This window comes from Lygodium microphyllum, chromosome 3, assembly GCF_053477565.2.
Source record: "Lygodium microphyllum isolate KBCC chromosome 3, Lygodium_microphyllum_v1.1.10, whole genome shotgun sequence".
Taxonomy (NCBI): Eukaryota; Viridiplantae; Streptophyta; class Polypodiopsida; order Schizaeales; family Lygodiaceae; genus Lygodium; species Lygodium microphyllum.
In genome coordinates, this window is record NC_141137.1 from 12,747,270 (window position 1) to 13,035,627 (window position 288,358).

General features: G+C 39.1%; 2 protein-coding genes and 1 non-coding gene across 3 annotated transcripts; all 3 read right to left on the minus strand.

Annotated features, from left to right (window-relative positions):
* Positions 1 to 27,366: 27,366 nt before the first annotated feature.
* LOC148038060 (uncharacterized) lies at positions 27,367 to 28,914 on the minus strand. Its single transcript, XM_087667565.1, has one exon. The coding sequence runs from the start codon at positions 28,912 to 28,914 to the stop codon at positions 27,367 to 27,369; it is 1,548 nt and encodes a 515-aa protein (XP_087523691.1).
* Positions 28,915 to 128,293: 99,379 nt separating this feature from the next.
* Positions 128,294 to 235,570, minus strand: FY (Transducin/WD40 repeat-like superfamily protein). Its single transcript, XM_087668484.1, has 17 exons — positions 235,311 to 235,570; positions 234,644 to 234,714; positions 234,451 to 234,519; positions 192,981 to 193,085; positions 171,936 to 172,031; positions 171,750 to 171,832; positions 171,585 to 171,656; positions 149,253 to 149,350; positions 147,085 to 147,144; positions 146,933 to 146,993; positions 146,725 to 146,812; positions 146,570 to 146,633; positions 131,626 to 131,704; positions 131,417 to 131,503; positions 131,219 to 131,307; positions 130,264 to 131,135; positions 128,294 to 128,846 (listed from the first exon to the last, which is right to left on the minus strand). Exons 1-17 carry the CDS (start codon positions 235,447 to 235,449, stop codon positions 128,730 to 128,732), a joined length of 2,250 nt encoding a protein of 749 aa, XP_087524610.1. The 5' UTR covers positions 235,450 to 235,570; the 3' UTR covers positions 128,294 to 128,729.
* LOC148038062 (U6 spliceosomal RNA) lies at positions 151,120 to 151,222 on the minus strand. The gene has a single exon (XR_015690477.1). It is a non-coding gene; the product is annotated as a U6 spliceosomal RNA (small nuclear RNA).
* Positions 235,571 to 288,358: the final 52,788 nt, after the last annotated feature.

The following is a 288,358-nucleotide window of genomic DNA, read 5'->3' on the forward strand; positions in this document are numbered from 1 at the left end:
TTCCTGGTAGAAACCGTAACCCCCTGGTATGCAGACATTGCCAATCTGTTGGCAACCCAACAGTAACCCTCCTGGCATTTCTAGTCGGGAGAGGAAGAAGCTTATGTTAGAATCATCCCCCTACACCCTGTTAAGCGGTGCACTATACAAGAAAGGCAAAGATGAAGTGCTCCGAAGATGTGTTGCAGGAGATGAGATTAGGATTGTTTTGAAGGCTTGCCATGACGAGCCATGTGGAGGCCACTTTGTAGGAGAAGCTACAGCCAGGAAGGCTCTGCTAGCAAGATACCGATGGCCTACCCTTCATAAGGATTCCTATGATTACTGTAAAAGATGTGATGCTTGTCAGTGAATGGGGAGACCCACCAAGAAAAGTGCTATGCCACTGCAGCCTATTCTTCCTTTGAAGCCTTTGAGAAGTGGGGCATCGACTTCGTAGGTCTGATTGATCCTCCCACCAGAAGGAAACAGAATAGATACATCCTCGTATGTACGGATTATATCACAAAGTGGTGTGAGGCTAAAGCCCTAAAGCGGGACGATGGTAACAGCGTGGCCCTCTTCATGTACGAGAACATCAACACCCGTTTTGGCAGTCCCTTAGAGCTGGTAAGTGACAGAGGCACTCATTTCATTAATAAAGTCATGGAAGAGTTGACAGAGTTGTATAGGATCCGCCACCGCAAGTCCACTCCTTATTACCCCAAAGCCAACGGCCAAGTCGAAGTCACCAATCGCATCATCTACTCGATTTTGACAAGAACAATTGTTGCACATCGTCGTGATTGGGATGATCGACTTACAGAGGCCTTCTGGGCGTACAGAACCTCCCATAAAGTAGCAACAGGACAGACCCCTTTCTAGCTGGTGTATGGTACAGAAGCTGTGTTCCTTGTTGAACTGGAATTACCCTCTTTGAGAGTGGCTATCAAAGAGCGTTTGGGGGATGATGATTCACTACAACGCCGTCTCCCGCACTTGGAATATTTGGACAAAACTCGCAGGATGGCTCTACAGTGCATGGAAGCCACGCAAGCTCGACGTAAGGCTTACCATGACAGCTTCATCAAGCACAAGGAGTTCAAAGAAGGTGATTTGGTCCTAGCCTATGATTCACGATTTGGCAAGTTTCCTAGCAAGCTTCAACAGCGGTGGATGGGCCCATATAAGGTACTTGCTGTCAACTCTAATGGCTCTGTCCAAGTGCAGACCGTTGATGCCTATGATGATCCCTTCCTGATCAATGGATATCGCCTGAAGAAGTACTTCCCTCCTTGGGGATCTTGACAATCATGGTTATTTGATCATTTCCCTCGTTGGCACGGCACTGTACTTCTTATGATGCTACTTCTGATAGCCGTTCTTCAGCCACTCCTGATGAGGTGGACACAACCCTCTGTCCCCTCAACCCTACCTTCCAGCCTTGATTTCTTATCCTCTATTTTCCACCAACGACAGTGGCGAGGTTGGTTCTGATACATGGTCTTTCTACCATTCCCTTGCTTAATTTGAAGAAAAAAAAAACAAAAAGAAAGAAAAAAATATACATATCGGTCATGGGAGAAAAGGACTTAGGTCCCTGTCATGCTGACCTATTCTTCGAGAAAAGGTGGAAACACCCTCGGGAATAGGGGAAAACAAAGAAAAAAAGAAGGAAAAAAAAAGATAAGAAAAGCAAATCTGTTATGAGAGAAAAGGAAGCAATTCCCTGTCATGGCAGGCCTCGTTCCAAGACAAGGTGGCACAACACCCTTGGGCGGGAAGCTGGCTGTGGAAAAGGTGGAAACACCCAGCAGTCCAGAAAGTGGATTCATTAATTGATATCCCCAGGATCCAGTTCCGAAGCTACCTCCCTTGGTACGCTGTGTCCTGGGTCTCTCTGCAGAGCGTCTAACTGTCCTCTAGCAGATGCCATGTTCCTATCCAACACAACATTCGATTTGATGGCTATCTCCCTAGGTACATCTCTTCAACAATTGATGACGCGATCTTCATCGACAAATAATCGAGTGACGTGAGCTTTCATCCTAACTGGATGGGGACGTGAGTATGGGTTGCCCTCTGTAATTATCAACAACGAGTGAGACAGAGGGTGGGCCGAGAGACCAGTCTTTTCCCTTCAAATCAAATGAGAGGTGAGTAGTGTAAATGAAGTCTTGCACGCACGGGATGGGCCTCTCAATGCACAAAGGACAATTTGTTTTTGTGCACTGCACTATAAGACTCCCTGGCCTTCCTTCTCGCACCGCATGCCGGCACAGGGCGGGATGCACAGTTGCACCATCAAATGCGCACAAGGCATACAACCTTTGCACAAGTGACCGTGAGGATTACATCAATGGGTTTCAGGAGATGGTTGCCCTCCTGTATTTATCAACAGAGCGTGAGACAGAGGGTGGGCTGAGTGTGACTGGAGTTTCTTCAATCAATTACCGAGAGGTGAGATTGAGGGACGTTATGACACTTGGAGTTAGGTATGTTCCCGTTTCCCTATGCACCCACGGGATGGGTCTCTGCTCTCATCACATGACACGTCACCCTGATATTTACACTACACTGTAAGACTCCCTTGCCTTCCTCCTTGCACTTATGCCAGATGGGTTGGACGCACTAATGCACCATCAACTGTGCACCCTGGCATACTCCCTCTGCACCATTCCCCCTGTCGATTTCTAAACTGGGTACGAGATATGGGTTTTCAATCATTCTTCCTCGAGTGATATTAGTTATGGGGCGAGTGACAGTTCTTTCATTCCATATGAGTGCTTGTGAGTTGAGTGCAATATCCCTCATCATCGACGAATTTCCTGTGCTTCCTTCAATCAGCTATCTCCCTGGGTGTTGCCACGTGGTCCTTGCCATGAAGGACGTGTGCTGAAAAGATGCCTTGGTACCTCCAGTAGTAGCCGACAACGACACAGGACGTGCCATTGACAATCAACCTTGATTCTTGACAAAATGGACCAAGTTTTTCTAACCCTACAACTTCTATTTCTTAGTGACGTTCATGTTTTAAGTGCGGGGATGTTAGTGGATGGTCTGTGGCGTGGTCCTAGGTCCCTGTTGCTTGGTTAACCCTATCCGTTAAGGTCTTAAGTGTGGGGACGCGTCCCTGCGCGTTTACATTGCTTACCCTTTTGCATATGCCTCAACCTGCTAATGCCTCTATGCCATGACATGCTGTTATCTTAATGGGGTCCCTTCCCACCTACTTTTTCATTTTCCACCTGCCCTTGGGACTGTTCCCTTGCAGTTTTCCTTTATTCCCTGATTTTGCTGTCTTGTCATGTGAATGCATCCTACGTTCACCATACTCCACATCCAACCTTATAGCCATGTTCCTCCCTTTGAACTGACCATTTTTTCTTTTTATCTAACCCTGTTCAGATGCACGGTTTTTGAGTTATTAATTTTTGAAGCATTTTGCACAAATTAGCCGATTTTTCATATGAACGCGCTTCGCTTGCTTCGGAACCGTGATATGACATCATAGCCCTGACAACCAATTTCCCCCTGATATTTTTTCTTTTTACTCCATGTCATTTTGATGCACGGTTTGTCCAATATTAATTTTTCAGTTTTTAAAGACTTTTTCATGCGTCTTTTTGACATTTTTCCATGTGAACCTGCCCTCTTTGCATCGGAATTCCAATTTGATTTGACAGTCGTATTCCCTGTGCCTTCCTCCACCTTTTTTCTTTTTTCTCCACCCTCTTTTGCCTTCTGGATTTTTTATTATTAAATTTTAAATGCGTTTTGGGCGTATTTTTGGTATTTTTTGCATGTGAACCCCTCCTCCTTCCACGAGAACTGCGTTTTAACCTAACAACCCTGTGCCACCCCTTCCTGCGGACATTTTTCCTTCTTACTGCATGTCATTCCGGTGACCGGTTCGTCCAATATTAATTTCCGATCCCATTTTTGGGTTTGTTTTTTGGGTTTTTCCCACGTGAACGCGTCTTATCTCAGTCGAAACTATGTTTTGATGTGATAGCATTTTCGGGCACGTCTTTTTGCACATTTATCCTTTTTTCTACACCTAGTTCCGATGCACGGATCTTCCGATATTAATTTTTAATTGTGTTTTTTGGTCTGTTTTTTGTGTTTTTGCACGTGACCGCCCTTTACCCCCCCGAAACCTCCGTTGCTTGCACATTTTCCCTGTCTTCCCCCTGCCGTCCTGCCCACTTTTTGTTTTTACGCCATTTCGTTTTGATGATCGGATTGGGAGTTATTAAATTTTCTTTATTTTTATGTGTTTTTGCGCTCCCCGTCCCGCGCGTGAACGCGCCCATTTTCGATTTTACGCGTCTTAACGTGTCCCGGTCGCATCCGCGTGCCTCGTCTCAGCATCCGGGCGCCCTTTCAATCCCATCACGATAAATTTTACCACTAACCCTACCCCTAACCCGCCCACTAACCCTACCCCTAACCCGCCCACTACCCTAACCCTACCCCTAACCCGCACACTAACCCTACCCCGCCCACTAACCCTTACCCCTACCCTTCCCAGGGGCTCCCCATCCCTTGGCCACCCCCATGGGCCCCTGCCCATCCCCTCCTACCCTTTTCCACCCTCCCCCATGGGCCCCTGCCCATCTTCCCACCCTTCCCTATCCCCCCCTACGCCTACCCCGACCCCTCCCCACCCTAACCACCTTCTCCCTCCCTGTCCTGCGTCCTCCCTTCCCTCCCCTCCTCCTCCCTCTCCACCCTCTTCTCCATCCCCTCCTCCTCTGCTCCTCTCTTCTTCCCCTCCTTCCCCTCCACCTTCTCCCTCTCTCTCTCTTGCCCGCCCCTCTGCAGTGCCCCCGTAGGCCGCCCTGGACGTCAGCGCCCTCCATCCCTCGCCATGGCCACCAGCCCGCTGGCCGTTGCCCCATGTTGACCCTTGGCAGCGCCTGCCTCGTCCTCCAGGCAGTGCCCCGCGCCGCCCTCCAGTGCCCACGCCGCCTCCTCGTCCACGCTGTACCCTATACTAGCGCCCCCGCCACGTTGATTGCCCCTCGCCCTCGTCCTCGCGCTGGGCTTCGCCAGCGCCCTCCAGGTTGCCGTGCCGCTCTGGCCCGCTGGCCTTAGTCCGCACCCCCTTCGCCCGGCGCCGCCCACCGTGCAGCGCCTCGCCCCGCCTCGTCAGCACCCCCTTCGCCCGGTGCCCCCCACCGTGCAACGCCTCGCCCCGCCTCTACGTGCCCCTTCTGCCCCGCCCCACCTCTGCGTGTCCTCGACGCCCTCGCCCTACCGCAACCGCCCTGTCCTCTGGTTGTCAGGTCGCCCCTGCCATTCACCTCGCCTTCCCGCCTCCTACATCCCCCCCCCCCCCCCCCCCCTGCGCGCCCTCCCCAACCTGGCCCCCATTCCCCCCCAGCACACACACACACACACACACTTACCCTCCACTAACCCCCATTCCCCCCATTACCACGTGTCCCCCACTAACACGCACCCCTTTTAAGCCCCATGTCCCACGCTGTAGCCCCGCTGCACGGCTGAACCATTGCAACCCCCTCCATCAACCCCCGTTCCACCCGTCGACACCCTCGTGGCATCGACACACGCGTCGATGTGTACGCGCGCGTGGGAGCTTGCGGTTGATCGTGCGCGGGTGCGGGACTTTGTTCATTCGTTGCTGCCACGCAACTTATTTTTGGGTATTTTCCCAGATTTTTCATTCACCAACCCGCAAACCCTTTTAAAAACACAAAAACAAAATTAAAAAAAACTAACCACACAAAAAAAAACATTGAAAAATTAAACAAAATCATTTAAAGATTCTACACAAAAATTTCAAAAAAATCTAGAAAAAATCCTATTATTTCTACAACCCATGGCCATATTTTTCTACACCTGTAAATTTCAGAAAAAACAGTTTCGACCATTTTAAAATTCCAAAATCTTTTAAAAATGCCCAAAAAAAAATAATTCATTAAAAATGCTAAAAAATTCCAAATTAATTTCTAAAAATTTCCTAACACTTCCATTCACATTTTTCCTTATTTGTGGTATATTTTTCTAAGCTGTCACAATATTTCATTTCACACCTAAATTCCTTAAACATATTTAAAAAAAACTAACATTTTTCATCCAAACACAAACTAAACATCTAGAAAAAAAATCCAGATATTTTTGGATTGAGGAGAGCGCATTCTTTGCATTTCCATACACCCACTACCAGGTATTTTTCCTTTTATTTGTTATTTTTTCAGCTACCCCAAAACCCACGGTTAATATAAAACTAAAAAACAAACAAGAAAAAGAAAAACCAAACAAACAAACAAACACATAATAAAAAAATGATGAACCCTCAATACCACCATGGCATGTGCATTCGCGCTAAACACACAATGTTTAAAAAAAAATAAAAATAAACAAGCCATTCACTTCGCATGCGCTAAGTGCGCTAAAGAGGCACTTTAATATTTTTAATTAAAATGAACCAACCGTTACAAGAGCACGCGCCGGTAAAAAAGCGCTCCACATCACCCTAATTTTTTTAAAAAATAAACTTGCATTTAGAGACCCAGTCTGGGTATCGAAGTCTGGGATTCGAATTAAAGCAGTGCTTTTACCTAATAATTGGTAATTAAATTTTTAAGAAGGAACCGCTGTTTTCTTGCTAAGGTTTATCACTTAATAAAACTTCACCCATTTCTTAATAATTTATTAAAAGGACCCTTTCATTAAATTAATTCCCCCTCAATGCACTTAATTCCCCTTTTTTAACGAACTCGTTTCGTGGGATGGGTATGCGAAGTCTTTGGAGTTATTTCCATGGTTAAACACCGGTTTATCAACGATGTGGTCTTGATGTGTGTAGGTTGTGGTGATGTTTTGGTTTAGTGTATTTGTTACGGTTAAGGGTACGGTGTGTAGTTTTTTCTTTATTGCCTGATACGGGGATTTGGGTGTTTGTATGATGCATAGCGTGAAGCTTTCGGTCGCATATGTCTAGAGGTCATGTCGAATTTTTTCTAGGTTGTGGTTTGCTTGGGGATAGTTGGTCGTGTCACGTTTTATTGTTTTGGTTGTTCTCTTATCTTTGGTTTTTTGTCTGTTACTTTACAAGCATTCTCCTTGATTGTCTGTGTTTGTGGTGTGTGTGTAACCATCTGAATGGCGCCTTCTCACGCTCCTCCCCCTATCCAGTATGTCCCACTAGTTAGTAGGGATTACTCTTCCCTACTCACTTTTGAGCCCCTCACGAAGGCGGGACTCGCTGCTTTTGTGGCTACCTCCTTTCCACTGCTTCCAGAGGATCCATCGATGTGTGATGAGTTTCTGGCCTCCTACAGCAAGAAGTCAGGACTGGTCCAGAGCATACATCATTTGTCATATCTTTCAACATTGGGCTTATGAGGGTTTTAGTTTCATTCTAAGCAAGAGTAAAAGATTACTGGCTAGAGCCCAACTAGCTTTTCACTCACTCACACTCACGGAGGCCTCAAGTACCACCACATACTTAGCAATGTCCCATGTGTCTTATTTATTCATCACCTTAATTGATGGCACATCAAATGATGTTGGTGAGTCTATTATTCAATTTATTCAATCAATTCACTTAACACAAGTGTTGAAGAGACCTCCCATGTTTGATGTTGGTGTACTAGCACTCAAAATAGACAATTGGCTCCTATTGAGGGAGCCTGATGTGGGTGACAAGTGCAACCCTCAAAATCCTCCTATATAGAAGAATATCATTTAGAAGAATACATAACTAGAATCAAATAGTGTTCCAATGTATTAAGCAATTCTTTCTATGCAAATCCATGCATGAAATCAAGTTAAGTAGATAGCCATCTAGCAAAGGGTCTTGTTCAACTTTCAAGTAGTCATGAGCTTGAGATTAGCCTTAGTCTATGCCTCTTGAAAGGGAATTAAAACTTGGATTGGTCAGAAACAAGAATATTGGATGTACTCTTCCTCTTGGAAATTTCCATTGCTTTTGAGTTCTTATCTTCCCAAGTCTAGGGTCTCTTTCCCTATTAACTCCTAATTCCTAATTCATTTAGACTAAGATCCCTTTTGAAGGATCCTTTCTGGGGTTTAAAGGTTCCCTTTTGCAAACAAACCTTGGGAAAAGTTCTCCCTTTTCACGATTTCAACTTTCCACAATCCTTAATCATAGCTTGCTTGGGCTCTATGAAGAAGATATATCTAATCTAAATAGTACATAATCTCTAAGTGATAATAATTTTCCTAACATAATTCCAAATGTAAGGCTCAAGGTTTCTTGATTGTTCTAGGAAATATTTAAATATGGAATAAGTGTGAAAATGCTTTTATCATACCTCATTTATATTGGTGTTCCTTGCACGACCTCTTAAGTTTCAATTCCAGTGCTCACTTTCATAATCCCATAATAACAAGTTTCTTACTAGATCATTAATTGGCCACCCTTTATTTCTACATGTGAATTCAATCATTTAATGTAAATAGTGGGATAGCATGGGAACCACAGGAAATACTCGATCACACAAGTAAAAGTGTAAGGGACTCATTTAGGGCATCCAAAAAATTAATTAATTAAGTCTCTTCATGTTTTTAATGGCCCCATGACTTCCCTTTCTTCTTTCTCTCCCTTCCTAGTCTGTCTCTCTCATTCTCTAGTCCTTCTCTCTTCTTTCTATTGTCTTCTTCTCTCTCCTTAGTCCTCTTCTTTACAATTGGTATTAGAGTTGTAGGCTTTGGTCCTTTCTTCCTTTTTTTCAAAATTCATATCTAGTTCCCTTTTCAAAGTAGGAAACCCACCCTATTTGCTCAAGCCACCAAGCATTGGTATAACTATGGAGAACCACATGAGTGAGTAGTCCCTCACAAGTAGCTGGCAGCTTTCTTGAAAAACACATAGGAGCTATGGTTGGAACTGTGGACATATTTGGAAGTAAGAAGGCTACCTTAACATATTGTCACTAAGTTTCAAGCAAATTTTTAGGGATTCTTGGTAAAGGAGGCCACCATAAGAGTTAGAGAAGGGTAAAACCACTACCACTTTTTGTTGAAGACTTCCTCTCTCTTATTCTTGCCAAGCTACCATGGATTCCCTAAAAGAAATCTTGCTTCCCCCTCCCTTGATCTTTACTCCAAGGGGGAAAGGACTCGATAGGAGTGTTCTATAGCATATGTAGAGCAACCTTACAATCATTGTAGAGCTGTAGGAGTCCACATGGAGTCTCTAGACTTGCCCTTGATTTGCATTGCATTTCATGTTGGTTGCCTTGCTATAGCTCTACTACTCACCCCACTCCAATCTCATTTCCAGCCTCCTTCCCCAAGCATAGGCACCTTCATTGGGTAGTATTGAAGCCTTCTTTCCCTTGCTTGCAATTTCTTACTCTTTGGAAGTAAATCCTATAGTGGATAGCAAAGGGTAGCCATAACCACACAATTGTAAACTTGCAAATCTTCAAGATAGCTTCAATTCTCATCCCAAGGGCCTACCTTCATCAACTTTTTCTCAAGATTGCTCAAAATTGAGGATTTTGAGCTCAAGATTCAAGGAATTCTTCATATAACCATGAAAGCTTTGCATAAAATTTCCAATGCTTGAACTAGGGCTTGAGTAAGGTTCAAGGAAATCATCTACAATAGTACATGATCCTCATGTTTAGAGAATCCAAGGAATTGAAGGCATTTTACTTCTATATGCAATTTGGAAGAAGATTTGGGTCCCTTGATTGTGGAAGCTTAATCCAACTCCTTCAAGAATGGAAAAGGTATGCCATATGCATTCTAATCTCTCTCTTTTATCCATTTGTTAAGCCCATACCAATTGCTGGAGAGCCATTAAGAATTCAACCCTTTTCTATTTTAGTCATTATCCTTTGCATAGAATGGGTCAAATGGTTACTTCAATCCCACTTAGTTACTTATTGCATACATAAATGGTCATGGATCAGTCTAACCTCATTCCTTGAGCTGAAAATTTTAATCCTAATATACTATTTTTGCTTTGTGTGATCCTTGAGTAAATCTTTTTTTTTTTTTGTAAAAGAGGTAAGTTAGTAATGTAATCCTTTCCTTACCCTAGTTTCCTTATTTCCACTACATGTCATTGAAAGAAAAAGCTATCTTTCAATCAATCTTACATTGCATGCTATTTGATTAGCTTAGTATGCTACTGACATGTCTACTTTGATGGAGGAAAATGGTTGATGCCTATCAACATGGCAAGACAAGAGTGAGGTGACACTCCCTTGCCCCACTAACCTTGAAGGAATGCAAAACCTAGATTGAAGAGGGACTTTTCACACCCCTCAAGTCTCAGAGTCCAAAGTTGTTTGCAGGTGCATGTAAATTCCCCCTTTACCCATTAAAAGAAGATTGAAAGTGGAAATTGGATATATTCTACAATGTATTGTGGAGGGGCTGAATGTATGGTACATCAGAGTCTTGCAAGAGTTTCTCAATAAATTGCAAGCAATTGCAAACCATGTATGGATTTCACAACATACTTGTAGTGATATGTATGTCACATAGTGGGTCCCATAGTGATTTCTGTCCATAAAGAGGTCAAATTGTGGAATTTTGGTCTAAGACGACAGGGTGCAGAAAATTTTGGACAGTCATAGAAAATTGATTATAAAAATTTTTGTATTAATTTCATGAGAGAGACCTATAGCTCATTGCAAAGAAAGCATTCCCCATTCGATTTGAATCAAAAGACTCCTCAATTAGAGTTACATGCTGAAACTTATAGCAATTTGTGTAGGGAGGTCTTGCGGAATGCATTACAAATGACGTGGCATAGAGGAAAAGGAAAGACCTAGGATGAAATTTAGAGGGAAATAAGAGACTCCTAGGCATCTATGAATGATCCTAGCTCTAGCCAAGAGTAGTAAGTACCATGGATAGATGTAGGAAGGGGTACCTAAAGTAGACCCCTACAACATGTTAAATCATACTCTATGTCAACATGAGATTTGCCATTCTAAGAGATATGATCTCTAAAATGGATAAAATGATTGAGAAAATGACCCTCTCCAACTCTCACACTTAACAAATGCTTGACTAGCTTACAACTCTTGTTACTCAATTAGCCACTAAGGTGCAAGAGAAAGTAAACAAGTCTGAGCATGAGGCTAGATGGCCTCCCCCATTAGAGAATGTACATGGCTTGTAAGGTGTTATTGGGGCTAGGGATATCCCATCTAGCACCTATGAAGTTGGTGAGGTTCTTGCATAGGAATGAAGAGACTATTTTGAGCTCTCTTATTGTAAATGCACCTAGCACCCCAATGAGACAACAACTAGTCATTGGCATGAACCCACCATCTTATCCCAGGAGCCGTTCAAATAATGGTGGCCCAAGTGGAAATTATTTGGCTCAATAAAATCATGGCCAGCAAGGCATTAATGGGTAGCATGGCATTAATTTTTAGCATGGGCCACATGGTTTTAATGGGTAGCAAGGATTTAACTAGTATGGCCCAAATGAGGTCCATGATAGGATCATTCTCACAAAGTATAATGGATAGTCAACATCCCATCTAACTTGAAAGAATGGACCTCTAAGTTAGAGTCTTACTTTAATATTTACCCACATCTCAATGATTATAAGATTATTTTTGCTTCTTACCATTTAGAGGGATTTGCTCACATATGCTGGTGTTATATACGTCATAAAAATTAGCAATTAATTGATTTGGAAGACTTTATAATGTAAATGGTACAAGTATTTGTGTCTCTAGTGGAAAAGAGCAATTGGAAGACCTTGGTACTAACTTAACCAACGAAACCTCACAGTGAGAGAGTATATACATAAGGTCTTGAAATTCAAGCATTGGATCTTTAAGTTGTTCCATAAGAAGTTGAGGGACATGGCCTAGTGCCATGTGGCATCTAATTGATGTTGTATGTAGTTACTTATTTGATTTGCTTTGAATATAATACACATTACAAACGAAAAAAAACTCTATCCTCGTCTAATTATTATCCCCAACCTATTAATATAGGCATTCAAGGTAGAAATTCCACCTCCGAAGTATCCAAATTAGCACCACTTGTTGCTCACATTTATTCAAATTCTAATCCCATTCCTACCCTACTTTGAATCTATTCCAAAAATCCCTAAAGCATTATTTCACCTACTAAATCCTCTCCATAACACCTATCAAAGCATCCTCTTTCCAAGTCGAATACTCTTCTTGGCCATTGCCAAAGATCCCATTTCAAAGGTCATACAAGCATCAAACTAGGGAGCACTATAAAGAATCCAAAAATGAGCTAGGCAAGGAGCACATTGGAGTAGTTCATGTGTTTGTGACGCATTCTAAAAGAAGAAATGTTGGAACCAACAATCGCCCAAGCCCATGAGGCCCCCACCTATATTGATATCCAAGCTTAGGTGCCCCTCATAGCATCTAATTTGTGCATTCTTTATTATACAACAAACTAAGTGGAAAGTAGTCATTGGAAATTTAAAGTAAAGGAGGTTGGTTGCTTGATTTGGGAGCTATTCTAAATGAATATATCTAGAGTAAGCAACTATATGATATATGAGTTTGAAATTAAATATAGGCGAAAAAAAAGTAATGCTCTTATCTCGAAAGAACCTTCAAGAGTATAACCATTAGCTTCTATAGTGTCAACTAGCGTTGCCGATATCGCACGACAACTTCACTCAACAATCCATTTCTCATCTTTCTTTCTTCTCTTTTTTCTCTTTGTTTCTAAATTTTTAATTTACTCTCTCTCTCTCTCTCTCTCTTTCTCCGCCTTCTATTTTATTTTATTTTTTCTCCTCTCCTAGTTCTTTCTCTCTCTCTCTCTCTCTCCCCTTTTATTCTCCCTCCTCTCTGCTCTCTTTTCCTTCTCTCCCCCTCTCCTCTTTTTTCCTTGTTTTTCTTCTCTCTCACTCTCTCTCTCTCTTTCTCTCTCTCCTTCTTCTTTCACTTTCTTTCCTCCCCCCTCAGTCTCTCTTAAAGTATGTAAAATTTATCTTTTTCCTATATATAATTCTCTCTTTATGTTTATGTTCTTTCTCTTTTTCTACTCTCTCTTTCTCTCTCTCTCCTTTTATTCTTCCCCCTCTCTCCTCTCTTTTCCTTCTCTCTTTCTCTTCTCTTTTTTCATTTTTTTCTTTTTCTTCTCCCCCTCTCTCTTTTAAATTTTATATTCTCTCTCTCTAAAAATATTTAAATTAAAAAGACTTTTCTCTTTCCCCTTTTTCCCCATCTCTTTTCCTCTTTCTCTTTCTTCTTCTTCTTATTCTTTTTTTCTCACTTTCTTTCTTTCTCTCTCTCCCCCTTCCTCTTTTTTCCTTCTCTCTCCTCTTTTTTATTTTTTTCTTCTTCTCTCTTTAATTTTTTTCTTTTCTCTTTCTTTTAAATTTTATCTTTTCTCTGTCTATAATTCTCTATATTCAAATTCTCTCTCTTCTTCTTCTTATTTTCTCTCTCCTCTTTTCTTCTCCCCCTCCCCCCTCCCCCCTCCCCCCTCCCCCTCCCCCTCCCTCCTCTCTTTTCCTTTTTTCTTTTCCTCTCTCTCTCTCTCTTAAATTTTTTATTTTCTCTCTCTATAATTCTCTTTTTCTCTATTCCCCCTCTCTCTCCCTCCCTTTCCTCTTCTTTCTCTTTTGCTCTTTGTGTGTGTGTGTGTGTGTGTGTATCTCTTCCCTTATTTTAATTAAAAAAATTTTAATCAAAGAGAGAGAGAGAGAGAGAGAGAGAGAGAGAGAGAGAGAGAGAGAGAGAGAGAGAGAGAGAGAGAGAGAGAGAGAGAACCCTACACATGAGAGAGAGGGGGAAGAGGGAGAAGAAAAATGTTAATTAAAAAAAAGACTATTCTCTTTCCTCTTTTCCCTCTCCTCTCTCCTTTTTCTTCTTCTTCTTCTCTCTCTCTCTCTAAGTGTGTGGAAAACTATGTTCGAAAAACTTTAAATTAAAAACTTTTAAAAATATTTAATTAAAAAATTAAATAAAAAAGAAAAACTATGTTCGAAAAAATTTAAATTAAAAAACTTTTGAAAGTATATAATTAAAAGAAAAGTTTAAATTAAAAAGTTTAATTTGAGAGAGAGAGAGAGAGAGAGAGAGAGAGAGAGAGAGAGAGAGAGAGAGAGAGAGAGAGAGAGAGAGAGAGAGAGAGAGAGAGAGAGGCCGGGGGGGAGGCTTTAATCAAAAAAGGGAGGGGGAAGAGAAAATGAGAGATTACACATGAGAAAGAGGGGAGGGGAGGGGGTTTTGATTGAAAAAAGGGGTAGGTTCGGGAATCCCTCTGGAGGTTCAGGGATTTCTGAACCTGTAACAAAAATAATATAGTAGTAAGATGCCTAGCAACCCCATTATACAACTGACAAAGGAGGATCCAAGGTACTAAAAACTAAGGCAAGATGTTCAGCTTAAGGAGCAACGCCCCGAATCTCTACATAAACGCCAAGATTTCTCTATTGCAAAGGAACTTGTGCATCTCAAAAGAATACTATGTGTTCCAATGAGTTGAGAGTTTATGAAGATTCTTTAGGATGCTAATTATTCTCTATTTTTAGGATAGCCATGCTATGAGAAGACACTTAACACTATCAAAAAGAGCTATCATTGGGAGAAGCTAAGAAGTGATGTGCTTAGATATGTTATCCAATGTCTCAACCGCCGTCAACAAAGCATGTAAAGATGCCAAGAAGACTCCAACCACTTGCCATTTCCCAAATGAAACGGGAATTCATTAGTATGGATTTTGTGCTAGAATTGCCCTTGGTTTAGGGAGGGTTTAATTCCATCATGATAGTTGTGGATACTTAACCAAAGTAGCCCATCTTCTTCTTGTTAAGAAAACCTACAATGCTTCTAACATTGCAAGGTCACTCATTAAGGAGATTTTTAATATTCATGGGTTTCCTAAGAGATCCTCGGTGATCAAGATTCCTTGTTCACTTCTTGATTTTGGAAGAGCTTATTTGATGCCATTGGGATATGACTGTGTTTCAGTGTAGCTTATCACCCACAAATGGATAGTCAAATAAAAAGATTCAATCAAGCGATAGAAGACATACTAAGAGCATATTATTGCAAAGAGCCTAAGAAGTGGATGCAATATCTACCATTAGTAGAGTTTTGCCTACAATGCCTCATATCGTCAAAGCATTAACATGACTCTATTCCAAGCTTTTTATAGGTAAGACTATTTATCTCCATACAACTTCTCAAATCCAAACTAAAGGTATTAGCATCCAAAAAGATACTAAAAGATTTGAATGAACAAGACAATGCTATAAAGCAAGACATTCAAGTTGCTAAGGACCATCCCAAAAAGCATATGCTAATTTAGGGAGACAAGAGTAAATTTTCAAGGGAGAGGACATGGTGTTTCTCCACATCTACTCCAAAAAGAATTTACTATCCTTGGGAAAATTCAAGAACTTAAGCACAAGGTATTATGGATCTTTCATAAGTTGCAACTTCCCAACTTCTTAAAAATTCATAATGTCTTTCTCGTCACCTTGTTAAAAGCTTGTGTCCAATCTTGAACATGTTCTTGATGACCAATAAGTTGTAATGCCAAGCAAAGGAGTCATTGAGATATAGTCTGAAAAAGTACATTATGTAAAAGAGAAGATTATTAGGAGTAGATTTCTTAGAGAATACCTTATCTAGTGGAAGGACTATTCTAAAGAGGATATCACTTGGTTTGATAAGAGGGAACTTTATGTAAATAACACACCAATTTTTCTCAAGATGAGAACATCTCGATTCCTCTAAGGGGAGAGGATATAATGTTCTATAGAGCTAGATAATCAAAATAAATTTCCTTTGTGGATTTGATCAATGATTGGTCACAATATCATATCCTTTAATCACACAAGCACTCTCTCCTTAAACAGAAGAAGGCCAAATAGAGTAAAGTATAAGTATACATGCACAAATAAGCACAATGAATTTGAAAGGGGGGCTAGTAAAAAGATGACTAAAACCTTAGGAATCAAAATATTAATAAGAGTTTAAAAAACTTTAAAATTATTTGATTAAAATGTTTTAATTATTTTTTTATATTCTCCCCACCATCGTCAATATCACACACACACACACACACACACACACACACACACACACACACACACACACACACACACACACACACACACACACACACACACACACACACACACACACACACACACACACACACACACACACACACACACACACACACACACACACACACACACACACACACACACACAGAACCATCATGAAGAGAAAGAGAGGACGAGGTGATGATAATAAAGATGAGGTTTAGAAGAATGGGAAGAAAGGGCTAGAAAATAGCCTTGAGAAGGCTATATAAATGTCTTTCATAAGCCATTAAAGTTTTGATCCCTCCATCCAAAACTATGGATTAAAACGCTCCCACACACACACACACACACACACACACACACACACACACACACACACACACACACACACACACACACACACACACACACACAGAGGAAGAATTTAGGAGCCCATCTATGAAGAATTGGTGGTCAAGCTTACAACCTAACCAATGTCCCATTGATGAACAACTCACACACATACTATATGCCCCAATTCCATCTAGATATGAGCTTTTTCATTCATTTTTATCTCATTGTAATGTTGAATAGAGTGGAAGTTTGTAGTTTCACTATTGAGCCATAGCAATAAGAGCTCTTTTCATTTTTGAGGGCAAAAACCTTATGGGTCAAGATGGAATGTCAAGAGTGGGATAGCATGGGAACCATGGGAAATACTCAATCATACTAATAGGGTATAAAAGGTGTAAAGTAACTCCGTTAGAGTATATAGAAAATTAGTCAGCTAATTCTCTTCATATTCCTCATAGCTTCCATAGCTTCCCTTCTTTCTCTCTCCTTCTCTAATCCTTTTTCCTTCTTTCTAGAGACTTCTCTCTCCTCAATCCTCTTCTTTACAGTAAAGCCGATAAGAAAAATGTCATTAATAACATAATCGGATAGTTAATAGATGGAGGGGAGGAATCAATAAGAATGGGAGAGGCTCGATGGTAGAAATGAGAAGTAGACAGATTGATGTGATCTTGACCCTTGCAGCTTCAAAGATCTCCTTGTCCCCAAACTCCCCTCTACTCCCATTTCTCAAGTAGGTCTCAAGCCATTTGTTAATCCTCTCTATCTTGCCATCATTTTGTGGGTGATATGTCATGGATGGAGCTAGTTTGATGCTTATAGAGCTGGAAACCACATAGTAAAGAATACTTGTAAACTTGGCATCCTTGTCATGCACCATGACCTACAATAAGCCATGTTGTATACTGAGTCCTTATGAAAATGAAGTGGGCTACTTTGGTGGGTCTGTTTAGCATCACATATATATTGTTCCATTCTTTCTTGGTTGTGGTGAGTAGATCCATGATAAAATCCATAGTAATATATATCCATTTTCCCTTAGGAATAGGCAAGGGCTACAATAAATCAAATTGTTTAAGAGTGTTTTTCTTATTCTATTGGCATGGAATGTAGCAAGAGACAAAGTCTTTAACGGATCAATAGGCTCTTCCAATACAAAATCTTTGCAATTTTATCATATATCTTGAAAACACCTAGATGGCTAGTAGCGGGACAAGAATGCATTTCTTTCATGATCTTTTGTGTGAAATGAGAAGTGTGGGAAATGATAATCTTGCCATCAGACCATATGAGTCTATTCTTAAGCTGATACTAGGAGTTTTCTTCCATTAACCCATGATGTAATTTTCTAAAATATGTGGCTGAATTTTTCATTTAGCAAATAAGCCTCTTAGAGTTCCTAAATCCAATCATTATGCAGTTTTGATAAATGATGCTCTATAAGCCCACATCCATGAGAGTGAATTAGCCACTACATTATATTTTCCTCTAGTGTGAGAGATATAAAAATCATAATTTTGCATGGTTGCCACCCATCTCCTCCACTTAGAAGTCAAAGTAGATTGAGCTATGAAGTACTTGGGGACTCTATGGTTACTCCTTACTCAAATGGGTGCCATGGAGATAATGGTGTCACTTCTTATGGCATGAAGGATGACTAATATCTCCTAGTCATAAACATTCATTTGTATTTCCTTTTCATCAAGCTTACGACTATAAAATGCAATTAGACCATACTCCTACAATAAAATATCACCAATACCTCTTCTATTGGCATCACACTAGATGTTAAATTGCCCTATAGAAATCAAGGCATACTAGGATGGGAGCTAAAGTGAGCATTTCCTACCATTGATTAAAGTTGCAATCAATTACGGTATCCCAAAAAAATGCTTCTTTTTTCAATCTGCCTATCAAAAGGGTGATGCAATGGTTGCATAGTGCTTGATGAATCTCCAATGAAATGATGAGAGACCAAGAAAACCACACAAGAAAGTGATATTTAATGGTGTGGGCCAATTCTTTATACATTGTACCTTTTTGGGGTCAACCTATATCCCATTTTTACTCACAATGTGGCTCAAGTACTCCATTGGTATCTACATGACTACACACTTGCTCTCCTTAGCAAACAATCTATGATCTCTCAATATGCCAACATGTAATAAGTGCTCTTCTAGTGACTTCCTATAAATAAAATATCATCAAAGAATATGACCACAAAATTGAAAAGAAAATGATGTAAGATTTTTATTCATGAGACTCTAGAAAGTGCATTGTAAGAAAATGGTAAAGCCCACAATAAATCCTAAATGCTATCCTTATCTCATCACTCTCTCTTGTGCAAATTTGATTATAGCCAAAACTTAGATCTGTCTTGGCAAAGTACTTTGCCCCTTTCAACTCATCAAGCAAGTCATCAATCTTGAAAATGGGGTATATGTTCTTGACCCTGATTTTGCTGAGGTCTCTATAGTCAATGCACTTTCTAAAAGAACCATCTTTCTTCTTAACTAACAAGACTGAGGATGCATAAGGAGAGGAACCATCTCAAGCAACTCTTTGAATTACTTTATAACTTCTTCACACTCATGTTTTGAGAACTTGTAAGGTGGCTTACTCACTAGCTCAAAATAGCACTCTAAATCAATGTGATGATCCATTTGCCTCTTAGGAGGGAGGGTTGTAGGAATTTGAAATGAATCCTTGTACTCTTCTAAAAAAGTTTCAATGTTAAATTCCTAGCCTGTTTTGAGGAGGATTGATCTTGAATTCTTTATTCAAGTGTAAGGCAAAGATCTATGAGCATTTCTTAAATTTCATCTTGAGTTGCTTAGCTATAATAAGTTGAACATCTGCATTATCACGAACCCCCTCTAAGCACATGAGCTACCCCTCTATGAAAAAATCTATATATAACTAAGAAAAATCCATAGCAATTTTTTCTCAAGTATTTTCGCTAAGACAATATGAACGAGTCCCATTTCTAGTGCAATCAAATCTATAGATTCCATATAATTCTTCATTAAACATAGAGGTACTTGAGAGCATATTTCAATGTTGATTTTCTCATCACCATTAGCCACTTACTTTGAGGGGATGCCGTAATTCCATGGGAAAGTATTTTAGCCTATCAATGGTTGATTTATTTACAAAACTATGAGTATTACCACTATCCACTAAATTAAAACATTATTTCCATTGATTTTCCCTTGAATGCCCACTGTGCTAGGGCTCTTGGAGCCTATTCATGCATCCATATATATGGAATCAATGAAAGTGGCAACATGTGAAGGTATAATAGAATCAATGTGCTAGGGCTCCTAAATCCTATCCATGGATCCATAGATATGGAGCAAATGGAAATGGCAACATGTGAGGGTAATGTTTGAAGCAATCCCACTAGGGTCATAAGGCAAACATCCACTTGAGTCAATAGGAAAACCATCAAACAAGTCATACAATTGCTCTTCCTCAAAATCCTCCTCATACTCATCATTTTCAAAATGTAGCATGGCATTCATAGCATTCCAGCCCTCATCCTTATATTCCCAATCTTCCATGACATACATTCAATGAAACTTAACCTTGGTTGTCTTATAAGGGCATTTAGAGGCATGATCTATTGTACACTTATCTCCACACTTGAAACATAGACATGTTTTCTTTCTTTCCTTTACTATATCTAATGGAATAAGCCTTTGAACATTTTGTCCACCTAGGACTAAGGTATTTCTTGGCATGTTTTAATATACATATTTTCTCCTCTTGGGGTGAATATCATCCTAGATCTGCCTTATTTTCTTTTAGAATTAAAGCTTAAGGTAAGTAGGGAATTTTGGAGTGGTATTGGGCATGTTATTTCCTCTATATATCCCTCCATGTTGGCCCTACCTTTATGGGAGCACTTTGATATCCATAACCTTGCTACATACTATCATTCTTGTAGTACTTATGTTTATATCTTTTAGCAAATTTTATTGCACCAAACAAGGTGGGTGGTTTTTGAGCCATTACGTCAACAAAGAGGCTTGGTTCTAGCCCATAGATATCCTTATGTGACTTTGCATCATCACTAACACTTTCAACATACATTGTCAAGTCCATGTATCCACTCTTGCCAAAGGGGATTCCTTTTTCCATTTAGCTTCTAAATTCATGTAGTTAGTAGGAGACAGAGAGTAGATATTTCTAGATGATCTGCAGTGACTCAATCGCTTGCATGTTAAGGAAACAAGGTCCTTCAACCATGAGTCATCTCTTTTAACAACTGATGAAGGCCATTCCACTTTCCTATGTTGCAAGATTGCAACTGAAAAATCCTTTTCCTTATCTAAAAGAAGAAATCTAACTTGAGCTTCCTCAACTGTGACCCATGAGTTGCTATTCTTGTTCCAATCCCAGATCCTGATGCCTTTCTCATGAATGGCCTTTGCAAGCTTGGGCTTCTAGTGGATTGGTGAAAGGGCGGGGTCATAGGCAAAGGGGGATAGCCAAATACTTTTACTCAAGGAAGTGTCACCTTGTCTTGGTCCCCTAGATTACCATTCAGCATTCAATAAGAGTTTCTGCCAATTTTCCCTAAAGCTTGTGCCACATCCGATTGCAGGATGTATATCTTCAGTTGAGGACAAGAGATAACATCTTGCCATGGTAGCTGATACCATGGAGCTCCTTTGATCTTAGTTGCTGAAATCTAGTACTTTAGGATGATGGACCAAGGCTCTAAGTCCTACATTCTCCTAAGTAGTGATAGGCTTAAGCTTAGTGACTTCCTAGGTAGGATTTCCAGCCCTGCTCCTCCTTTAGATCAGTCCTCCGTGAGTATGTCCCAGTTGATCCGAGGTTGCAATCTCTTGCCATTTCTTGACTAGAGACAGTCTCTTAGCAACTTCTCCACCTTCATCCAAGCTACTTGGCTGAAAGGTAACAATGATCATACATAGACAGTCATAGACATAAGTATAGTCTTGACGATGGTGAGCCTACCTGCAAAAGAAAATGTCGATTCCATCTAATCTTTCATTTTAACTTGCAGTTTGTTAAAAAAATAGTTAAAATGTTGGGATAGTGTCACCCCAACTCCAATCGGTGCACCCAAATAGCGAACTATCTCTCCCAGCTTGATAATCTTGAGACCAAGCTGAAGAATCCATTAATCAGGGTTCTTTCCAGGACATTAGGAACAACTCTATCTTAGATTGATTGATTTTGGAGGTAGAAAGTGCTGAGAACTCATCATAGATTCCAAGCAGATGAGCCACAGATTGGTGATCAGCTTCAACAATTGAAGCATTGTCAACTGTAAAAAATTGAACAACAGCTTGAGAGCCATCAGGGAGGGGAAGGCCTCTGATAGTACCTTTTCATATCGCATTGTCCACTTTTTAGAGAAGTGGGTCAGTGGTGATCAGTGCAAACAGTAAAGGGGCTAGAGGGCATCCTTGCCTAATAGATCTCTTGAGATCAAAGGCAGGGGTAAAAACTCCATTAATGTTAATAACTTCTAAAGCATTCTTGAACAATGAAGCCACCATACTGTAGAAGATTGGTCCAAACTTCATGGCTTCCAAGACACTCAATACAAAAGTCTAGCTCACTCTATCATAGGCTTTGTCCCAATCCATGTTGATTAAGGCAAAGTCAATTTGCATACTCAATGCATAGTCCATAGAAAATATCAGGTTCAACACAGCATCATGGATTTTTCTCCCAAAAACAAAACCATATTGCCTCTCATGTATGATCCTAGCAAATAGGTGCTTAACCCTCATAGCTAATGCTTTAGCTAGAGCTTTATATGTGAAGTTTAGGAGGGTCAGAGGCCTCCAGTTGGAAACCTTAGACCTATCTTGAGACTTTGGTACTAGCTTGATGACTCCACAATTGAACTCCGGATGCATATGTCCTGAGTGAGTGTCTCATGTAATTCAAAAAAGCTACAAGATTAGCTCCACAGACAGACTGCAATCTTTGAAAGACCTCAACAGGGAGGCCATCTTTACTAGGAGACTTTCTAGTCTTCATGCTAAACACAACCTCCTTCACTTCCTCAAGAGTAAAGGGGCATTCCAGAAGAAGTGACTGCTCAGTGCCCATTATTGTGGCATCTTCCAAAAAGGCCTGCAATCTAGCAGTGTAATCGTTGGGGATCAATGGATCAGATCCAACAATAGTAGCTAAGTGTTATTGGAATACTTTAGCCAAAGAGGGCTGATTAGAGGCCATTTCACCATTTTGATTCTCAACAGTAATAGTGGCTTCTTTCTTCTGCTTGGTCTTCAACTTTGCAAAGTAAAATTCATTAGGTCCATCTCCTAGGACCTCCCAACGTCCTTTTAGCTGAATCCTGGTAGCTTTAACCACCTCCTCTTCCTGTAGTTTGAGATAACCTTCAATGTCTTTAAGACATGCATGCATCACTTCATCGTAGGGGTTCTCAGTCAAGACTATATTCATTGTTGAACTTGCACAACAAGCACCATTCCAAGCTTGTCTCCTAAGGAAGGCCTTATGCCTTCCATGCTCTTTAGAGACTTCAGTAATAGCCCCAAGCCTTGAGATCCATCTGCTAGCTAGAGAGTAGCATCCATTAGTACTTCTCGGAGCCATGCATTTTGCAACTTAGTGAGAAAGCATTCATCATCCAAAAAAGATATATTTAGCCGAAAGGGTGGTGGGCTATTAGTAGTCTACCCAAGTAATATTACCCTAAAGGTTGCCAAGATTGGAATATGATTCGAGGCTGTGACTTCTTCAAGCATTCGATATTTAATTCCTCCCCCTATCCACCTGCACCATGTGTAGCATACATCCTATCTAGTCTTGCTCCTCTCCACGCGGAACCAATATGTTTATTATGCCAAGTGTACTTCAGCTTCTCTTTTTTTATTAGACAATAGTGCCATGTCTTCTAATTCATAGGTAGTCACCAATGAAAACTAGGCCTCTCTCTTAGCACCTATCATCGTGCCATTACCATGTGACCGATCACAGTCCCTCACCATCATATTCCATTCACTAGCTATCACTACATTCTTGCCATTAAGCTGTTGCTTTAAAAAATCCCATTGTGCAATCTTGCTGGCTAAAGCATTCGTTGCATAGACAAAACATACCAAGAAGGATTCCTTTGAAAAGTTAATTTGCACTCCTACACAGCTCCCCTCTTTAGAGCGGAACATGAAAAGTGGCTTCAACTCCTCAACCAAGAGTAGTGCACTCCTCTTGGCTCTAGTGGCAACATCGAAGAAAGTCTAATAGCCATCAACATGCAAAGCATTACAATCATCCTCACCCAATTTAATTTCCTGCAAGGCCAACACACAGGGCTTGTTTTTCCTTATCATCCCATAGGTAATCTGCTTGTGTAGATAAGAGGAGAATCCTTGTACATTCCAAGAGGCTACTTTCAGCTTGGGTGACATAGCCGTCCTTTCACTGCAGTGAAGACAATTCATCTAGCATTTCATGACCATCAAGAGGGGCACAATGATTTCTATCCATAAGAGGTTGACGGGAAAGCTTCTTAATTGAGGGCTTGCGATTCTTCTTCTTGGAGCCTTTAGTCTCCAATCCTTTTGGAGCAACATTTTCTTTATTACTATCTCTTTCCTTTTGCTATAGAGAGCTGTCCTTAGATGTTGAAGGACCCAAGTTCTCCTTATTTTCACTAGGTGCTTTCTTATCAGCATTGGCTTCATCCATATTTGTGTCCTTGCCATGTTTTTCAATAGCATTAGGTTGATCCACCTTCTGTTTGTCTTTTTCTTCAAGTTTCGCCTTATCATTTTCTACAGTGCCTGTGCTATTCCTCGACCTTTTAGCATCAGCTTTAGATTCAATGCCTACCTTAATTGGACAAGCTTGAGCAAAATGCCCACTAGCTTTACAGTGATAACATGCATCTGGGAATGCTGAGAACTTGACAATGAGAACCACGTCCATCCCATTAGCATCCTGTAACTGCAAGAACTCTGGGGGCTCGTTTCTTCTGTCCCATGGAATACACACTCTCTTGGTTGCCTTAAGAAATCCCCAAGATGTTGTTGGGGAAGGAGAATACAACACCTTACCCAGTGTCACTGCAATGGTTGATGCCTCCTCCACCAGCTAAGGTGGTAAGTCAGAGAACTCAATCCACACCGGGCATTCATGCTGGAGTACTCCTTCCAGGAAAAAAGACGAGGACCATGGCAACACATATACCAGATTTCCTCTGTGTCCCATTAGGGAAGCAAGAACCTAGTCCCTCTTTGCTTTGGAGCCCAAAATGACCATGTAGAAGCCTTTACTGACAAATTTTAATTGCACAAGAGATGCCTTACTATGGTATGTGTTGTCAAACCATCGACAAAAGTCCTCCATTGGAGGGCGTCTAAGAAAATACATGTAGACACTAGTACCTAGGAGCGTAGCATACCGTTGTTGGACTCGATCCAACGAAAGGGAAACCGAGGCCTTATACACCCTGGCCCCTTCATGCGCCTTTGCTTTGCACACTGCATTATGCTTGGCTTGATCAGTACGAAGAGCTTTGTCTACCTCCGCCATATCAATCTCCTGGCTGCATAATGCATTCTTGAAATCAAGTTGTGTGTTCTATTGCTCACTGGGCATAGCTTCTATGCGCTGCCTTTTACCAGTCCCTGACTGCGTGCATATTTGGTGCCCAAGTGGCGACACAAAAACACTTGAATGCTTTAGTTGCGCCACTTCAAACCGTACTGGACTGACAAGGTAGTTTGTATCTACCCTGATTTCCTAACAGTTCGTCTCTCCTTTGTTGCTTCGACAGTCCGTTGTTTTCTCTCTCTCCTCCAAGTTCTTAGCTACACTTGACTTCACCTTCTCCTTATTTCTTCTTTTTCTTCTTATGATCACTTATCATATGAGGATAGAGTTGATGTTTGGGGAGACAACTGAATCCCACCGATAGTCTAATCTAATGGGATAGTCCATAGATGATCTCAACCCTTATGCCTTCAACGATTCCAAACTCTCCTCTACTTCCCTACCTCTCTCTATTCTTCTTAGCCTCGCTGTCAAAGTCTCCAGTGCTCCCTGTCTCCCGATTTATGGTGCTTGCTTTAGTTTGATCTCCTCGTCCTCTCTTTCTCTCGATGGTGGTTTAAGCTTTAGTCTAGTCATCTCTCTCTCTCTCTCTCTCTCTCTCTCTCTCTCTCTCTCTCTCTCTCTCTCTCTCTCTCTCTCTCTCTCTCTCTCTCTCGCTCTCTCTCTCTTGGCGGCGCTTGACGTTGACGATGGTGAGGATAAATGAATTAAATAGTTAAAAGATTTTCATCAAACAAACTAGGAGCTCCGCGCCTAGACTTAGCCCCAGTGCTACGCGCCAGTTTTCTCCCGGTGCGAAGCTCCGGGATGTGAAGCACAAATGTTTTAATTTGTTCACACATTCTTCCACTTAGTAATGAATCAAATAGTCTTGCAATTTTTAAACTTCATTATAAAATCTAACAATTCAATACAATAACATGAATTATCTCAACCATAATAATTGGAAAAGATAACTGAAGCAAAAGTGATTTTTAAATATCACTGAAAGAATTCCAACTATAACAATAGGTAAATGGAAAAGAAAGTATATAATGTTTTCAAAAAGATAGTTGTACTGTCGAAAATCAACTATCGAAAAGAAAGCTTTCTCTTCTTAGATGAATTATCAACAGTGGATCTAGCATGGGGAACATGTGTGGGTGAAGCTGTGACACGCCCCGCCCCAGATTGTGTTGCAATATCTAAAAACGAAAAAAAAAGACTTTAGAAATAATAATATTAAATTTATAAAGCAAAACATTAATGAAAATGGTGAGTAAGTATTACTTGGGATGTGATATGATTGGCTCTAACATTAGTAGAGTAGTCGGCGGAATTTGGATGAAATTGATGCAAAGTTACAAAACATGATAAATCTTGAAACTCCCATTTACTCCAGTCATTCGGTATGTGTCTAGTGTGGGACCAAGATATGAAGTACTCAACATCTGTTTGTCCAACATAGTAGTATTGGATCCATCCAAAATATATAATTTCTGCATATAAAGGAGCGTTTCCATTAGTAAATCCATCATTGGGTAATCTTTCGATTACCCTAGCCAAAGTTCTATGGATAATATCATCCGTAGCAATAGTTTGCAATGCTTCTTGAAGTCTCATTTGATAAGAAGAGGCAAGATAATATTCGAATACTATTTGGGCCATTTATTAATAAAATTTAGAAAACATAAAAATTAGTAATATTGATCAAATTTTTAAAAAAGGAAAAAAATGACTTTACAATATTGAAATTAGAAGACCAATTTAAAAGAGAAAAATAGTTTGTAATGCATATTGTATAAGAGAACTTTATTCTCGATAATTTCTCAAAATTTACTTTTGTATAAATGTAAACAAAATTTCATAGAAAATAAGTCAAACATGGTTTTATTCAAGGAATATAATATTTCAAAAGAGCATGAGAGATTAAAACATTTCATTTTTTGTTAAAGGAAAAAAGTTGAATTTACTTTTCTTTGAAAACCTTAATACTTAAAAAGAACAGGAGACAGTAAAATAGTTCACTTCTTGAAAATATATGATTAAAAAAGAATAAATAAAATTTGATGATATTGCACCAAAAATATTTTACAAATATAATATGAGAAAAAAAACATTACAGTTATGATAGAAAGTTCAAATAACTTTTTATGGTAGAAATAATTTAAACACAATGTTCTCATATAGTAAAACAAACATACGTTTAACTCCACATAAAATCATGAACATCTATCCATACATGAGAGATATGATTAAAACATTCAAGTATTAAATTAGAGAAAATAAGTCAAACTTGCTTTTCATCGACAAAGAACTCACTACTAAAAAAGAGCATAAGAAAGTACAACACTAAATTTTATAGATATGTGAACAAAGAAGAAAAAGGGCTTTGATTGTATTGAAATAAAAATATTGTGCAAATATAATATGAGAGAACAAAGATTACACTTTTGAAAAAATAGAGGTTACAATACTTTCTGTAAAACTTCTTTATATACAATATCGATGGTACCATTTACTATGTCCTCTTTCTCATCAATCAAGACTTTCAATCTGTCCGGAGACTTTACTCTTGAGAAAGCAACATAGAGTTGACCATGAGTAAAGACTGGGGTTTTTAGATATATCCCCAAACACGATAACGTTTGGCCTTGAGATTTATTGATTGTCATTGCAAATGCCAAACGGACTGGGAATTGCAAGCGTTTCATTGAGAAAGGAAGTTCCAGTGTAGTTGGGATGAAAGTTATCCTTGGGATAAAAACTTTGTCACCAATATTGGTCCCTGCAATTATCTCTGCATCAATGACCTTGTTATTGAAAGCCTTGCATACCATCCTAGTACCATTGCATAAACCTTTAGAAGGATTCAAGTTCCTGAGCAATATTATTGGAGCATTTACTTTGAGCAGCAAGATATGAGGAGGAATACCTCCACCGAGGTTAAGGGAATTTAGATATTCCACAGAATAGAGGAATGAGTTCTCCTCAGTTCTATCCACAGAATTAGCACTGTAGTATTGTTTAACCTCTCCCGGCATCAGTTGCAATGCATGATTGTTTATCATTTCCACATCATTGTTTCGAGGTGCAAGAATGGCACGTCCACTAAAGAACGTTTTGTAATCAATTACACAATTCATTTCACAATAGGCAAAATTGATCAAGTCTTGCATAGATCCTCCCTTTAACAACAATGTAGGTGGAATTCGCAATATATTATTAGTATGTGTCAAATCTTTTCCATCTCCAATGTCTTGCAACCATGCAACAAACTGATCCTGATCTGATGTGACCTGCATATTCTGTGTAAGTTTCAAAACATTGAAATATTGCCACAAATTGGAACAACATATAGCAGCACCGATAATATCCTCACGGGTACCCTTTGGTAGAACAAGTAATATTTTCCTAAAACCTCCACCTAGTAGAATAACTTTACCACCAAATGGCATATCACATTGCATTATATCCTTCAAAGTTCTGTCTAGTGCCTCAAAGGTATTACGATGCAACATAGGAGCTTCATCCCACAAAATAAGACTTGCCTCTTTTAACAGTGCTGCAAGGTGGCTTTGAACAGGTATATTGCATGTAGAATTATTATCTACTTGCAATGGAATTTTGAACTTTGAATGGGTAGTACGACCATGTGGCAAAAGCAATGCAGCAATACCAGAGGATGCTGTAGCTATTGCAATGCGACCTTGACTGCGAAGCTTTGCAAGCAAACATTTGTATAGGAATGTTTTTCCAGAACCGCTTGGGCCATCTAAGAAAAATGGTTTACCCAAACCACTATCAATAGCATTCATTATTGCCATAAAACAATTTCTTTGTCCATCATTCAACATAGCTTGCATTGTTAAGAAGGTATTCTCTTGTTCTACCTTATCATATAGTTGTTCATCAAGGATCAAAGGATTTGTGTACTCTTGCATTGTCACCTCAGGCAATCCATGATACTTTGCCAAATTGAGTCCATGTTGATCTAAAAGTTTTTGAATATGCATCAACGCATGATTATTGGCCTCATCTTGCATATCAACATTTCGCCTATTTTGCAAGGAGAGTCAATGTTTTATATCCTCTGTTAGTGGAACTAAGAACTCTTCCCATAGAGCCCCAGGTTCGGCAGGTGAACAAAATACCAAGATGGATGCAAACAAATTTCTTAATTGAGCACCTATTTGCATCAATGCAGCTTCACGCAAACACATTTGCCATTCATCATCTGTTTCCAACATTCCTTTTGCAATGCAAGCCTCCTTAACAGTTGAATATACCACATTATCAACCGTACGCAATGCCTCAAAGGATGTGCACCCCTTGCATACAGTGAGTAGTAGGCGCAAATAGTATTTTTCTCCACATGTAGGTGAAACAAAGTAGATTCGACCACATGTGTTTTCTTGCTTTCTCTTTGTCCCCATTTTTTTGTGTGCATTCCAAACCCAAAACATTGGAAAGTCTTGATAGAGAACTATGTTAGCATCAGGGTGGAAACGATTGCATGTAAACCATTCTGTGAGAGTTATTTTTTGAGCATTTTCATTTTGCACTACATCACAAATGTTATGAAAGTCACGAAAGGAAACAATATTCTCTCTAGGTAAATGTATTTGCAATCGTTGAATATCGGGTTTCTCATCATGAAGTTTGAATTCAAATATTCGCCCACATGCTTCAGAAGCTAAAATATATCGTGCATCTAAGTACCTCTCAATATCATCAATATTTTGTGCATCAATATTTTATGTGTCAATATCATTGGATCCGGAACCACACGTACTTGTAAACCGAATGGTTGCTCGATCATGGCCCTTATATACATATTTATACAAATATTTGATAGTTGCAATTGTTGAGAAAACCTCAACATTTATGTGAGCACTATACTTGGAACTCAAATAAGGATTGTAAGGCACTATCCATCGGCTATCCAAGAGGTTACCATTAGCATTAAGAGTCCTTCCATCCTCTCGACGTTTGTATAAAGGATAACCAGTTTTATCAACTGTAGTTGTATGTATTAACTTTTTTGGATAATCCTTTATACACTTTCCATCCACCATGCAAGCACTTTTTGGATTGAACTCACCACACGGACCATGTATGTTACATTTAGTAATAATTTGATATAAATCCGAAAACCTTTCCTTATCAGGTAGCTCAGTGCACACCAATCTATCATAATGGCGTGCTTCTAGTGGCTTAAAGTGTGGTTCTAATATCAAAAGCATATGTGAATGAGGAAAGCCTCTCTTTTGGAATTCTATGAGGACACATATCCAGCAACTTGACCAAACAGCTCCTTCTTCACTATCGACTGCATCATGTCCTTATGTTTCAAATGAAAAACTCTAGCAGTTAAATCTGGTTGATCATGTGCAGTTTGACCAGGCAACAAAGCATCTGTAATTTCAGACCACTTAGGATTGCATGTCATGGTGATAAACAAATCAGGTTTGCCTTTGCTACGCACAATTGCCATAGCATATCTTGATATAATTGGTACATGAATCTTGGTCCACCTGTAAAGCTAGATGGCAACACTATTCTCCTGCCCACACCAATCCCATCGATATTAATATCAATTGCATCTGAACCATTGACCATATCAGCCAATCCCCTATACATTTCAACTCGCAATGTTGCTTGATTACGATGACACCAAGCCAATCTACATTGTTCAATGCTACAATAAGCATCGACAATGTATTGTTGTAGCAAGCGACCACCACACAAAAGACATGCATTAGTATCATCTCGAATCTGAAGTTGAAAAGCGTAATACTGCATTTGAGTGTTACAATCTTTATTTGCAAGATTATTGGCATTAATATAAGCATCCATAAATGCATATGGAGCTTTAGTATGCCATCCATCCTCTCCATTTGGAAAAAGAAGAACATATAACAGTGGCATATATGCCTTGTGTAAGTTAGAAATATAAATCAAATGGCCTTGTCGTGTGTGAACTTGAATGCTACGATGATCAAGTGTATCATCATCACCTTGTCCAGGCATGATTGTAGCAACCTCACTTGTAGTGGAAACTGAATATCGTCTAGAGGTGGATTGATTTTGAAAAATGGACATTCTTATTTCTACTTATGGATTGCGTTGCAAGCTTGCACCAACTGCTATAAAGGCCTGTGCGTAAGCATTGTGATCATGCATCATTTGTTGAAGCTCTTGTAGTAAGTTTGGCAAAAGCCCAGGTAAAATCCCCATGCGATTCAATAACTCATGATCAGTGTCATAAATATAAAGTTGTGCAAACTTTGGTATTCGTTGTCCATCCTCACTTGGCAATAGGGAACCTATTCAGTGATATATTGATCCATGAACTCGAAAAGTATAACCATTTCCATTTTGAGGCAGAAACTCATCAATTTTTGCACCCATTGAAACAAAAGCCAATGAGCTATTATAAGCACGTATATTTTGTTTGAACTCTCTACTTTTTGGATGTGTGCCATCAAACAAATTACATAGAGGTTGTGGTGGCTGCTATAGAGGTGGTAAAATTACTTTCCCTTCTCTATAGCAATGCTTTCCAATTGAAGTTGTACGCATTGTTTTAGTTTCACCGTGCCACAACTTAGCCATGCAATGGTGGCAAACCTTGCAAAGGGTACCAATTGCATGCAAATTTGGTTTTTGAAAGAGCAAAATTGTTACTGATGGATGAACATCCAAATTAGGTGGCATGTCATGGAGAATCGAACAAAATCCACCATTTTGAGGTAGAAATATAGGAGCTTGAATCCTGTACTGGTCATGTACCATCTCAGTACTTACACTTGCACCTGCATTATGGATAGCTTCATTCTCTTCTTGAATAATGCGAGGCAATTGAGCATCTAAGGATAGTAATGGTGCACCAGGCATTTGAGCACTTATATCAATTGTATTTGTTGTAGTGCAATGCAATTGTTGTAATTGCGTTCTTGCTCTTGCCCGGCGTCTACGTTTAGCTCTAGTAGCATCAAGCATTTGCCTACAATTGCATAATCCACCATCTAAATTATTTGTGTTTCCATTTCTTTGTCGACTTGTGCTACGTATCCTCACTTCGAAGGGTAGCAATTCATGGTTATCCAACATCTCAACATCTATATTATGGATAGTTGCATTGTCTCCTTGACGAATAGGAGGTGGTTGAACTTCTAATGGCAACAATGGTGCAACTGACATTTGGACACTTATAGCTTGGATGCCATTGTATCTATCTCTATCTATGGTAGCATGATGCAGTTGTTGTAATTCTGTTCTAACTCTTGCCATGTGCATATGTTCAACTCTCGTAACATTAAGCATTTGCATACGCACACTCAAGCCACCATTAGGATTGTATTGTTGAGTTGTGGTAGACATCTGAGCCTGAAAGGATACCAAATCATGAGGAGCAGAGCAAGATGCAGCGCGAAATTGATTGGTTTGATATAGTTGATTTGGGATTTGAACATCCATATTGTTTCCATTTGCATGATGTTGTTCATACATATCTCTTGCATGGTCATGAACATGTAATTCAGTTCTAGTTCTTGCAGCGTGCCTACACTTATGTCTATTAATTTTGAGCATTTCCCTACGTGTACATAATAACGATCTCTAGGCACAGAATGTGTTGGAAGTACCATTGTCGAGAAAAAACCTGAGATAAAAAGAAAAATATACTTTGATATTAGTATTTACAAATGCGAAATTTTTTGAAATGTTATTATAGTCTATACTATGATAAAGATTATAATTTCACATAGGGAACAATGTAATCTCACATAGGCAAGAATATAAATTGAAATAGCATATTATGTCATTGTCATGAGGGATACATAAGTCCAAATCACATGAAATTTCTCAAACCTAGCAATAGAATGACATATCTATTGGAGGATTTGTCCAAAAAGTCTTGAAGGAATTAGATATGTTAAGAGAACTATGCATTGGACGATGAGCTCGCATGACAATTCACACCAAAGTTCTGGCAGAAGGAGATTGAAGCTCTTTGAAGTTTGATTAAACTCTTCATTTGCTTCTTAAGTGTATCCAACCGATGCATGAGCTTTAGGGATACAACACAATTGTTGTGACATTTGACATGTTTGAGGGCACATCAAACTAACTTCGTCCTTGCCATGCCTTAGATTTTACGAACATTCATCCGTGCGTTGAGAACGCACAAAACGATGTCTGGTACATGAACATTATTTCTTGCATCAGATATTTCAGCACACTCCATATGGTCATTGTTATACAACGTATTTTGAGAGAGAGAGAGAGAGAGAGAGAGAGAGAGAGAGAGAGAGAGAGAGAGAGAGAGAGAGAGAGAGAGAGAGAGAGAGAGAGAGAGAGAGAGAGAGAGCATTCTTTAAAAGTAATTGCATACTTTTATGACCTAGGCGTACTAAAATTTCTTCCTATCTCTTAGGGAAGACTTTAGCAAAGATATACCTCAAGATAAATTTGTTCTAAACACTATTTCAATATAAAATTTGAAGATTATAACATCACATAAGCAACAATATAATCTTACATATGTAATAATATAAATTGAAAGAAAATATTATGTCACTATCATGGGGGATACAAAAGTCCAAATCACATGAAAATTCTCAAACGCAACAATAGAATGACATATCTATCGGAGGATCCGACAAAAAGTTATTGAAATCCTTAGATATGCTAAGAGAACTATGCATTGTTCGATGAACTCATGCGACGATTCAATAGGTTCAACATTGTAGAGAACTTATTGAGGCAAACTTTTAGAGATGTGACATGCACATCGAGGCAAATGCTCTCAAGTGCAAGCACGCTTGCATTCTTTTGAGCTAGTAATTCACACACTCGATCCTCTATACGATCATTGCTCTTAGCAAGGTCTCATAGCTTTTCTGCATGGTCTTCCAAAGCACACCGTGGCCAGTGCTTGCGAACCAACTCATAGATTTCTCCTATATAACCCTTTATTTCATCTATCTCGTCTTGCAAAATTATCCCATCAGCCAAGCCTCCTTCATATTTTTCTGCCAGGATTTTTTCGATCCTTTCAAGGTGATCACCAAAGTTTTGACAGAAGGAGTTCGAAGCTCTTTGATGTTTGTTTAAACTCTTGATTTGCTTCTCAATCACATCCAACCGATGCATGAGCTTTAGGGATACGACGGAAGTGTTGTGTCCTTTGACATGTTTGAGGGCACGCCATACTGACTTCCTCCTAGCCATGTCTTTGACTTTACATACATTCATTCGTGCATTGGGAGTACACAAAACAATGTTTGGTACATGGACATTGTTTCTTGCATTAGATGTTTCAGCATGCTCCATACTACCATGGTTACATAAAGTATTAAGAGATCACACACACCACACACACAGAGAAATTTTTTAAAAAGTAATTGAATACTTTCATGACCTAGGTGCACCAAAGTATTACAATATTTATGCATACATGAGAGAGACACAATGAGACTATATCGAGAAAATATTTGACACATCTTTTTCTCCACATCAAAGCATGAATATCCATACACACATGAGGGACATCATAAAAGCATTAAACTATTAAAGTATTCAAGCATTAATTAAAACTTAAATGAATAAAATATTAATTAAGTTTTAATAAATAATCTAATTACTTTATTCATCGACATTAACACATCTTTAACTCTATATTAGACCACGAATATCCACAGGTATTTGAGAAAGACAAAGTGTGTGTCGATAAAGAAAAACATTTTACATGCAATAAATTACAATATTTAAATTTCAACTTTGTAACTTTTAGACAACACATAATACACATTAATTAATAGCACACATACACATATGAATACATAACATTAACCCAAACATAACAATATTATCACACGTCCTCACCATAACACACTTAACACACATTCATTTTTAAATGCATAATACACATTAGTTATTAGCACATATATACATATGAATACATACTATTAATACAAACATAATAATGTTATCACACATTTATACTAAAACACATACACACATTAATTAATAACACACTTAAAACACGTAATACACCTTAACAATGTAATGACACTCATAACACATTAATTAATAACACGCATAAACACATTAAGAAATAATATTAACACGCTTTCATATCAAAAGACATGACATGCATACATTAATAACACGCATAATACACATTATTTAATAACACACATTCATTTTTAAATGCATAATACACATTAATTATTAGGACATATATACATATGAATACATACTATTAACACAAACATAATAATGTTATCACACATTTATACTAAAACACATAACACACATTAATTAATAACACACTTAAAACACATAATACACCTTAACAATGTAATGACACACATAACACATTAATTAATAACATGCATAAACACATTAAGAAATAATATTAACACACTTTCATATCAAAAGACATGACATGCATACATTAATAACACGCATAATACACATTATTTAATAACACACATTCATTTTCAAATGCATAATACACATTAATTATTAGGACATATATACATATGAATACATACTATTAACACAAACATAATAATGTTATCACACATTATACTAAAACACATACACACATAAATTAATGACACACATAACACATTAATTAATAACACGCACAAACACATTAAGAAATAATATTAACACACTTTCATATCAAAAGACATGACATGTACATATTAAAAAAATTAAACATCCAATAAATTAAAATATTGCAATTTTAACTTTTATAACTTAGAGAGAGAGAGAGAGAGAGAGAGAGAGAGAGAGAGAGAGAGAGAGAGAGAGAGAGAGAGAGAGAGAGAGAGAGAGAGAGAGAGAGAGAGAGAGATGCACCTGAGAAGTATTGACGATGACGAAAGCAAAAGTACAAAAACTGCATGGAAAAATGAAAATGATGTTAGAGAGTAACGTCAAACATATTTAAGTGCATCATAAACATTGGCAATGTAATAATGCACATTAATTATTAACATGCCTACACACATCCCCCTCTCTCATTCTTCACAATGGCATGCACACAACACACACACACACACACACACACACACACACACACACACACACACACACACACACACAATATGTGTATACACAATGGCATGCACACAACACACACACACACACACACACACAATGGCATGCACACAACACACTTGCACGCACGCACACACACACACACACACACACACACACACACACACACACACACACACTCACTCACTCACATCGATGCACATACACTCACACGCTCACACACACACACACACACACACACACACACACACACACACACACACACACACACACACACACACACACACACACACACACACACACACACACACACACACACACACACACACATGCACATACACTCACACGCTCTCACACACACACACACACACACTCACTCACATTGATGATAGTCGCAGCAGGTAGATGATCATCGGAGCAGCTCTTTATATAGAGCTGGCTGCTGCGTAGCTCTCCGAGCTTAGCTCACCCTGCGTAGCTCGAGGAGGGTCGTTGGCCGAGGAGGGTTGTCAGCTCGAGGAGGACGCAGCTCGAGGAGCTGGGGGCGCAGGTCGACTCGGAGACTGTTAGTGCCCTTTTCGCGGCGAGGGGGTGCCGGACGCATGGGACCCCCATGATAAAGTCAAGGGGAGGTCGGGGGCTGCCATGTGGCAGCAGCCCCCGACCTCCTCTTAACTAATAGTAGAAAATTTAAAGCTTTTATTAATTTTCTTCATTCCTAAGATTTTACTCCTCTTGTCTTCGGCCCCGACCCTAGGCCCCTTTCACTCACATTGTACTTCTTTGTACTCCCGCACTCGTACTTTACTCGCTTTGGCCTTCTCGCTTTTAAGGAGAGTGTGCTCGCATGATTGAAGGCTATGGTATTGTGACCATACATTAATCGAATCCTTGAAAAATATTATTTTGATTGTCTGACTAGAACATTACATATCAACAATCCTTTCTAAACAACATATAGCCCTTAGCCTTTTGAAAAAACTTTATGCAACCATATATTTACCTATCCAAGTGTTTTATTACCTTACAAAGATATTTGTTTCTTCCCCTTGAGAGGGATAAGGTCTAAGAATTCTAAGGGTCTTGCTAATGAATGGTTGCGTAGAGCTTGCTAGTCTAAATATTCAAGTCCTTTAGTTCCTTTTATGGACGTTTGGTCTTTTAGAAATAATCTTTTTTCTCAAGTTAGAATTTTGGATGTATTTTGTAAACTTAATGATTTTAGGGTCAAAGTCCCCCCTAGTCTATCAGTTTTTGTAATTTCAAAATTAAACAATCTCTTGAATTATTGTTCACTTTCATCCTTACTCTAATAGACTTAGCAAAGTTTGTTAAATCTAAATTTGGAGGGGATATAATGGCTTACAAGTTCTTTGGTCAAGTATAAAGACTATCCTTTGCTTAATAAGTTTTGACATTCTTGGGTACATTGCTACTAAGGTTTCTTCATGATAATATAATTATGATTTATGACTAGCTATGAGAAAGGATATCTTCTAGTCTCTTTTGACTTTAAGTTCCTTTTTCTCAAGCTAGTATCACCCTAAGAGTCATGTCAATCTTATTAATGTTCCCTTTTGATTTCACTAAGATTGATCAATCACTAGACTTTTGAATAGAAGAAAATCCATTTAAGAAATATCGAGATTTTCCAATCTGTCTAAATTCCAATTTGTATTATGATAAGTCCCAATTGATCAATCAATATCATTCCGTAATACCTACTTTTGTTTATTTGTATATTATATAATAATTCTTTATGATACAAATGGACACTATGTTGATTAGAATAGGCTATTAGGAGATCGTGATTATCGGGGAGGTATAATAGATTCTATGTTTGATGGGGTATCTATCAAAGAAGATCCCCAAGAGACTGCATGCCATGTTGGTGCCATCTTGGTTGTCTTGAATAACTTTGACCCTTACAAACTCAGCTTCTTGTGCTTTTGTGGTAGTAAAATAGATCTAATGACTAGAGGGGGAGGATCATGATTGACAAAAGTCACGACTAGGAGAACTAAAGATGATGGTGATAATAAGTTTATGAAAATAACTATGGTGGGAAAAATAAAGTAGATAATGAGATGATGATATTTGATAAGAAAATAACATGAGGGTTTGTTGAAGAAGAAGGAGGAGGAGGAGGAGGAGGAGGAGGAGGAGGAGGAGGAGGAGGAGGAGGAGGAGGAGGAGGAGGAGGAGGAGATGATGATGATGATGATGATTATAACATCAAGGATGATAACAGTGGCAGTAAGGGTAAATAGTTTTGTGATAATAGTAATGCTAGTGATAATGAGGATAATAAGAATAATACAATTAACTTGATAGGGTAAATTGACGATAGCGTAGAGGATGGTGATAGCGATTGAAGAGGAGGCAAAAGAGATCTTGATGAGAAGCAAGAGGAATAGAGATGATTCAATTGTGGCAGGGTGATGTTGAAGGAGACCACTATAGGCTAGATCCTAGAGGAGATGGCATTGCACTATAATGGGGAAATAGTTTTGGGGGGCATAGGTGAGGTTATCAATGGAGTTAGTGGTAGTTTTAAAAGTGGTAGCACTTCTTTTACTGGGGGCCAAGAGGCTAAAAAAGTCTCTCTCTCTATCTCTCTCTCTCTCATAGTTTTTAAAGATTTAAAGTTTAAGTCCACCAAGGCTTAAGTCTTAGATTTGGGGGATATGCCTTTAAGGCATCTTGGGATTGTTCATACCACATTAAAACTACTCTCTTAACCATGGGTGTGTGTGTGTGCATGTGTGTAAAACCTCCATGAACCAATAAAAGAACTAAATATGCAAGATATTTAAGTAAGACAAAACTTTCCACTGACCATTTTATGACCTTTATGGGGGTAGAATGATTAGTGAAATATTTTCCAATATTTTCAAATTTGATTCAACTAGGGTTCTACTCTTGGATTTGTGGGAATGCCTTTAATGCATCTTGGGATTGCTCTTACCACACACACACACACACAAAATATAAAAAATATATAGAATGTTGAAAGGTGAGAAGGATCGAAGCTTGCACGCGAGAGCCATGGCGGGAGAGCAAGAACAAGAAAGAGAGATACAAGAAATGGGAACTCCAACAACCACAATGTGTGGTCGGGCCTTCCTTTATTCAAACTACCACTAAAGGAATAAGGAATAAGTGACTGTGATGGGTGCTCGCCACCTGCAGTGTGTAGTTGCGGGTACTGTCAGTGTAGTAATACACGGGTGGCTAGACGGAGATGCCTTTACCCCCAACAACCTCCCACTTAAAGGCGAATTTGCCCTAGTGAGAGAGAAAAAAGAAAAGACAGTACAACATGTACACATGTACAACAGGATGAGGAAAAAGACGTCATCTCATCCGATGCCCATCAATCTCTTGAGGAAGGCAAAGTGCTCGGTAGTGAGGCTTTTCCTGAGCAAGTCTGCAGGATTTGCTTAGTCGGAATCTTGACAAGGTCAACAGACCTGTCCTCAACGACCTCGTGAATGAAGTGATACCTCACCTCAATATGTTTTGTCTTCGCATGGAAGACTGGATTCTTTGATTCTTGGCCAATTGAATGGCACTCATAGAATCCGAATGCACTGTAGGCATAGCATATATCATACCAAGGTATGCAATCAAATGGCCTAACTAGATAGCCTCCTTGCAAGCCTCTGTGGCTGCAATATACTCGGCCTTTGTAGTAGAAAGAGCCGTACACTTCTACGCCCTGGACATCCAAGAGATAGCCCCTCCAACATAAATGAACACATAGCCAGAAGTGGACTTCCTACTATCTGCACATGCTGCATAATCAGAGTCAGTGTACCCCATGACTCCTGTATCCTGGCTACCATAACAAAGACACATATTTGCTATGGCTTTCATGTACCTCATGATACCCTTCATGGCATCCCAATGTTTCTTGCTAGGTGTAGCCATATAACATGCCACAACCCCAACTGCAAAAGCAATATTTGGACGGGTGTCTATCATGGCATACATAAGACTGCCCATGGCTGATGCATAGGGAATCTTGACCATCTTGGCCCTCTGCTCATCTGTTGGCGGACAATCGACTTGTGAAACCTTCACATGAGAAGGTAATGGACATCCAATAGGCTTAACATCGTGCATGCAGAAGCGCTTAAGGACTTTATGTACGTGCTCCCTCTGTGACGGATAGAGGAGTCCCTGAGATCTATCGCAGTTGATGCACATACCAAGTATATGAGAGGCCTGTCCTAGATCTTTCATCTCAAAGCTCTTCTTGAGCCGAGCCTTAAGAGCATCGAGCTCCTCATGAGCTGTCCCTGCTAAAAGCATGTCATCCACATAGAGTACCAAAATCAGTAAAGAATTGTCATGGGCTTTCTTCATGTACAAGCACGGATCCATAGCATTGCAACTATAGCCTTGTGACTGTATGAATGCATCAAACTTATGGTACCATTCTCTAGGTGCCTGCTTCAAGCCATATAGACTCTTCTTTAGCTTGCACACTAGGTGTTCCCTGCCAGGGTCTGCAAAGCCCTTAGGTTGCTCCATGTAAATCTCATCATGCAAGTCCCCATGTAAAAAAAGTCGTCTTGACATCTAATTGGTACAAGTCCAAGTCAAGCTGTGCAACCAAGGCCAAGACTAAGCGTAGGATGGTCATCTTGACCACAGGAGAAAATACTTCAACAAAGTCAACACCATGCTCTTGCGTTAAAACCCTTAGTAACCAATCGAGCCTTTTATGCTGGCTTGGGGTGTCCAGGGGTACTTTTCAGGTTGTACACCCACTTGCATGGAAAGGCCTTCTTACCATGAGGTAAGGAAACCAAATTCCAAGTCTTACTCTTATGCAATGAGTCAAGCTCAGACTGCATAGCCCTCTCCCAAGAGTGACAATCACCCCTGCGCATAATCTCATCACAAGTAAGAGGCTCTCCTGCATCTGTAACTAGTACATAATCCATAGAGGGTGCAAAACGGTCAGGAGGTCATCTATCTCTAGTAGAATGCCTCAACCCAAGCTCTGCTGCTTGACCGACATCTGGTCTAATATCAGCATGTCTAAGATCTGGGCTATGAGTATCAGGTGATGCTGCACGTTGTCTAGAGCTGGCCGTGGAGCGGCGGGCTTAACGGGAGTAGGTGGCTCCTCCTGAAAGATAACTATGCGTACCTCAATCACTTTTTCAAGCTGCATATAGATTTTGACCTCATGAAAGATGACATCATGGTTACGGATCACTTTCCATTTTGCGGATCCCATAGACGGTAACCCATCTCTCCTGCATCTCCATAGCCAATGAAAATTCATTTGACACTCTTAGGATCCAGCTAATTGCGTTTGTCCTTGGGCACATGGCATAATGCCTCATAGCCAAAGACATGCAAATGATCATAAGAGGGGGGCTTGCCTGCCCACACCTCCTGTGCAACCTGAAAGTCAATGCCACTATTAGGTGACCTGTTAATCAGATGCACTGCAGTAGTAACTGCCTCAGCCTAAAAGTGCTGCGGTAAGCTAGCATGCCTAAGCATGCTACGGACCCTTTCTTGAATGGTCATATTCATGTGTTCAGCCATACCATTCTGGAGTGGGGTGTAAGGGGCAATCAATTGACACTTAATATCCCGCTCATCATAAAAGTGCTCAAAAGTACGTGATATAGACTCACCCCCATTATTTGACCTTAGACATTTGAGCCTTTTCTCAGACTGGTTCTCTGCCAATGCAAGCCAACGCTGAATGTGTCTAAGACATCGGATTTTCTCTTTATGGGATAAGCCCAAACCTTACGTGAGTAATCATCTATGAAAGTAACAAAGTACTTTTCCCCACCAAGTGTTTGACAGGGCATGGGACCACATACATTTGAGTGCACAAGAGCCAAGGGCTCACCCATGCGTTTCTTACCAGACTTTTTATGAGTATTTCTAGTCTGCCTGCCATATAAACAATGATCACAAGAATCAAAATGCGAAGAGACAAAAGGCGGAAGATACTGTAAAGCACAGTGCATTTTCATTCCTTTAAGAGACATATGTCCCAAATGAGAATGCCAAAGGGATACATGGGGAATAGAACCCACAGACAAAACATGATCCAATGTAGCTCCTAATACAAGTAAGGGAAAGAGGCTGCCAGACTTTGCACCTCTTGCAAGTACAAGCCTACCACGAGTAGTCTTCCATGTAGAGTTTCCAAAAATGTACAAAATACCATGCATCATCAAGCTATCCAGCTAACATAAGGCTGCATGTCAACGCAAGTACATGGTGTATATCATGTAAAACAAAAGAGCTGCCAGAAGAAATCTGTAGCCTAACATCTCTAATGCCCACAATGTCAAGAGACCTGTCATCACCAAGTCGCATAGAACCAGACATGGTACGATAGGTATGAAGGCAATCTCCACAGGGTATCACATGAAAGGACACACCCGAATCCAAGAGCCAGCACTACGCATTTATAGAATGTATCTTAGAAGTCTGTAAGGTATCACATGAATAAGCTACAAGTATGTAATCATCATCTGAAACAGTGGCTTGCGTGACATTAACCTCTTCTATCTTCACACTAGACTTTGCAGGTACTATGCTACACTCAGAAGATTTTTCATGCACTTTATCTTTTCCCTTTTCCTTGCACTTATCATTGTGCATTTTATGGTACTACAGCCTAATATGTCCCGCTTTCCCACAATAATGACATGTAAGATCAGACTTCTGTCCATGGGACTTACTACAACCACGTGACTTGGACCTGAACTTCTGAGAGTCCATGCCCTTATGATCATTATCATGCTTGCCATTTTTTCCACCTCTAACGGTCAATGCATGTGAAGAGCGGGAAGCATCATTTTTTCTCGTGTTGATTTTCTTAGTCAATAAAGTACTCTCAATATCTTTGATTTTTAGCCCATCAAGCTTGTTCGTGCATATGGCAGTACGGAATGCATACCATGATTTAGGAAGGGTGCTAAGCAAAAATAACGGGTACAAGTTATCGTTGAATTCAATACCCTGTGACAATATATTCTTCATGATAGCATGAAGCTGACTGAAATGAGATGATAGGGATGACCCCTCCTTCATGCGAAGGTCCATTAATTGCTTCAGCCAATACATTTGTGATGCAGGGCTTTTTGTGCATAAAGCTCTTGAATTTTCCCCCATAAGTCCCATGCACTCTGACTCTCATCTTCAACAACATTATAATGGACCTCTTCTGAGAGTGACAACATAATGGTAGACTTGCATAGCTCATCAACTTCCATCCAAACATCATCATCCATATCCTCAGGTTTGAGACCCTTGAAATGCAAGGGTTTAATCTGCAACTTCTGCACCAAAACCTGCCATATTTGGGACTTCAAATACCCATCGTTGGTACCATCCAACTTGGCAATCTTAAAGAGAGTTGTGTCTTTTAGATGACCAGCCATATTGTCCCAAATCAATGCAAAAAGAAAAAATTGCATGTTGCTGTAATTAGCAGAAAATGCATTAAAACCACTGCGAAAACTGGATGAAAGAGTGGATTTTACCAAGAGAAGCACCTATCCACCAAATATGACCAAGGTAACATCAAATAGTAAGCATTATCCTCAGAGAAGTGCTCAAAATCTGTAGATTTTAGATTGCTGCAATAAATGAAAAATTTCAGTAAATGAGAGCTACCTGTGCCAGAAGTGAATCCCAAGTCAATCATATACTGCCAAGACCATAACCGACATCATGTGGGCATAACATAGGCACATGACAACTGATAAGCATGAATCCAACACCCAAACATATCATGAAATATCTGCCAGTGAGTAGGCACACCCCCTAGTCACAAGGGAGAAAAGTATGCCTGCCACTACCAAGACTTGACACAGGTAGGTGTCAACTCACAAGGAAAGGGACCCAAGTCAAAGAGTCAGCTCATAAGCATCGGAAGGAACCAAGACATATGAACCATGCATCATCCCAAAGGGTAAGAAATCCCAAACAGTCTCAAAAGATCAAATAGCATAGATTGCCTTCTCAATGTCTGTCAAGCATCCAAAGATGCTCCCACTAGCACAAAGGCCGTAAATATCAAGCAACAAAGCTCGAACAAAGCATGTACAAGCACTAGTGAAAAGTGTCCAAGATCAAGCATCAATGAGACATCCCGGACATGGAGGCAGTGTGACATCCATATGTAACATCCATAGACATCAAGTATATCCCAGAATAAACTCTGGAAAGCTAATAACTAGAAAATGGAATGTCAAGCCCAAGTAAAGCTCCAATAGCATCCAAGCTCAAACAATGTAACTGACATAGGTAGGTGACATGAGCATAAGTGCATGTCCAAAGCGGTTAAGCATAGACCGATAAGTGCCAAGATACATCCAAGATAAATATCCAAATGCTATGAAAAGCGGAGCTCAAGCTCAACCAATGATTAAGAAGCAATGTTGAACTCTTTTCCAATCCCCGATGGTCAATACATCGATGTACATGTCTAAGACATGACCCGAATAGCATAGGCATACACATACATGAGTAGAATAGCTTCAGCCCAACTGTTTATAGCAAACATTCACTACTCCAGACTGAGTATTTTAGGCCTCAAATCAGTACCAAAATGATGGCAATCCATTAACATAGCATCTCCATACATGTAGACATCATCCGGGCATCAATATGCATCAAGTGATCAATCCCAATAAGCATAGACTTCAAGAGATAAGTGCTGCCCTGTTTTGGCCAGATCTAGGACTATTCAAAACAGTCAATGGATGATCTAAATCAGCTCCAAATGCGTCTCACATAAGAGGCATAACATCCACAAGTGATCTGGTATCAATAAACATCAGTAGAAGCATCACATAAGCCATAGGCATACAAATACATGCTGTCTCAGACTTGAAATCTATTATATAATATTTTGTCATCAGAATTTGGTAAATCTGACATCACCATCGCATCCAGAGCATACCAAAATCCCAACTTAGACTCTTACCTTGCCTGAATTGGGTTCCGAATGCCCGAGATATGACAAAAAGAGTGATTTTTGAGCCATTTTTACAAACATGTGCAAATAAAATGTGAGCATGCTGCTGTACTTGAGGGGCCAAATTAGGGTGGGTAGGGGATAAGCAAGAGCCCAATGAAGGCCTACAATAGGCCTACATAAGCTTAGGATAAGTCCAAGCAAGAGGTGAAGAGAACAAGCTTCAATGATGGAAGCTATGGCTGCCGCTTCATGAGACCCTACTGTTCATGTCAAAGAATAGCTGAGAACTGAGTGAGAAGCAAGCTCTCATACCTCATGTAGATGCCGAGGAGGGCCAGGAAGCACTCGCGAAGGACTTGCTCTGATACTAGTTTAAAGGTGAGAAGGATCAAAGCTTGCACGTGAGAGCTATGGCGGGAGAGCAAGAGCAAGAAAGAGAGAGACAAGAAATGGGAACTCCAACAACCACAATGTGTGGCCGGGCCTTCCTTTATTCAATTTGTCACTAAAAGAATAAATAATAAGTGACTATGAAGGGTGCCTGCCACTTGTAGTGTGCAGTGGCGGGTAGTGTCAATGTAGTAATACACAGGCGGCTAGACGGAGGCACCTTTACCCCCAACAAATGTATGTGTGTGTGTGTGTTAAAAATAAAAATAAAAATAAAAAAGCATACATCTTTGAGACCTCCTTCAGCACATGGTCTTTAAAATTGTAGCCATCACGGCACTTGTTACTAATTATGTTTTTTTTTTGTAGTATCTTGTGTGCTTTTGATAAATTGAACATGGATGCCCAATGATTAAGGAGGATATCAATATAAATAGTAGTATCGTTACTAGCCAAGGATTCACATGGGTTTTAGCATTAAGAGTTTTTCATGATTAAAAGAAAAAACAATAATAGTAGTATGTAGTATACATGTTAGATATTCTAGGGATCTTTGACTTGTAGTAATAACAAGCTCAATTTGTAGAACAACAGTATGTATTGATCCTCCTCTTGGGTATTGATAGAAGCTTTGACACATGTCTACTGTTGGGTTATTAATGGACTGAAGTACTCCTTTTGGGCATTTCTTGAAATTAAAAAAAAATCCATGGGTGTATCTTGGTACATGGCCTTGTTTTAAAGCAATAGATGCTATAATTTCTTGGCTACTCATTTTAGAGTAATGGACCACATATGGCTAATTAAATGTTTTTCTTATGATTGTATCTTGAACTTATGGTCTATGATAAATGGATTGTAGATGCATGGCTAAATCTACTAATAGGGTACATTTGTAACATTTGGTTTTTTAAAGGACCAGTCACTCTGGAACTGTAGGCACCATGAATAATTGTGTTCAAATGATACTATTAAACACATATAAAAAATACTAACTCTACAACTAGATACAACCCTAAAATTAGGGTGTATAATCCTAGTGCCTTGAAATTGAAATTTGGCATGGTATTAGCATATGAAATGGCCTTTAGGATGTGTTGGAACAACTAACGCATGTTTGCAGCATCTTAAGGACTTTGATTTGGCTAGCTAAGGTTGTGGTACTCCAACTAATTGAGTATGTTTTTCTTGGAGTTGAGTTATAAACTTTAACTTACTTATATGCTTAGCATAAAACTCAGTAGGCATATAAGCAGTTTTAACTTGCCTCAAATGGGGTATACAAGCCCTATATGGTTGGATTGAGGTTATGACATGAATATATGAATAGCTTGTTCCTGAAATAGTATGGCATACATGGTAGTCACATGTCTTTGGTTGGGAAGAACTATAGTTTGCTTCGTACTTTGGATATTGGACATATTGGGTTTTGATGTATTATAAAATCCAAGTTATATAAATATATAACATCTATTATGCATAGTGGAAGCTCCTCCTTTTAATAAAGGCCTGAGAGTGGCTAAGAGATTGGTAGTAAACACATACAAAAATAGAAGAAACAAATGATTGTGAGATAGGTTTAGGTTTTCTATCTATGGTAGGTTGGCATTGGATCTAGGCACACCTTGTAATAATCAAATGAGAATAAGATTTATCAGTGAAATATGAAGTAACTTCATGGTTGGCAGACTAGTTTACTTGTTGGAATTTCCTCCTTAGCTGGAAGTCTATTAAGCCATAGTTGTACCTTCAAAATGGAGGGAATAATTATGTTAAAATGTTTAGAAATTGGGTATATGCTCCCAAGGTGTTTAAAACTAAAACTAAGAATGTAACATTGTTATTTGGAGTTTAATGCACATGGTTAATAGGTGTCTAACCTCATTGATACTATAGATAAAGTAACAAGTACTAGCTACATCTCAAGGTATCAATGACAAAATGTCACTTAACTGAATAGGAGTCAATAATTTATTATGTCTTCTATATCAACCTAAAATTGATCCTTGATAGATAGCCCACCATTGAAAGCTTGTCAGTCAGATTGTATAACTTGGCTAATTGGATGTAGTATTTTAGATTGTGTGGTTTGTTTGGTATAATTTAGTTTTTAAAGGAAAAACTAGGCTCAATTGTAATTGGATATGAATATAGTATTTGGCAAACATATGAAAGGTTTGAGGTTGCTTGGAATAGGGTAAACTTGATTGGAATAATTGGTCTAGATTATGGCGTGAATGTCTATATCCCTTGTTCCATTACATTCAACAAACGTAGGGGTTAATTTGATTGGAATGATTGATCTAGATTATGGCATGAATGGCTATGGTCTATGACATACTCCTAGGTAGTTAGGATTGGATCTAGACACTTTAGATAGTAAAAAGTTTTATTGATTGGTTCTAAACTAACAAAATAGTCTCCATGAGAGGCATACTTGATTGCTTGATGGGGTTGCCTCCACTAATGAAATGAAAGATAATGGCTTGAGCATTGTTACAAAAATTATAATATTGTTTTGAATAAGTAATTGATTAAAAACTAGTTAAGATTAGTATAGTGACTTGAATATGAAATATTCTTTGATTTGAGACATACCCTAGGGTGTTTCAAAGCTATAAATAACATTAGGGTTTGAAGTTGGCTATGAACTAGTAGATGAACTTAATGCATGTACATAACATGTTTGGTGATTTTTTATGATAATATGAATGATTAACACTCAATTCTTAATTTTCTTAGGTTTGTTCTTATGTATACTATGCATAAGAAAATATCTATGATTTTTAAGGTAGTATGAAATAAATAGCACTTGATGATTTGAACCTCTTAGATTCCTTATAGGTAGATTGTGATCCTATGATTGGCATGATAGGATTGCTACTATTGTGAGCACAATGTGTATGCTATCTCAAATTGAGACCTAGGGGAACTTTGTAAGTGTAAAGTGATATCGATATTGTTGAGCTTACACAAGGTATAGATTATGATGAACCGATACACTCAAGGTAGTAATGACAACCCATGGAGTCTTCTTAGTAAGATTATGATGAAGTACATTGAGAATGATATTTATTTGATGGCTAGGGTATGGCCATCTACTTATAGTTCCATTTCAAGCTTCCTTGAATAACCAATCCTACACAAGGTTAAATTGACTTGATGGTAGCTCTAATGAGCTGTAGCTAACCAACTTCTTGTAGATAAGCTAAGGATATTGGACAACATAGGAGCCTCCCTTCTTGTGGTCCAATCCCATTTATTTTATAATGCACTTATTTATCTATAGTTTGCTTCTATATATGCATGCTTGCCTCTTGAATATGAAGATATTATGAAATGATAATAATTTATATTTATATTAAGTCCTTAAAAAGCTAGATCTAGTTAACCTTGTTATCATGGACATTGATAATAGGTGGTTAAAAATGATAACACTTGCAAAACATATTTGAAGGTAAGGTTATGACCTTCTTTTACATGGATGCATGTATAGTCTTTAACCTTACAATACCATTGGTATGTGCTTGTAGTTGACTAAGGGCTCTTAAAGATTAAAAATCTTGCAAACGTGATTTTTCTTTCCAAAGTAGAAAAACTATATTGGATAGTATTTTCCTTTCATAAGTTTATCAATCAAGATTTTATTTGTGTCTTGAGGATCCTCTTTTCTCAATTATATATGGTTCAAAATTTGTGAAAGGGAAATATTTACTAAACACACATATCCTTGCCATCCTTGCTAGTATCCTTTGGCCAAAGGCTACTAGCATATATATTTAAGAAATAAGTATGCCAAGTGTATGTTGCATAGGGTATTGAATTAAATCTTGCATACTTGTTGTTTTTTAGAATAATAGGATTCAATCATTGGCAAAGCTAGGCTATAACACCACTCTTATTAAACTTGAACCTCCCCCCATTGCAATTTAGTCACAGTGTTGGCATGTTTCAAGGGCCTAGACTTTCACAAGAAGCTACTACATCTTGAAACAAGAGCCTTAGCTAAGTATTCCTTTTCTAGCCTCAAAGTATCCTCAATAAATGATTGGATTTCCCTATTAGTAAAACATAAAATACAAAGATACTTGTGGCTTAGAATTTTAAGTCTCCTCACTACTTGGCATAGTAACTAAGTTGTATCATGTTAATGGTCTCCCATTAATCCCACCACCTTCTAATGCTATTAAGTCTCAAGACTTCTATCTCATAGTCCCTGATCTTCTTGACCTAGGAGAAGAAAAATACATTTCATCTCTTATTGGAAAGGCACTTCAAAAAGATACAAATAGGATTGTTCCCTTGCCTTTGTTGGAGTGGTACCACTCCTTCTTCCTAGATAGTTAGAATTGGATTTATCAGGCTTGAGCACAAGCAATGGGATTTTGAAGTAATCAATCAATATAGTCCTTCTATAGTCCAATCCTTAGCCTTAATCGAAAACATATCACAAGAAGCTATTGATGAGTGTAGATCCTTAGCCATACAAGCTATATGACTGTTATCATTAGATTTCCCATTAGACCTACACCTAGTTTAACTATCTCAACTTGATCATAATAAATGTGCTAGTCAACACCTCATTGCACACACAAAAGGTGCATTGAAATCTGACAAGACAACCAAGCCTAAGAAATTCCCAAAAAATTATTGCATAGGGAGGAATTTGTGTCACATATATATAAGGATGATAGAGGGATGATGGGTGAGGCACATGCTCTCAATTTTCTTTGGTTTTGTCATACATATTTGACAACTCTTTTAGCATCTCACCTTCAATAACTGTAGCCATGGCACTAGTCATTGACGATTACTAATTTGGGTTTTTCCTATAGTATCTTGTGTGCTTTTGATGAATGGAGCATGGATGCCCAATGATTTAGGAGGGTATCAATACAAATAGTAGTATTGTTGATACCCAAGGATTCATATGGGTGTCAACATCAAGAGCTTTTTCATGATTAAAAGAAATTTAACAAGTAATAACAAGATGTAGTGTACATATTCGATATTTTAGGGATCATTGATGTATAGTAATAACAAGCTCAATTTGTAGAATAGATGCGTGTATTAATCCTTTTTAGATTCTATATCGATAGAAGCTTTGTCATATTTCTTGATCTATCTTGAGAAACCATGACTTTACAGCGAAAACTATCGAGATCCATCATAAAAGATAAATGATTGTAATATTGATTCAAATTATGATATAAAGCACCAAACAATTATTTAAACCATTAGAAGAATGCAAACATATAAAAAGAAACAAAAGATACATTTGGAAATCTTGATTCTATTGAGGTCCACTCACAAGAGACTAGAATCATCAAATCACAACTTAAGTTATCTCCACCCCACTCTAAATCTAAGTATGTAAGAAGTGGGAGGAGAACTGGTTGAATTTTTACAGCTTTTCTGGAGGAACTCACCGAGTTGAAGGCTAGTACCAAAGACAATAATAAGTACAATTTGAAATTTCAATAAAGTCAATGTAAACATATGTGTGATAATACTAGCTTGTGTGTGCATGCATGTGTGACTATGTTTGATCTACAAATTATTATCTCTATATCTTTTCACCTTGATACCTTACTTCCCTCTTGTGTACTATTCTTTCTTGCTTATTGTATAAGAGTTATGCCTCTCATTTAAGTCATTTCTTTTTTATTGTGTAGTTGTGTCACATATATGGTAGATGCTAAAAAAAACAAAGGTAGTTGTGCCTATTTGAAGAGATATAGGTAGTTGTGCCTATTTGAAGAGATATAGGAGTTTCCATTTAAAAAATCTCATTTAAGTTAAAAAAAATTGAAAATTACAGCTCCAAAAGAGATAATAGAAGTTTAGCATTGTATATGCTATCTTGTGGCTTTGCCTCTTACCTCTACCATATCTTGAGCTCAAGTGACGGGAAGAGAGTGAGCTTGTGAGACTTAATGAGCTTGAGGGTATAAGGCTTAGCACTCTAGAATCAATTATAACTTATTTAGAAAGTGGCAGGTTAGCACAAAATTTTGATTAAAATGGAAAAAGCCATGGGGTAAAATTCAATTTATGTGCATTTAGTATTTCACTCCCTTCATTTTGAGCATGAGACTAGATATGATTAGTGTTGGATTACACAGATCATTACTTACTATTTCATTGTGTTGTGCTCATCACAACCTTACTCAGTTATGACATCATGATATTGATAGTGTTGCAATACTATAGTATCAATACTACATGCTCACTATATTGGTTTAAGTGTTCTTTTGCCTCAACTCAGGTTGAATATTCTCCATCCCTAGTTAGCTTGGGTTCATGCCAAGGGACAATCTATACATGTGAATGGCCTTAATAACCTCGAGTGCCTACAAATTTTTGGATGTGCATTATAAAGTCAATGTCATGATGTTGTAGTATTAGTATGTGAATGTGCAATATGAGTCTAGTGCAGATATGTTACCAAAGACCCATCCTAGGACTTAGTTGAAAACTTCAATGAAAAAAATCACTTAGGGCACCATTGAAGAAACTAATCTAAGAATTTGTGCTAAAAGACAAGCAACCTTCTTTCCAACATCAATCAAACCAACCAACAATGATGTGTGGCGTATGGACTTAAGGATTAGTTCTAGGATAAACTCATATGAACCTTCTAGATGTCCCATTTGATCAAGTGACTTCAACCACCTAAATCCTCCTTTATGAGAGGGCCTTGCTGTAGACATTGTAGGTAGCATAACAATGCTAATAAACATGGAAAAACTCATGGATGGACCCTATAATGAGATACTTGTTGGAAAGAAGCATTGCAACTATGGTCAAGGATGCCTATAGGGCACTCCATGAACACTTGCATGTAGGCTTCCAATGATCAATTGCATCATCAAGCCAAAAAATGCCCTTGGACTATAAGCATATCTGGGCATGATCATGAAGTATGACCTATAGATATATCTAGAGGTCTCAATAAGAATAATGGACCTTCTATAACAATGATTGACAACAAAGCTTTTTGAAATAGAGGATATCTAGCAAAGATGAGCCAACAAATTTGATAGTCCATAGCAAGGGTTGTAGTCAAAGAAAGAATGCTATCCAAGGAAAATTAGGTGATATATGAAAAGAGATTGACGAGGGAGAGAATTAGAAGTTGATATAAAATGCAAGAGTGGTAAGTATATCAATGGATCTAATATAAAACATTAGTCAAACAAAAGAATTGAATAATGACTCCCTTGTAGAGAGTAATGGAAGATTGGGACCAAGTTTGCTGAGTTGGTGGAAGTAGGCGCGACTTCTAAGGAGTAAGCAAAAATCATGCTTGATGGCATAACAACTAAACAACTATCGATGAAGAAAAAATTCCTATAGCTTCATAGTAGTTTGAGTAGGTTTGTGAAGCTAATGGCCTCACTATTGTGTAGAAATGGCCACATGCCTTTGGTTTATGTCTAGGAGGGAAATATGAAATGTGATATGGCTACAATGTAAGCTAGCATACTCATGAATGCAAATCAAGAAGAAGAAGAATCAACATGTAATTATGTATCTAGAAATGTGTACTAATTTAAAAGGATATCCACAAAAAAATGACCTCTTAAGAAAGCCATATGTCAATCTTTCATTAATGGAATTCAAAATGAGTGGCTATATGGGGCTGTAGTTTGTAGCTCCATCTTAGACAAAGACATCATAAATAAAAATGCTTTGTGATGTTATTAGAGTTGACTTACATAGAGAAAGAGTAAGGACAAGTAGAGCATTTCATCCCTAGGCATAGGCGAAGGTGGTTTGATTAAAGAGGAGTGAAGCATCTCTTAGGAGATGGCTATCCTCATGCAACCTACTCAAGAATGAATGAAGCTCATTGAGAGCCTTGAGTCTAGACTTGGTTATTGATAACATTTCAAACATTCCCATTGTGGTGGAAACCACTTACCTTATAAGTTCCATAAACTTAAGAACATAAGGATTTGCATGGATTATAGCAAATGCAATGATACTACCAATGTATAGCCCCAAGGTGCCTATTGTAACCATCCAATCCCTCTATGTCTCAATAGAGACATACAACATGGAAGGGGAGGCATGTTAGTGTTTCTAGCTCCCCTAGAATTGAGATAGAATATACCCAAGAAAGAGATTAATAATTTTGACATAACTAGCTTACTTGGACCATTTGTGATGCACCTTGAATCTCAAACAATGTCCTAGTGCATCAAGTTGAAGATTCAATAGAAGTAGACATGCATACTAATCCCTATATGTCCTATGATGAGGAGAGAAATGCCATATGGATTATTGATCAATCCTAATGATAGTACTAGGAAAATGACAAAAGAGATGAATGAGATGCCTTCATGAGGAGAAAACTTGTTGGAATCATGGCTAACCTAGTAACATATTCACCAAATGTTCAAAGAAGTAGGAGGTGCAAAAGCAACACAAGTTAGAGAATCAATGCCATGGTTATGGAATCACTCACTAAGTCTTGATTGTGCTATACAAAAAGCATCAATAAGAAAAGCTCACTATATCCTAATTGTGCCAAACACAAAAGCATCAACAAGAGAATGTCTTTTTCTTCTATGCCATTAAAAATTATTTGGTTTGGATATGATCACAGAGGAGCCTTGTTATCATCCACTTGAGTATTACTATAAGAGGTCAAAGCAAGAAAGCAAGAGTTAGTCTTCAAACAATGACCCTAAATGATGAATGGAATAATCATAAGCAAGAAAAACACCAACAAGAGGTCAAGAAGAACAACAATGAACAAGGATTTTATTCTTAAAAAACAAGGTGCTATTTAAAAGAAAGACCAACATTGTACAATTTACAAACCGATGTAGCTTATGTAGGGAGTGCAACAAAACTCCATTTAGAAATACCAAAAAGTGGAACTTTCTTATGAGTACCTCAAACCCAACAATCAACTATAGACCATACAAAAAAGGAGTCAAAGAAGCAATAAAAATGCTAGAATCAATAATTAAGGAGATGTCTTACAATGCTCATGAGGTTATGAATATGCATTTAATGTTGACTCTCATGAAATTGTCATATAGAGATCCAATTCCTATCTCTCTTGATAAAGAAGACAACATAGTATCAATTAGAAGGCAACACCATAAACCCAAATTGACAAGGCACAAAAGGTTTAAAGAGATAGACACTACCATGATGACCACAAAAATATCTTCAATCTTTGTGACTACACCTCTAGGAGTATAATTATTAGGGGACATCTAGCCATTTTTAGGATCTTTGAAGGGAAGGTCAGCCTAATCTACCAATACATAGACTTCACTCCTAGTAGAACCCATTGAGCATTAGAAGTTAGTACCATTTGGAAAGGGGTTGAGTGACATGCTATGGACATTCTACTCTTTAAGAAACGATAGACAACAGAGCCAAGTTGAGCATATTTAAGAAATAAGCGCTTCAAGTGTGGACACATCACTTGGATAACATGAAATTCCATCTAAAGGAGGCCAATGCATCAAAGAATAAGCCTATCATTAATATGAAATGGAAGCATGAAAATTCTATTTTGATTCCACTTAAAGAACTCTTTTAGGGGGTAAAAGGCTAGGTTGGTGAATAAGTATATCTTAAAATCTACGTATGATTAGGAGTGGGTGCATATTGTAGAGACATTGAATCTACCATCTACAGATGATGAGGAGTTCAAGCTTCAAGAGATAAATTGAGTGCAAGGTACACAAAATGAGATGATACTTATGTTTTGAGTCACAATAAGAGAAGATGTAGATTTAGATAATGAAGTTCAAAGTGTGTACATATCTATGCTAGTCATATTGCATGAGACAAATGAGGAGATGCATTAGATACTTAGAAATATGAAGGATTAAGTAGAGCTCTCATGATGATAAAGAATATACCAGGAGACAATACTCTAGCTAAGCTACACCAATTAGATAATCTTTGGAGATTGGTTCATTAACTTAACTTTGGATACAACTGCACCCTTTTGACTAGACCTTACATAGAGATTATACTACAAATGTAGACACTTATGGAACCACATATTGTGAATTTAATGAGTTTTAACTATATGAAAAATCCTACCCAATCCTAGGCCTAGTGAGGTTCTAGGAGGAGTGACTATGCTAACTTCAAATCTTGGTTGATTATGATTTTAAGGACTTGAAACACATACAAGATGGAATTACTAAAATGGACATGGTGCCTTTATTAGAAATAAAGATGAGTAAAAGTTCCACCTCTACATGTACATTTGACCACTAGCTCTATAGAGTCCCAAATTGATAGTAGAACTGAGAGCAACATTAAGATGTGACTGAAGGATGTCAAAAAATCAAAGAGAGATTTACCTATTCACTTGTAAAGGAAAACATGAAGAATAAAGAAGTTAAGAAGAGGCTAACAATGCTAGAGAATAAGAAAAACCACAAGGTCTCACTAAATGCTTCACATATTTAAAATAGAAGATTGGGTGATCATCATGCTAAGTATAAAGCACCAATTGAAAACCAACGAATCCATCAAATAACTTGCAAAGATGAAGGAAGTAAACTTAGCACATGGAGCTAAACAACCTAAGCCCATCTAAATAACTAAGGATCTCATTGAGAACAAGATTCATACACAGTTGCTCTCATAGTTGAGGCCTATGATATCTTGATTCAGAATAAATCAAACCAAAAGGAAATATCCCCAAGTGTGATCACTCATACAACTTAATGGCACCAAAATTAAATATGTTGGTGTTACCATATTATGGGAGTGGTATGTGTGAGCACACTTAGAATCAATGGGGTATCTTTTCTAATGTACACGTATTATGGTAGTGATGTGTGAGCACACACTTAGGAATCACTAGGATAGTAATAAAACAATGGAGTCTCAAAAGAATTAAATTAATGTGCAATAAGTTCTAAATAACTATTCTTGATGATGAAATTTGAAGTATGAACACATCTCTACATTCTTGGTCACATGCCAACTTGAAGCATGATGGTTCTACACAATAATGGATGATTGAACGAGCATAGCTGAAATTGGGTAAATTGTGGTTAAATAATTTTACTTCAAAATTTGAGAGTACTCGAAAAAGGCATGTAAAATTGATAATTTGGTCCCAAACAATTTGATAACTAAGAATTGACTCAATAAAATGAAAATCTTTTACCTTTCTTACAAAATTTTAGAAATTTAAACTACATAGATTGGAATCCCAAGTCTTACCCATTAGTTTACCTTTATATGACAATTAATGGTTACTTGTTTATGGTCTAGTTCTCTGTTTCTTGATTTTGCTATTAGATTCCTAAAGGTCTTTGAAGGCATGACTCTCCAAACTTTAGAGTTAGTCTCTTGCTCTTTGAGGTCTTGATTATTGTTTGGTCTTGGGAGTATCGTCTTCTCTTCCTCCCCCTTGCAAAATTGGAGCAAGCTTCCCAATTTGGGAGAGTAGGTCATAGTGTGTGTAGGCAGTTTTCTGTTTTAGTAGTTTCATTATTATTTACAAAGGAGATCAAATAAACTTTAGTTAGATATTTTCTTTTTAGGAATATAACATGGGATAAAAGTAGTAAGGGTATTTTTATGCATTGCTAGTGAAATGAAAAAGCGATATTTTCTAGTTGTGGAATGACTATCTTTGTATTCTGTATGTCCTTAGAAATACACGCTTGTGAGAACCATATGAAAAAGAGATTATGATAGTTCAAGACATTGGGATTCAACACCAATATAGTGTAGCATCTTACAAGATGCTTAAAAAAATTGCATTGCAAGATGAGGGTCCTATGCTCTTGTAAAAGCTAGGTGTTTTGTTTTGTTGTCACTTGAGTGCTTGGCAAATGACTAAGTGGTAATTGGCCCTATTATGTAGGATGACTTTGGAGACTCTGGGAAGCTTAGTAAATATTTGAGCTTATAACTTCCTTACGACTATGGAAGAAGTGTGTAAGGTACCTCCTCTAATAAACATAGAGGAGTCCCCTAGTAATTGACTAAAATCCATGTCCATGCACATCAATGCCTAGTCTTCCCTTGGGAAATGTGGACTTAGGTGAGAATGGGAATCTCAGTTCTACTTCAAAGGGGAATCATGGATAGATCACCCCTAATAGTAGTCTAATACCCACCTAGGAAGGGTCAGTTCTCAACCAATTAGAGGTGGGAGTAGGGCTAACATTGCACTTGGTTTAAAAAGAGTAAGAGACAAGGAATGTAACTCAACATCTCTAGCCATAAGGTAAAACCTTAGCTTTGGCCCTAGAAAATGGTGTTAAACAAGTAACTATCCTATCAAACTTAGAGGATCACATACTAATAGCTCTATCTAGTGTTTAAGAAAGCTAATCAACTTATTGGGTTCATCCTAATGATTATTTAAAATTTAGCTCAAGGGATCTTAGAGCTAGACACTCAAGTCCCACGATTCATAAATCATCAAGAGACCCTCCCAACTACCCTTGAGTGAGTATAGAAGGCCTCACGCTCAATGCCAACAAGAAAAAACTTCATCCTCAAGAAACAAGAAGATTGATCAATAAGGCATCCTTGAGTCAATTGCTTGAACCTAAATCCTTTGTCCTCAGAAGCCAAGATCCTATTCACCATAACTTGCTACTTGAGTGAAGCAATTGAGTCTAAGCCCTAGAAAGAACCACCATCTATTGGGGATCCTCTCAAATACTAGTAGGATCCCACTTGATTGAGGTACACTTGAGGTGCAAGCTCCCACTAGCCTTAGAGACATAGGTGGTTGGGAGTAGACATAGATCAATTAGCAAATGTAGGGAGTAATAAGAGTTCAAACACATTAGGATAACTACACATGCATAATCACACTCAAATTATAAAATGAAGAAAACTTGCTTGAGCATGAGAGAAAAATAGGGTTTTAAATTAAATGATTGATTGAATTTGTGAACAAATTTTGCAACCAGAAAAACACCTATAAGCAATGGAACTAGCCTCAAAACAACTAGAAACACTAAACCTTGTAATAAAAATCAATCCCATAAACTTAAAAGGAGTCTTATACAACTCATGAATAACATACACAAGGAAAGATCCTACCACTATGGGTCACATAGTGCAAGTGTATGTGTCAATGAGATAGACTAGGAGACTCCAAACTAGTTGATAGTTGAACTTTTACACCAAGTAACACTAGGAGCTAGGTTAGCAGACCAAGGAGCCCAACACCACAATGGATAAGGAATAGCTGTTGAAGGATATGCTTGTATATTTGAGCAATACCTTGGATAATATTCAAGTGAAAACCTATAGGGATACTAGAAAAAAGATAGCAATAGATATGGAACAACAATCCTATGAACTAGTATGGTGGAGTAGGGAAACACTAGGTAGACTCATGGACTTGACCATAGCCACCTAGTGTGGGAAGGAGAGTATGTAGCAAGAGATAAATGTCATTCAAAGTCTATTTTTGAATGCAAGGCTTGTAGGATCTTTGAGAGAATTAGGAACCAATATAGTGCAAAAGAAGTTGCCCAACAACATTGATGCCCTCCAAATCAAGGCACATGTGGCCAATGCAAAAGTCCCTTTAGTAGCCAAGAGTTTGGAGAAGTATAGATTTAAGGATGACCATCATGATATTGCATTCATTCCATAGTCAAGTGCAATGCTTTATAGACGTTGAGTTGTTCCATTCTCCTCATTGTGCATATGGGATTCAGGACATCTCTTCCTAGAGCATACATCATTTGTTATTTCTCAACACCCCCCCTCAAATGAAGAGTCTCTACACTTGCTGGATTTTGCCCCCCCTACATGATAACATGGCCCGAGAGACTAGCTCATAGGCAACCTAGTCAAGTTAAAGCTTGAGACTTTACATCTTTGGCAAGGGTTTTTACAAAGAAAATCCACTAAGGGAAATAGAGAGATCCACTATGGGAACAAATTCCTTAGAACAATCTATCAGAGTTGTTGATGGTAGCGGAAGCATCTTCTTCTTCTTCTTCATTCATGAATTGGTTCTGGTGGTGATCATTTTGCAACTGCTGTGCTCTTTTCTTGTGGAAACATTCACTAGCTATATGACCAATCTTACCATAATAATGGCATGTCATCCAAATTTTGTTGTCGTTGTTGAATCCTTGACCTCTTCCTTTGGGTCCAGCAGCTCCTTTGGTGTATAAGAGATTTTCCCTAGATGGAATACCATCTTTTGCATTCTTGTTCTTCTGTTTGTTCTCTTCATTAAGAAGAGAGTGCTCAATATCTTTTAGTGAGAGACTTGGAACATTACTTAAGGTGGACACAAGATTCTCATATAGATCCTTATTTACACTTGCAAGCAATATAGCTATTGCTTTATCTTCATCAATATTCTTCTTAAGAGTTGCAAGCTGGGTTTTAGCATCTTGAACTTGTTAATGTGTATGGTCATGGAAGCATTGTCTTTTATATCTAGTTTATAAAAGTTCATGAGTAATTTTACCTTTGAATTCTTTGCTTGGGTACCAAGCATCGTGTCAAGTTCCTCCCAAGCGGTTCTAGCATCTCTAATGCCAAAGATATGATGTAGCACATCATTACTTAGACCCCACGCAATGATGCCTAGTGCCTTGTTATTCATCTTCTTCCATTCTTTGGTTTTTGATGAAGTTATTGCAAGGATCTCGCTTTTTGAATCTTCTTCCCTATCATCTGCATCACCTTCATCATTTTCAAAGAGATCCCAAATGTCTTTCCTCAGGAGATGGTACATGGTCTTTTCCTTCCAAGCATGGAAACCTTCTCCATTAAAATTTGATATTTGCTCAAGATTTGCCATGTTGATAAGCTTCAATTATTAAGCAAAAGAGTTGTATTTCACTGTGTCAAGTGACACAAGTGCAAGGTAATGTGAATGCACACTCTATAGTATCAAGAGATACTATGCTTGGTCTTTAGGGTTGACTCTTCTTCCTTCTTGATGGTGATTGTTTGATGCTTGTCTTTTCCCTCAACTTGAGTCCCCTCCTTGCTAGTAAAATAACTGAGTAAACACTCAAATCAGAGCGATAGTATTTGCCTTGCCAAATGGAGGAAGAATGAGGCAAAGAAAGAAGCTTTGGTGTTGATACTATTGCTTGAGATCTTCAAGACTTAAAAAGAATCTTCAAAGTATCCCGATTCTTGTTGAAACTTTCAAATTCAGTGCAATTAGAGTGGCAATAGCATTAGTGTACTGCAGATAGTGAGGGAGTGAGATGAGAATGAGCTTGTAGTTGAAGTGGCTGTGGTGAAATTAGGGTTAATTAGACATGCCATTGGTTTTCCACTTGGGGGAGCTCGTAGACACACTTATATGGTGAATCATTTGATGAAGAGGAAGCTTATAACCCAAGCTTCCAAAGCCCTATGGTTATAGGGCATCCAACGGCGCGCACGGGGAGATTCAACTGTATGAAGTCTGTTGTCGTGTTTCTAGCATCGAGCTGCAATCTCTGCAATGCTGAGTGCTGGGGCCCACAATCTTGACGTTTGATGTGACAAGGAGGAGCGTATGAAGTTGGGAAACAACTCTCTTGAAGAGAGCAGGTTGATATATGCTTTGGTTGAGGAGATCTAAGAGCTCAACTAGAGGTGGGTGCAAGTTGGCTATGGCCCACAAAGTCAAGTTGAAGGTGAAGCTAGAACTGGAGTCATGGGCAAGCTGTGAACTGAACAGAGATGACCAAAGGTGAGGAGGGACTAGGAGAGTAGTGTATAGAGCTATGCCATGCTCAGCTGAGCTCTAATACCATGTTAAAAAACATGGATCTAGAGCATGGCAGGAGCTGTGGAGGATGAAAGACTAAGAGAAGACTCATGTTGAAATAGGCAAAGATAGACCAACTGTTGCACAAAGTGAATTAGGTTCCAAGATAGATTAGCTTGGACTCATAAAGACAATCTTATGTAATGAACTGACACTGACAAGACACTAAGTGAAAGTACAAAGCATCATGATATTGCATTCATTCCATAGTCAACTACAATGCTTTATAGAAGTTGAGTTGTTCCATTCTCCTCATTGTGCATATTGGATTCAGGAAATCTCTTCCTAGAGCATACATAATTTGTTATTTATCAACACTTTAAACTAGTCTTATGGTAAGGTACTAGGTTGAATGAAGTATTGTTTTGTTGCTAAAGTATTAAGGTGATGTATTGGGATTACATCATGGCCAAACTATATTGTATATAGTGTTTGTACTATATAGTCTTCTTTTGATTTTAGTTATGCTACATACTTTGTATGTGTTGTTGATGAGTGCTTGACACAAGAGATTTGCTTTTGTCTTGCTTTCAAAACAATTTTGTCACATTTTAATCTTTTGGGATTCTCCGACAACATTATGCATGGAGATAAATAGTGATGAAAGCAATGGGAGACAATATACTTATGTTCACTTCTTTTATATAGTACATGTATATAGATCTTCCTATACTATAGAGTCCAAATGTACGGGATATACATTGGACATGTGGATCTTGGAGATTTTTGCATATAGCTTTATGTCATAGTGCTATTGTAAAATGTTTTAACTTTTTTTTTGCAAAGTAAAGAAAGGATTCTTGCACATATTGTAAAGCCTCAAGTTTTTTTAAAGTTAGAATATGAAAATTTAGAATGCTTGTACAACTAGTTAGCACATGGTGTTAGTTCTTGTGTTGGTTTTTATGTTAAAATGTCATACTATTAAGGCCAAGATCTCGGGAGATGATGAAAGCTTCAATTTATTTTCTAGTGATGCAATGAGGCCTTGGGTGCATTGGAACATTTTTGAAGAGAAGAATTAAAAAAAAAACTCAAAAAGACATGGTTTCAGCATGGCGAATGTGATGCCATCTACATATGTTATGAAGTTGTATCTATTTGGAGGGGAGGGAGGAGGTTATATATTGACTATTATGGGTTTATATATTATGTAGATAAATCCTTGTGTGAATGGGGGTGTGGGAATTTAAAAGATTTTAAGTTTAATCCTGTGTAAGGGATGTAGGGGGGGGGGATGAGCTATCTAGCTATGTGAGATGGAGGCATGGATTTGAGATGAATCAAATCATACTTTGCATGTAAATAGTGAGATTATCCCTTTGTAAGAAGAATTGATAGCTTAATGGTGATATGGACTCCTTGCATGAATGTAGCATCGTGTTGCCATGTGAAGGACTTCTATGGCCAAACAATTATAAAATATGTAGAAATGCATCATTTGATTGATAGTGGGGTATGCTAATAGGCCACCATGATGATGTGATGCATTTCTATCCTCATTTCTTGATCGTTAGACTAGACCTCCTCCCTTTCATATGTATTAACCTTCTTATGAAACCTTTGAAAAAGTAGATCTTTTGGGGCCCTTTGACATGGACAGGTACACTAGAGATGGGGTCTTCAACCGCATGGAAGAACTACAAGCATGGATTAGAGGTTACAATCACAAGCTTTTATTGGGGCTACCTTGAAAATTCATATGGATAATTTATGTCTTAGTTTATCACTTGTTTCTATGGTGAAGATCGAGATGATGCTACACCTAAAGTTGGGAAATCCATTGGTTTCTAGAGACCCCTTCATAGAGGGGAAACTCTCACATCATCACAAAATTCTTTAAAATCTGATCCCAAGCCATGGTCTTGGTCTTGAAATGAAAATCTATGTTTTATGTTGTGTAACTAGATCCATGGTTCTAGAAAATCCAAGGAATGGATGTTTCTGATATGGGATGTATTCACCTTTCCAAATACAGAAACTTTTACTTACATGAGAGCCCCTCCAAATCTCCCTAAATGTGTAATTGATATCATTTCATGTCTTAAGCTAGTCTAAAATTTGTCCTTTGTATATTTTGTTGTATCTACTACTCAAGGTCATTACCTTGTATCTTATCTTGGCTCTTGCACCCATGATATAGGCATGGTTATCTATGGTTTTTGTACGTAGTTCCCACATAGGAGTTTGCTCTCTAGTGGGTGGCTCTTGTGTATAGGGTTGTAAAGTGTATAAGACTACACACTCTAGTGTTTATGTGTGTATCAATTGAAGAATAAGAAAATTGTAATGAGGGTCTAATGATACTTAGTGCAAATTCTTGAGTTTAAATTATATTATGAGCTTTGGTTTTTGGATATATTATAATACAACATTTAAAATGTTGATATGATGTTTGGATATTCAACACAAATTATCATGAAAAAACTCGATGTAGAGTAGTGTGGCATTGTGTTTTTATTTGAATTGTATAGAAGGGGTTTTAAAAATGAACCTCATCTCAAAATTTAGATTTACAAAAGGAATATAAATATTACCTTCAAAATTCACAAAAGGGGTATATAAAATGGTGCAAGTTTTTTAAAAATGGGTTTTAAAAATACCATTTGAATACACATTATATAGAGGGTTATCCAAGGTGGACTCCTCGGCATGGAGAGGTGGCACAATGATGTGATGGGTCTCCAAAGTGTTGCTACATGGTCAAGGGTACTATGCAAGAAATCGATGGATTTGATTGGCAAAACCACACTTACCACCTTTGCAAACCACAACCCAAGTTTTATCCAAAAGATGCCAAGAAGAAAAATATTAAAACATAGATCAAGGAGCAATACAATTGGGACAATCAAAAACCAAATCATACTTATCAACAAAAGGTACCAAAGTCAAAAACTAAAAGCCAAATCGCATCTACTAGCAAAAGGTACTAGAAGTCTACCTTAACTAGCATCCAATTTCCTTGGGTCTACAAGAAAAATTGATGATGTATATAAAGAGCCAACAACTCAAATTAAGGGCATGAGGTATCCATGTTTCCATGATGCTCTTCAACCCAAGAAAGGAAATCCAAAGAAGGATAGGAAATATCCATCCAATATTACCAATAGCCTGAGGTATTATTGAGATGTCTAAGTAACAGGAAAAAAGATATAATTATGAGCACATTACTGTGGCACTGCACCTAGGGATCCTCAAATTAGGTACACCTAGTGCCCTTCGTTAGGTAGCTCCATCTCTAATCCCCTAGCCCTTCTTCTAATTCCCCCACATTTGCTCTAGGCATATCAAGGGCAAAACATATATAGGGACCTTGACTCTCTTACGGTTCAAACTTTCTCCCTAAATCACTTGCACTTTTCTCTGTCTAATTATCATTCACTTCAATATCATCACATTAACCATGAAAGCAAGGTGGAGCCACTTGACAAAAGAAACCAATTTCTCCAATTGCCACAAGTGGTTATGACCATTGGAGACCCTGATCTTCAAAACCATTCATTTTGGATGCAATGCCTTATCTAACCTACTAATGGCATATTCCCATAAACTTTTTCAAGTACCTTTTCCCTCAATGCCAACAATCCTTCCCATCATTGACTACTAAGTTTCATTGTTTCATCAACTACGTAACCATGAAGAACCAATGAAGAAGTCTTCTAACTAAGTAATACATAAGTACGCACATACACCCACATAGTGATTGCACAACAATATATGCATGGTTTGTATCCTATAAGTCTTGTGCATGAAAAAGAAGACTAGTACTTCCTTTAGTGAGAAAATGTATGAGAGATTTGTTGTTGCAAGTATAGAAGATTGCAAGGAATTTCACTCCATCATCTTTTTTTCATCGCTAACTCTTCTTCCTTCTACAACCTTTAATCCAATCCTCTAGTCAATTAATTATGATCCGCCATTAAATATCCTTGTCATCCACCACTCCAACCACCATTTACTAAGTTTTAAGAAGTATTTTTCATCACCAAATGCCACTATTATTCCAAGGATTATCCTTTGTTATCCCTAGCATCCATGTCTTTGTGCAAGTGGAAGCATGCCACCTATGATGATGAGTGCAATGGGACTAGCACTCATCTAGGGAGGAATGTTAAACACAAATAGCAACAAGGATGCAAGTTAACCTAGGTTCTTGTATCAATGGAAATGGATTGTATTATATTAAGTTACATTTACAAAAGGGATCTTTTAATTAGATTTTTTTAATCCATAAGTTTAAAGGAAAAGGGGCCAATGTATTTCCTTATAGCATGTGAGGAAATAATCTTTTTAATAACATTTAATATGCATGTTATATGGATGACTTCTTATGGTGTACCCTTCAAGTGAAGCACATGACAAAAAAGTGATTGAGAATAGAGAAGTGATGCTTCTTAGTTGCATCAATCATAGTGAACCATGGCCTCCCCTTATCATTTAAGCATAATCCAAAAACTTATGCCTTCTTCAAGTTTGAGATGAGGCTATTGGCCACACACATGCTTACTAAAACCACTCTTTTACTTAGTGTCTTGTTAGTGTTAGTTCATTACACAAGATTGTCTTTATGAGTCCAAGCTAATCTATCTTGGAACCTAATTCACTTGTGCAACAGTTGGTCTATCCTTGTCTATGTCAACATGAGTCTTCTCTTAGTCTTTCATCCTTCATAGCTCCTGCCATGCTCTAGATCCGTGTTTTTTAACATCAAGAGTTCTAAAAAAACCCTTTGGTAGCAATACTTTAGCTACAAAGAGAATGTCCTAGCCTTGTGAGGTGCTAGCTTGAAGATCCATTTCCTACAGGAAAAAGGACTATAAAAAGAGTAACAAGCTTATTTAGAAAGAAAATACAAAGCTCATTCCAAATTCAAATCACTTACTTTGAGCACACACGTGATTACTCAACACGCTTGAGAAAGTCATTAAACAACTTATAATCCTTCTCATCTAGTTGATATCTTTCATTTGATGGATTGTATGCTAGATTTTCCAATGCGATCACCAACTCTATGGAAATCATGTTCAAGTCTATTAAGTCATATGTGAACATCCATGATCCTTTCACCCTCTGGTACCAACCAAGTTGAACTTCTATACCTTGAGGTTGATCTGTCAAACCAAAGCCTCGTTTACAATCCACATATCTACGTCCTACTTTTTTCCTCATCTTTTGGACTCTGCCAAGGTACCATTGCTATGAGACCCATCCATTTTATTCCAGTTTTTGGCTTTTCCATCTCTCTTTGGATGCTTACAACTTCCTTGATCTTGTCTATTATACACAAAATATACTACACAATCAGAACCTATCCCAAAGAAATTCACATTGCTCGACGATTGTGATTTTATTTTAGTGTCAAAGTTGACACCTTGCCTCACTCTTGTCAATTGATCCTTTGACCAATTCAAACTCCCATTCAATTGAATGACCAAGGTGGTCTTGAAGATATACTTTCCATCAACTTCCATCGTTGGGTTGATCTTCTAACTTTCTGTAACAATACTTGAGCCATGAATCTGACCTAAGAGAACATCAATTTCATGTCGAATCTCACTAAGAGCAACAACATCATCATCCCCATCTGAATCCTTTAAATTTTCTTCATCACTGGTTGGTTGTCCAAAGTCTTCATATTCATCAGCTTCCCCCATTTCATCGTCTATCTTTGACCACATAGAATCTGTATCCTCCCATGGCTGTGACCACCACTTTAAGTTATTTGCATTCCTGGGTTTCAATCCCAATGATTGACACAACGTTTGTGCTTGTTGCAAGCCCTCTTTCAATGCGTCTACTATTATTTCATCTGAAGCCACACATTCATAGTTACCTAGATCTGCCTTTGAAATATTTTCTTGTATATTCAAACACTTCCATATATGCTCTTGCTTCTTATGAGCCCTTGAGAAGATTAGCCCTTGTTAGATCTGTATTCATCATTTTTTCTTCAAAAATTTGAGACAGGTGTCTTATCATTTGAAAGGAGGGAGTGATAGCTTTTGTTGAGTCAAAGCATCTGAGGAATCCTCGTAGAATTGACAAATCTCCCTCAGCACCCATCCCAGTGCATAAACAACACATGGGTGTATAACAACCCTTCAATGCTATATCTTCTAACTCAAGGGCCAGCCATTTGCTTCATGCATGATCTACTTTGCACTAATTCAATTTTCATGCATATGTTTCATCATCATTGTGACACTCTCTAGGTGGCTTTGCAAATGGCCTTTGTTGCTCTGAGAAATCCAGAGCCTTGCCCTAGTCTATTATTCCCACACCGCACACTTCACCAACAAAATCCAAAACAATATTCCTCTGATGTAAATTTGTGTGCATCCACCTTGCTTTGTGTAGCCAACACATTCCCAAAATTAAAGTATACATAATAGACAAGACACATTTGAAAAATATAGTGATTTGTTGTATTTGATCACTTGCTAATTGACTATCTTCATCACGCCTTCTCTTGCCCCTGCATGGGTGAAAAAATCTTGTGAATCATCCACGTGATGAAGGGAGCTGGGTCATGAAGTCCCCAAGGCTATCTCCATTAAAGTACAATGTATTTGTCCACAAGGGCTCTTCAGCAGTGGCTACAATGACACACACTAGTACTTGGTGTCTAATCTACATTACAATCTCCCTGCGTTGCTCTGCTTGCCTTTTATAATTCTTCCCTTTATAACACTTTCCGACATAGATTTTACTGGGATCAAACCCAACTACACCTATAATTTTCACTTTGAATACTGTACCATACATACCTCTTCCCAATTCTTCTCCTTGGACTATCTCATTTTCACTCACATATGTCATTGTATATACATTGGGTATGCAAGCACAAAGACTATGGAGATCTTGTGCTTCACATCCTGTCTTTGGAGTGGATGTGAGACTTTGCGCGTACATAGAGCACATCTTTTTCTGCCAAGAAATTGCCTAGTTGACACTTTTATTAGATTTGCTTTTGACAACTTGTACTTCATCATAAAAGCAATCTTGGTTGTGCGTTGTGCACTTTCTCACCATTAAACTCTTCCCTAAAACTAGATTTACTCTTGTTCCAAGTTTCCATAAGATTCTCAATCATGCTAGAAATCCATCTAGTCATGGTGATATCTAAGTCTATCTTTCCCAACAAGTGTCCAAGACCTTCAGTTTCTATGTGTTTTTTAGTTCCAAAAATCACCTTGCACCTTAACACATCCATTTTTCCAAGGTTCCACCAAACCTCCCTCATCTCACCATCGTCCATAGCTAAAATGACACTAAATAGCTCGTATTTACATATTTCAACAAGCGGTTTCCTATCAGACTTACATAGATTTTCTTGTTGCATTGTTTTCTCAATGGTATATACACCTGCTAAGTTTACTAGGTACATATAAGATAACTCGAGCCTCTCTCTCTCTCTCTCTCTCTCTCTCTCTCTCTCTCTCTCTCTCTCTCTCTCTCTCTCTCTCTCTCTCTCTCTCTCTCTCTCTCTCTCTCTCCCCCTGAAATGAGAAAGCTACAATCCACTTGGGTCAAGTGCACGACTGCACTAATCATGGTGCCCCTTTGGTGCCAAGCCACGAGGACATGGGACCCAAACACCATGCCTAGTGTAGGCATGAGGTAAAAAAAGTGAGATTCTTCAAGAGGGGTCACTATGAATAAATTCTAGGTATTGCATGAGTTGAAGATAGGTTTTATATATCTCTATCTAATCTATTTTGTGAAATTTTCTTCCCTCTTATCTTAATTTTTAGTATAATTTGTAAATCCCTTATTGTAAATTTATTTATTTTACAAAATAATTTGACAGATCTATATATAGTAGATATATAACACTAGTTTTATTATACAATGGATGTCAAACTAGCTCTTAAGATTTTATAATCAAATTTTAATATGTTTAGTTATTATCAAAATTTACAAGATCTCTTTGCACTATAAAACATATGAAGACAAAATTTTGATTTTCATGGATAAAATTGAAACTAGAGTGTAGAGATCTTAACTTAGAGCTAGTTAGCAAAGGGCATTCACATTATTAACTTTACTATCAAGTTTCAACACATGATAGCATTACCTTAAATTTGCAAGCATGCATAATTGCTTGTAAGCTAATTGCTCAAGTCTACAAATTTGATATATTTTTAGAAGCACATATTTAGGACTTGTAGATGTTCTATGCTTGGTAAAAAATTGTGCCTCTTCCAACCTAGAGTCACATTGCGATAGATCTAAGGCCCTACTAAAGCACAACACCAATTGTACCAAGGCTTTTAGTAAAAAGAGAAGATTTATTTTTTGTTTGTGATAGAACATTCTTCATCCCTTTCTACTTTATCACTTCATTGGATTTAAGAGCTATTATGATTGTTATAGACCTACAATAAAATGGCAAGTTTCCATATCAATACAAGTTGGAAACTGCCCGATCTGGTCAAACAAATAATGAAAATGTTGGCCAATTGAATACCCAACAATACAATAATGTTTGCAACCACAAAATGTTGATAGTAGCTTGCTAAGGCTAATCAAAACTATCAAGTGTGAACATGTCCTCCAACCTGTAATATTTCCACACAACTAAAAGTTAGTGGGTTAGTTCAAAAGTTAGTTAGTCAATTAATAAGTTAGTAAGATTACTAACTAAAGACTAGCTAAAGTAAGAACTAACTAACATTAATAACTAACAATTTTTATTTAATTAAAAATATAAAAAGAAACTAAGAGTTGTAACTTGATATTTTTTCCAGAATTGACAAGGATTGCAACTACCCATCATGGAAGTTACTACGTGAACGAGAGTTATGAGCCATATTAGTCATTAGTGTTAATGTGTATAGTATGGATGGTCCAAAATATTGAATTTTTGGATAAAACTAGCATATTTTAGATATTTTGGATATTATTGTAAATATCCTAAAAGGATATGGAAATTTCTAGAACAAGATGTCATGTAAAAAATGCAATTGGTTTTTTCAGCTAGTTTTGGAGATTTAATGCAAAAAATGATTGGTGAAATTGCACACGTCAGTTTACATGCAACAAACAACACTTTGAACAAGGAGGAGAAGAACAAGTGATCTGGAAGATTTCTAATCAAGTGTATTGGGGTTTTATCCCCCTTTCGGAGCCAATCTAATTTATGATTTAAGCATCAGATCATTGTTTTTTTCAAGATCCCCTCCACAAAGAGCTCTTCTTCTCAGCCACAACCCTTCTTCTCTAATTCAATTATAAATATGATGCATGGTGAGTAGTTTAGGAAGCACAAGGAGACCCCAAGAGATTGTGTGAGAGAGGTAGAGAGAGGGAGGTAGAAGGATATCCCCTTGAGAGGCTGCGAGAAGGAGCTTGAGAGAGAGAGAGAGAGAGAGAGAGAGAGAGAGAGAGAGAGAGAGAGAGAGAGAGAGAGAGAGAGAGCTCAATTCCCCCTATCGCGAGGTCTTCGACTAGGCCATCTTCTCTTATGCTCTTCCATCTCAAATTTATTCCACTTTTTCTCTCTCAAATACCCTTGTGGATGATGACTACAAAGTGACGAGGTGGAAGGACCATGGGAACCACTACAACCGGTCAAGGAACGATAGGTATTGCCAAAGATACAGGAGTGCCCAAGGTTGTTGGAGTTGCCACTACCAACAACGGAGCATTAGGTGTTGCAAATGCGAGCGCAAGCAAAGATGAAATTCCCAATGTCGTCGTACCAAACCAGGTTATTCATTACTAGGTTATTATTTTGCCACATAAAAATAATTACATAAAATATTAACTCTATATTTTACACTTACATGAATTGAGAGTTTCATCTAGAAAGCATACTAGTATAAGCATAAACGATTAATCGTTATGAATTGTAGCTACATTAATTGAGATTCTAAATCATAGAATCATGTTGAAAATAATTGCCAGAGGTTATTGCACATATATCTTTATGTGCATTTGATATAGTTATGGTCAAATGTGACAAGGTTAAGTGTTGACTAATGCTAAAAGTGAAACTCTATTTAAAGGATCTATAAGTCATCTCATTGAGTTATTGGCACAATATACTTCTTTAAGGAATTTTTCTTATGTTGGGTAAGACAGACCAAATGGGAAATTCATGCCTTGTTTAAGATGTGGTAAGAGATGTACTCAACATTCTTTATGGGGAGGAGAATCCTCATTAGAATGTAAGGTTACCTTAGGATAAGGTCTACCTTGGCTATGGAAGCTGTGAATTGCACGATGGTGTGATTATCATTGCATCATTTGATATACTTTTGAAATGACTATTTGTGTTTGCTAGAATCTAGATCTTTGATTGAAAATATTAACAAACAGGATAAAATGAAGGATCGCACTAGGCTACCCCCAAGCTAGTTGCGAGATCCTACTCCAAGGGTATCATGGTTATTGATTCATAAGGCTTAGACCAACTCCATTAGCAAAAGGTCTGTTAGTAGGGATAGTCTTGGACAATAGGAAATGTGGGTGCCAGGGGGGCTCTGGCTGTAAATCCTGCATTGTTCCTAGAATTTGATGAGCCCCTTCGTGACCCAGGATGGGATCTTGGAACCCTAAATACTAGTTACAAGGGTCTCGATGGGCATAATACCCTCGTAGAATTTTGTGTATCTTCTACTAGGTCGAAAAGATGAAAATTGTAGTAAACTTTCAATATAGTAAAGAGATTTATTTTACTCAAGGATTGTTTGAATTGTATGGGTGCCCATGAGATAAATTACGTGAAGGAACATGTGATTTAATGGACTAATTAAGGAAGCTAGTTGTATATGTTCCAATAAATGTGTTGTAGGTAATTAAAAAACTAAAGATGATTCCATCATCAAAGGAAAGGGGGTGGGCGTAACCCTCGACGGGTTCGTCCAATGTGGTAGGGTCATCCTGGTTAGCTGGGAGCTTTTCTAAATAGGCAATAGAAATAGGAAGATGATAAATTGACCAACTAGTCGTTAGGTAGAACCAACTTGCATTGTTTTAGGGGGTTGGAATGGGATTTTGCCTTATGGGCAGGAGGGTTAACATACCGCACTACCCACTGTCTCCCATTCTCTTTGAACCAAGTGCAATGGCAAGCCCACTTCAGATTGAGTAATCTTGTAGAAGTGGAAACTCGAAACTATTAACGCTAGCTAGCTGTTAGAAGACTCGTTTGAAAATTTAGGTTGATCCTAGTGGGTTCGGTTGAAACTCTTCCGTTACGAAGCAAACTAAGTAGAGACTAAGTGACAAACCCCATGATGTTCCAAGGAAGCGCCGGGTGGCATCATTTTTGGAAAATCTGCTGATGGACTACTAAAAGGTGTGCCTAGATTGAGATTGGCATTGAGACTAGCGAATACCTCACACAACCACAAAAAAAGAAATGCAAAAGGCTAGAAATCAATTTCTCACAATGTGAACATACCTAAAAATCACTAAAAAAGGAAATGTATACAAAAGAATCGGTTGAAATAATTAGAGCTTCTAAGACTCTATTAGACTCTAATGGAGATCACACGTAGGAGATAATAGATTGAAAAAATACATACCAATAGAATCACCTTGATTTGCTTGAGCTTTTGTGTACCAAGAGAGAATGATGTCATCATTAGGGTTAACGGAGAGGCATTTTTTGACTATTCTCACTCACTTATACTCACACTATATCAATATAAGATTTCATGAGGGTTAAGAATGCGAAGAACTAGAAAGCATCAAAAGGGGAAAGATGAAATGAGAGGCTATAAATGAAGAAAGCTAAGATGGATGGCATCAAAGGTAAAAAGAGACAGTGAGAAGAGAAAAAGAAGGCAAGGGAAGAGAGGGAGTGATGGGAGCCACAACTTGTGGAAGGTGAGAAGCACTTGAGAGCAATACTTTGGGAGGGACTAGTAGTGGAGAATGCTTGTTTGCCAACCCTGTATATTCCTAGTGAAGTGCCTCTATTTAGAAGAGCAAGATTGACTTTATGAAAAGTATTAATAAATCAAGAAAAGTAATAATGAATAAGAAGTATTTATAAATAATTAAGATAAATGAGAAAAATTAATAATAAATAAAGAAAAATTTGAGATAAATCATTATGATGAAAAGATCAAGGCACATTAAAATAAAGTTAAATAAAATTATTATAAATAGAAACAATTCAATCAAATTAATAAATAGTATTTAAGTCATAATAAAATATTATAATTCAATTAAATAATAAATTTAGTAAAATAAAATAATTGGATATTTTAAGATATATGAATATATTTAAAATGTAAAATTTTTGATATTACATATGTGAGGTAATAAAAATAAGGGATAGTCATGCATGATTAATTGGAAAAGTCGGGTCTATTATATATATATTAGAGAAAAGCCTCTTAGGGTATATTCTTTTTAAGAATCTTATAAAAGGAAGAACTATCGAGAAAAAGATGCTACAAAATAGAGGAAGCCACCCTTTTAAAACAATACTCCTAGTTTTAGTTGAGATGAGGATGTCTCAAATTTTCTTAGGGGGAATAATGTAATGTGTCCAATATTAGGGTAAAGGCCAATGGCTGATGGCCATGTGGGCACCCAAGGGGCAGGCACTCCTTGTATAAGTACACACTATACAATCATATACAAGTGCAGATAACAAAGAATAAGGATGCCATTCAATGTACTCACAAAACTCTATTGTATTCCTCTCTCTTTCAATTCTCTTACACTCCATAGCTTTTATCTCACATCCCACCATTGCTTCCATCTTAATTAGTATCATAGTGGCATTCAAAATGTTCATGGGAGATTGTGCTTAAAGTGGAAAGTGAAGATTTGTCTCACAAAGATCAAGGATTCAAGCTTCTTCTTTGATGTTGGTGATTTCAATATGCATCTTGATAGAGATACTAGTCTTGTTACCAAGCTCTACATTTGAGCCAAATAGGTGTTATGGCTTGAGGAGTCATTGAGGCTTGATTTGGAGGCTTTTATCACTTGATTCGGTTGCATTTGGGAAGCCATTACTGGTTGGAATCAAAATAGGATAGCTTGGATTTGAATGCTTAGAAAGAGATTTTGGTATGTGATATATGTAGGCATAAGCCTTGCTTAAGCAAAGGGACAACTTGTCATTTGGAAGTAGGGGCTCTTATCAGAAGCATACGACTTAATAAAACACTTTGAGCATAGGGCCTATTTGTGAGTCTAAGCAGGGGGCTTTCCACCTATGCAACATAGAAAGAAAAGAGAAGGAGAATGTGTTTTCTTAATAGTTTTGATGCCCTGGATGTAGAAACAAGATAGTGGAACTTGGGTTCTACTAAATTGAATGTATAAAAAATAGAATAATCTACTGTGAAGTTTGGCATCATGTTTTGGACACTCATGGCTACATTTCATGGTAAAAAGGATTTTTAGTAAGCCTTAAACTTGAACCTAAGACTTAAGACTATTCTGAATAAAGGTGCCTCTTCCTGTGCCACCCTGACCATACACCCGTACACGACAAGTGGCAGTCACTTATCACTATCACTTTATTCTTTATTCTTTTAATGACTGTTAAATAAGGGAAGGCCGGTCACACATAGTGACTATTGGAGTTTCCATATATGGTGTCTTTCTCTCTTACTTCTGCTTGTGTGCTTCCACTTGGGCTCTACCTTTCAATTGGTATCAGATCGGGTATTTGAAGAGCGTCTTCATCCTCTACTTTAGTCTAGATTTAAAGCTTCACCTCAAGGTTCCATGGAACCCATTGTTTCTTCCTCTCAAGGTATATATTGAGTCTTCCCTTCTCTCAACTTGTTTTTCAACTTGCTCTTAACTTGTAGAGGAGGTTTCTAGGGATTAGTTAAGCCTTATTGAGTGCTTATTCAGCTAAGGAGTAGCCATTGTTTCTTCTTCTCAAGATATGCATTGAGTCTTCTCTTCTCTTGGCTTATTCCAACTTGCTCCTAGCTTGTTGAGGAACTTCCCAAGGGTTAGTTGAGCCTTATTAAGTGCTTATTGAGCTAAGGAGAATCCATTCTATCCATTTTGAGTGGATAGAGAGCATGCTATAGAAGTCATGGATAGCTATGGTAACTTGACATCACTTTCGTATTTTGGCTATAACATTTGCATATGACATTGGATTCAAATGGTTTATAGCTAGAAAAAAAGAGTACAATAAGAGCTATAGATCTCAATACTCACATAGTTTCTCAATTTTGTAGAGATTTATTGTAGTCATAATAGTTTGGATAGCGAGCATACAGTAGCAAGCTTCATGCTTTGAATGCCTATTTGTGCCTACATGGTATTTTAGGTATGCTATATGTCTATGGTGATGTCTAACATTGATATATGAGCTTGGATATGGTTATCACATGCTTTGGTACTTGGATTTGAGCTCATTTGATGTACTTGGGTTTTTCTCAATTTCTTTGAGCTTCCATGCTTACTCACTTTTTACACAAGTATTGAAGCTTAATTGGACACGTAGCTCCTGAATGTATTTGTGATGCACTTGGGCTTCTCAGATGCTTTGAGCTTTGCTTGCTCACTTTACATTCTAGATTTGCTTTCAATGGGAGGTGCTTATCTTGACTTGGTAGAGCTTGGTTCTTTTAGACAATGGGACTCTTGGTTCATGTATATGCTCTCTTGTATGCTATTGGACTAGTAACCTCCACTTGTGAGTCGATATGATTCTATATACTTTGGATACTGGCTTGTCATGATGTATATGCTTATGAATGTATGGTTTAGGCTTTCACTCTGTCAATAACTAGCCAAAGGGCTTGTTATACTAGCAATAAGACACTTTTGAACTAAATAGCCAGTGCTCAAAGTGTCGCGGATGGCATCCTAGAACAAGCAAGACATCAATGGACATCAACATGGGCTCTAATAAGCTTCAAAAAGTGAGGTATATGTTGTCCCTGTGTATATGACAACACCCTATCTGCAACATATATTTAATGATTGAGCAAAACCACTCAATGTGGAGCTCCAAACCAAGATTCTCATGTTGGGGAGAGAACCAATGCCTTTGCCAAGGTTTCCAGTAGTGTATCAAGTGTCAATGAGCATTAGATAACTTGTTGTCCATCAATTCTAGAAGCTTGAGAAAACAGATGGAAACAACATGGATAATCTCATAGGACCTACTCTAGAAGTCTCAATAGGCTTTGACAACTTTGGAGGAGAGAAATTTCAAGTACATCCTTTGCAAATTGAGACTATGGTTGTGGGCACCAAGTTTCACATATGGAGGCAATGGAGTACTATTGCCTTCCCATCTCCATATTGAAATGCTACAACACTTTGTTGACATAATCCTTTTGGGACAGACAGAGCAATCTCTTTGTTCTAGCCCTGATCATGTGCATTCCAAGAATGTGATTTGTATGCCTTGAATCCTTCATTTCAAAGGATTCCATTAACATTTTCTTTAGGGCATCAATCTCAGACTTGTTTTCTCCAACTATCGATATATAATACATACAAAGGATCAATAGTATCAAGATGCCATTTTAATCCTTTCTAGTGTAAGCAGTGGTCTATCTCACTTCTCTTGTAGACATGAGACTACATTAATGCATTAAATTTATTATACCATTCCCATAGGGCTTGCTTTAATCCATAGGAGATCCATAAAGACTCTTTTTTAGCTTTCAAACAGGTTTTCCTTGTCGTATTCTATAAAACCCTCAGGTTGCTACATGTAGATCTTGAAGATCACCATGTAGAAATGGTGTCTTGGCATCCAATTGTACAAGTTCCATATCCTTCTTAGTGACCAAGGCTAGCACAATGCAAAGAGTAGTCAACTTCACCACAAGTGAAAATATTTACACCTTTTTCTTGCTCAAAACCTTTTGGCCACTAAGCTTACCTTATACTTTGGTCTAGCATCACTTGTAACCTTCAACTTATAGATCCACTTAGATGGTAAAGTATTTTTATCCTTTGGCAAAGTAACCAACTCCCAAGTTTGATTCTTCATAATGGAATCCATTTTACATAGCATAGCTAGCTCTCCCACTTAAGCTTATCATCACAAGTCATGGCCTCTTCATAAGAAGATGGCTTCCCACAATTTATCAACATTTAGTCAACCCAGGTTGAAATCTCTAAAGGAGAACAAGAGATATGAGTATATGTACATAGCATAATGGGCTTACTTGGAGTGGGAATTTCAACCTCCACTCTTTTTGCATAGAGTATCATAGGGCTCTCAACTTGTTGCTCAATAAATCTCATTGCTTCCTACTCAGTAGTTGAAGCATCACTTGTGCCCTTTGTTTATGCACTTGGTGCACTAGCACTTACCATATGTGGCCAAATAATAAGTGGCATTGTATCCTGGAAAGTAACATTTCTTGTTTCCACTTTCTTGAGAGATTGCTTATGCATATTCTTCTCATTGAAGATCACAATATTGCTACATACAATCTTTCTACCTTCTAAATCCCAAAGGTAATAACCCATCTTCCCACTCTATACATAGCCCAAGAAAATGCACTTAATGGATTTTGGCTCCACCTTGCTATGCTTTTCCTTTGACACATCAACATAAGCTTTACAACTAAACACTCTTAAGTGATCATAAGAGGGCTTCTTCCCTGACCATGCCTCTTCAAGAATGTCACCATCCAAAATAGTATTAGGTGACTTGTTTATCAAATATACAATACTTGCCATAGTGTTAGCCCAGAATCCCTGACTAAGCCTTACATTAGATAGCATACTCATCATCCTTTCATTTATTTTCCTATTCATATGCTCTACAACACCATTTTGAGTAGGATTACCAAGTGTAGTGAGCTCTATTTTTATCCCACATGCTTCACAAAAATTTCTAAACTCATGAGAGACATATTATCTACCATTATCAGTTTTGAGACACTTAAGTTTTCAGCCAAACTAATTTTTTACAAGTGCCAAAAAATTTTGGAAACAAAACAAAGCCTCATCTTTCCTAACCATAGTGAAAACCCATACTTTTCTAGTTACATAATCAATAAATTGATAAAATAGGATGTCCCCCCCTATAGTCCACATATATCACTATACATTAAGTCAAGTAGCTCATTCCCTTTCATATTTAATTACTCTCAAGTTCTTGTCTCTCTACATCTCTTCTCTCCCACTCTTGCATGCCAAATAGGAATTTGTTTGACTTGTTGTGCATATCCATGTTTGGGAGTTGAAGCATCAATTACCTATACTTGCTAACATATTCCTTTATCTTCCCTTATGCTTGCTTAAGGTTTCTCCACTGGTCCCTAACCTTGAATTTCTCCATCTTTGGAATGAAATAGCCCTTCAACTCCTCATGTAATTCCTCACATGAGAAGATGGTGTAGCCTTGCTCTTGTTCCAACAAGTATAGAGACCAGCCGCATCCTCCTTGAGATAGATGGTTGCCACCTCCTTTCCTCTCTTCAATTATCCTGGCATACTTCAAGTACCTATCTACCATTATTATCCATTTTTTCAAAATCAAGCCATCTCTCTCTCCCTTATACTTGGTAGGTTGTGGCATCTTGTAAATCTCATAATCGTCTTGTAAAATCTCACTCTCCTCTCCATCATTTGTGCCTTGTCTCTTGTCATCCTTCATGTGGGATGCTATGGTTGCCTCCTTCTTCTTGTCCTTTTTTGCCTCCTACTTGAACTCCCTTCTTTTTCTCCTAATTTCTCTCATGGTACTTCTTGGATGCTTCCTCTAGAGCTCACTTATACCTTTCAATCTTCCTTCTTTCAATAAATCAAAAATATCCCTTAGGAAGCTAAGGAAACCTCCCTCCCTCAGAATAATCAAACCCCCCTTCCCCTCGCCCCCCAAAAAAGACAAAACCCCCACCCAGCCCTTGCCCTCATTTCCACTTGAATAATCAAATCCCCCTCTACTTTCCCCCCCCCACTTGCCTTGCTCCCCAAAAAAAGACCAAACCCCCTACCCTTCCCCTTTGAAAAACTATCTAAAGGACCCCCCTCTCTTCACAATTCACCTCATTTATGAGAAGAGGATACTCTTGAGAGAAAGAGAGTGAGAGTAAAAGAGAGAGGGAAAAAAGAAATGAGAGATTTTGCATGTTGAGGAGATAGTGGATATTTTTATGCCAACACTCTACTTGCAAATCTCTTCATTCTAACACATTTTCTTGACTTTCACAATCCCATGCAATTAGATCAATCAAAATGTTGAAAATACAGCCACCATTAATACAATGCAATTTTAATTTTTTATTTAAAAATTATTTAAAAATTTATATTTTTTTTGAAATTAAGTGCAAAAATTCTTAGTGATAAATTCTTATTATTGTTAGATTTGTTAAATTATTAAATCATATAGAACAATTCTCATTGATAATTTTTTATTATCGTTAGATTTATTAAATTATTAAATCATATTAAAAATTATGTTAAATTTTATTCAATATGTATAATTTAAAGTTAAAAAAATTAATCTAATATATATAGTTAGCATAAAATTGTAATTACTTATTTTTAAATTAAAAACTTAGTTAAATAGAATAAGTTATACAAATCTAGTAGTTAGAAACTTAGTTTTTAAAAAAATTTAGTCATGAGTTAGCTATTATTATTTGAATAAAAAGTACCAAAATTCCATTGGAAAAGTTATCTTGATCATTGTTTGAAAAGGATTGCTTGTTTAATTATTTTTACTTAACATATTTTGGTTGTATTAAATCTTGAAAAAGATTTCAATGACATCCATGCCTTTGATAGTCGGATGCGATTGAGGTATTGTGTCATCCTAGGGCCACACCTAGAATACTCTTCACTCACAACTGTAAATAGACTGCATAAGGTGGCTGACTATCGCTTGTGTATATATGGTCATCCATACAGGAAGGTTTTCCCTTACAATGGCGAGAACCAGTGAGGCTTTTGTCAGAGGTTCTAATCTCGATCTTGGTCCTATGATAGGGAATGAAACCTTTATAAGTTAAATGTGGTTTAGTGTTGGAAGGCCTAGGATGAATAGGGCAGAGTGCCAATTTGTTTTTTGGATATTATAAATTACCATTTTTTTCAAATAACGTATTTTTGTGTTCATATTTAAGAATGTGACAAAAAACCATGTGTAAAGATTAATTAAGAAAGTTGTTTTTATATGTTTCATAGAGTGGATAATATGCTTAGATTAATAATGGGAAGTAGGTGGATGGTCTTTTCTGGACGAAACTATTATATGGTTGAGTGGACCAAGTTAGTTGGGTAGCTTTCCCTAAAGTTTAGAAAAGTTTAAAAAAATTGACCATCCTAAGGACGAGTCTTAGAACTGGCTAAGCATTGTTTTAGGGGGCCAGTGTATGACTATGCCTTATAGACAAAGGGGTTGATGCTCAACTTCCTCTTATTTCTCACTCTCATTGAACCAAATGCAGTGCTTGCCCACCTCGAGTCTTTGCGCCTCACACAATAGTGATCATCTTAGCTTGATGCTAGATTACTATTAGAGACTATACTTGTGTCTTTAGAAACTTATAGGTTGATCCTCATGGGATGAGGCTCGATGCTTCACTTGTGCAAGATAGACCTAGGGAATATCTAGTAGTCTACACACTCATAAGTAGCATGGATGGTGGCAACTGGGATTCGATCTGTAGACAACTACTGAAATACCCCCTTCTGCTTTAGGGTCGTTATGTTTCACATGGTATCAGAGCACAAATTTTAGTATAATCCATTGATAAAAATGATATTAAATAACAGTTTATTATGGTTCTTAATTCTTTCAATATAAGTAAATACATTAACTTTAAAAACAATGAGTACTTGTGAACAACTAATTAAAGTCGAGATAGTTTTTTAGGATTTCTTTAACCAACTGTTGAATCACAATGTGTGTCAAGCAATGTACATCGTGGCTTGTGAATCAAGTAATTTTTTTATTTCGATGCAATGTGGCCTTGGTTACCTTCAAGGCTATCCTTGGATCAAAATGGTCAAAAATCCAAGCTGAGAGTTGGAATTGCGGGAGGGAGATTACTTGGTTGATGTTGAGAAAGTTAGGCACATCGAGAAGAAAGATGCAAAGAGAGTTGAGGTCCTTGAAGAACTCAATTGGATTAAAGTCTTTTGGTTCTTCAATGTACATATCTTATGTGATAAAACTTGAGCTTTTTATGGTGTGAATAATCACATCTAAATTCAATCAAACATTTCAGGTACCCCCACCTCCAACAATTTGTCTAACTAATAAGGAAATAAGTTTCTATTAAACTAAGTAAAGCCTTCCAAATTTAATGGCAAGGGATCCAAAATAGAAACTAGCAATAAAAGGTGGATTGACCAAATGAAGGACTACTTCTCTACTATTAGGATGAGCATAGTCAATTAGACTTTGATGTCTGACTTCATCTCACCAAAGAAGCCTATCTCTCATGGAAATAATGGTGCCATGACAAGGTCATCAGAAACCTCCCAAACCTGGAAGTAGATTAAAATGGTAGTTCAAGAAAGGTACTTATCCCCATCTTACCAAATCTAAAAGATGGATGAGTTCTTTAGCTTGAGATAGCAAGGTTTGATGGTGGAGGGTTACCAATCCCACTTTGTTACCCTCCTAAAATATGCCCCCAAGATGACAATAATGTAGGAAGTAGCTCGTTTCTGTCAAGGCTTGAATCCATCCTTGAATGTGTAGCTTAAATCCATGAGATCTTTTGACCTTGAGGCTACTCTATTGCGAGCTTATACCCTTGGTGGAATCGCTTTCCAAATGCAATTTTCAAGCTATCCCACAACTCTCAAACTGACGATTTCTCAACTCAAAGAGGGCTAGAGACAATTTTCTAATGGAAGATTAGAATTGGGATCATCTCAATCTTGTCAATAGTGCCCCAAACCTCCCAACAACAACAAAAATCCTAATCTTGCCTATAAAGAACCCTCATGGCTTGGCAAACATGCCAATGTTTTCCTTGAAGTTCTAATAGAGCTGCCCCCTAGTCTTGAAGTAGATCATGAGACTAAATTAAACTCACATTCTGAACTAGTTTTGGAAAAAGGCCTTATAAGATGTCTATTCCCAAAGCCATTGAACTAAAAGAGCAACTCAGGCAACTAGTAGAACAAGGATTCATCCAATCTAACAACTCATATTGAGGTGTCCCCATGCTTTTCCAAAAGGAAAAGGATGGAACCCTAAAGATTTTGATGATCACAGATTGAACACTAGGTATAGTTATTTTGAGTTCACAATTATGGTCTTTGGTTTATCCAGTACTCCAGCTACTTTCAACACATTAGTACATGACATTTCCAGACCTTACCTTGAAGAATTCATTCTTGTATTATTTGATGATATATTGGCTTATTCTAAAGAAGAAGAAGACCATCTAGACCACCTTCAAATCATCCGTGAAACCTTGAGGATGAATAAGATCTATGTAAAATTGAGGAAATACATCTTTTTTAGAAACAAGATCAAGTACCTAGGCTTCATTGTCTCAACCGAAGGAATATCAATTGACCCAACCAAGATAAAGGATGTTCATGATTGGCTACCTTCATAGATTGTCTATGAAATTAGGGGATTTTAAGGGCTCCCATGATGACATCATATCTTCATTGAAGATTATGTTCTCATCACTGCCCCCTTGATTGAACTTCTTAAGAAGCAAACCATGATAGTGTGGACTCCCTATTGAGATGGCCAACTCAATATGTGTGAACATTGATGATGGACTACTTGGCTAGATGGATCCACACGTCTACACTTAGCATGGCCCACTGAATTATCACTTATTATATTTAGTTTGTTACACCTACCTATAGCTAGCATAGATATAGCGTTAGTCGATTATATAGTCAATTATTCATTGTTTGACTTAATATGCTGCTTTCCTTTATGTTATGTCTTATCTATACCTTATATACATTGTATTGTATGTAGAAGAAGAAGAAAAAACTAGCAAGAAAATGTTTTGGCCTCCATATTTCTTCTTGTATTATTGAGTTGGCTTTCTCTTATGTGTATGCTATGTGTTTGGTGCAATAGCTCAAGCAAAATCCCCCCCAGCACGCGATTATTGACATGGTACCAAAGCGATGCCATTGATAGAGGCTGCTTTTGAAGGCTAAAATAAAGGAGAAGCAAGGATTTGAGCAAGCAAGTAACTAGTAAGAAGCTCTTCCATTCTTCCACTCTTTCTCTTAGATAGTGCTCGTTGAGGCATCAGAAGTAGGGCATAATGAAAATATCAAATTGCTATGAGATTTGATGTGCAAGTAGAGGATTGCATATTTTGCATGTAAGCCCTTTAGGGATTATATTTTAGAGCCGCAAGGTTATAGATAACAGTTTTAGAGTATACTGTGATTTCAACCATATCAATCAAAAGTGGGTGCATAGGTTGCACATTTAATATATTTAAATTTTGAGGTGTTTGCCAGGAAGTTAACATAAGTTTTATATGCAAATAGGTTGCTAATTACATGCAATCAGTGATAAAGGTTGCTTGGTGTATTGTTGTGCACTAGTTGTGATAGGTTGTAGAAGACTTGCTTGCTATTTTCTATCATTTGTGTGATAATGACAAAGAACAATGGAAATTCCATCATTGAGAAGCTGGACAAGAACAACTACCCTTCATGGAAGTTCCATGTGACAAATTTCCTCATTGGATAGGGCCCTTATGAGTCATGGAAGTTTCCTTGTGAAAAGGAGCCAGAGTTGAGTATTCATGTGCTGCAGATCGGTGAAAGAATGGAATACAAAAGACAAAAAGGTGATGTATTCGTTGTAGTCATTGATAATACTATGCTAGGGAATATCAAGAATGAAAAAACTTCACATGTAGCTTGGATAATTTTTGAGAACATGTTTTAAGTAAATACAAAGGCACAAAAGATTCAACTCAGGCAAGAATTGAATACCTTGAAGAAAGGAAAAATGTTTGTCAATGAGTATGTTTTGAAGGCAAGGAGCATTGTAGATACTTTAATAGCGATGATTGATGCAATGCCTGATGATGAAATTTTGATTTCATATACTTTGGTGACCTTAATAATGAGAAGGCTTAGAAATCATTTATCACTTTTGTATATATATAGAAGCCATTTTCAAACTTTGATGAGTTGGTCTCTCTCATGATTTTTGAAGAGATCAATATGTAGGGTGACTCATTTGATAGAAATGGTGAATAGATTAAAGTATTTTACTCAAGTCTAGGAAGGAAAAATGACAGATCCTCTTCAAAGAGTTGTGGTATAGGATGTGCTAGTGATAATTAGCAAAACAGGTTAAATCAGTAATTTGGTGAAATACAGGTTTCAAGAGGCCATAGAAACTTTAGAGATATGGGGAGCTCTAGAGGAAGAGGTGGATGGAAAAATAGAGGTTCTATAAATTCTACTATTATAGCAAAATAGGTCATATTATAGCCCATTGTTATGCTAAGAAGGATGATATCCGCAATAGTAAATTGCAGCAAAGGAAACTATGTGTCATCTTGACGATAGAATGAAGACAAAAATGAGCATCTATTTATTATGCAAGATATGATGAATGTTGCTATAGGAAAAGGGGCACATGATAATGCATGGTATGTTGATTTAGGTACATCGAATCATATGATGAGTAATGTCGAATGGTTTAGAGAGATACAAGACTTACAGAATCCAAGTTATGTGCAAAGGGGTGATCTTCATGCCACCCAATTTCACACATTGGAAAGGTTTCCTTGTCCTTGCATGATGGCCAAACAAAGAGTGTGTTAGATGTATTACATGTGCCATCAATTACAAAGAATTTAGTGTCTGTTGGCCAAATGGTAGAGCCATGGTTGCAGGTTCAATTTAATGCAAAAAGGTTGTTTTATAGAAGACTTTAATGATAAGTGCAAGTTGGTCACAAAAGGAAGTAGAGTTGGCCACATGTTCACTATGGATGTTGGAATTCTTGCAATGAATGCCGCTATGTATGCTAAAGAAAAAGGAGTGGTTGTAAACATTGAAATATGGCATACATGTATTGGATATGCAAATGTACAAAAGCTAAAATTAATGCAGTCCAAAGGATTTGTTACAAGTTGCTTGCTTTTAGAGTTGCAGAATTTCATAAAGTGTGTAAATCATGCTAGTTTGGTAAGGTAAGACAACCCTTTTTGCATGATAGAAATGTGAGCAAAAATATACTTGATATTGTGCATGCAGATGTTTGGGAGTCTACATAGAATCTATTTTTTGGTGGTAGCAAATACTTTGTCACATTTATTGATGATTGTTCAAGGAAGCTATGGATACATTTCATGAAGAAAAAGAGTGATGTATTTGAGCACTTCAAATATTTCAAGAGAGCTATTGAAATAGAAACAGGCTTGAAAGTTAAGTGCTTGAGATTAGATGGAGGGGGGGGGGGAGTACTTCTCAAATGAGTTTTGTGGCTTCTTGAGGTCTCATGGGATAAAAATTATGTTTACTTGTAGGTATATCCCATAGTAAAATGGGGTTGTAGATAGAAGAAATAGGCATATTACGAAAGTTACATGGGCACTGATGGCTAAAAAGAATATGCCAAAACATTTTTGGTCTAAAGCTATTCATATTATTGTCTATATTATGAACAGAACTCCCACAGCTGTAGCTCATGGCATGATCCTCAAAGAATGCCTTATAGGCAAGAAGCTCGATGTGTCACACTTGAAAGTATTTGGCTATATTGCATAGGTTCATGTGTCTGATGAGCTCCGAAAGAAGCTTGATCCAAAGGCTAAAAAATGTATTCTTATTGGATGCTCTTTAAAGCAGAAAGGGTATCATTGTTATAATCCTATTGTATAGGTGAGTTTAGAGTGAGCATGGATGTTATTTTTGATGAGATGAGCACTTGGTATGCATCTACTGGTGATAGATTAGATGATGATAATGATCATGATAGCTATGTATAGAAAGAAAAGAAAGAATCACTGAGCCTTATTGGACCAGAAACATCAACTGGCACTACAATTATAGTTAGTTCTTGGTCTGGGAGACTAAGGAGTAGCCCCACATCTTCAAGTGGATCTACAAGTGTTGCAGGTAAAGATAAATGAAAGAAGAGTGTTGGATGGTAATGATGCATCTACTAGTCATTTGGTATTTGAGAGAGATTCTAATGGTTCAGAGAGTTTGGATGATGAGCTTGGTATTCTTTCAGTCAGGACACTGAGTGTACATAGAGCACATAGTAATGTAAAAGCTCCACTAAGTGATCCAGTGGTACACAAGTCTACCAAGGTCATATATCTTGTTAAAAGATTTGGTTTTGAAGGTTATGTAGCTCATAATTATTCTTATATGGTGAAGGTTGTTGAAGATGTTGAGCCCACGTGTTTTGAGGATGCTGTTGGTTATGCTAATTGGGATGCAACAATAGACGAGGATATGACTACATTAGAAGCCAATAAGACTTGAGATTTGGGACCCTTTCCTAAGGGCAAGAAAGCTATTGGATGTAAGTGGTTTTACAAAATCAAGCATAATGTAGATGGTTCAATTAGTAGGTATATGGCTAGGTTGGTTGCAAAAGGCTATGCTCAAACATATGGCATAGATTATGAAGAGACATTTAGTATAGTTGCTAGGATGGCAACTGTTAGATGTGTGATTGCTTTAGCAGCAGCCAAAGGTTGGAGTTTGTAGCAAATCTATATTAAGAATGCCTTCTTGCATGGTGAATTGCAAGAAGAGGTGTATATAAAGCAGCCAACAGGTTATGAGGATTTAGAGGTGTATATAAAGTAGCCAACAGGTTATGCTTCAATATTGTTGAGAAAAGGCACTCTATGGGTTGAAGCAAGCACCTAGAGCATGGTTTGATAAGATTGGAGAGTATCTTGTCAATATTGTTGAGAAAAGAAAATGATATATGAGCAGATGTATGCCCTGAAGAGGCCAGAATATAGACATACAATGTATACTCTAGGAAGAGATGTTCAAAATCCCATAAGCAGAGTGAGGAAGAGTGGTACTATCCAGAAGCTATAAATGCATGTACTTGACACTCATTTTAAAATAGTGGAACTATCAATTTGAGTCATTGTCAATGTCATTTTCCATCTTACACAAGAATCTGCTTATGAGTCCAAGCTTCCATCTTGGAACCTAATTCACTTGTGTAACAATTAGTCTATCTAAGTCTATGTCATCATGAGTTGTGTATTCATCGTCCATCCTCTATAGCTCTTGCCATGCTCTAGATCCATGGTTTTCACATGGTATTAGAGCTCAGTAGAGCATGCCATAGCTCCATACACTGCTTCTCTAGTCTCTCTTCACCTCTAGTCATCTCTATCCAGCTCACATCCAGCTCCTGATTCTATTTTCAACTTCATCTTCATCTTGACCTTGTGTCTGCCATAGCCAGCTTGCACCCACCTTTGTTTGAGAACTTAGATCTTTCAAACCAGAGAATGTCTCTTCAAGTTCTCTTCTAGAGATCTCTATTTTGACTCCTTGGGTAACTTATTGTCACATCAAAGCTTAACATTGGCCTCTCTCAGCCCCAACATTGTGAAAATTGTCACTCACTATCCTAACTACGCCTATTACAGATTGTCCTACCTATTGACCTTGGAGGAGGTAGTGTGAGAAAAGTAAGCTATCTTAGCTCTTGATCTCTTCAAGATATTGTTTGCCAGCTTGAGGTGCTCCTTGTTACATCAGACATCAAGATTGTGCCCTGCAAGACTCACATTGCAAAAATGTGTGAATCTGGCACAGATTTTGTAGGTAGGGATTTGACCTAATCTAGCATCCAGCACAAGGTGCAATGCTTCAGATGTTTGTGGGACATTTGAAAATCCTCAAGTGGAAAATCTCAAGATAAAAGGGCTCCCCAAATTCTTTTTCTACCTATCACAATCTGTGAAACCCTAACTACCATCTCTATGGGTACCCATAGCCAAAGCTTCAAAGCTTGACATTTTCACTGTTTTTTACTGAAGCTATTAACATTGATTTCAATCATTGAGCTACACTCTTTGAAGTTCATTGCAGATCTGGAAGTGCCCAAGGAAGCTCAAAAGTCATCCATAAAGCTCGTGAGAAAGCGACAAACAAGAGGCATAAGCGGTAAAACTAGTGCTTGTAAGCACTAAGCATAAGCTTTTAGTCATTTTTCTACTGACCTAGATTAGACTTAAAATTAACATTGATGAATTAAAAGACTCATTATTTGTAAAGGGATTAGACACTGCCATTAAGTGTGAATGCTAGTTGGTAATACCTTCCTGTCTTTTGGAAGAGGAGATGTTTTATGCACAAGTGCCCAACCTAGATAGAAAATCCAATGCTAATGTGATACCAAGCCTTGTATTCTAGCAAGTCCCAAAGCTATCCAAAGAGAAATGTATATGTCATGCAAAGTCACATGGAATCCCAGATTTATGTAATGGTTCAATAAGTCATGTCAAGTCACAACAATGTGCTTATTTGTATCCATCTCAAACTCACCGAGAAAAAGAACCTTACAAAGAAGACTAGAGCACCAGATAATGAAGAACAAGTCAAAGATGAAGAGCATGAAGAAAAGACCAAGAATACCAAAGACAACAATATGAAGATCAAGAAGATCGCGGACATCACCAAAGGATGCCAAAGAAGCAAAATAAAAATGAAGAATATACTTTCCGCTGCTACTGACAACAAAATATGTGGATCATGTTTTCCCATAGTGGATCTTGTCTCCCATTGTGGATGTAAACCCTTACCAAAATGCAAAGTTTCAAGCCTTAACTTGACTAGCTGCCAAAGAGCTAGTCTCCTGGGCCATGTCATCATGTAGGGGGGGCAAAAGCCAGTAAGGGTAGAGACTCATCATTTGAGTGGGGGGGGGGGGTGTTGAGAAAAGAAAATGATGTATGCCCTGAAGAGGTTGGAAGATAGACCAATAATATATGCTCTAGGAAGAGACGTTTAGAATCCCATAAGCATAGTGAGAGAGAGTGGTACTATCCAGAACCTATAAAGGCATGTACTTGACACTCATTTTAAAGTAATGGAACTATCAGTTTGAGTCATTGTCATTGTCATTGTCCATCTTACATAAGAATGTGTTTATGAGTCTAAGCTTCCATCTTGGAACCTAAATCACTTGTGTAATAATTAGTCTATCTAAGTCTATGTCATCATGAGTTGTGTATTCATCTTCCATCCTCCATAGCTCTTGCCATGCTCTAGATCCATGCTTTTCACAAATATTAGCTTTTATATTTCTGATGTTGGTTACTCACTTTATGTGAAAAGGGGAGATGCACATTTGGTCATCATAATCATGCCTTGATTATCAAGTGACCATGTTAATGGGATTGTTGAAGTTGACTTTTTGAAGAAGAAGTTTGCGATGAAGGATTTGGGTGAGCTGAGACACTTTCTTGGTATTGAGGTGATCAGATGTGATGACGGTATATGGCTATTCCAAAGGCAATATGGCTTGGATATGTTATCCAAGTATGGTGTGAGAGTATGTAAGCCTTTTTTAGTACCATTGGAGAAAAATGTGAAGTTGAGTGCTGATGTTGGGAATGAGATAGAAGACCCTACTATGTTCAGGAGGATGGTAGGGATTCTAATTTACATGATTATCACATGGCTAGACTTAATCTATGTTGTTAGCCTTGTCAGTCAGTTTATGCAAATGCCTAGAAAGCCTCTTTTAGATGCAGTTAGATGCATATTGAGATATGTGAAATCCACTTTACATTATAGACTTTTTTATGAGGCAGGCAAGGATTTACGTGTGTTTGGATAGATAGATGCAGATTAGACAGAAGATCTACCATTGAATTCATGTTTTTCCTTGGTAGTGCATTAGTTACATGGAGCAACACAAAGCAAGCTACAATTGCTTTATCGAGTATAGAGGCTATGTATAGTGCTGCTATGGCAACATGTGAGGTGATATGGCTGCAAAAGTTATTCAATGACTTGGATGTGTAGGGAGATGGTCTAGTTGTCATTCACTATGATAATGTGAGCATCATACAGCTAGCTAGGAACCCAGTGCTCCATGCTAGGACAAAACACATTGAGGTGCACTACCACTTTGTAAGAGAGAAAGTACTTGTAAGAGAGATTGACTTGGTATATGTCAACACATGATAAGATAGTTTACATTTTCACAAAGGCATTGGGTGCAGAGAAGGTTCAAAAGTTTTAAGCTTACCTGAAGTTGCCAAGATATAGTTGAGCTTGAGGGGGAGTATTGAGATTACAATCTCAACACGTGTGGACATTGATGATGGACTGTCTAGCTAGATGGATCCACACATCTACACTTAGCACGTTAGTGGTCATTATGATTGTCACATGGACACTAACTTATCACTTATTATATTTAGTTTGTTACACCTACCTATAGCTAGCATAGATATAGCACTAGAGTCAATTACTATAGTTAGTTATATTTAGTTTGACTTAATAGGCCACTTTTCTTTATGTTGTATCTTATCTATACCTTGTGTATACTATATTGTCTGTGGAAGAAGAAGAAAAAAACAACAAGAAATTTTTTTGGCCTCCATCTCTCTTCTTGCATTCTTGAGTGAGCTTCCTCTTATGTGTATGGTGTGTGTTTGGCATAGTAGCTCAAGCAAGTTCCCCCACCACATGATTCTTGACACTCCCATTGAGCAAAAGATCTTCGATAAACTAAATGAATGTCTCACTACCACTCCAACACAAAAGCTCCCTAGCTTCTCTAGGGAGCTTAAAGTTGCCATTGATGCCAACATAAAGGCGTGGGCTATGTACTTTCATAAGAAAGTCAACCCATAGTCTACTCTTCTTAGAAACTCAAACCATATTATAAGAAGTATACTATACAAGATTTGGAACTACTAGCATTTATTAATACTCTTAGAATTTGGCTCATTATTTACTTGGTTGAAGATTCACTCTCAACTAATCATAAGACCCTTAAGTGGATTTTCACTTAGTCAGATCTCAACATGAGATAAAGAAGATGGATCAAAGTTTTGCAAGCATTTAACTTCGAGATTAAGTACTCCCTAGCAAGAAAAATGTGATAGCTAATGCTCTTAGTTAGAAAGCCTTTCTAAATGTGATAGCAAGAAAAATGTGATAGCTAATGCTCTTAGTTAGAAAGCCTTTCTAAATGTGATAGCAAGAAAAATGTGATAGCTAATGCTCTTAGTTAGAAAGCCTTTCTAAATTCCCTAATAATCAAAGATCCTTTAAGATAAGGAAGCCTCACAAGTCTTATTTTAATGCCTAGCAACCCCATTCTTAATGCCCCCAATGATCCGGAATACCTAAGATCAAGAGATTAACCATCTAGAGAAGAAGATCTCCAAGGGTAAGGCTAAGTTCAAGAGCTATCTACACATGACAACCTTGTGGCTGAACATCTATGCTATGCCAAGATCTTGGCCCTATTCATTATGCAATGAGGGTACAATTTCGTCCTAGTGACTGTGGATATGTTAACCAAGGTAGCTCATGCTATCCCTATCAAATCAACTCATAAGGCTTCAAATATCACTAAGATATTCATTAAGAAGATATTTCAATGACATATGCTCCTAAAAAGGATAATCACTAATCATGACACTATCTTCACCTCCAAATACTAGACTAGTCTCTTCCAAGCCATCAGAACCCAGCCATGTTTTAGCATAGCCTATCATCCCCAAACTAAAAGAGTCAATCAAGTATTGGAGGATATTTTGAGAGCCTACTATAGTAGGGAACCAAAAAGGTGGATTGAATATATTCCATTTTTGGAATACCCCTACAATGCTCATTCTAATAAAGCAATGAGATGACACCATTCCAAGCATTATATGGGCAAGAGTGCTTGTCTCCTCTCAATTTCTCTAACCTTACCATAAAGGTTGAAGCTTCCAAAAGGATACTAGATGACATGCACGATTAAGTCAAGGTAATTTCTCAAGACATCAAGGCATCCTAGGATTGGTAGAAGCCTACATAGACACAAAGAGGACATATCAAGTCTTTAAGGAAGGTGCCAACGTCTTTCCAAGGATTTGATCCAAGAAGCTTTCTTTATTCCTTAGGAAATTTAAGAAGCTCAATCCCACATATTGTAGACTATACAAAATCATAAAATGCATTGAGGCACATGTTTACGAGCTAGCCCTACCTCCTCATCTAAAGATTTATGATATATTTCATGCAAGCCTACTAAAATGCTATCTTCCCAATCCCGCATGTGTCCTCAATGATGAAAAATTGGTAATGCCAACTCAAGGAATGATTGAGGTCCAATTAGAGAGAATCGTGGAAATTAGGGAAAGGAGTTTAAGGAGCCACATCTTACATAAACAGTGAAAGGATTTCTCGGAAGAAGCATCTCGAAGGGATCACTTCGAGTTCTTTGAGATGAGCACATCTTGATTTCTCTAAGGAAAAAATAATGTAACATATCCACTAAATACATTCATATAAGCTTTAACTAATTTATTTTACTTAATTTTTCTTTTAATCAAATTCAAAATTTTATTAAGATATAATTATGGATTTTTCTAATTAAATTAAATCAAATCATGTCTATTTATCATGATTTTTAAAGATTTAATTTGATTTAATTTAATTTTTCTTCTATTATAACAATTCATCTCAAATTTATCTTGATTTATTAATAAATTTTAAGCTTATTCTAAATTATTGCTATTTTTATTTATTAAAAACTATTCAAAGATTTTTGAGAAATTTTGCAACTTTTTAATGCCATAAATATTTCTCAAATATATTTTAATTCTTATGTAAATTTAAATAAATTTTTTAATATTTAATCCTTTTTATGTGATTCATTTAATTTGTGTGTGTGTATGTGTGTTTTGGGGGGCAGGGGAGAGGGAAACAAGGTTAATTAAGCCCCTTATAAGGAGGCTAAGGGAGATAGCTCTCCTTAAAGGGATAAAGGACCCCCCTGTCTTCATAAATTCTCTCATTTTTGAGAAGATGATACTCTTGAGAGAGTAAGAGAGAGCGTAAAAGAGAGACAAAAAAAAAAAAACGGAATTGCAATTGAATTTATGCATCGAGGAGATAGCAATTGTTCATTTGCTAACACCCTGCTTGCAAACCTCTTGATTCTAACGCCTTCTCTCGACTACCATGGTTCTACATAAGCACATCAATGTAGCAGAATTTTCATCCACTCAAAATGCTAAAAATACAATCGTTGATATGGTGCAAGTTTATTATTTTTATTCCAAAAATCTTAAATAATTCATGTTATTATAAAATCAAAGATAAAATTTCTCATAAAATAAGAATGTGACTTTACTTCTCTTTGATGCTTTTTAATTATTGTTAAATTTATAAGCTTATTAGATCATAATGAAAAATATGTTAAAATTAGTAAATTTTAATAACTTAAATTTAAAAAATTAAATATAAATAAAATAATTTAGATAAGTTTATAATTAGTAAATTTAAAAATTAAAAGAAACTTAAATAAAAAAATAAGTTATAAAAACTTAAATTAATGGTTAGAAAGTTAATTAATTTCAATGAATCATTTAATTGAGCAAAAAAATATTAAAAATGAAAATTTAGGCTTTAACCCTATAAGTGTCAAATTTTTTCCAAAATTTACTTTGGAAATAATTGGACTCTTAGATTGGCTTTTATCCATAATACTATTAACTAGTCGAGAAAAAAATTGGTATTTTTGAAGCCTTAGTCTATAAAATATATCTAAAAAGTAGTTTCTTTATAAACTACACATATTGCACATATATTTTTGTAGAAATAACTATTTGTTCAATTTTTTTTACTTGACTAATTTTGGTTATAATAAATCTTGAAATAGATTCTAATGACATATATGCCTTTAACTTCCGAATGGGATTGACGTGTTTTGTCATCCCCATAGCTATGCCTAGAATACTCTTCACTCAAAGTATTAAATAATTTACATAAGGCTACTAACCACCCACTGAGATATGTATGGTTGTCCATATAGGAAGATCTCCCTTATGGCAGGTGAGGATTAGCATGGCTATGGTCAGAGGCTATAATCTTGATCATGGTCCTGTGATAGGGAAGGAAACCTATACGAATCCAACATGGTTTAGCATTGGAAGGCCCAAGATGAATAGGTCAAGGTGGCAATCTGTTTTTTGGATTGTTTTGGATGTGCTTGTAATTATGATAACAATATAAAGTATAATGTTTTTCAAAATATATTTTTTGTACTCTTATTGGCAAACATGCCAAGGAACCCCATATAAAGATTAATTAAGGAAGTTGTTTTTATATGTTTCATAGCATGAGAGGTATCCTTCTCACATGAGTACACAACCTAACACAAGAGAGCTTGCATCTGTCACAAATAAGAGCTATCACCAAGCTTTGCTTGAGCTTCTCAAACCAGATTGCTCAATGGAAGTCCATACAATAGCAACCTGTTTCTTGAGTAAATCAGTAAGGGATGCATCAATCAAGGCATGGTCCTTGATAAAGACTCTATACCATCCGATTAGAACCAAAAAACATGTGCACTTCCTTAGCTATTGTTGAAGGTGCCCATTCTTGCACATCCTTGACTTTGGCAAGATCCATTGCAATTCCCTTATTGGATACTATGGATCTAAGATGCTTAATCTACCTGATACTAAAAATGGAGAGAGAAAGAATTTACCCATATTAACACTTAGCTTTGCATATTGATTCAATGGCATTGAGATTGGATTGCAATTAGCATACCAAACTTTGTCGATATATCCCAACATACCTTTACATAACTCAAATGATATTATGGTTGCTCCATCAAAACTTCTCCTAATGCACATGTCATATAATGGCAAGCAACATAACCATTATATATCAAAACCTCTGTTACTTGCGATACATCACTCTAGTTGACTTGGGCACCTTTGGGGCACTCTATGATGTCTTTATATCATCCTTGGCTCTTCTTACACAATGCATTAAAAAAATTGAATCCAAAACTCCTCAATCAAACTTTGATCATCACACTCACATCTACATGTGAGTGATGTGGAGTAATTTTTGACACACCAAGTGACTCAAGAACTTTCTCTTTTCTATTTCATGACATATTTTTTGCACTTGTAGTACTACTATCTACATGCAACTTGCCACTTCATAGTTTCTCAATAGACCTATTAGAAGAAGACTCTCCTTGCCCACTCAATATGCATGATTTTGGACTATATTTTTTGACATTCCCTTTTCATTGATATAATCTACAATAATATATTTTTCACTATTATACCAACCACTCATCTCACCAAATATTGCATGCCCATCCACATTATATATGTAACTAGATTATAACACCTATGACCCGAACACACTTTTTAGCATTTGGTTTCAATTTCTTCATGAACTCATTAGAGACATGTATATATTCAATGCATCCAAACACTTTAATATGTGAGGAATCTAGTTTCTTGCCATAAACTTCTCCTTTGGTATCACTACAATAGTGGAACTTCTATTTATAATAAACACTACTATAGAGCTTGCTTCAGTCTCATAAGAATGAGGTATGTTCTTTATCTCCATTAAGTCTTCTGCAATTCCTACAATGTGAATGTTTTTCCTTTTAGCAATGCCATTTTGCTACATAGTATATCTACATGTAAACTACCTTTGAATTCCATTGCTATTTCAAAAAAATTCTAAATTCATTGGAGAAGTACTCCCCCTCTTCATTTGACCTTAGACACTTATATCTATACACACATTTTTTTCTCAATTAGATTCTTAAAATCTTGAAAGTGTGATAACATCTTACTTTTCTACTTCCTCAAATAGATCCATACTTTCCTTCTATGGTGATAAATTCAAGTTACATAATACTTGCATCCACCTATTGATGGAAAATTCGTAGGATCCCACACATCTAAGTACACCATCAAGTGCATGCTAGCTTATATGTTTACCTTTTGGAAATACATGCTTTGTTTGGTTTCAAAATTGATATGATTCAAAAATTTCTACAAATCCTCCACTTTAAACTTAGGCAAGTTTGTCTAACTTCATGTCACCACTTATTCTTCAAACTCTACACACTTTCATGGCCAATATGTCTATGCCACATGTCAATATCAACCACAACTCTAACACCTTGTGCAAACTTACTAGTTTTAACCTCAAGCACATTAACATCCATGGCAAACATTCTATCCATACACTTGCATTTTTAAATCATCATACTATTGTTGAAATCTTTCATTAAACATCCATCTTGATTGAACTTTACTTACAGTCCTAGCTCAGCCATTTGGCCAATAGAGACTATATTCTTCATAATATTTGCCACATGCAACACATCAACCCTAAGCACTTAACTTTTCTAACTGCATAGATAATGGGACACTCCTAACATGAGCAATAGGATGTGTTGTATCATCACATGTTTTGACAAAACCAAGCATTTTAAGATCTTTCATCTCTCTAAACAAATCTCCATGTGACATCATATCTTGCCTAAGTGATAAATACATATATTTATGACTAAGCTTCCCAGGAGTGACATTGATCACTGTATTCATCATGTGCTTCATAACATATAACTTCTCATGCTCAAATTGATTTTTTCTAGACACATGATTGTTATGCTATCATCTTCCATTTTTGTTTCGTTTTATTTTTGGATGGTCATATGTAATATGACCCTTTTCACCACAACTGCATTCCATGTTACCATAACCTATGTTTTTCCTACCACTCCCTCTATGGCTCCCACTACCTTGAGATAGTCTCTACCACCTCTATGTGACTACTCTTGCAAGTCATAAGACCAAACCTGACTTTGCCCATAATGGCCACCGCAACCTCTACCAATATGACCTATCCCTCTACAAGGTTAGAGTAGAGCATCTTTTCTAGATTGTTTTTACTTTGTGAGGAAGGATGTAGAAGACCCAAGTTTTTCCCTTCTAATATCAACATAGATTTCAAATCTACACAATTAGGAATGGTATGCGCTATGTTGATGGAAGTTTGAAACTATTCACCTAGACCACCCCAATATGCATTCGATATATCATCATCATCAAACTACACTTTGATAGACCCAAGAGCTTCAATAATGGTCTTGATCTTCAATACACCATCATTGATACATAGATTTCCACACTTGATATTGTCTTTCTTAGACTTTAATTGCAGCTTCTTGGCTTTTGGTATTTGCACCAAATAGTTTGATCAAGTTATTTTGTGCATCTATAAGTGTATAGGTGTACGGGTAACTAATACATAGTGTGGGTACTATCAGTGTAAATAATACGTGGGTGGCTAGGCATAGGCACCTTTACCCCCAACAATGAAATCCATTCTTTCACTCCCATTTTTCTTGAGGAATGCCAATAGGATGAAATTTACTATGGATTCTTAGTTACAAATCATAGTAAATACTTCTTGCAAGAATGCCAATAGGATGTAGTTTACTTTGGATTTTTAGATACAAATTGTTTGGACGCTTTAGAATAGCAGAATACTTGGAAAGAAGAGGAATGCCTTATGGAAAATGTAGATGTAGAGAGATATAAATTTTGCAACCTCTATTTTGGAGTGGATGCATTGAAAAGAAAGCTTGGCAAGAGGTCATACCAAAATTAGGTTGTAGTATAGAATATGCTAGAGCAATGCATATGTGCATACTTAAAGAATGAAAAACCAAGAGCAAGGAAAGGAAATATTAGACCCACATGGTCAAATTATTCACATTACTTGAAATATGGGAGGCCAGATGCTTCTTTATTTAGGGGAGAAGAAACAAAAGCTATCTAGAAAAAAGGTAGAAACAAGGCATGATTTTGTTGTAAGGTTTTTTTTTGTTTGATAACTATATCTATTTGCATCTAATAAAAACTAAATTGTTTGTTGTCATATTAATGAATTTGTAATTATCAAGGTTCTAATTCAAATAATCAAGGTTGATTATTTCCTAGCGTTCTTAAAGTATAACCAACTTTATTATCAAGGCATACATATTTCCTTAAATAATGTGTTTGAAATATCAACAAAGTGATTTTGACATGATTCAAAATAGTAAATATGTTCTTTAACCATGCTTTACCTTTCGATCAAGCTAGAATATAGTTAAGCTAACTATGAAACTAAGTCCAACATCTCAAGTTGAGGATGGAACAAACCGTTCACTCGAATGCATTAGATGACTCAAAAAAATGGAAACTATTGTGAATACTTAAGTAAAACTAAAATTTTAAATTTATGCTCAAAAATATTTTAAAGTTACCAAAATGCATTTCACTTTTCAAATTATAGCTTGCAATATTAAAAAGGCCATAAGCACTACTAGCCTTGGAATCTAACCAATAATGCTTTACCATGACAATATTACTAATGTATGTAAATATGGATCAGCCACCTAAGTGCACTCAACACAGGTTGTAGAAGTTTCCACTAACCAAGTGAGGTAGATGGTGACTTAACATGCCAATCAAACAAAAAGTAGGGCATGTTTTTGTAAGATGAGGGGAGAATCTACTTGTCGTAAACTACAAATAGGAGGCTCCCCTTATGTACATTTTTCAATTATCTCTTCTCCTTCATACCTAGACTCTACCCATAACCAATGGTGCATAATGGAAGTAAAAGAAATACATAGATGGAGGATACAAGGGAGGAATAATTGAGAAGAGCTATTAGAAGAGCGATGTATAGAAGAAGGATAGTAGTAAAGTGGAAAAATCCACCTGATTCTTTGAGGAACTTGAATAATAAGATAAGTAAGCTACTAGTGAGTTAAGTTGATCATATGTGATTTAGTGTGCTAAAGCAGGTTTGTTTTGTCATGAGAAAAGAGAAGAGGATAGCTAACAAGTTTTTTATGCTACATAGAATGTTTGCTTCTTATCATGGATTTATCACTATGTGATCTTCTATCTAAAAAATGGCTAGAAGCCATGATTTATGATAAATAAAGAAGAGAAAATGATACAAGGTTATGGTTTTTCTTATGTTGCTAGAGTGATTTAACAAACATCTCATTTTCCTTTGTAACATACCCACCCCTAGCCCAATTAAGGGAGATAATGTTTGGTAATCACTTGGAAGCTTTTCCCAAGAAACACTATCTAGATCCTTGTAGGATTCATGGATTTAGCTAGTTGAGTGATTTCTGAGTCTACCTCATAGCAAAATGTTACAACCTTGATCCACTAGGATCATCATGAGGCTCATATGCCTTCTTGATCTCTATTAATAATCTAGCATCCAATCAAGAAAGATCACTTTACAAGCAATCAAGATCGAGAGTGAACTAGCACTACACTTGGTTCAAAGAGAGTGAGAGATGAGGGGGAGTCTAAGCATCAACCTATGTGTCATACCATAATCTCACTCCAGCTCCCTTAAATAGTGCTAGTTGTTGGGTTCTATGTCTTGACCCTAGGTATTCATAACAACTTGGCCCCTTCCTATGATCATGTCCACCCATCCATAGGATAGTATCATTGGAAAAGTTATCCACCGACTTTGCACCCAACCCACTCATAATCTTTAGTTATCTAATTAAGATCCTATCAAGTTTAGAACATATGTAAAAATAGCTTCCTTAATTACCACATTACACCAGGTTCACTAAATATTATTTAGGCCTAAGTACAAAAATAATTGAAAAAAACCTTTTTGAAATAGTTACTTGAAGCAATTTGATGTGATTATTATAACAAAGCTTAATCTCCAGGATTGATATCCATCACTAGATATTCCAACCCCTTCCCAAGTTCCACCCTTAAATGAAGTGGTTATTAAGTGTCAAACAATATGCATAATATGTTGTGCTTAGAAAACTAAAGGACTTTGCATTTACAAATTGGAAATAGGTGAGCGATTTTTCTCAATGAAAACAATTGGAAGGATGGGTGGACTTGCTTTCTAATTATGGAAACTAGATTAGAGTCAAACATTGAATTATTTGGGCATGGTCTTAGGTCCTCACTAAGCGACATTTCATGGGAGTGAAGTTGAGATTTGGCCTTATGGGTAGAAGGGTTGAGTTCTACTCACCCTTGTGTCTCTCTCTCTTTGGACCAAGTGTGGTGCGATTAGTCTGCTCTTAGCAATGATTAATTACAATGTGGTAATCTTGGTTCGATGCTAGAATTTTGTTAGTGAGTGTTTCATTTGTAGGACACCTTAGGTTAATCCTCATGGGATGAAGCTAGGAGCTTTGCACTCCGAGGTGGACCCACCTAGTAAAGTCAAAATCTGACAATTCCTATGGAGTATGAATGGTGATGGCTGGGGCAAGACCCTAAGTGACTACCAAACATTACCTTATGCTACGATGCACTGGGTATGTTACACATGTGGCAAGGTGTGGAGCTAAACTAGGGGTAGGACGCGGAGCTAGAGGTCACATATGCACTGTTACAATGGATAAAATAGATCATCTCATAAAGAGATACCATAAATATAGCCAAGGTATTGAGCAACAGTTTTGTATAATCCAAATATCAACAGAACACCAAGGTACTCATTTTCAAATCCTCATTGATTGGGGAGCTACCCATTTATTTATTTCCCTAAATGTGCTCAAAAGCTAAACTTAAATCCAAAGCCTGACAGGAAACTTGTCATAGAACTAGCAATGGACTAAAAACACTATCAACTCAGATAATCAATAATATCATGTTTCAACTAGGTGGGAAAACTACAAAGGTAAAGTTTAGGGTCATTCCTTTAGAATTCTAAGACTATTTGTTAGGTACGAACTTCTTAGTGCCAAATCAAGCAAATATACACTATGGTGAGGGGCAAGTCAATTTCTATTTTTCTTTTGGGGAAAATGCTCCAATCACAAGAAAAACCAGGCAAACCTAGAATTTAGTTAGCCAAAGAAAGCCAAATTCTAAAGGGAATGAGAAAAGAACTTCATATTTGTTTTATCTAGATATTTTCCATAAGGAATTAACTGAATTACCTCCTAAGCATGAGGTAGATCATGAGATTGAGTTCAGACCTATCACAAAACCATACAATGTGTCTATTCTTGAAGCAATCAAACTAAAGGAGCAATTCAAGTAACTATTGGATCATGGATGGATATGCCCTAGCAACTCTCCTTGGGGTGCTCCTATTCTACTCCAAAAGAAGAAACACATAACTCTCAAGCTATTTATTGATTACAAGGGATTAAATCAAATTACTATTAAAATAAATATCTGATTCTACAAAATAGATGAGTTGTCAAATAGGTACAATGAGCTATGATCTTTTCAAAGATTGATACGAGGTTAGGATATTACCAAATCTAGATTAAAGAAGAGGAAATCCTAAAAACAACTTTCAACACTAGGTATAGTCATTGGGAATTCATTATAATGTCCTTTAGGCTCACCAATGCTTCTACTACTTTCCATAGGCTAGTCCAAGATATTTTTAAGCCATACCTTATTAAATTTATCATAAATATATTTGATGATATTCTTACCTGCTTCAAGAAAGAGGAAGACAAACTAAGCTATCTTTGGATTATCTTAGAGATTCTTTGCAAAAACAAGCTTTTTGCCAAGAAGAAAAAACATGCATCTTTCAAGAGGAAAATTGAGTATTTGGGATTCATTGTCTCAAAGGAAGGCATCCTAGTGGATTCCACAAATGTCAAATATGTCCAAGATTAGCCACCACCCCAAAAGGTTAGAGAAATCTAAGGATTTCTAGGCTTGACATGGTGGTATTGAATTTGTATGAAGGATTACTCCTTGATAGTAGCATATCTCACTAAGTTACTTAAGAAAGAAGAAAAGATTACAAGGACAACACAAGAGTAGGAAAGATTTGACAAGCTCAAAGGATGCCTTACTATTGCTCCCGTTTTGAAGTGGCCAAATTTCACAAAGGAATTCGAAGTTGTTACGTTGATGCTAGCATCATGGCACTCACATGCATTCTTAGGAAGGATGCTTGGCAACATATTCTTCCCACAAACTCAAATCCTATGAGAAGAATTATGCCACATCTGCTCTAGAGCTTGTAGCAGTATTGGTATGACTCATTTTCCAACGTTGTATGGACAAGAATGATTGTCCTCTTTGAATTTGTATGATTTGACCATGAGGGTTGAAGCATCCAAGAAAATTTGGAAGAGATGGGATAACAAACCAAGGTGATATGCCAATACATTAATGCAACCAAGGTAGATAGAAGGCCTATGCAAATCCCAAGAGGACTCCTCAAACTTTCAAGGAAGGAGACATGGTTTCTTGAGAGTTAATAAAATAAGAGTTCTTTATTCATGCGCAGAAACCCAATCCAAGGAACTATGGACATTAAAACTTTTTCAAATGTATTGGTAAGAATAGCTACATGCTAAGACTTCCACCTCATCTTAAAGTACACAATGTATTTCATGTGACTCTTCTAAAGTCCTACATCTCTAACCTTGGACATGCCCTAGATGATGGAAAATTTGTTATGCCAACTCAAGGAAACCTTAAAGTACAACCTACTATGATTCTAGAAATTAGGGAGAAACATTGTTGAATGGAAGAAATTTCCCAAATAAGATGCTACACTAATCGAGGAGTCTATTCTCAGAAGAAACCATCCTAAGCTTGGGATGAGGATATCTTGATTTTTCTAAGGGGAAGAGGATGTAATATGCTAGCTCCTTGTTGCAAGGCACATAATTTACACTTCTCTTTTAAATCTATTGGTATGTGCACTTTGGCATGTGAGCCAAAATAAACAAGTGGTTGAACAAAAATGAAAAAATTGCATCACCACAATGAGCATATGAATGATTTTTTAAAAACTTAGTGGGAGGGTTATATAAGAATGAAGAATAGAGGGAAAATGGAAGGGGGTAGCCGTTTTAGGCCACCATGATCCCACCCCCATACTTTAAAAAAAATAATGTTTTAAAATAATAGACCCCCAATTATTGGGAGGGAGCTGCTAAGCTCTCTCTCTCTCTCTCTCTCTCTCTCTCTCTCTCTCTCTCTCTCTCTCTCTCTCTCTCTCTCTCTCTCTCTCTCTCTCTCTCTCTCTCTCTCTCTCTCTCTCTCTCATATGGTTGTCAACACCTCTCTCCCCCTCCCTTTATGAATTGAAGAAAATGTGAAATTCTCTTTTTTTTTCTTGAAGATGAAGAAGAAAAAATGCAGCCCAAACTCTTCCAATAAATTTACAAGTAGATCCCCCCTCCATGATGGGCAAATTGATCTCCCTCTCCCTTCACATCTTTTTCTTTTTCATCTACAAATTAATTACTTTCCTAATAGTTTTCAATGATTTCTAGCTTCTTATAGAATATTGTATGTGCAATATATAATCATTAGTGGCTTGAATTCCTAGGGGCATGAACACCCACAAGAACAAATCCTTGAAGCACCACTTTTATTGGAAGTCACTAGGAACAACAAACTTAATTTAAATGTGATGGAGCTAATATACTTATTGATTTTCTCGTCTTTGATTCCACATCATGGTGAATTGGTAAATATACAAGTAGATAAATCCTTAAGATTTATAACTAGTTAACAAACCTAGTATTGAGTATAGATATTTGAAGAAAGTATAAAAATATTCCTAGTTTTGATAAATAATATAACTTTGCTAACCAAAAAGACTAATCTTAAAATTAGGTTTTCTGGGACTTATCTAGTTGCTCTTAGCTCTCTAGCATGTCTAGTAAGAAGAGGAATTGGTCATCTTGTATATAGGGAAATTCAGGATGTAAAAGGAGAAACAACTAGCTAATTCTTAAAGTGGGAAATCCATTACATAAGTTTATTAAGAAAGGATTATCACTTGGGACTAAAAGATAGAATTCCTAAAGAGATAATGTATTTCTACCATGAATACCTCCAAATGCAAATAGATAATAATTTTGGATGTGACAAGAGTAGGAGGATCGAAACCCATTTAAATGATAGGGATTTCAATATAAGTTTTACAAATAATTATGCCATGGAATTTATTAAGTCCAATGAATAGATCTCAATCAACCTAAGAGAACCTAGTTTCTAACATGGAGACTTAGATGGGTTAATGGGGATTCATAGGGGAAAAGCTTGGATAGATCAATGAAACAACCAAAACTAAAAATCAAAACCGCTATAGTCACTAGCTTAATTTTGAAAATAAAAATGTTTTCTTTTGGAAAAGTGTAGCAATTTTCTATATAAGAATTGTGATTATATTTAAAAAATACTACTTGGGAATTATTAATCAAAAATTGTATTTAATAAGGCCTAACTATGATTTACCTCCACAATTCAACTAAGACTAGTCCATGCCCAAATGTTGGGTGGAATTGTTTAGTGTTACAGCTCCCCAAGGACAACGACTAGGGATCTTGCACCCAAGCTATAATTTTTACTTGCCTACAAACACTTGACCTAAGATTGTCACTGCTTTCAATAAAGGGAAACTTGTCTCTTCTCCAAGGAAAGAAAAGCAACCTATCTTAGAGTTAGACCAAAAACCTAGTGAGGATGGCTAGAGTTTTTTGAAGGAACTGCTCTAGTATGTGATGACAAGAGGGAACCAATCATCAATAAGAATCCTTTTGGAATCTAAGGAAATACAAAAGTTTATAGAATCGCTACCAAAGCTTCTCAAGCTATTAGAAAGAGCACTTCATCTAGAAGGAAGAGGAGATCTAGGGCATATCCTCACATAGTCAATGGAGAGTTACCACAATGTTGCAATGGGTTCCCAAAGCATTGCTACATGCTTAAGAGTTTTATGTAAGAAATTGTTGGATTCGGTTGGCGAAACCACCCACGAAGCCACCCCCACTAACCACAATCGAAGTGAAAGAGAAAGAGATCTAAGTCAAGGACCAAGATACTTGAGGAGCCAAAAACAAACAAGTTAGTGATTGATACAAAACTAGTTCTTGTGAAACTAGCATCCATAATTTCGAAAGAGTAACCACTTGAGGTAGTTGTTAATTTACTTGAGGAATTAGTAGTGTGTCTGAGAAGTCATCAAGTCATGAGCAAGAAAGAAAGCAACCACTTCTTGGTGATATTGCTCATGCTAAAATAGCCAGTCCAAATTATTCGACATATGTAGCCCCCACATCCTTAAGAATGCTTGCAATTGTCCGCAATAGCAACATTTCTAAACTTCCTCAAAAAGATCCCTTGTGTGACAAACTCCTTTTAGAGGAAGAGCTACACATTGTAAGTTGATTGGGACAAAGCAACATGATGGTTGATGTCATTAGATATATTTTCTACCTCACATATGACCACAACTTCTTGATGGCTATGCTTAATTGCAGTACAATCCCAACTTCTACAAATGATCTATTCCAAGGTTGAGTGACACAAAACCTGATCTTTCCTCTACTACTTCCACTATCTAGAATAAATCTTCAATTACATGATGTGCAACAAAGCGATGTACATAAATCTTCTAGTAACACTAATACAATGGCTACAAGCACTATACTTGAAACTCTAGACCCTATGGCCAAACCTATTGATAGCGCTGCTAACCTACCCATCAACTGGTCCCATTTGAGGTAGCTCAACCATGAGATGCCCCAAAGGAGGTTACTCAAACTCATCTCCAAATTAATGCTACTAAATCTAACCCTCCTTCTAGCCTTTAATATTTGCTAGTATGTCAACCATTAAGTATTGTGGCTACGTATTTGGCAAAGAAATCTAATTCTCTAAAAAAAAATGTCTACTGCAATTTGATGTTGTATTCACTACTTATGCCAAGCTATTTGCAATAATTGATTTGGGACTTGCTAATGATGAGGTAGTTCCAGTCGCTTTCAATTGGCATCCCACTTGGGAAGAGAGTGAACACCTATACCATAAAAGTCTCTTGGTTCAAGATGAATAGATTAAGACCCTTCCTCAAAGCAATTGCATTCATGCCAATTCATTCCTTCTTATGCTTATGTGAAGAACAACATCTAAGTACTTGATGAGCTTGAGCAGAATTGTACTTCCTTGATAATAGGTTGATTGCCTTGGTTATGTATTTGTACAAAAGTTCTTGTGCCCTCATGGGAAGTTTTCTAGTTCTGCACTAAACTTCCCCAAAAGTTAGTGGTAGGAAACCTTCTCCAAGGGACTAGTTTGACCACACTGGATGCTAAGATCAACCCTAGATATAAGCAGTCTCTCCATATGGAGGGTGTTAGGTAAGGAGGCAATAAGGGTGCTAGGGGGCTTCTAGCTGTAAATCCCTTGGATCTATCAAGGACTAACCTAACCCCCCTATGAGCCTAGGATAGGCCTTGATGCTAAATAAGGGTGGATTGATAGATCATGTGCCATGAGATTTGGACATGATTCTCTAATTATTAAGGAATGAAATGCTAGTTTGGCATTACATCTTGAAGAAGGTGTAGATAAATATTATTGTTTTGCAATTGTTTTCAAAACAATGTTGAATATTATCTTTATGTTGTGGATTAATTTGCATGAATGAATCTAGGGCCCTAAAAGATTAATTAATGAAGCTGCCTTCATGTGTTGAAACTTAAGTGTGGTAGGTAAATAAGCAACTAAAGTTTATCCAAAGAGGGAAGCAAGAGGGCAAGTTCCCCGATAGGTCCATCCTAAGGCAAGGTGGTCTTTAATTTCCAATACCTTCTTCAAAATTAAATAGATAAAAGCTACACATTGAACCAATTAGGAGATTAAATAGAGCCCCAACTTGTGTCCTTTTAGGGGACCAAAATGAGATTATATGCTACATGCAAAAGGATTGACATGCTACACATCCCTTCATTTCTCATTCTCTTTGAACCAAGGAGAAACGAGTCACCTTCAATTTGGGTGATAGCATAAGCGAACACTCAAAAATTGATGCTAGATGAACTAATAGATGACTTTGCTCTACTCTAAAAACCTAGACTCATATCAAACCTTGTGGGTTGTGGCAAGAACCTTCCATTGTGAAGTAGACTCAAATGAACCTAGGTTACAAACCACATATTATTTCAAGGAGTATTGGGCAGTGTCACTTAGGAATATCTGAGTTGGGCTTCTAAATTTGTGTCACTAAGGGCTTCTCAATCAGGCACATTGCATATGGTATCAGAGCGAAACAAATAAGTTAGCGGTCAGCTATGCATTCATTACCTTAACATGTTGACTTGTAAGTTTAGGAGCGAAGAGTTGAAGCTATCCTACAAGCAAAAGCCTCAATGATGTGATCTTAATTGCCAAGAACCTTTTGCAAGTATGGATGTTGAGCTTAACAACAAAAATGAATTTTCTCTTGAAGCAAATCAAGCCACATGAATTCATAGGAAAATGATCAAATGTTGAGACTGATGCTGAAGTCTGGATCGAAACCCTTGAAGATTATTTTAACACGGCAAGAATAAGCACTACTAATAAGGCTATGATTGCCAAACTAAAGCTGATAGATGAGGCACACTTATGGTGGAAGCAATGGTGCCAAGATAACACTACTAGGGAAATCCTTGTAAGCTAGGAAGATGCAAGAAGGCCATAAGATAGAGACACTTGCAACCCTTCAATTGTACCGACAAAATGAATGAGTTTTTTTATTGTGCTAGCTAGGATTAATCCTGAAGTTTTATTATTCTCAATTCATGACATTTCAAAAATATGCATCGCTAATGAAGATTTTCCAATAGGTGGAAGAATTCTGCTCCCATTGATTGAATCAACCATTGGACACTCATCTTCTAGAGTCCCTAAGGCTAACTAATTTACAAGTAGCTCTCATACAAGCCAGTTGAATAAAATGGAAACCAAATTCTTATAGATAACTACCTCACAACAGATGTCAAAGAAGAGTATGATTATTCAAAAGACTAAGAAAAGAAGTGTCATGAGTATAGTGAGATAGGGCACATCCAAAAGATATTTTCCAATCACCAATATTTCCTTTGCAATGAGCTAGGATTTAAACAAGATGATTGCTTTGAGAATTAGATCCTAAAGGAGGAGGAATTGGCAACAAAGTGAAGCATACAAGTTCAACATTTGGCTTCTCTCCAGAATTGGATAATGATCAAGGCCTAGAGCCCATTGTAATATTTGAAGATGATTAAAATCCTGGAAAATTCTCCATCAAATATAATAAATTCTATACTTGTAAGGATCCCCTATTATTGCAATGTTAGTTGAGTGATAATACATTGAAGTAAATTTGCCATTGATTTCATTGAATTAGCTTCAAGTTTAAGTGCTTGTTTGCAATTTGGGTAGCACAGTGAAAGTGTGGTGGATCCTAACCCACATGTCTTAGTATGCAATAACAACTTACCTTAAGGAAAAATAACCTCTAAGTTTCTCTCGATATGAGGACATCTCGATTCCTAAGGGGGGGAGAGGATGTGATATCCTCCCCCTAGCATATGAATAAGGGTTTTTTTGGGGGAGAGAGAGAGAGAGAGAGAGAGAGAGAGAGAGAGAGAGAGAGAGAGAGAGAGTATATAGATTAAAAGCTTACATGGCATCATCAAATTGTCTCGTAATCCCGCCACAATCCCTCCATCACCACCCCAATGGAAAGCAACATCATCTCCAACTCACATAGTTCAACTTGTTGTCTTCCCTTGCCATGTCAACTAATACACCCCCAAACCTAACCTTGCCATCCAATCTAGTACTATGACGGACATGGAAATAAGCTCAAGTAAATCCTTTTAGAAACTACTATCCCCATGCTAGGTCCAATTCTTTTTTAGGGATTCAGGTAGGTTTAGGGAAATATGAAAGGCTATAACGAATCGACCATGTGGATGAAAGATGGATGATGCACTAGATGTAAATGAAGATGCACTCTAGGTTGCATCCATTCAAGAGGAGTTCAGACTTACAACTCAATTTTTTTATCACACGTTCATGTACAACAAGCACCACACTATTGTGGCAAGTCTATCAAAGGGATTGATGGAGGACATCATGATAGGTAGCATTGTGAAGCAAGACCTAAATCAATTGTGGTTAGAATGCATTTGTGAATCCCTCAGCAAAGCTCAAAATGTTTTGAGAAAGGCTCTAGATACCAAGCTTACAATGATAGAAGCAAAATAATGCTTGATTAACTTTGATAGTGCACTCACCAAGGTCATTATTATAGGTATAGGAGCCCTGTTTGTAGCCATTACAAAGGGTCTAAAATGCAAGAAATTGGAAAAAGGAAAAGAGAGGAGATAGAAAACCTTTTAGATGATCAATCTTAATCAAAACTCCAATGGGCTCCAAATCTATTTTAAAAAACCTACAACATCCATTGGGGTTTCATTGTGATATGTGTGGATACCCTAAATTGGGTCTCTTATAGCTTTTATACTCTTATGTTGAACCCATGTGATACATACATATATTTATGACTGATCTCCTTGGGTGGAATATAGTACCTAAATGCCCACCCTATCATTAATCAAGAACTAACTCTTCAACTTCTCCTTTGGGTTCCATGGAGTCCTTCCTCTTTCTCCCTCCTTTCCTACTTTTGAGCCCCTCTATGTGTGTTGGGGGTAAAGGTGTATGTGCCTAGTTGCTCGTGCATTACTACGCTGATAATTCTCGTACCTGCACTTTGCAGGCACAATCACTATCACTTCATTATTTATTCTTTCAGTGATATTTGAATAAAGGGAAGGTCGATCACACATTGTGACAATTGGAGTTCCCACATCTTGAGTCTCTCTCTCTCTTGCTCTATCTGCCATAGCTCACACCTCTCTTGCCTCTGCTTGCTCATGCTTCCACTTGGGATTCTCCTTTCAACTAGTATCAAATCCTTATTCTCCATGAGCTTGATCTCAATCCAGTACTGCTTCGGCTCTCATTCGAGTCACCTACAACAGGGTTTCACTATCGGTAGCAATAGCTCCACCTCTTGAGGTTCATATTGACTTCTCTGGATCTATTGGGGCTATCTCAAAGCATTCTTGAACCTACATTGAGCTTATTTCAAGGAGTATTCAACTTAGTAGTCAAGGCTAGAAATACAAAAACTTTTTTTCAGTTGTGTCCGTTTTCAAGCACTTGTGCTTGCTCAACCACTCCCTGACATTGGACAAAGGCTTTGGCATTGTTTACCACTCCTCCTGGCATTGACCATTGATATTGAAAATTAGTTTTTGAGTCATTGAGCTTTAGTTATTGGACTAATTTGAGCACTCTTTTAGCTCAATCTTCTCATAGATATCATTGTTGTCATGATAGGGCTAAATCCTATTTGTTTGGGAAATGTCATACTCTTGGCTTGTGTGATACTCCCAAGATGCTCATTTGATGCTGGACACTTGGGGAATGGTTGGCCAATGTATTGGAATGCTTTTGGATTGATTTGAGCCCATATTTGGCTCAATTTTACTGTCGTTTTTATTGTTTTAATAAGCACAACTGAAGGCTATTTTATCAATGAAATCATATGCCTATTGCTTGTTGATGCTTCCTGGTTACTTGGGATGATATATTGATGTCTATGGTTGATGCCACATGCTTGGCCATGCTCCCCATATGATTTTGGGCCTTGATTAAGCTCAATTTTGCTTAGTCTTGACTGTCATTTTACTACTGTACATACAATGGACATCAAGCTTTTAACATGGACAGTCTATACCTAATGCTCTTTCATGCTATTAGGGCATACTATCAAATGTATTAGTGCACGAGGTTGAAGCTCTATGCTTGGTTATGCTATTGAATGCATTTGAGCTTTGATTTGAGCGTAGGAAATTTGACATTGGTTATCAATTACTTCATTGGATGCTTCAGAGATCTGTGATCTTACACGCTTGAAGCTTTTATTGGGTCTTATGCTCTCAGCTATGTACTTGATGTATCTTGGATGCTTGGATGCCACTCACATGAGGATTTGAGACTGTTTGCTCGTCTAGCATCTGGCTTTTGTTCTAGTGGGGGGAGCTAGCTACTTACTTGACACTTGAATATTACATTGAGCTTTTGATTTTATTTGCAATCGAGCTTGAGCTACTTTAACTTCTATTCACATGCTATAGGTTGTTTTGTATCAGTGATTACTTCTATTTGACATTGATTTCTTGTTATTGTACCTCATTTTCAGCATGCTATAATTACAAACTATTTTATTATTTATGAGACTAGTTCCCTCCATTTAATGCTATTTTAGTCATAGTTTGTGGATATCTCATTATTTGGTTCATACATCTTGTTTTTAGCTTATTTTGGCAGTGGTTTTGGGAATGTTTGCAAGTATTATAACAATCTATTTGGTCTATATTGTGTCTCTTTTTCTTGCAGTATGGCTACTCATTCAAATGACAGTGCCATCTTCAACATTGAAAAGTTTTGGTAGAAATATCAAATTAGGCCGATCAAATGTATTAAGCCTAAAGGTCAAGATCAAGATGTGTGGGATGACTTAGATTAGCTTTGTAGGTTCACGATTATCCTATCCCTCAACAAGTAGGTTTACGATAAGTAGATCCCTACTTCTCAGATGTATTGGCTAAAGCAACTTATGGACCTTCCTATGAAGGAAGGTACAAGTGTTTCTCAGCATTTGAGTGAGTTTCATGCCATCAAATGTCATCGCAGAGGGTATTGACTTTAAGGACAATCTTCCATCTTTGTTCTTGTTGGCCACACTACTTGAGACTTGGGGACACATTTTGTGTACTATTATGTATGCTAATATGCTCGAGAATGGATTGAAATTGTTTGATATAGAGGGTGCACTCCTAATAGAGGAGGTAAATAGGAAGAATATGGATGCTTCTCGTAGATCTCGTGCTTTGACTATTTAGAGTCAACATGATGGGAAGAGCAATAATGATCGCCATGGTAGAGACTCACAGAACTTTCATTCTAAGTCCCATGGACAGTCTCACAATAAGTCTTGTGGACATAAGTTCAATTTAACATGCACTATTGTGGAAAAGTAGGACATATCAGGCTATAGTGCCATGAAATGTATGATGACAAGCACAAGGAAAAGGGCAAAGGGAAAGTGTAGGACAAGCTTGATGATCACAACATTGTCCCTACCAAGTCCATGTTAAGATTAAAGAGATCAATGTAATGTAACAATGTGACTTCGATTATTATTACATATTTGTAACTTCTTCTTTGGATGAGTCACAACTAACTGATGCCTCGCCTCGTTTTACTCAATGTTGATTGATGGATTCAGGGGCCTTTTTTCATGTGATCCCTCATAGAGAGTGGTTCCACTTCTATCATAGTATGACTTGATCTGTCTGTTTGGGAAATGACTTAGCATTGCAGATAGTTGGTATTAGTGATATCCGGGTGTAGTTTGATTTAGGTAGTATGATCACTTTGCATAATGTTTGACATGTACCGACTCTCATGAAGAGTCTTATCTCTACTAGCACACTAGATGATGAGGGTTACTTTGTTTCCTTTAGGGATTATTCTTGGAATATCACCAATGAGAACCTTGTTTTGCCACATGATGCCAAGTCTAGCAGTATCTTCCACCCCTTGACTATAAGTGTCTTGAGTCATGTGATCATTGTTTGTATGGCAAGAAGACATGTAGTACGCATAAGAAGTCTGGCACTTTGTGCATGGGTGAGCCTTTGGCTCTTATTCATTTTTATGTCTATGGACCTATACCTTGTCAGCCATTAGGAAGCACAAAGTATTTTATCACATTCATTGATGATTACTCACATAAGTTCTAGGCATATCCCATAAAGTTGAAATTTGATGTTTTGGCTACCTTTGAGTGTTGGCTTGTATTGGTCAAGAACCAGTCTAGGTATAGGATGAAATGCCTATGGTCGAATAATGGGGATGAGTGTGTCTCTAAATCCTTTGAGTAGTTTTGCGATGAGAGGGGTATTAAGCATGAGTTAATTGCCACATACACCCCACCCTAGAATGGTATAGGTAAGCACATGAATATGACAATACATGAAAGGGCCCATAGTATGCTTAGCTAGGTAGGCTTACCATAGTAGTTTTGGGTTGAGACAATGCCTACTGCCATATACTTGATCAATCAATCTCCTTGCAATACTATTGACTTTTAGGTTGTAGAGGAGGTGCAGTCTAGAAAACCTCCCTCATATACTCATTTTGCATGTCTTTGGTTGTAAGGCTTCATGTCGTGTACCCAAGGACAAGTGCACAAAGCTAGATCCTAAGTCCGTAAAATGCATTTTTCTTGGTTATGGGGATGCAACTGAGATGGCCTATCACTTATGGGATCCACAAGCTCAAAAATTCATATGTAGTGATGATTTATTTTTCCACAAGGAAAAGATGCATAAGCACCCTGAGTGGATAGTCAAGATACATAGGGTTATATTTTACGAGGAGTCTCTTTGCTCCCATACAAGTAGCTAGATAGCTTGTAGTACTAGCTAATGCTCCACTGGCCCATGACCATGATGTTAGATAGAATGTGCAAGCTCCTTAGCCTACCTTGAGACACTCTACTAGAGCCAAACATCCTCCTGAGCGGTTTGAGCCCTCCATTGATTATGTGATGGTGACAGATGCAGATGAGCCTCTCACTTATGATGAGACCATACACCATGGTGATAGTCAATCTTGGGAGAGGGCCATGTATTCAAAGTTTGACTCTTTACAAAAAAGTCATATGTGGGAGTTAGTTCCTTTGCCTAGTGGAAAGCATGCATTAATATGCAAGTGGGTATACAAGTTGAAAAGCACCCCTGGATGCCCCAAGCCTCTGCCTATAATGCCAGATTGGTTGCTAAGGGTTTTAAATAGGAGCATGGTGTTGACTTCAAGAAAGAATTTTCTCCTATAGTCAAGATGACTACCCTACGCCCGGACTAGCATTGGTTTCTCAGTTAGATCTGGACCTTTATCAGATGGATGATAAGATGACTTTCTTACATGGAGACTTGCATGAGGATATTTATATGCAGCATCTTAAGGGCTTTAAGGAATAAGATAGTGAACACCTAGTGTGTTGATTGAGAAAGAGCCTTTATGGCCTTAAGCATGCACCTAGGGAATGGTACCACAAGTTTGATGATTTTATGCATTCACAAGGCTATACACACAGTGATATGGATCCATTGTTTATACACGAAGAAGGCTCATATTGGCAGCCTTTTGAATTTGGCACTCTATGTGGATGATATGTTGATTTGCTGGGAGAGCTCCTAATGAGGTGGATGCTTTGAAAAGTCTACTCAAGAAGAGCTTTGAGATGAAAGACATGGGACATGCCTCACATATTCTTGAGATGTGCATTACACGTAGGCCACCAAGAAGAATGATGCTAGGACCATGGCCAAGTTCCTTTGAGAGCAAGTGATCTCATGATTTGACTACCCCATCAAACTAGTTAGTAATCAAGGTGCACACACTTTATTAATGAAGTGATTGTACATTTACTATCCACCTTCTTGATCATCCATAGAAAATCCTCACTATACTATCCTCCAACTAACGGTCAAGTGGAATCCACAAATAAGATCCTTGTAAATGTCCTAACTATGGTAGTCTCCACCTCACTCACTAATTGGGACAATAAGCTCATGGTAGCACCATGGGCTTATAGGACAGCTTATAAGATGGCCGTAGGGCAAACACCATTCAAACTAACCTATGGGATTGAAGCAATCCTACCAGTGGAGTTCTTTGTTACAAGCTTGAGAGTGGCAGTCCAAGAGAAATGGGATGGAATGCCTAGTAGAGTTAGAATGTCTACATGCAGTAATTTGTGAGAAGGCAAGATGCAACAGCTAGTTTGACATACATGTCAAACAACACAACTTGGAGCAGGGTGACCTAGTGCTATTGTACTCTGTAAAGAGCCATAAGTAGAAGATGAAGTTCAGAGGATTGGCACCTTTCAAGGTATGCAACATTAGTCGAATCGGCAATGTAGAGCTCGAGACTCTTGGGGGAGAGGGCATAGGCTTCTTTAATGGCAGTCACCTCAGGAAGTAATACCCTCCAATGCATCCATTGCACAAGCCTCCAATGCTGGAACAATCAATGAACACAAGAGTCGCCACCATCAATAAGATAGAGGATGAGGATGAAAAAGTAATAGTATTTGCCTACTTGACGCATGCCTTTGATGCACTCGATGAGGGAGCCGACTTCAACATTTTTACACACAACCATTGGACCCTCATTGGTCAACCCCCAGTTGTAGCCTACTAATGCTAAACTCAACCTATTTGGAGGGTAGTCTTACTCGCTATTGGGAAAGCACAAGGTGGTGGTCCCTATCAAGACCCTACCAATGATCTTGCATGTGTTGCCTAACACTAAGGCGACCAGTAAGGAAACGTTGCTAGGACATACATTCAAAAAACAAGCAGACTGCAATGTTGATTACGACTCACAACATATTCATCTTACCATTGGCAATGTTTGAATAGTGATTGCTTTCAACAATGGCAGCGTAGCTCCATCTAAGCTCGCAGTGCCACTGGTAGAGGAACCTAGTGCCAAGCCTAAGGAGGGGGGTCATAACTTGTCCCACCCCACCAAAGCAAACTAGTCGCAACTCCTAGTAGACACACCCAAGACAATAGAGTAGCAATTCAAATGGATACCCTCTAGGAGCCAACACACACAAACTCATAATCCTAAAAACCCATGCCATAGGCCTACGAGACAAAGTTGGCACTACAAAAGCAAACGAACAGCTAACAAGCCACAATGGGTTCCCGAAGCCCTATTGCGTGCTCAAGGCTACTAAATGAAGGCAGTAAATGGATTTGGTTTTCCAAGGCCATGAGTGGCACACATGTCCCTTAGACACTGCATTCTGGCTTATCTCCACAAGATAGTAAGCCAACTAGGAATGAGAAACCAATTGACCCAAAAGGTACCAAACCCATAGGACCACCACAGGTCTATCGACCAAAACCACAACCCTCTACACTAAAACCGACCCAACCTCACACTTCTAGTGTCCCAATTGCTCCACAAGCAAAAAGCAGCACATAGACTGAGCTGCAAGACCAACTCATTGTACAACTAACTGACAAACACCCTATTGACCAATCCATGAAGCAGGTATCAGTTCCTAAGATATCCAGTCCACTCAAACCCCAACCTCCCGTAGGCCTTAGATCATCCTATAAGCAAAGATCTATCCTTACTTTTTGGCCTCAAACCTAGCCACAAATGCAGGGGATGACTTGATCACATGCATCAGATGCTTGGACGCAACCTTCACCATGTTTGCTAAAAGCTATGAACGGTTGGATTTAGGCCTCCCAGATGACCCATAAGCAATGGATGTACGCTCCTTGCCATGCACCTGGGATGAATATGAATTCATTTGTCAAGATTCCTATGGTAGCCAAGGAATTGATTGCCAATGAGATTTCTCAAGAGCAATCTCTCAAATAGCTCTAATCACCTCGTACATCAAGAGCAAAGTTTCTCCAACAAACCGAGAGCTAGAAGAGCTGAAAAAGCTAGCCAAATTTGACTCTTTCTTCCTGCAAAAATGGTATGCTTTCTGTCTCCAATGGAATAAGTGGGATGCCAAATTATGACCAATGTTTAGCAGAGATACGTGCAATCAAAACCTCTAAGTGTGACTCAACCTATGTGACTCCTACCTCATTTAGGGTATTGGTCATTACTCGTCGCAATCGACTATTAAAAGATCATGTTATGGCCTACCCCTATTTGGACCGAATCTTGATCGAGAAAGAACTGCACATCGCTAGCAAGATGAACTCTGGTAACTTCCTAAGTGATGTCTTGACCTACATTATACACGTAGGCATTAGATCGTATAACATGGGGGCCATCAGACCCACTTAGAGTATAACCCACAATTCTATTCTTAGCTTATGAAAAAATGCAGCCTTGCTAGTTGACACTTAACACCCTTAACACTTTATCCTCCAATCCTAGGAAGGATCTTCATCATTCCCGAGGGGGGTGGGAGGGTAAGGTGCCCAAGAAAACATGATTTGAACCTCAAACCGGATTTCAAAAGCAAAAAAAAGAAGAAGTTAAAGTAATCTTGTACTTGAGGAAAACTTCATGAAATTCTTGTCAGAATGTATGAACTGCTTGAAGCAAAAAATTTCATTCTATACTTGAATATTTCACAATTCTATAACATACATTTGTAATCCTTTTAACTTTTTGCAAAAAGTTGTTTCAAGTGAGCTAATAGTGAGTTGTTGCATCTTGACAAAAACCCGAGATGGTAGGCCACCAGGAAAAAGGTGGCAAGCTTCCATTCTTGAGAGAGAAGCAGGTCAAATACACCTTGGCTATACTGAAACAAGAGCCTTTAAACAACTCAAATACAGAAGCATTCAAAAGCTAGAAGACATGGTGATAGAAGAGCAGGCTATGAAACAAATCATCGACCAGTGCAACCTCAGCAAGTATATAGAGAAGGTCGACCAAGCCATCGATTACAACAAGTGCACAAAGTTCTTGCGATCCTTCAATGCCAATGGGAACCATGGCATAGTTATAGTGAGGCAGACGACAATAGGAACTGCGGCATAGTGATAGTGGGGCAATGAGGATCCTTCCATGCCAATAGGAACTTGTGGAAAGGGTTATGGGACTTATCAACAAGTCAGAGAAGTGGCCAAAGAGAGGCGTCCATGGCATGTTGGGGATGGACAATGGCTAGATGTACATAAATGATGAGATCAATTTCACAGACATCCCCAACCTCGACATCAAACTGCATGCAAAAATGGTCCACGCGTTGTTCTCCAACCAGAGATACAATGCTTTGATAAGTAGGCTCAAAGTACCACTGCTTGAGAGCCTTGTAGCTAGATCCTTGGATGAAATCAACTAGAATGGCTATGTGCCCAAGACAATCAATTCAATAGCAAAAGCGCTAGTCATAAGCCCTAGAGCTAAAGGTCAAGATTCTCCGGCTTCCACAAAACGGAGACAGCAAGAAAGAAACCAACGTCCAAAGTGTCCAACATAGGGTTTAGGGGTGTGCTAACTGCCATAATCCAAGAAGCTGTGGGAGATGTAGAGAGGAAAGAAGTGGTTGAAGAAACACCTAAGCACGCATCACCGACTCATAGGTCGCTAGTGCATTCAACCATTAAGGTGAGCACCCGAGTTTCATTCTCGATTGGAAACTTGGGGGATGAAGAAACTACAAGAGTACACAAGAAAGATGTAGAGCGAGCTGAAAAGATGAAGGAATCTCACCTCCAAGCTCAACAACAATAGGAGGGTTCATGTGAAAGAATTGTTAGGGAGCGAGGTGAGGCGACGGGCTCTCTCCCATCGAGCGAGGGAGAAAAGGGAAAGATTATATCGATAATTCTAGGAAAAAACAAGGAAGCTACAGCAAAAGGGGACAAAGACTTAGAAGCCGTGCAAAAAGAATGAAGGAAGCTAGAAGAGGAACGAAACAAGAAGCAAGAGGAAGAGGCTAAAGAAGAGTCTAAAAAGGCTGAAGAAGAACGAAGAAGGAAGAAAAAAGAGGAAGAAGAAATACTAAAAAGAGAATATGATGAGCATATGGCTCTTGCCTTTAGATTATCAGTTGAGAAAACCTCCTAATCAAAAGAGATAGAAAGGATGAGCCTAGAAGATGCACCAGGCACTAGTGCCACAACTATAGAAGCAACTCAAGGACGGCAATGGTAGGCAACAAGGGGAAGGCTCTATTATACCCAGCACCACCTGTCCACACCTACTAGCACACGGGAAACCACAAAAGCTATAGTGAACCAAAGCAATGTGCTGTCTTGGGTGCGTTACCTAATAAGCACAATGCAGCAACTTGGCCCACTGCCAAGTGGAGGAGCCCAAGTGCCAGGGACAGAGAGACCAGCTATTGTAGATGTAGAGTCAAGAAAAGACCGCGGAGAATCCTAGGATAGAAGCCTCAACAACATCCATACCCTTGGCTATGCAATTTCCAACAAATTATGATGAATACGTAAAATAGCTACTAGCCCAACTAGAAAAGGTGAAAGAAGAGAGGGAGGCAGTGCTGGCAGAACTAGAGGTGAAAAGAGATGCATTCTCAGCTTATTAGCTTGAAGAGATACAATTAGCCATCCTTTATAGACAAATAAATTACCTAAAGAAGGAGTTGGAAGCAAAGAAGGAAGTGGAGGTCGAGAAGGAAGAAGAGAGTGCAAAAGAGCCCCATGATGCAAAGGCAGGGGAGGAGATATGACTAGAGATGGATTTCTCAATCCTCTTACAACAAAATGAGAACATGGAGGAGCACCTCGATCAATTAAAGAAAATCTGAGATGAGCTCACTAAGGAGTTGGAAAGAGTGGAGACTTAGGCCTATGCAAAGTTCCATATGAAGAAATAGCAAAAGGAATGGTTGCTCAAAGAACTTCATGATACCGAGGTGGCACAAAAAGACAAGATGTCACCTAAAAGGTTGGCAAAGGTACAAAATTGACTCCATATGACCCTCCAAAAGCAAGAACAACTAGAAGAACAGATGAACTACTGCACATAGTATTAGGAGAACACGCTTGAGACTTGGAAGGAGCAAGAAAAGATGGTAATGATGCTCTCTCAATACAAGATTTAAGGCATAGAAAAGATGGAGGAGAAGGCCAGGGCTTGGGAAGAAATGAGTGTTGGAAGGCTTAAGGACCCAACCAAACACCTTGCCTTGGTGGAAAGTGAACGAATCATGGAACTAGCAAGGACAAAAGCGATGCAGGCGGGTATAGAATTTTAGCAGCAAGCCTTTCTTAATATTGTGATGCATGTGACCCAGACTGATGGCAAGGACACAATAGAAGGGCTAAACAGAAAGCTAGAAATTACAAGAAGAGCCATAAGGTATGGTCTCCAGGATTGCACCCCCACAGCCACAACACTAGCCTAACTACAAAGCAACAATGACAATACTTGAGGCAAGTTGGGCTCTCAACAAAGGAGCTAGTTTAGTTAGGCATTGAAGAGCAGCAAATGGAGCGCCCTACTAAAAAGCCAAGAGAGCGAGTGAAAGAAGAGGGTCCAGACTTTGAGCAAGGCCAAGATGAGGAAGAGCAACCACGTGAATCTATCCCACTAGAGTAGGAGACGCCGCGTGAAGATCCTGAGAGAAGCACAATTCCAGACAGGGAGATGGAAGCAAAAAGGAAGAGAAGAGAGATGGTGGAGCAAGCACAGAGGAGGCTTAGAACCCAATCGTAGCAAGTTCCTAAAGTCCAAATTCCACAAAGAGAAGAATGCTATCATGTAAACTAGGCCCACGAACTAGCTATCTAGGAGCAGTGGGAGAACAAATGTCGACCTTTTGAGTTCTCTTTCCACTACCCTCGCTCCTTAGATAGGGTTCTATCTCTAAGAGTGGTAGAGCAAGCCATCAAGCTCACACAACGACTAGGAAACTGATAGACAGATAAAAGAGAAAAATACCCTACAAGGTGGCAAAAAGAGCCGACGAACTACTAGCAAGCCATGGTTTGGGAGATCCCAAAGACTGTCAACGGATATGAAGCCCAATCAAAATGGTGGCAACGTGTCTAGGACTCCAACCTTAATGCTTGGATGGCTTTGTATAACACCATACTGGAGAAGCACAACCATACCACCTACATGCCATATCCACGGAGAATATGGGTAGACTGTAATCCAAATGTGTATGGCAAGAATGATTTTTCTGATATCTATATTGTGAATGTCCAGACGAATGCTTAATCTTCACTGAGCAGGACATCTGCCCATCCATCATGCACTTCCCGCCCCGACCCCACATTCATCACTACCTATAATTATCTCAGGGTACTCAACTTTTTGCTCAAGAAAAAGCCTACAGCAGAAGAGGCCCCGACTCCCACCACTCTTTTTTTATTTTAATGCAGGAATCGATAGCCACACACCTCATGATGAGGGCCACACTCTTGCCTTCCTTTTGTATTGTAGTCCTTGAAGATATGAATGATAGCCACTTCACCAAGTGCAATTGCCCCTTCCTATCATCACAACGACACTCCTAAACATATGTATTAACATAAAAGGCAAGTAAGCAAATCCTTCCTTACCAAGTCTCTTAGGCCTCCTTGCAATGTAGCTCTTGAAGAGCACCGGGATTACGCGTCTAGTGTACTCTCTCCTAATGTATTAAATATTTTTCTTGAAAAGGGAGAGAAAGAAAGAAATCATAGAAAAGACAAAGACGAAGCACATGGAAAGGAAGAAATGGAATTCTTATGTACCATCAGAGTGCCACAGACACTGCACCTAAGGACAATTATATCCCTAGCCCCTTTCCCCTACTTTACACTTGGGGCACATCAAGGGTAAGACATGCCTAGGGAGTTTACACTTACCTACAATTAGACCTGTCTCCCTAACTCACACCCATAGTGTCTCCCCTTCCACGATGTGGATCCTCAAGTGTGGGACAACACCATAGGATTGCCTAAAGTTCAGACCCAACTCCCTGTTCCACTGGCACAAACACCATGCACTACACAGTGAGGTAGGCACACCCCCAGGTAGTGCACTTCCTTTTCCTTTTTAGATACATTCAATAATCCACAACCAACCACCACCTCAGAGATCCCCGTTACCCATCGATTTTTTCTCAACCTCCACAACTTCACATCCATTTTGTTATGCTTCTTCTCCACGGTGAATCTCCCCAAAGCCCCATCATCGGCCCGCATAGCAAATCTTCAACCACCCGAGCCCTCTCACCAACAAGTGCCATGGGACTGTCACTCGGCTAGGAGGGGAGTAATATTAGCCCCGGTGCAAAGAAAGTAAGAAAGAAAGCAAAAGAAAATCAAAAAATGCAAAGTAAAGTGGAAAAATGTGGCCCAACGAAAAAATAGGAGGAAAAATGTCAAGAGCACACGAGCAACTTTAAAATTTTAGGGTGAGTCCAAAAAAGGAAATGTGCATTTTAAATATAAAAGCACACCCTAAATTTTTATAAAAGAATGCCAAGCTCCCTCTTATGCAATTTACAAATGTAGAAGGGCATGGGTGAAGGAATAATGTAAATAGGAAGGGAATAGGGAAAGAGGACCTACGCTAAAATGATCGGTCATGTAAAAAAGGGATGGGTGCCCAAGGAGGAGGTAGGGCATATATAAAAGGCAAAAAGTGAATGAAGAAGCTCATTCTTGTGTATGGCCAAAACTAGTTCTCTTCTTCTTCTTGTGTGTGCTTATTCTTGAGAGAGGGAGTGAGGGAGTGGTGGAGAAGCTCTCCATATTCTCCTCTTTTCTTCTTCTCTTCTCTTGTCTCATACGCGGCAATAGAGCTTGGATCTTGGAGCTTGAGGATTAAGCTTGCTTGAGCTTGCACCATGAATCATGGAGCTACTGGAGAGCCTATGGGAGGAGGCAACTTGATCAAGCATGAAGGTAAGCTCACTACACTTGTAGGTGTGAGAGTGTGCACATCTATGTGAGAGGTAACCATTGCACTTCACTTGAAATGCTTGAAACAATGAGGGGTCCGTGGGACTTAGGGTCGAGCATGAGCTCCCACATGTGCCATATTGCATCCCCAAGACGTCATGTAGTTTTTCAATGCCCCCGCATACACGACCAATATTTGTATGGGATGCTTCAAGTCGTTTGACAGGGCAATATGCACATACTTTCTAGCTTGTGATCATTAATTGCCTAGTCCAAGGAATGATTTGGTCTAGCAGGTGTCCCACATGCTCCAATGTATTTCTCAAAGCATTATATAAAATATATTCTAAATTTATTGTACACAACCTGTTATTCAAAACTTGAATTTTGATTAGAACCTAGTTCTGCATTGCAATGTGATCTCATTTTTGCATACTCTGAATGATGAGTAATGGTTAACATTATTGGGGTCAACTTGCAAAACTATTGTAACTTCTCAAATATTGCTAGGAACTGGATCAGTCTAGGGATAACATGCTCCTCAATGTCTACATCCACTACCTCTAGCTTCATTTGGATCTCAATGTTCATTGCAATAGCCTTATGCCCTCAAAATGGTCAACCCCATCAGATATTCATACCTTTATCTCTACTCATCACAATTGTACATCCATAGAGGTGTATCCTCCTCCTAGTCACCACTATTAAGAATCATGAGATCATATCATTTTGCAATACATGTATACTAATTTATTGACCTTGTCTATCAACAATTTATTTCAAAGTGTTGTGCACATATTTCTATGTACTCCAATTTCGCTCAAAGCTAGAGTTGCTATCACATTGTTCTACTACACACACTCAAAGTGGTCTCAAATGTTGACAAGCATCCCCTACATTCATGTTCCACAACTTCCATGCTAGTTACACCTTGGCTATCTCCTTCACAAACCAATTAAAGAAGGAACCTTCTGTTAGTCTAAATCTAGAGATATCCTTGACACATTGTTTGTGCATTGTATCATCTTTCGCATAGAACATGTTGATCATAGTGTAAAAATCTACAACCACCTTACTATTGCTCCACAAATCTAGTCCCTCTAGCAACACTTTGAAATAAATTCATGTTCCACCACTTCCATGCTAGTTACACCTTGGCCATCTCCTTCACAAACCAATTAAAGAAGGAACCTTTTGTTAGTCTAAATCTAGAGATACACTTGACACATTGTTTGTGCATTGTATCATCTTTTGCATAGAAGATGTTGATCATAGTGTAAAAATCTACAACCACCTTATTGTTGCTCCACAAATCCAATCCCTCTAGCAACACTTCCTTGAGATGCCTTGAAAGGTTTTGTTTTTGTCGTGGCTTTGCAAAAGATTTCTTAGTCCCCTCATGGGACTCTAAACTCTATTGCATTGTCCACCATGTCACCCGTACTTTCCCCATGTTAACCATTCTTTCATCCATATCGTGTATGGCAAGAGTAGCATATATCATTACATTATACAGATCAATTATAGAGATTGGCACCACTTGCCTTTGTTCAAGCAATCGGAATACAACTCCACAACCTCATCCCTTACTCGCACACTTTGCCCAGCCTCCCAACCATACATGACCATGCATGAGAACATCTCCATCATATCACCCTTTTAAACCAAGGACTCCAAAGTGTAAAGGTAAGTATAAAATTGTGTCCTAAGCAAAAAGCTTTAGCATGCATAATGTCAAGCCCAGTAAATATCAAGCACTCGATGCTCCTAAGAACAAACTTGACAACTTTCATGCGATCATTAATAAAAAATTGACAAACTCAATTGTATCCTCTTTTCCAAGCCAATCTCAAAACATTAAATTGAGCAAGTGTATGTTGCAACCATTGTATGTAATCTGTGGATAACGCTCATGTACAAATCTAGCAACATTTTTGCAATCCTTTGCATTGTCCATAACCACTTGCACCACATGGTGAGACTCTATCTCTTCAATGGTTTTCCATAAGATCTCCATAATGTAGTTTCCCGATTTGATCTTCAATATTCTATCTATGATTTTCAATAATATCTCCCCCCTTGGTGAAACCCAATCATCATTGAAAACCATTTGATGCAATGGTACATCCAATCATGTCTAAGTTTTCCTTGAACAACCCTCTCAACCTGCTCATTCAACTTTGGTTGGCACTTAGCAAGAACATCGTGCTATATTGAGTTATAAGGCCGAGAGAAAATGGTAGCCCTAAACTCCCCAATCTTCCTCCATGCATGTTCCAATTATTGATGTCCACAATTGTCATTGCATGGCCCAAACATAAGATAGCATTGGCCAAAGCCATTTTTGCTTCTTCTAAGTGTGTCACACAAAAACTCTCATGGAGGTTTCAAAGGCACTTGCTTTGTTTTTAGATGAGGAGCTTACATTGTGTTACAAGAAAGCATTGTCCAAGAGACATTCACCTAATTGACAATGTGTGAGTCAAAAATATCAATTTCAATACATGACACGCTTGAAGTGGAATCCCTCTTACTTCTATAGTGCTCTCGAATGTCTTTGACTACTTATTCGATGATTAAGTACTGATATGTATATATCCATTTGATAGGTTTTTAATGTCACAATTCTATCCTTACTGACTTCTTTTTATAGTTGGGAAAGCTGACTTTGCATCATGTTTGTCTAACCAAGAAGCATTTGTCATCTTTGAAAGCTTGGAAATCCGTACCCTCATATACTCTTAACACTGCAATGCTCATGGAGGTAACAAGCAAGCAATCAATGATCACCGATGTGTAATGTTACTAGCCACATCGAATGTTCATGATAGCACAAGACAAGCAACACAAGAATGCATAAAACAATCAAACCTTTCAACTTTAACCATAAGCTTGCGAAATTAAGCGCAATTGAAATAAACATGATGAATGCAACTTGCAAGGAATAAATGTGATTTTAAGACATGTTTAAATTAATGACAAGTTCTTATTGAACTAATTTTGCCCAATGAGAAACAACATGGTTGAATTAGCACTATACAGTCACCAATCCATGAACTAACATTACTCGAGCTAGGATGTTATTCCATTTAAAAGATGTCACACATTTTATCGCTACTAACCTATGTTTCATCTCTAGGATAAGTGTAGCCCATAATAAGACCAAATACCCAACATGTAAAGCACTTGTGTGATTGTCCCAATGTCTCTACAAAAACAAGAATCAAGGCTAGCAAACAATCAAGGATTACCTCTTGCTCACACTAGAACAAGTCACTCGACCTTATTGCCACATGGTTTGATTCTTTGGACCAAATACCCAACATATAAAGCACTTGTGTGATTGTCCCAATGTCTCTACAAAAACAAGAACCAAGACTAGCAAACAAACAAGGATTACCTCTCGCTCATACTGGAACAAGCCACTCGATCTTACCACCACATGGTTTGATTCTTTGATTGTCCCAATGTCTTTACAAAAATACGAACCAAGACTAGCAAACAATCAAGGATTACCTCTTGCTCACACTAGAACAAGCCACTTGATCGTACTGCCACATGGTTTGATTCTTTGGACCAGATACCCAACATATAAAGCACTTGTGTGATTGTTCCAATGCCTCTACAAAAACAAGAACCAAGACTAGCAAACAATCAAGGATTGCCTCTTGCTCACACCAGAACAAGCCATTCGATCTTACAGCAACATGGTTCGATTCTTTGATTTTAAGTATCTCTAAGAATGGAACATGGCTCATCGAAAGATTTTCAAAAGCATCCACTTAGTCCATAGGAAACTCTTCCCAAGGGACTCACTTGGCAACTAGAAGAAAGGCAAACAGAATCGAACTCCACTACTTATAGAGGTTCTTCTCCATGTTCAACAAGCCCATCAAGCTTCCTTAAAAATCATGTGATGTGATATTTCCAACAAGTTGACCACCATAACAAAATCTACCTAGTTAATAATAATTTAGGGTTATTAAGGAAAAATCTTATAGTTAATAATGTGTTACTAAAATGGGATCACAAAATTGTAATAACATCATCATGATCCCTAGTAATTAAATTGATGTGGCCTAAGAAGTATTCACTACCCTTGGGATTTGCACGTGGTGGTAGCTACAAGATTACTCAAATCATAGCTTTGTCCATAGCAATACCATTCTTACATACCACATGGCCTAGGACTATTCCATGTTTAATTCAAAACTGACATTTAATGTTAAGAGATGGTTGATGTTTGCCTCATATCGTTCGAATACTAAGAATATCAAAAGGCACCAAGCATGCAACTATTCATGTAGTTAGGACTTTGTATGCAATGGAATCGGATATGAAGTCGCAAGGGAGAACGTGTCAAAGATAAACCTACCGTGCTCCATGTGCATAAGAAGGTTCTCTATCACCTTCAACAACCCTTCAAAGACAACATTTGCACAAGCAAACTCATGTGCATATAAACCAAGGCACACCCTGGCCACAAATAGTGTCATCTTCCACACAGCTCAATGTTTCTTTGCAGGGTTGCCACATGCTAAAGGAATCCAACCAAACACAAAAAATTCATGGAGTCTAGTGCAAAAGTTGATCAAGATATCAGCTAGAAATAGCTTTCTTGCCTTGCTAGATGTTCAATCCATCTCAAATTAACATACAAGTCAGCCGCCACCACCTCGAGACATTGGCATGACATCTTTGAAGATTGTGTATTACCCTATGTCTTTCCTTATATAAACATACAACTTGTTTATCTCACCATTATACCTGAATATTGCCCAAGTCAAGATTCACTATTCTACAAAGCCAACATCCATTCACTTTCTACATTGCCAACATTTACGGACTTTTTAATGATATGTCTATGGAAGTTATGCAACTTATATGGCATAACACCAGCTTATTGCCTCTCTATAGATAGATGAGCAGGCTGAGATCAATACTTATCAATCATTTCTTTATTCTCCCCATGCATTACAACTACCCATTCTAGGAAGATTCGTGGCTTATTCCAACCGACTTAGATAGATTACTCACGACACATCTATCATATCCAGCCATCTTTCATTCACATTTGGTTTTGCATTTGGCAACCATGGCCATCTGCCTTCAATAGGCAACTTGCTTTATACAAAGTAGCCAGGAAACGGATTCCCAGAAGGGTCCACTTAAAATATTATCGATACCATAAAAGATTGCTCGACTGATTGATATAGACAAGACAAGCATTCAAGAATCAGTCTCTTGAGTGGTCACACTCCTCCATTGCTTCATGCCCGTTTCTCTTGCACTGCCTTGAGTTGATCTTCGTCTTCGTCAAACTGCGCTCGTGCAAATTCCATCCCAACACTCTTTTCGTCCTCAAAAACCTTGTGATAAGACCTTCCGACTAGTTCTTCATTTTGCGAGCACGAGATGCTTCTGTTTAATTTTCTAGACATACACATAATTGGAGGGGTGTATTGGGACATCTGACCGAGCATAAGAGCATTAAGAGGCATATCAAAGGTCGTCACGACGCTGGAGTATTTTTGTAGTAGAACGCTTCCGGAAGGTATCGACGTCAATCTGATGGCTGGAAAGGATCCATGCCACCCAAGCTGATATCCAGTAGTACTGGACAACATGGAACTGTCGTACTAAACATAAGCATCAAATTTACACCCCATAGCATACCAGGCTTGCTCTACTATGTGAACCCCTCCTCCATGGAAGGCGGATAAATACAAAACGGCAAACCTTGAACCCCGATTCTTCTGAAAACCTTGCATCTCTCCTTCACTAGAATGTGTGAAGACTCCCACCTCAACCTCTTCACCAGAATATGGACGCATAGGGACTACATCCGATTTACCACGAGTATATATATCCTTTCTTCCTATACCATGAATATTTATCGGCCTCGCAATCCATCACCATTTACAAGTTTCACAAAAAATGAGACTTCATGACAACCTTTCACCTGGCTTTGGATTTTTAAGGACATCATTGCTTCTACACTTCACTTTCAAACCTTTTATTGGTCTCACAACCACCTTGTAGACAATAAAAAAATCACTGAATGGTTTCATACTGTTGAAAGTTATGTTGATGCAAAATTGTGACCTGACAATCCATCGGTATTTACAAGTTTCAAACAAAAACAGACCATGACAGCTCTTCACCTGGCTTTAGATTTTTATGAACATAATTACTTGAAGACTACAATTTCTAGCTTTTTCTCAACCTCAAAACCACCTTGTAGACAATACAATAACCACTGAATGATTGAATTCTGTTCGGAGTTACATTGATGAAAAATTGTGACACTCAACAGGCTTTCTTTGGCTCTCCTGCGCACGAAGTAAAGACCTGCAGGCTGCAACAGATGGGCCCATGCTCTTGAGCTCCACTGCAAATATCAGCAGGTTATCAGAGATTTTGATTATTATCAGTATCAAAGCTGGGGTTGTCCTGGCCCGTGTGATTGAGGAACATTTAGCCCCATATTCATCTGCAGACCCATGTTGGCGCCAACTGTCCGCATATCCATCATCCCTGGCAGAGCAGCTCCCTTGAAAGCACCAAGCAAAGGACCGAATGGAATATTAGAAAATAAAAACACTTCAGGAGTTCAGGACTTGATAGACACCATGAGAACGAGAGTGATAGTGCAGAAAAAAGGGCACCCACTGAGTCTCTTTTTTGAAAAAACTTCTCCAGTACATCAGATTTCAGTTGCATACTACAGGTCTTTTATTCCCAACCTTGGAGCTCAATCATTACTCTGGTATCATTTTATAGCATATGCTGGAAACCCCTCTATTTTAACACGCCATTTTTAAACCTTGGATATGACTATGGACATGTGAAAAGAAAAAGCCAGGTAACTTGTTACAGAAAGTACACACCCATTAATAGGATATGCCAAGATGTACTTATGAACTGTTGACTTACAACTCTGCTAAGAACATTAGGCATTGTTATTAGGAACTTCCCAAGTCTCAACACTGAGGAGACAAAACATCAAGCCATCAACCAATGCCTTCAGTTGTCACAAGGAGAGATTCAGGCAGGAAAAAAGAAGGAAAAGGCAGATTCTAGCAAGCATGCTAAGGCAATCGATGAGGCAGCAGCAGATCCTGAGTCACTTTAGCCTTTGATATACAGCATGGGATGCACTGTGGTTAGAGTGGCCTTTCCCAGATTTTCTATGCAGTTTTTGATTTCATGTGATTGTCGTTTGGAAAGTCCAGCACAATAAACAAGCATCAATTCTTCCCACTTTATCAAAGCTGCCTAGACCTTATAACTTTGTTGAAAAACTTTTAGGCCAGAAACGAACTTTAAGTTCAGCTTCCACAGGTTGCTCTGTCTCAAATTTTTCTAGTAGCTCTATAATTCATAAGTGGAAGGCTGCTTAAATTGTTATATTTCTGCACTCAAAGGATTAACTGTTGCCTCATTCGCAAAAAGGTGCAGTATCTGGTGATCCGTACAAAAAGGCTACATGCAACAAGATTCTTCCAAGCCAGGCAAGGCCCCGTTCTTGTACACTGTCTATCACCGCTTTTTTTACAGAATGCAGCTAGTTTGCTGATACCATTAACAAAAGAATGATCATGAAACATGCAGTTAGATGTCTTTGTGTAGCTATAACCTGATCGCTTTCCTTACGACAGTGCACTCCTGGATGAAGACCTAATATCAAACTTAATGGCCAGAGCCTACAAACTAAAGTTGAGAATTCATGTCGATATGCATCACATGCAAATAATGGAAAATCATGACATTTCAACCATTGTATGCTCAGGGAGAAAACTTCGTGTCTACATAATTTCAAGAACATTCAAAATAGTAATAGAGCGTGTGCAACACCCTCAGCGCCTTGTTAATGTTGCAATTTGTTACCCTTAATATCTCTTCAAGAAGACTGATAGAGAGCAAACCACAATCGTAAAGCAAATCCATTATCTAAGCACACAACTAACCTGGTATGCTTCAGGAGTACTAGTCATCAAACCCGGCATTGCAGAGCCTGAGTATGGTGCCGTACCAAGTGGAGCCATTGTGTTGGGAGGGTTGCTCTGTACTCCACCTAAACTCCCTCTGTATGGTTGCCCTCCATTCAAAGCAAATCCACCAGTTTGCAAACCTCCACTTCCCATAAAATCTCCACCTGCACCTGAATGTTGATATGGTTGAATCAGTTGATTTCCAGAGAGAGATGTCACAGAAGGAACACCCAATGTTGGTGAAGGACCAAGCTGAGGCCTTAGCTGGGTTGGACCCTGCAGTTGTATCATCGATGATTGAGGATGTCCTGCCCTTGAGAGCAAGGGTTCTGAAGGAACATTGCTGGAGCTGCCACCAAGAGTGGGCATGGGAGGAGGCTGTTGTGGCAAAGGAGGTGGCATGGGGCGAGGAGGTGGCAGTGGAGGGGGTGGTGGCAACTGCAGTTGAAGCTGTTGCTGTTGCTGCTGTTGCTGCTGCTGCTGCTGCTGTTGAGGTGGTGGATGAGACAGGACAGGCAGTTGGAGTGGTGGCTGCATCTGAACTTGTTGCATCATAGGCTGGCTGGAGCTCATTACTGATGGATATGGAGCAGAAGGTGGATGAGGACCCCTGACCATTATTCCAGGGGCTGTACCAAGCACTGAAAGTTGGTTTGAAGTGTCGATTGGGGTCCCTGTTTCTATTTTAGGTTGAACTAATGGCATGGCCATCCCAACACCAGGAATTGCACCCTCCCCCCGAGCAGGTCCTCCCTGGGCAAAAGGACCTGGTGTAACAGGCCCATCTGCAGATGGAAAGGAAGCTGATGGATGGCCAATTACTGGAGATGCTTGATCAATAGAAGACCCTGCAGACAGATTAGCCTTATATCAGATAAGATCTGTGCGAAAAGACTTGCCTACTGCAAAGATATGTGAAGACTATGGATACCTTGTGAGTGAGAACCACCGTGCTTGTCTCGAACAGGATCTCCAGGACGATTTCGACACCAGAACTTTGTTGTGTGATCATTGCTTCCACTGCAAAAATTACGCACATCAATATTAAGTATTTGTACCAACTTACAAGCATAACTTTAGGTTCCACATAGACCAGTAATTTGCAAGGTTAACATATAACAAAATTTACCTGCATAAAATATGCCCCATGGGATGCCATGCCAAATCCCAGACACTATTTTCATGTGCAGTGACTTCTGCCTGTGGAACCTCATGCCTATACATAAAAAAATATTGCACCATCAGATCCTATTAAATATGATTTGAGGAACTTGCTTGAATCTATCAATGCAGCTTCATTAAAACAAGCAAAGAAGTTAATAGTACAGAGGTAGATACCCAACAAGCCAGTGCATTATAACTCCATCATAGCTACCACTCACAAAGAGCTCTTCATGGAATGGATGCCATGCTAGACCTGCAACCAGCGAGGTAAATGTCTCAAAGTGGACTGATGTATGCAGCAAATCTGATAGACACTAGTAAAGTTCCAAAATTAGTAGTTCTATATGGATAAAAGTTTATACAAACTATCAATCAAGATACAACATGAAAATTAGGTTTCTATAGGGCAAAAACTAAGTGCAATGCATACCATTGACAATAATTTTGATGATTCTCTACCAATTGTCATGAAAATGCTCAAACATAATGTCTGTGTCAGCAAGAAGGCAAAGTCATTTGCCACCCGTCATCCTCCAATGTTCAACTGGATTCTCAGGTCTAAAACACTGGTCTCTCCCAGAGGTGGCGGCAGCATACATGTGAGAGCTGCCAGAAGAGACTTTCAGTGTTAGCTGATACAGTTCAGAGCTGAAATGCCTCACACATGCAACCAGATTTAAAAGAAGCTGCTTCTCCTGATCCTGCACCTCTTGCAAGTGCCCAAAACTCATCAGGACATCCTACAGCACATTTTCCTCAGAAAAATGCTTCTCCTTGTTCAAGATAGTGCCATGTGGCATTTCTCCATAGATCCAAAACATATCCCCTTATGATTCCTGCTTTGGACTGCAATAAACATTGTCAAGGCCATGGCAAGGCTCCCTATTTCTGTAAGATATCCACACTCTTTTGCTTAGAATGTGCCCACCCTTTCTCGCTTTAGATGTTCACAACTTCCTTGACTTGGTCATAATCAACCTTGCATCTGCCTTCATCACCACCTTTGGCACAGTCATAACTGCCTTGAATACAGATAACCATGGTCCACACAATTTGGCTGACATTAGGCAATAACCAACCACCCTTTTTGTTCAATGAGAATAAATTCTAGTAATGATACATTGGTGAAATTTTCCCTGATGTAAAATACAAAGTACAAAGAACCCTGTCAAGAGCAGTTGAATACAACGTTAATTACCATGGCTGTAGAACAACCAATGAGGTGAGATGTAATGCGTAACCATATGACAGGCTCGGTGGAAGAATGTGCCGGAATCCCAAGTCCTCATGGAAGCATCTCTCCTCCTCATCCTCTCAAAACCACCCTGCAGCCTGTCCCATCTCCCATGGGAAGTCTGTCACCCAAGCTAGTACCCCTCTAGCTGCAACCATAGTGTCTATTGTGCGATCAAGACAATCCAAGGGCTTTCCTGCACACCTCCTGAGCTCTAGGATAGTCCCATAAACAGTGCCTCTACATCTCCTCTAACTCGCCACATCTCACACATCTCTAGGACACAGCCATACTGAGCCATGTCCAACTGCTAAGCTCCTATAAGCAACTAACCATAGGAAGAGAGAAATCTCCCTAGGCCTTAAGATGAGATCCAACCTCCTCCAAAAGTCTAACAAAAAATTATCACAGTGAGATGTAGTTAGCTGCACTCCAATCCTACTGATCTCAATTCTCCTCCCAAGCTTGGTAATAACCAGGCACCCCATTTTGGATGCATCTTGGGTCAGCACTGACCATGATAATCACCGCGATTGTTATCACTAACCAACCTAAATGTACTAGTCAAACCAGCCCAAGCACCACCTCTCCTACCCCATGTAAAAAAATGCCCTAACACAGAAACATAAACAGAAACCGTACAACAAAGCACAGACTGATAAAAGAACACAATTAGGTTTAGGGTAACTCAGAGACAATGAACACAGTAAATAAATGAAGTGATATAACTACTGAATAATACGATGATCATGTAGCAAACACACTATGCAGTGAATGAATACTGAACCTCGAATTCTTGTATCTCAAGGATCAGGGCAAGGGTAATGAGCTAGAGAGTGTGTCGTACTTCGAACGGATCTCAAATCGCAACAAGACAACCTCCGAATGTCAAACACCAGCAAACGCAACAGTGAGAAGTTGGATCTGATGCAAACAACAGTGAGGAGAGGGAAAGACTAAAAATGCAGGCAGCACGTGAGAAAAAGACTAAAACGTAGGCAAGACAGCCTACAGGAGAGAAAGACTAAAAACGTAGATAGCAACAGAGAGAAAGACTAAACACGTAGGCAGGACAGCCTCCAGAAGAGAGAAAGACTAAAAACGCAAGCAACACGATTGTGATGACGTGGTAGGCTGTATGGCAGCAGGTTTGCACAAGAACAGCAATCACCTGGCTAGAATCAGCTCCAAACTACGTGAAGAGGACTGGAAATCAAGCGCCAACTCATGAAGACAGCAATGAACAGCTTCAGCTGAGATATCCTCCGCAAACAAGGTGTGGGCAACAAGCTGAAACACCTAAAATTTGCAAAAACGAGATTGTGAAAAGAGTGAAGGGCTGGCTATCTAATTATAGAAAATTAGGATTCTAGATCCTCTCCCACTTAACTCTCTTGATCCGCTTCCCATTTTAGGGTTCTGGTTAAAATAAGCCTAAAATAAGCATGTTTTGGGGTTGTTTAAGTGACTAAGTGCATTTCTTAGCACAACATCCCCTCTCAAGCCCAAAATAGGGCTAGAAAAATCGGCCAACCCAAATTTTAATTTACCCCAAGGCGTCCCACCCCAAAGCAGCCAGGGCATCAAACAAAGGATGCATGTCGGCTGCCCAGTGGCCTACCGAGACTATAGGGACAACGGTTATCTTACCAAGGGAGCCCAAGTGATCACCCTAGAGAGACCAAGTCATTAGACGAAGAGTACTCGACAGCTGCCCGAGGGCCTACCAAGTCCTACAAAGGCAAATGAAAACAACAATGGGCTCGTTTTTTTTTTTGTTTTTTTTTTGTGGTTGTTTGAAAAGTGTTTTAAAAATATATAAGTAATATACAGGCAGCGACCGATTAAGTGATAGATAGGAAAACATAAAGAGAGTTTTAAACCCAAGTCATTTACAAAACTAGCAAGCCAATCTCTCACACTGACTAGGATCAATACAGTACCTAAGGATGATAAAAGTGTGTATGTGTGCCAATCATGTAGTGAATATGGAGAGAGGCAAAAAAGATGATGGTGGGCTTAGCAAGGCAAGGAAAGCAAGCAAGCAAGGGTAGGGAAACTGCCTTTAGGAGAATTGCCATGTGTTATACCATGAATATGGTGGATCCTAGAGTCGACCACTCAAAAAGACCGAAGAGGGATAAATGCACACAGATGCATGTTTACATAAACAGAATGCCAATGCATGGGGTAATGCAAAGGGAGACGCAAGATGTCATGCTCATGCAATATGCTATGCAACAGTATCACCTGGACAGTGTCCTCGCAGGGGAATTGTTCACTTGTCCAAGTGCCCTTTTACAATCAAGTCATCCTGACAGTGCGGATGAAGTTATAAATGCCCATCATACAATACAAAAGAATAAATGAATGTAATGTCTAAAAACTATAAGCATCATCACTGTCACGATTAAGGCTAGAAGCCACCCCCTCTCAAACTGGAAGGAAAAACAAGAGGGAAGCATTCTCTCCCTGGCAAGCTGTTGGAGTCGTGATGGGCAATTAAGTCCGATAACTGATATGATGGGCCAAAAGGAATACCACACAGTTCGATTCAAGACAGAGACACGAGATACATTTCTCCTCCCAGCCTTGCCTAGTTAATTGATGGCAACTCACATCATGATCCGATTGCCAGCCGTCAATTCTTGGTGAGTCCTACTATTCTTAGACTCTCTTTAATTCTAGGCTCCCCTAAACCCCGTTCACGTGCCCAAGGCCCCCGAACGGTCATCCCTCGTGCCTGTTTCCCGTAATTTACCTTATTTATGTAACGTTTCCTTCCCCTTAAGAATCGGTTTCGTCCTCAAAAACGATACTTCGAAGGTCTAACTATAAATTGGAAAACATTTTCCTTAAGGTACTTACTCGCTCCGATGTTGAGCTTTCTTCTGAACAATCTTTCCATTTGACCAAACATTCTTGATAAATAGTATTCCTTGTTTGTCTGTTACGAACATTTAATATTCTTTCTGGTTAATGTGGATTAGATTGGTCATCTAATAACTCCTCAATGTTATCATTTAGAATTAGATTATCCAAATCACCCAGCTTCTTCCTTAACTTACTTACATGAAAAACTAAATGTATTTTACTACCAGAAGGTAGTTGGAGCTTGTAAGCTTGTTCTCCCACTTTTTTAAGTATTGTGAAAGGACCACAATACCTGGGTAAAAGTTTTGGACATTGTCCCGTTTTCATGGTTTTAGTTTGTTCAGGCACTTTAAGATAGACCGATTCTCCTTCTTCAAAGGAGATGTCTCTTCGGTAAGGATCTGCATAAGCTCTAGCTCAATTTTGAGCTTTCTTAATATTTTCTTGAGCAAATTTTAACATACTATTCATATTCTCCAAAAAATCCTTGGCTGCCTGAGCCTTTTCCTTATGCAGTCCTATTGCATGAGAAGCTCTGGGCTGAAACCCATACATTAACATAAATGGACTATATCCAATGGAAGAGTGCTTGGCACTATTATATGCAAACTCTGCTATCGATAGATACTCTTCCCAATTAGTTTGTATTTTACTTACATATGCCCTGAGCATATCTTCAAGGATATGGTTAACCCTTTCAATTTGCCCATCTGTTTGCGGGTAGTCCGCCATACTCATGCTAAGTTTAGTATCCAACTTCCTAAATACCGCACGCCAAAATTGACTATCAAATTTTCTATCCCGATCAGAAACTATATTTGCCGGAAGGCCATACAATCGGTATATATTCTCTACGAACAATCTAGCCAATTCTGGTGTTTTAACATCAGTTGAAGTTGGAATGAACCTAGCCATTTTGGTTAACCTATCCACAATCACCCACACAGAGTCGTGCCTCCGTGTTCTGGGTAATGCAACAATAAAATCCATGGAGATACTCTCCCATTTTCCCGAATGAATCTCTAATGGATGGAGAAGTCCTCCCATTTTCAATCTTTTAGGTTTATTAACCTGGCATTTATTACATTTGACCACATAGTCAAGGACGTCCTTATTCATTCCAGGCCAATAGAACTGCCTTTTAATAAGACTATAAGTCTTATTAACTCCTGGATGTCCCGCGCTAGGGATATCATGACACTCAAAGACTATCTGGCGTCTTATTTCTTTATCTTTCGGAACACATACCCTATCCTTGTAGAGTAAATAACCATTATCAATGGTAAAATTTTTCCACTTAAATCCGGTTTGAGCAACCCCGATGCTCCATTTCCTTGTTGAACATCCTCAGATATTCCTTCCTCAGTGGAGGCGCTTCCATTTGAATCCCCATTTTTTATTGCTTCCCATATATTGGAATATGCCGGATCAACCTGACATTTTCCTTTTAAAGATTCAAGCAAATCGGAAGTGAAGTGAGTAAAACTCAATTCATTTATGATAGGCATTCTACTGAGTGCATCAGCTACTATATTATACTTTCCTTTTCTATACCTTATCTCATAGTTGAACTCTTGGAGGAGTTCGGCCCATCTAGCTTTACGCCCTTGTAGATCCGGTTAGTCATTAAGCCACTTAATGCTTTCATGATCCGACAAGATCAAAAGTTTGGCACCGTATAGATAGTGCCTCCATTTCTTCATTGCATGTACTATTGCATACAGCTCCCTCTCATAAACAGAATAATTCTGTTTTGCACGGTCTAATTTCTTGCTTTCAAAAGCAACTGGTCGACCTTCTTGTAATAAGACCGCGCCTATCGCCTTGTCACTGGTATCGGCTTCAACCACAAACAGTTTATTGGGATCCACTATTAATAATATTTGAGCTGTAGCAATAGCTACCTTAAGTTTTTGAAAACTTTCATTTTGGTCTATTCCCCAATTAAAACTCTTTTCTTTCCCTTTAAGTTGGTCTGTCATTGGAACACCTATTTTGGCATAATCTCGAATGAATCTACGATAAAATCCAAATAAACCTAGGAAGATCTCCAGCTCTTCCAAGTTCCTTGGAGATGGCCATTGAATAATTGCCCTTACTTTTTTTGGATCCATCTTGATTCTCTCTTTTGAGATAATATGCCCCAAATATTTGACCTCTTGTGCGAAGAATTCACATTTAGTTTTCTTCGCATAAAGGGAATGTGTTCTTAACAGTTGGAATACTGATTGTAAGTGTTCCAAATGTTCTTCTCTTGATTTACTAAAGATCAAGATATCATCCAAGAAGACTAGTACAAAATGTCCTAGATAGGAACGTAACACACTACTCATCAGCTTCATAAAGGTAGCTGGTGCATTAGTGAGGCCAAAAGGCATCACCAAAAAATCATAATGCCCGTATCTAGTACGAAATGTTGTCTTAGAAACATCTTGTGCCTTAATTCTTACTTGGTGATAGCCTGATCTTAAATCTATCTTTGTGAAGAATTTTGCCCCTTGTAATTGATCAAAAAGATCTTCCATTCTGAGCATAGGAAACTTATTCTTCACCGTTATTTTATTAAGTGCTCTATAATCAACACAAAGTCGCATAGAACTATCTTTTTTCTTTACTAATAAAATTGGCGAAGCCCAAGGTGAATTACTGGGTTGTATAAACCCTTTATCAAGGTAATCCTTAATTTGTCTTTCAACTTCTTGGTGTTGTGTTTCACTTAATTTATAAGGTGGCTTAGAAATAGGGTGCGTATCCTTATTTGTGTCAACTGGGTGATTTATATCACCCCTATCCGGTGGAAGGCCACTTAGTAAATCAGAAGGAAACACATCTTTAAATTCATCTAACAAAGCACTTAATTCATTATTTACATTCAACTCACAAACATAAGAAAATTGTTGCTTTATATTACAGAAAGTAAAAGTGTTTTGTACTAGAAGAGACCATAACATATATACCTCACAAGCTTCTTTCTTTATCAGCTTCTGAACCTCAATGGAACACAATAAAGGATTATCAAATACTTCATGTTCACCTTGAATCACAAAAGTCTTACCATCCCTTTCAAATTCCAATGTATTATGATGATAACTACGTTTTAAGCATGGTTTCAATCCCCATAGCCACTCCCTCCCTAAAGCAATATAGACTCTTTCCATATTCATAATTTGAAAATCAAGTTTATCTTTATATCCTTGGATCTCAATTTCCAAATTGAATACCATTGTATCCCATATTTTATTATCTTGACCTTGCATCATACGAACAACATATTGATGCCCACTCTTTTGTTGGGAAAGTTTCAATTTTTTGACAAGTGCATAATTTATGAAATTGTGGGTAGCGGAGTCATCAATCATGACTCTAACCCTCTTTCCAGCTATCAATCCATGCACTCTAACTAAATCATATGGCCCAAAGGTAGGCTGCCACATAGAAGTTGACATATAACACCTGTGTTGTACATCCTTGTGCAAAACCTCTAAAGATTTATACCTTTCATGCCCCTTTAATTCTAGAGTCTACATTACATGGATTTGTTTTTCTTTTTTCTTGCCCTTGTCCTTATCATTTTCTTTATCTTCCCCCTTTTTCCTTTGAGGGCAATTCCAGGCAACATGGTTAGGGGATAGGCAATTGAAACACAGCTTTTCTTTTTTGGTCTTATCAAAGTCATCTGGACTTAACTTTGACCTTACATATTGTTTCTTTTCAAAAGGTTGTTTCTTGCCCTTTAAAAATAGCATTTTCCTTTTAAATTTACCTACAAATTTTGAGGTTTCCAATTCCTTAATCTTGGGCTCCGTATCAATGAGACTAGTGAGTGTACCTGGACGCGTACCATCTTCATTGATTAATGCAAATTTAATTGCCTCTTCAAGCGTCTTAGGTGAACTGCTTTTTATTTTCTTTTTACAAGCCTTATCTAGTCCCCTAATGAATCCTCATCTTTTGAAATTCATCTATTCCTTCCAATTTGAGGATTATCTCACAATATTCCTCCAAATATGTCAGCAAGGGTCTTCCCTTTTGTCTGACATAATCCCAATCTTTCCAATTTCTTTCCATTTAATTTCCAGGAAAAAATTCTTTCAAAAAGACCGATTCAAAGTGAGCCCAAGTTTCAGGTATTTTATTTGCCTCCTTTAAAGTTCACCACCATTTATACACCTTTGGCCCCAAAGTTAAACTAGCCTCCAGCGCTTGGAGATGTGGTGGAGTATTTTTAAATTTGAGCAAATCTTCACATTTTAAAGAGAAAATTAAAGATAGTGTCTTTATTTCTATCTTTTTCCTCCCCGTAAAACTGAGGGGGTTTCATATCTTTTAAAACTGGATTATCCCTCAACTTGTGGTGGGGTTCCTTAGGATCTCGCATACTCATATCCAAATCTTTCGATGAAGATGGGCTATCCGAGGTTTCTATCTTATTTTTATCTCTTTCTAGTAATAAAGTTATTTGAGATTTTATTTCGGTGAGTGTTTGAGTTAAAAATTCCATTTGAACCCCCTATGCCTGCACACGAGCAGTTAGATCATCAAATTGTTCTCGTGTGGCAAAAAATTCTTCCTACTGTTCTTCTTGTATCTCCGTGTCATGGGGATCTACCATAGGGTGGTCCCCAGAACTAGAACCCTCAATTACTCCCTCTTTCCCTTTCTCTTCCATTAATACACTGCAATTGGAAAGCAAATATAAGAAATTTGCGTACAAAGTAAAGTACTTCCCTGGTTATAGTGACAGGGCAACTGTTGCTAGTTTTAATAATAACCCCGAAGAGAGAGGAATAATTTGTCTTTCTCGAATTGAGACGGTCACGCTGGAAATGAAGCTTATTGGCAGAAACAGCTAGTAAGAAGGGAACTAAATATACCCCTTCTTAATGGTCACGTAAACCATCAATACGCCTTCCCTGAATTTGTTCTCTGCCCAACCTGTACTTGTCATACAAGTGTAGTCGGAGCTGGTGACAGAGATGCTAGATGATAGTGAGTAACCTGCAGTCGGAGCTGGTGACAGAGACGCCAGACGGTAGTGTTGTTTTTTTATTGATAGCGCCTCACGAAATAAATGATGTCCAGAATACAGGTGGTAAGCGTGTGAGGCAGCGTCTTCACACCGGATGACGGGTGACGTGTCGGAAAACAATTTTACATCAAATTTAATATAACGTGTCATGTGGGCGCCGGGAAAAAAAAACTTCACGCATAAACAGAAGCGAGACACGGCGGCTCTAAAGAGAGAATGACCCGACGACAATGAAGAAAGGATCACCCGACGGCTCTGAAGACGGAGGATCCAACGCCTGCTCTGGTACCAGTATTAGAGTCGTGATGGGCGATTCGGTCCGATAACTGATATGATGGGCCAAAAAGAATACCACACATTTCGATTCAAGACAGAGACACGAGATACGTTTCTCCTCCTAGCCTTGCCTAGTTAATTGCTGGCAACGCACATCGTGATCCGATTGCCAGCCGTCAATTCTTGGTGAGTCTTACTATTCTTGGACTCTCTTTAATTCTAGGCTCCCCTAAATCCCGTTCGAGTGCCCAAGGCCCCCAGACGGTCATCCCTCGTGCCTGTTTCCTGTAATTTACCTTATTTATGTAACACAAGCTGAAGAAGTAGGGGAGAGTGTACCCAAGCCGATCCTGGAAAGCAGGTACGGAAGAAACAACCGGTTGACCACTTTGGTCAAAATGTCAACAAAATTATCTGATGAAGGCACAAACTCTAGACGAATAGTGCATGGCGCAACCTACTCTCTGGAAAAGTGAATGGTGTGAATGGAAGTGGAGAAGCAGTGGATGAATGTGGTGGGATAGATGGGTTTTGAAAATGAGGCGTATGAGATGTAGATGCATTTTATTCATTTTTGTCATTTAATAATTGAAAATGAAAATGTGAAGATGATGATACATCATACAATGAAGAAAAAGGAACACCAAATTCATTCTGGTTTTGTGAAGTCGACGGAAAAGAAGAAAGGGTAGAACAAGAGATACCTGGATTTTTCTTATAATCCCCATGACGTGTGTTAACATACAGGAATTGGTCCTCAAGAGGACCTTTTCTATAGTCAACAGACTAGACTCTTTCTTCCACATGACCTCTACCATAATATTGCAAAGCAGAAGAGCTAAAAGAAGAAGGAACAAAATACGAATCTAAAGTACCTTGAACCAAAGTGGACAGAAGAGGATGAAAGAAAGGAACATACACAAGGTCTTATTCTCCAAGAGGGGGGCCCATCCCTAATGGAGGTCTCAACGGCCCTGCAACATCATCAGATTTATACGCAACATCTGAAGAGAGAAATTCATGCATACCTTCATTTAGAAGCTTTTCTTGAAGAGCAATCATTCAATCGAGCTCCTCAATCTTCTTTCGTTGATAAGCTATGATCAGTTTTAGTATTCTTTAGAGGTCAGCTTGCCTAGCTTTTCTTCCATGTAATCAGAAGTGTCTTCCACCATATCGGAACTTTGTGGAGCAAGCTGATCGGTCCACCCTGGCTCGGTTCTCGGTATAGTTGATTCTAGAGACTAAATCGATGTTGTTGTGTTCGAACTCATTTGAACATATTGTTGTTCTTGCTTCTTGTGTAGAGCTTTCAGATCAAAGGCCTAGATTTCTCAAAGAGTACAAGGCTTTGATACCATGTAAAAAATACCATAACACAGAAACATAAACGGAAACCGTACGACAAAGCACAGACTGATAAAATAACACAATTAGAGTTAGAGTAACTCAGAGACAATGAACACAGTAAATAAATAAAGTGACATAACTACTGAATAATACGATGCTCATGTAGCAAACACACTATGGAGTGAATGAATATTGAACCTCGAACTCCTGTACCTCAAGGATCAAGGCAGGGATAATGAGCTGGAGAGTGTGTCGTACTCCGAACAGATCCAGAATCGCAGCAAGGCAACCTCCGAATGTCGAACACCAGCAAACGCAGCATTGAGAAGCTGGATCTGATGCAGACAACAGTGAGAAGAGAAAAATACTAAAAACGCAGGCAACATGTGAGAGAAAGATGAAAAACGTGGGCAGAATTGCGTGCAAGAGAAAGAAATACTAAAAACGTAGGCACAACAGCCTGCAGGAGAGAGAGAGACTAAAAACACAAGCAACACAACTGTGATGACGTGGCAGGCTGTACAGTAGCAGGTCTGCACAGGAACAACAGTTGCCTAGCTGGAAATCAGGCACCAACTGATGGAGACAGCAATGGACAGCTTCGGCTAAGATGTCCTCGGAGAACCGGGTGTGGGCAGCAAGCTGAAACACCTAAAATCTGCAGAAACGAGATTATGAAAAGAGTGGAAGGTTGGCTATCTATTTATAGAAAATTAGGGCTTAGATCCTCTCCCACTTAACTCTCTCGACCCACTTCCCATTTTAGGGTTTTGGCTAAAATAAGCCTAAAATAAGCATGTTTTGGGGGTGTTTAAGTTTCTAAGTGCATTTCTTAGCACAACACCCCATTGTGCTCATGTCCTTTGACAAAGTCTAACCACTTTCACATAAAAACTAAGTTATGCACTCAGCATCACCCATCCTTACCCATCCTAATTGGTGGACTTGCAAATCCTTGAACTCTCAATCAAGTCTCCAACTTTTGATACATCTGAAACTCTAAAAATAAATACACCAAATTAGGTACTCCGCTTTGACTACTAAATTATGTGTGGTCAAACTTTGAAAGTTGTCACTCTAAGGCCTCTTACCCATTCATCATACTTGATAATTGAAGTAAGATCTAGTGGCCTAACAAGCCAACAATCCACCCCCCAATTGAAGGAGGCCTGCTTTTCATGAGTATCATCATCTCGACAACTATGTGACAAAAATCAAAGTAATCTGTGGTTTCCACAATATTTATTTTACTATTTTTAGCACTCACTTTGCTTAGTCAATCTGTGATGTCCACAACATTTATTTTGCTCTTTTTTAGCACTCACTTTGCTTAGTCAATTACTGAAGGAAATTTGGGTGTTTAATTTCAAAAAGTTAAATACATGTTGCAAGAACTAGGTATTCATGTGGCAACTACCTGGTAAAAGACAGAGCATCTAAACGGGTGTTCTGATCTAAAGGCTGAAAGAAACTTGTTGAACCTTGAGTGAAGCCTAGGACTCCATCTAGACCCATTTTTGCTTGTGATAAGTATGGCATTCAATAAGGGATTTATGCTCCCGGAAAGGAATATATGGTCTTCTTATGCATATTCCCCTTCACCAAAGAAAGGCACATCTTTTTATACCAAGACCTTGGGCATGCCTAGTGGGGTACTTAGGATGAGGGTGTATGGTTCTACTTGGTTAGCCAAAAGGTTGCAAGGCCAAATTCTATGTCATCAGGTGAAAATAAGAACCAACATCTAGGTTGATAATTCAGTCGATGGATCCTTGAAATTACAGTTTTAAATATTTCTTAAAAGATGATTTCCTCATTGCTTGCTAATGGGTTGTCTTTACAAACTTTGTGAAACCATTACCAATAAAAGAAAGCACTTTGAAAAGTTAGAAACACTCAATAAGAAGTGATTGTAAAAATTTAGCTTTGTGATCTCATTTACCAAAAACAAGGAGGTGCATTTTACTGCTAAGCAATGTGATAGCAAGCTCGTTAACAGCACTAAAATTGCAGGGTAAGTGGGTGCAAAGTTCATTGATAGGCACCCAAGCTCAACCTGTTTGATCATGTAGCTTTCAACTTAGAGTACAACAAATAGGAATTAGCAGCTCAAGTGAGCCTCATTTTAGGGCATCGACCCAGCAATAATGTGTCGATCCATAGGGAAAAGCGGTCACACTTCTATGAACAATGTATGGAACTAGTAACCATTGTCAATTGATATAGCATGGCTTGAGGGTAAGAAGATCTTCTAAGATGACTTCAGTTTCCTGCAAGATAGAGTTGGGCCTTCCGAGTCACTCATATCCTTGTATCCATTTAGATCAAAGTGCTGTTGATTAGGATAGCTAGAGCACTCTCCTGCCAACAATTTCACTGATCCTATCCACACAACCTCAATCATCCCACCACATAATTGCCGGCTAGGCTTCAAATGTGACTATCTAAGGTCAACTCAAAAATGGCCCCAAACCACATAGAACTCCAACAACACTTACATTAAAACCATCAACTATTGCAAAGACCATCCAATTGACCCAAAACAAACACAACTTCTAGTTCTTCTGTCATCTTTAGCTCAAAACTCCAATCTACATGCTTTTTTGTGAGAAACAATCAATGTACAAAGCAGTTGAACACTATAGCAAAGTGCAGCCTATAATGTTTGAAAGCACTCGTGAAAAAGATCGTATTGAGGTCTATACACTGACATGTTGTTACAAGAGATTTGTGCAGCAACCTCCTGAAACAAGTGTATCCATCAAACACAATTGCGAAGTTTCCAAATAGTCCAGTGTCCAGAAGCCAACCCAAGCAAAGAACATAGCATAAGATTTTGATCTATATGGGAACAAACCAAAGATCCAAGAAATGCGCCAAATCTAAGAGGAGGAAAGACAAGTCTGAGAGAAGCATAGCCTCTTTGAATCTGCTCGAACATCGTGGGCAGCTCCAAAAAGTATGTGGAAATATCTGAATGGAGGAACCACATCTATGACATGTAGCAAAAGTGGTCTTTCTGGTGGCAAGCATCATACTGGAAGGGACAGCAATAAGCATACATCTACAAAGGAAGAGATGTCCTTTAGCAGCCATTTGGTGGCCCAAACTTCAGAGATTCTACGATACCATTGAACCAGAGGATCTGTACTATGCCAAAGTGCACTGACATGCTCAGATATTAAGGCTAAGGTTGCAATACAGCATACATTCTCTTGGCTGTCATTCCATAAAGAAAGTCCTTGCCATTGTATGGAATGCTCCAGTCATTTCCAAAGTTGAAAACAGAAACCGGCTAAAAAGGACAATCATATTATGGATGAGAGTCCAAAGAGGTAATGATGACCCAAGATATACACCCAGTGACCTTGAAGAAAAGACACACAGCCTTTCTTGGTTCAGCAACAGCCAATAGCAGATCAAATCTTGCTCCAATATAGATCTGCATGAACACACATAACCACACACATTCTTCTTTTGTTAAACCAATGTTCATTAACTCATAAAGTCAAAAATGTACAAGGAGAATAGATAAACCATCCAAATCACCACCATGGCACCAATCATACAATGATTGCTGCAGTAAAAGTCTAACGTGGACCTAAGGCTGAAATAACTGGTCACCCATAAAAGTGTGGTTCAGATGAATCTAAAGACTCCATAGAGCCCAATACTTGACCCAATGCATGAACAGGGAGTGAGAAGACAAACAAGGAGACATCCCTCTAAAAAACCTTTCAAAAAACCCCCCAAAAAAAATCCAAATCTTTGAGCCAAAAATTGGGTGTGCAATTTTCAAGAAAGACCATCCGAAAATGCTGTAGTTTGTAGGTCAAACCAAAGTAGATGCAAAACTGTCCCATTTGCACGTAAGTATCAATGCCAGAAGGAAGATACAATACCATTCTTTGCAATTTTTGTCCCACAACTTATATTCCCACAATACATCTCCAAAAAAAGGGGCCTTACTTCAGAAGCAATTTGTTTTTCCAAAATTCAATCAGATTGGATTTCCACTACCCCAAGGATTTATCATAGTGCTTACACACATTAGCTGTGCGCACACACGCACACACACAGAGGGAAGGAGAGGAAAAGGAGGAACAGGAAGAGGAAAGGAGGAGGATCATCAAGAAAAGGAAGGAGAACCACTCTATGAGAGGTCAAGGAACAAGACATGAAGGACATCCTCCTATATCATGGGTGAAGCAAAATGCAACCACCCATCATGGAGTGATGGATATGCAAGTATAAGTATAAGACATTGAATAGAACAGATAAGTCAAAAAAATTATAGAGCAATATAGCCAATACACTGGGCATTAACTGCTTTGACTTGACTGTAAACAACTTACATGTAACATCTTTCTCATGTCCTCGGTATGACTCCAGCTCTTTCAATGTTCGAATGTCATACAGCTGCCCTCGAATATCAGAAATTGAATACTGTAAGTGTGCATTATGCCAGATTAATCTAATTAATGGCATTTTTCTTCCTCACGCCACTTACCTTGATAATTTGATCCTTGGAGGCTGTGAGTACCCAATTACCATTGCTGTTCCACCTTACAGAGAGAACTACAGTTTTATGCCCATGCCTGAATGGAAATAAAGTAATAAGGCTTAGTCACCTCAAACATACATAGGAAATTGTAGGAAAACAGAAAGAGTTCTTTATGCCAAATCAAACTTGAGAGATGAAGGATATAAGAACAAACAAAGTAAACAGCTCTTTGTCAGATTTGGCATCCCACAATTTCACAAGACTGTCCTTCGCACCTAGCCAGAATTAGGATGCCGAGATGTCAGTTATTAACAGGAAGCATCATACCAAATAAGAATCGACTCAAAAGGTATTTGTGGGAGTCACCTGAAACCAGCAGAGACTTCTGAGGATGCCAGTCTACGCTCTTCACATCCCAACCATGTCCTGTACAGTGAACATAGCCATAATCAAATGTCTAATTCTGAGCCCAATTCTTTAAAAGACTGCATAATTCAAAAGCAAAGGTCAATCCTGTCCAGCTAGGTTTTGTCTTCTAATCACCTAGCAAACAAAGATACAGCAGATACAAACATTGGTCGGTTGTATTTGTTGGCACAATTGCAGTACATGTAAAGATAAAACACACACACACACACATATATATTACATGTGTGTGTGTGTGTGTGTGTGTGTGTGTGTGTGTGTGTGTGTGTGTGTGTGTGTGTGTGTGTGTGGACACTAATCACCTTGAGAGCAGAGCATGCAAGTCTAATTCCCCTAATACCTATACTGGAGACTTAAAAGATCTTCCAAATAGTGACGAGGAGGTTATTTCAGAGGCACTAGCCAGCAACAACACCAAAGAGAAGTTAAGGGAGCGCAACATACGATGGGAGTATAGAAGAGGAGCATGAGATGAGAGAGGTGGCTTACAATTCTTACACAGGCTTATTGTTGACAGTGATGCCTCAAGTAAAGGAAGGAGGCTAGAGTTTCTACATGCAGACAACTAGAACAGCAGTCAACCTCTAGCTCAATGACTTTCTCATGGCAGTAGTCGAAAGAGAGGAGATTCTAGCTATTCTCAAGGTACTCCCAAAAGGAACATCATTATGAAAGGACAGACTTCAAATTACCTGCATCAAGTGGTTTCAGGAGATTTTCAACCCACGATTCTTCTTGCCTTCCAAATCATAGACACAAGCAGAATGGAATAGATCCTAGCCCGGGGATGGATCAATATCATCCTAGGACAGAAAACAGAAAAATGGTTGAACACTACATGTAAGGAGAGTTTCAGTCCAGGATTCTTATTGCCTTTGAGAAGGTCACAAAATATTGGTAGCACACCAAAAGAGTCCAGCAAAGGGATTGATTTGTCTCATCCTTGAAGGATAACGAAACCGTGCCAGACATTGGTCAATGGTGCCCTACCTCTCTTTAATCGACAAGTTTAGTGCACCTTTAGGGCTTATTAGCTTCCCAAAGTTAATACAAACTAATCTGACTTCATTGTTCCTTTCCCTAACCACCTTGGGAACAGAGCATGCAAGTCTAATTCCACTATTGTCTAGAAGGGAAACTTGAGAGATCTTCCAAGGCATCAAGAACAAGGATTCATTCATGTTAACTTTGTCTGATCATTTCACTTACAGATTGCCACAAAACCAGACACTATTTGTTCCCTATTAGACCTCACTAAAACCATAATAAGGTGGTTAAATAATAGAACTTACAATGCAGATGTGCAAAGACCTTAATGAAGTTTGGTATCTACTTATCAAAAAGATTTAATCAGTCATCTTGTTTTTATAAACAACAGCATGTGTGTATGGAAAGACAATGATTCCTGTCATCTGGGCAGAGAGCTTGAAGAGTAAATTTACATTACAGGGGTGTCTGAGATTCGAACTTTGTTTAATATATGCTGTCAATTATACTATCTTGAATCAGAATCTGAAGTGATAGACTCTAGTAAGACACAAAGAGATTTTGGAAACCTCCTTTCAAACACATTGGAAATACATATACCATATCAAATTTTTCGGCTGCCCTGGACCCATACAGATATCAAACATACAGATATCAAATTGTACATCACATCTTCAGATAGCTATAATCATTGTCTCTCTAATCATTAAAGACAGCCCAAACATTATTCTGGCTGGCAAATGTCACTGATTGGTAATGACAGGAATCCACCTATTGAAACCAATCATTTAAGTTTAAGGACTCAATGTGTCCATGCTTAATATTATGAAGACCAAAATTCATGGATAAGATGCATAAATTAGATTTTTAATTCATTCTCAAAGGATTGAGAAGCAGGAAGCCTGATCTATTTTGTGTCAAATCATAAACTCTGTTCAGCACTGAAAATCAACTGCCCGTGATTTTAATAATAGCAATTTATGAAGCGGTTGCCTGCCAAGGAGCTGATAGCTAGATTGCTTCTTAAAGAAGAAAACAAAGCACAACAACAAAGGTGAGAGAAAAAAAACTATGCAGATTGAGTACCGTGAAGGCATTAGAGATTAAAAACATCCTCTCACCAGCAAGTGAACGTTCTTCTTGGCACCGTGCAAAGTCCCAAACCTTGACAGTAGTATCATCAGAGCATGAACAGAATTTCAGGTCGGTACTAGAAAAGCTGCAAAATCAACTTCTCCTGTCTGAGAATGAACAAATAATAGTAACCTTCCTTTTAAAAAACACCACTAAGCTCAGCATATCAATTCCAAGACACCGACAATGAAAAAGTGTCAACATTATGACAATAGTAAAGTGTGCCAAACACTTCCAAGAGTTAAAACAATATTTTTGTCACCATGATGTGAATTTTTAACTTAATACTATTTGGACAATTAATTGTAAAAATTATGTTGCACATATGTGAGGTGCATAGGTAAGATTAAGTTCAACATGTTCACAATGACAGAAAATTCTAGCTTTGGCAATGGACAATGGCAAAAAGTATTGTTGGCATGTGCCAATGGGGTGTCTAAGTCACATCTTGGTCAATGACATCGAATTTCCCCTTGGAAATGACTTTTCATGTCATGGAGGTTGGAGCCTTTATTGGTTTAATCTCCTAAACTAACATTTGTGGAAAATTTTAACACTTTCATGTTCAAAGAGGGTAGGAATTATTATTGGCTGGAAACAAGTCTAGAGACTGAGTTTGCATGCAGATTTGGCACCTGTTAGTTGGCTAAGTTTAGATGCCATCCAAAGCTGTGTTAATCTATTTCTGGCACATCTGATCATGGACATCTTAATTTTGGGAAGAGAGAGAGCTTGTAGCTTCAGGATAGCAGGGCAACCTGACGCAAGAAATGAATCAGGGGCTGTGAACAGTCTAGCAACTTGTTTTTCTGCTGTTTTAGGGCTGGAACAGCAGGGCAACCTGTTATGAAAGTGATGCTGAGGTGTGATACAGTTGGACAACCAATCTTAATGCATGAAGAGCAGCTGGAGTAGCAACTGCATCAGCAGCATATCATATCGTTGGCAACAGCTGGAAAGCCACTAAATTCAGCAGACCGCCTGCATTTAAGTGGATTAGGGTTTCAGCTATAGCTGCTAAACCCTAAAAACCAGCTGATGGCCGCTGTACACAGCATTACCAGGGTTGAAATCCAGAATTCTCTCTCTCTTCTTTCTTCTCTCTCATATACAAACTTCATGCATGCACCATTCAGTAAAGAAAACTGGAGAATTGAGCCTCAAATTTGAGCTTGATTGTGTTATGGTTGCTGATTTGCTAATCTAACTGTGTAACCAGCAAGGATTTAGCATTTGGATTGCAGCATTGGAATGCATCCATGCATGCCTTTGTGATTGAGGATGGTTGTTGATGCAAATTTTGGCAATGGACAGTAGAACACATGAGATTTTGGATCTACATGGGAGTTGATTAGCATGCCACCACAAAGGACAAGTTGGGGCTTGATGCTACAAGTTGTTTGAGACCTACATGCAAGTGTTCTTGGCCCAATTTGTACCCACCTATGCTTGTAAACTAGAGACAATTTGAAGCTTCATAAGGCTCTTCATTGGAGACATTCAAGCAAGTGCTCTTGACCCAATTTGTGTCTGATTATGCATTAGATCAAGGAGCAAATTAAACTTGATGGTTCTAGGTTACAAAGGTCTTAAACAAAAAATAGATGCATTACACACCATAGTTGGATTCAAATGCATATGATTGGTCATAGCAAACATTAGCAGACGTCTAGTATGAGAAGGTACAAAATGGCATTTCAGACATGGCTTTTTTTAAGGGCTTAAATAAAAAGCCCACAACTACATTTTTTGCCTACCGACCTGCTTTCAGCAATTTTCATCATTGACTCCTACACTTTTCCTACATATGCAACCTATTGCGCAATGTGTTGTGTGCTCACTACTGAGTGCTCAGCCACATCCTCTCTTTTCTCGATTTGTGCGTGTCATCCTTGCACAAGGGCCATGCTAATCTTCTCTGTATCATTCCAATTTTATCAGATGTCTCCAAAGAGACAGCCACATCCTCTCTCTCTCTCTCTCTCTCTCTCTCTCTCTCTCTCTCTCTCTCACACATCTCAATTTTTCAGGTCATGATTCACCATGGTTTGAAAGCAACGAAAAGTGTGGCAATTTTCCACTGAACTGCAGAAATTGAAGAATGAACAGTGTACTACGCAATGCAAATATTGTTCCCACGCATGGAATGGTGGCCATGTGCCCACATCTTGGGGCTGAAGGGATTTGAGGTTGATAAATACTCTAGTGCACCCCAAGATGTAAAAGATGCAAGTCGTAGATTGCATGTAAGTGCTCCCATGAGTTTACGTGATGCATTGGATGCAAAGGTTTCTGAATTAGGAGATGCATTAAGAAGTGCTAGTGCCAATGTGGTTGATTCTTCCTCTCAAGCTAGTGATGCTCATGGAATGATGCCTTAAAAGCGCAAAAAGACCCCTTGTTTCAAAGTTGGGACATACAAGCAAGGAAAGAGAGAGCAATTGCTATTCGTCGTTTCTTTTATGCAGAGGACATTCCTCATTGGAAGGTGAGAAATCCTTACTTTCTTGATATGAAGGCAATTGGAAATGTTGGCCGAAGCTTCAAGGTCCCTTCATACAATCACTTGCGCACTAAAGAATTGGATGATGAGGTCAAATGTGTGCAAAGAGATTCACTTGATCTTAGAGAGAAATGGAAAAGATATGGTTGCAGCATTGTTTGTGATCAAGCAAATGTGATGGTTTCATCAATATCTTTTCCATCAAAATGGTTCCATCGCAAACAAGCATTGTCAACCCATTATCAATCTAATGGTTTCATACATGTTTGGTTCCAAATTCTTGCGGTGAGTTGATACAAGTGGTGAGTGTAAGTCAAGAGAGTATATCTTTGAATTCTTGAGAGTGCCATTCTTGAAGTGGGACCTCAAAACGTAGTCCAAGTGTGCATGGACAATGCAACCAATTGTGTTCATATCGGTCACTTGGTTGAGGCTTGAGTAAGACTGACCGACCATCTTTTACACCCATTGCACATGCCACTGCCTTGATTTTTTCTTTAAGGGTATTCAAGAACTTTCTTGGGTGAAGCTTGTTTCCAAAGAAGCTGTGAAAGTAGTGACATTTGTCACACGAAAAATATAATTCTTGCTGTGTATAGAAAGTTTAGTTCAAAGATTTGCTTAAAATAGCATAGACTTGGTTCGCATATATGTTTATCATTTTGGCAAACATATCGAATGAGAGTCTTCAATGGATTGTGCCGCATGGTCGTAAATGATGAGACGGCTGAAAGAAAGTGAGCAGAAGTGCCAAGGGTTTGCAAGTTTCATCTATTATCTTAAGTTCTTCATTTTGGATCAATGCTAAGATGATTGTGGGGCTATGTGCTCTAGTTTTAAAGATTTTGCATCTTGCTGATAGAGAGGGTATTAGCATGGGGTTGGTGTATGAGCTCGCTGATCACATGATAGAAAAGACTGAAAATCTTGAGGTTTTTTATGCTACCAAGCTACATCAAGCCAAGGCATTTTGTGTAGACCGATGGAACATGATGCACTCTCCATTGCATTCCTACGTTTGTGCTCCATCCTGTTTGGAGAGTGAAAAATCCTAACATGGACAAAGAGGTAAGGGTCAAATGTATGTGGTTAAACATATTACAAAGTATGATGTAAGTGCTCAAGGGGAGTTATATGATGAACTAGATAAGTAGTAAGTCTAAGTCAGGTGCATTTGCGCATCCCATTGCAAAGGATGAGAAAAGGATGCATCAAGGTGTGAAATGGTGAAAAACTTTTGGGGTAAAGACATCAAATTTGCAGCATCTGGCACTTAAGATACTGTCTCAAGGCACTTGTGCTTCACCATGTGAGAGAAATTGGAGCACTTTTTCTCTCATTCATATGAAGAAAAGGAACAAGCTCAAGCCAAAGAATACAGAGAAGCTTGTTTTTATACACACCAATTTGCCTCTCATAAGCAAATTGAAAGAAAAAGGATTTGAGAAGATTGAAATGACCTTGGAAATGCTAAACAAGAAAAAGGATGATGAAAGGCTACTTGCTTTGCATGAAATGAGACATGAAGATTATGAAAATTATACTCCTGTGACAATAGGTGTATCCAATGTTGGTACCTCTAGTGTGCCACAAGATAATGTGGAGGATGAGGATGAGGAAGCCACAGATGAAAATGAGTCATCTTGAGTAGCACATGCCATAGCAAGTCTACAATCTTGAGTCTTGACCATTGTCTCTTCAATCTCTTTAGCCTCTTGGCTTGTCTAGAGTCTTGCATACTATGGTGTATTATGAGTCATGACATTTTGTGATCTTAGTGGGCTGATTATAATCTCAAATTTCATATAGTCCCCTTGTCAAATTTCAATGTCTTTTATGCTTGTTTTTCAAAGTGTAAGCTTTGTTGAATTGTTTATAATTCATATTAAGGTTCAACTTATCATTCTTATATTTTTCTAGCCTTTTAAGTAAAAAACCACGGCAACATATGATTCAGACCCCCTTCATACTACAATCAAACTTTCATACCCATACATTTATGGAAGTATGAAATATATGTTAACAACTATGAAGATACTTATAAAGTGGGGAGAAGATGGCAGTCCATATGCTAGGTCCAACAACATGTGAGCCAAAGGGAGTAGAAGGTTATTGGCTGGAAGGCCTTGGCCCTTAGTACACCACTCCTCATTTACATGGTCGGAACACTAGCATTGTGTGCAAAACCTATTCCTTTTAGGGAGCTCCTCCCACATTGCTTTAGTTTCTTTGGTTTCATCTAATGAAAGAGGTGTCACCCTTAGTTTGAGTTGCCTTTACAGCTTTAGAGTTTTAGCCAACTCCAAGTGTTTCTCTTCATAGAAGTGGTTACCAAAGCCCCCTCTCAATATGAAAATGAGAAGAGAACTCCTTATCAACTTGGTCATGCAACCTCACATAAAGCAAAAACTAGCATTTGAACTCACAGAATATCAACAATCGAGCCGATAAAATGATGTTCTGAATTAAGTCAAAGTATTTAGAAGGTAACTTGTTTAACAAAAAATGTAACCTAATAGTCATCTGACTAAAGTGGACCAATAGTGGCGAACTCGACAAGCAATCGTCTACATTCAATCAGCTTAACTTTCACATCATCCCCTTCCTTAATAGAAAAGTCTTGCAACTCATAATCGAGATTCATGCGTCGGTTTCAATCTCTTACCATATAATGGTCAACAAAATGACTCCAACCCTTGGATACTAGGGAAAAATGTTGTAATTGAGAGTGGACCTCAAGAAGTAATCTTTGTATTAACTCCACATTTATTGTAGCATCATGAGCTCTCCATTGATGAATATGGTCACGATGGGCCAGCTCAAGATTCAACACAAGCTCTAAACCATCTACTAGGTCCCTAAGACACTAAGACTCAAGCACTTGTTACATTAGATTAGACCAAGTGGTGAAATTCAACCCATTGAAATGAGTCTTGTCCATAAAGGCATTCTTGGCCATAGCAACAAGAGTAGTAGTGTTGAGGGAGTAATAGTAGTGGGTGGATAAGGTGGGTAAGGTAGGAGAGTGGAATACACTTGGAAATGAACCCTAGAGTATCCACCATGCATGCGGAATGTGTATACACTGCATCCAAAAGTGGGTGTAAGTAGGTACAAGCTAACTAGACATGGGTATGTGGGTAAGGTAGGGGAATGGAATACACTTAGGAATAAACCCTAGAATGTCCACTATGCATGCACAATGTGTGCACAATGGATCCAAAAGTGTGTATGGGCTAACAAGACAAGGGTATAATATCCGCATGAGTAGCCGAAGGAAGGGGGATAGGGACATTGTTAGTAGAGGATGAAAATCCCTATGTGAAAGTGACCCATGCAGTGTGGAACAACCCACCATAAGTAAAGGATGGATATCCCTACATCTAAGTCATCCCATAATAGACAAATGTGCTTACTTGCAGGTGTGCGTAAGAGACAGTGTTAATGGTTGGCATTCTTGTTAATAATGTACCAAGGTGCACATTCGTATTCACCTATGCATAGCTACCATGTGATGCTGGAGAAAACATGGTGGTAGAAACAAAAACAGATGATCCTAATCTTAGCATACTTGATCCAACTATGGAATTAAATCCTGAGCTATTGAACGCAAATGAAAGAAAATCAAGAAAAGAGAGTGGGATGGGAAGGAATAATAAACCAAAAGTGCCAACTCCATACTGTAAAGAAACAAAGGATATGATGCAAGGCGCATCTATATATGCAACGTCTAGAGCCTACTCTATTGAACTTAACATAGTCAAACCTATCATGATCGATATCGTGCAAACTAGAAAAAGAAACAAGGATTTTGTATCGTACAACTCAAAAGGGTTACACAAACCTGACACAAGGCATGGCTCCAATGAAGAAGATGGATTGCCAATTGTCTAGGATGAAACATGTCCTCCCAAAGTGGAGAGGTCGCTTGCCTTACTAACAACTTATCATGACTCATGAACAAGGTTCCGAAGAGTGTAACGGGAATATTTGATGCACAAGATTTCATTGAAATTATCTTCCGTCATGTGCCCTGCATCTAACCAAGAAGAAAAAAGAGATGATTGTAGTCTCCCTTTGGCAAATGACTCAGAAGAAGACTATGAAGCTAGAATAAAACAGTCGGGATGGGTGAGCACGAGTCATTCCTTTCACCTCCCAGCCTTGCCTAGTATATTGCTGGCTAGACTATCGTGATCCGATTGCCAGCCGTCAAACCTTGGTGAGTCCTACTATTCTTGGACTCTCTTCATTTCTAGGAACCCCTTAACCCCGTTCGGGCGCCCAAGAGCCCGGACGGTCATCCTCGTGCGTGTTCCCCTTGATTTACCTTAATGTCACATTAAATGTCACTTTAATGTCACATTCAATATTTGTGACCTTAATGTCACATTAAATATCACTTTAATGTCACATTAATGTCACATTTCCTTCCCCTTAAGAATTGGTTTCGTCCTTGAAAACGATACTTGGAAAGTCTAACTGTAAATCGGGAAACCTTTTCTTTAAAGTACTTACTCGCTCCCATGTTGAGCTTTCTTCTGAACAATCTTTCCACTTAACCAAACATTCTTGATAAATAGTATTCCTTGTTCGTCTATTATAAACATTCAATATTCATTCTGGTTCATGTGGATTAGATTGGTCATTGAACAGCTCCTCAATGTCATCATTTAAGATTAGATTATCCAAATCACCCAACTTCTTCCTTAATTTACTTACATGAAAAACTGGATGTATTTTACTACCAGCAGGTAGTTGGATCTTATAAGCCAATTCTCCCACCTTTTTAAGTATTATGAAAGGACCACAATACCTTGGTGAAAGCTTTGGACATTGTCCCTTTTTCATAGTTTTAGTTTGTTTAGGCACCTTAAGATAGACCAATTCTCCTTCTTCAAAGGAGCTGTCTCTTTGGTGAGGATCTGCATATGCTCTAGCTCGATTTTGAGCCTTTTTAATATTTTCTTAAGCAAATTTTAACATACTATTCATATCCTCCAAAAAGTCTTTAGCTGGCTGAACCTTTTCCTTATGTAGTCCTACTGCAAAAGTAGCTCTGGGTTGAAACCCATACATTAACATAAATGGACTATATCCAGTGGAAGAGTGCTTGGCACTATTATATGCAAACTCTGCTATCGGTAGATACTCTTCCCAATTAGTTTGTCTTTTACTTACATATGCCCTAAGCATATCTTCAAGAATTTGGTTAACCCTTTCAGTTTACCCATCTGTTTGCGGATGATCAGCCGTACTCATGCTAAGTTTAGTATCCAATTTCCTAAATACTGCACGCCAAAATTGGCTATCAAATTTTCTGTCCCAATCAGAAACTATATTTGCCGGAAGGCCATACAATCGGTATATGTTCTCTACGAACAATCTAGCCAATTCTGGTGTTTTAACATCAGTTGAAGTTGGAATTAACCTAGCCATTTTGGTTAACCTATCCACAATCACCCACACGGAGTCATGCCCACTCTGTGTTCTGGGTAAAGCAACAATAAAGTCCATGGAGATACTCTCCCATTTTCCCGAAGGAATCTCTAGTGGATGGAGAAGTCCTCCCATTTTTAATCTTTCAGCTTTATTAACCTGGCATTTATTACATTTCACCACATAGTCAAGGACGTCCTTATTTATTCCAGGCCAATAGAACTGCCTTTTAATAAGACTATAAGTCTTATTAACTCCTGGATGTCCCGCGCTAGGGATATCATGACACTCAAAGAGTATCTGGCGCCTTATTTCTTTATCTTTTGGGACACACACCCTATCCTTGTAGAGTAAATAACAATTATCAATGGTAAAATTTTTCCACTTAAATCCGGTTTGAGCAACCCCCGATGCTCCATTTCCTTGTTGAACATCCTCAGATATTCCTTCCTCAGTGGAGACGCTTCCATTTGAATCCCCATTTTTTATTGCTTCCCATATGTTGGAATATGTCAGATCAACCTTGTATTTCCCTTTTAAAGATTCAAGCAAGTTGGAAGTGAACTGAGTAAAACTCAATTCATTAATGATGGGCATTCTGCTGAGTGCATCAGCTACTATATTATACTTTCCTTTTCTATATCTTATCTCATAGTCGAACTCTTAGAGGAGTTCGGCCTATCTAGCTTTACACCCGTGTAAATCCGGTTGATCATTAAGCCACTTAATGCTTTCATGATCCGATAAAATCAAAAGTTTGGCACCATACAGATAGTGCCTCCATTTCTTCATTGCATGTACTATTGCATATAGCTCCCTTTCATAAACAGAATAATTCAGTTTTGCACGGTCTAATTTTTTGCTTTCAAAAGCAACTGGTCGATCTTCTTGTAATAAGACCACGCCTATCGCCTTGTCACTAGCATCAGCTTCAACCACAAACGGTTTATTGGGATCCACTATTAATAATATTGGAGCTGTAGCAATAGCTACCTTAAGTTTTTGAAAACTTTCATTTTGGTCTGTTCCCCAATTAAAACTTTTCCTTTCCCTTTAAGTTGGTCTGTCATTGGAACAGCTATTTTTGCATAATCTCGAATGAGTCTACGATAAAATCCAGATAAACCTAGGAAGATCTGCAGCTCTTCCAGGTTCCTTGGAGGTGGCCATTCAATAATTGCCCTTACTTTTTCTGGATCCATGTTGATTCCCTCTTTCGAGATAATATGCCCCAAATATTTGACCTCTTGTGCAAAAAATTCACATTTAGTTTTCTTCGCATAAAGGGAATATGTTCTTAACAGTTGGAATACTAATTGTAAGTGTTCCAAATGTTCTTCTCTTGATTTACTAAAGATCAAGATATCATCTAAGAAGACGACTACAAAATGTCCTAGATAGGGCCGTAAAACACTGATACCAATGACAAATGACTCAGAAGAAGACTATGAAGCCAGAAGAAAACAGTCGGGATGGGTGAGCACGAGTCATTCCTTTCACCTCCCAACCTTGCCTAGTATATTGCTGGCCAGACCATCGTGATCCGATTGCCAGCCGTCAAACCTTGGTGAGTCCTACTATTCTTGGACTCTCTTCATTTCTAGGCTCCCCTTAACCCCATTCGGGCGCCCAAGAGCCCGGACGGTCATCCTCGTACATGTTCCCCTTGATTTACCTTAATGTCACATTAAATGTCACTTTAATGTCACATTCAATATTTGTGACCTTAATATCACATTAATGTCACACCCTTGTTGGGACCATAATATCCTCTTAAGGCCTCTAGTAATGGAAAAGCCCAAAAAAACACACTAGGATCCCAAGAGGAAGGAGTCTCAAACATTGGGAATTGATTATGTGTCAGCTATGTATCTCACATAAAGCAAGTCTCCACTATAACTACAAGATACATTTTAGAAAAGCACCAACTCTAATACCATGATGCTAGGCCCACCTAGTTGTCCACATCCAATGAACGAATCGACTCGTCCGATCCATCCCGTCCAATACGACACATCCAATGCATCCCATCCAAACTATCTGACGGTTTTAAAGTGTCTGTTTGTGACCATTTGGGGTAGTTGTAGGTTTTGTTTAGGCTTCCTCTTCCACAATACAGGTGCACATATCCCAATCTCTTATTTTCATGAAAAAGTTTAAATTAGTGTTTGTTGTCCCAATCAATCTCTCTCTCTCTCTCTCTCTCTCTCTCTCTCTCTCTCTCTCTCTCTCTCTCTCTCTCTCTCTCTCCTTTTATGGTAATATATTTTCTCCTTCTCTTTCTACTCTAATTTCAAATTCAAATCTCAAGCTCCCTACTCTATACCCCCTACTTCCTCGAGCTCTCTACCCTACCTCTCAAGCTCTCCTTCGCCCTACCTCCATCTTCAAGCTCTTAATGTGTAAACTCCTAGTATAAAGACTCTAAATGTTTAAGGTGTCTTATTTTAAGTCCCAACATTAAGAATAGACCTTAAAATTATTATTTATGTCCCAACGTAAGTAAAGGCTTGAAACTTATATATACAACTTTTTTGCATTGGCATAGCATCAAACATAGGTCCAAGATTTATTAGTCCAATTGTACTAGTATCGGATGGTATTAATCTCACGCCATTGGATGTGACAACTATGTGCTAGGATTTGCACTAAGAGAGCACAAAATGTACAAGCATGACTAAAACTGAAAAACTCAAACAAGAATGCAATAGATGCAAAAACACAAACACAAACAGAGAAGAAAAAAAACTATGAAGTAAATGAACCAATGATGTAGATGAATGAAAGAATGTACAGATGCTCAAATGTGAGGTGCCTTCTCCAACAAACCCAGAGGAGTCCTCTTACTAGTCGACCGAAATTCATAATCATGCACATCACCATCCAGTCTCTCCATGGGAAACCTAAGACTTAGTTGAACATGGAAATCTCACTTCTACTTCACAGGGGAAGCATGGACAAGTCACCCGTGACAAAAATCTAACGCCCACCTAAGAAAGACCACTTTGTAATCAATCAAAGATAAGAGTGAGATTAACACCACACTTGGTTCAAAGAGAGTGAGAGACGGGGAAAGTGTAACTCAATCCCCCTACGCATAAGGTGAAATCTTAGCTCTGGCCTCCTAAAACGGTATTAAACCTAGTAACTAATCCTATCAATATTGGGAGGGTCACGATTTAATCAGCTCTATCTAGTGTTGGAAAGTTACCCGACTTATCGGGTCCACCCAGCCATAGACCTTCAATTGTCAGGATCAAAGCCTCCCACTTTCCTCAATTCAGTTTGCTTTAGTTTTCTAATTAGCAAAGCATACTACCATGTTGTTTGGACGTATAAAAACAGCTTCCTTTTATTAGTCTGTAAAAATGGATTCATTAAACTCAATCTTTAGCACATAACAAACAATTTGGAAATCAAATACTTTATTTCATAATAACAAGCAAAACCATCCCTCCGCAGACTGGTACAAAATCCGTCTTTCTGCAGAAAGACATTGTCCAGTCTAGGATAGGACCTTCCAATCCCTGAGGATTGAGTTATATGTGATCGCACTCCGTTCACAATCAACAAGAAATTTACTAGCTCAAAGCCTCTCTAAGCTTCCCTATGCCTCAAGAGCCGTCTTACATAACAAGGACACTTATCATTTGGCCCTTTGCCCTCTCAGGTGCTCAAGTGATCAAAAACCAAAAACACCTATCTCCCTCGAGAGCATAGGATCCCTACCGCATGTGAGTTTTTCCACGCTCCACAGAGTGTGAGGGAGCATTGGGTCGAGGACCCCAGTGTCCCAAACCACCACAATTCACAATTCATCCAGCTGTGCAAGCACAAAATTATAAGAGACATAATTCATCATTCAGAAATCAAAAAACAGTCTATGACCATAAAACATTTTTAACATACTTGTCAATGTATATGATACATAGAATCTATCCCCTCATCAACTCCCGTGTTCTTTCCTAAAAAGCAATTAATAATACTAACATGTTTTTATAAGTTTAAGCACGTTCTAACTAATCATAATCTATGTAGCAGACTTATCCTATGGGCTTCTTTAGCAATAGAAAATTTAGGAAGTTGTAGAGTTAATAGCTTAAAAGTAATCATTTTCTTATGTACTAAACCTTATTCTCTTCATTCGGCTATCCATTGTGACAGGTTATGACCACAACCTCAGTTTCTTGTGAAATAACCGGTCCTTCGGGTTGAATGGATTCAAGATTAACTTCCACTTGCGCTTCAACTTCGTGTTGAGTTCCCTCAGCAATGACTACTTCCTCGCGTTGGGAAGCTCTCCGAGCATGACCTCGCTCAGCATCTCGACGTCTCTTGAGAGCCATGAAAGAAGCTTGATGAATTTGAGCAGTGCTTCCACATGGATGTGAAGAGAGAGAGGATCAACCGATTGCAACAAAGCTTCGTCGTGTCAACAACAAAGAGACTTCTACATAGGTTGTTGTTGGTTTTTCACGTGACGCTCTACCCCTGTTTATATAGTAATCAGAAGGAGGGGGAGGGAGGGGAAACAAAGAGAGAATGCTTGCTTTTAGCGTTTTTTATGATATCATCGATGACAAAGAGAAAAAGGCTTGCTTTAAGCGTTTTTTAGAACATCCTTGATGACAAGACAAAATGCTTACTTTTAACGTTTTCAATGACATCATCGATGATGTTAGAGAGAGGGCTCCATTTCAGTAGTGTGAAGATCAAAATTTACGAACATACCAGCGAGCACCACGCATCGTGTCGTCAGATGACCGTCACTCCAAAGCTCACGACCAAGGCAACGACCAAGGCATAGACCTTGGCATCTTAGCCTTACATACTTGGCAACAGGCTACGAAAGCTTCGTTGGTACCGTTGGCTGCGTGCAAGAAGCTCCCACCAACTTGTAGGAGAAGCTTCTCGGGAGATCACCCATCCCGACAGTGCCATCATCCAAGTGCACTTAACTACCAAGTGGCTGTCCACTAGGCTAGTTCTTTTTGTTGTTCTATACTACAAACATAGTTTTAATACGCTTGTCTTAGGAGAGTTTCCCAAGCCTTCCTTCCATGAACTGGCATATAATACCTCATCAATTATTTTCATAGTTAGAGCTGCTTTTTAAAAATGTGCAATCTTTACCATTTTGTTTTCAACATAAATCAATTTTTGGAATGTATACGCACATTATTTATTAAAATAAACTAAGTAATGGGGACATTACATCAAAGGTAGAGAAATGGGAGTAGTCAGAGAGTGACATCCATAGGAGACGGATCCCAAGGTCTATACCCACCAGTTGGAGCTGAGAATATGCTGAAAGTGGAACGGCAGCAAACTAGAAACCAAAACGCAACAGTTTAAAGGCTGAGCTGAATCTAGTAAATGCAGCTGTGTATGGACTCAAGACAGCAAGGCGACACCTGAGAACAAGGCACTTGGACTAGAGGGTGTGTGGTAGTAGTGAGGGCTGGACAGACAGCCAGTGGAAGAGGGATGGTGATGTGGCAGCAATCATGAATGGTCAAACAGCCATTGGAAGAGGCATGACCTGCAAAGGAAGGATGACCTGGGTGGCTGGGCAGCCTCCTATTTATAGATGTGGATCCTCCCAAATTAGGGTTTTCAATTATGGGGCACAGAAACTTTGGTAATCTTTGAGTTTTGGGGCTGTTTTAATGAGCTACTGAAGATTTCATGTGGAATGCATCTTTTTTCACTTAACACTCCACCCCTTCCCCCTATTGTTTTCACCCTGCTTTCATCTTTTCTCAGAATCAAAAACTTCCCTCTACGATCTTCTCTATTCATGCCCACTACCTATGTTTTGCTGCTCAGCAGCTTGCTGGTTGTTTGACAAAGGCCGGAAGTGCTGTGTTTTGAAGCTGGACTGCATGGTGGGCCTCTAATAATGCTGGAGATCTAAGTTCCTAATGGAGCAGCTGCTGGATTGTTGCATTTCTGCTATAGAGGACTGTTGGTTGTTGTGTTTCTAGTCTCGACAGCACCTAAAGGGCGAAGACCTTGCATTTGGAGGTCACCTATCCTGAAACTCTTCAATACTTCCCTCTTCTACACTTACGGGATAATTTTCACAAAGTTTATTTCTCAACAAAGTTTATGGGATGCCAACTCTTGGGACATGATTGTGACTCAGTTTGCTCTAGCTCCCAAGCTCAAGGGTGAGCCTATTTGGCTTTATGGCTAGGAGGTGAGTCTTGCGTTATTTGCCATGGGTATCGCTTGTGTTGTGTCTCCATGTGCAAGTTGCATGCTAGGGAAACATTTCATTGGTATCAAAGCATCAACCTAACATCTAGTGTAGAATACAATGACATGCACAAAACCATCATTCACTCGCGAGACCGTTATGGTCCACATTTGACAAGTACAATGTTATCTCATTTAGGGTGGTATGGGACACTACTAGTGAGAGGCACACACAACTACACATGTTGTAGGTGGTGTATTGTTTTTTCCCAATACTTGTGTTTGTGATCGCATTGGGATTATGCTTTTGCACAAAAGAAAAATTCGATGGTGCTTGCAATTGGGGCCTCGGGAGCTGCCACTCCAAGGCCATGGTAGACCATGATTGGCAACCGGAAAGATTTTGTCACATGGGCAGGTAGGTATCAATAAAATATGTTTTTAGCATTATCATTCACATTCACATATAACGTTAATAATATAATAAATGTTAATGTTCATCTTAACACGTAATGTTAGTGCATCCATTAACATTCAGCGTTAATGGTGAGATTAATCTTAAGTCCAATTTTAGTGTTAATGTATTTAAAATAAAGATGGTAATGTGCTGTCCGAGAGAGAGAGAGAGAGAGAGAGAGAGAGAGAGTGTGTGTGTGTGTGTGTGTGTGTGTGCTAAGGGGGAGAGAGAACATGTGGCAAGAAGAGAAGAGAAAGCACATTATTTGGCATGTTTCAAAAAAAGAGTGACTATTGTTGACACAACAACGTGTGGTGATCAGATGGATGGCAACGATGCTACAACTGCCCATATGGTGGTCATCTTTAAAGGGATGAACCTTGAAGTGGAAGCATGACCGGGAGTAAGAGCTATGGTGGAAGGAGCACGAGAGTGTGGAAACTCCAATAGTCACAATGTGTGACCAGCCTTACCTTTATTCAAATGTCACTAAAAGAATAAAGAATGAAGTGGCAGTATTGGGCGCTCGCCACCTGCACTGTGCAAGTGTGGGGTACTATTAGTACAGTAATACACAAGTCGCTAGGCAAAGGTGCCTTTATCCCCAACAACCTCCCACTTAAAGGCGAATCTACCTCACCAAAAAGAAAAAAGTACAAGTATGCATAGGTACAACAGGATAAGGAAAGACATCATCTCATCCTATGCCCATCATCTTCCTAAGGAAGGCAAAACGCTCCACTGAGAGACTTTTCGTGAGCAAGTTTGCAAGATTTTGATCAATCCAGATATTGACAAGATCAACAATCCTGTTCTCAACAACCTCACAAATGAAGTGCTACCTCACCTCAATGTGTTTCATCTTCACATGGAAGACCGGATTCTTAGCTAACTAGATCGCACTTAGAGAATCCAAATGCAGTGTAGGCCCTAGGGATAGCATCTGTCATACCAAGGTCCGCAATCAAATGGCCTAACCACATGGCCTTCTTACAAGCCTCAGTAGGTGCAATATACTCAATCTCTATAGTGGAGAGGGCTATGCATATCCACACCCTAGACATCTATGAAATAGCACCTCCAGCAAAAGTGAACACATAGCCAAAAGTGGACTTCCTTCTGTCTACATGCCTTGCATAGTCAGAGTCAATGTACCCCACAACTCATGTATCCTAACTGCCGTAACAAATGCACATATCAACAGTGCCCTTTAGGTACCTTATGATACCTTTCATGGCATCCCAATGCTTCTTACTAGGTGTAGCCATATAACATGCCACAGCACCAACTGCAAAAGTAATATCTGGACGGGTGGCTATCATGGCATACATAAGACTACTCACTACAGATGCATAGGGGATCTTGGCCATCTCGACCTTCTGCTCATCTATTTGCAGACAATTAGTATGTGATACATTCACATGAGAAGGCAATGAACAACCAATAGGCTTCACATCCTACATACGAAAGTGCTCAAAGACTTTACAAATATACTTCTTCTATGACAAATAGAGTAGTCCCTGAGACATGTCACATGTAATGCACATACCAAGTATATGAGAGACATGTCCCAATCTTTCATCTCAAAGCTCTTTTTAAGCTGAGCCTTAAGAGCATCCAGCTCATCATGAGCTTTCCTTGCCAAAAGCATGTTATCCACATAGAGTACCAAAACCAATAATGAACCATCACATGATTTCTTCATGTACAAGCACAAATCCATAGCACTATGACTATAGCCCTATAATTGCATAAAAGCATCGAACTTGCGATACCATTTTCTAGGTGTCTACTTTAGACCATAAAGACTATTTTTCAATCTACACACTAGATGTTCCTAACCACGCTCTGCAAAACTCTTAAGCTACTCCATGTATATCTCATCATGCAAGTCCCTATGTAAGAAAGTCGCCTTCATATCCAATTGATAAATGTCCAAGTCATGTTGGGCAACTAAAACCAAGACTAAGCGCAAGATAGTCATCTTGACCACACTTCATCAAAGTCAACACCATGTTCCAGCTTAAAACCCTTAGCAACCAATCTGGCCTTGTATACTAGCTTGGAGTAGCCATGGATACTTTTCAACTTGTACACCCACTTCCAAGGCAAAGCCTTCTTGCCACTAGGCAAGAAAACCAAGTCCCACGTATAATTATTATGCAATGAGTCTATCTCAAACTACATAGCCCTCTCCCAGGAGTAACAATCACCCCTGTGCATAGCCTCATCATAGATGAGAGGCTCTCTTGCAGTGTATAATGGTTAGGAGGGCGTCTATCTCTAGTACAATGCCTCAAGGCACGTACTACTACTTGTCCAATATCCTTTCTAACATTCTAGCCATAAGCATCAGCTACTGGTGCAAGCTGTCTAGCCGGCTGTGCCAGAGCAGGGGCTCCTCCTAAAAGATAACCCTATGTATCTCAACCACTTTCTCTAGCTATCTATACATCTTATCTTCATGGAAAACTACATCACGGCTACGGATGACTTTCCGCGCTTGCGAATCCCAAAGACAGTAAACATCTCACTTGCATCTCCATAGCTAAGGAAAATGCATTTTAAACTTTTCGGATCCAGCTTATTGCGTTGGTCCTTGCACACATGACAAAAGGCCTTACATCCAAAGATACGTAAATGAGCATGTAAGGGAGACTTTCCTATCCATACCTCCTTTGCAACTTGGAAGTCAATACCACTGCAAGGTGACTTGTTAATGAGATGCACGGTAGTAGAAACTTCCTCACCCCAAAAATGTTGTGGTAAGCCTGTTTGGCTAGGCATACTGCGACCCTCTCCTAGATAGTCCTATTCATGCGCTCAACCATACCATTTTGGGGAGGGGTATAAGGGGCAATCAACTGGCACTTAATACCCCGCTTGTCACAAAGCTGCTCAAAGGCACGTGAGATGTACTCATCCCCATTATCTGTCCTTAGGCATTTTAGCCTATACCCAGACTGATTGTCTGCGAGAGCAAGCCAATACTGAAAGAAGACTAAGACATCAAATTTCTACTTTATGGAATAAGCCCAAACCTTACATGAATAATCGTCAATAAATGTGACAAAGTACTTCGTACCCCTAATGATTGACAGAGCATGGATCCACATATATCAGAATGCACAAGAGCCAAAGTCTTATCCATGTGTGGAATACCAGACTTTTTATGTGAATTCCTAGTCAATCTACCATATAAACAATGATCACGCGACTCAAAATGCGAGTAGTCAAAAGGCAAAAGATACTACAAAGCACTAAGCATTTTCATTCCCTTAAGTGGCATATGCCCAAGACGAGCATACCAAAGAGATACATGTGGGATAGAATCCATTGACAAAACATGGTCAATAATACCAGATACAACCAATGGAGTGGAGACTGCCAGCAAACTTGGCACCTCTTGCAAGAACAAGCCTACCACAAGTTATCTTCCATGCAAAATCACCAAAGCATATATAATAACCTGCATTAACAAGCTTCCCAATAGACATAAGGCTTTTAGTCAGTGTGGGTACATGACTATGCATAACAAAAGTACTACCAAAGAGAAATTGTAGAGTAATACCACCAATGCCAAGAATAGCAAGAGACAGATCATCACCTAAGCGTACAGAGCCAGATGCACTGCGATAGGTATGAAACCACTCATGGCACAGGGTCACATGAAAAGACGCACCCGAGTCCAATAGCCAATATTGTGCATGCATAGACTAAGCCTTCGCCAACTGAGAGGCATCACGTAAAGAGGCTGCTAATATGTAGTCACCATCGTACTCCTCGGGCTGCATGACATTTATCTCCTCAATCTTTACATTGGACTTTGCAAGTATAATATTGTGATCATTGGATTCCTCCTGCACTTTCTCTTTCCCCTTTTCTTTGTGCTTGTCATCGCGCATCTTATGGCACTGCAGCCATATATGTTCTACTTTCCCACAATAATGGTATGTAAGATTAAACTTACATCCACGGGACTTGCTACATCCACGTGACTTAGACCGAGACTTCAGAGAGTCCTTCCCATGACGATCATTATCTTTCTTGCCACTTCTACCACCTCTAACGCATAAAGCATGTGAACTGCAAAAAGCATCATTGTTTTTTCTATTAATTTCTTCAATCAAAAGAGCACTCTCTACACCTTTCAATTTCAACCCATCAAGTTTGTTGATACAGATCGCAATGCGAAATACATCCCAAGACTTGGATAAAGTGCCAAGCAAAAACAAAGGATCCAGATTATCCTGAAACTCAATACCCTGTTGAAGCAAATTCTTCATAGTAGAATGAAACTGACTAAAGTGAGCAGACAATGGGATACCCTCCATGCGGAGATCAATCAACTGTTTAAGCCAATACATCTGCGAAGCAGGGCTCTGCTTTGCCTAAAGTTCTTGAATCTTTTCCCATAAATTCCATGCACTCTGATCTTCATCTTTAACAACATTATTGTGGACCTCTTCATAGAGTGATAAAAAGATAATGGACTTGCATAGTGCATCTAAATTAGCCTAGTCATCATCATCCAAGTTCTTAGGTTTAATACCCTTGTTTCTTAGTGGCTTAATCTGCAATTTCTGCACCAAAACTTGCCATATTTAAGACTTCCAATAGCCATAGTTGGTGCCATCCAACTTAGCAATGTTAAACAAAGCCATATCTTTGAAATGACCAGCCATAATGAGTCAAACAAGGGCAAACCATGCAAAAAACATGTTGCTATAATTAGCAGAAAACAAGCCAAAAACCATTGCCAAAACAAGCTGAAAATAAGAGAAACTGCTAAGATGACTAGCTATCCACCAAATATGACCAAAAGGGTGTCAAACAGTAATGACTACCCTCAATAAATACTCACAATCTGCAATTTACAGTTTGCTGTAATAAATCGCAACAATAGATAAAAGAAGCCAAAAGTGGAGTTATCACTAATACATGACCAACTGCAACTGCCAAGAAGCAAATACATCTAACAATGAGTGAAAAAGAGCAATGGGCAGCAAGAACTATCAACCAAGCAAGGTGTCAAACAAGATACATCTCATAGACATAAAATTCATGCATTTAACAAGTCTTAAGGTAACAAAAGAGACCAAGCACAGGCACAACTAATAGAACAATGCAAGTAAAGCTCAATATAGAGCCATTCAAGATACATACATAACTGACAACACCATGACAGAGATAGGTGCTTGTCCAAGAGTATAGTCAGATTAGCCCAATAAGCATGAACTGTATACATGAAGCACAAAGAGAGTAGATACTTTCTTAATGTCCCACAATCTCAAGCTCAACTGCAAAGTCAAAGCTCTATGTACATCCAAATAGGCTAGAATCTCTCACTGGAAGGAAAGTCAGATGTAGACGGGAGCAAGCACTACTCAAAAATATCAAGTGCATATCATCAAACATCCGACATCTAAGTAAGATACATTCGGAGCATAAATCCCAAAGTAGCTCAAGCCCGTAAAGCATAAAGCATTGAAGCTTCCAAAGTCCAGTAACTCACAACCAAATAGAGTGTTCAAGATCTCCAAAATGCTCAAATGCAATCACAGATGAAGCTCCAAATGTTAGTCAAACACAGATATTCCAAGTAGCATCCATTTCTGACATAGGCATTTTCCGGCCTCCATATACATCCATATGGTCAGATAATCACCCGAGAAGCATCCCTAAGCAATAGGTAGAGCATACATTGACCAAATAGGCTTTAGCCCTAGTTATTACAGCAGTAAATTCACTGTCAAAACTGAGTAAATCAGTCATCATCAAGCTCAAAGCCACCTCAAATCATGGGCATATGATATACCAATACACAAGCATCAATGGTACATATCAATAGTGCATACAGAACACCCAAATCATAGCCAAGAGCAATAGGCATATAAAATCCATGTTAAAAGAGGTTCAGCCCTGTTGTATATAACACTGAATACACTGTCAAACCAAGCTATTTCAGTACCAAAATCAACTCCAAATCCAACCCATAACACGGGCATAGCATTCCGTACATGTAGATATCACCCCAACATAACCGGGTATCATAAGACCAACAAAGTTGACAATAGAAGCATCAAATAGGGTGCTTCCCTGTATTTCCAGCCAGCAAACCTCAACCAAAACAAAGTAAATGAAGTGGTTAAATGAGTCCAACATCAACTCCAAGTAATGACATAGCATCCCCGAATATATAAGCATCAACCGAGCATAACCGGGCATCATCTAACAAATGGCAATGAGCATAGGCATCAAAGATAAATGCTGCCCTGTTTTATGACAGTCTATGGACTATTATAACAGTCCAAAACTGAAGCTTAACGCTCAAATTGAATGTCAAGAGTGGAAGGATCAATGCCAAGTATCAAAACCAAGTATATAAGTGCTTATATAACTGCCCAATGAAGAAGATATACTATAGGAGATGAAAAACGTAAGCTGCTGCTAAAAAAGAGCCTGTTCCACGCAACATGATGCTGCACAACAAAGTAAGGTCTATGGGGAGCTGCTCCAACTTGCTCAAGAAGGCTCAAAGAGTGCCCAAGAAGAATACAACCGATAGGAAGCTTGAACGGAGTGGCTATGGCTACCAACAAAGAGATGACTACTATAGATATTCGAATATAAGTTGAGAGTGTGCCGGACTAAGCTCAAGCTTGGGAAGAAGAAGGCTCTGATACCAATTGTAAGGGAGGTGAGCCCTGAAGTGAAAGCACGAGCAGAAGCAAGGGCTATGGTGGAAGGAGCAGGAGAGAGAGAGAGAGAGAGAGAGAGAGAGAGAGAGACTCCAAATGTAAGAACTCCAATAGTCACAACATGTGACCAACCTTCCCTTTATTCAAATGTAACTGAAAGAATAAAGAATGAAGTGACAATAATTGGTGCCCATGCCTGCAGTGTGCAAGAGAGGGTACTATCAATGTAGTAATACACGAGCGGCTAGGCACAGGCACCTTTACCCCCAACAATCTTCCGAGCAGGCAAGGCAGCACTAGTGCTACTCAATTACTTACTATGGTGTTAATGTATTTAAAATAGAGATGGCGATGGGCTCTCCGGGAGATAAAGTGTGTTGATACAGGGCAGAGAAAACAAGTGGCAAGAAGAGGAGAGACGCATTATTTGACATGTTTCAAAAAGAGAGAGACTGTTGTTGATACAGCAATACATGTGTGGTGATCCCATTTTAGGGTTTCACCACCCTTCTGCAAAAAGAAAGGCTGGTTTCAAAAACCCACTGCTGATATAGGGCTTATAGCCACTAAGTCAAAGGACTGAAATTGCTCAATTTCAAACTTTGGTTCCACCATTTGTGTGCAAATTAATCTAGACAACACAATACTGACCCGTTGTTATCATCCACTTTTAACACTGGTTTGCCTTTTTCAAACAAGGTTATTGCTGCTCATATCTCAGACTATGCAAAGATTCCTATGGAACTTCACAGAGGGATGCTCTAAAGACAGTGCTAATGCTATTGGCATGATGGTTAGTTGGCATTGTGCTGGATTTAACCTTAATCAATGCTCCTATTTCGCCTCGCCCTTTCAGGAAGTGATCTGAGCTAACATCAGTACACCATTACTGTGCCTCAAGATACTTTGTACCAAGGGGATTCATTAATAGAATATACTTGTCAGGGAAAAAATATATATTAGCACATTAATCTATGCTTATCCTTCAGTCCCATGAAGAAAAGGCACATTTTCATACCTCAAATCCCGAACTGCTTCTTTATGAGCACCCTTGTTAGCCTTGACATTGTTCATGTTTGCTTGCCAATATCTGCTCAGAACACAAGTGCATAGGTTCAAAAGATTTTACAAGCTGTGAGAGCATATAAAATGATTCGTTCAGATATCATATGTTACTACTGACTTGATACAGCCACCTTCATCGCCTGTCACCATCCAGTTCTCATTATGACTCCACACCATTGCTCCTATTGCTTCATCATGGGCCTTGAAAACCAAATTGAAGCCCCCACTTTAGGTCCAACAGTCTGTACAAAAAGTTAGCAGATATGGACTTCCTGGAAGCAAGAATATGTACAAAGCAACAAACCTGTAAAATCATCTCAAAATTGAATGACTGGCCATTCCACAAGGTAAATTCTCCATTCTGAGATCCAGTAATAAGTCTCCGTCCTGTGGGCGTCCACTTTTCATACAAACAGTATGAAAAGGCATTCTTTCTACCTCAAACATCACCTCTCTTTCTTCATACAACTCAACTCAGAAAATTCAACTAATCAAGGTAAGCTTCTAGCCGGCAAACATATTTAAGGCAATTAAAGGAACATGTGTAGCATGCAAACTCCATAGAGTACATACAAAGCACGAACTCTCATAAAGTATCTACAGCTCGTTATCACCAAAACTGCAAAAATACATTGATTGTCAGAGCCTGATAGCAGCACTAAGAGAGAATGAGCTCGCTCATTCTTAAGGATGTACTCCTTCGGCCATAGTTGCCAAGGGTTTCTGAAACAAGAAATATTAAACAAGTTTGGTAGGTTCCATTTGAGTTTCATAAAATGTTAGGAGTAAGTTCATTTGAGATTGAAAAACTATAGACTTTACATATAGAATATAACTCAGAAAGCATAGCAAACAAAGGTTAATCACAATTCATGATTCTCTACAATGCAAACGAGCATTTAACATAGTATCAATATCTACATGCATCATGGTCCATTATCTATGACCAACATTACCTTCTTACTATAGAAGAATCCATAAATATATACATGCATCATGGACAACTTCTTGAATGAAATTCCCGTAGCCAACATCAACATCCATGCTAGCATTTCAAATTTATCCATGATAAATGTTGATTACAAAAGTCAACACATTTTTAGGGTAGGGCTTCTTTTGAAAGTCTACAATAGGTGTTTCATAGGTATGTGAAACAGCAGGGTATGAAATAAGTTTCCTAATCTTATGAAATGGGTTTCTTGACAACTGTGCCTTTGGCAAAGTTTATATAACATAAGATATAGATACTGCAGTTTGATGTACTTGTAAAGCATGAAATCAAGGAGCCTCCATAAGTGCAGTTTCGCTGACTTCTTTTTTAAACAGATCCAGCATTCATCATGGGAACGGTACTACTAGCCGAGCTCATGTTGTATAGACCAGGGATGCCACAAAATACCATTTGATTCTTTTTATTTCTGTACTTTTGGTTCCATGAGAAGACTATCTCATGGGCTAACAACATGGTGAAAACACCATCTAATTTTGGCAAGTCAGTAAATGATTTGATCCAGCTCTTGAGAACCTTGACCTGCAGTCCAAAAGGGTACTAAACCAACATCCAAAGCTCCTTCCAGATTATACATCTTTACTAGGTCATTGAAGCTGTTTTTAAGGTAATTCAAAGATCCCCTTTGCAAAAATCATCACTAAGACTTTAGAAACACAGTACAAAGTCCAAAGTACATGAAATAAGCACGAGCACACAAGATTGGTAGCTTGCAAGGGAGTCCTTGAAACAGTCTCATATTGTGTCCAACTACTTCTTGAGTAGGTGTGAAGCAAGCCACTTTTTGAGTTCTCTATCTTATCAACAAACAAAAATATTGTCCTAGTTCAATTCAAAGTCTGCCTCGGTCATACACCTTCAATAAAGGTGCCTCAATACAATTCATACTAGCTGATAAACTAATTTGAAATCTAGACAGCCAAAATGGGCAATGTCTGGCCAACATATAATTCCTCAAAACTCTCTCTCAACAGTCCAAAAGAAAGAACCTTGAACACTACCAGCACAAAATAAAATTTGGTGGCATGGCCTCTTTTCTTTCTTGATACAAACGTGCTCCCAAGCATCTTTAGCTATCTTGCATAAGTGAATGTGCGGGATCATAGTGCATTTAACAGATAATGCAATCAAGGCCTAAGCTTGTGCACCTATGTCATTCCACTGAATTTGCTTAGGGATTGGTAGTGGTAGTTCTCTAATAATAATTGGAGTAGAACTAGAATCTACAACATTACATGTTTTTGCTGCACTTGCAACTTCCAAAACACCACCAAGATGTACATTGATTTCATGCACAATGTTCCAAAGCCCTTTTGCAACCAATATATGCTACATCATATAAGCCCACAATGGATAGTTGGTTCCATCCAACTTGTCCTCAATAGCCAACATGTTGAATGTGTCATTATTGCCAACCATGGACACTAACAGTCATTTTCTACCAATAAGTAAAAATCTGCTAATATTATTCAAAGGAGGCTAATAAGCATGAGAAGAAAAATAAGATTAAAATCTATAATAAGATTAAAATCTATTGCAAGTATTGTACCACAAGAGATTTATCATTAAGGGCTAGCTATGAAATAGGCTAAGAAGAAAGAGACTACTATGGCTATTGCAAATACCTCTTCTTCTATATCAGAATCTACAAATGTTGTGTAGGATACAAAGGGGGCATTTAGTGTGCAATGTAGTTATAATCCTTCTTGCATGTTTGTTGTGGATTCAAATGTGTGGTGTTTTGACAATGGTGTCACTAAATATATTACTTCCCAATGCACTTTGTTCACTTCTCTTGAGTCTAGCCCAAAAGGCAATGTCTATAACTCCTCTTATTCTGTTAAAGGACTTTGCAAAATTATGTTGAATGTTGTGAATGGCAATATTTTAAAGAGTTGTTCGAAAATTGCAGCTTATACATAGAGATGTTTATGGTTCAATGCAAATAGCGTCTTTTGGCAACTATCTATGCTTCATGACTTTTTTTAAGGATTACTCCAAGCATGCACAAGTATAGGCTTTGAAAGCTAAGTCTGAAAAGTTTTGGTGCTTCAAGCAATTTGTAAGTACAGCTAAAATTTACCAAGATGTGAACTGGACACTCTCCATTCTATTTCAAGAGGAGAATATATGTCTAAGGAGTTTAATGCATATTTGGCTCAACAAGGATAAAACACCAATGTACAGTGCTATATACACCATAATATTTTGTTATGGCTAAAAGAAAGAATAGATCTGTCATGGACATGGCACAATGCATGATTAAAAGTCAAAGAGTGCCACACAACTTTTGGTTTGAGACTATTTCATGTCCACTTCGTTTGTTGGGCCAATTCTTCCCCCATTTCATAGATTTAGCGACAACACCAACCCTTATTTACACATGTCCCACCAACGCATTGCAATCTAGCACCCCATACAAGGCTTAGCTACAACACTTTGTTGCCACTTTTCAATGGTAGGCAATCACATCTAGCGACAAATTAGGTAGTTTTTCAGCCTATGCAAGTTTCTACTAAATCCACAAATCAACCTATTTCTAATGCAAATGTAAATGCCACACTTATTGATGAGAGAAAAGATTGAGCAATCTATGACTAGGCCAAAATGGTATTGGCAAATATTACATCATGTGAATTGGATACACCTTTGTCCAATTGTATTCATTATAGCTCTCACAACGCCTTTTATGCATTGATTGCTATGCATTGGTTATTTTTAGTCTATGTGATAGCATAAGCCTATGTCTTTTGAAGAGAGAAATTTCAAAACATCAAATGGTTACTATTCAATCTAAGTATAATGTTATTGTCAAAAATGACACTCGGTTTTTAGTGACTTGCCCCATCATAAAAAGGCCATTGGTACACTGGGTTTACAAGTTAAAAAACAGGCTAGATGGTATTGTTTATCACTATAAAGACCTTTCTTTCCACTTAACAATTTGTAGCATTTGTGTGTTAGCAACTTACAATGGTAGGAATGTATATCGATTGTGAATATATATGCATACTTGACTGCACATTGTTTTCAAAATAGTCCAACTGCAACTAAGAGCACCTTATATGTTAGACATGATGGTGATGTGCCTTTGATCATTGTGGTTTATATCAATGCTATGCTGATAAGTGGTCCTAAGTGAGACACATATTGCTGATTATAAGGTTTCAATTGAATTCACCTTTTGACATGTTAGATTTTGGCCTATTGGATTATTGTTTGGACATTAGTTCAAGCAATGTGGTGAAAATATTGCCTTCTCTCTAACAAAGTATATTAGCACATCATGCCAAAGAGTTGGTCTTGAGGACTACAAGCTTATTGCTACTCCTATGGAGACAAGTTTGAAGTTTAGCCTTTATGATGCCGGAGATTCCTTTGATGTCTTTCTCTATCACCAAGCTATTGAATACTTAATCTATGTATGCATTACAAGGCCTAAGATTCAATTTATAATCTCACAAACAAGCAGCTTTCTAACTTTATGCACATCCCAGCCACCAAGATTTCACAAGTGGTGAAGCATATCTTTTGTTACTCGAGTAATACTCAATACCTTGGGCTATTTTATCCCAAAGAGAGATCATTACTACTAGATTTACATACATTTTCGAATTTTGACTGGATCGATCATCACGACACTCAAGTTCCACAAGCAGCTTTTGCTTAATGCTTAGCATCTCATACATATCATGGTTAAGACAAAAGCAATCCATTCTAGTCACTTCTAGTTGTGAACTTCGGTATGAAACCCAGTGTTCCATACTCATCCCAAGCACATTGAGGTGCCTTATCATTATATTAGGGACAAACTCTCTACAAGAAAGATCAACTTGGCCTATGTACCAACACAAGATAACTTTGCAAATTTTCTCACAAAGCCTCTAGGTCATGAGATGTTTGAAGTTTTTGCAAAGCTTTGGGCTTACTCTCCTTTGTGGATTGATCATAGTCAAGAGCGGGCTTCCAATATCCTATGCATGAGTGCTAGCTAAAACTAGCCTTCCTTCTTAGATAGGGTGGTAAATGATCTGATTTAATACTAATTACAGCAAGCAAATAAATTCATGAATCTGAAATAAGACTTTACCACAAAAATATTGGATAGCTAACACCCAATCGGCCCCAAAATTGGCACCTCTTGCAGTATTCTAACTTGTTTTCCCTTGAATCTGTAGTACACTCAAACATAGATTGATCTCTCTACAAATTCCAATACATTGGGCTGTCACAAACAACCAATAGCATAAAGATCCAATTTGCCCCTTGATTCTTATGGCATTCAAGCACAAGTTTCATCGAGAACACTTGCATAGTTCAATGTGGATATACAAGATCTATCAATTCTGCTGTAATTGCTTCAATTCTAGCAGCTGCTTTAAATTTTGGGCTTCTGTTTAAATGTGCACACACTTTGAGATGGATGAAAAACCTTAATTTCTGCTATAAAGAAGGGTCTTGATAGCAAAGACACTGCTATCCACCTTCAAACAATTGAGAAAAACTGAGAATGATTTAGAATCCTTGAGAGATTATTGGAAAGGAGAGAATGTTGGTGAGGCAAGGGAAAATTCTGCAATTCATTCCTCGAATAGTGACCAACAACAAAATCCCCCCATTCGTCCCTTGATTTAAAGGGCATGAAGGCACAGATCAGGTCTTCTACACTTGCATGTAAGTAACCTTGTCTGTAGATGAGCAATCCTTCTCACATTTACCGTAGTTTCTCAAATTTTCCAGTAAATCCCATTGTTACATGGCTGAGATTTGATCTCAACCTTCTCAAGACAGTTGAGAACTCTAATTTCTATAGAAATTCAAGCTATACCAACATGTTAGAGCCAAGAAATATCAAATCTGCTAAGGGAGAAGAGATAGAGCAGCAAATTAGAGAAAATTCACTCACTTTCCCACAAGAGAAATGCTTACACAATAGTTGCATGAAACATAAATGCACCATCAAAGTATCATAGGTGTCCCACATTTGGATGCATAGCTTGCTGTCCAAAAGGCATAGTGTTTGCATAACCAAGATCCCCATGCATTTGAACCCTCTTCTTCTTGCTGATTTTCAGCATTTCTATGCATTGAAGCCCTAACTAAATCAACACCTAATTTCAACAGAAATTCAAAGCTATACCAACAAGTTAGAGCTAAGAAATATCAAATCTACTGAGGAAGAAGAGATGAGCAAGCAAATTAGAGAAAATTCTCACACTTTCCCACATGAACTACTTGCATAGTAGTTGTGTTACTGTTCTAGACCTAGAACCTGTTGTAGATCATCTCTCTTTGCTGTCCCCAATAGCTTACTTGTGCTCTCTCGACCCACTACTCAATTCTCCACCCAAGATGTGCCCCGAACAACCCAAAATGGGAGAGAAACAGCCCAACATGGAAGATACACTTGCATGTAACCCAAAATTGATCCAAAATGGGCATTTGGCAAATTTCCATTTTCACTAGGGCCTCCAATGAAAAAAAGAGTTGCCTAGCCCTTTGGCCCTACCCTCATTTTTAATAACACTTAATGCTATATAGCCACTATTTCATATTCCTACTCTATAAATAGATAGGCCATACACAACCTCATCCCTTGTCTTGCATATTCTAGCCATCTGCTCTACACCCAATGACTATCCAACCTTCATGACTACTACAACAATATCATCAACACCAAGTGACACGAGTCCAACTGTTGCCACAGCCACCTAGCACTCTCTTCAAGGCTGTGTTTTGCTGTATACTATTGACTCATTTGAAGTCGCCCTGTTGGCTGCCATATAGCCTACGTTTTCTGCATCAATAAGCTGACCTACATCGAATCTTCCTCCTACATGTGTCTCTCAACTCCAGCTTGTTGTTGGTGATCAAGTACCATCATCTTTGAGTGGTTACATTGCTATTTTACGAGTTCCACCTCAAGGACTGCTGTGTTTTGATTTTCAGCCCGGCTTCCTTCTGTTTTCAGCCTCATCTCACATCTAACTGGTGGTTACAGCACTCACAATCCATCTCCAATGGACGACTCACTTCTACTACTCCCCTAGCCCACTCCCGTGAGAGCCATCGACTGTAGGACAGCTCTCCCCTTGAGCATCTCATACACTCTTCCCTTCAGTTATAGCATTCATTCACATTTTGCATTTGTATTTGAATTCTCTGCATTTCAATCATGGTCATATACTCATGATTTCTTTTGCAAACCCTAGCACATCTCCACCAAGCCCAACAACAAGTTCATACAATCCATTTTTTTGTGTGTCTGATTACATCTACATTGCTCCTTCAGTTATACAAGGACCAACTATAAGTCACCTAGGAGTACCAATCTGGTATGAATAGGATTTAAAGAAAACTCTATGTTTAGAGATGTTCCATAAGGTAATCATGCACATACACCATGAGCCATACAGGGACCAACTATAAGTCACCTTAGAGAATCAGTCCGGTATGAATATAGATTTAAATAAAACTCTATGTTTAGAGATGTTTCACAAGGTAATCATGCATATACGCCATGAGCAATCCTTCTTTTGGACCAAAAGAACTAGTGAAAACTAAGGCAATAAGTTGGGCTGAATCAGCCCCTTTAACAACAGCTCATTAACTTGGCTCATAATCTCCTCTTGTTGAGCTGCCCTCACTTTGTATGGTGGCCTATCAAGAGAGCTACTTCTAGGGATAAAATCTATGCGATGATCTTCTAGTCTTTCAAGTGATAGTTGCCTCAGAAGTGATTGGGAAAAGCAATCAGCATATATTTTCATAAATGAAATGAGATCCTTATCCAACTTAGACACATTCCCAACATTTTCATTATCATCTTTATCATTAGAAAAAACCAAGTACGCTGAAAAACGGTTTTTCATTACTTTTGAAATGGCAAAAGCTAATACAGTATGGACAAATTCCCCTTTCAATTTTACATCCAAGGTGTGGCCTTGCCCTTGAGTGACTTTGTCTCGAGAGTCGATCACTACATGTACATGATGGCACCAAGGCATACCAAGACATACATCACAACCCTCAAGCATTGCAATGAACTCTTCATTGTCCACATAACTCTATATATACAAGCAAAGCTTCCCAATCAAATGCTCCCATGGATCCCATCTCATCCTCTCTGATGCCTACGAGCTGCTATGGTGTGCAGATAAAATTGGCTCATGCTCCACTATCAAAGAAAATCAATGCATGATAATCCTTGATTCCCCCCCATGCTCTACAAACCTCAGTAATATCATCATTAGGCTTATCATCACTGACTACATCGAGCATTGAACCAATGGATATTTTGAGTTTTTTTCCCTTGGGATCTCCCTTATTTTCAATTTTTGCAGCTTGCTACCTATTGGGATAGTCATGCGCCCCTCCTATTCACATATAAAGCATTTATTAGCAACTATTAATTCTCTACAATTTGCAACCAATTTCCAAGCCTTTCCTTGCTATTTTTGCCTCTTCTCAACCTTATCCTCAAAGCTGCCCTTCTTTCCAGCCTTTGAAAACTTTTTGGATGGCTTCTCATCATCAACTTAAAAGCTTGAATCCTTTTCACACAGCAAGCATCGGATGTACTTGCCCTGCATCTATGAGTTGTGACATGCTAGTCACGATGGTCTTTATGCAAAAATTTCTGATTCGTTTAAGCAGCCCACAACAATACTTTTCAATTTGCTCACGAAGGGGAACACGATGATAAGAAGTAACTAGTAGCAATGCATCCCAAAACTTCTTATTATATTGCTCCAAATGTTTACATTGTGATGCATCCAACTTATTCAAAGCAGCTTAATATCCACTTAAAATGCTCCTCAATCAATTAAAGCAAACATTTTCTTAAATTGTATCCATGATGACCGTGCTCTACCTTGTATTAGAAGTGTGGGCCACCACTACAATGCATTTCCCTTGCAAAAGGTGCCTCTCAAATTTTAGAAGATTCAGTAAAGTCGCCTCCCGAGGTAGCTTGCATCAAACTGTTGAATGAAAGTCAAGGCTTTCAATCTATCTTGCACACCACTTAAGAGCTCAAACTTCGCCACTTTACCACCCTCATCATAGTCCTTCATCGATCCTTTAGAAACAAGTTATCATAAACTAGCGGCTATAAGAATATACATTTGTTATATTCGCATTACAAACAACACCATATGAAGTATTTCAATAAAAAACATTCATTCCTTAAGCCCCATACATACCACAAGGTGCAGATACATTATCATGTATGCCACTTTGTGCCCCAAGCATCATACCAATGCTACCATACATGGGGTTTTGCATACCACTATTAAACCTGGATACATTAGTCCTTTAATTCCATGATAACAAAATGTTATTTTTTTCCAATAGCATTCTTACTTTGTTCCTATTCTTAAAGTTGAGGTCTATTCACATGCCATCTGCAACTAATTTATACAATATGGAGCCAAAATATGTAGTAGAACATCTATATCTTTGTTCTATGATACCTTTGAATCTTTTCTTCATCATACAAATGAATTGGAAACAATATCATTTTAACCAATGCTACATACCATAAGAATTTGTACCATATATCCCCGTATGTTGTCCATGACCAGCCACACCGTGAACATCGTACCACCACCGAAGTACCCGAGGTACCCATATTTGCATGAACGCCTTGCTATCGACGAAAATCCATTGGATTGGCATTACCAAAATGGCCTTACATTTGCATATCTTACCCCATTGGTACCAATTGCTTTTGCTCATCACCAACTTTTGGTGCATCTTAAGGATGTCATGGCTACTCTTTGGGAGCTTCTTGTTGTCCCAAAGCCTTAGAGGATTACACCTTCTTCTTGTCCTTTTTGTCCTTCTTTGGAGAATTCAAAATCTCATGAACTATGGATCCTTGATCAACTAGGAAAAAATGTCGACCATTGCTTTCAACCCAACCCTAAACTAAGTCAAAAATTATTCATCTCCTTGTTGGTCATCAACATCTTGTGGCCTACAAGGACCCACTCCTTGCTCAACACCCACATTTTCAGCTTGCTACCCAATTTTATGCCTTGTCAAGATCACGCATTGCATTATCCCCTCCATTATGTGCATTTTAAAACAAAGAGACGTTATCATTGCTTCTCCCATCTTACTATATGAAGACATGCTTGCTATAATGCACTCAGTTGATCACAATTTCAGCAAGAATGCAACTTCTCTAACTTGTATGCAAGTGCCTCAAGCCCACCTACTCAAGGGAGTTGATACATCCTGGCAATGGAACCATGAAACCAGCTTTTGTTCTTGACAAGGGTGGTAATGACTTGATTATATACTAATTATAGCAAGCAATAAACTTAATGTTGGTTGGCTGGCCTCTTCAAATCCTCTAAAATTCCCAAATTTCAGCTGCTGAATTTTAAGTACTAGGCCCTAAATTATGAGCACACTTCTCAAGGTGACTGTCAAACCCTAATTTCTACTATAAACTAGGATTTACAACAATGAATCTCTGACTCCTTCACCTCCAGTGGTTGAATAGCCGAGTATGACTCAGATAACTTGAGAGATGGCTAGAGAATGAGAGAGAATTCAGAATTTTGTTGCAAAAATGGCTGAATTTTACTATGCAGCCCTATCAAATCTACCCTTGGTGCTATCGCCGACTGTCCCCTAGCCAAAATTGCTCTAGGCTCTTGGGTTGCTATCACCTAGTTCAATTGCTGCTCTCGATTGTTGCAAATGCTCCTAATCAACTAGCGATCACCTCCAACAACCTCCTCCCCAACTGGTAGACCTCCAAAATGACTCTCTCTTCCTATCCCAACCTCCAACCAGCATGCTCTCACTTGCATGGGCAAGTTTTGCCAAGTGGAAGCCTTGTAATTGCATTTTCCAGTAATTTTCAGCCAAATTAAATTAACTTTCAAAATATTGATTCTAAAATATTATTTAAAGCATTAATTCTTGCTTAAAAAATAATTTTACCAACCAACAATTAGGTTGGCTAGGCCAATTTTCCACCCAAGTATTCTTGAGCATTTATTAGCCCTTGAACTAGCATTAATTAGTTAATTAATGCCTACTCCCTAATGTCGCTATTGACACTAATAGCTAATAAAATGATTTAGGCCAAAATCTATCAACACATACTACCTAGTACCTATTTAGTAGTACTTGTTACAACTTTTGCCTTTGGCACCTATAGATACCTCGACATTCTCAGCCCGACATTGTGAAGTAATGTGCACCTAACATTTGCACATTTGATTAACAATTTGATGGCTAGGACTTCATAGAGAGACCATTGATGATGGCTAGGACTTCATAGAGAGACCATTGATGATGATGATATCACCCATAATCAAGAGCAAGCCCTCCACCCCACTCCCTACTATTAGAGCAAACTTAGAAACAGCATCCATAGTTGTAGATTGGATGTTGTAGAGGTACTCTTTAGAGCACAGACTTTCTTGCACAGGATATGCGGAGCTCCCACACCATAGATATCCCAAATTGGCATTGACTTCCTCCAAGCAACTAGCAAAGATGGGTGAGAAGGAATGTTGGTACTCACAGATGGCAACTTGGATGAGTTTACATGGGCTGGACATCAACCAACTCCCATCCTTTGACTATAGCCTCTGGACTATCCAAGACTCCCCCGCAGCTAATCTAAGCTGAATTTAGTCATTAGGGCTGATGTCTTGAGAGTTGAGACAAGGACAAATTGGATCCAAGCCTCTCTCTCCTTCTAGGACCGAAGATGGAGTTTTACCAAAACCACTTCCTACACATGCTTGAGGATGAACTTATCATCCAACCACAGTATATGGATACACATCTCTCCCACAATATGCACGCTACTATGGGACAAATGTGCACATCCTCCCATCAGCTAAGGATAGAGGCATGCAAATGGACAAATATTCCTAACAAGGATATGCAAGCTTTGTGACAATGAGCCCAAGACGGAGGAGCACTACATAAGCAAGTATACATTGTACTATAACATGTAGGAAAGGTACAACTACCTCTTCCCTGAGGGTTTCAACCCTTCACCATAACCCCTCGGCTATGTCATGGAGTATGAAGATCTGAGATATCTAGGGCTCTTTCTCCTAGAGCTCCATAAATACCGCAAACACTACTACGAGACAAGGGACCAACTTGCCGAGAGGAACCCACGAAGAGAGCAATGATGGATTTCTTCCATAGATCAAACCCCACAAGCACTAATAGTTAAATAGATATAGATTCATCATGCTAAACTACACCTACTCCACCCCACGAAGTTATACTAAATAGGGCCATTGCAATTTGCCAAGTATGGTGACCTGAACCACCTGCTCGACGACTAAGCGGCCCATACCATAGTCATATCACAAGACTCAACCCTCCACATATTAGTAGAGTGGCTATGTACCATATCATGGCTCGAATCATGTATTGATCTGGAGATGAAGAGAGGAGCTACTATAGCTAGATATTTTGAAAACACAATTTTAGACAAAGAGAGCTTTACATTCTAGATGTTAACTTTATACCACATACATTTTTCTTTCACTTTGATGATGAGATGACATTGGATATAGATGTACTTTGGTTTTGTCTTATAAATCACATTGGCCCTTTCCTTTCTTTTTCCATAACATGAATCGGATAGGCTAAACCAATTCCAGTAGGGACTTCTTGGTCTAATGAAGCAATGGCAAGAAAAACGAAATCATGTTGATCATAATGCATTGAGCAACTTTAAGTCTCAAATGGAAAGGCCAACCTTGAGACTTCTAGTACATAAACCTATCATGAATACGAGATGCCACCAATCCAACAAGGCACAAGGAGCTACCTCCACACCAATAGGATAACCCAAATGTCTGGTTATATTTCCCTTGGGGATCACAATACCATTCCAGCCCAAAGCCTGCAAATCATTTTCCGTACAAGAGAGCAGAGTGGATTTCTGAGCATTAATATGAAGTCTCGATGCCATAGCAAAAAGTCTCCACGCTACCATTGCCCGATCAGCATTCAAGCGATTTGCCTTTAGAAACATAAAGGAATCATCTACCAAAGATTGACCCAGAAGTTGGGCCCCACTCGGAAGAGACAAACCAACAATTTCACCTTGATTAGCCAACTCATCCAACAAAGAAAGCATCGGGTGAGTGACCAATGCAAACAACAAAGGGCTGAGAGGGCAGCCTTGCCGAAGGGACCGAGATAAGGCAATTTCATCAATGATCCCTCTGTTAAGTGCAATACGGACCACTACCCCCTGACCAATAGTATCCACAAGAGAAACTATACGTGGCCCAAACCCCATGGTGGACATTAGCTGCTTCAAAAAAGACCAACTTACATGATCAAATGCCTTTTCAATATCAAGCTAAAGCATAAAAATCTGCTGGCCCAAAGCTTTTGCAAAGTCAATCCCTAGCTAACCATTCAAGATATTGTGCATTATGTTTCGACCCTTAATGAAACCGTATTGACATGCTTGAATCGAATGTAGAAACATTTTTTGTAATCCGTTGGCAATGATTTTTTAGAAGATTTTGTATAAAGAGCCCATAACAGAAATGGGTCTCCCTTGTTTCAAAGAGGTAGGAGAGGGAATCCTAAGCAATAAGTGTTGGGAATAAAGAGCCATCGTGCCTTTTATATGTGCACGGGTGTGAACACACCCTTAGCACATTGTACTTTCATACATATATCTATCTAAAACCTAAAGTGGTACACTTGTCATTGTACCAAAAAACGTGTTCACTCTCTACTTTGCTTACTCGCACTCACTGAGCGTAAGGTCTGTCTACCTCTATCTCCGTGCCTATTCGATTCCTTCAAACTGGTATCAGAGTGTAAGGTGCTAAGCGTGCTGAGCACGATCGTCAATCAGGCTGAGACAGTCATGAGCTGCAAAAAGCGGACAGGCCGTGGAGAGTGTGCACTTGGCCCCAAGCGTGGAGCAGCCAAAACTATAGCCGTGTGGCCCCAGCGTGGAGTAACACGACAACCAGTCGAGCACGTTTGCAGTATCGCAGCGTGATGTGATGGGTAGTGGGCAGCAATCAACGCATGACGGAACCAGTAGCGGGCAAGGACAGGCCTGATGGGACGCGCGACGATGACAGGACCAGCGGGCGAGCGCGCGACGGGAAGGCCTGATGGATCAACAAACCCGTCATTCGAAACTTTTTTTTTCCAAAAAAAATCTTTTTCTCAAACTCCTTCCCCTAACTGGGGTTCGCGCGTGCAAGCACAAAACATCAAAATTCTGCAATTTTGGCCCAGAAAGTTGGGGCTTGCCAAACTAAGCATTGTTCATGAAAAATTGAGGCATCTGCGTCGGAATTGCAGGCATTGTGCGCATTTGAATTGGGGATTTCGCCAAAATTGTTGAAATTTTACTCATCTGAGTGAAATTTCTCAACATTTAGCCTAGAAATTTGGAGCCTTTCCCAGATTTGGAAAAGTTGATGCAGAACAAGCAAATTTGTCTCAGTAATTGCAAGAATTTGTGAAATTTTGTCCCCGACATTTGGGGCTTTGCATGTACATGCACAAATGGGTGAAATTAATCCAATTTCTCGACATTGAGGCACATTGGACCTCGTGCAATTTGGGGCTCTTGCAATTTGGGCAAAATTTGTGCAACATTTGGTCATTTTATGTACATACAAGTTAAATTCCGTGCAATTTGGGCATCAACACTTAGTGAAATTTGGGGGTTTTGCTGAAATTGCTTTATTTTGGCAAAATTGGACAATCCTATGCATGACAGAGGAAATGCAGATGTGCGTTTGACGCTTTTGAGCACAAAACTTTGGGGCTTTTGACCATTCGTGTCAAATTTTATGCCCATGGATACACGTACAACAGAAATTGCAGCTGAAATTTTCGAATTTCTCATGTAATGTGATGCACATGCCCTTTGGAACAGCTGTAATCAGTTGGATAATGCTATAGCACTTGATTTGGTACTTCTGAAAACTGAATTACAGATCTGAAATCTGTACTTCTGCATGGTCATTTATTGCTGATTGGTGCTTTTTGTACCTTGGTCACTTGGGTGACAGTTTGGGCCTGCATTTACTGGTTTTTTGGTCACTTTTGAGCTGAAAACCATGGCTGGCAGCAATGATAGCAGTAATTTGATGCATATAAAGAAGCTTGAAGGCGCACATAATTTTGCAGTGTGGCAAAAACAGTGCTACAATATTCTATTACAAAAGAAGCAGGAAAAGCCAATCAAAACTAAAGGGGCAAAGCCTGCGGACATGGATCAAGACGATTAGGATCAATTGAATGAGCTTGCACGCTCAACCATAGAGCTATCGATTTTTGATGCCTTGCTCTTCAACATTGAAGGTTTGGATTCTGCATATGCTATATGGACTAGGCTGGAAGAACTGTATCCATAGAAGAGCGCTGCAAGTAAAGTGTATTGGCTAAAAAATCTTATGGATTTGTGTATAAAAGAAGGTACAGCAATGTCTACTCACGTGAGTGAGTTTAACTCCATTTTCGGCCAACGGGTTGCCTTGAAGTTCATGATTGATGAGGAATTTAAGGCTACTTTCTTGCTTTGCACTCTACCAAAGAGTTGGGATACATTTAGGACTGCTATGAGCAATTCTAATGTGATCCTTTTGTATGCTGATGTAGAGAGTCCTCTACTTATGGAAGAGATGAATCGGCAGAACAATGCATCCAGTAAGTCTTCCAATGCTTTGCATACTAGGGGCAAATCACAACAAAAGGGCAAATATGATCGCAAGGGACGCAGTAAATCACGTGGCAAAGATATTGAATGTCATCATTGTGGCAAGAAGGGTCACTTTAAACATGACTGCTACAAATGGAAGAAAGAGAAAGGAAAAGGCAAGAAGACAGATGATTGTAAGGAAAAGAAAGACAGTCAGCCTAAGAAAAGCAGTGTAAAAATTGAAGAGGTGAATGTAGTCACTCATGACAGTGACAGTGGGAGTGATGTACTCTTTGTCTCTTCACATTTTGGTGCTCATGCTCTACTTGCAGATATAGATGATGACATGCATACCTGGATTCTTGATTCAGGTGCTTCCTTTCATGTCACCCCTCATCGTGAGTGGTTTTCTGCATACACAGGGGGTCAACATGGTGTTGTCCATCTTGGGGACAACTATGCATGTGAGATTGCAGGTATTGGCAGTGTGTAGTTACAATTTCAGCATGGCTGTCTTTACACTTCAGCATGTACGGCATGTACCTCAGCTCAAGAAGAGGTTGATCAACACAAGGCAACTAGATGATGATGGTTTTCATACCACCTTCAGTGATGGAAAATGGAAGATCGGTAAGGGATCTAGGGTTATTGCCAGAGGTTGCAAGAGTGATACGTTGTATCCACTTCATGTATCTAGTGTGCGTGACCATGTTGTTGCCGTGACCGAGCAACCAAGTGTTTCTTTGTGGCATGGCCGGTTGGGACACGAAAGTGCTTTCTCGCTTGGGTTACTTGCCTTGTCTTCATTATGCTAATTTTGAGCATTGTGATCATTGTATTTATGGCAAACATGCACAGACTTCTCACAAAAAGTCTCTTTCTTTGAAATCTTCTCCTCTAGAGTTAGTACATTCAGATGTATGTCAAATGCCAGGATTGTCTTTAGGAGGAAAGAAATATTTTGTCACCTTTGTCGATGATGCTACAAGGAAAGTATAGATTTACCCTATTCGTAGCAAGGATGAAGTGCTTGACAAGTTTAAAAAATTCTTGGCATTGGCTGAAAATCAGACAAATAAGACACTTAAGTGTCTTCGGTCTAACAATGGTAGGGAATATGTGTCCAAAGCCTTTCAAGCATTTTGTGACAGCAAAGGGATGAAGAGAGAGCTCACTGCCCCTCATAATCCACCCCAAAATGGAGTTGCAGAGCGTATGAATCGGACCATACAGGATAAGGTCCGTACGATGATGTCTCATGCTGCATTACCCCATGGTTTTTGGGCATAGGCTGTTATGACAACCATTCACTTGATTAATTGGTCACCAAACAGGTCTTTGGGGAGGGGGAGTTTCCCAAGAAGCATGGTCAGGCAAGCCACCTTCATATGCTCATCTAAAAGTGTTTGGCTGCGAGGCTTTTGTGCACATTCGTAAAGAAAAACGCAACAAACTTGAGCCAAAGTCCTGTAAATGCATTTTCCTAGAATATGGTGACGAGGGAGAAATGGGGTATAAATTGTGGGATCCTGAGAAAAGGAAAATAGTACGCAACAATGACGTTATCTTCCGAGCAGATCGCATGCACAAACAACCCGAAAAGACTGAGGAGGTCCGTAGGGTTGTATTCCAGGAAGAAATACCTTTTGGAGAGCAAAATGCGCATGTTGTATAGCAACAAATACCTGCTGTAAATGAACCTGTAAATGCAAAAAATAATGCTGGAAATGATCAGCCAGCTATTGCCCATGATAATCAGCCACTACATGTGCATGAACAGCGAGGGAGGCAAAGCTGTTAATGCTGATTTGCAGGCTGAAATGCCAGGACAGCATGCTCAAAATGGAAATTTGCAGAAATAGCCAGCAAGCAATGACCATTGGATTAGGAGATCATCTAGGGCTACTAGACAACCTGACAGATTTGTTCCTAGTGCAATTCATGTGGCTAAGTATGTCATGTTGACAGACTGTGGTAAACCGTCTTGCTTCAAAGAAGCAATGGACAGACAAGACAGCAAGAAATGGTATAAAGCCATGCTGTCAGAAATGGAGCCATGCTGTCAGAAATGGAATCTCTTGACAAAAATGGCACTTCGGACTTGGTGCAGTTGCCTAAAGGGCAGAAAACCCTTCCATGCAAATGGGTTTACAGAATGAAGGTCACTTCTAGTTCCTCACCAAAGTACAAAGCAAGATTGGTTGCAAAGGGATACAAGTAGGAGCATGGGATTGACTTTGATGAGATTTTCTCTCCTATGGTCAAGATGGCTACATTGAGAACCATTTTGGGCTTGGTTGCAGTTGAGGATATGGAGCTTATACAGATGGATGTAAAGACTGCGTTTTTACATGGTGATTTGCATGAAGACATATATATGCAGCAGCGTGAAGGGTTTGTTAAACAAGGGAAGGAAAAAATGGTATGTAAATTCAAAAGAATTTTGTATGGGCTGAAACAAGCACCAAGAGAATGGTATCATAAGTTTGATACATTCATACAGTCCAAGTCTTTCATAGAAGTCAAGTGGATCACTGCTTGTACACCAAGAAGGCAGCAGATGGCAGCCTGATTATCTCGGTTTTGTATGTTGATGACATGCTGATTGCTAACAAGGATACTCATGCCTTGGATTCATTGAATCAAAGTCTTCATGGCAGCTTTGACATGAAAGATCTGGGTGATGCAAATCACATTCTTGGCATGCGAAAACTCAGAGATAGATCTAAAGGTTTACTCTATCTATCTCAGCAAGAGTATATCTCCAAAGTTTTGCAGTGTTTCAATATGGAGGTGGGAAAAACAATTGGGGTTCCATTGTCTCCATATGTAAAACTCAGTGCACAGGACAACCCTACATTTAATGATGAGAAGGCTGAAATGGCCAAGATACCATATGCTTCAATTGTTGGCAGTTTGATATATGCTATGGTTGCTACATGTCCTGACATTGCTTTTGCAATGGGAGTGGTTAGCAGATACATGGCAACCCCTGGCAAGAATCATTGGGATACAGTGAAAGGTATTATGAGATACATCAAAGGCACGAAGAAGTTGTGCATCTGCTTTGGAAAGCAAAAGGCATCTGTTGTTGGCTTTACAGATGCAGACTATGCTGGTCCTGCAGACTTTCACAGGCAGAGCGGTCTCTTGGATCTCCAAGCTACAAAAGTGTGTTGCATTGTCTACTACAGAGGCAGAGTATGTAGCTCCCACTGAGGCATGCAAGGAGGCTTTATGGCTTTCACATCTCGTGGGAGAGCTTGGCATCACAGAGTTACCTGTTCTCCATTATGATAGTCAGAGTGCTATCATGCTAGCACGGAATCATATCTTTCATGCAAAGACAAAGCACATATAGGTGAAGTATCACTTCATTAGAGATGTACTTGACAGCAAGAGCATTGAGCTTGTCAAAGTGCATACAAATGATAATCCTGCAAACCTTCTCACAAAGGGTCTTCCAGTAGAGCGGTTTGCTTATTGCCAACAGATGATGGGAGTTGGATAGATATATTTACTTCAGCTTTGTACATACTTAGACTTAGCTGATTCTGTTCTCCTCTTAAGGCACATTGCCTTTAGGTGGCAGGTTGTTGGGAATTAAAGGGCATTCGTGCCTTTTATATGTGCACGGGTGTGAACACACCCTTAGCACATTGTACTTTCATACATATATCTATCTAAAACCTAAAGTGGTACACTCGTCATTGTACCGAAAAACGTGTTCACTCTCTACTCTGCTTACTCGCACTCTCTTTGTCTCTCTCACTGAGTGTAAGGTCTGTCTACCTCTATCTCCGTGCCTGATCGATTCCTTCAATAACCAAATCACTGCAATCTTCCAATCTGAAGACATAACACCAGAATTCCAAACTTGCTTACACAAGCAAGTCAACGGATCCTTAAATTGTTCAACATTGGCTGAAAACAACTGATTAGGAAGGCCATCCCAACCAAGCCTTTTCCTTCTAGGCAAATGGGACAGCACCTCTTCCACTTCATCCTCCGAAATATCAGCCTCCATTAGGGCTACCCATTCTGGTTGAACCTAATTACTAACTAGGCCAAAAATATATTTGTGAGCTGAGTGTACAACATCGGAGAGAGTCTCTTGAGGGCCCAACAGTGATTTATAACAATCTACACAGGATTGAATGATGGATGCAGGATCTGTCACCATAACACCTTGCTCATTCTTCAAATGCACAATATTTTCCCGAGCGTATTTCTGATGTAATCGAGCAAAGAATTCATGAGATTAGCAATTATTTTGTGGATCTCTCTCTCTCTCTCTCTCAAATTTATCTACACTTTTAATCTTTTTAAACATAGTTTTTCCAGCTTTTTCAATTTTCCATACTTCTCATCCCAATCTACCATGTAGACCTACACGTAAATTTATCTCTATCTCTTCTTCTCTAATGAGTGATGATGATACCAATTGTATTGGTTATGGTCTCATAGGCCATTCTGGCCTTTTAGAGACATTAATAGATCTTATCTTATCTCTTTCATGGCTACCTTAATCCTCCCTTCTCTAACGCCTATACTAAATGACTATGCAAAATATGGAAATTGAATCCAAGACCATCTGGTCACCATGCGTTCAACTTAACCAACCAAGCTACACCCTCTCTCTCTCTCTCTCTCTCTCTCTCTCTCTCTCTCTCTCAAATTTATCTACACTCTTTTGATCTTTTTAAACATAGTTTTTTCAGCTTTTTCAATTTTCCATACTTCTCATCCCAATCTACCATGTAGACCTACACATAAATTTATCTCTATCTCTTCTTCTCTAATGAGAGATGATGATACCAATTGTATTGGTTATGGTCCCATAGGCCATTCTGGCCTTTTAGAGACATTAATAGATCTTATCTTATCTTATCTCTTTCATGGCTACCTTAATCCTCCCTTCTCTAACGCCTATACTAAATGACTATGCAAAATATGGGAATTGAATCCAAGACCATCTGGTCACCATGCGTTCAACTTAACCAACCAAGCTACACCCTCTCTCTCTCTCTCTCTCTCTCTCTCTCTCTCTCTCATATATGATTGCTTACACCATGATTGTTAAAATTTCAACAAGCAACAAATGATTTGTACATTTTGACCTCCCCAGTCAAATTACAACTTTAATCAAATTCAAATAAGGCAACTACATTTATAAAAATTTATGCCATGTTCATTTGAATGTATGTAAAAGTTTCAACATGCTCCAACCCACTCTTACAATGAGAACAACCCATAAGAACCCCTTTCTCAACTTAATAGTCTTATGCCTTTCTTGATTCCTATGTGGACGGCCTTTGTAAAAATAGGCCTTCGACTATGAAAAGCAATAAACTAAACTTAAGACCAAGCAACACAAAAGAGCTTGAAGACAAAACGTGATGCAAAGTTTACCAATCAAACTATTAAGCCTACCTATAAAAGGTCAACAAACAAGTTAGTAAGTTTTACTACCTAGAAAATGTCAAACAACCCTCTCAATCACTAAACCATAATAAGAGAACAAGTACAAAAGTATGACATTGAGAAGAGAGAATATTTGGCATTGGATCCGTATACACTTCATTACAGCTTGTTATAATGAAAGGAAAAACAATAAGACAAATGGCATGAAACCATAAACAAATCAATACACTTACCAACACTTTATTGATTGAACACCGAACTTTATTGGTCGAGGCGTGAACAAATCTGGTTGCAAAGCTCGATGCTGGAACATCAGCATAAGCTACTGATGGTAGAAGCTACATTGCAACATCCACAATTACTCTCTCTCTCTCTCTCTCTCTCTCTCTCTCTCTCTCTCTCTCTCTCTCTCTCTCGCATAAAAAGTACAAGATTACATAGTTACAAGATACAAGATGGCTCTAGGCCATCGTGCATAAAATCTGAGACATCACAATGAAGGTACAAAGGAAGCAGAGTGACTAAGGGGGGGCGAAAGAAACTACAGTGTGCCAAGCAAGCAAATGCTGTCCAGGGAGAATATATATTAACTCAATCAAGTCTAGCTGCCAATGAAGAAACCCTTTCAAGCGTGCTATATGATTTGCACGCCCGATGAAGCATCAAGGATGAATGCATTCCTCATGGTCCATATATGCCAATAACACCCTAGAAGCGTAAGAAAGGAAAGAGCACTTTCATATCAGCCTACACGGGATCCACAAACTTGGGATATCCAAAGACCCAGTCCTTTGGAAACATTGGTAGCCCAACCACTCGAAACCAAATGGCCAGTAGTAATGACCATACCTTCCTCGCGACTGGGCAAGTAAGGAACCGTTGGTGGGGAGTTTCAAACGACGTTTGACAAAAAAAGTAATATGTTGGGAATAAAGGCCCTCGTGCCTTTTAATGTGCTCGAATGTGAACACACCCTTAGCACTTGTACTTACACATATATATCTATCTAAAAACCTAAAGTAGTACACTCCTCATTGTACCCTGAAATTGTGCACACTCTCTACTCTGCTCTCTCTCACTCTCTCTGTCTCTCCGCGGGTAACGAGCACCAACTGTCTCGATCTTTGTGCCTCCCGATCACTACAAATTGGTATCAAAGTAGGCAAGAGACAACTCAGGTGTTCAAGAGTCCCAGTTGGACTCAACGAGCAAGAGTTGTCACAGGCGAGCAAGAGTTGTCACAAGCTTGCAGGTCGTGCACGCTTTCCGAAGTTGGCACCAGTCCTCAGCAAGCGGTCAAGTGCGAGTAGGAGTCGCTGGCGGGCAATAGTCAATAGGAGTGTGCGACAGGGCAGCTCACTAGGCGGCGTAAGTCAAGCTGCAGCATCATGGATAGTCAATAGGAGTGTGCGACAGGGCAGCTGACGTGTTGCCAGTCAAACAAAATATGGTGGGCAACAGGACTGTGTGGCAGGCAACAGGGCTACGCTACACACGCAACGAGCCTCCACACGCGACGGGACTAGAGGCAAGCTACACACGCAACGTGACTGCGGATCTTCCATGTGACAGGCATCTGGCTAAGGTCAACGGCCTTTTTTTTATTTACTTCTTTTTTTTACCCCTTCTGTCGGGTGTTCACACCTACAAGCACAAATAAAAATCTATGTCTTGAAATTTGGGTGTTTTCCCAAATTTGTGCCCGACACACATCGCAGTGTTCTCTGGACCAAAAACTGCAGACATTGAATGCGCAAGCCTCATAAAATTTTTTGGGATTCTCAATTGCAAGTGATATTTTTTCCTTGGATGAGTCAATTTCACTAAAATTTGTGCAATCTCGGCCCAAAAATTTGGGGCTTTTCTCGGATTTGGGGATTGTGATGCAGGACAAGACAATTTGTCTCTGAAATCGCAGGAATTTTGTGACATCTTGCCTCCGACATTTAGGGCTTTTCATGTATAAACACAAATTGGACTGAAATTTACCCAATTTCTCGATATTGATGCACATTGGACCCCGTGCAATTTGGGGCTTTTGCAGTTTGAGCAAAATTTATGCACCATTTGGTCATTTTATGTACGTGCAAGCTCAAGTCCATACAATTGTGGACATCCAACACTTGAAAAATTTGGGGGTTTTGCTAAAATTGCTCTATTTTGGCAAAATTGGTATGTTCTATGCATAACACCAAAAATGGAGATGTGTGGTTGATGCTTTGAGCACAAAAAATTTTGGGGCTTTTGACCGTCGTGTCAAATTTTATGCCCATGGGTACATGTACAACAGAAATTGCAGCCAAAATTCGGGATTTCTCATGTAATGTGATGTATATGCCCTTGGAACACCTGTAATCAGTTGTGGAATGTTGTAGCACATGGTTTGTTGCTTCTGAAAATTTAATTATAAATCTGAAATCTCGACTTCTACGTGGTCATTTATTGCTGGTTGGTACTTATTTGTACCTTGGTCACTTGTGTGACAGTTTGGGCCTGCATTTGTTGAATTTTTTGGTCACATTTGGGCTGAAAATCATGGCTGGCAGCAATGACAACAGTAATCTCATGCACATAAAGAAGCTTGAAGGAGCACATAACTTTGCAGTCTGGCAAAAACTATGCTGCAATATCCTGTTGCAAAAGAAGCAAGCAAAGCCAATTACAACCAAACGGGCAAAGCCCATAGACATAGAGCACGAAGATTGGGATGAGTTAGATGAGCTTGCACGCTCAACCATCAAGCTATCGATTTCTGATACCTCGTTGTTTAACATTGAAGATTTGGATTCTGCATAAGCTATATGGACTGGACTGGAAGATCTGTATGCACAGAAAAGTGCTGCAAGCAAAGTGTATTGGCTGAAAAAGCTTATGGGTTTGCATATGAAAGAGGGTACAGCAATGTCTACTCACTTGAGTGAGTTTAACTCCATTTTCAGCCAGCTGGTTGCCTTGAAGTTCTTGATTGATGAAGAATTTAAGGCTACGTTCTTGCTTTGCACTCTTCCAGAGAGTTGGAATACATTCAGGACTGCTATGAGCAATTCCAATGCGATTCTTTTGTATGCTGATGTAGAGAGGGCTCTACTCATGAAAGAAATGAACCGGCAAAACAATGCATCCAGTAAGTCCTCTAACGCTTTGCATACTAGGGGCAGATCACAACGGAAAGGCAAATCTGATTGCAAGGGATGCAGTAAATCACATGGCAAAGATGTTGAATGCCACCATTGTGGTAAGAAGGGTCACTTTAAACGTGATTGCTACAAATGGAAGAAAGAGAAAGGAAAGGGCAAGAAGATAGATAATAGTAAGGAAGAGAAAAAGGAATATCAGCCCAAGAAGAGCAATGTCAAAATTGAAGAGGTGAATGTAGTCACTCATGATAATGAGGAAGTGGGAATGACGTACTTTTGGTCTCTTCACACTTTGGGACACATGCTTTACTTGCAGATACAGATGAGGACATGCATACCTGGATTCTCGATTCAGGTGCTTCCTTTCATGTCACTCCTCATCGAGAGTGGTTCTCTACCTATACAAGGGGTCAACATGGTATTGTCCATCTTGGGGACAACTATGCATATGACATTGCAGGTGTTGGCAGTGTGCAGTTGCAAATTCAACATGGCTTTGTCTTCACACTTCAGCATGTACGACATGTACCTCAGCTCAAGAAAAGCTTGATTAGCACACGGCAACTAGATGATGATGGTTTTCATACCACCTTTGGTGATGGAAAATGGAAGATTTGTAAGGGATCTAGAGTGATTGCCAGAGGTTGTAAAAGTGATACATTGTATCCTCTCCATGTATCTAGTGTGAATAATCATGTTGTTGCCGTGACCGAGCAACCAAGCATTTCTTTGTGGCATGGCCAGTTGGGACACATGAGTCAAACAGGAATAAAAGTGCTTTCTCGTTTGGGTTACTTGCCTTGTCTTTGTTATGCTAATTTTGAGCATTGTGATCATTGTATTTATGGTAAACATGCACAGACGTCTCACAAAAAATCTCTTTCGTTGAAATCTTCTCCTCTAGATTTAGTACATTTAGAAGTATGTCAGATACCAAGATTATCTTTAGAGGGAAAGAAATATTTTGTCACCTTTGTCGATGATGCAACATGGAAGGTATGGGTTTATCCTATTTGTAGCAAGGATGAAGTGTTTGACAAGTTTAAAAAATTATTGGCATTGGTTAAAAATCAAACTAATAAGATACTCAAGTGTCTTTGCTCTGATAATGGTGGGGAATATATGTCTAAGGCCTTTCAAGCATTTTGTGACAGCAAAGGATAAAGATAGAGCTCATTGCTCCTCATAATCCACCCCAAAATGGAGTTGCAGAGAATATGAATCGGACCATACACGATAAGGTCCGTACGATGTTGTCTCATGCTGCATTACTCTATGGTTTTTGGGCACAAGTTGTTTTGACAGAAGTACACTTGATTAATCGGTTACCAAACAGGTCTTTTTTTTTTTGGGGGGGGGGGGGGGGGGGGGGGGGTTCCCCCAAGAAGCGTGGTTGGGCAAGCCACCTTCATATGCTCACTTGAAAGTGTTTGGCTGGGAGGCTTTTATGCACATTCGTAAAGAAAAACGTAGCAAACTTGAGCTAAAGTCCTGTAAATGCATTTTTCTAGAATATGGTGACGAGGGTGAAATGGGGTATAGACTGTGGGATCCTAAGAAAAGGAAAGTAGTACGCAGCAATGAGGTTATCTTCCGAGAAGATCGCATGCATAAACAGCCCGAAAAGACTAAGAAGGTACGTAGGATTGTATTCCGGGAAGAAACACCTTTTGGAGAGCAAAATGTGCTCAATGTACAACAGCAAATACCTGGTGTAAATGAACTTGTAAATGTAGAAAATAATGCTAGAAATGATCAGCCAGCTATTGCCCATGATAATGAGCCACTACATGTGCAAGAACAGCCAAGACAGCAAAGCTGTTAATGCTGATTTACAGGCTGAAATGCCAGCACAGCATGCTGAAAATGGAAATTTGCAAGAACAGCCAGCAAACAATGATCATTGGGTTAAGAGATTGTCTAGGGCTACTAGACAACCTAATAGATTTGTTCCTAGTGCAAACAATGTGGCTAATTATGTCATGTTGACAGACTGTGTTGAACCATCTTGCTTCAAGGAAGCAATGGACAGACAGGACAATAAGAAATAGTATAAAGCCATGTTTTCAAAGATGGAATCTCTTGAGAAAAATGGCACTTGGGACTTGGTGCAATTGCCTAAAGGGCAAAAAACACTTCCATGCAAATGGGTTTACAAGATGAAGGTCACTTTTGGTTCCTCACCAAAGTACAAAGCAAGATTGGTTGCAAAGGGGTACAAGCAAGAGCATGGAATTGACAGTCTCAAGGTTTCCATAGAAGTCAAGTGGATCACTGCTTATACACTAAGAAGGCAGCGGATGGTAGCTTGATTATCTTGGTTCTGTATGTTGATGATATGTTGATTGTTGGCAGGGATACTCATGCCTTGGACTCTCTGAAGCAAAGTCTTCATGGCAGCTTTGACATGAAGGATCTTGGTGATACAAATCACATTCTTGACATGCGAATTCTCAGAGATAGGTCAAAAGGATTGCTCTATCTATCTCAGCAGGAGTATATCTCCAAGGTTTTGCAGTGTTTCAATATGGAGAGGGGGGGAAAACAATTGGGATTCCATTGTCTCCATATGTGAAACACAGTGCAGTGGACAACCCTACATCTGATGATGAGAAGGCTGAAATGGCCAAGATACCGTATGCTTCAGATGTTGGCAATTTGATGTATGCTATGGTTGCTCATTGCCTTTGCAATGGGAGTGGTTAGCAGATCCATGGCAAACCCTGGTAAAAAACATTGAGAAGCAATGAAAGGTATTATGAGATACCTCAAAGGCACAAAGGAGTTGTGCATCTGCTTTGGAAAGCAGAAGGCATCTGTTGTTGGCTTTACGGATGCAAACTATGTTGGTCATGCGGATTACAGAAAGTCAACTTCTGGGTATGTGTTTACTTTCACAGAAGGAGCATTCTCTTGGATCTCTAGGCTACAAAAGTGTGTTGCATTGTCTACTATAGAGGTAGAGTATGTGGCTGCGAATGAGGCATGCAAGGAGGCTTTATGGCTTTCACGTCTGGTGGGAGAGCTTGGCATCACAGAGTTACATGTTCTCCATTGTGATAGTCAGAGTGCTATCATGCTAGCACAGAATCCCGTCTTTCATGCAAAGACGAAGCACATACAGGTGGAGTACCACTTCATTAGAGATATACTTGACAGCAAGAGCATTGAGCTTGTCAAAGTGCATACAGATGATAATCCTGCAGACCTTCTCATGAAGGGTCTTCTAGCAGAGCGGTTTACTCATTGCCGACAGATGATGGGAATTGGATAGATATATGTATTTCAGCTTTGTACATACCTAGACTTAGCTGATTCTTTTCTCCTCTTAAGGCACATTGCCTTTAGGTGGGAGGTTGTTGGAAATAAAGACCCTCGTGCCTTTTAATGTGCTCGATTGTGAGCACACCCTTAGCATTTGTACTTACACATATATATCTATCTAAAACCTAAAGTGGTACACTCGTCATTGTACCTTGAAATTGTGCACACTCTCTACTCTGCTCTCTCTCACTCTCTCTGTCTCTCCGCATGTAACAAACACCGACTATCTCGATCTTCGTGCCTCCCGATCACTACACAATAACCATTGAAAATCCTTCACTTGGAGAGCACCAAGGTAAAAGGAAACGCACAAATCAACATTCACCAAATGAAAACCTTGGATTGAAAAGTTGTTTTATTCAGTCAACCTGTCATTGCTACAAATTTCCACCATGCTTGGCCTTTGTAGAGACCCCAAGTGGCATTGGCTTTCTTGACAAGCTAGTCATTATCGCGAACAAGCAAACATTTTCATTTGCTCTTATCAAACAGTTGTATTATCATGTAACGCATGGTCTCATAGGTCATTTTGGCCGTTTTGCAAACGTCACTATATCATTTTATTTCATCTCTCCCTCCTCTTCACCCCATCGGTCGCATACACACATAGCCTATGGGACTTACCCAAACACAAATATGCACGGTTGGCACTCAAGTCCTCCAAGCAACTTGCTAGAGAGGGTAATACCTCATGTTGATATGCATAGATGTCAGCTTGGTTTGAGCTACATGGCTTTAGCATGGACAAGTTACCCCCCTTCCACTACTCCCTTGATGCACCAACTCTTGATTTGAGAAGGTTAGCGATTCGCAGGATCATCAGGATGGATCTTACCCAATTGGATATCAGGCGGGACATGGTTGATGCCAAGACAAGAGCTAGGAAAAAAGATGGCTTTCTACCGCGAGCATTTGGTTCGTACTACAAATGATGGATTTATTGTTCGCTCAAGATACATAGACAACCACCTTTCCCATGGGATCAAATGTACTATTGGCCAGTCGTGCCCCTCCTCACATCAGCTAGAGATTAAGACTGGCAAATATAGATTCATCCCACCAGAGGAGCACATATGCTAGATATGTCAGTTAAAACCAAAGATTGAGAAGTATTATATCTGCCGCTGCCCAACGTATTATAAGATCCGTGGATGTTTCCACTATCTCTTTGGAGATATATTTGGACCACTATCCAAAGTCATTTTACCGATCAGCAATGCCTTGGCCTCTTTCTCCTTGATATACGACAGCTTTGTGGCATGCGCCCCAAGAGTACAACTGCTCCAGGACACCAAGGGCCATTACAAAGGCAGCTCACAAATCTCTTTACAAAGGATTCTCAAGAGACTTCAATACATTTACAGCCCCAATCCACACGGGAGACCCTCTCACTGCCATAGTCCACACACAAACAAGGCTATTCAACTTAGCCGATTCAGATGTCTTAGGCCTCGACACAAACACCGACAACACCTTCATAGGCAAATACAGGGGATTATTGCCTGGGCTAGCACTAGGACCTCCATACCCACATGAGATTGTACCATCTGGAGCTCATTGTTACTAGATAGAGCTCTATGTTTTACACATAGCCATAGTTAGTTTCCTTTCTTATTTTGCTTTGTGCTACATTTTTGCCCAAAAAGTTGTATCATCATACACATGATTGTAACTCATGGTCTCATAGGTCATTTGGGTCTTTCGTAGACGTTAATATATCATTTCATCACACACACACACACTCTCTCTCTCTCTCTCTCTCTCTCTCTCTCTCTCTCTCTCTCTCTCTCTCGTGTAATTGAGTAGCTACCCTAGTAGCAAGCCATTTATTTTATTGACCCACTAACCCAGGTTCACATCTTTCTTTTTCTATACATATACTAAGTGACCATGTGGAAGGTAGAAGTTGAATCCAAGACCTTCTAGTCACCATACATTCAAATTGACCAACTAAGCTACACCCATTTGTGTGCGTGTGTGTGTGTGTGACTTGACTTGCCCCTATCCCAATTGTCCCACCCCCCACCTCAGCAGCATCCACCTCCAACTCAATATTACCCACCCTCACTATCCCACCCAACTCAACCCCTACTATACCCTCTGCCGAAACCCACCCCCACCCTCATTGCAACCACCTTACCTATCCCACCCCCGCCTCAACACGTGTTGCCCTACCCTGCCCTTGGCTTGTTTGTTGTTGTGATCGACCTGCCACCATCTTCTTCTCAGTTTCTCATCTTTGCCACTATTCCACTCCGCCCTAGCTAACACCTATCACAAACCAATAACCTTAGGGCGAAGTAGTCCCTACCAACTGAGGGCAAGGGGTTGTCCTTCACATGGTCAAGATAGAGCAAAGTAACAACCATGCAATCCCATCTACATGCAAAGATGTCATCCAAAATCAGCTTTTACAAGGTATTGGCCTCATCGTCAACACAATGAACAAAAAGGCCTTCCCCCTGGGAGTGATACCTACTGGATATGGTCCAAGAACTACAATAAGAAAACAAAATATTAAAGGAAGAGCTCAATGGAACAAGGAAGAAAGTTTTGGAAAAGTAAATCAACCAAATAAAGAAATGCTAGGACAAGACAACTGATGAGGTACAACAATTTGAACTACACAAAGAGATCCTAGTAAATAAAGTCAATCACACATGTTGAAGAAAAACAAGTTGAATCAAAAAGGATGAGATGAGACCCATGGGGGAAATTGGAATGGCATGTAAAGGCCATGCAAAGCCTGCCACACACTCGTTGGAAAGCTTCAATTACATATACACAGATTTATGGACAATGAAGAGTTCTTCATTGCTCCACTTGAGGGTTGTGATATATTGGTTGCAATGCCATGGTGTCACCGTATGGATGCAGTGATTGATTCTCATACAAAAGAGATCACTATTTCACATTAGGTAGAGACACTCACACTTGATATAAAGTGAAAAGGGGAATATCCATGTTGTATATATAGCTGCCATTTTAAAAGTAATGAAAAATCATCTTTTAGCATACTTGCTTTTTACTAAGGATAAAAATGATAGTGAGAATGTTGGGAACATGACTAAGAGAAGGATCACATGTCATTTCTAAAAATCTATGCTGATTGCTTTTTTCGATCTCTTCCAAGGCAGTTACCACCTCAACAACCTAAAGATCATGGCATAGATCTTATTCATGAAAGCAAACCACATAATAAACCACCCTATAGAGTCAACAAGAGGAGATTACGAGTCACATGAGTGAGCTATTAGAAAAAGTGCTAGCCTAGCTCATCTCCTTTTTGTTCTCCAGTGCTTTTCGTGCAAAAAAAGATGGTTTATGGCGTATATGCATTGATTGTCATACTTTGAACAAGATCACCATAAAGAATCGGTTTCCAATCCCTTGGATTGATGATGTTATGGATAGATTTCCAAGGGCAACCATATAGATTTAAAAAGTGGGTATCATCAGATGCGCATTAGACCAAAGGATGTGCCTAAGACAGCTTTCAGGACATGTTTTGGGTTATATGAGTTTCTTGTCATGCCTTTTGTGCTTATGAATGCTCCTACCACTTTTAATCGAATGATGGATCACACTTTCAAGCCACATAGAGGATTTGTGGAGACTTTCTTTGATGACATGATTGTCTACGCAAAGAATGAAAGAAAGCATAAAAGACCCTTGAAAATTGTATTCAATGAACTGTGTAAGCATAGGGTGGTTATTAATAACAAGAAAAGTAAATTCTTTTTGCATGAAATCCACTTTTTGGGATATATTGTGTCGATTGCCAAGCACCCCAAGGATACAATGGGTATCAAAGGCAAAAGTTATGTTAAGTTATGCCAACTAGGTTTTGGTGGTCAACCGGTGTCAATTTTGATCTCAAGACAATTGTTTGGCTAAGAAATGTAAGTGGTGACACTAAGGACTAGCATTAATTAACAAATTAATTAATTAATGTCAATCTAAGGGTCAACAGAGGTTGGGAACCACTCCAGGTTGCAAATGGCCTACCCAATTTAATTATGGATGGACACATTTAATTTTGGGCAGGGTCAACAGAGATTAATTTACTTTTCAGAATTATTTAATTCTAACAATTAATTTAATGGATGAATAATGCTAGAAATTGGGTCTAGAAGGTTGCCACTTGGAAAAAACGCCCATGCAAACTAAAAAAACGTTTTTGGGGACTAGAGAGAGAGATTCAGTTCATTCAAGCTAAGGGAAAGAGAGAGAACAAATTGCCGATCAGTTTGTGCACTAGTGGAGACTCATCTAGGACAGGCAACAACAACCAACACCTTCCAAAAGGCGAGTGATAACAAAATCAATCCCTCCTAAGGATGGCAACAATAGATTCAGGATGGCGACTGCATTTTTTAGGCTCTTGGGCAACAAGTGACAACTTCTTGGCAGTCCTAGACAGGGCAGCAATCAATCTAGAGAGTATCCCGTGAAGAAAATCTGAGATTTCTCTCTCTACAGCTTTCTCTTATCTTCTCCAGCTTATTCTTTGATAATCTCAGTAGATCTCAGTCTTTTTTAGCAGAACTCAACCATTTTTGGTGGACAGTAGAAGGATTTCTGCTGTAAACCTTAAATCCTGGCAAAAATTACAGTTTACAACCACCTTGGGACCCATGCCAATAGGAGAAGGCATCATACATCGAAATCAACACCTAAAATTCGTGGAATTGACAAGGATTTCAAATGCCATGCCATCCATTGTGAATTGGGGCAACATTTGGCTAGTTGGTAGTTCCATTTAGTGCAAGTTCTGGGTGAAATTAAAGGGACAATTGGCCCAAATTGCTTCCAGAATGTTTGTACAACAAGGGGCTTTTGGATCGGCAAAGATGATTATGGAATCTCGACTTGTACTCCATCCATAAGCAATTGAAGCTAAAGAAATACGGAAAGGGGAACCAATTTTTGAGCCAACAAGGTGTCCAATGTCCAAGATTATTAAGGTAAATTGTACATTTCAATGTATGTTTATTTACTGATTACTGTAATTAAGTGCTTGATTAGGGAATTACCACCCTCTCCAAGAAGGAAAGTCAATTTCATGAACAGAGATCACTTTAGCACAAGAATCAATCATTGCATGTACATGATGATACTAGGGAATTGTCAAAAATAACAGGTTTCCTCATATACTATGTCAAAATAAGCAACAGTGCAAAGAGACATTAGGATTTGTGGAGAGTAACACAGAACATGTAAAGCAAACACTGAGAAAGAGAAACTCAAAAACACAAAAAGAACACGATGACGATGTACTGAATCATGCTATGAGAAAAAAAGTTGATATAGCAGAGCCAAAGCTCAGAAGATAATTACACTATCTTGTTTGAATCAAGCGACAACACCTATGGAAATCTGCACAGTAAAGGGAGGGAACGCAACGCAATTCTCCGGGAAGTGGACTATCGAAGTAATCACTAGAAGATGAACAATAGCTGTCGAGGGAGTAAAACACAATCCTCTAAATGCCGTTGGAGATGTGGAAGATGATAACTAGTTGTCGAGGAAGCGAACCTTAGTCCTCTGATGCTAGGAAGTGACTTGGGCAACAAAACATAAATCCCAAAGTATCAGAGCTATCAAACACAAGAAGAGCACCCTAGATGCTTATGCCAAGTGGACAATGATGACGCCAGATGATGGAAGATAAGTCAGGCTGCAAAAACACACGTCCCAGCAACCTCTACGACAATGAATGATGCCAAGTGATGGAGGAGGAGCCATGCTACAAAAATGTAAGTCCCAACAACCCTATGATAAACAAATGACACCAAATGATGGAGGAGAAGCCAACCTGTAAAAACACAAGTCCCAACAACCCCTATGATAAACAAGTGATGAAATCACTAACGCTCAGTAATGTAGACTGTCGCGAGAGGCTAGGATGTTGACGCCAAGCTAGAGATGATAACGTTAGACAAGGAGAATATCTCCACACTAAAAAACGCAGGTGAAGGTGGAGCTTGATGAAAAAGGGTGCTAACACCAAGCAGATGATGGTGATGTCAGGCGGAAATGCCCCAAACACGCAAGGCTTGATAATGGATCAAGGCACCTGAAGCAGAAGAGGAAGGGTGAAGGCAGCCACTAGCCACGAACTGCAATGTCCTTCTAAAGGAATGTGAGGTTAGTAGAAGGGGTTGGTGAAGGGAAGGGTGTCTAATGATAGATGAAGAGGGGTGAAGAATGACTAAAGAATGATGAATGAATGAAGGGGCTAACTATTTATAGGCATAAGCTATTTAGGGTGGCGTATCATTGTGTGAGCTCCCACTATAAAAGTGACCAAAATTTGGACACCAATCCTTTTTGGGACTGTTAGTGTGAAACCCTAAATGAAGTGTGTGAACTGAAGAAGTGGTTTCTCAACAGGCATACCAAGCAATACATTACAACCCTCAAGCAACGTAATGAAAAACTCTTTGCTGTCCATATAACTCTGAATATGCAAGCAAAGTTTTTCAACGAGTGGTGTGACAAGCTCTATATGGCCCTTGCATGCCATACAACTTCTCCATGGGTCCCAACTCATCCTCTCTAATACCTAGACAGGCTACCATGTTTGTGGAGATAAAATTGGCTCATGTTCCGTTGCCAAAGAAGATTAATGCATACATGTCTCTGATTTTTTCCCATGCCCTACATAGCTCACTTATGAGTAGCATCATCATTGGACCAAATGCTAACCACATCGCGCATAGAACCAACGGATGTTTTGGGCTTTTTTCCCTTGGAATCTCCTTAATTTTCAAATTTATCAACTTCTCAAATAGAACATTTGTTTGCAACCCTTAATTCGCTATGTTGTGCAACCATTTTCCAACCTTTTTCTTCTTGTTTTGGCTTCTTGCATTGAGCATCTCACCTATTCCAAGCTATCATAATGTCCACCTAAAAAGTACTTGTCAACCAATTTGAAGCAAACATCTGTTTAGATTATACCCATGTTAATAGTATTCTACCTTCCATTAAGAGTGTGGACCACCACTACAATGCATTTCCCTTCAAGGAAGTGGCTGCCTTTTGAATCTTTGAGAACTTAGCAAAGTTGGCTCCTACATAGGCTGCATCAAACTGTTGAATGAAAATCCAAGCTTTCAGCCTATCTTGTGGACCATCCAAGGGCTTTAACTTCACCCCTTTTCCGCCCTCATCACAATTCTTCGCTGCCCTTTGGGAATCAAGTCATCATAATGACTGTTGCAAAAAGGGTGCACTTGCTACATTTGCATCATGACCGGCACCATAGGAAGCATTCACATGACCAGCACTCATCCCTTGAGCCCCATAAGCACCAAGGGATACAAATGCATTACCATACATACAAGTTTATGCCCTAGGCATCATGCCAATGCTACCATTCATGGGGTTGTGCATTCTGTAAAGAAATGCCCTAACACAGAAACATAAACGAAAACCGTGCGACAAAGCACAGACTGATAAAAGAACGCAATTAGGGTTAGGGTAACTTAGAGACAATAAACACAGTAAATAAATAAAGTGATTTAACTATTGAATAATACAATACCCATGCAACCACACACTATACAGTGAATGAATACTGAACCTCGAACTCTTGTATCTCAAGGATCAAGGCAGGGGTAATGAGCTAGAGAGTGTGTCGTACTCCGAATAGATCCCGAATCGCAGCAAAGGCAGCCTCCGAATATCGAACACCAACAAACCCAGCAGTGAGAAGCTGGATCTGATACAAATAGCTGAATCCCCAAATCCCACATGGTCTGCTAGTACCAACGAGGTAACGGGTCTCGCAAAGGAAGCCTCGGAATTGAAGAATCTGCGGGAAGGTCAGGAGCGGAAAGTAGACCATGCTTAGTAGGCACAATCTCCGATGATGTGGAAAAAGGAATCGGATTGGAATCCGGTGCAGAAGACTGCACAATATACCTCTCATCAAAGACGACATCCCGCCTAATGAGCATCTTGTTTCTCTGAGGATGGAACAAGTGTTAGGCTTTCGCCTCAAAAAAATATCCCACAAAAATAAGGATATCACCTTGGAGAGTGAGCTATCCTATCTTGTCATTAGGCGTGTGTGTGTACGCACGACACCGAAAGACTCTGAAGTGGGAAATAACAGGCCGAGAGCCAAATAATGCCTCATGCGAGGTCTTCTAAGAAAGAGCCGCAGTCGAGCACCGTTTAAGGATGTACACCGAAGTGTTAAAAGCCTTGACCCTACGGCGCTCAAGAAGCTCTATTGTGAACAGCATAGCTATAGAAACTCGAAGAACTCGTGGCAGATAAAATCACCACTACTATCACTCCTCATGCAACCAACACGACAACCAGTCTAGTTATGAACCAGCAAAACCCAAGCAGAAAAGTATGTGAAAGCATCGGACTTATGCTTGAGAAAGTACACCCACATGTATCTAGAATGATCATCCACTACCAAAAAGAAGTACAGTGCACCATTCAAGACAACAGTGGATGTCGACCCACAAAGATCAACATGAATCAATCTAAGAGGCGTCTTAGTTCTATGTGAGGTCTACTAAGGAAATGGAATACGATACTGTCTTTCGAGCTGATAAGCTTTACAGACATTTTGAGCTAGCTTCAGGCATGAAAGGCTCTTAACTAGCTCACGGCGTGACAACTCATAAAGTGAGTCATAACCAAGATGCCCTAAGCAAAAATGCCAAAGACGCTCATTGTTCATGGGCACCCGAGATGTGACTAAGGCCTCGAAGCTATGGAACACGGAGCCCTCAGCTGTTGGCTCGATCAGAAAGTGAATCGTGTGGTATAGGCCATTAGGCTGTGCCTCACCGCCAGCAATTACTAAACCAATCTGAGAGTCGAGCATCTCGACTGTAGTCCCTGTAAAGAAAACCACTCACCCCAACAAGCAAAGCTGCTAAATAGATAATAAGTTCACCCCAAGCTAAGGGACAATGGAAGTGGAGAAGCAACGGATGAATGTGGTGGAATGGGTGGGATTTGAAAATGAGATGTATAAGATGCAAATGCATTTTGTTCATTTTTATCATTTAATGATTGGAAATGAAAATGTGAAGATGATGATGCACCATATAATGAAGAAAAAGAAACACCAAGTTCATTTTGGCTTTGTGAAGTAGATGAAAAAGAAGGAAGGCCAGAAAAAGAGGTACCTAGCTTTTTCTTATAATCCCCATGACGTGTGTTAACATACAAGAACTACTCCTCGAGAGAACCTTTTCTGTAGTCAACAGGCTGGAATCTTTCTTCCACATAATCTCTACCATAATATTGCAAAGCAGAAGAGGTAAAAGAAGAAGGAACAAAAGAAGAATCTAAAGTACCTTGCACCGGAGTAGACGTAAGAGGATGAAAGAAAGGAACATACTCCGAGTCTTGTTCTCCAAGAGGGGGACCCGTCCCTGATGGAGGTCTCGACGGCCCTGCAACATCTAAAGAGAGAAATTCATACATACCTTCATTTATAAGCTTTTCTTGAAGGGCAATCCTTCAATCGAGCTCCTCAATCTTCTTTCGTCTATAAGCTATGATCAGTCTGTATTCTTTAGATGTCACCTTGCCTAGCTTTTCTTCCATGTAATCAGAAGTATCTTCCACCGTGTTGGAACTTTATGGAGCAAGCTGATCAGCCCACTCTTGCTCAGTTCTCCGCATAGTTGGTTTTGGAGACTAAATCGGTGGTGTTGTGTTTGAAGCCATTTGAACCTATTGTAGTTCTTGCTTCTTGTGTAGAGCTTTTAGATCAAAGGCCTAGGTTTCTCAAAGAGTACCCGGCTTTGATACCATGTAAAGAAATGCCCTAACACAGAAACATAAATGGAAATCGTACGACAAAGCACAAAAACTGATAAAAGAACACAATTAGGGTTAGGGTAACTCAGAGACAATGAACATAATAAATAGATGAAGTGATATAACTACTGAATAATACGATGCTCATGCAGCAAACACACTATGCAGTGAATGAATATTGAACCTTGAACTCCTGTATCTCAAGGATCAAGGTACGGGTAATGAGCTGGAGAGTGTATCGTACTCCAAACGGATCCCGAATTGTAGCAAAGACAGCCTCCGAATGTCAAACACCAACAAACGCAGCAGTGAGAAGTTGGGTCTGATACAGACAGCAGTGAGGAGAGAGAAAAACTAAAAACGCAGGCAACAAGTGAGAGAGAGACTAAAAACGTAAGCAGGACAGCCTCCAAAAGAGGGAAATACTAAAAACACAAGCAGCAGGGCTATGATGACGTGGCAGGTTTTACGACAGCAGGTCTGCATAGAAATAGCAACCGCCTAGCTAAAATCAGCTCCAAACTGCATGAAGAGGGCTGGAAATCAGGAGTCAACTGATGGAGACAGCAATGGACAGCTTCGGCTGAGATGTCCTCCGCAAACGGAGCGTGGGCAACAAGTTGAAACACCTAAAATCTGCAAAAACGAGATTAGAAAAGAGTGAAGGGCTAGCTGTCTATTTATAGAAAATTAGGGTTCTAGATCCTCTCCCACTTAACTCTCTTGATCCGCTCCCCATTTTAGGGTTTTGGCTAAAATAACCCTAAAAAAGTATGTTTTGGGGCTGTTTTAAGCGGCTAAGTGCATTTCTTAGCACAACACATTCCACCAACCATATGCAAATACATTGGACTTTGCATTCCATTCATGTTGTTGCATATCATAAGGAGCTATGCCATGCATTCCCATATATAGTCCTTGACTCACCATAGCATGAAAAATAGTATCATCACCAAAGCATCATGGCTGCTCCATACTTGCACGCATGCCTTACTCTCCAAGGCCCATTGGATTGGAACTACCAAGATAGCCTTACATTTGCGTATCTAGCCCCACTAGTACTAATTGCTTTTGCTCATCACCAACCTTTGGTGCATCTTGAAGTTGTAATGGTTGCCCTTTGGGAGCCTCTTGTCTTCCCAAAGCCTTTAAGAATGGCGTATTCTTCTTGATCTTATTGTTCTTCTTTGGATAATTTGAAAATCTCTCAAACTACATATCCTTAGCCAACTAGGCAAAGATGTCAATTGTTGCCTTGAACCAAGCCTTAAATCGATCATCATATTCTTCACTTCTTGCTAGTCATTAACATCTTGTGGCCTAGAAGGACCCGCTTCTTGGTCAACACACACATTTTTCTTTTTTTGTCCATGATGTAAGCCTATTTCAAGATTAGATGTTGCATTACCCCCTTCATTATGTGCATTTTCAGATTAAGATGCATCATCATTGCTTGATCCCATCTCATTGTAAGAAGACATTCTTGCTATAATTGCTCAGCTGAACACAATTTCAGCACTAGCATAAAGCTTCTAACTTTCAATCATGTGCTTCGAGCCCACCAATTCAAAAGAGTCAATGGTATCCCAATAATGGAGCCATGAAACCAACCTTTCTTCTTGGATAGAGTGGTAAACAACCTGATCAAGCACTAATTGCAACAAGCATAAATTTCACATAAACTAAAAATGCAAACTTACCTCAAAATCTTAGACAATGGACAACCTATTGACCCCAAAAGTAGCCCCCCTTGCGGTATTTCTTTATTTTGTATTGCAATTTGGATGGAATACACTAAGATTCCTTGAATCTCCTTCACTCTTCAATTGCCTATTGCTATCATAAATCACCAACAAGCCTTCAAACCAATTTGCCCCTTGGTTTGCTCGAGAAGTTAGCCTTCACCATGCTCCTTGGGTGGCAAATTCAGCCCCAAACCACTGTTGGCTGGAATGCCTCTTAAATCTCCCAAAATTTCCCAATTCCAATGACTAAAATTCAAGTCTCTAAACCTTGAAATCTAAGCACACTTTCTAAGGTGGCCATCAGACCCTAATTTCTCCTATTAATTAGGATTTACAACAAAAATTCATCAAAATCTCCACCTCTAATGACTGGAGCCTAGAACTACTAGAATTTGCTTAGAGAATATTAGAAATGGCTGAAAGATAAGAGAGAATGCTAAGGAGAGAGAAAATTTTGACTTTTGTCATGAAGAAATGGAGAAAATCAGTTGCTACTCTATCTACACGCCCATGAAAGCTGTCAATTCATGCTAGGATCTCTAGAATATACCATCACCTACTACCAAATGTTGTCGCTAGCAGCAACAGGGCACTCTCCTGCAATTGTTGCTAGCTATTCCACTACTCCTCAGGGGCCAGAAAAGCTTGCTACTACTATCGTCTGTGAGAGTGCACAACAAAAGAGAAACATGAACATGAAGGCAATAGGAGAAGAGAAAAACTATAAGAATGAAAGAGAGATCTTCACTAAATCTGGAAAGAATGTTAAATACAATGATGGACTGATGAAAACCCACCACGTAGCCCAAAACGTCAATGAGTACACCAGATCAAGCTAAAGATGATGGCAGCACTGAAGACGAAGACAAAGACAGAATGTATTACTTCCAAAAGACAAAAGACAATTATAATTTGCCCAAAAATGACCAGCTATAAATAGCCAATATCCTCTAGATCTGGCCAACCTATAAACTATCTAAAAATATACCAAGTGGCTTACTAAAAAACTCGCTGACCAGCCATCTAGTGGCAAAAAAATGTTGGTGTGGCACTATAGAGCTGATCATTGATGTTTGGGACTACACTATAGACATTGTGCACACACACCTAACATAGAATCAAAGAGGAAATGCACACAAAACTAAATGGAATTTACAATCAAAGCCAATGTCTCTATCATACTCTGATGGAGCTCACAACTAGGAGATGACATACTGACAAAATGAAATGGCAAGCTAACACCCCCTCTCAAATCCTGGGAGTATCTAAAGACACAGCAACCTCATATAATGAAGCATAGAAGCTTGTGGAAAAGGCTTCATGAAGAGATCCAATACATTGTCCTCCATGGGACAATTAGCCACCGCTAAACCAGAATCCACGATCCACTCCCAAGCAAAGTGATACTAAACCTCTATGTGCTTCATGCGAGCATGAAACACAAGTTTCTTTGCCAAAGCCAAGGCACTCTAGTTATCCATGTGCACCAATACCACTAATCAACTAACGTCATTTCCAAGTGGTTACATTGCTGCATCTACTAGTTCCACCTCCAAACTACTGCGTTTTGGTTTCCAAACTGCTGCCGTTCCACTTGCAATATCATCTTAGCTCAAATCAATGGTTAAAAACCTCAAGATCCCTCTCCAATGGACATCATACTCTAACTAGTCCCATCGCTCTGCCGCGCTCTTGAGTATTCCATATATTCTTACATTCATTTACAAAATTGATTCATTCATCTCAAACTTCTTGACTGAGTTCATGTGTTTTAGTTGTGTTCATGCATTCTGTATTTTCTCAATGCAAACCCTAGCATCACTTCATGCATGAGAGGCAAATCAAATGTGTAACACCATTGAAACATTACAAAACAAGCCATGGAGAAGGCATGCAATGTCACGCAACAAGTTGTCGTTGAAATGGGACAAAAAGCATGGCATTTATACATTAAAACAACTTGATAGCATGGCATTTCTTAAGTTGGATAATTTTTATTCATTTGAAGTCATGAAACGTCAAGCTTGATTGCAAATTTTCTGAAAGAAAAAATCCTAGTTGATTGCACATTTCTAAAGCTAGAATGAGAACAAGATTGCTAGCATATGAAATCATCATCATTGTGGTGCAAACAACTTGATCAAAAAATGCAATCTTCTCCTTTTGTTCATGCCTACTACGAGTAATGAAGGTTACTCTAGCTGATGAATTGGTGTAAAAAAATGCCCTAGTGTAGAAAACACAAATACAATCGTTCAACAAAGCATAAACTAATATAGTCACGGTTAGGGTAACTCAAAGACAATGAACATCGTGAATAATTGGAATGAAAAATCTTAATAAAACACTGCTCAATAGCAAACACACTATGTAGTGAATCAATATTGCACCTTGAACTCTTGTTTCTCGAGGACCAGGTAGAGATAATGAGCTAAAGAGTGTATCGTACTCTAACGGATCTTGAAACCCAAGAAGGAAGGCAGCCTCCAAAGACGCCTGGCAGCAACAAATGCAGCAATTGGATGCCGGATTAGTGTCAAAAGGCAAAGGAGAGAGATTCTACAAACGCAGCAACTAGAGTGTGTGTGACAATCCGGGCCACTCCAAGAAGGTCAAAGCACAACAGATGATGCAAGCAACAGCTAGTAATGGTCAAAGGCAACCTTTTGGAGTTAAACACAGCCTATGAAAGATGTCGTCAATAGCTAGGGCAGGGACAGATGGAGTAAACGCAGCCCAAAAGCTACCACCAGCTACAAATGCAACCTTCAAAAGGCAAGTGATAGCTGGAATTGACAATGGGAGGTGCGAGCAATGTGGCAAAGACTAGAAAGAGATGCCAAATGGATATAGACGTTGTTCAGCAACTCTATTTAAGATGTTCTCCGCGAATGGGGTGTGGTCAGCAAAGTTCTAGCACCTGAAACTTGCAAAAACAAGATTGGACTAAGTGGGAGGGTAGATTGTCAATCTATAGAAAGTTTGGGGCTTTTGTGGTCATCTTCATGATATGGATGAAGATACAATGTAAAATATACATAATGTCTAAAACAAAAATTGTAAACAACACCCTATCACCATCAAGAGAAGAAAGCCACTCCCTCTCAAACTGAAAGGGAAAGCTAGAGAGAAGAACCCTCTTCCCATCAATCTGAAGAAGTAGGGGAGGATGTACAAACGCCGATCTTAAGTAGTGACTACTGAAGCACCGGTCAATTAACCACGTTGGTCAATATGTCTACAAAATTATATGATGAAGGCACAAACTCTAGGTTAATGGTGTCTAGCTCAACATGCTCTCTAGTAAAATAAAAATATGCTCCAACACGCCACATCCAAGGTGTCATAATCAAGTTACCAGCTAGTGCACTCACACTCTGGTTGTCACAATAGATGACAATCGGCACAACACATGGGAACTTAAGCGCTGCCAATAAGCTCCCCAGGTAGATAGTTTCAACAGTGCCATCAAAGAAAACCCTATACTCAACCTCATCCCATGGAAGCTAACACCATCTCCTACTTCCGGTAACTGGCCTAAGAAATGAAAGTTATACCCAAGATAAGATATAGTCGCCATGGAAACATCGAGTGTCAAAAAATATCCTGCCCAATCAAAACCAATGTACCCTTACAAACATAAACTAGCACCATAAGTCAGCCCATAATAATAGATGCACCACAAATATCTCAAAACACAAAGACAATCAATCCAATGTGACATATTAGGTGCTATGTAATATTGACTGGGCAAACTAACTGAGTAAGCTAAACCTGGCCTAGTATGAATCAGCCAAAGGAGTTTCCATACAATAGATCTATAAATGTGCTTATCAAAGAGCTAACCTAGGGTATCATTAGATAAGTGGATAGTTGGATCAAGAGGCATGGCCACAAGCCCTATCTAATTCTAGCAATACCGATTCACCAACTGAAGAGAGTACTTATACTATGACACAAAAATACATTCCCAAAATCTAACTACCTCCATCCCCCAAAAATAAGACAACAAATCGAGGTCTGTTATCTCAAATGTACCACAAAGCTTAGCCTTGATTTTTGCTATGTCAACAAAATCTCAACCAATAATAAGTAAATCATCTATATATAGCATGAGATAGCTAACCCCCTCTAAAGTGATACAAACATATAAGTTAGAGTCATAGGGGATAGAATGACATCCATGAGTTCGAAGGAGCTCATCCATCCTTTGGTACCAAGACCACGGTGGCTGCTTCAGCCCATAAAGAGCTTTCTCTAAGCGAAAGACCTTACATGTCTAGTCAACAGAAGAAAATCTGAGCGGTTGCTCCATATAGACTTCCTCCTCCAAATAGCCATTCAAAAATATACTTTTGGCATCCATCTAACAAATCAATCAACCATGGTGGGCAGCTAGCACAACTAATGAATCAAAAGATTTTAACCATGGAGTAGAAGCAAAGGTCTCTTCATAATCAATTCCTTGATGCTGTCGAAACCCTTGCACTACAAGGCAAGCCGTCTAAAGTCCCATCAGCTTTTAGCTTGGTCTTAAACATCCACTTTGTCCCGATGACTTTCTTGTGACTTGGATAATCCATCAAAGTTCCAAGTCCCATTTTGGTTGATACTCTGAAGCTCCTTTTCCATGGACTCTCGCCATTGAGGGTGCTAAAGAGCCTCTTGCCAACTATCCAACTCAAAATACACTATGTAATCAGTTGTAAATAGTGATGCAAATGAAGCAAAAGGTGCAAGCCAAGTAGCTCTTCTAGGGCTCTCCAAAGTGGGATCTGATGGAAGGATCCCCGAATCCCACATGGTCTGCTGGTACTAGCAAGGTAATGGGTCTCACAGAGAGGACCTAGGGATTAAATAATCTATAGAAAGGTCAAGAGTGAACAATAGACCCAACTCAGAAGGCATGATCTTTGATGGAATATACACAATCTCTCTCTCATCAAAAACTACATCTGTCCTTACTATCACCTTGTTTATCTGAGGATTGAACAAATGATAGGCCTTCACTTTGGAGGAGTTACCTACAAAAATTAGAAGATTAGCTCAAAGAGCAAGCTTTCCTACCTTATCATCAAGGGTGTGCATGTATGCATGACTTTCAAATACTCTAAAGTGGGAAACTATATGCCAAGAGCCAAAAAGTGCCCCATACAGAGTTCTTTAAGAAACAACCATAGTCAAGCATCACTTAAGAATGTACACCGAAGTGTTAATAGCTTCGACCCCAAAGGTCCTCAAGGAGCTTAGTCACAAACAACATAGAGCATGCTATGTTTGTGATGGTTCAGTTCCTACGCTCTACAACTCCATTCTAAGAGGAGGATATCTCAAGATAGCTTTAGTTGTACAAGACCCTCAACCATCTGTCGATACAACAACTCATGAAGAGAGTCGTATTCGAGATGTCCTAAGCGAAAATGCCAAAGACGCTCAATGTTCGTAGGCTCCCGTACAGTGGCTAGAGCTTGCAAGTGGTGGAATTCAGAGCTCTCTGTTGTTGACTCGAAAAGAAACTAGGTCATGTGGTACAAGCCACTAGGTTGTGCCTCACTGTGAGCAATCACTAAATCAATTTGAGAGTCAAGGACCTCGATTGTGACCACTATAAAGAAAACTACTTATCCCAACCAATAAACCTACTAAACAAATAACAAATTCACCCTAAGCTGGGAGATATAGTATACATCATCCAACATAGCAAGATCTGAGCCTTGGTCAGAGGCAAAATTGACACAACCGTGAGCCTGAATCTTGATCGAGGAGTTGTTCCCAACACGAACTATCCTGACTAGAGGGGCTTAGGACATGAAAATATCTAAGATGTGGATCATATAATAAGTAACTCCACTATCCACAATCCAAGGAGTAGCTGAAGTACTTGGTTGTGGCGAGTGGGCCTTTGAAATAATCTTGTCAAGAGGTAACTTGTAGATACGAACAAGACTCACATCCCAAATGTCTCTAAGGAGACGATATGAATCTTTGCAATCCGATCAAACATGCCCTCTCGCACTAAGAGCAATATTGACTGTGATGGTTAATTGATGGCAACGTAGGTCTCGCCCTGCCACTGCCCTATTGGGAATTACCACCACCCTACCTTTCTTGCTAGGGATTACTTGACTAAGAAGCAAGGGTCTGAGTTTTAGCTTTTGGTGCTATGCCTCTTGCCCTTGAACAACACTTGTCGTCAAAGTGGCTAGCCTTTTGACAATATTGACAATACATATTCTTCTTAAGTACATCCTGTCACCCAAGTTTCAAAGAAGATCGGGAGTTCCCTTGGGTCCCACTAGCTTGATTTTAAGTTTCACTTTGCTTCCGATTTTGATTTGAGTTTTGATTTAAATTTTGAGTTTTCTTACCCTTCCCTTGCAACCTGTTCTGAGAAGAAGCAACAATAGTTCCCTCTATGGATGTCATATTATAAAACTGATCAAACAACTGAGTGTAACACAATAGTTGACACTCAAATTCATAGAATATGGCCATAATGGGCTATGAGATCACCTACTACACAAATTGAAAGTATTCCTAGGGCGGCTTGTTAAGGAACAATGTGATATAATCATTAGAGGACTTAGAAGCCCCCGTCGTAGAGAACTCGGCGAAAAGTCATCAATAGTTAACTGATTTGACTTCCAAATCATCCCAATTAGTGATTTTAAAGTTATGAAGCTCATGGTCAAGATTTATGCAGCAATGTCGTACGAAATATGCACAGGAGTTCATGACAATTGCTCGTTGCAAGGACGCTTTGTGAGATGGAAGCCCTCCTTCACGAAGATCGCTTGTCGCAAGAACACTATGTAAAAAAAATTTCAAGAAGAATTAGAGTAAGGCAAAAGAACTTTTATTAAAATTCCAAAAGCCTCGTCAAAGATACAAGAAGCCTCCTTGATGTTACAAAAGCCTCACATGGAATAGAACCACACAAGACCTCCACTTTCACAAGAAGCTTCTCATCAAGAATTCAAGAAGCTTAACATGAAGATAGGATACGATGACTCTTCTCATATCCTATGTTGGGAATAAAGGCCTCGCGCCTTTTAAATGTGCTCAGGTGTGAACACAACCTTAGCACTTGTACTTACACATATATATATCTATCTAAAAACCTAAAGGTACACACTCGTCATTGTACCTAAAAACGTGCTCACTCTCTACTTTGAACTCTCTCACTCTCTCTGTCTCTTACTGAGCACAACGACATTCTGTCCCAATCTCCATGCCTAACCGATCACTACAAACTCGTATCAGAGCCAATGGCTCACACAAGCTGTTGAGGGATAGATCAACAGGCGTAACAGTCTCGTGTAATAGTCTTGTGGACTGTTGAGAGGAGCAAGCGACACGCAGAGTCTCGTGTAACAGTCTTGTGGACTGTTGAGGAGCAGGCAACACATGGCGAGTAGACGAATAGACAGTCGAGCTGCATAACAGGTGACGAGGCGACCTAAACGCGACGCCAAATAGCCTTTGTGACAGGTGTTGGAGACCAGGCAACAAGTGCAGAGGCAGTCGACTGGCGCAAGCATGGACCAAGCGCGTGACGGGCGACTTTATTGCTGCACTGACGACTAGCGGGGCATTGACTGGCAATCAACGAGACGACTTCTGCTGACAGCGACTGCAACGGGCGCTGACGACGCAACGCGTGACGGGCGACAAGCAAGGGACAACCTCTAGCAGGCCATCAATCACGCGACACCTAGCAAGTCAACGGACCCGTCAGAATTTTTTGTAAAAATCAATCTTTTTTTCATTGAGTATTCCATTATCAAGGTTCATTCATTCTAGATTATTTATGGTGTTTATTGTCTTTGAGTTACCCTAATCCTAATTGTATTTTGTATTGGTTTGTGCTTTGTCATATGATTGTATTTGTGTTTTTTGAATTTGGGTATTTCTTTGCATGATATTAGAGTTAGACTCTCTTTGAAGAAACCTAGGCCTTTGATTTGAAAGTCCTTCGCAAGAAGCAAGAACAATAGGAGGATAAGATGACTTTGAACACCATATCGTTGCTTGATTCTTTTGAGCCAAATCCATTGAAAAAATGAGAAGTGGATCTCATAGCTTGCTCTACAAGTTTTTGACATGGTCAGATTGACATTGGACTACCATGCAGTCTATGTTTCATTTTCAAATTATGTACACTCCAAGGAAACAAAATGTAGTTGCTGATGCACTTTCTAGAGTGCCTCGCATTGCAACTATTACAGTGGCTCATCATGAAGATTTTCAAACGATGAAGAATACTTATGATGAAGATACTGATTTTGCAGCAATTTGGTCAAATTTACAGCAAGGAGGTTCTCATCCAAATTATTCCATCAAAGACAGTTACCTTCTCATGAACAATCATCTTTGTGTCACTCTTCCTGTTCGACAAAAGGTGCTTAAAGAAAGTCATGAACCCCCTTATGCAGGGCATAAAGGGAGGGCAGTCACTCTAAGTACAATTAAGCGCTACTTTTATTGGCCAACATTACGAAGAGATACACATAACTTCATTGAGGCTTGTCTAGTATGCCAAAAATCCAAGTATGATAGGCAGAAGACTCCAGGATTGTTGCAACCTCTTCCAGTGCCCAAAGATCCATGGAAATCTATCACAATGGATTTCATCTCAGGTATTCCAAGAACACCTCAAGGTCATGATATGATTTGGGTCATAATTGATCGATTCAGCAAGCAATCGCATTTTATTCCATGTCATAAAACATTGAAATCCGCACAAGCTGCAAGACTTTTCATTCAACATATCTTCAGATTACATGGTATGCCTTCTGAGATCATTTCAGATAGAGACTCTAAATTCACAAGTAACTTTTGGCGTGCTTTATTTGAGAATTTGGGAACCACTTTAAAGTTCTCCTCAGCTTTTCATCCTCAAACTAACGGCCAAACAGAGGTGATGAATCTCACTCTTTTGGATATGTTGAAAGCCTATGTTAGTGAACATAAGTCACAATGGGAGAAATATCTTCCATTATTGGAGTTTGCTTACAACAATACAGTGCACTCATCCACAAGGAAAGCTCCAAATGAAATAGTACAAGGTAAAGTGATTCCTCCTCCAATTATTCGCACTAAAGATAAGATTTTTGTTGCTGATGAGTTTGCTTCAGATTTAAAAACAGCAATGGATCAAGTTCGAGCCACTATCAAAGTTGCCCAAGAGTGACAAAAAAAGCAAGCAGATAAACGAAGAAGACCTTTGGCTTTTGAAAAATGTCAATATGTCTTGCTAAAGTTTGATAAAAGCAGGCTCAAACAAGGTTCCGATCAAAATTCATATTTTTCAAAGCTCTCCAGTAGATACGTTGGATCCTTCAAAGTGATTGAGAAAATAAATGAAGTTTCTTATCGACTTGAGCTTCCTGCTCATTGAAAAATACACAATGTTTTTCATGTAAGTTTGCTAAAACCTCACATAAGACCAGAACCAAACGAACCCATTACTGAAGATCCCCCAGAAGTTGAAGAAACAGAGCAACTCTTGGAACCTGAACAGATTTTGTTTCACAAGGATCGAACCACGAGAAGTGGCCTTGTGACACGAAAATTCTTACTAAAATTCAAGAATCTACCCACAACAGATGCACAGCGGGTAGATGAAAAATTCATGAAGGATTACCCAGACATTCTTCAACCATATCAAGAAGCTTTTCAGCTGAGGACAACTGAATAAAAGCCAAAGGGCTCTCACAACTCTATAGAAACAGAATTTATATTCTTTTTCATTAATTTGTCTATACAATGATTTATTAAATTTGTTTCCTTTGCACTAATTAGATATAAAGAAAAGTGCATTGGAGCTGGCCATTGATGAGTGGTTATAGGTTATGGTGGACCCACGCGGTGGGTTAGAGAAAAGATAGTTCACACTTCCATCTATATGGCCTGATTGGGTGCCTGTGACCAGAACTCACGCATATCAGGGTTAGACTCGCACACAGAAAGAATTGATGCCTTGAAGTGTGGGCTAGATCCGCCAGAACAAACAGTTACAATCAACAAGATGGCATGATCATGAAATGCTTATACAATGTGCATGTGGGACTGAAAGCTTGAAATGCACATTTCTTTGCATAGGAAAGTCACATGAAGATTCTGATACCGTTTTTGCGATGTACATGGAAAAAGCTTTCATATGACACCCATATTGGGGGGTCCCTAAATTTTAGGAGGTCCCTAAATTTTAGGAGCCTTGAATTAGCCTTAAAATCCTAGTCCTAAAAAATAGGAATGTCATTCTAAAAATAGTAAATTTTGTACTTTGACTGTGCTTACTAAATTTGGTTGTTTCTATTCTTGACAGTATTCAATCCAAAAAGGAAGGCCATAGAGAAGAGACAAGTGTCAAGACACTTGTCACACAAGTTTCCAAGTGTCCCACCACTTGTCACATCTCATGACATGTGGCTGGACACTTGTCTTGTGCTACTCCACTTTTCCCTTTTGTACTAAGCTCTTTCCTCTCCTATAAATAAGAGGTCGTTTTTCTTCATTCAGCATCATTTTTCTTTGCTATAAACTCATGTACAGCACCCACAGATAGCCAGAAACTAGCCCCATCCATCCCCATCATCATCCCCCACTTCTCCATTATCAAATTCCTCCATATCTCCTCTTCTATCACTGCTGTTTTACAGGACAGAAAGCCTGTAAATTCATTACAGCACCTCCTTCTCGAGCTCTTTCTTTCATTTTAGTAACAAGAAGCAAGCCCTATCCATGTACTGCTAATCAACGATGGAGAAAGGCTGATTTCCCCTCTTTCTTCTCTCATACTATAAAGAAATCAGTTCTTATCATTGCATAATAGATAATGCATGTGTGTTTGTACATCTTTGCATGATCTTGTGAGAGTGAGAATTACTTCTCCTCACTCTCAGGTTGATTGTAACTGAGCTCTTCCCTAAGGGACTTGGATTGAGCAGAAACACATTCCTTCCGGGGGGGATTGCCCATCTTCAACCCTCAATCTTGTCTCCATTACTTTTACATTTTCATGGCTGTAATTTTGTGAGTAATTTGCATTTTCAACTTTAAGTATTCATTCTCTTTTATATTAAATCTCGAAAACAAGCGAATATCATAATTGTTAAGCATACTACGTTGTTCCGGGCGTTTACATTTATCTATGCCATTTATATAATATATATATATATATATATATATATATCCTCATTCAATTCTATTTCAGGTATGCAGTTTGTTACTTCTCAATCTTTTGATTCTACTTTCTCTTTTCCACAAGATTTTGATAATTCTCATGAAGAAGGAACTATGCAATCAAGATATTGGTTCATTAGCCTTGAAGAAGATATACTTTTGTTTGTGAACTCAAAGAAGGACGAAGAGTACAAAATATTAGTTCAACCATTTGTAAGTTTTTCCCCTTATTTTTCTTTAATTTCTTCATCTCAATGTCATTTTGAAGTAGGTTAATCATCTTTTCCTTCATTTCAATTTAATGTATTCAACAGACAAAAGAAACCAAAAAAATTTCACTATTGCATCTACCAATCCATTTAATCTCCCATCCATCCCTTTCTCTTTTTTCGTCGCATCTTTCTTTAGATATCCATTTAGTGTTTCTCACATATCTTCATACACCACAATGGGGGATCCTTTACCTTTAGGCACAGCCTTTAAGATGTCTTTTTCTCAGTTGGGTGGTGTATCCATGATAGAGGCTTGTTCTCCTGTCTATACACTTCCGTGTTTATCATAGCCTAGGAATTTCACCCGGCCATTATCGAGTGTGGATTAGTTGGTACTATAGTTTGCCTTGTTATCATTATCTAGTAGGCCTTCTGGTCATTTTGTTGTGCTCCAATTGAAAGCTAAACAAGACTCATGTATCTCTATGGCTCCACTTTTACCGACACCTTATAGAAATATTCATACTCTAGTGCTTCCGCATCAATCGACACCCATTAGACATTTACATCCTTATTTTGTCTACCAACTTCTCCTTCTTATCCCCCTCCACTACCTCCTCATGTGTACGACCCTTCTTACGTTATCTATCCAACACCTCATGGTTCTTCTTACGTTATCAACTCATCATATTAGAAATCATCAAGCAAATTTGTTAACTTTGTAGTAGCTGACTGTACTGCTCTGAATATCTCCTACCTCCAGAGCCAATACAACATTACTAGCTTCAACCATTTCTCTCTTGATACTCAGATCGAGCAATGGCCCCTGATAATCATGATGCAGGTGACGATTTGAATGATAACATGACTGCCATTGATAATGGCATATGGCGGTCTATTCAACGATTTGGATGACGATTGTTGATGGGGCAATAATGGCGGCGTGTGGTAATTGTTGACAAGAAAAATCATCATTATCAAAGGAGGCATTGGCGATTGATGACGCAGAAAACGATTGAAGAGAACACATAATCATGGCAACGTTTTATCAATCATGGGTAGAGAAGAATTTTGAGAAAGCTAAAGGCTTCCACACTTTTTAGATTTTTTCATGACGATGTGAAACTTTTAACCCTTAAGACCTTCCAATTTGCAATGAACATTAATAAAAGCTTATGCTTTTCAAAAAGCATAATAAATGTTTGGGTATATGGAAACCTATATAAGGGAGGATGTAGTGACCGGTTAGGCACGAAGATTGAGACATAATGTTGTTGTGCGCAGTGAGAGACAGAGAGAGTGAGAGAGAGCAAAGTAGAGAGTGAGCATGTTTTTAGGTACAATGACGCTTGTGTACCTTTAGGTTTTAGGTTTTTAGATAGATATATATGTGTAAGTACAATTGCTAAGGGTGTGTTCACACCCGAGCACATTTAAAAGACACGTGGCCTTTATTCCCAACAACCTCCCACCTAAAGGCAATGTGCCTTCACAGGAGAAAAGAATCTGCTAAGTCTAGGTATGTACAAAGCTAAAATACATATATCTATCCAACTCCCATCATCTGTCGGCAATGAGCAAACCGCTCTGCTAGAAGACCCTTCGTGAGAAGGTCTGCAAGGTTATCATCTGTATGCACTTTGATAAGCTCAATGCTTTTGCTGTCAAGTACATCTCTAATGAAGTGGCACTTCACCTATATGTGCTTTGTCTTTGCATGAAAGACAGGATTCCGTGCTAGTATGATAGCACTCTGACTATTACAATGGAGAACAGGTAACTCTGTGATGCCAAGCTCTCCCACCAGACGTGAAAGCCATAAAGCCTCCTTGCATGCCTCAGTGGCAACCACATACTCTACCTCTGTAGTAGACAATGCAATACACTTTTGTAGCTTGGAGATCCAAGAGACTGCTCCTGTAAAAGTAAACACATACCCAGAAGTGGACTTCCTATAGTCTGCATGACCAGCATAGTCTGCATTCATAAAGCCAACAACAAATGCCTTCTGCTTTCTAAAGCAAATGCACAACTCCTTTGTGCCTTTGAGGTATCTCATAATACCTTTCATTGCATCCCAATGCTTCTTGCTAGGGGTTGCCATGTATCTGCTAACCGCTCCCACTGCAAAGGCAATGTCAGGACGTGTAGCAACCATAGCATACATCAAACTACCAACAGCTTAAGCATATGGTATCTTGGCCATTTCAGCCTTCTCATCATCAGATGTAGGGCTATCCTCTGCACTAAGTTTCACATATGGAGGCAATGCAACCCCAATTGTTTTCCCCCCCTCCATATTGAAACGTTGCAAAACTTTGGAGACATACTCCTATTGAGATAGATAGAGTAAGCCTTTCGATCTATCTCTGAGTATTTGCATGCCAAGAATGTGATTTGCATCACCAAGATCCTTCATGTCAAAGGTGCCATGAAGACTTTGCTTCAATAAATCCAAGGTATGAGTATCCCAGCTAGCAATCAACAAGTAATCAACATACAAAACCAAGATAATCAGGCTGCCATCTGCTGCCTTCTTGGTGTACAAGCAGTGACCCACTTGACTTCTATGAAAGACTTGGACTGCATGAATGTATCAAACTTATGATACCATTCTCTTGGTGCTTGTTTCAGCCCATACAAAATTCTTTTGAATTTACATACCATTTTTTCCTTCCCTTGTTCAACAAACCCTTCATGCTGCTGCATATATATATCTTCATGCAAATCACCATGTAAAAACGCAGTCTTTACATCCATCTGTATAAGCTCCATATCCTCAACTGCAACCAAGCCCAAAATGGTTCTCAATGTAGCCATCTTGACCATAGGAGAGAAAATCTCATCAAAGTCAATCCCATGCTCCTACTTGTATCCCTTTGCAACCAATCTTGCTTTGTACTTTGGTAAGGAACCATAAGTGACCATCTTGTAAACCCATTTGCATGGAAGTGTTTTCTGCCCTTTAGGCAATTGCACCAAGTCCCAAGTGCCATTTTTCTCAAGAGATTCCATCTTTGAAAACATGGCTTTATACCATATCTTATTGCCCTGTCTGTCCATTACTTCCTTAAAGCAGGACGGTTCACCACAGTCTGTCAATATAACATAATTAGCCACATTGTTTGCACTAGGAACAAATCTATCAGGTTATCTAGTGGCCCTAGACAATCTCTAAACCCAATGATCATTGTTTGCTGACTGTTCTTGCAAATTTCCATTTTCAGCATGCTGTCTTGGCATTTCAGCCTGCAAATCAACATTAACAGCTTTACTGTCCTCGCTGTTCCTGCACATGTAGTGGCTCATTATCATGGGCAATAGCTGGCTGATCATTTCCAGCATTATTTTTTGCATGTACAGGTTCATTTACAGCAAGTATTTGTTACTGTACAACAGGCACATTTTGCTCTCCAAAAGGTGTTTCTTCCAGGAATACAACCCTACGGACCTCCTCAGTCTTTTCAGGTTGTTTGTGCATACAATCTTCCCGGAAGATAAAAGTCATTGCACTTTCCGTTTCTTGAGACCCCACAATCTATATCCCATTTCACCCTCGTCACCATATCCTAGGAAAATGCATTTACAAGACTTTGGCTCAAGTTTGCTGCGTTTTTCTTTACAAATGTGCACAAAAGTCTCGCAGCCAAACACTTTCAGATGAGCATATGAAGGTGGCTTGCCCGACCACGCTTCTTGGGGAACTCCCTGTTAGACAGTCATTTCTTGGACAGATGGATGTCAGTAGCCATGTCAACAACCGCATCAGCAACCACGTCAGCAATCTATGCAGGTGCCACGTGGCAGCTTGCAATCGGACAGGACAAGTTGACAATTTTTATATTATTTTCCTACAATCAGCTGCATTTAATGCAGCCGACCTGATGCTGGGCATTCTTTTCTTTTTGGCTATTTATAGCCAGTTGGTGGCACACTCCAGTCATTATCATTATTAAGTAATTTCAAATTCTGATCATGAGATCTGTTGGCTGAGACAGACTGTGCTCGGGCCGATGGAGATCGAGCTCATCAAGTCGGAGACATACGCAGATATTTCCTCTGCCTCCTTGTGTATTTCTGCACTCTTATACAGCATACTACACCACAGATTTTTTGCGTTTACACACACTCTCTCTCTCTCTCTCTCTCTCTCTCTCTCTCTCTCTCTCTCTCTCTCTCTCTCTCTCTCTCTCTCTCTCTCTCTCTCTCTCTCTCTATGTTCACTCTCTCTCATCTTTGTCATACGCTTCTGCATTGCTGCACTCTGACATAGTATCAGAGCAGTGAAGATGGATTGACTGAGGGCGGAACCTATCTGAAGAGGAGATTTTAGCGCGACAAAAGGCTGTGTTTCCAGGATTCGAGGGCGAGCGGGAGGTCTGTGCATCGGATCAAGGCTAAAGCGAGCGTGGGCGTGCGGGAAAGGAGTCTAATCGGTGAATTTGTTGCAGGTTATTGCTGTTCGAAGGGGAGGAAGGCTGCGTTTGAGGCCTTCCATTGCAGATTTTACTTTTTCATCGCCTCCGGCGAGTGAAGAAGGTTTGGGCAGTAGAGGCATCAATCCTAGAAGGCTGCGTTTTCATAGTCAAAGTGAGGCTGCTTTTGCGTTTGTGCAGGTATTGCAAGTTAACATGTCTACAGAGACTGATTTGGAGTTCCAGGCGATCATGGATAGGAAGGTGCCTGTCCTATCGGCTCTTCCAATGGATCAAAAGCTTGATGGTGACAATTACTGCATCTAGCGGGTGATGATGTTGGCCATTTTAGAGTCTTATGATTTGGCGGAACTGGTGATGAAGGAGATTAACAAGTCCTAGGTGAGGGATGAGTCCAAACTCTCTTCCAATGCTCGTACGGAGTTGACCAAGGCCCAATCTCATTGGGACAAACCGGATGCCAAGATTCAATCTTTTCTGTTTCTGTCTCGCACCACAGCCGTGATAGCTCACATCGAGCACTTGACGGTGGCTCGTGAGATATGACTAGAGCTCAACCAAATGTACAACCGGATGACCCTAATGAAGAGGGTTTCTTTGGAGGTGCAGATACGGACTTGGTCCGTGAATAAGTCCTTTTCGCTTCAGGAACACATCAACAAGCTTCGACAGCTTCAGATGCAGGTTTAAGATGCAAAGAAGCCTATTTCCTCCGAAGACATGGCGATCGCTTTACTATCCCAGTTGCTTCCACGATTCGGTACTTTTTATTCCGCTCTTATTGCTTCAAGGCGGGAGTCGACTTTTCAGTGGGAAGAGTTGGCTCCTATAGTCTTGGACCAAGAGGAACAATTGAAGGGAGACATTGGTTGGTCAAGCCTCTTAGAAGAAGGGGAAGGACCAAAAGAAGAAGAAGGAGGACAACAAATCCAAGAAGAACACAGAGAAGGAATCAACTTGCCATATTTATGGAAAGACCGATTACTGAAAGAAGGATTGCCCGAACAAAGACAAGAAAGATACCAAGAAGGACACGAAGAACCTGGAGCGGTGGCTGCACCCTCATCAACTGCTTTTCTACACTTAGCAGTCATTGAGGACTCTACACCAACTTCTTCTGATGCTGCGATGACAGCTCCCTAGACTCGAGAGTGGATTGTGGACAGTGGTGCCTCACGGCACATGACTCCTTCCGTTGGTGTTGCTCATTTGTGACGTTCGAGTGGACAGATTCTCATTGGAGACAACTCTTCTGTGCCTATTGCTACACGGGGTGAGATGCAACTTATTCCAGATGGATGTGGTGATACCCACATCTCTGAGGTGTTGCATGTGCCAGGATTGGGGTATCATTTACTTTCGGTTCATAAGATTTGTGCTCTTGGCCTCTTGGTGAAGTTTGACAGTGATATTGTTCGAGTCCTTGATCGTGGATTGAGAAAGGTTTTCTCTACAGGTTATGAGAAGAATGGAGTCTACAAATTAAAGTCTTCTTCAAATCTTACTCCTCTTCTTCTAACTTCTCAGACACAGTCCGAGCTATGGCATGCTTGGTTTAACCAGTACCTTCGGAAGGCATCGTGAGGGTCGTTTGTCCAAGGCTTGCCGGACATAGTGGTGAGCCATCAGCCATGTGTCTCCTGTATTCGAGGGAAACTGCATCGAGATGCAATTCCCTACAAAGCTTCTAGGCGGTCTACTTCACCCATGGAGCTTGTATCTACGGATCTTTGTGGCCCGATGAGGACCAAGTCCCTGAAGGGGAGCTTGTACTTCATGTTGATCGTAGATGACTGCAACAGGATGACTTAGGCCTATTTCTTGACTTTGAAGTTTGAGGCTTTCTCTCATTTCAAGGATTGGCTTCTCTTTGAGAAGAACCGTTTTAGCCGGCGATGGAAGATCTTGCGTTCAAACAAGGGAGTTGAATTTATGTCTAATGAGTTTACTCGTTTTTGTGCAGATAGGGGCATTCACCAAGAGTTTACTAACACTAACACTTCCCAAGAGAATGGCATTTTGAAGTGGAAGAATCAAAGTGTGATCGAGATGGCACGCACCATGATGGAGCACCGACAGACAACTCAGTTTCTGTGGGCCGGGGCAATGGCTACCACATTCCACATCCTTAATCGATCTCCCACTTCGACCATTGACAGGATGACACCTTTTGAGGCTTACTTCGGGACTAAGCCTGATGTCTCTTATTTCAGGATCTTCGGGTGTGACGCCTATGTGCACATTCCGAAGACGCTGCGTGATAAGTTCGAAGCGGCTTCCCGAAGACAAGTTTTTGTTGACTATAGCTCCCAATCCCAAGGTTTTTGTTTGTTTGATCCCGTTAAGCGGGATGTCATCATGAGCCAAGATGTGCGGTTCGTGGAAGTACCGGCCACAGAGGGGGGTGAGGAGCACCCTGTCCTTGGAGATCCGGGGGAGAGTTGGGCTCCCGAGATAGTTTCTTTGGAGCTAGAGCCTCTTGATGGAGATTCTTCTTCGGATTTAGAGTCTTCTCTTCCATCGGCCACCCCCGAGGAGCTTCCGCCGGTGGATGTTCCTGAGTCTTCAGCAGATGGGGAGCAACGAGGAGACGTTCATCCTCCTCCTCCTTGGGCCTGTGACACACTCCGAGATTCAGGAAATGGAGGGGGTCCCTAAGGAGTGGGCACTGCAGGATGAACCGCGGAGGTCACGGAGGAATCAAGCACATTCTTCAGAGCTTGTCTGCTCTAACTATTGTTTACTGACTCGTGTTATGTAGGATCGAGAACCCACTTCAGTGAAGGAGGCTTTGCAGTCTGATCATTGGCGGAAGGCCATGGAAGCTGAGTTGGAGGCTATTGAGAGGAATGGCACTTGGTCTCTTGTGCCTCGCCCCTCTCACAAGAAGATCCTCTGATGGAAAAGTTTACAGGTTGAAGAAGGCCTTGTATGGCCTCAAGCAGGCTCCGCGTGCATGGAACGAGAAGATTGACTCGTTTCTTCAGTCGAAGTTGGGATATCAGCGCTCCAAGGGCGATCCGCAGCTTTATGTACACACTTCCGAGATTGGTCGTGTGTTGTTTGTACTGTGTGTTGATGATTTGATTTTAACAGGGGATCTTGCACAGCAAGTCCGAGAGACCAAGACAGCTTTACATCAGGCATTCAAGATGACGGATTTGGGGCTTCTTTATTTCTTCTTCCGTCACGAGATTTATCAATCTCAGAGGGGGATTTTCATCTCTCAGCAGAGGTATATTCAGGAGCTCTTGGTGACTTTTGAGATGGAGACTTGTCGGCCCATTACTACTACTATGGATCCGAATTGGAAGGCCACTTCACACTCAGATTCTCCCGTGATGGATGCTTCACGTTACTTGTCAAGCACTTCATCCTTGCTACAAATAGGGTAAACCCATACTTTCCGTGTAGCATCATCGACAAAGGTGGCAAAATATTTCTTTCCCCCTAAAGATAATCCTGACATTTGACATACATCCGAATGTACTAACTCTAGAGGAGAAGATTTCAAAGAAAGAGTCTTTTTAAGAGATGTTTGTACATGTTTGCCATAAATACAATGATCACAATGCTCAAAATCAACATCACGAAGACAAGGCAAGTAACCCAAACGAGAAAACACTTTCATTCTTGTTTGACTCATGTGTACCAACCGGCCATGCCACAAAGAAACGCTTGGCTGCTCGGTCACGACAACAACATGGTCATGCATACTAGATACATGAAGTGGATACAAAGTATCACTTTGCAACCTCTGATAATAATCCTAGATCCCTTACAGGTCTTCCATTTTCCATCACCAAAGGTGGTATGAAAACTATCATCATCTAGCTGCCCTATGCTAATCAAGCTCTTCTTAAGCTAAGATACATGCCGTACATACTGAAGTGTAAAGACAGAGCCATGCTGAAATTGTAATTGCATACTACCAATACTTGCAATCTCACATGCATAGTTGTCCCCAAGATGGACAATACCATGTCCACCCCTTGTATAGGCGGAAAACCACTCATGATGAGGGGTGACATGAAAGGAAGCACCTGAATCAAAAATCCAGGTATACATGTAATCATCTGTATCTGCAAGTAAAGCATGTGCGCCAAAGTGTGAAGAGACAAAGAGTACATCACTCCCACTGTCACTGTCACGAGTGACTACATTCACCTCGTCAATTTTTACACTGCTTTTCTTAGGCTGACTGTCCTTCTTCTCTTCCTTGCTATCATCTATCTTCTTGCCTTTTCCTTTCTCTTTTTTCCATTTGTAGCAGTCACGTTTAAAGTGACCCTTCTTGCCACAATGATGGCATTCAACATCTTTGCCACGTGATTTACTGCGTCCCTTGCCATCATATTTGCCCTTTTGCTGTAATCTACCCCTAGTATGCAAAGCGCTGGAAGACTTACTGGATGCATTGTTCTGCCGATTCATCTCTTCCATAAGTAGAGCACTCTCTACATTAGCATACAAAAGGATTACATTAGAATTGCTCATAGCAGTCTTGAATGTATCCCAACTCTCTGATAGAGTGCAAAGCAAGAAAGTAGCCTTCAATTCTCATCAATCATGAACTTCAAGGCAACCAACTGGCTGAAATGGAGTTAAACTCACTCAAGTGAGTAGACATTGTTGTACTCTCTTTCATACACAAATCCATAAGCTTTTTCAGCCAATACACTTTGCTTACAGCACTCTTTTGTGCATACAATTCTTCCAGTCTAGTCCATATAGCATATGCAGAATCCAAACCTTCAATGTCGAAGAGCAAGGCATCAGAAATCGATAGCTCTATGGTTGAGCGTGCAAGCTCATTTAACTCATCCCAATCGTCCTGATCCATGTCCGAGGGCTTTGCCCCTTTGGTTTTGATCGGCTTTACTTGCTTCTTTTGTAACAGGATATTGTAGTACTGCTTTTGCTAAACTGTAAAGTTATGTACGCCTTCAAGCTTCTTTATGTGCATCAAATTATTGCTGTCATTGCTGCCAGCCATGATTTTCAGCCCAAATGTGACCAAAAAACCAGCAAATGCAGGCCCAAACTGTCACCCAAGTGACCAAGGTACAAGCAAGTACCAATCAGCAATAAATGACCGCGTAGAAAGCACAAATTTCAGATCTGTAATTAAATTTTCAGAAGCACTTGTACCCACGGGCATAAAATTTGACACGAATGGCAAAAGCCCCAAAATTTTATGCTCAAAGCATCAAACACACATCTGCATTTCCTCTGTCATGCATAGGACAGGCCAATTTTGCCAAAATAGAGCAATTTCAGCAAAACCCCCAAATTTTACCAAGTGTTGATGTCCAACCTGCATGTACATAAAATGACCAAATGTTGCACAGATTTTGCCCAAATTGCAAAAGCCCCAAATTGCACAAGGTCCAATGTGCGTCAATGTCGAGAAATTGGATAAATTTCAGCCCAATTTGCACATGTACATGAGAAGCCCCAAATGTCGGAACAAAATGTCACAAATTCTTGCAATTTCTGAGACAAATTTGCTTGTCCTACATCACAATCCCAAAATCTAGGAAAAGCCCCAAATTTTATGGGTCCAATGTTGAGAAATTTCACTCAGACAAGCAAAATTTTAATAATTGTGGCGAAATTCCCAATTCAAATGCGCACAATGTCTACAATTTTTAACACAAATGCCTCAATTTTACATGAACAGTACTTAGTCTGGAGAAGCCCCAAATTTCTGGGACAAGATTGCACAAATTTGACCCTTTTGTGCCTAGTGCGCGAAACCCCATCAGTGGGTAAAAGAAATTTCAAAAAAAGACAACAAACACACTATAGCATGAATGAATATTGTATCTCCAACTCTCATGTCTCAAGGATTGAAATAGAGGTAATGAGATGAAGAGTATGTTATATTGTAACAAATCCCGAGACACAACAAGGCAACCTTTGAAGACATGTCGCAATAGCAAACACAATAATGTGGATGCCGCATTAATGTCACACATACATAAAAGAGAAAATCTACAAATGTAGCCACCACTAGAGTGTGTGTGATAGACTACACAACTCCAAGAAAGTCAAAATGCGACAAATGATGTAAGCAACAGCTGCCTAATAATGGGCAAACAAGCCTTTTGGAGTTAAATGCAACCTATGGAAGATGTCGCCAATTGTTGAAACAAGGGTAGATGCAATAAACACAATCCAAAACCTACCATTGGCTACAAATGCAGCCTTTAAAAGGTAAACAAATGGAATCAATAATGGGACGTGAGATGTGAACAACGCAATTCTAACACCTGAAACTTGCAAAAATAAGATTGGATTAAGTAGGAGGATAGATTATCTATTTATAGAAAGTTTGAGGCCTCCCAAATTACAATTTATATACGGGACCCTGAAACTCTCTCAAATTGCTTCTGTTTGCAAAAAATATTTAAAATTTATTAATTAATTTGAGTTGTGGGGCTACTTAATGAAAGCTAATGATATTTAGCTCAACAAAGTATGTGTGATATTAACAATCCAAAGTGTTCATGTTCATGGCACATCAAAGTTGAAAATTACTTGAGAAAAGGTATGTAATGTAGAAGAGTTATCTCAATTCAAGCAACGAGGTGGCTTCAAGGAATCAAAGTGAAGAGAGTTTCTTCGTGCTTGAGCTCTTTCATTTGATACCTGTACAAGTGCCCATTACCTACTATGATAAAGATTTAAGGAATCTCTTCCGCCTTCTTAGATTCTCTCATCTTATGTTGAGTTGTGCAAGTAGGACCATGAGTCTTATAGAAGAAGTGCTCATAGATCATAGACATGATTTCTTCTCCTTTCTTATCAAAGATAGTTTGCTCTCTAGCTACTCATAAAAGTGAATCTTACTTTTAATATCCTTGTCTATCTATCAACAATAAGAAAATATTTACGCATTTAAAATATGTTTTTAATGCTGATATGTTTTGCCTAACTATTGCCATGCTATAGAAAGATTAGACATCAAGTATTTTTCGAGTCTGTCGAATTTTTCACATTAATAAAGCCTAGCTACCTAGGGGGGCATTTCCCAAGACCAAGGCTCATCGTGTGGTGTTAGCATGATTTCTCTCTACACTTATTTTTTGAAATCATAATATAGCTATAGAAATGATAATTGATCAAATGTATAATTTGAGTTGTTTCCCAATTATGACCTCTCAGATCTTACCCATGGATGAAGCTGTTTCACCAAAAACTCAAGCTAATAGTTAGTTTTCATGGATGTTGATCAAGTTGGCCACCGGTCCGTTTATATGAAGATTTGTACAAGGATGTTGCAAAGGAAGAGGGATTGGGGATGCCATGTTGTTGTCTACATCATCATCAAAATGATGCAGACCAGTGCCCTCTGCAATGGCCTGCTCCCAAGAAGGATGAAAGGTTGAGATGCAGAGTGGTCAAGACTGATCTGATAGTGAAAACTGCTCTGATACTGTAAACCACTGCCCACAAGGCAAAGGTTATGATCTTGCACCTCACTTGTATGCATGATGGTGGACACTCGTGCACACAAGTCACAAGCCTGACAATGAAAGGACTACTCAACCTATATATGACAATCTAAATCACACATGCACAGAGCTGGCTGTGCATGACAGTCTTGCTTGCATGACAGTCGGCCTGCAATTATACTAAACATGCCTGGGAATTTTCTCAAAACTACAAGTACTGCCTCTTAAAAACAGGGCATGAGCAACATACACACATACTAGACATTGCATTTGTTTGGAACTGTATTGTCTGATTCATTTTGCTTCCTTAACTGTCTTGTGATGTACAATATGTGACATGTTTGAGGTAGCTGTGAAAAATGTCCTAAACCGTACATCGAGGAAGGCAAAAAACACACATCAATAGAAGCAACAGGTGTCGGCTGCAAAACAGTAGAGTCCCTCCAATCACGCTGCCACATCCGAGTCTGCATGATCCAGCCAGCTTATCAGATAAGCATTCTCCCCACACATAGAAAGAAAAGTGGAAAGGGTATATCCTCAGCAACAACAGAGAAGTAATGGTCGAGAGTCTGCAAAGTTGCTTCTTACCTGAACATATCGAACAGCAGTAGAAGTGTAATCGACAGTGCGCCTATGCACAGGCTTTCGTATACGCTTACCTACAAGACAAAATTCTGCCAAATCAGGAGGAGACTGCAAGGACTACAGTCCAGAGCAATCAAACAAATGCACTAGAAAATAGATATTGTGGCAACTGTCCAATCAATGGCCCTCTGAAACGTATGCTTGCAAAAGGACAAATATTAGGCCCTTGGATAATCAGTTCAGCAGGAGTTTGGAACACAGCTTATTAAAAGTTCTAGATGATAGTCTTGCATACAGTGAATTTGCTGAGAGTTGCTTGCTTATCATGCGCTATGGTGGAGCTGGCTGAAATATGCTAGTTTGACAGACGTCCGTACACAAGGTCAATGCTGATTACACTATCAGAGGCTGTGTCGGTAGTGGTTCGTGCGATTCAAGTGTGCAAGTTCACCATATTTTCAGACAATTGTCTCACAGCCCATCTAACGTCCCTGTTTAGAATATCCTCTCTAATATAGTTACTTATACTCTTAATGTACGCGTCATACAAGATGAAAACCCCAGTATACTGTGTGTGAGAGCGCACAATCGCAAGGAACAGAAAATTAGGGTTTCTTGCAATGAAAAAACGAGACGCTGTATGAACAGAAGTGATTGTAGAGAAATGTACCATCGCCATCGAAGGCGCCAACTTCTCCGCCGCCGGCGGAAGAAGAGAGGGGAAGTCCACCTCCCTGGCGCCTGCTGTGCAGCGTCGTGACGTCGTGACCACCACCACCCGCGACAACATCCGTGGGGTTGCCGTACATCGTCGAAAACACCGGAGTTCTCTCACAGTCGAGAGACCAGCGTTTCAAATATACGACCCTTCTTTACCTTTGGCGCACAAAACTCTTCATGGGGATTGTTCCTACAAGCGCTCTCTCTCTCTCTCTCCGCACCTAGATTCTCCCGATACTACTCTCCGATGTTCTTTTGGCACTTCGTACTCGAGTTTGAAGGATTAGTATTAATAACAATTAGAGGACTTCGTATCTTAATCTTAATGTACATTACATGTGGCAAGAAGGTTCATGGGTTGTTGAGTTATAAAAAAAGCCAACCATATATGTATGTATGTATATGATGTATATGTGTGTATACATTCTCTCTCTCTCTTTATATATATATAAATTTTGAAAATAATAACAATTTGTTTGTTAGACCCTCTCTCTCTCTCTCTCTCTCTCTCTCTCTCTCTCTCTCTCTCATGTTGCATGCATTGAATGCAAGCATGTGGAAAGTTTCACCAAGGCTAGGGTTGAAGAGAAGTCTTCTCTCCCTTTCTTTGTGCTCACGTGTATAATGGTGACTCATGGTTCTCCTAGGGCATGATGCACGGCCTCCTAAGGTTGCTCATTGGATGTGATAATATTGCTAGCAATGAACTCTATAGATTCAGTGTAATGTTCTGCCCGCTTCCGCATATGACCCCCCTTTAACTTTAATAAAAATTAATCAAATTTTTTTAACGTCCCCCCTATCGACGTCGCCAGCTTGGTGGAGGGACGGGGAGTCGCAAAAGCCAGGTGACGTGGTGGAGGGTGGCGACAAACATAAGGAGGAAGTGAAGGTGATGATGTCGACAGAGGTGGGCAACATGGAGGTAGCTCCACCCTAGCTGCCCACGTGGAGGGAAGGGCCTCCATCACGCCCCCATATTACCCCTGCCCCCCCTCCCCCATTGTAAGGGGTATGGGGATGGATTGGAACAGAAGGGCTTGAGCCTGCGTGTTGAGCAGCACGCTGAGGAAGAGAGAGGAAGAAGAGAGAGGAGAAGAGAGGGAGAGAGAGAGGAGAAGAAGAGGAGAAGAGAAGAAGAAGAAAAAGAGAAAGAGAGGGAGGGAGAAGAAGAAGAAGAAGAGGGAATAAGAGAAGATGAGTTAGAGAGAGAGAGAGAGAAGAGAGAAAAAGAGGAGGAGAAGAAGAGGAAAGAGAGAGAGAGAGAGAGAGAGAGAGAGAGAGAGAGAGAGAGAGAGAAAAGAAGAGGGAAAAAGAGAGAGAGGAAGAGAGATTCTTTCCCTTCCGCTCTGAAGAGGGTGGCCACACGCATCTCCTTCCCCCGTGGCTGCGGGCTTGTACCTGTCTCGCAAGATTATCCATCACTCGCAGACGGCTCCACTACTCGAGCACAAGGTACAGAGGTCTTGCGCGACTCGCAAAGATCGAGGATGGCCCCCAAGCACAAAATGACGCGCGCAGATGGAAACCCCACAAGGAGCAACAAAGCCTCGGGCAAGGACATCACTACACATCCAACTACAGTACCAGACGTAAGTAATGTATTTCCAAGTTAATGAATGCTTGTTTTGATTCATGCACGAGATGCATTAGACCCGTGCTAGGCCACATGGAAAGGGATTATTGAAAAGGGTAAGTTTATCGCAACAATCGAAAGATGGAGTTTTTGAAGTGCATGTATCTAGGGAAGTTAGCTGCACTTAGATGTTATACATCAAATCCATATGTAGTATAAAGGCGGCATACAAGATTCCAAGGTATTATCGGCACTCCCCTCCTAGAAATTAATAGATAAAACATCCTACCATACTGAAAGTACGTGAAATTGCACGCTTGACAGATCACATGGTAAGTAATCTATCCTAGAGGAAAATCAATCTCGAAACTCTAGTGCATAGTTAATACAAACAATGTCCATAAGGATTAGGACTTAGGTGCCTTGAAATCCATTCAATAATGGCTATGTTTATTAATCCTATTCAGGGTTGGGTTAGATGTAACAACAACTCTAGGGCAAGCAAAGGCTTAAGGGTTAGGAAACCCCAAGTCAAAAGAGAGACCGATGCTTTTGTGCTCGTTAGGAAGAGGGTTCGATTATCAACCAAACTAAGGGATTATTAGAACTCATGTCTTGAGCAATGTCCTAGCTAAATGGAGGAAGTGTTAAGTAATTTTTGCATGGAATCACTTAGATCCCAAGGGGGAGAGCAAACACACAATGGAAGGCTATCCCGACTATTCTTGCAATGTTTGGAAAAGAATACCATTGCTTTGTGGATTAATTAGATAACATCCTAAATGCTTTTGCATTAAACTAATTGTGAGATGTGAGCTGGATGATTATTCCAAGTGTTTGTGTTTTGATGGTAAATGCATGGCAAGGGTTTGTTATTACAAGTTGCCCTGGAAAAAAAAGAATGTTCTTCTTGGAAGATGATATTAGGCCGACTGCCTTGATTGCGCTTGGCTCTTAATTGGATTCGCGGGTGGATCAACTCCAAGGTCATGCTGTGTTTCAACCTAAGAGGGCACTACTTAATTCACAGGCTGAAGGTCGAGTGGTGAAAAGGCCAACTGCGTTGGTTCGATCGTGGATGTTCCATTGCGAGGCGGACTCGAGAAACCCTAGGCGACAAACCCCATGGCATTCCATGGGAGTGCCAAGCGGTGTCGCTTAGACTCATCTCTCGATAGACCGCAAAAAATGTACCTGGATAGCCAATAGATGAGCATGTTACATTCTACCTCCATCTCTAATGTTGATTCTTGTGAGGGATCATAGGTCTTGGGAATCTAGATGGTGAAGGTGTGGAAGCTAGGGAGCATGTAGCAAGAGTGATTGGAAGGGGACATGGAGACACGTATGTTCAAGATGTCATTCATCATCATGGCTAGAAGCATCTCGAGTATGTTGCTTGTATACACTTCTATGCCCCATAGTTTGTAGCTTCTCTCCGCCTTCCCCTTCAATACACAATAAATGATTGCAATCAATAAAGTCCATTGAGGATGAAGATGTTTTCGAACTACGTCAAATGTATGGAGTGGAAAGGTTGCAAGGATTAGAAGTAAACATGGGAGATGGAAGACAAAGCTACTACATCAACAAATCTGTTTTTCTCCTTTGTTGTTTCAGTGTTGGATGAGAGCAAAGTAAGCCACTATTCTTTGTGTGTGAAGAATAAGCATAGGTTTAAAAGTAGATGGCCATGGTTGCATGGGCTTGAAAGTAAACAACGACAACAACATAGGCAAACGCATGAAATTCAAAGGGAGATGTGTGAAGGAGGATAGAGTTCCACTAATGGAGGAGCAAGTTAGAGAGCATCATATTGCAAATGAAAGCAATAGCCGATGTCATCATATGAAGAGTAGTAGAGCCATTTGGAGGAGCCTTAATGCACTACACCAACCATTGCAAAGAGAGCAACAATAGCCACCTTGTGCTCTACATTTGCAAGACCAAGCATGTATGGCAAGTGTTTAATCCAAAATATAGGGATATTCACTTATTCACTTCAAATATGGGCATAAACAGCTCTCTCTCTTTCTATGTGTGTGTGTGTGTGTTCATCTCAACTCTCTTGCATGATTGATACATAAGGAGTATACACTCTCCCAAACCTCTTATTGCATGATTGATACATAAGGAGTATACACTCTCCCAGACCTATTATGCTTACTACTAGTACTAAGATTACTCCTTGAATTTATTATTAGCTTGAGTTTTGAGCAAAGGGCATCATGATTATGGCTCTTCATCGTTGTTATTGCTCCATCATGGCAATTGGCTTTGTTGTGTTAGGTAATATGTAATTAGTATGATAGATTGTAGTAACAATCGTTAACTTTGTACTGATCCATTTAATTACATCATGACTGTGGGAAGCATAGCTATTGATCAATCTATGGACAAATAAGAAAATATGGATGGAGATATAGACAAAGCACAACTACGAATGGAGCCATTCATGACTTATTTGTTAACCTTGTAAGGGATCCATTTAATAACATATTGATGGTTGGAAGAATAGCTATGGATGTAGCACTCAGCAAATAAAAAAATATGCAAAAGGAGTAACCACGAAGGAGAATGGGAGGAGTGGATAAGGGTGGATCTATACAAATTTTCAAGTCTCAAAAACCACAAAGGGAAACAAGAGGAGTGGTTAGGGTGGATATGTAAAAAATTTCAAATCTTAAAAAACCTTAGATGCAATAGACACTCAATTTAAGAAAATCAATTCGCTCGCCGCATGTGGATACTGTGAGAACGAGTCTCAAGTCTTGCACAAGCAAAGGAGGCTTTGATCAACTTTGGAGTTGCATCTTGGTCTCATGGAAGAAGAGTCAAGACATGAGAGAGGGCATGAAGGAAGGAGGAAGGGGATATGAGAAGGAGGAGGAGGATAAGCAAAGCAAGAAGAGGAGGATGAAGAGGAAGGGAGGGAGAAGCTCAACAATATACAAATAGAGGATAGGGCTCTGCAGCCTTCTCATATATAGCATGTTTATGTGTGTTTTTTCCTCGCTACTTCACTTTTATAAAGCTATAAGTTCAATCCCAAACAAAACATGTTTTTTAAAAATTTCCAACATAAAAAACACCATATTTTAAACTTTGATGAAGCAAATTTTTGATTTTCGATTTTATATTTTATAAGGTGCCCTCAATCAACAAAACATGCCGAGTTGTATAGTAAGTTTACAACCAAATCTAATTAGCTCCGAAAACTCATAATAAATATTGTTCATATAATGCATAATTTAAAAGATGATGTTTCATTTTGATTGAACATATTTAAAGATATTTTCTAGTTTTTTTCAAGCATACAAATTAAGATGTAAAAGTATATTCAATCATGGAATTGTACTATTTTGATGGATAGATGTACATTTTTATGCTTATAGGATACACAACAATAATGGACTCCATGTAGATACCAAATTATAAGACCTCATTGAGGTCTTTTACGAAACAAAAAACTATGGCTTCTAGAAAAACATCACTAAAACCATGTGCTACAAGTTGGTATGATATATAAAATTTTGAATTATCTTGGGCAACAAAATGTGCAAGCATCATTGTGCACTAACAATATATTCAACTTTTAGGGTAGTCATGATGCATCATTGAACTATTGAGACACAAAAAAGTAATAGATATACAGAACAAATGCAAGATTCAATGGCTTTGTCGAGCTCTATCCTCATTCTTACATGGCAACAACACATAGTTGACATCATAAAAACAAAATGTATACCATGTCATACAAACAAAGGCCAAAAGAAGCATGTAGTGACCCTATTTCCAGACTACACAAAAAGAATCATCCATGCTAAACCATTACAACTATAACTTCTAAGAACCATTGATATCTCCATCTTAGTCCCCAAAATGACAACAATATTTACAAATGGAGCATTGGATCAACTATCAATTCTTAACAATCCTTTGGTCTCTTGGAATGATGCACTACTTACTCATCCATCCACCAAACTTGACAACATTTACCATGGCTAATGTACTCGTGTTTGATGTGATGCATAATCTAGTTATCCAAAAACACATGACAATAGTAGAACATCCACACCAAAGACGAATCTTTATGTCCTCAATAAGTAATCAATGGAAAGGATTCTAGAATTGCGATATGAAAGAACCCCATTTGACCCATATTAGGCATAGAAAATGAATAAGATTATATTTTGCTTGATAACATAGTTGAGCCTAGCCAATGACAAGCACTTGAAAGGGCCAATCAACATGAGTTTGCATGCATCATTCTTCGAGATAACATCTAGCTTCTACAAAGAACAACAATCTTCACAACACATGACTTACATGTAGAGCTGACTCATCTTGCTTAGATATCACATTGGAGAACGCACTATTCCCATTCCTCTTTCCACTTGGACATGGTGCATATGACAGTAACATATATCTTAGTGAATGTATTAAGATGTGCATGCCAATGCTATTCTCTATCTGTACCTTCCACAAGTCTTACATCCTAATCTTATACCAACTAAAACGAGTTGTGTTGATTATGAATAGCATGAACAATAATTGCTAATAAAGAGACATCAATAACTACAAGTGAGCAACTAAGAACCTTTCCAATGAAGAAGTGGTCAAGCATATACTCTGCTATAACATACCTGCATCAATACCAAGGTCTCCTTCTTGGCATTGGCACAACTCAAAGGACCTTATCACAATGGTGGACATGTGGGACATGTCTCACTTTTTTCTTACATTCACAGCAGATGAGGTGACAAGTACAAAGTGAACTGAGATCAACATATTGGAAGCCATTGCAAAAGGACTTCAGTCTAGAATTCGCATGGAAAGATTGCCCCTTTGAGTGCACTATCCTATTTCACACTAGGTTCCACATACTTTTCAATCAATACATCATTGGAAAAGCCACTTGTGCAGGACACATCCAACATCATGTGATCAGGTATGAGATTCAATGCAATGGCTCATTATATGCACATGCCATCCTATGGTTGCGTGAGGTAGACATTGAAAATATAACAAATGAGATCTATGCATATATTCCATCAAATCATGATCAATGTAGTTCAACACAAAAACTAAGAGCCCTTATATTGGCAAAACAATGTCATAAGTGTCATCGTGCCTGCTATATAATTGGTACTAGTAGCCATGGAAAATGCAAGTACAAATTTTCATTTGCTACACACAACAATCTAAAACCAACAATAGACCATGAAACCCAATGGTACATCCACTACTATCTTGGAAATTAGCATCGTAATGTTGTGCCATATCACTTGACATTACTAGTCTTGTGGGGAGGCCACATGAACATTCAACAAGTAACAAACTCATCCATTCATTCTACATGTTGAAATACGCAATGAAGGCCAAGCCAATGGATAGACTAAACATTTGGACATAAGATGCCAAAAAACTAGGTCTACAAGACTTGGATCCAAACAAACAAAAACCAGTCTTAGTTGCAATACTTTCCAAGCCAATATCTCCCATCAAAAAGGCCTTGAACTGTATGGAAATTTCAATAATAACAAGAAGAAGTCTATTGAATACATAGACACCTCCCCTACTAGCATATAGCAACAAATGTTTACAAGGACATGGAATATCATCATGCACACCATCGACCACGAAACCCAATGGTACATCCACTACTATCTTGGAAATTAGCATAGTAGCATTATGCCATGTCACTCGGCATTACTAGTCTTGTGGGGAGCCCATATGAGCATTCAACAAGTAACAAACTCATCCATTCATTCTACATGTTGAAATACACAATGAAGGCCAAGCCAATGGATATACTAAACATTCGGATATAGGATGCCAAAAGACTAGGTCTACAAGACTTGGATTCAAACAAACAAAAACTAGCCTTTGTTGCAATACTTTCCAAGCCAATATCTCCCATCAAAAGTGCCTTTAACTATATGGAAATTTCAATAATAACAAGAAGCAAGGCTTTTGAATACATATATACCTCCCCAATTGGCATACAACAACAAATGCTTACAAGGACACAAAATATCATCATGCACCCCATCGACCACGAAACCCAATGGTACATCCACTACTATCTTGGAAATGAGCATTGTAATGTTGTGCCAGATCACTCGACATTACTAGTCTTGTGGGGAGCCCACATGAACATTCAACAAGTAACAAACTCATGCATTCATTCTACATGTTGAAATACGCAATGAGGGCCCAAGCCAATGGATATACTAAACATTCCGATATAGGATGCCAAAAGACTAGGTCTACAAGACTTGGATTCAAACAAATAAAAACTAGTCTTTGTTGCAATACTTTCCAAGCCAATATCTCACATCAAAAAGGCCTTGAATTGTATGGAAATTTCAATAATAACAAGAAGCGAGAATATTGAATACATAGACACCTCCCCTACTAGCATACAACAACAAATGCTTACAAGGATAGGGAATATTATCATACACCCCATCGACCCACATTGCACTAGACCATCATGCTTAGACAACTTGACATTCTACGAGTACCATAGAAACTACAACATCACCAAATGTATATGTACATCCTATCTCTATGACAATCTATGATACACTTATGGAAACATCATCCGACCTTACAAAATACTACATTCTTCATTGATTTCCATTTAGCCCACAAAATTGAAGGTTTTTTCTTTAATACATTATTGTAGCAACTAACATTTAGATTTAAGAATGTGATAATAAGTGATGAAAATACAACACAATCATACTACATAGAGTGGCAACTCTGTGATCTTGTCACAAACGAGGAAGATATTGAAATGTAGATCATCAAGTATACACAATGGAATTTACTTGCATCAAACTGGACCCACCAACTAATGAATATGATTGTCCAAAAAGTCCCAACCATTAAAGACAACCAATCATTGTTCACATCAGCTCAAACATCAACTAAGAACTAGAATATTGTTGCATCATCATGAACCAAGATGTTGCAATCAAAAACGGAGTTTAGAAGAATACTTGGTAGTACTTTAACACTAGAATAACAAATAGTCTACAACCAACTCATTAATGCAACATTCGGCCTACACATTGTTAGTGGCACAACATGAAGTGGAAAAAGCTTCCTCATATGCTACTACAATGACAATCTCATTATTAGGAATAAAAGTGTATTGTTAACAATAAGTTCTCGAGCAGCTACATCTAGACTATCTAGCCTCTGCACCACGATCCACTATCGATTTTAGATAGTGGTATGTGCACAACAATATATTTGTATAGTTGCAAGAAACAGATGAGTAGTTCATCACAATAAGAGAAGTAGACATAATCATAATTAACAATATGTCAATTTTGATACAAACATATTTGACATAATATTACTATAGGTTCTGCAAATGGTGCCACATACAAAATTGACCATATCGATAAACAATTTATGGCATGATCTTTGGAATCCAAGTCATGATCCAATCTACAAAGCAACTACTAACATTGTGACATAGGAAGTACCAATATAAGGCATTGAATAGCAAGTGGTACCACAAATCAACATTCTCACTAACACTTGAATATGTGATCATTGACCACAACTCTGAAAGAGCTATAATTGCCCAAGAAGCACTTCTACACATAAGGAGCACGTTCATGTCCATACTACTCTATGAGATCCTCTCTTGCATAATCAAAAGAAAAAAATTACATAAAGTCAAACTTCCACATCTGCCTTTGCACCAATACAATACCCAATACTATCACACACATGCACACACATACACAAATAACACATTCCAACATAATTTAACATAGACCTACTACAACATGGCACATTCCCAAAACATCACCGAGAGTTATTTCAACAAGTAGGAAAAAGAAACAATTTGATTGTTCCTTTTGCAAAGATTTTCACTTATATTAAAATCATTCTGAATATGCTAACACCATTACTTTTCACTTTTTAAAAAACTGATTAAAAACATCCACAAACAAAAGATGAATCTACATGAGAACACATATCACAAACACTACTACTTAAAATCCATAATAAACCAACAATATAAATTCATCTAGCCACATTGAACTATGCATGCAAATGCTCAAGATATACATTCAAAACCATAGGAATACCCAACAACAAATTGAACATTGTTTCATTGATGCACAATGACATATGTACCCAACAACAAACCAAATGAGAATGGCAAACGTCGCTAGAGCCAAAGACCATTGACAACTTCACAAACTACAATGATCTCCAAATTTTGATGGATACATCCAAGTGTATACTCAGAACGAAAACCCATTTGGAGAACAAAATAGAATCACAAATGGTACAAACCTTACTATCATCTTCAATATTTTCTTTTTTCTTAAAACCTAACCCCGCTAATACAAACATGTTTGACATGCAAGACTTCTAAGACACATACTTGACATATTTTAACTCCAATACAAATATACACATGACAATCCAGTATGAACAAGTGTCACCCAAGTCTTACTAGATACGGAAACAAACGGCATCTCCAATACATAATTGAGATTTGACATGATGTATTCAACACCTCACTCAAGTCCCTTGCAGAAGTACCAAATGAAGAAGCCAACAAAACACAAAAAATGTACATGGAAAAGAATGATTACACTCATGGCCATGAAAAGCTTATCATGACCATTGAAAAAGGTCATGCACTTACTTAATAGAGAGGTTTACAACCTAATCAATGGGATCTAAAGCGATCCATTTAGTGCTATCATATACCTCCCAAGCAAAGTACTCAAACATATTTTCTTTAAAATTTGTGACATATTTAACTAAAAATAAATCTCTAACAATAGTAAACTCGTTGCAAAATAGCAGAGTCCATCAAACTGACAAGAAATCAAAGTTCCAATGGTGACAAAGCACCAACCTCAATCACTACAAATACTGCTACCAGCTCAAGCATAACTACATCATCTAGCACCAACTCTAACCAACACCTAGTAGTAAATTCAAAAGTAACAATGCAAAGAAACAAGATCAAGCACTTCATCTAGATCATTAGATGCAAACAAAATGAAAAGGTCTACCTAGGCCAAATGATGAACATTGAAAAAAGACTATAGCAACACAAAAGAAAACTTGCCCAAAAAAAAGAAAAAAGACATCCAAACCTACCAACCATTCTAAAAAATTTTTAAGGTCATTGAGGTGATAGTTGATAGCATAGAGAAGGCCAAGAACTTGGAGCATGACATAACTATGAAAAAGAATGCAACTACTACACACTACAACAACCTATATGGACACCCAACAAGATGTAAAAAATATGACCCAACAAGATAGCATAGAGAAGGCCAAGAACTTGGAGCATGACACAACTATGAAAAAGAATGCAACTACTATAGGCTACAACAACCTATATGGACACCCAACAAGATGTAAAAAATATCACTTTTTGAAGAGGAGAAACCTAATTTAGCATGGCAATAGATTGTACATGATCTATTCTATGCTCCTCAACACTAAATAGATAGGTACTAGCTGGGCAAGAAAAAAGGGCATGAAAGTACAAAATATCGAATTATTGGGTATCCACATTCACATTCATACACAACTTTGGGATTGACTTCTGATCATTATGCAAATGCTAGTGCATGTGCAAAGCCAATAGTCAGTCTCACTGAAGGATCTAAAGATTGAGAATACTTTTGAGCAAAGTGCAAATAATTCTAAAAAGCATAGCTAGCAATTACCCATTCCCCTAGAATCAGTAGCCTGTTTATTTAAGTCCTATTAGAGAAAGGCATTGATGGACCTATCATAGATCTGCAATGATAGGCATCAAAGAAAGAGGAATCAAACTGAGGTTTTTTGAAAAGGTGGGCTAAAAGATCCACCCTCAATTGATTAGTGTTTTGCACATGAGTAGAGGCTTTGGTTTGATGCCGATTCAAAATCACAAAATCAATCTCCAAGAAGTTTTAGGGCAATCAACCATTTTGGAGGAATATGTCTGGAACATCCTATTTATCCGCAATTCCAAATGTCTGATATATAAAACAATCTACAATACCATGTCTTTGACATACCAAGTCAAATCTTCATCATCTGGGATCAACAAATCACCTTGCAAGTACATATAAGACATAAGCATGGTATCTAGAGTCACGAGGTCTTCGAAAACCATTCTTACCACCTCAATCAATAAATCAGGAGACCAAACTCTACTCCAGCTATCCTTTGGAGGAGGAGATAAATCCATTATGGAAAGCTTAATATAAAATGCCAGCTTATGTTACTCATAGTGTAGAAAGAAGGAGTGGTCTAGATGAATAAATTCTTTGAACTGCTCAAAACAATTCCACAACAAGTCCATTCTTGACTGAAGCCTTTCCCCCTTGGCTTGGAATAAAGGACATAATGTTGCATTTCTTTTTGAAGAATAGTTAAATCTGTTAGGGATAAGAAAGGAATTGGCTACATAGAACTATGAGAAATAGAGCATGATTGAGCCAATTATTCCTTAAGCTATTGAATTTGAGTACTATTCTAGTTTACAATAGTGTTGGTTGCTTTGAGCTCTTTCATTTGGACAGCTATCAAAGCTTTTAGCTCTTGAGCTTCCTTAAACAACCTATCTCTCTCATCAATCGTCACAGTAACAACTTTAGATTTGGTATGTGCCAACTGAGCTTGCAAAGTAGACATCTCTTCTTTCTGGCATCAATGGCCTTAGTTTATTGCTCTATCTATGTAAAGAGGTCAAAATTTTTTTATGTGGTAGCTCAATATTAGCCTTGTTCAACTCCTCCTTAAACTACTATACCTCCTCTAAAAAGAAGAATATAGTTGTTGAATACAAGCGGTAACTGAGAGCTCAATAGAGCTTTGAATGTCTTTACATAGAAATGAAATTGCATCTCCTATCACTAGACGTTGCACAAAAGGAATTGAAATATCTAGATTACAATCTCTATGTGCTTTGAAAAGATTGGGCATTGTAAGGAAAGTAGGCAGCATACTGCAATATTGGATAGGAACTAGAACTAAAGGAGTGAAAACTAGTAGAGATTCAGCCACTCACTTAAGATGTTTCCTCTGAATGACCAAAGGAGGAGGATTAGTATCCTTAATGACGACATTAGGATCCTCAGTAGTAGTAGGAGGAGGAGGAGCCACTGGAGGATGAATAAGTAGTGAGGGAATTTCCTTTGCAGGGGCAGCATATGTCAAGTAAACATGAAGGTAGGAACCGTATGTGACATTAGTCACATTACCCCTCATGGCTCAGATAAAATGCTGATCCATTTTAGCGAGGAGATATGAACTCCAATCAATAGTGATGCCCTTCAACACCATGTGAGAAGTTGTAAACAATTCATTTGCAAGATAATTAGAAGGTGGGTTTTGGGACATGAACCTGTCATAAAGGATCAAGTGGCACAACTATTCCCAAAAAGGGTTAGAAATCTTGGACACACTAACTTCTGAAGTAGTAATGATCCCCTTAGGATCTAAGACATTCATGGTTTGCTTTTGCAAAAGCTTCAAAATGCCCTCATATGAGAAAAGTTGACGGGCAACAGAAAAAGGTTCCCCACAGTAGAGTAAAGAAAGAGCTTTGCCTAGGCTCTTAAGCGTCATGAGGATAATTGTGTCACAAACAGAGCTAGACCTCTTGTTCTAACAAATTAAGAACCGATCACACATGTCAAGATCATCGGACAAGTGGCAATGCAAAAGCCACAAATTTGGATAACCCGACCTTAGAAATAAGTTCTGATTCCAGCAACTACAAATAATCATAAGAAACCAATGGAATATACTAGACCAAGGGAAAGGCATGAGACGCCATTCAGATGTATCACACACATAGACAATCATAAGGAATGCTCGCAAAATAGTATAATAGCAATGGATAAGCCATTGACAAAAGAAATGACTCACATCATGGACATGATCGACTAAACTCCCCAAGAAATCCATATCTTGAGAATTTTTTACATGACCTCTCCACTTATGCGACTGAAAGCTTCATGGACATACAGGCACCCAATATCCCTATATGATGCAATCCAAATAAAATATAATCAAGTCACATTGTCTCCCTTACTTGAATCAATGTGACAAATTTTTTTTGGACTAAACCAAACCACAACACATTGATAACTAGACCACAAATGACTAAGACGGTCAATAAGGACTAAGATGATTGACAACCACATCACCCAGCCCATGTAACACTTCATTTAGAAATAAAATTGTGCAATGTGAGGGGAAAGGAATATCTAATTGAGTATAAATTTTAATAATTATTTAACAATACGTGGGTTCTATTAAGTGATAAACCTTATCAAGAAAATGGATGTCCACTTTATCCATTAATTAAAAATTATTAAGTTTCACGGTGCTTTAACATTTCCCAAACATCATTCCCAACTCAAGGTCTCTAAATGTAGATTCATTTTTAGAAATTTAATGTGTGTGGAGCACTTTCTTTTAGCACGTGCATTTGTGATCGTAGGTTCATTTTAATTACAAATTGAAAATATATATTTAGCGTATGAAGCACGTGCTATATGAATGACTTGTTCATTTTAATTAAATTATTTGTGTGTGTATCATGGATGCACGTGAAAAATGTGATCAACTAGTTTCTTTTAGCAATTAGTTGTGATGTTTGGTGCAGCAAAAAGGAAAATAAGGAAAATAAATGGGTACCTAAAGGGAGTGTAAATACAAATGTATATGAATGCGCACATAAAAAATCAAGTGATATGACGAGGAAGGATCACACCATAATGTAATCCAAATACACTCCAGCTAGCTGAAAATTTTACAGTGTAAGAAAAAATACCACAATACCAAGTGTAGTTTATTCTATTAATTTTGGTTTTTAAAATATTTTTTAAACTTTATTTGGATGTATTGCATTTGGATTTTTAAAAATTTTCAATATATATACTATTCAATCAACAAGATAAAGGTAAAAAAATACTCATGGAAATTTGCTTGCTTTTTAAAAATATTTAGGTAAATTTTTGGCGATTTATTTGAATTTTAATGGAATTTTAAGGTTTTATGATATTTTCTTTTTAAAAAAGTTGATATGCATCATCAAAATTTTTAGAGAATTTTCAGGTTTTGTTTGCTTTGTTTATAAATTTTATCATTTAATTTAAATTTTAATGGTTTTTTGAAAATTTTTAGTGTTTTTTGCAATTTAAATTTACGAGAATGTGTGTACCCGAGGAGGTTGATGGACTACATGTTGATTGCATGTGAATTAGCAATGATCCCATTGCACAAACAAGACCAGATGCACATTCTCGCGCATGAATGACCGCAAGAAAGATCAAACATGTGAGACTGACACGAACAAGGCGCACACAATTACATGCACAGCATGAAGATGAACCACATCACATGGACACGTGTGATGGAGGTATTGAAGTACGAGGTTGGGGGAAATGTTGGGTGGGGGAAAGAAGGCAAACTTTTTTTAATGGGTGTGTTTTAAGGTGGGGGAAGGGGAAATTATTTTTGTGGTTTAGGCGGGGGGTAAAAATGGGTTTGGACAAGTCAAAGGGTTTTGGGGGGTGGACAAAAGGAGGAAGGGAGGTGGGGGGGTAGGACACTTTGGGGGGGGGGGGGGGGGGTGGGGGGAGAGGGGGGGTGGAATTTAGGTTGGGTGGGTAGGGGGTGTTTGTTTGGGGGATGGACAAGTTGCGGGGTGGGTAGCAATGGGGGGGGATTGGCAATGGGGGTGGGCGAGAAAGGGGGGTAGGCGTTGGGACCTGTGTAGGGGAGGGAGGGTAGGGTGTAGTCCTGGGGGGATAGGTGGCAGGACAGGGACGGGATAGGGTGGTGCATGGCGATGTGGTAGTGGTGTAGGACAACGGGGAGGAGGAAGGAGGAAATAGGGGAGCAGGAGGAGGCGACAAGGAAGGAGGGAGTAGTGGAGGCGTGGGGAAGGAGGGAGCAGTGCACGGGCTAGGCAAGGGGCCGAGGAGGAGAGGGAGGAGGAAGAGAGGGAGAAGAAGGAGGAGGAGAAAGAGAAAAGGTGGGAGAGAGAGAGAGAGAGAGAGAGAGAGAGAGAGAGAGAGAGAGAGAGAGAGAGAGAGAGAGAGAGAGAGAGAGAGAGAGAGAGAGAGAGAGAGAGAGAGAGAGAGAGAGAGAGAGAGAGAGAGAGAGAGAGAGAGAGAGGAGATGGTGGGAGAGGAAGCTCCAAGGAGGGGGGATGGTAGGAGAGAGAAAGAGAGAGAGGAGAGGATGAGGGCCAGGAAGAGAGAAAGAGGGAGGGAAGAGAGAGAAGGAGATGGGGGAGGAGGTTTTTGTTTTAAAATTTTGTGTTTAATGCTAAAATTCATATTAAAAAAAATAAGTGTGCCCCATATCACGTGCACTAACACAAGGTAGGGGTAAAAAATTTACTATGCGAGATCGGACGGGAGCAGGGGAAGCAAGTGTGGACTCGATGCGCCTCGACATGCACAGTGAGGCAAAAATTGGCATTCACATGGAAAAAGAAAAGACAAAGATGAAGACAAAAATACATGTAAAAATTAATAACGAAAAGTTGTCGATCAGAACAAAATGTGAAAAAAAAAAATGTTTAGGCAAAGGGGTCACATAGGCTTATCAAGTCAGAACCCACTTTTGTCACAAAGTAGGCACGTTCACATGGAAAAAATGAAAAAATAAAACCCAAAAAACATAAATTTAAAAATTAATAATAATAAATTCAAAATTCAAAATGAAATGCAAGGAGAAGAAAAAATGTGTAAGTTGATGAGCTAGATAAAGCGATCAAGTCGAAACATGGTTCCGATGACAATTGGAGTGATTCGTATTGAAAAATAATAAAAATACACCCAGATTTTTGAATAAAAATTAATTCCAAACAATCCATAAGGCGAAACAAAGGACAAAAAAAAGAAAAAACATTTGAGAATGTTGATCAATAGGGCCATTAGGTCAAAATAAAATTCTAGTGGAAAAAAGACACGCTCACATGGAAAAAGGAGTAAAAATGAGTAGGAAAACACAATTAAAAATTAATGACAAAAAATTGATAGGTTGGAATGAGAGGGAGGAAAAATGAAAAATGTCTAGGGAGACTAAAAGCTTGAGGCTATCCAAACAAAGCATCATTACGATGAGAAAATAGCATGTTTACATGGAAAAATATCAAAAATCGCATAAAAATAAACCCGCAAACACGTAAACATAAATAATGGCCAATCTATGCATCGAAAAGATGGGTTGTAAAAAGAAAAATGTTCGAGTGAAGGGAAAGAGTAGGACTGTAATATCATACTGTAGTTCTAGCATGAAAAAGATACGTTTATACAGAAATATGTCCTAGTCATGTAAAATTCTTCAAAAATTAATATATCATGATCTGTTGCTTGGAATAGAGGGCTGTTAAAAGAAAAAGTAGCAAATTCAAAGAGACAAATAGGGGTATAGGGGCAGATTGCATTTTTAAGGAATGTAGGGTGCGTTCACATGGAGGAAAAGCCAAATGATGGAACAATCGAAAGGGCAAGAGAAGACCATGAGAACGAGGTAAAATAGGTTGGGTGGGGGAGGAAGGAACCTCAATAGGGCATAAAGAAAACATGATATCATGTAAAGATCAATTAGCATGGTGTTCATGAATGTATGTAAACAAGGCGCGCAAGGATGCATCCCCATACTTAAAACGTGAACAGATTGGTTTGACTAATCAACAGGGGCCTAACACTTGACCATGACCCATATCCATATATCCCCACACTTAAGACATAACATACACCTAAATGAATGCAAGTGGTAGGGTAAGAGACACTTTGCCCATTCGGTTGATATTCAGGGTGAATTGTCGTCGATGTGCGAGGTGTTGAAGTCGTCTATAGGAGGTACCACAACTCACCTCAGCACACTTCTGGCATGGGAGGGACAATGCAACATCACCTAGGGAGATAGCCTTGTTGATGAAGATAACTGGTTAAGGTGTCAAGGATGAAAAATAAAACACTCAGCTCAATAGTTGGGAGGATGATAGATCGGGCACTCACCCCATAGCTCACATCACTCGAGGAGAATAGTTGAGACCCATATCTTACACCCGATTTAGAAATTGACAAGAGGGATGGTTCAGAAGAAGTATGCTAGCATGTATAGTTGATGGTGCATCAGTGTGTCCCAACCCATTTGGCATAGGTATAAGAAGGAAGGCCAGAGAACCTTGTAGTGTAGTGCACAGAGTGATATGTGTGTAGTGATGGACGAAGGTCCATCCTATGTGTGCATAGGGAAATGAAAACATACATGATGCCAATTGTCATAACCTCCATCAATCCTCACCTCTTACTTGATGAAAGGGAGATCAATCATGCTCAGCCCCCCCTTTGTCTCACGCTCTGTTGATAGATACAAGAGGACAACCAAGTTCCTTACACCCATTGATGTAATCCTCATTGCCACTTCTGTATAGGTTGTATGCCTTATTGTGTGCAATTGATGGTGCAGCAGTGCATCCTACCCTCTATGCTAGTATATGGTGTGAGAAGGAAGGTCGGGCAGCCTTATAGTGTCATACATAGGAACCTGCACTACATTGTGCATTGATAGGCCTAGCCCATGCATGCAACACTCTATTCACACATCTCATCTCTCTTTTAAAATTAAAAGGAAAGAATTAGTCACTCACCCCACCCTCCTCTATTTCACACTCATCTAATAAATACAAAGGGTAGCCCATACTCACATCCCCATTCAATTAGGATGAAAGCTCACATCACTCAAGGGATTGTCGACGAAGATAAGCTTCACCTAGCAAATGATGTCCAATAAAGTCTATCAATGAAGAAGTGTACCCATTGAGGTAGCCAACATATACGAAACTTTGATTTATGTGAGAAAATTTGTCTGCTTTGTAGTAGTTAGATGCATTGATGGAGTTATAGGATACAATGCACCAAGGGAGGCAGCTTCGGAATTGCATCTTGGCAAGTTTGACTAATGATTCAACCAATCTATAATTGTAGGGTGTTGCCACATTTTTCATATCCAACTTCCTATCCAAGGGTGTTTGCCACCTTTTCTTGGAACAAGGCATGTTATGATAAGGAATTTCTTCATTTTCTCCTATAATAGTTGTGATTTTTTTCTCTTTTTCTCTTTTTCTTTTTTCCCTACTCTCTTGAGGGTGTTTCCACCTTTTCTCTAAGAATAGGTTAGCACATGATGGACCGAAGTCCTTTACTCCCATGATATATATATATATATATATATATATATATATATATATATATATATATATAATTCAAAGAGAAAAATTGCAAGAATACCATGCATTAGAACTATCCTCGTCGCCACCTTTGCTAATTAGCCGCTAATAAGAAGCAAGCAAAGTAGGGGTGGAAGGTGGTTATGAGGGGCTAGAAAATCAAGGCCACCTCATCAAGATGATGAACATGATGGCTATCAATAGTAGCGCGAGAAGGATTACTGTGCAATGCTCAAAAGAGAAAGGGTCGATTGACTATAACTGTCAAGATCCCTAAGGAGAAAAATACTTCTTGCGATGATAGGCATTGATCAGAAAGGGATCACCGCAAGCATTGATGGCCTGCACTTGGACAAATCCATTAGGATCGACAGCAAGTACCTTATACGGGCCCATCCACCATTGTTGTAGTTTTCCTAGAAACTTGCCAAATCATGAATCATAGGCCAAGACTAAGTCACCTTCCTTAAACTCCCTGTGGTTTAATAAAGTTATCATGATAGAACTTTCATCGAGCCTAGCTAGGTTTCATACACTACTGTAGGGCCATCCTACAAGTCTCATCTAGATATTCCAAGTGCAGGACATGGCATTGTAGGTACTCATCGCCTAAGCATTCTTTGATAGTCACTTGCAAAGAGGCTAGCTCTAACTCAACTGAAAAGACAACTTCCGTGCCATACACCACTTGAAAAGGTGTCTGTCCTGCAAAAATCTTATGGGAGGTTTTGTATGTCCAAAGGGCCTTTGTAAGTCGATTGTCCCAATTTCAATGATGTGCAATAATCGTCCTCGTCATGATCGGGAAAAGGATGCAATTGGTGATTTCAACTTGGCCGTTGGCTTTGGGGTAAAAAGGTGTGGACTTATAATGGCAGATCTTGTATAGATCTATCAGCTCTTCCATAAGTTTATTCAGAAAGTGAGTACCTCTATCACTTACCAGCTCTAAAGGAATGGCAAAGCAAGTGATGATATTCTCATACAGAAACAAGTCCACACTCTAGTCGTCATCTCCTTTGAGAGCTTTGGCTTCATAGCACTTTGTCACATAGTCTATACAAACCAAAATGTATTTGTTCTACTTCCTTCTGGTTGGCTGATCGACGAGGCCAACAAAGTCAATGCCCCACTTCTCAAATGGCTTCAATAGAAGCATATACTATAGTGGCATGGCGCTGGTTTTCGTAGGCTTTTCCATCCATTGACAAGTATCACAACGTTTATAAGAGTCGTAAGCATCTTGGTGTAATGTAGGCCACTAGTATATCCAGTGAGCAAAGCCTTTTTGGTTGTCACTTCTCCCGCAAAGTGTCCTCCAAAAGGCTTGTCATGGCATGCTTTTAGTACTATCACAATCTCATCTCCTGTAACATATATTTGCCTCTCTTATACACAGTGCGGCCTAACATAGTGTTGGGGGCTGATTCCAATAGAAGTTCCTCTTCTTAATAGCACAACTGGAGATGCTAGGAGTATATTGTTGAGTGGCCAAGAGGTTGACTATATCTATGTACCAGGGAGTTAGTGTTTCAACTAGGAACAATAAAGCATCATGGAGGTTTGGGTCATCCTACTCCTCTTTGTTACTCAAAGGAATACACGACAAATGATTAGCCATCAGAACATGGGAGCGACCAAGCTTGGTAACCACTTCAAAATTGAACTCCTAGAATAGAAGGAGACATCTTATCATTCAACCTTTCACATCTTCTTTGTTCATCAAGAAGGACAAGTCCTCCTGATCCAAATTTAATTTGAAATGCATTGTCAACAAGTAGTGCCAGAATTTCTCCTAGGCAAACACCATAGTGAGGCACTCTAACTCCATCACTATGTGGTTGCTTTCGTGATCAATTACTTTTTGGCTTGCATAGTAGATAGGTTGATCTAACTTCGAGGAGCCTTTTTGACATAAGACTACACCTAACCCTTTGACAAATGCATCAGTGTGCACATGGGATTCCTACGTCCAATCAGGAGGTTGCAAGAGAGGTGCTTCAATTAGACACTGGTTAAGAGTGTTGAACACTTCGTCACAATTAGTAGTCCACGTAAACTCTGCATCTTTCCTCAATAGATTTTGCAAGGGGGCTACCTTTGTTGCAAAGTGTGCTATGAACCTTTTATAATAGCCTACATGGTTGAGGAGTGCCCTCAATTGTTTGAGGTTAGTTGGCGATGTTAGACACTGCAATCTTCTCAATCTTGGTAGGGTCTATTGATATCCTTTGTGTAGAGACAATGTAGCCCAAAAGAACTCTTGAAGAGACTCCAAAGATACATTTCTCAAGGTTGACAGAGATCCCATACTCTCGATATCTGTCAAAGCATTACTCTAGGTGTCCCCAATGTTCACAAATTAGGCTATAGACACAAAAGACATCTAGATATACCTCAATGAAATCATGTAGGTGATTTTGGAATATGGCCATTATCACTCTTTGAAAGGTAGTAGAAGTGTTACACATAGCCCAAAACAGCATCACTCTGTAAGCATAGAATCCCCATTCTATTATGAAGGTTGTTTTGGATTGATTTTCTTCTGCTATCTAGACTTGGTTATATCCATTGAATCCCTCCAAGAGGAAATAGAGCCGGTGTCCAACCAGTGTCCAATAGTTGGTATGTGAAAGGAATAGGGAAATGATCCTTCTATGTCTTGGAGTTAAGCTTTTGGAAGTCTAGACATATTTGCAACTTTCCATTCTTCTCGCGAACTATCATGATGGGAAAAACCCATTTACTATTGTCCACTTGATAGATAGACTTTGCTTTTAGTACCTTCAACAATTTAGCTTTCACTAGGGCCAAGTAATTTGGATTCATATGACTCTATCTTTGCCTCATAGGTTTAACATCAGGCTCTAGGTCAATGTGATGCTGACACACCATGTGATCAATCCCCTTTAGATTTTTATATGACCATGTAAACACATCCAAATTCTTCTTCAATAGGTTATGCATGACCTACGGCTCCTCTTTTGGAAGATCGATTCCCACCTTCAAGTGATGTTCAATACTATCTGTATCCACAAAAGTCAATTGCTTTTCACCTTCCACTTCATGGATGAAGGTCCCATGGACTGATTTTGGGTATAGATCCGACTCCTTCAAGGGAGTGGCCTCCTCTTCTTATGTTGTACTGGAATCAAATTCCTCTTTCAATGAGATCTGGGCTTGCTTCTTAAGATGTTGAAATGGTATAAAGGCTATTTCAAATTTTATGGGAGAGTTAATTATCTCTTGACTGGAGGACTCGTCTTCTGAGGATGTATCTAAGTTTTGCTTGGGCTATAAGATTGGTGTTTTTTGGCAAGGTGCATCATCTCGTCATGTCTTGAGAAGGATAAATTCGGGTGATAAGGGCCATTGCTGACGGAAGGCTATTTTGCTTAATCCATTTCTTATAGATATTTTACATACGATGTGATTCATTTACTAATCCAAAAGGTACCAGAGTAATTTTGTATAACAACATGGGGTCTTTAGCTTTTGTAGCCTCTAGTACTTTCTCCTCATTTGTATCATCTTCAAACTGGATAGATTCTTCCAATTTGCTTCCATAATCTTCTTCTGCACTATCATCATCATCCTCTTCAGGCTCTGTCTTTGCTTGTGTAGGGGCTATGTAAGAGAAGAACATATTCTCTGTGTAGTCTTCTGCCTTTGTCTCTCACTTTGCTACTATGTTTGTCTCTAGCTTTACTACAACTATGTAATAGGGAGAACAATACATCCATACCTCTATCTCACTATCAAAGGTGATTTTAGAAGTCATTTTTGGTTCAGGCAGCAAGTATTCACCCACCATTGACAAGGACTTTGCTTCTTTTGGAAGTTGGCTTACAATACCCACTATCAGGGACTGTGCCTCTGTTTTCTTGGGAAATATCTATTTAGTAGCTTCTTCATCTCTTGATGTGCCATTTGTAACTTTGTTGGAGGAGTCAGATAAGACTTCAATGGAAGCCAATCCATTATCTTTTTGCGAACCATACAACTTCAACACTACTTTGTTGGGTCTACTGCCTAGGGTCATTGAACCAATTCATCAATGCTCTTGCTTTTAAAAACCATGGTCTTTCTATAAGTAGAGGGTATGAGGTCCCATAGAGGAATTTGGTTTTACCACCAAATAGGTTAGTCAATAGTATCATTCTACGAGAGTTTTCTTTACATATGGAAGAATGCCCAAAGGCCTAATTTTACTTTTGTCTGCAAGTTTAATAAGCCATTGTGTAGGCTGCATATCTTGCAAGTCTAGGTTCTTCATTGTCACATCTGTCATTATGCTCATTGATGAGCCTCCATCAATTAATGCATCTACTATAAACCATCATTTAATCCAAATGCCAATCTTTGGAGTACCAAGATCTAGGAAGGCATTAGTCACGTCCACTGCTTTCACAAGTTCTTGGGCTTTATTTGATTTGGTGGTAGTTGTGGGAGCAATCCTTAGGCCTCATCTTCTTGTCAATATGCTTTTAAATTTCTTTTGGTAGCTGGGAGACAGCATCAACAAAATTGTCAAAATGTTAGGTTTGGTTTAAAGGTATCTAGGTCTTTGACTAAGTTATACTCTTTGATAGGATCCATGGGCTTCTCCAATTGGCTAGGGAATGGGAAAATGCCCACTTTCATCTTTCCTTTTCTTCTATGAGTGGCAACATTTGCACTTCTTCTTTCATTGGGGATAGTTCTACATCGTTTATCTCTTGGACCTTTGGTCTTGTCTCTATAACTCTCTCTATATACTTCTATAGTAATGGACTGCTCTATACTATACCATTATGTTCTATATTGTTTTGTTGCTATTTTGGAGGATTGAACTTCACCATTTTGGTAGAGGGAACATTATCTTTTCTTGGCATGCGTTGTTGCAGCAACTTCTAATTCCACCAAGTTGGAGGTAGGTTCTTGGTGTTGAGATTCAGCAATCACACTCACTAACAGCCTCTTTGTATGGAGCTTCAGGGCCAAAGACATGCAGGCTTACCTATCCCATATGCACAATAGTGCCTACTGCAGTTTCCTACTTTCCTATAAAACATTGTACTTACTTCCTTTTCTTAATGCAATGATAGTACTCTTTTCTTATCAATAAAGTGTAAGTGTCATTGTCCACATACACAAGATTGTGTTTATGAGTCCAAGTCTCAATCTTGGAACCTAATTTACTTGTGTAACAAATAGTGCCTTTGTCTCCTCCATCATGAGTTTACTCTTCTCCTTTCATCCACCATAACCTACTGCCATGCTCTAGATCCCACTCATTCCGACATGGTATCAGAGCTCAGTCGGGCATGGCCTAGCTCATTTCACTCCTCTCTTAGTTCCTCTTTACTCACGTCAGCTCAAGTCTAGCTCAATCCCAGCTAATGAGCTCATTTCTAAACTCTATCTCTACTTAACCTGTGGCAGCCATAGTCAAACCTGCACCCTGCCTCCTTGGAGCTTCTTGATCTCCCTCCATAGTCAATATTTCAACACGCTTTCTTCTGGAGATATGTTCCTTGGCTCAGGGCGCTGCCTCTTGTCACTTCAAACTTCGACATTGCTTATCGTGTACTCCAGCATTGCATGAATACAAGCTCGCTGTCCAGACTGCGTCGTTTGGTATTCGTACGTTGAATGCTGCCTGCACGCGTTGCGATGATGACGAAGATCATAGGGCTTTGATAGACCTTGGAAAGAGCTATATTTCCATAAAAAAGGTTTTGAAAATGATCAACCATAGCTCCTGCAATCTGCAAAAACCCAGGCCCTTGTCTGAAACCCTAAACTGTCAGCCACCCATCAAAGCTCAAAAATCTCATCATTTTCTCTCTCTTGCCACCTAGAGCAACCCACTGCCACTCTGATCTACTATCCCAGCACCAAATCAAGGAGGGGAAGGACCTGAGAAGATTGAAGAAGGATCAACGACCCCGAGCAATGAAGATTCAAGCTCAACATTAAGTCTCTACATAGTGTGTTTTCACACTACCATTACTTGTGTCTCTTGACACATTGTAATCTGCTCCTTCACCTGTAACATCTAAGAATCTTGGTACTGATTTGCTGTTGCTTTAGCCATCCAACATAGGAAAAGACTCTTCAAATGCTCGGTTCAAGGGAGTCGGGTTTCACACCTGGCAAACCCGCATCAAGCTCATTCTGATGAAGAAGGGTCTTTGGGCCATTACCATGGCAAAGAGAAGAAACCTCGGGATGCGGACCTTGTAGTTACTTGGCAGAAGAATAATGACAAGGCACAAGCCATCATTAAGCTAGAATTGGATGACAGCTACATCCATCATGTGGATGCCTGTGACACGTCCCATGACACTTTGGACAAATTGGATACCTTATTTGGTGCACAGTCAAAGTCGCGTCTAAGTATGGTCTATTGATTGAATTTTTCTGACTTGATATGAAGCCTCATACATCCCTGGCATCCCATCTGAACTACATGGAAAGCCTGCTTACTCAACTTGCAGGGATAAAGCTAAAAATGGATGAAGATGTTTGTATTGGTGTCTTGTTAAAAAGTATGCCTCCTACTTATGATAATGTATCAATCACTCTAACCAATATGTCTGATCCTCAACTTGTTGATATTAAAGCCTCTCTATTAGAGGAAGAAAAGAAACTTAAAAGCAAGGAAGAGCCTAGTACTTCAAAGGATGAACAAATGTTATATGTAAACAACAGATACAAAGGTAAAAAGGAACCGCTCTTCTGTGACTTCTGCAAAAGGACGGGACACACTGAGAAGTTCTGTCATGCTAGGAAGAGGTCCCAAAAGGCCTATCTTGCAACTGTGAAAGAATAAGAAGACCATGGACCAAAAGATGAAGATGAAGAAGAAGATGAAGACCACCAGGATCGGAAGGACAAGCCTCATCAGTCCTTCTACTCTCATTACTCTGATAGATTGTTTTAAAAGCCTTGTATTTCCTAGCCTTAATGCTTCTTGCCATAAGCTTTGTAAACTCCTCATGTAACTTGGCATTATAGTCCTTGTACACTTTGTGAGGCCCCTGTTACAGCCTCTGGATGTCCATCATGTTTTGGTGTCCACACTTAGCCTTTTTTGCGACATCCTCTGGTGTCTACCATGTTTGTGGTGTGCCCACACTTTGCAGGTGGTTCTCATTATAGCCTCTACAGACTTTGCATCTTTTTAGTTGTGATTGAGGAGGGGTGTTGAGATTCAGCAATCACACTCACTAACAGCCTCCTTGTATGGAGCTTCAGGGCCAAGGACATGCATGCTTACCTATCCCATATGCAAAGTAGTGCCTACTGCAGTTTTCTACTTTCCTATAAAGCATTGTACTTGCTTCCTTTTCTTAATGCAATGATAGTACTCTTTTCTTATCAGTAAATTGTCAGTGTCATCGTCCACATACACAAGATTGTGTTTATGAGTCCAAGTCTCAATCTTGGAACCTAATTTACTTGTGTAACAAACAGTGTCTTTGTCTCCTCCATCATGAGTTTACTCTTCTCCTTTCATCCACCATAACCTACTGCCATGCTCTAGATCTCGCTCATTCTGACACTTGGATCTTTTGTTGGTTGTCAGTGGTGTTGGCTTTCACAAAAGTTGGACTAGGACAATCTTTTGCAGTGTGACCTTCTCCTTTGCATTGACTGCATAAGGGTTTGTAGTCTATGGACCTTCTAGGTTTTGGGCAATTTGGTGAGATATGTCCCTTTTCTCTGCATCTATAGCACTCACTTCTTGTCTTTGGGCATTGCCAGACTATCATCCTTTGTAACTTTGAGAGGGAAATCTCCTTGGGTCGAAATTAGGACCAAACACTCTAGGATTTGGTTCAATATCTTGGGTCATCATCTTGGATTCCAACAAGTTGAATATTGCTTCTTCATCTTTCTTCCTTCTTTCATGCATCTCCTTCAAAGAGTAGATATTCTCTATATGGTTTTTCCATAAACAATATGAACAAAAGGCTCCAGGGATGATTGGTTTTTAGGTACATGCATTGGCTAAATATCCTACTTGATGGCACTTTTTGCACCATATATTAGATCAGATTACATCTCTTCCACCTCCTGCGAGATTGGATATATTGGCGGTATTCACCTCCTTCAACATCTATAGCTATTTTGTAAAATCACATCCATTAGCTCTTTCTTGATGCCTGCAATTGAATTGGAAAAATAGTCATTCATGTTGTATACATGGATCAATGGAGTGAAGTTGTTGATACATGTTGAGAGAGATGAGAGATAGAGACACAATCTTTTGGTGGTACTAAAGAGTACCTCAATAATGTTCTAGATAGGTATATAAGTCATGTACAGGTTAGCCCTTAAGGGAGAGCACGGGCATTGCATTGGGCACTGCCTCCCTTTATCCTAACAACCTCCTCCCTAAAGGCAATGCACCCAAAGGTAGAGGAAAAGAGTCAGTTAAGTCTAAGTATGTACAAAGCTGAAAGAGGCTATACCTATCCAATACCCATCATCTGCCTGCAATGGGCAAACTGCTCTACTAGAAGACCCTTTGTGAGAAGGTGTGCAGGATTATCATCAGTGTGTACCTTAACTAGCTTAATGCTCTTTGTTGTCAAGTACCTCCCTGATGAAATGATACTTCACCTGTATGTGTTTTGTCTTTGCATGAAAGAGAGGGTTCCGTGCTAGTATGATAGCACACTGACTATCATAGCGGAGGATAGGAACCTCAGTGATACCAAGCTCAACAACCAAAATTTACAACCATTAGGCCTCTTTGCATGCCTCAGTGGCAGCCACATACTCTGCCTCTGTAGTAGACAGTGCAACACACTTTTGCAACATAGATATCCAGGAAACAGATCCCCCTATGAAGGTAAACACATACCCTGAAGTGGACTTCCTACAGTCCGCATGTCCAACATAGTGTGCATCCATAAAGCCAATGACAAATACCATCTGCTTACCAAAGCAGATGCACAAATTCCTTGTGCCCTTGAGGTATCTCATAATACCTTTCACCGCTTCCCAATGCTTCTTGCTAGTTTGCCATGTAGCTACTAACCACTCCCATTGCAAAGGCAATGTCGGGATGTGTAACAACCATGGCATACATCAAACTACCAACAACAACTGAAGCATTAGAAATCTTGGCCATTTCAACCTTCTCATCATCAGATGTAGGGTTGTCCTTTGCACTGGGTTTCACATATGGAGGCAATGGAACTTCGATTGCTTTCCCCCCCTCCATATTGAAACACTGCAAAATCTTGGATACATACTCTTGCTGAGACAGATAGAGTAACCCCTTTAACCTATCTCTAAGTATCCGCATCCCAAGAATATGATTTGCATCACCAAGATCCTTTATGTCAAAGCTGCTATGTAGATTCTGCTTCAATCAATCCAAAGCATGAGTATCCCTGCTAGCAAATTAGCATGTCATCAACATACAGAACCAATATAATTAGGCTGTCATCTGTTGCCTTCTTGGTGTATAAGCAGTGATTGACTTCAATTTTCTGATAGCCCTGAGAGTGCATGAAAGTATCAAACTTATGATACCAGTCCTGGGTTCTTGTTTCAATCTATACAAACTCTCTTTGAGTTTACAAACCATCTTCTCTTTGCCTTTAGCAACAAAACCCTTAGGCTGCTGCATATATATGTCCTCTTAGAGTAGTCATCTTGACTACGGGAGAGAAGATCTCATCAAAGTCAATTCCATGTTCTTGCTTGTATCCCTTTGCAGCCAACTGTGCTTTGTGCTTTGGCAAAGAACCAGAAGTGACCTTCATCTTGTAAACCCACTTGGATGGAAGAGTTTTCTGCCCTTTAGGCAACTGCACCAAGTCCCAAGTACCATTCTTATCAAGTGATTCCATTTTCGACAGCATGACCGTAAACCACTTCTTGATGTCTGATCTAGTCATTGCTTCCTTGAAGCATGATGGCTCACCACAATCAGTAACCATGACATAATCTGCACCATACTGCGTACTAGGAACAAACCTGTTAGGTGGCCTTGATGGTCGGGTTGACCTATGGAGTGAAGGCTTAGCATTTGCAAGTTGTGGAACTTGTAATCCTGCATTTTCAGCTTGCTATCCTAAAAGTTCAGCATGCTGTCCAACACCTGTTGCTATCCTAATTGCATTTTTTCTTGTTGTAACTGTGGATCATCATGGGCAATACCTTGCTAGTCATTTCCAACACAATTTCATACATTTTTAGGGTCATTTACAGCAAGTATATGCTATTGTCCACCACTCGGCACAAACAGCTGTCTAGAAGGTACATCCTCCTTGAAAACAACCCTCCTGACTTCCTTAATCTTCTTGGGTTGCTTATGCATGTGATCTTCATGGAAGATGATGTCATTTATGTGTACTGTCTTTCTTTTCTCGGGATCCCAAAGTCTATACCCCATATCACACTTGTCATCATATCATAGGAATATGCATTTACAAGACTTTGGTTCTAGTTTGTTGTGTTATTCTTTTCGCATGTGCACAAAAGCCTTGTAGCCAAATACTCGCAAATAAGCATAAGAAGGTGGCTTGCTCGACCACTCTTTGTGAGGGACTCTACCCCCCAAAGACATGTTTAGTGACCTATTGATCAAATGAATGGTTGTCATAACAGCCTTTACTCGAAAGCCATGGGGTAATGCACCATGAGACAACATCATACAGACCTTATCCTGGATGGTCCAATTCATGCGCTCTACAACTCTATTTTGGGGTGGATTATGAGGGGCAATGAGCTCCCTCTTTATTCTCTTACTGTCACAAAATGCTTGAAAGGCTTTGGATACATACTCCCCACCATTGTTAGAGCGAAGACACTTGTCTTATCAGTCTGTTTCTCATCCAATGCCAAGAATTGTTGAAACTTGTCAAGCACTTTTGTCCTTGCTATGAATAGGGTAAACCCATACCTTCCAAGTAGCATCATCGACAAATGTGACAAAGTATTTATTTCCCCTAGAGATACCTCTAACATCTCACATGCATTGGAATGTACTAGCTCTAGAGGAAAATATCTCAATGAAATAGACTTTTTATGAGATATCTGTGCATGCTTACCATAAACACAATGATCACAGTGCTCAAAATCAGCATAATGAAGACAAGGCAAGTAAACCAAATGAGAAAGTACTTTCATTCCTATTTGACTCATGTGTCCCAACAATCGGCCATGCCACAAGGAAACACTTGGCTTCTCGATCACACGACAATAACATGATCATGCACACTAGATACATGAAGTGGATACAAGTTAACACTCTTGCAATCTTCGGCAATAACCCTAGATCGCTTACAAGTCTTCAATTTCCCATCACCAAAGGTGGTATGAAAACCATCATCATCTAGCTGAATAATACTAATCAAGCTCTTCTTGAGCTGAGGTACATGCCTAATATGCAGAAGAGTGAAGACATATCCATGTTGAAACTGCAACTACACACTGCCAATACCCGCAATGTCACATGCATAGTTGTCCCCAAGATGGACTGCCCCCAGTGTAGTCAAAAAACCACTCGAGATGAGGGGTGATGTGAAAAGAGGCACCTGAATCTAAAATCTTAGTGTGCATGTCATCATCCATATCTACAATCAAGGCATGTACACTGAAACAAGAAGAGACAAAGAGGACATCGTTCCCACTATCACTCTCATGGCTAACTACATGCACCTCTTTGATCTTTACACTACTCTTCTTAGTAGACTGGCTCTCTTTCTTCTCTTCTTTGCTGTCATCTATCTTCTTGCCTTTCCCTTTCTCTTTCTTCCATCTATAGCAGTCACATTTGAAGTGACCCTTCTTGCCATAGTGATGGCATTCAACATCCTTACCACGGGGCTTACTGCATCCCTTGGTATCAGATTTCCCTTTCTACTGCAATTTGCCTCTAGTATGCAAAGCACTGGAAGACTTGCTAGATGCATTGTTTTGGTGCCGAATACAATAACATGGCATTAGAATTGCTCATAGCAATCGTTAAAATATCCCAGCTCTCTGGAGAGTGCATAGCAAGAACATAGCTTTAAACTCCTCATTAATGTTGAACTTCAAGGCAATAAGCTGGCTAATAATGGAATTAAACTCAATAAGCTAAGTGGACATGGCATTGCCTTCTTTCATGTGCAAATCCATGAGTTTCTTTAGTCAGTAGACTTTACTTGCAACATTTTTTTGGTCATGCAATTCCTCAAGTCACATCCAAATGGCATAGGTAGTATCAAGCCCTTCTATGTTGAACAACAAAGAATCAAAATCTGAAAGGTCGATGGTCGAGCAAGCAAGCTCATTCAGCTCATCCTAGTCATCTTGATCTACATTAGTTGGTTTTATCCCCTTCTCTTTGATCGGCTTTGCCTACTTCTTCTACAACAAGATGTTATAGCATTGCTTTTTCCAAAGTGCAAAGTTGTGTGCTCCTTCAAGCTTCTTGATGTGTAGTAGATTGCTACTATCACTACTACCAGCCATAGTTGCAGCCTACAAGTACACAGATGCAAGCCAAAAATGTCAAGACAAGTGACCAAGAAATTTCAACAAGCAAGAGATTCCAAAATCTTTTATTTATATTAGTTTACTAATCATAACCCAACATATCAATGGCATATAGACTTGGTTACATACATCAATGTATGTCCAACAAGCATTTGACATTTGCATGTATGACCTCTTTGTAGACAAGACATGCTGTCCACTATTTACAGCTTCAGAATGTCTGCCAAAAACTGATGCATTTCAGCCCAAAGATGACATATAAAATATGTCTAATCATTGCCCAAAGTGTATGCAGATAATCCCAAAACAGTATCAACCAACTCAATCAGAAAGCATATAATTCAAGAAAAACCCTCTCAGATTTGTCCATGTGACTTACAATTTTATGACAATCAGGAGCAAGATTTCAATCCTCCAAAATAAGCATAAGATCTTTCCAAAGTCATTTCCACATACATGACATTAAATTCAAGCATCAATACATTATTTTGGATGCCTAAAATCAAGTCTAGAAGCAGGATATAATGTATAAATCCTCAATGTGGCATTCAGCCCTGTTTGTTACAGCCAACAAATCCCTATCAAAACTGAGTAAAATCTCAGTCAAAATCAGCCCAAATGCACTTTGAGTCATAGGCATATCATTTCTCAGTGTCTCGACATCATACGAGCATGTATATGCATCAACAGACATGTCCAAGGACCAATGTCATCTCAGGAGAGAGTGATATCTGTAAATTTCAGGTTGTGGACTGTGTATTCTAGCCACAAGTAAGTCTACAATCTAATTCAAATCTGTGCCGATATCAGCCCAAAAAAGACTTCAAGCTAATGGCACATGACCTCCAAGACATCCAGCATCCAGTGGCATCCAATAGCTATTATACGAGCATGACATGTGAACATCAAACCCATAAAGATATGTGTTGCCATGTGGATACAACCTATAAAACTATATATTCCCTACTCTGGACTGAATGTATCAACCCAGTGTCAATAGCAATGGCCAATGTTAATGCTCAAGTTCTATCTCAATCATCCAAATATGTTAGAGCTGCCTAAAATATGTCCACTGGAGTGTAAAGCCCTTGAGGAACTGCTTGTCAATATCAGCCTACAACATGCGCAAATCAACGTGAGCTGTTCTGAAGACCTGCTTGAGATGTTGAAGGTGAGGAGGCTCAAGAGGGCCACCAATAGTATCCAAGAAGGCCCAAACAATGTCCAAACAAGCCTAGATAGGCTACATACAAGATAGGGAAGAGACGCTCCACTGTGTTGTTGAGCTATAGCTGCCCACAACCTGTGACATTTCTCACAAACTTATTCTACTTGTTCCCAAGCTCACAAACTTGATCTACTTGTTCCCAATCTCATGCTTCACAATGCCCAGCTCCACTTCCCAAGTCATGCGCTTTGATACACCTTTGTTGTATGCACATATCAATGGAGTGAAGATGTTGATACAGGTTGAGAGAGATGAGACAGAGACACAATCTTTTGGTGGTACTGAAGAGTACCTCAATAATGTTTTAGATAGGTATATAAGTCATGTATTGGTCAACCCTTAAGGGCGGGCACAGGCATTGCATTGGGAGCACTGCCCTTTATCCCAATACTTCAAATTTTCTCCTCCTGGAGTACTCGTAGTAGGGTTTTACGAAGTCTCCATAATCACTACATAGATTGGTTGGGTTGGTCCATACGATCCTCTGTTCTAATTCTGATTTAGAGCTCCTATTGAGACTAGTGGTTGTTGGTTCCATTGGTGGAATTCCACTATTGTTGTTAAGTTGCCATTGGGGGAACTATTTGAGGCCACTGTTGTTATGGTTGAACCATGGTGCGCAGATCGAATGCTGTACGCTCGTGTAGTGAATGCCAGAAGGTCCCCAAGAATAATAAAACTCTACTTTTTGCACAAATTACAAGGTAAAAAGCATGAACGACAAGAGCAAGAGACCAATTGGGTGCAATCTCCCCCCATGCCTTGTGTGAGCGCTCCACAAAGCATGTATTTTATGTATTATTCATCTTCAAGCTCAAATAATAGCCCAAATTACAAAATAGCAAGCTTTTAGCTTTTGAGTTTGCTTTAACACAAAAATAGGAATAAAGCTAATGGACGGTGCCCAAAGAGTCTGGCACGTCCAATACAATGTCCAAATAGAAATAACATAATCGTGCGCCCATGCGTATATAAAATAATAATAAATATCCGACGCCTCAATAAATAGGCGTGATAAAATATAGGTGTCATGCCTAAGGTATGCGCCCATCAAAATATAATCCATAAATCGAATACTCCTATCCTCCAATGCTTTCCTCCACCACTGCTGCTATCTCTACACATCAACTGAAGCATTTACAATCGTTAGTAAAATAATACAATTAAATCGATAAAAGTGAATACCTAGCAGTCTTCAGCTACATAAATAAATCAACTGGTTAGAAATAAATCCTAACCTTAATTTATTACGAGTGCGCACTCTAAACTCATAAATGTTTATTAATTTAATATGCATTTTGCGGAATCACCTGCTATGGAATCACCTATGTACACACTAAATTAATGAAACACCCGAAAAGGACAGGCGTCCCCATCAACTTCTCGCACAAAGAATCCACTTTGTGTATGAGCCCCGGTCATCAAAGTTTACGGAATCCACCGTAAGGCCTCACGGAATCCACCGTGGCATATGCAACACGGAATCCACCGTGAAATATGTGGATTCCGTGCCACAGTGGATTCCGTGAGGTTTTACAGTGGATTCCGTAAACTTTGATGATCGGGGCATATTTCATGGTGGATTTCGTGTCACAGTGGATTCCGTGAGGTTTTACGGTGGATTCCGTAAACTTTGATGACCGAGGCTCATACACAAAGTGGATTCTTTGTGCGAGAAGTTGATGGGGACGCCTGATGCTAGGAGGGATATTTCACGGTGGATTCCGTGAGGTTTTACAGTGGATTCCATAAACTTTGATGACCGGGGCTCATACACAAAGTGGATTCTTTATGCGAGAAGTTGATGGGGACGCCTGTCCTTTTCGGGCGTTTCATTAATTTAGTGTGTACATGGGTGATTCCATAGCGGGTGATTCTTCAAAATGCATATTAAATTAATAAACGTTTATGAGTTTAGAGTGCGTACTCGTAATAAATTAAGGTTAGGATTTATTTCTAACCAGTTGATTTATTTATGTAGCTGAAGACTGTTAGGTATTCACTTTTGTCGGTCCAATACAATGTCCAAATAGAAATAACATAATCGTGCGCCCATGCGCATACAAAATAATAATAAATATCCGACACCTCAATAAATAGGCGTGACAAAATATAGGCGTCATGCCTAAGGTATACAGCCATCAAAATATAATCCATAAATTGAATACTCGTTATCCTCCAATGCTTTTCTCCGCCACTGCTACTATCTCTACACATCAACTGAAGCATTCACAATCGTTAGTAAAATAATACAATTAAATCGACAAAAGTGAATACCTAGCAGTCTTCAGCTACATAAATAAATCAACTGGTTAGAAATAAATCCTAACCTTAATTTATTACGAGCGCGCACTCTAAACTCATAAACGTTTATTAATTTAATATGCATTTTGCGGAATCACCCGCTATGGAATCACCCATGTACATATTAAATTAATGAAACGCCCGAAAAGGACAGGCGTCCCCATCAACTTCTCGCATAAGGAATCCACTTTGTGTATGAGCCCCAGTCATCAAAGTTTACGGAATCCACCGTAAAACCTCACGGAATCCACCGTGAAATATGCCTCCTGGCATCATACCCCTGGGGTGGGATAGCAATTAACCTCAATTGCTATTAGCTTAATGTGGAGTTAACAGAGTGGGGAAAGCATTTAAGTCTCTAGCGTGCATCCATTGTGCTTCCTCTACAGGATGGTTCTTAAATTTAACTAGATATTTAGAATATCTTTGGCCAGTTCGAGTGGTCATAAAGTCAGTGTCTATGATAGCTTCTGGTTCAAGTATTTCAGTCTCTTCCTCTAACAAAGGTGGGTTTTCATAAATAGGGTTTACAGGTAATTGGCCTCTAAATGGTCTCAATAAACTAATATGAAATGTGTTGTGAAATTTCCAATGAGATGGTAATTCTAACTTGAATGCATTGTCATTTATTTTATGAATGATCCTAAATGGTCCATAGAATCTAGGGGCTAATTTCACAACTGGGTGTCTATCTACACTTTGTAGTCTACGTTTTTCTATTCTCAACCAAACATAGTCATCAACTTTGAAAGTCATTGCTTGTCTTTTCTTATTGGCTTGTTTGGTATATGATTGCTGGGCTTTAGCAATCATGTCTTTAACCTCATCAAAAATATTGTTATGCATACTAGCAATATCATCAGCACTCTGAATTCTATTTGACAAAGATGCAACAGGTGTAGATAATCTATATCCACAAATCACTTCAAAGGGTGCTTTCTTTGTAGATGTGCGCGGTGTATTATTATATGCAAACTGTAATAAATGCAAATGTGTGTCCCATGTCTGAGGTTTAGAAATAGTATATGCGCGTAAGAGATCTAAAATAGTGCTATTAGTGGCTTCTGTTTGTCCATTAGTTTCAGGATGAAATGCAGATGAGAAATCAATCTTTGTGCCTAGGTTAGCAAACAGAGTAATCCAAAAGTTGTTACAAAATCTAGAATCACGATCTGAAATAATAACTTTTGGCAATCCATGGTTAGTGAAAACAGTTTTCAAGAACAATTGTGCTACCTGTGATGCTGTTAAAGTTTTCTTACATGGAATGAAATATGCTTGTTTACTAAATCTATCTACTACTGTCCAAATCATATCATGATTAGATTAAGTATTAGGTAAACCAGTAATAAAATCCATAGAAATTTGTTCCCAAGGTTTAGATGGAATAGACAAAGGCATAAGTAATCCATACTGTTTACCATGATGTCTCTTAACTCTTTGACAAATCAAACATTCAGAAACAAAGTTAGATACATCAGTGTCCATATGCGGCCAATAAAAATTTTCAGTTAATGTACATAAGGTAGATATGATACCTCTATGACCTTGATATGGGGGACAATGAATCTCATTCAAAACAAAAGATCAGAATGGAATTGTAACACACAATCTCTTTTCATAAAACATAAATCCATCATTATATGACAATGAATCAATAGGAATCAAGTTATTTTTAACTAATTTATTCCAATCATCGTGAAAAGTAATATCCTGATGATAAGTATCTTTCATAGCAATCAAAGAATCAAAAGATATAACAGAAATATTATGAATGGCAGGTCTTCTACTTAATGCATCAGCCACTACATTTTCTTTACCGGGTTGGTATTGAATGATAGGATGAAAACTCTGGATAAAAGATGCCCATTTGATATGTCGGTCAGAAATTTGGGGTTGGCTAAGTAAATGTCTAATACTTTGCTGATCGGTCTTAATCATAAATTCTGAATCCATTAAGTAGCGTTTCCACTGTCTTAATACTTGTACAACTGCTAATAGTTCTTTGTCATATGTGGAATATTTCAGTTCAGAGGGCTTCAACTTACAACTAGAATAGGCTATAGGATGATTGTCTTGCATAAGTACTGCTCCTATTCCTGATCCACTAGCATCGGTCACTACTAGAAAGAATGGTCTATTAAAATCAGGCAACTGTAGGACAGGGGCATGGGTTAATGCATGTTTCAATAAATCAAAGGATTTCTGTTGATTTTCGGTCCAATGATAGACAATTCCTTTCTTTAGAAGTTTAGTCAGTGGTAAAGCAAGTAATGAAAAATTATGTACAAACTTCCTATAGAAACTAGCAAGACCAAGGAATGAGCGTAACTCATGCACGTTTTTAGGTACAGGCCAATTCAATATTGCATCTATTTTCTTAGGATCAACTTTAATTCCATCAGATGATACAATATGACCTAAATACTCAATTTCTGTTTTAAAGAATTCACTCTTTTTAGGATTTGCATACAGTTGATTATCTTTTAATAACTGGAAAACCAATGACAAATGCTCATAATGTTCTTTCTCATTTTGACTAAACACCAAAATATCATCAAAGAAGATAATTACACAATACTAATATTTCAAAAATATAGGGTTCATCATTCTACTAAACGTAGCAGGTGCATTAGTCCATCCAAATGGCATCACTAAAAATTCATAATGACCAAACTGTGTTCTAAATGCAGTCTTGAATATGTCTGACGTATCTAGTCTCACCTGATGATAACCAGACTTAAGGTCTATTTTACTAAATATAGCAGATCCTTGTAGTTTGTCCATAAGGTCATCAACTCTAGGAATGGGATACCTATTCTTTAGAGTGATCTTATTTAAATCTCGATAGTCAATGTACATACGATATGTATTATACTTTTTCTTGACTAACAGAATAGGTGCACCGAATGGAGAACTACTAGGTCTAATCAATCCTCTATTTAGTAATTCCTCAACTTGATTCTGAATTTCTTTTTGCTCTATCTAGTTATGCCTATATGGTGCTTTGCAAGGTGGTTGTGTGCCAGGAATCAAATCTATCTTATGGTTTTCTAGACGTGAAGGAGGTAAACCAGGTGGTAGGTCTTCGGCAAAACAGTCCTTAAAATGTGCAATAAATTCTTTATGCCTAGGATGCATATGATTTTCTTTTACTTGCAATTCATTCACCCAAATGAGATAAGATTTACTACTCTTGTGTAATGCACGTTTAGCTTGAGTATGCGAAAGTAGTGGAAAAACATTAGATGCATGTATACCATATAATGTATTAGATTTTCCTTGAAAATTAATATTCATTGAATGTGTGGAATAGTCTATATCTGGGTTATGCTGATGATGCCAAGGCATACCTAAAATAGTGTCACTCGATTGTAATGGAACAACTAGAAAATTTATTCTTTCAGTGTATTGTCCAATTTGAATCTCTAAATCTTGCACTTCCTGTGTACCATTATACCTAGTGCCTAAGAATGCTGCTTTAATACGATAATGCGTAGGTACAGTCTGTAACTTCAATTCTTTTACTAGCTTTGCTGAAATAAAATCATGAGTGCTACCGTCATTATGCAAAATAATCTTTTCCTTTCCATGCACCAAACATTTCATAGTCAATAAAGAATGTGGAGTTGGCATACCTCGTAAAGTATCTGAAGGCGTAGTAGTGTCGTCCTCATCTTCTGTGAAATCGAGCATATCTTCATGTTCTTCATCGTCCATTGCTCCAAGGTAGTTGATATGGGCAGGTGGCTTCTTCGAATGGCAATTTGTTGCTAGATGTCCAGACTGGTGGCATTTATAGCATGCTATTGGTTTGGCTTTGGTTACATTGTTTGCAATGGCAAGAAGTCTAGGTACATTAGGATTTGGTTGTGGAATAGGCTTGGAATTTTGATTGACATTGGATGGTAAAGCAGGTGGTTTTGCCCAATTTTTACGGAAAGATGATGAAGAGAAACGACCTGGATTAAATCTTCTAAATTTGGAATTGAATTGCTTAGATCCATAATTACCATTGGCTTGGAATTGCTGTGGATGTCTGTCTCTACCTCGGAGCTTGTCTTCAGTGTCGTGAGCTAGTGAAATGGCGTCTTCAAGAGTAGCAGGCTTGAACATGTTAACTTCAGCATAGTAATGTCCAAGGAGTCCAGACATATACTTGCACTTGTGTGTCGCTTTAGGTACGTCTTCAAGCATGCGTAGCTGGAGTAGTGCATTCCAAAAATGCTCTGTGTACTGAGGAATAGGCTTACGATCCTGTTGTTGAAGAAGATCCCATTACTTAATAGCTTTCTCATGAAATTGTGGAGGAAGGAAATTCTGCATGAACTTCTTCTTGAAATTCTCCCAGGTAGTGGGACAATCTATACTCTTGCGTACTACAGTCCACCAAAGAGATGCTCTGTCCACTAAATGATTAGTGACACACTTGATTTTATCTTTTTCTGCATAGGTTTCCTCATAGAAATAGTTGTCAAACTGACTAATGAATGCTAGAACAGTTTTTCCTTCTTGTATGCCATTGAAAGTACGAAATTTGAAACTTCTTTTACTTATCTTTGATTCCTTGCGGATGGTTTGAGCTTCGAGAGTCGTATCGATGGTACGTCGGATAAGATCTTTAGATTGAGGTTCCTCTTTGTTGGTAGACGCTCTTTGTAAATTTGCCAGTTGAACTTGCAATGCTTGCCTAGCCCTTCGTTCTTCTTCCAATTGCATCATAATTAAATCCAGCTTTTGCTCCATCGTAGGTTCAGGTAGGTCGCCTTCAGCCATAAGATCATCCACATGTGGTTCCGTCATCCTGCAAAACTCAAAATACCTTTCTCACTCAAAATCAAGTTAGCGGGATGAGCGTAGCTCAAGTTCGGGAATACAAGGCTTATGTATTTTTGGGTGTAGCTTTCATAATCTTCGAAAAATCTGTGTTTTATCCTTCTTCGTATGCTGAAAATGCTTCAGCAAATCTGCATATGGGTAGAGTATCTTCCAATGAACAACTTTGCAGTTCAGAGTTTTTGCGCAGGAACAACCCTTCTATGAGTTTTGGATAGAAGTCAATTTTGACTCCAGTTGACTTGTCTGACTTGCAGAGTAGCAGATTAATGTGACTTACAGAGTTGCAAACTTGCAGAACTTAGTCGATTTATCTGACTTGCAGGATTTAGACTTGAGAGACTTGCTGAACTTGACTGGTTAGGTGTGACCTGGAGTTTGGGATGGCCTGACTGATTAAGGAGCTTAAGTAATTAAGCTTGGGGGGGCTTAATAATCAGCAAACGGCACAATTCGGGGGGGGGGGGGGGGGGGGGGCGTTTTCTGATAGCGTCGAAAATTCCCTGACGTCTTCTGATACCTCGATGAGATTTTTAGAAGCTTAAAGCTTCTTAAAGCTTATTAAGCTTTAATACTAAGCTTATTAAAAATAAAAGCTTTTAAGCTTATGAGCTATGGAGTTTTATCTCACTAGTTTTTGACGACTTGTATGTGAGGATGTAGGAGTGGTCCTCCGCCTCTGCAGACCGGTCCTTCATGATCCGATGATGGAAATAGGTGTTCTTGATCGCTAGAAATCTGCCTGTATCGACGGTTCGCGATGAGATTGACCGTAGAGCCCGAACATTCCAGGAGCTCCGCCTTCGCACGAGATGGGTAGCGATTGGAAGCTCTTGATCTCAGCTTCGCTCTGATACCGCTGGTGCGCAGATCGGATGCTGTACACTCGCGTAGTGAATGCTGGAAGGTCTCCAAGAACAATAGAACTCTACTTTTTGCACAAATTACAAGGTAAAAAGCATGAATGACAAGAGCAAGAGACCAATTGGGTGCAATCTCCCCCCATGCCTTATGTGAGCGCTCCACAAAGCATGTATTTTATGTATTATTCATCTTCAAGCTCAAATAATAGCCCAAATTACAAAATAGCAAGCTTTTAGCTTTTGAGTTTGCTTTAACGCAAAAATAGGAATAAAGCTAATGGACGGTGCCCAAAGAGTCTGGCACGTCCAATACAATGTCCAAATAGAAATAACATAATCGTGCGCCCATGCGCATACAAAATAATAATAAATATCCGACGCCTCAATAAATAGGCGTGACAAAATATAGGTGTCATGCCTAAGGTATGCGCCCATCAAAATATAATCCATAAATCGAATAGTCGCTATCCTCCAATGCTTTCCTCCGCCACTGCTGCTATCTCTACACATCAACTGAAGCATTCACAATCGTTAGTAAAATAATACAATTAAATCGACAAAAGTGAATACCTAGTAGTCTTCAGCTACATAAATAAATCAACTGGTTAGAAATAAATCCTAACCTTAATTTATTATGAGTGCGCACTCTAAACTCATAAACGTTTATTAATTTAATATGCATTTTGCGGAATCACCCGCTATGGAATCACCCATGTATACACTAAATTAATGAAACGCCTAAAAAGGACAGGCGTCCCCATGAACTTCTCGCACAAAGAATCCACTTTGTGTATGAGCCCCGGTCATCAAAGTTTACGGAGTCTACCGTAAAACCTCACGGAATCCACCGTGGCACGGAATCCACTGTGAAATATGCCTCCTGGCATCAAACCATCATTTGAGGTACTCTTATCTGGGGCCATTGTGGATTTGATGCACTATACTGCAACATTGTTTGCATTCGAGGGTAGGGGTAGGGAATAGTCCTTGGGACTACATTTGGTGGGTATACCATTCTTGGCATGGGAGGAGGCAAGACTCCTCTTCTTGAGGTCATCAATAGCCTTGCTTCAACTTTATCATACAATCTTGCACCTTTCACTACAGCTTAAAGGTTGACTGGTCTTCTCAACTCCACAAACTTATGAACTTCACATTGTAGACCTCTGAGAAAAACTCCCTTTTGGATGCCTTCATCCAAGTGATGGTTGGTCCATCTCTTTAGTATGGTTTCCATTCTAGAGACATATGCTTTCACCCGTTCATTCACCAAAGAGGACTTACTTAAGTTCATGAACTTCTCTCACATTCGCTCTTCAAAACCTTCACACCTGAATTTAGTGAGGAAGGGAAAATCATTCTATTATATACCAAAAGTTCATGCTGCTTATCTCTCACACCATTGAAACATTGTGCCTTTGAAAGTGGCAAGGAATATTGCCAACCAATGCTTGGGGATTCTAGCATTATTGGCTACACACGCTATCATGAACTCGGCTACATGAAGATCAAGGTCTTCATTGCACTCTCTCTTAAAGAGGGGCAATGGGACTACATTCACTGGCCTATCACCAATATTTTTAGAATGGATCCAACTAGGAAGGGAACCTTGAGTTGCCATGGGGACTTCTGTAAAGAGTGCCACAAGGGCATCAAAGGAGACCTCCGCTGCTAGCTTGTTCTTAACTTTGATTTTTTCTTTGTCTCTTCTCACATACCTCTAGACTCATTCTAATGCTTGATTCTTGATCACATTATTCATTAGGGAGTTAGCTCCACTCAGTTTGTTTGTACTCAATATGAAACATAATTAGAAGGGCTTTAGTCTCTAGAGGACTCTCTTGCCAACATTTCTTCTACTTTCTTCTTTTCGACATCTTTGAATTCAACTTTCATTCTACTAATAGAGGGGAAGATATTCAATTCTAAAGGTTTTTGAAACTCATTCCTTTGTGGAGCTCCATAGTACCATTGTCCTGATAATACCAACTTCGGAGGGTTTCAATAGCATAGGTTGTAAAGAATACTCTATTGACTAGCTTCTAATGGATTTCCAATTGGACAAATAGAAGGTTGTCATCAATACACCAAGCATCCCACGTATCTTACTATTGAGCATCTACGAACAGATTTCAACACTTTTCCTTTTTGTTCTTGTGAACTTCAACTGACCACGACTCCTGAAGCCTCTTCATAATCTCCCACTTGATAATGTCTGGAAATCCTTCAATGAAGGCCAAATCTCCCATGGATATTCATTCTCTCTGTTTCTGCTTCTTTTTTCAGTTTTGTGAAAAATAATTGGCTATTGTGATACAACTTTCTGTAGCTTCAAAAGATAATGGAATCAATCTACCACATAGAGCTTGCATCATCAAGATAGTGACATGCTTCTGCCATTGAGGGATGCACTTATTGTAGAATGTGGCTTTGGTAATGAAGATCTCCAATTCTTCAATGATTGCATGGATTCTCCGATCTTCCATTGCTTTTCTTCCTCTTCAATAGTGCCACTTTCTCCATTTGAACCTCTGTTGGTGCTTATTGATGACAATTTTCCCTGGTTGGTTGCATACAAAAAATATGGAGCCCCAAGAGAGACACCAAGGAAACGGAGATCTTATTGTGAGAAAATCTATCTTGTCACACCAACAAGCATGATCTTTATATTTTAATCAACTACAAGAAGAAAAACAATACCAATCTTCTCAAATCTCCACGCAACATCATATAGCGATTCTTCCACGGATTTATCACAACAAAACTTCAACACATTCATCCTATTCTTCATAGAAACCATCAAACAATAGGAGAACACACAAGAAAGATCAACTTTGAGTGGAAATCATCACATCATATTCATCTTTCATCATCTTCATAGTCTTGATAGTCTCCTTCATGTAGATACAATGTCTCTCACATAAAATTGGTTCTCTCTCATACTCTATTCACAAATGCTCTCTCATAATAGTACATTGGAATAATCAAGAATAATACTTCATAATCCCTCTTTGGTCGTGGATAGTCCTCCCAAGAGGTATGAAGAGTCACCAGAGCTACTATAATGTCCTTTCGTAGCTCAACAATGCCACTGTCACTTTAGTTTTTACTTGAGTCTTCAATAGCTACTTCTTTCGCTTCTTTGAGCTATTTTAAACTTGTATTCATATTTTTCCAAGACTAAAATACTTTCCCAAGCTACACATTCATCCCACAAAACACTTACAAAGGCATATAGAGGATCTTCAAAAGCTCTATATAGAATCTCAACAGAAGATCTACAGTGCCATACAGAAGGTCATAAGAAAGCATTCAACTTAACTAAAACCATCAATAATCATTTAATAAGCTTTCAAATACCCTTAAACTCCATTAATCATCATTCCAATCTCTCATACAGAAAGAAATTTGAACAAAATAGAAGCTAAACAAAACTAATCAGAACTTGTCAAGCACTCAAAAGAACCTTTCAACACATCATATCTCCAATGAAAAACATCATAAGCTTACCAAACCTATTCAACCTTATCCAAAACTCTCTCAAATAGTTCGAAACCAATCAATCATTATTCAAATCATACAAAAATCCAACAAAAATTAGCCAAAAACACAGTTGTATCAACCCTTGACAGCCCCTTGACTACAAGTGCTTTAAGTCTTGTTATCATTGTTTATATAGCAAGCAAAGGCATAAAAAGTTTGGTATGACAAGCACAGGTGAGCCACTGGTTCTTGTTCATTTGGATGTATGTGGTCCCATGCCCTACAAGTGATTAGGTGGCACGAAGTATTTTGTTACCTTGATTGATAACTATACGCATAAGTTTTAGGCATATTCTATTAAGTAAAAATTGAAAGTCTTGGATGCATTTCAGCATTGGCTTGCTTTACTTGAGATCTAGTCTGGGTATAGAGACTAGAATGCGTAAGGTCACATAATGGGGGTGAGCACGTCTCTAAATTGTTTGATCCACCCTAGAATGGTATGGTTGAGGACATGGATAGGATAATTCAAGAGCAATTTCATTGCATGCTTAGCTAGGCAGGCTTACCATAAGACCACAACATTTTTAGGCTGAGGTAGTCACTACTGCCCATCCACTTGATCAATTGGTCCCCATGTACTACTCTTGACTATCAAGTTGCAAAGGAGGTATGTTGTGGGAAATCTCCCTTGTATGCTCATTTGCATGTCTTTGGTTGTGAGGCTTTCTACCACGTTCCCAAGGATAAGGGCAATAAGCTGATTCTAAGTCTAGAAAATGCATCTTTCTTAGTTATGAAGATACAGGTAAGATGGGCTATCACCTATGGGATCTGTAGGCTTAGAAGGTTATCCACAGCCCCATGATGTTGTTTTCCACGATGAGGAGAAAATGCATAAGTAGCTTGAGCATGTTAGTGAGGTACACAGGGTGATATTTCAGGGGTGTGAGCCTCTTGCTACTAATACAGCCAACTAGACACCCTGCTACAATAGCTAATGCCCTAGTGGCCTAGGTCCTTGACGCTCCACAAGATGTCCTAGTCCCATAGCCTATTTTGAGGTGGTCTACTAGAGACAGATGATAGCTTCGTGGTTTGAGCCCTCAATGGATTATGTTATAGTGACAAATACTAGTGAGCCTCTTACTTATGATGAGGCCATGTGGAGAGGTGATAGTCACTCTTGAGAGAGGGCCATGCAATCCGAGTACGAATCACTATAAAAAAATTATACATAGGATTCGGTTGCTTTTCCTAGTGCAAAGCATGCTTTGCCATGCGAGTGTGTAAGTTAAAAAGTATCCTTGGACATCCCAAGCTAGCATATAAGGCCAGATTGATTGCTAAGGATTTTGAAATAAAAGCACTGTGTAGTTTGACGAAGTCTTTTCTCCTATTGTGAAGATGACTATCCTATGTTTGGTACTGGCTTTGGGGCTGCTCAACTTGACTTGGATCTTCATTAGATGGATGTCAAGATGACTTTTCCTCATATGGGGACTTGCATGATGAGATTTGTAGAACTTGGTAGGGACCACCTAGTGTGTAGATTGAAGAAGAGCCTTTATGGCTTTAAGCAAGCACCTAGGGAAAATGGTACCACAAGTTTGATGCTTTTATGCATTCACAGGGACATTTCTATAGTAATATGGATCCATATTTATACATGAAGAAGGCTCATGATGGCATTCTTATGAATTTGATCCTCTATGTGGATGAGATGCTGATTGTTGGGAGTGCTCATGATGAGCTAGATGCCTTAAATGGTTAGCTCAATAAGAGCTTTGAGATGAAGGACATGGGACATGCCTCCCATATTCTTGGATCGTATTACATGTGCAATCTCTCTAAGGGGCTCCTTTAGTTATCATGAAAGGAGTACATTCAGAAGGTCCTTGAGAAATTTCATATATAGAAAGCCTATTGGCTTTGTCCTTTACCTTCTAATGTGAAGGTTAGTCAGGCTTATTGTCTGTAGCCTGATGAACCGAAGGTCGAGATGACCAAGATCCCTTATGCATCCACATTGGATAGTTTAATGTATGCCATGATAGCCACTCACCCTGGCATAGCATTTGCAGCAATAGAAGTTGTGACACATTATATGGAATACACTCGCTCTTATTATGCAAGACATGCAAACAATGGGAAGTCCACCTCTCGCTATATCTTCATCTTTACTGGAGAAGGTGTTGTTTCTTAGATGTTCGGGATGTAAAAATGCATGGCCCTATCTGCTACGGAGGCAAAGTATGTTACATCCACCACTAAGGCTTGCAAGGAGGCTCTCTAGTTAGTGGGAAACCTTGCCATTACTAATCAGGTCCCCATTTGGCATTTGGATTCTATGAGTGCTATTTAGTTGGCCAAGAATCTATCTTCCATGCAAAGACAAAGCACATCGAGGTGCATTACCACTTTATTCAAGAGGTCACTGAGGACAAGTCCATTGAGCTTGTTAAGATCTCAATTGACCAAAACCCTACAGTTCTTCTAAAAAAAGTCTCTTAGTAGAGTGTTTTGCCTTCCTTAGGATGTTGATGGGCACAAAATGAGATGACATCTTTCCTCATCCTGTTATACTTATGTACATTTATACTTTCACACTTTTTTTAAAATATTCTCTCCTCACTAGGGGCACATTTACCTTTAAGTGGGACATCATTGGGGGTAAAGGCACTTGTGCCTAGATGCCCATATATTAGTTACACTAATAGTACCCACACCATATATTAGTTGCCCACACACTTGTACACTATAAGTGGTGGGCGGCCATCAATGTCACTTTATTCTTTATTCTTTTAGTAACATTTGAATAAAGGGAAGGCTATACACACATTGTGACTATTGGAGTTTCCACATTGTACGTGTCTCTCTCTTTCTCTTACTCCTTCCACCATAGCTCTCACTTTCACTCCATGCTTTCACTTCAAAGCTCACTCCCTTCACCTATCACCTTTAAGAAGAGATTATTGTAGCCAAATCTGCCCTACCAAAGGAGGAGATTCTAAAAGCCAAAATTCTATAGAATTACCTTAGGTCATGGTAGGTGGATAACTGTGATAGACCCACAAAAGAGACCTTTCAAGCCCTAAAGTAAAAGCAAAGTAAAGAAAGGATACCTATGCTAACAAGGAAAGATAGGCCTTTGGCTTCAATGCCAAAAGAGAACTTAGAGACTACACATCAGTACTTGTATGGAATATTCAACATTATCAACCCCACTATTGAATAGCAAACAAAGGCAAAGGCAAAGGTTTCATTCTATAGACAAAAGGTAGTGCCACTTGAAATTGCCAAACTTCTTGACAGGAAAGCTGAAATGGAATCTACCATTAAGTCCCTAGCAAAGGATAAATCTCTGGGGATGGATGGGCTTCCAAATGAGTTCTTCCAAATGTTAAAGGATTAGTGTTCCTACCTCTACTTCTAGTTTGGAGAGAGGCTATCCACTATGGTGCTCTTCCCTCCTTCATCAATGAAGGGGTCATAAAGTTAATCCACACAGAGAGAGAGAGAGAGAGAGAGAGAGAGAGAGAGAGAGAGAGAGAGAGAGAGAGAGAGAGAGAGAGAGAGAGAGAGAGAGAGAGAGAGAGAGAGAGAGAGAGAGAGAGAGAGAGAGAGAGACCAATTACCTACCTTAATTCAACATACAAAATATGCACTAAAACCATGGCATGAAGACTCTTCATGCACATAGATGCATGGGTTAGAAAAATAGGAGAAAGGTTTTATTAAGGGGAGAGACATCTTAGTTGTTATCATTAATCTCTATGAGGGGCTAGAATATGCAAAAAAAAATAGAAAAGACAATGTGTTCTAAAGATAGACTTTGACAACGCCTATGACAAACTTGAATGGGATTTTATCCTTCAATCTCTACTTGATATGGGATTAGGTAGAAGATGCATCAAATTCATACCATTCGTGTTTATGAATGATGCAACTAGAGTAGTAATTAATGGAGAACTCTCTAAACCCTTTCCTCTTAGATGATCCATTAGACAAGGTTGTCCCTTAGCTTCATTGCTATAGATGGCCTCAAGCAGTTAATTTAGGCCCAAGTTCTTAAGGGAAATATTAAAATTATTAAGCCACCAAGAGGGTAGAGAGAAATGATACTAAATTAATTTGAGAATGACAAAAAGGCAACCTTGAACAATGAACCCACCTCCATTTCTACCGTTTGGGAATGTTTAGAGACCTTTTATCAGGCCTTTGGGTCAAGGGTTAGCCATAGCAAAACAAAGATAAAGACCCACATTAAGGACCCTCCTTGATGGATCATTGTAGTAGGCTATCAATCCATTCAAGAAGGAAGGATATTCTGACTAGTAGAAATCCCCATGGGCTTTAAGGTCTCACTCAAACAGAGATAGGAATGGGTAATCCAAAGAATACAAAATATATAGGATAGGTGGAATGACCTTAATCATAAATTTGCATCTAGAGTGGTCATCTTGAACCCTATCATTATTCCAGTATGCATCTACTTCCTAGCCTACTTGAGGCCTCCCAAAACTACTATTAGCAAACTAGAAAATCGTGTGTGTAGGAACTTCTTTGGGGGGAAGGGGGGATTCAAGCCAATTCAAGGTTCCTAAGGTAGAATGGAAGCTCTACACTCTACCCAAGAATATTGAAGGGCTAGGAATCATTGACATCCATAGCATGGTGGATAAGCTATCCAACAAGTGGATACTGAGATGTCTTCAAAAGTCAAAGGAGGATTGGGCAATTCTTTTCCTTAGTAGTCTCGAAAACCACATGCCCTAGCTAGACTAATCTCCTAGCCCATTTAGTCATTCTCACTCCTTTTCTTTTCCTTCCCAAAAAAGCCTCACCTTTAATGAAGTAGTTGTGGGTGGCCTGGAAAAAGTATAAGCCTCTCATTACCCATAAGAATGCTAAAATGATGAGCTAGTCTGCAAAAGATTCAATGTGGCTAAGCATAACTATGGAGGAAATTAAGGAGGAACACTTCAAGACAAACTCTAAACTTAGGAGAAAAGGACTTACAGTGTAGAGAGATTTTTGGGATATAATGGTCAAATACTAGATTGATGACAACACTTTGAGAACTAAATTTAAATTAAATCGATAGAATCTTCAAATACTCCCACATATGGATAGACACTCCCATTGCTCCTTGAAACTTGACATGAATAGAAGAAGAATGTAATCATCTAAGGCCATCAATTATGTACCCATGGTCTAATAAAATGTTTGAGAGGGTTTTGACTCTTTATGTTATAAAAAATAATGCTTGTTTTGTCAAGAAAAATACTAACATGTTATAGGTGCTTTATGCAAAGTCAAAAGCTATACTGGAAGTCAATGATCAATCTTGCAAATGCAAGGAAGAGTTTAATCTTGCAAAGATAGTCTATTCAAGGTTTATTTCGCTAAAATAGTAGGCCAATACAAATTTTGCAATAGACATGCAATTTGTATATGGCACCAGGAAGAGATTGTTTCTAATTTGTGACTAGTTTCATGTTTAACACCATGCTTAACATATAGAAAAACACATCTCTATAAGCACTTAATCATACATTTCTATTACTAAAAACCATAAATCTACAAGGATTCTTACCTCACTTAGAACTAACATCAATATGATCAATGAGAAGAGATCTAAAATATAGATCAAAAGGCACAAAATGCTACATCTCTATTCTTAAAAACATGGTATGAGCTTAAAGCTTAGACCTTTATTTGAGCACTAGGTTTTTCAACTCCTAACCAATGTTGAAGAGCAAAGAGCCCTCATAAAGACATTCAAGTATGATTCAAATATATAGCTCCCACTTCCCTTAGAGTAATGGCCACTAACAAAAATTATGAGCTTGCATGTGAAATAGGGAACCATCCTCCTCTATTCGACTTAAGGAATAGGAAGAGATACATGTTAATAGTAGGTAAGGCACATGTCACATTACCTTGGACATTGAATGCTACATCACTTGCCTAGTCATTTGAACCCCTAAACCAAAGAAAACTTAGACGTATGAGCATATCTTTGATATCTTTGATAGTAGGTAAGGCACATGTCACATTACCTTGGACATTGAATACTACATCACTTGCCTAGTAATTTGAACCCCTGAACCAAAGAAACTTAGATGTATGAGCATATCTTTGATATCTTTGATAGTAGGTAAGGCACATGTCACATTACCTTTGACATTGAATGCTACATCACTTGCCTAGTCATTTGAACCCTTGAACCAAAGAAAACTCAGACGTATCCAATCTTTTACTAATGGCTTCTTTGTTAACTTGCCTTTTATTTATGTATAAATAAAATGAGATTCTTTATCATACATAGAAATTCAAACAAAATCTTGAAAATCATTACACAATAGGAAACACAAAGAGGAATCATACAAGCACTTCAAGCTATCTCCCTTGATCAACTACATGTTGTTGTTATGATTCATCAAGCAATTGTAGATAAAAAGTAGGTAGAAATTTGCAAAACTTGAAGGAAAGACTAACAAAGTACTACAATCTTGATTAATTCAACACACAAGGATAGGAGGGGACAAGATCCATCTACTTAATATCTCAAGAAGAAAATCAAGAGCCCTTCATAAATCATACCCTATCCTCTTCAAGCAAGTCTTGTCATACATTGGCCCACAAAAGTACTTAGAGTTAGGAAAAATAAAAGCACTAACTCCACACTACTACTCCATCTCATGAAAGACCAAACCCATCTTGTCATCCAAGCTACAAAGCCCATCTTATCATCTAGCAATGCACTCATACCATCAGGAGCCATTGTCTTATCACACACTAGCTTGCAAAAATACTTAGATTTAGGAAACACAAAAGCACCAACTCCGCAATATTGCTCCATCTCATGAAAGGTTACAAGCCAATTACACCAAATCCATCTTATCATTCAAGATACAAAGTCCACTGCACCAAACACTACTTAGACTATCCAACACCATTGAGGAAAAAAAGGACACTAGGTCCATCATGCTTTATCAATCTAAGCAAACCCTTGAGACCTCCTCGAACTTCCCTAAGATACCTATGTTAATAGAAATTGTGAGCCTAACTAACAATCAAACACCTCACAAAAACCTTTTAACTAACTCATTGCCCATAGCTACCCTACCACCATGCACAAACCTAGTGCACCTCCATTCAAGATTAATGCAACCACAAGCCACATCCCCCTAATCATATAAAGAAGAGCTAGCACTATCACTCCATTTATGACATTTTGCTAGAATTGGCCTAACAAATCAAGCACACCCCCATTGAATGCTTCTTGCAACAAGACTCTACCTCTATCATAAGAGCATTCCTATCCAAGAGAACCTCTCATGTCCACTACCCAAGCACTAAATACAAAACTACCATAGTCTTCCTATCCACATGCCCCCTAAAAGGCTTTAAGACCCCACCACGATCAAAGAACTTAATTACCATTGTATCTCCTCTATTTGCTTCACATGGGATCGGTACCAATAGCGCCTCAAAATGCTTACTAAAGGTAATCTCCTTTTCACCTTAGTTGAGCAGTGTCCTCTAGTCAATTTGTTATGTCTCTATTGGCATTATTACTCTAACCTAGCCAATGGAGCATATCCTTGTATGAGTTGATCCCTAGCTACCTTGCCCTGGTGCACCAAACTATCACTTTTTGTGCTAAAAATGTTACTTGGGTAAAAATTGGTAAGTAAATTTGTACTTTATTCTTTCCTTTGTGGATAATTCTTAGAGCATTATATCTTTTTGCAAATGGTAGATCAACAATCCTCATCTCTCCAACATTGTCAATTTCTTGCCCAAGATTGATCAAAGACCCCTTCAATGAGGACAAACTGGTATCGAACACATAATACATGCTAGATTTTAGTCTATAGGTAAGCATGTGGGGAGTAGGACTGCTAGGGTTCGCGGTTTTAACGAATCTAGAAGACTTGGCTAATGCATATCAAACCATTAGAAAGTTGATAGCCAAATTTGGCTCAGTTGACTACGTCCAAGCCATTCCAACCAACATTTACTTCATGGCATGTTCATCTCTCATTAGAAATTTTCATCTAGACATTAAACATGACAAATTCTCCTATGCCCTAAAATAGAATGACCGATTTGTGGAAAGGATAGTGAATTTTAAACACAGCCCACAGTTAGTAGAATATTTTGGATAAATGGAAGAGGTTGAGAAAAGCTTATCATCATCAAGGAAGTTTGATGAGGGGGACACTTAGCCCACAACTTGGTACGAGCAAATGCAGCAATGCATACAACTTATGCATCAACCCTCAATCAGTCTTCTCCTTAGGAAATCCAATGTTAAAGCATCCATTATTAGTAACCTAGGTCTACATCTAGTTGCTGCCACCAAGGATGTCATCGCAAATGCACTCATCAACAAAGGCACTAACTATAACACCCATTCTTAATGTTATTAGCAAGAGTCAAGTCAACCTTTACTGCAATCCATTAAAGAAAAACTACAGCTATATAGAGGCCAACCTTGTTCTTTGTTGGGCAAGTATAAAGTGCGATTGACAATATAAACTAAAGCCATTCAAATCTTCCTCTATATTTTAATAGACAAAAAAGGGGGATAGAATCGAAATCTTGTTAGGTTGATCATTTAAATTCACTAGAAACTACCATGTACTTAAATTTCCTTGGTTCAAAGGTCATCTCAACCTTTAGTCTTGGGGGTCTAGCTTTGCATCCCACCCTAATCAATACTTCTATTGCAGCACCCTAGCAAACCAATCCCATAAGTGACATGGCCCTGCTCTTGTAGCTCCTAACCACATAAGCTCAAAACCAACCACCTATGAGCACCAACATTGGATCATTACAAACCCATCAAATTCCCCAATCCACTTCTCATGCAAGATCCAAATCTTCCAAAGCCACTATAGCTTTAAACCAACACACAATAAACATTGTCTTAATTGTTGTAGGCCATGAA

Bases quoted from the DNA above. Each gene is read 5' to 3' on its own strand.
- LOC148038060 (XM_087667565.1), bottom strand. From the start codon at position 28,914: ATGCATATTCAAAAACTTTTAGATCAACATGGACTCAATTTGGCAAAG.
- FY (XM_087668484.1), bottom strand. From the start codon at position 235,449: ATGTACGGCAACCCCACGGATGTTGTCGCGGGTGGTGGTGGTCACGAC. The intron at 146,994-147,084 runs GTGACTCCCACA...AATTCTGGCTAG, and splicing joins GAAGTCTCTGCTGGTTTCAG to GTGCGAAGGACAGTCTTGTG. The intron at 131,705-146,569 runs GTAAGTTGTTTA...CGCTGGTTGCAG, and splicing joins ACATGAGAAAGATGTTACAT to GTCTAGCATGGCATCCATTC.